The 288358-nt window shown below is 38.3% G+C and overlaps 2 protein-coding genes and 1 pseudogene across 9 annotated transcripts; 2 read left to right on the top strand and 1 right to left on the bottom strand.

Annotated features, from left to right (window-relative positions):
• Positions 1 to 56721: 56721 nt before the first annotated feature.
• Positions 56722 to 224996, bottom strand: HS2ST1 (heparan sulfate 2-O-sulfotransferase 1). Of its 7 annotated transcripts, none has more exons than XM_042997755.1 (8): positions 224848 to 224996; positions 224252 to 224361; positions 91108 to 91346; positions 80574 to 80659; positions 71296 to 71434; positions 60678 to 60775; positions 59049 to 59206; positions 56722 to 58030 (listed from the first exon to the last, which is right to left on the bottom strand). In XM_042997755.1, exons 1-8 carry the CDS (start codon positions 224979 to 224981, stop codon positions 57804 to 57806), a joined length of 1191 nt encoding a protein of 396 aa, XP_042853689.1. In that variant the 5' UTR covers positions 224982 to 224996; the 3' UTR covers positions 56722 to 57803. The 7 variants fall into 7 exon arrangements, with proteins under 7 accessions (XP_042853689.1, XP_042853691.1, XP_042853692.1 ...); XM_042997757.1 differs by lacking the exon at positions 224848 to 224996 and adding an exon at positions 222820 to 222952 and having other exon boundaries at positions 56722 to 58033; positions 224252 to 224339; XM_042997758.1 differs by lacking the exons at positions 224252 to 224361; positions 224848 to 224996 and adding exons at positions 222820 to 222952; positions 223743 to 224224 and having other exon boundaries at positions 56722 to 58033.
• On the top strand, positions 106904 to 107245 carry LOC102962223 (annotated as a pseudogene).
• Positions 224997 to 225176: 180 nt separating the features above from the next.
• SELENOF (selenoprotein F) lies at positions 225177 to 282889 on the top strand. Of its 2 annotated transcripts, XM_007079162.3 has the most exons (5): positions 225178 to 225414; positions 233889 to 234056; positions 256136 to 256199; positions 279626 to 279675; positions 282008 to 282889. In XM_007079162.3, exons 1-5 carry the CDS (start codon positions 225331 to 225333, stop codon positions 282137 to 282139), a joined length of 498 nt encoding a protein of 165 aa, XP_007079224.2. In that variant the 5' UTR covers positions 225178 to 225330; the 3' UTR covers positions 282140 to 282889. The 2 variants fall into 2 exon arrangements, with proteins under 2 accessions (XP_015391693.1, XP_007079224.2); XM_015536207.2 differs by lacking the exon at positions 279626 to 279675 and having other exon boundaries at positions 225177 to 225414.
• The last annotated feature ends 5469 nt before the right edge of the window (positions 282890 to 288358 follow it).

Raw genomic sequence — 288358 nt, 5'->3', positions numbered from 1 at the left:
CCTCTCCCCTGCTTGCACTTGGTCTCTTTCTCTCTCTCTCTCTCTCTCAAAAATAAGTAAACATTAAAAAAATTTTTTTTAATAATAAAAATTTTATTTTAATTTATTTTATATTTTTATATATTTTATATATTTTTATATAATTTATTTTATATTTTTTTAATAATAAAAAATAAAAGAGGAAAAGAGAATACCAGAAATGAAGAAGAAATGTGGACTAGTGCTTTAAGAAATGATGGTCTTTTAATTTCTGAAGCTCTGATACAAAGAATTAGTGTGGTAGAAACAAAATAACAATAATAGTTTAGACCTAGGTCAGCTGTGTTACTTCCTCAGAAAACAATACGAATACACTTATTAAGGGGCCCTGTGTTTTCCTATATTATAAATAGTTCTAAATTAACGTCCCTTCCCAAAATGCCTACTTTTCCAACAGGTGCAATATGACACCATCTGCCCAACAAAGGATCTAAATGTCACCAACTTCATAAGAAAATGTAATTGGCTGTTTAGGACCCTAGTTCACTATGATGATATTTAATAATTTGTACTTATAGAGCATGTAGGGGCATAAAATGAATTATAAATGTTAACTCTCTAACTCACACAGTAACTCCTTAGAAAGACAGGAAACACGACAACTCCCCTTTTAACAGATCCATTCATTCAACAAACATTTATTGGCCTCCTGCATGCCAGGCATTGTAATGATGCAGAAATCTGGCTACGTGAAGTTTGAGCGCCTGCTTCCCAAGCAGAAATGAGAGTCTCCCAAGAGCAGGAACCCTGACGTTTCCTCTCTGAAGTCCTAGGGCCCAGCACTGCACCTGGAAAAAAGAGAGTCATTGCATAAATGCATGCAGATTTTTTAAAAAAGTAAATACCACAAATTAGCTACAAGTCTGTGCTACTGTTATTAAAAACATAAACCCAGAGACTTTTGACCTCCGAGCCATTGTTAGCCACTGGACCTCACTTCCTGTGGAACCCGCTTCACCTCGTGCTCTTCAGCTCTGCCACACTGTAAAACATTCACCCGCCGACTGTTGCCAAAGATGCCATTTCTGTAGCCCTTTACATTTACTGGGGAAGAGGTCGAGGCTGGGCCCCACACTAAGATTTGCTTTTTTCTTAAAGATGTTGGCTTCTGTGAAGATTTTTATACCGAGCGGAAAAATAGAATTCTGAATCTAGAAATCACTCCAAGTCAATATCCTCTTGTTAGTCCGGGTTGGGTGTGGGAAAGTTCCACTTGGCAGTTGTGATGAATCACGAGGTCCCGACTACTCTCCGATGGTCAGCAGAGAATAGGAATGATTTGGACACCTGGCTTCTGTCTCGCTCAGATCTGAATCCCCAGCAAGATTCTTCACAAGGTGTCTGGCAGCTTAACCCCATCTGCCAGGGTCCAAAACCTACGTGTGCCATACCAAAATCCTGGTGAAATGGCGAAAAAGATGAAGTGACAAGTTCGTGCCCGATTCTTGCACTTTCCCCCTGCCACATGCCAGTGTGGACACCATTAAAGAGCCAGACTGCTACAATCAGGAAGGAAGGGAGCCCTTTGCTCTCAGAACTAAGGCAACGGTGCCACCGGGCTAGTCATGAAGCAGAATCTCTCCAAGGGAGGAGCAAAGTGACACCAACAGGTCCAGGTGGCCCTCCCCAAGCCTGGGGCTATTTCCCTTGGGACATTCCCGGCAGAAGACCCATTTTCGCAAATGTCGAAATTCCGGCCCCAGACGGATCGCTAGGCCAAGATACACCCTACATAAGTTACTGGCTATTTCAATTATTCAGGTTATCATCTGTGTTCTCCTTTTGCCCCCTGACTTTCTCAGTGAATGACTGTATAAACCTACTGCTCTCTAAAGACCTTCAAAGCGTTTACACGTAGACAGTGTATCTGAAGAGGGCCAGAGAAGTCCAAAGAAGAGAACTTGCTTTCCTCATTCTTTAAAAAACATATCCTGTATCACTTGGCTGAAATTTACATCGGGAGGAAAAAAATAAAAAATAAAAAGAGTCTCACAGTTTCTTTCTTCTGCTTTTCGGGGGAGGGGGTGGCATTGTCTGTCTACGGCTGAGCCCACAGTTGTACATGAAAGTTAATATTTCCAGGGCCCTGCGTGGGATACCTTTCCCAGAATTCATGTTCTCAATGGGAAACTGAAATAGCGCGTGAGAGTTACCCTAAGTAGATTTAAATAATTAAATTCAAAAATTCTCAAACCACTTGCTGTTTCAAATTTATTTCTTTAATAACAACTCAGACTCAGCAACAGACTGGATTAAGATTTCATTTATTCGAAATTTAAGGTATATCCAGCCCTGGGTGTTGTTTTTAAGTATTTAAGGGGAAATTTGTGCGTGGTGAAAATGAAGAGGCTGTAGCATTATAAATTCATTTCCTCTATTAGAAGCAGGGCCCCGCCTGCACGCCGCAGCTGTTCGGGGAGGTAGTCCCGGCAGGCTGAAGGGCGCGCCGCGGAGCAGACGACCCTTTGTTTCCCCACGAGGGGAGATTTGGCCGGCCCCACACCCTCAGCAACAACTATTTCCTCAGTGGCGCCAGGCAGTTGGGCAGAATCATCTGGGGTGGTTTTCATGTGGCAAAGCAAAGCATCCTCTGGGATTCCAGAGAGACTTCTGAGGATCCATTTTCATCCGTGACCTCAAATCATGCCTGGTACCGGGCACAGAGGACGGGAGGCCACGGTGGCCTGAGCCGAGTTCGCTGACCTCTGGAATAACCCGCCCCGATACAGGCGGCAAGGCAGAGAGCGACTCGGAAAGCAGGTGTTACATCGCAGGTAACAGCCCCACGGTACTTACTATTCACGCTAACAGTTTTACAAACAAGTGAGTTTCTTATACATTCATCGCCACCCCCAGGCATTCATATTCTTTTTAAGTACGGAAACCTTAATTAGATTTTGACCACAGACCCGGATTTGACTTACCCTGACAGGGTTTCCATTAGTGTAATCTGTGGGGGAATTCACTGTTTTAACATCTGTGTGCCTGAGGCCTATCTCACATTTACTGCAAAACTCTGAAAAGCCTCCCTTGTATGGCTGTATGTTTCCTCATGCTCCCAATTTCACAGAAGTCATTTCAGCACCAAACGGTAATTAGCAAAGGGATGGGCCTCAGCTGACATGAATGCAATTTATTGTTTTCCACGAGGCCCTGAACCAAGCAAACAAAGAACACAGTCTAGCTGTCTGGCATTTTATTAACTTGTATTGTGCAGTGCACCTTACTGCAGGGAGATCTTCGGGAGAAATTCAGCAGTTTGTGTGTGGCAACACGCAGACTTTGGAAGAATATTCATTTCAGTTCAATTAGGCAAGTTTTGTGGTACCTCAGTCTGTAATATAGGACAGCCACTTTTATAATTATCTTCCATATTAACTTTATCATCGCCAGACTTTTGCATAAATGCAACCTTTCATCTTTAAAATGCCAACACTTCTTCAATTTTGGCAACCGTACAGCACTGCTAATTATTTGCTCATTATGTGTGGTTAACTGATGAATCATTAATAAATGAATGAATGGCTAATATATTTTTATGGTAATTGGAGATATAACTGATTGCAGACTTCCTTAGCTTCTCAAAACGGCACTGAATGAGCAGTGGCTGCCTAATTGTTTACAGATGATATTTATGCCCCCACCCAGTGTTTCCCACAGTTGTGGTTTATCACTGGCATATTCTCATCAGTCCAGGGTGGCGGCTCGCCGAGGACCAGTCTGGGCAGAGGGGAGCGGGCAGCTGCATAACCGTGCTTCCTTCCCTTGTGTTTCTGTCACCTCGTTTGTCTCAGCTCAGCTGACACGTAGCCACGTATGGGCCTCAGGGCCACTTGCTAGCAATTCGAAGACTTCTCGTGGATTCTCTTCTCCTGCGCGTCGGCGGGGCCACGGCCATAACACTGCTGCGGTTACCCCTAGTCAACAACATATAAAGAGTTGGACGCGGACACGGGACCACGCTCGCCATCCAACCGCCACTTGCCTTGGCTGGCACGCCCCGAGGAAAGGTGTGGCCAGTGGCCACGCAGCCTGGCGTCTCTGTGGTTGAGGAGCCGAAGGAGACCCTTTGCAAAGTTTGGTTACAAGCCTGCAGTTCAGTTTGCACCACCGACAGAAGTCCAGAAAATAAAATGGACCGGAGATGCTCCACTCCGTTCCCTGACTCGCCGTTCGTGGCTGGTTAGTGGGTTTGGAGGTAACTGCTGTGTTACAAAAATTGTATCCATCGTGCACCTCCGTCACCACCTATAGGTTAAAGACAAAGAGTCTGCATTTGTCGACGATTCTCGTGAAAATGAAAGATAGAATACTGGCCAAATAAGGCTTGTTTAGCTTTATACAAACAGACGGAAGATCAAGTTAAAAATGCAAAGGAGATTACCAATTCTTAATTATAATTATTTAACCAGGTGGGTAGTTTCTCCTAATGAACATTTCCATGAAAACAGAATAACTAATGACAGTCTTAAAGAAGCCTTTGTCTTTCCATGTACTAATGATCACATTTATAAATATGCAGCAAGGCCCCCGTGTACATTGCTAATGATAAGTAATTAAGCACCAGGCGTGGGAAGCCAGTGAAAAGGGTCATGTTAATGCAAGAGAGGAAATTAAAAATGCAATAAAATAAGTTGCCTAGAAAAGATTAAATAAACTTCTGGCTTCTCCTTCCAGAAAGAAAAGAACGGTTCCCCATTCTCACAGTAATGCCGTGTCAAGCCATTCAACAGCTGGTTAGAAAGTCAGACAGTACGGGTGTCAGCCTGCTCACTGCCCCCATCCCCATTTTATCCTACTGGTTTGCAGGCAGGGGATGTGGCTTCAAAGGGCACTTGGGTCACTGGAGGAGGAAAATGGACCCCTACAAAAGGCAGGGGTCGGCCAGCAAGGACGGACACCTGCCACTGTGAAATTAAACTGAACTTTGTTGTTATTGCTGATACACCACTTGCTTATGAAACCATACGGACCAGCCTGGGTTTTTCTCATCTTTTAGACGGCAGAGAGGACAAGCAGGTTGACTTTTCCAACACAGTAGAATAACCTCGGTCTCTCTTCACATCGTCTGGTTCCCCACCAGACCCCAAGCTCCTGGAAGATGAGACCATGACTCTGTGCGAGTAGACACCGTATCCCTCACACCTAGCACTGTACCACACATACACTGAGTGCTTAATAAATGCTGGTTGGATAAGTGAATGAATGAATGTTCAGAATAGAGCGTCTCTAAGCCAAGTTAGCAGTTTGTGAGAGAGTCCTTTAACATCACTCCCAGACCAAGCAGCCCTGCCACAGAAAAACACTTGGGCCCAGTGGAAAGATGTGACACATTTCCCTCTTATTCAGGTCCTGAGAAAGGCACCAGTTCTTTCTTCCACGTACCATCACCAAAAGGAACAGAAACGTGAGGCTTCAACAAAAAAATCAGTCTTTGCAAAACAAATCATACAGTTGGCATGAGACTCCTGGTTGGTGATTGAGTTAAGCATTTCCGTTAAGCATTAAAGACACACAGAATGGGGGAGAGGGGAGGGGCACCTGGGTGGTTCAGTCGGTTAAGCAATCAACTTCAGCTTAGGTCGTGATCTCTCTGCTCCTGAGTTCAAGCCCCCTGTCAGGCTCTGTGCTGACAGCTTCAGATCCTGTGTGTCCCTCTCTCTCTCTCTCCGCCCGTACCCTGCTCGAACTCTCTCTCTCTCTCTCTCTCAAAAATAAAAACACTAAAAAAAATTTTTTTTTTTAATAAAAACGGGGAGAAAAGACAGAATGAGTAAGTGGACTTCTTGGCCAAAGTAACAGGACTCATATCTGGATCTCCAATGCTCTTAAATAAGGGCAATTTGGGTTCTTTTTTAAAAGTGTCTTAGTGGGGCACCTGGGTGGCTCAGTCGGTTAAGTGGCCGACTTCGGCTCAGGTCATGATCTCACCGTCCGTGAGTTCAAGCCCCGCGTCGGGGTCTGTGCTGACAGCTCAGAGCCTGGAGCCTGTTTCAGATTCTGTGTCTCCCTCTCTCTGACCCTCCCCCGTTCATGCTCTGTCTCTCTCTGTCTCAAAAATAAAGAAACGTTAAAATAAAAAATAAATAAATAAAATTAAAGTGTCTTAGTGAAGCTCTTAAGCCACTGAAGGTTTTTTTTTTTTCTTTCAAACATTTCAAACTCGCTGATTTCCAGTCTCTCAAGGCTTCCACATTCCCTAACTCTTCTTTCTGGTTAATCCCTCAGCGAAGGCAATCTAATTTTCTGCCGCTGCAGTCCAGGGTTAACAAGAAGGCAACCTTGATCTGAAGAAAACAGCAGCGGCAAACAAAAATTAAACCGTGGTTGGATATTTTGGGTAGTGTTTCCTTTTCCTCTCCCCCCCAACCCCCCCGCCTCCCTTTTTTCTTAAACGAGTTCTAAGAAGCGAGTCACAAGGCAGAAAATCCAAGGCTTGGATCTTCCCGGCCTGTTTTAATATTCCTTCTGAATTCAAATGAACCATTTCCTTTTACATAAAATCTTCGACAAGGCCACACTTCTTTTGTTATCAGAGCGTTGTCATCGGCAAGCCTGCTCGGCTCTCATAAAGGCAATTTAGTACCTGACGCGCGCGCGGGCCTAGATGGGCCTCGCAAATAAGGGGCTCCCGGGGCGGGGGGGTGGGGGGGACCCCGGGGAGGACGGCCGGCTGCGGGGACACCTAAGGCGCGCCTTCCATCAACTTCTCAGGCGGGGCCTCGGTGTCTCGGGAAAGTCCGGCCCGCGGCGGGGACGCTCGGCAAGCGCATCCTGACCCCCAGCGGCCGGCCCCGTCATCGGACCCACGCTGGTTCCCACTCCTGCGGATCCCCGCGCCCCCGGGCCCCCTTCGCTTTAATTGACAATTAAAACAAACTTCAGTTCTCACAGAATCAACCGGGTGAAATTTCGCAACGCGAGTTGCACAACTCCATTCCCTCGAAGCAAAACCGACAGTCCCCCCCCCCCGCCCCCCGCCCCGAGGTTTCACTCTACACCTCTGCGTTGGTTGCTGAACTTCCCCCTCGAGTTTCTCTTCCCACACACACCGCTTTATTTCAGAGGCAGCCATGGAGACGGTTTCGGTATGTTTCTGGGGGTCCCCGCCTCGTGCCCGGCCCGGTGCTGAGCTGGCGGTGCCGCGACGCCCCGGTGCGATCGGGCGCGTTTCCAAGCGGAGCGCGGCGCCGACCCCCAGCCCGGAGGGGTGGCGGCGCTTGTGGCTCCTGCCCGGCCGCCGTCATCACACAACCCGGATAAGGCTTCCTGGCCTGGAACGACACGCAGTCACCCGGCCGGTGGTAGGGGTGCCCGACTGAGCAAGCAAAAGTGTGGCACGCTGCGGCTCATCGTTATATTAAAAAAAATATTTGTTGTTTATCTGAAGTTCAGATTCAACTCGGGGTTCTCTATTTTATCCGGCAACCTCACCTCCTCATTTGGTGGTTGTATTACTGACCAGCTGCTGACCAGACCCTTGGATAGTCCAGGGGGCCTGGGTGCCCCCTAAGAATTGAGCAAGGATATATACACATTTATTTATATTTGTATATTTGTATATTTGAAAAAAATATATATTTTTTTCAACCGTAGAAAAATAGAATGGGGTTCTAGAACCTCTCTGGAGGATCAGACCTCCCTGGGCATTGGCCCATGTCTCAGACTGTTAGTCCTCCTCCCTCCCCCTCTCTTCAGAGGGGAGGCAAGCCCCTGTCCTGAAGGGTCTCTTTCCCACAGTCAGCCTTGCAGAGAATCTGCCACCCGAATCCTTGGCCGCAGATGTTGAAACAAAAGTCATAAACAAGGTAATTTTAGGGGATACTAGATTAAACCGTAGCTTGGTCTTTAAGGGTTAGAAGTGCCTACATTCTCAACTGCCGTTTGTATCCACTGAAATGCTAAAAAGTTCAAAAACCGAGTTTTGGATTACTGTTATCTGTCTGCCATTAAAAAAAAAAAAGAAGGCTATAGCCTTGGGAATACTGTACGTATCTGTTACCAACAACTCTGAAAACCACCTCTGCGGGCTTGTCAGTTAAACCAAATGTTAAATGGAAAATATTTGGCGGGATTTAAAATTAGACCCACACACATTACTTACAGATGTTTCCATGAAAAACACTTGAAACTGAACCACACCAAGTAATAAACCCCACAATGGTGTATTTTTTATACCCCAAGTTAATTTTTATTATATAAGTAGCCATATGAAGAAGGTATTGCATACTGCTTAAATTAAATACGGAGGAATGAAATCAGCAGTATCCCTTTACAGCATATGGCCCAGCAAATCAAATTACAAAGCTTTCCACATCTCATTAACTGCAATGAGTACAGTGAGTTTTCTAATAAGTCACATCTTTTTCATGTGAGTGGTGAGCAGTGACTTATTGTAAGAATTCACAGGATGACCCTTGTGCTGAAATTAAGAACTAATCTAAAATGGGCAGGGTCATCTGGTCAAGACTGATCATAACATTTCCTCATTATTGTTTTAGTTGGCATTGAAGCATATGTTTTCCCGGTGCCCCAGCTGAAAAATGCCTTTGATAATTTCACTGACAGCAAATAACCCACACACTGCCATTTAATGAGTTCAGGCAGGATTAGCTGACAATAAAGAATATAGTATAAATGTTTTTATTAGAACTGATTTATTTTTTAGCTGCAAGAAGAAGAAGAAGAAGACGTCACGTGGAAATGCTGAGCTGACTTCCCCTTGGGATGGCCATGGTGGCAATGGTGCTGCAGGTAAAAGGCAGGAGTCGTCCTGAGAGCCCAGGCCTGGCCAAGACCGTGCCTTTGGGCTGCAAATGGTGAAAGGAAAACACCAGCTGGAACCCACACTCAGATGTCGGGTTCCTTCTTTGCACAACAAGGAAAAAACACTTCTACAATTGCTCATCATGTGGCCTTTGGCTGAGATGAATTACCAATTTACAACCTCTTGTGTTTGGAGAGAAGCAAACTGTGCTCTTCTGAGGCAAGAATCAGGAACCTAAAAATCATTCAAGCCTTCTTGTTTATAAGGCCAGAGTGAGGCCAAAAATCCATTTCCTTCTGTGCTCTAAGCCCTTTCAATGACGAGTTTCTCACCATCTGCACTAATAAATATGGACTGGTGTGTGTATAACCATGCACGGAGGAGAAAGGAAGAGTGAAAGGAGTTTAAATGGTTGCAAATTGCTCTCCTGCTGAGATAACAGCAGTTTGCATGTGAGCCTCAGTTGTTACACATTAAGAATGGGCATTTGGCTTCTTTTCACACAGCTGTGAGAGAAGGGGTAGGTTTCCACCAGCGAGAAAAGAGGTCTGTTCTTAGGGAGACAGGCTTGCTGGTGGCATCTTGCCCAGAAGCTCTTTCTTCCCAGCTCCAACTGTGGGGACTGGAGACAGGATACGCAGATAAGTCCCGGAGTTGGGAGGGAGGGGATCTTTGGCACCGGTGACGTGAGCCCTGAGATGGGGACCATTCACCCCAAACCTCAGCAGAGACCAAAGGTATCAAAACGGAGGCAAGGCCAGACAGTTGATGTAGCCAGCATGTAAGAAAGTGATCCTTGGGGCACCTGGGTGGTTCAATTGGTTGAGTGTCCCTTCGGCTCAGGTCATGATCTCACAGTTCATGAGTTCAAGCCCCACATCAGGCTCACTGCTGTGAGGTAAAAGCCCGCTTCTGATTCTCTGTCCCCTTCTCTCTCTGCCCATCCCCTACTTGTGTGCTCTCAAAAATAATGAATAAACATTAAAAAAAAAAAAAGAAAGTTATCCTTGAGGTCAAGGTGGACTGCTGGAAAGATCTGAAAGTTTAGGCACAAGTGGACATAGGATAATATGTCCTGGGAATATGCAAAAAAAAAACACCATTAAGAAAATGGTGTATGGGGTAGCAGGGCCTGGCAGGGAGGGCAGCATAGGAAAGGCTCTCAGGGCTGACTGAGACTCAGAGGTGTCCTCCCAAACAGAAAGAAGTGACTCCTTGTTCGCAACATAATGTAGTGTGCAATTATGGGAGCTTCCAAGAGACTGCCCGGTGAACTACGGAAGAGTCACAGGAGTGGAAAAGCAGCCACGTAAAAGTGCTCCCTGAACATCCGTCCATCAGAAAGTGCACTTCGGTGAATGCTAAGGAGCATGAAAAGACCCTTCAGTCCAAACACCTAAATACATCCTCCAACAGAATGCAGACTGCTCCCAGACGGGAATACGGAACCCGAGTCTCATACCTCCCCTCTCAGGCGATGAGAATGTGCGGGAAGAGGACCGTAGGAAGCAAGGGAGACTCTGAAGCACTGCGTTCGAGGGAGGAGACAGAGAGCAAGAACTGGAAATGAAGCAGAGGGTCAGCCACTGAGCCCAGGCTACAGTGGGATCAGGTTTGGAAGACGAGCGAGAAAGATCACTCACTACGGAGGGGAGATGCTTAAGAAGCACAGCAGCTATGGCTCGGATGCCTGGGTGGCTCAGCCAGCGAAGCAGCCGACTCTTGATTTCAGCTCAGGTCATGATCTCAGGGTCGTGAGTTTGAGCCATGCACTGGGCTCTGCACTAGGAGTGGAGCCTACTTAAAAGAAGAAGGTAGAAGAAATAAAAAGAAAGAAGACGACGAAGCAGCAGCAGCAGCTATGGCTGGGAGGGGAAGGAGCTGTTAAGGGTGCCAAGCCTTCAGCAACACCCAAGACAAAATGCTGAGGTGGGGTGTGGGGGAGTTAAATACAATCCTTGGTATTAAACACAATCCTCCTCACCCAATCCCTGGCGAGAAGGAATTCGTAGTTACCACCCAAAGCAACTGTTCAGGAAAATGGTATGTGGTTTACCTGTGGTTTCTTCTACGTCTTCAAAATGAAACCCGTATTATCATCTAATTTCACCCTTCAGTTATAATGGAAACTGCCAAGCACTTGGTTACACAGACCCTGGCTACTTAACTAGAACCTAGACGAGGACAATCCCTGCGTATTGCTAGGTAACAATAACAAACTAACTAATATTTGCACAACTTTACAGTTTACAATGTGTTGTCATAACGCTTCTCATTTGCCCTTCATTACTTTGCTCTGAAAGAGGCAACTTGGCCGTAGCTAGGAAGTAAAAGAGCCAGATCTCAGAACCTGAGTCTTCAGATGCCAGGCCTGGTGTAATTTTTATTACAGCAAATAGCTTTTATGTACTATTAAGATAACACAAAAATGCTCTGGCTGTCTGAGGAAATATCCATGTTCTGCTCTTGAGAGACTGCATTCAGGGCTTGAGGCAAAGTTCTCCAGAAGAATCCACCCTCTCCTAAGTTCCCTCAGAATGCCTTTAAATCTAATGTATGCGATGGTCTGCCTTTATTCCTCCCTGACTGGCGCAGACAGGACAGTCTTGCCAAGATGGCATCCTTAAGACAGATGATTGGTAGGACATTCCCCTCACCCCACCCTTGGTAGCTGCTTATTGACTGTGCTTGGTTGCTTTGGGGCTGAAAGAAGAACATAAGAGGGGCACCTGGGTGCCCCTGTTGGCTAAGCATCCGACTTCAGCTCAGGTCATGATCTCACGGTTCGTGAGTTCGAGCCCCACGTCAGGCTCCGTGCTGACAGCTCAGAGCCTGGAGTCTGCTTCGGATTCTGTGTCTCCCTCTCTGTCTGCTCCTCCCCCACTCACACTCTGTCTCTCAAAAATAAATAAAGGCTAAAAAAAAAAAAAAAGAACACAAGAAAAAAAATCATGTACACGCTTGAATGACAGACAAAAGGACCATAATAAATGAACCCACGTAGCTCTTAACGCAGCATCAGCCAAGGAAACAGCTCACAGGAACCGGAGTGGAGTTACCGGGTGGTGCCCTCCATATGTGCCTTTGCCTTCCTTCTCCTGTGTCTTCCTCTTTCTGTCCATCTCCACCACTGGTGGTGCTCAGGATATAAGTCGCTCTCTAAAGAAAATAGGAAACTCTCACTCCTTTCTGCCTTCTTGCCCCCAACTCTAGCTGGTGAGCAGGGCCCAACTTAAAGAGGGTTCTTGAAGAAGAAAGATATAAAAGCTCCAGATGAATGTTAAAGATTAGTTGTGCAAGTAGATTATAAAACTTCTGCTCCAAGTAGGAGGCTTTGGAGGCCTCGTCCTCTGCTGTAGTTTCTAAAACTTGGTATTAGACACTCCCCTCCCGGTTACCCAAAGCAACCAAACATTATACAGACGGCCTAAGGCACTTTATGCAGGTAATTGACGGAGGCATTATGGTAATGAATAGGAAAACAGTTTAAACCTGGGAAAACATTCCTCCTGGTCATATTCTTCTTTCCCAGACATCCCAAATGCTACCATTTGGCCCCACGCTATTACCTATAGCTTTCCTTCATTCCAGCCAACAATGGCTTCCAGCAGTCCCACAATTCTCTTCTCCGTCGCCTCCAAGCTCCAACCCAAGATACCCCAGGAGCACTTCCTTCATGTTTTCTGGGCTTTTCCATCTTCCTTTGAAGTTCCTCTCACTGACTCTGGGAAGACTTCGTAGTACTGTGTTCCCCAAATTGCAGATTGGCAAAGCCTTGACAAGTACCCTGTTTATGTATGGAAAAATTAACAATCATTTACAGGTTAAGATTCATACAATCTTAGGGGCTGAAAGGGACACTTGAAGCAGTATTTGTCAGTTTGCAAACATTTCTCTGGCTTCTGACAACTTCCATCTATACAGTGAGGGTTCCGGGCCTTTGTGGCTAATGTTCTAGAAGCCACATAGTTGGAGTTCCAGTGCAAAAACCTGGGCCATAGGTACAGCTTCCTCCCTTCTTGTCCACACTCTTCATTCCGTCATGCTGTGTGTGCACGTATAAACATGAGCCAACTTGCCTGCCTTCACTCTATTCGAATGCTCATCAATTTGAGACCAAGGAGCAATTTTTATCCTTATACCTTAAATACTTAATATCGGATTGGCCACTGAATCGTATTTTCTTAATTGCAAATGTAAACACTCTACCTTATCCACATTTGTACCGACCCACCACAGGCCACCACCCCCTCCTTGGATGTTTTGCATATCCAAGATGCTTGATAAAAGCTTTTGAATGGCTAAATGAATGAAGAACCTTTCGTATCTGGTTATTTCAATGAGTACCGCTTGCCAGTTGATTGGAACTAAAGTCCCTAATTTTCAAGCTAGGTTTACCTTCCAAATGTGTTCTCCCATGGTCTTGGCTCCGCCGTTAAATAGCTGTATCGCTCAGCAATTACACAACCTTGCTTTACCTCCATTTCCTCATCTGTAAAATGGAGATAAAAACTGTGCTTGCATGAAAGAATTAAATGAGGAAACCCATCAAAGCCCCAAGAACAGTGGCTAGCAATATGTCGCAAAATGCTCAATAAAGGTGACTACTGTTCTTTTAAACTTTGTCCAGCATACGCTTCATTACATATCACTGTGATTCTTGTGTAATGTGTCGACTTCAAAAAGACTATAAGCTCATGTCTGTCTTGGTCTTATCCCCAGCGTGGTGGTCAGGTAGGGGGTAGGTGGTCAATAAATGTCTGAAGGCACCCATACAAGCATGGGAAGGAATATTTTATGGCTGGCACACATTTCCACAGCCTTTTTGGGTGCTCTGAATGAGAGTGTTGATGCATGCTCCTACACCATTCAAGATGCAGGAGTGGTTAAGATGCCAAGTGGTTAAGAGCACAGACGGCAAAGCCAGCGACAAAGGACATGAATCCTTGGTTCCACTACTTACCAGAATGTGATCTTACGTGACTTAACTTCTGTGCCTCATTTTCCTCATCTGCAAAAGGGGAATAGTAATAATAGTACCAACCTAAAAGGGGTTTTATGAAGACTAAACAAGTTAATGTTCGAAAAGCCCCTAGCGTTATATAAATGTCAGCTGCTATCATCATCATCATCACTTGTGAGTAAAGACAAGACACAAAGAAGACCTGAGAGTGAAAACAGGTGCGTGGCCTGGTGCTCAGGGGTGAAAAAGAAACATGCCATACGGGCGCCTGGGTGGCTCAGGCGACTCTTGATTTCGGCTCAGGTTTCTATCTCATGGGTTCATGGGTTCGAGCCCCATGTCAGGCTCTGTGCTGACAGAGCAGAGCCTGCTTGGGATTCTCTCTCCCTCTTTCCTTCTTTCTCTGCCCCCTCCCCACCCTCTTAAAATAAATAAACTTTGAAGCAAAAGAAATAAGGAGAGCAAATTAAGCTTCTCTTTTGGGGCACCTGAGTGGCTCAGTGGATGACGCGTCCGACTCTTGATTTTGGCTCAGGTCATGGTCTGATGCTTTCTGAGTTTGAGCCACGCATAGGACTTCTCCACTCCGAGCAGCAGAACCTGCTTGAGATTCTCTCTTTCTCCCTCTCCCTCTGTACTTCCTCTGCTCTCTCTCTAAAAAAATAAATAAATAAACATTAAAACAAAACAAAACAAAAAAAACAAAAAAACATTGTGCCACAAATACAGAGAATCTGTGGGATGGTTGAAAAGCAGTACTCAAAATAAACATGAAGGTGTGCCATGACAATTTAGCTGTCATCAATATACCGTGGGAATATTTTAGGTTCACCCAATCAAGGCCATACTTGAGGATAGGGGGTCACGGGGTGGGGGAGGGGGAGGGTTTTCAGAAGAGTGTCTGATTGGCAAAATGCAAACACTGCCTTGCCCACCATCTCCCATCACAAAGGTGGAGGCACACCTGTGGCCCAACACCCCTCCTCCAGTCTTATGGCTGGAACCACTCTTCCCACCTTGCCAGCTCCTCCTGACCTGGGTTTTCTCATCACACTCCAGTTCAGAGACCCTCCAGATGTGGGGCTCTCCGCGGCTCCAGGAAACTTCAGGAAAAGACATCTTCGGTCTCAGAGCGATTGAAGGGCAGGCATGGGATTGGAGGAAGGAATGCAGAGAGCTTTGCTTCTTCTGTTTCCTACTGTGTGCCCACGATGGCTTCGGCGCCCCCTGCAGCCCAAAGCCGGGAGGTGATTTTCAGCTCACCACACTTAGCCAGGGATTGATTTTAAAATTATTCATGATTAGCCATCTCACCACTATCTACCTGCCTCAAGATTAGATGCTGCCCCTGTGTTACCATCCTCTTACAAGGGCCTGAAATCAAAATCTCATGGCTGGAATTTATCTGCCAAAATACACCGTGGCTTGAGAGCTCTTTTTTCAAGTCTTTGCATAACCTACCTATCTAATTCATGGCATGCAAATTATATTGCAAATCCTACGTCAGGGACAGAAACATGTCGTGGTTCTGTTACAGTCAGTACCTTATTTGTTATATCTATTGCAGACCATGACCTTCTGATATTTATTACCCCCACCCCTTACCCGTGTGCACAAATTGAAATGGGTCTCTGAAGATACATCATGAATGGGTCAACTTTACTCAAGATTCTTGGCTCTTACATAACACTACACTTACATAATAAAGACTGGTGTGGCTACTTAAGTAAGTTTTGCAAGATGTTAATAAATATTATTATTTATAATATTCCAAGGAATATTATTTCCTGGGATGGCCAAACTATCACATCGTGATTGCAGCAGGAATGCACACAGAGGTGTCTGGCTGCCAACAGAAGTTAAAGCATTTGATATCAGGAAGGGTCTCAGAAGGGATGCAGAGAACATTGTCCACGAGGTTTCTCACTCGATAGATCAGCACGGAAAGCTTCACTCGTGTAGTCACGTGCTCATTGCCTGACTCTGGTGGGCAGATTCCATCCATGTAACATACAATTAAAAACATTTTTTAAATTTATTTATTTTATTTTGAGAGAGAGAGAAGGAGAGGAGGAGGGGCAGAGAGAGAGAATCCCAAGTAGACTCCAAACTGTCAGCGTGGAGCTGAAGGCAGGGCTCTAACTCAAGAACCGGGGGATCATGACTGGAGCCAAAATCAAGAGTCAGACATTTAGGGCACCTGGGTGGCTCCGTCGGTTGAGCGTCCGACTGCAGCTCAGGTCATGATCTCACAGCTCGTGAGTTCGAGCCCCGCATCAGGCTCTGTGCTGACAGTCTGGAGCCTGCTTCTGCTTCTGTGTCTCCCTCTCTCTCTCCCCCAACCTACTTGCATTCTGTCTCTGTCTGTCTCAAAAATAAGTAAACATTAAAAAATAAGAGTCCGACACTTGACCAACTGAGCCACCCAAGCACCCCTAAAACATCTTTAAATTTCTTTTTTAATGTTTATTTATTTTTGAGAGAGAGAGAGAGAGAGAGCAAAAGCGGGGAAGGGGCAGAGAGAAAGAGGGAGACACAGAATCTGAAGCAGGCTCCAGGCTCTGAGCGGTCAGAACAGATCCCGATGCGGGGTTTCGAACCCATGGACTGTGAGATCATGACCTGACCTGAAGTCGGATGCTTAACCGACTGAGCCACCCAAGTGCCCCCAAAACACTTTTTTAAAGGGGATAATGTCCCTGTTTAAATTGGCCAGGCAGTGGTATAAAGGATGAAATCAAAATTCTTCGTGGCCTTCCCAAGAGTGGCATCACGCTCTTTGGAGAGAGAGGGAAGGGAGGGGCGGAGTTACACACGCTAGAATGTGCTGGGCTTGTGCCACAGCTCCTCTGGAATACAAGACGGCACAAAACCTCTTGAAGCCGATGGGAGTCCAAGGTAAGCTGCTTCACAAACACTCAGCCAATAATAAAATGTTTTGAAAAGCACTTAAGCTTAATGGGTTGAGGTGTTAACTCAGTGGAAGCGTCTGTTACTATGGAGAGGGACTGTGACAACAGGGCAACGCAACGCCACAGGGCTGGAAAGGGAAGGCCATCAGGAGGAGTCACGCCTCACACAGCAAACACATAACGAGAGGGCCTCCTGTACACAACGGGCGGCCACATCGGGCCCGGAATGATGATGATGTCCCCATGGGACGTGCGATCGGCACCGGGATGGTCTCCAGATCCCCTGACGCCTGTTGGCTCGAATCAGCCTTCTTGAGTCGCTACTGTCTTCAGGCCCTCTCTGAACCAGACCTTCTAGGACCCATACTGATTCTTCCAGTCCCCTCTTGGCAGTTAGCTCAGAAGCTAAGGACCATGCTGAGACATTGTGAAATGCATAGCCTGGTTCGGGCCTGCTGGTGTCACGGGCTCATGTTACATTCCGCCAGAATCTCTGACACGAGGCAGGCCGTAGAGACGTCACCAGGCCCAGGAGGTTCTCCTGCAAGAATGATTTTAGTTCCCCATGACTACTCACTTGGTGATTAGTCTTTTTATAATGCTGTTTCCTATCAAACATAGCATTGCCTTTAAAAGGATTTCAGTCTCCAAACTTCCTGTGATTGCATCATACCCTAAATGCTCATGTTCTAGCACCCATGCCATCTGGCAGCCATTCAAGTTCAGGGGCTGTGCATCAAGGGGGAAAACTGGTTCATCCTAACGCCATTTGACACAGGCCTTCCTGACAGTCTTCTGTGGTACAAGACACTGGGAGAGGCTGAGTCATCAGCCAGCTAAGTGCCTTCCTGACCCATACTGTTGAGTCATCTGAACAGCATTCAGAACCGTTGCTGTTGGCTCGGCAACAACTTAATACTCTGAAATTTATCCTTCATCAGGAGTATCCAGTCTCCTAGTCTGAGATTCACACCATTCTTTGAAACAGATAATATATTTTTTAATGAAAGAACAAAATAACATAATTACTTAGCTACAGAATAAACAGACCTCTGCCAGCCCAGGTAGAGAATATGAGAACGAGGGTTTGATTTTTTTAATTACACACAGCTTTTGGATAAGGGTGGTCGAAAGGACACTTTATTCCTCTCCCTGTCGTCATGATTGCTCTGTTGCAGCTAATCAAACTCTAATTCATTACAAACTGGGACAAAAAACAGAAGAGAAAAATAAATAATGGCTTCCACCAGCCCTTAAGCCCTCTGGGAATCGCTGATTAAATTTGGCACCTGGGCCCTGCTAGAATGTGCCCTCCGTGAGAGCAGAGGCCTTGTCTGGCTTGCTTACAAATGTATCTCCAGCACCAAGGTGAGCACCTGGCACATAGGTATCTGCTCAAGGAATGAATGAATGAACGAACAAACGAACGAACTAGGCCAGAGCCATCAAGAGCAGCAGAGAGGCCAAACGTCATAGTGGATAAAGTATGCAATTGAGATGAAATGCCTTGGGTTGAGTCCCAAGTCTTCTGACTGGATGAACTTGAATAAATTACCTCACTTCTCAGAGCCATTTCCTCACCGTAAAATGGAAGTAACAAAAATATGTATTCTGCAGGACTATTTTGCACATCGAATGATAAAATTCCTGTGAAGGTATTTCATAAGAAAGTAGCAGTTGCCCACACTAGCAAACTGGAAGTTACCTTATATCCCACTGGCTCACGTCCTCCCCAGTCCCACCAGCCCTGCCTTATACATGAGTCATCACCCAGATAGCTCCTGTCCCTTCCTGATGGACTCCCTGCCTTGAGCCTGGCTCCCCTATGGCCTCCTGCTGCCAATAAGCATCATGGGTAAGTAACCACTGCCACTGCCCAGGACCTCATGCTCAGAAAGACCCCATACTTGAGGTCTAATGCACCATGGTGCCATCTTGAAATTCTTTTTTTTTTTTTATGTATTTTTAAAAGTTTATTTATCTATTATGTTGAGAGAGAGAGAGAGAGAGCGAGCACACAAGTGTGGAGGGACAGAGAGGGAGAGAGGGAGAGAAAGAGAATCACTGCACGGTCAGTGCCCCAACGTGAGGCTTGAATTCACGAACTGCAAGATCACGACCTGAGCCGAAGTCGGACACTTAACTGACCAAGACACCCAAGCACCCTTCTGTCTTGAAATTCTAGGGGCGCCTGGGTGGCGCAGTCGGTTAAGCGTCCGACTTCGGCCCAGGTCATGATCTCACGGTCCGTGAGTTCAAGCCCCGCGTCAGGCTCTGGGCTGATGGCTCAGAGCCTGGAGCCTGCTTCTGATTCTGTGTCTCCCTCTCTCTCTGCCCCTCCCCTGTTCATGCTCTGTCTCTCTCTGTCTCAAAATTAATAAACATTAAAAAAAAATTAAAAAAAAAAAGAAATTCTTAATAATTTAGTGTTTTGGAAGTAAAGTCCATGAGACAATGACCTGTGTGCTGAGGACTGAGGGCCTTGGCTTATATGGGTCACAACTTCCACCACCTCCTACCTCCTGGGACAGTTTCTCAGCCACCCACTTACCTGTGTCCTGGCACCGTAGGCCCTACCCAGCCTCCCGCCTCCTTAACCCCTTCCAGTGACCACTGCCAACTCCACCAGCAGCAGGGGGCTGGTCACAGGTGTGAGAGGTCAGGGTTGGGTGAGCAGCCCTCACAATGCCTGGGGGTGGGCATGATGATGGCTGCCTCCACCCTAGGCTGACAGTGCATTTGGCAGGGACTTTCTGCAGGCAAGCCTTGCAACTAGTGCGTCCTGACACAGACATTGTGATACCCTTTTGGGGGGCAACTGCCTGCCGAGGTGGGGGGCATCTGGCCTCTGGGAAGTAGAGATGCCTGACTCCACCTGGAGCTGGGGCACAGCCCATTAGTCCAGCAGCTTCTGGGAGTGGGATCCCAGCAGCTAGTGACCACGCGTGTCCCAAGTCTTGGGGTAGGGCCCCAGGATTCTGTGAGGGTCTACACTTGCCCCATGGATATCCCTGTGCCTCACAAAGGTAATATTAAATAGCAAGTTTAAAAAAAACACCATGACAGGTCGAGACTACCGAATAAAGGGAAAAAGCTCTTTTCTTTTTTTAAGTACCATTAACAGCAATTTTTTTTCCTGTTTTTGAATAGGGAGCCCCACTTTTTATTTTGTACTGGGCCCCCTAAATGACCCTCTAAAGCTTGCCCTTGAATGTGTCACTCATCTGTCAGACTCCTTCATTACTTGTCCATAATGTGGGTCATAAAGTTCAAGCTTCCTGGCGAGGCCCCCAGGAAGACCCTTCCTCGTCTGACACACGGTGACTTCCTCGGCCTCATTCTTTTCCCCTCACCCACGTGTACCCTTCTCCTTGGCCAGCTTGAAAGATTAGTAGCTTCCCGAATGTGGTTGTCATTGGTCCTCACATATCCTTCCCTGTTACCATTCCTCTACCCCCACTTTTATCTGACAATGTCCACTCAAGCCTCCCTTCCCTTCATGGTCTTCCCTGACTTCCCCAGACCTCCAGACTGAGTTAGGTGCTCCTTGCTGTGCTCCTAGATCAGCCTCCACTCTCAGGAGAACCTTGTCATGACCCTCATCACTCTGTCCTATAATCCCTGAAGTTCCTACCTGGCCTCTCCACCCGACTCAGACAACCTGGTCCTGATAACAGGGATCATGTCTTTGGGAATTTCTATTCCTAGCACCAGTTAAAGTGCTGCTACTTTTGGGGGAAACTGAATTCAATACTAAGCCGGACATGCTGGCCCTCTCTGCTCGTCCCCTTCACTGCCTGCTTAGGGAGATGATCTGAATTAAACAAATCACATCAGCCACTTTCTCTAGAGAGAAGAGTCTTTTCAACAACAGAGATTCCCAAGGTATGCTTTTAAACCTATTTTATAGACCTACTGCTTTCTGACCATGACCCCTTGGGTTTCAGCCCTTGCTTATCACCAAGCCTCAGCCACAGAAATTGGAGCTAGAAAGCACTGGACTAATTTTCTTAAGAGAACGAATCATTTTTTCTCTTTAGCACATTCATAAAGCTCCAGCAACTCAACCCCAGGGGTTAGCTCTTCCCTCTACCATTTTCCTATGGAGATTAATGCCCCATCTATTAGGATTCATGATCTTGGACCCAGAATCTGAACATAAGCTATTTGATCATCTGGTCCTCATTTTATAGTTTCAGGAGGCCAAGTGGCAGCCCCAGATTCTGACCTCTGGGACCTTGCTCCTTACACTGCTCCACATGGGCTCTTGTGAACCAGGAATGTTATTTCCTGGCTTTTAATTCACTCTTTTGCCCATCTCTCTTTGAAGATACAAAGTCATCCTTGCTTCTAGGTTTCTTTTTCTCAGGATCTCTAGACCATAGTGGAATCCCATCAAGTGTCTAGTAAGTATACCAGCCAGTACTAAGCGAACGAGGATTCGGTCATTTTCAATTGTCATTTCTCACCGGTGCTTCCCCACCACTCCCCAAACGTCCATCAGGTGGTTTGGTAAAAGTTGGGAAGAAGGACGGATCAGACTATTGACAGCTATCGGTGACAAGACAATATAGTTTACTTCACTAATGTGGGGGAGAGCCGATGATAAAGAAACGATCCTTGATGCCACGTAATATTGACACAGTAGCCACACAAACCACATTCATCATCTCCCTAAACCAGCTGTCTCCTTGCTCTTGGGGGCAGTGCAATTGCTGCCACCATGATGTCATGAACAATCCCCTCCTTATTCCACCACCATTCACGGATTCGTTAATAAGCTAGTAAGTTTCTGTTCCAGGCAGAGAGCAGTATGCAAGTCAGAAGCTTTCCAAATAGTCTGGAAATGGGTAGTTTTATGGTACACATCCCTAGTCACTTTGCTAACAGCCTCGGCTTTCAGAAATGTCATTAAATATTCCTTTCAAGAAACACATGAACCCCTAAATATGGCCCTCCTCCTCCTCCTCCTCCTCCTCCTCCTCCTCCTCCTCCCTACCCCTCCCACAGTCTCCATCCTTCAGGCACACTCTCAACTCCGAGAAATGTGGCCAGGAGAGAGCGAGACTATTTAGTGTGATGCAATACAGCCTGCTCAACTTTTGCATAGCAATTCAGCAAACACAGTTTTAAGCATTCAATTCTACTTCTACAGCTTCTTAAAATTCCCTGCAATATAATTATACTGATGGGAATGCAGAAAGATAATTGCTTTTAGAGGAAAGTTTCTCCTTTGTTCCATGTTCATCTGGCTTCCAGAAATGGAACAAGAGCCCTTGAACAGCAGAAATACGCATCCATGTGTCTCTAGTTATCATTTATTTACAAAGATAGACCTTGACAAATGTAATTTGTTCAATAAAATTAAAAGGATGCACGATAATTCACTTAGACAAAGAGACTTGAAAGGGGACGTCATCGGCAACAGCGCCGTCCATCATTCCAAATGATCAGCTGACTTTGAAGAAGTGGCAGGTGTTCCCCTTTTGGAATGCAGCATTGAAATAGTATTTAGAAGGGGGGGAAGAAAGAAAGAGAGCTCGGAATTGGAGCAATTCTTTATTCAGGCAATAATTATACAAATTAGATCTATGAAAGCCAGAGAATGACTGTGCCTTGAACCCTGTCTGTGTGCATAGAACAATGGGGAAATTAATAATTAAATCTATTACATATGCTCATAATTCAATACAAAAGATACCTCAGTAGTTCAAACACTCCTGTATTTTCATTTGAATAAGGCTTTCACACATTCTCCTCATTATATATGTATTATATTTTAAATTTAACAGCTTATTTTGTTGCCTTTATGTTTGAATTAATAAGGGCACACTTTAATGCACTAATGGGGAAATGCATTAGCTGGCTTTGCAGACATAACTTTGAAAAATCTCTAGTTTCCCAAGGGTGAAATCAATTTGCCCCATAACGTGTTGTCTTGCAGACACATCTGGAATCTTGGAAGAATAGCTCCCCTCTACAAGCTTCTGATTTGGGCCCCTGGATCTGAAAGAGGATCCCCAGAGTAGAAACCTTTGCTAAACTGAACAGACACCTCAAGATCATCTTCTGGATTCTGCAACGGCTTGCCCAGCTATCACATGGTTTTCCGTGCCTAGCCCATGTTAGTTTTTTCAAGGAGCAAAAACAATTCGCCTATGAAAAAGTAAAGGTTTATTTTAAATCCAATAATTCATTTTCTCTTTTTCTGCTTTCTCACTCTCTCTCTCCCTCTGGCTCCCTCCATCTCCCTATTTTTAACTCTCCTTCATACTACTTCTGAGCCATGGAGGGTAGTAAAGAAATGGAAGTTAGAGAAGACAAAAGAGAGAGAGAGAAAGGAAAGTATAGAAAGGAAAGTATAACGTAGGGTGAGTAATGGTGGTGGGGGGCGGGGTGGGGGCGGCTTTCACCACTGCTGAGGCACCAAGAATTACTGGGGTTCCAGCATAGGGGGAACGCTGGTGAAGGGAAGCCCTAAAATCCAAGAGGGCAAAATGAGGTCACAAAGTGGGGGTCCCACTTACTTAGAAAACAGAGTGAGTGAGTCCCCTGAGGACTGAATGCTAAGGATATAACCAATGGAAAACAATCCATCCCCCTGCAACCAGGAAAAGAGACAAAGAAGTCGGTTGCTGAGAGAGAGAAAGAGAGGAAGCCTAACCAAATGTTCATATTTTGGTGCAAAACGCTGCCAGCATACCCGGGGCGCCCAGGCCCACGCGGAGGCGCCGCTGCCACAGCGGTATGACGAGGACCGTGCCTTCGGAGGAGCGGAGGAGCGACAAATCCAATGATGCTAATTGCATTGCAGATTTCCAGCATCATTAGCAATTCTTAAAATTACATTTGCCCTGCTTAAGTTCTCTATTTCCACGTTGGTATACGGAGGGGGCAGGTCTCCGAAGGGGATGCGGGTTACGAAGAAATTCAATTGGACACATTGGCTTCAGGTGTGCGGGTGGAGGCAGGCCAGCAGGGATTCACAGCCCAGGAAAAAATGCTTGTTTGTCTTATTTTAAATGCTGATTGCCGGGAGAATAAACAAAACCCGCAGCTAAATGGGCCTTAAAGGAACGCTGGGAATTTTGGAAAGAAAAAAAGCCTTACCGAATAACGGCTGGAACTAGCCCTGTGGGTCCTATGGTGACAAGCACCATCCAAACACCCCGAGCGACAGAGGAACTTGCATTTGAAATAGTTGGTGCAGAAATAACCACTTCTCCCCTCTCCTTTTGTTTGTTTGTATTTAAAACAAATGAATAAAATCCAGATGAATTAGTGTTTTTGCTTTGTTTGTTTGTTTCCTTAAAGAGAACATATTTGCTCATTAGGAGAGCTCGACAGCCAGCTCCAGAAACAAAAGCCCCAACTCCATGTCTCTTTTGGCAAGGACACCTTCCCCCAGCATTCCCCAGCTCAAGCCCCTCCGTGCTGTTGGGACAGGAAAGGAGCATCCCAAGAGGAGAGCAGAGGTCAGAACCTGCCTCTCCCAAAGCTTTGGGGCCCTGATGCTGGGGTAGGGCTCTGCGCAGCTGGGACTTCCACTGTGGAGTCATTGAGAAGCCACCAACGCCACCCCCTCACAGGGTGGCCTCTAGTCTGAATCTAGCAACAGAAAGGGGGCCAGCTCTCGGGTATTTTTCCAACAATTTATGCCATATAATTAAATTGCTAAGTATATATATATATATATATATATATATATATATATATAACACATACACACGCTTAGAAATATATATTATATATACAGCTCTATATATAAACACACACATACAAAGTATGTATAGCTTTTAATTGGGCCGTCTTTTAAAAATAATTAAGCCAGTTTTAATGAAATACTGCTTAAGGCTGCTGGCAAGTGAAGGAGCCATCTTGTGCAGAGCATTAATAAACTGAGTCATTCGTACTAGAGGATGGCTAGCCGCATCGGCCAATTCACAGTATTTACTACCAGACGAGCTCAGTTCTCTGCCGCGGGCCCAGGACCACCGTGGGGGGGTACTGAGGCAAGAGCAGCAAGTCTGGGCCTCTCCTGTTCACTGTCTCATATGGTCCTCAGCGCTGCAATGCACTCCTGGCCCTGAGCTGGATGAAGGGTTTGTCTCCTTCCAGACAGGATCACAGCAGGAATCCAAGTCCATTCACTCTGCCCATGGAAGGACGAGGTGACCAACCACAGAGGCTGGTGAGACCTTCAGAGACCTTCAGATGCCTGTGGGCATACTGGACCAGGACTGGGAACAAGTGGATGATCAGTTTCCTCTTCCTGTGTCTCAGTTTCCTCATCTACAGAGTGAAAGGTATGTGCTTGTCAACCCCATAGTATCAGTAAGATAAAAACACAGCATTATTCAAATGCAAGGTGCCGACGTGTTAATATTTCAAACTCAACACGAGGGCAGTACACACCTTAAGCTAACACAATGTTATGTATCAATCGCATCTCAATAAAATAGGAAGAAAAAAAGATAAGGGTAGTCATTATTTTATTTTTGACATTTATTTTTGAGAGAGAGAGAGAGCGTGAGCAGGGGAGGGGAAGAGAGAGAGGGAGACACAGAATCTGAAGCAGGCTCCAGGCCCTGCGCTGTCAGCACAGAGCCCGATGGGAGCTCGAACTCACGAACCATGAGATCACGACCTGAGCCAAAGTGGGACCCTTAACTGACTGAGCCACCCAGGTGCCTCAGGGGTAGTTGTTCTTTAACAGCACATGACCATCTCTACACAACAAAACAAGGTATTTAGATAAGACTGTTTTTATATTTTCGGTAGCAAGAAGTATTTAGAGGCGAAGGAATGTCTGGCTTGGGTTTTAGTCAAAGGGATGGTTGACACAGTCTCCCATTCAGAAATCTTTACAAACCTGCTGACTTCCACCAAAACCAGAGATGGGCATGCTGCCGTGCACAGGTCTGTTCCGACAAGATGCTACAGCAACGTTTCTTGACGGAAGGGGCCTGTGTGAGGCTCCCCTTGAATAAGGGAGGAAGCTGACAAGCCCCCACATTACCCTGTTTATTTATCCCCAGTGACTGGCTACATCATGAAATGCTCTCCTCCAAACTCCTAGGAGAGGAGTGCCGGATGGCTCAGGAAGTTAAGCATCTGACTCTTGATTTCAGCTCAGGTCGTGATCTCACGGTTTGTAAGATGGAACCCCTAGTGGGGCTCTGAGCTGGCAGCACGGAACCTGCTTGGGATTGTCTTTCTCCTCTCCCTTTGCCCCTCCCCCTGCGTGCTCATGCGCGTGCTCTCTCTAAAAATAAATAAATATTAAAAAAAAAAAAAAAAGAGTCCCAGGAGAAGAAAATAAGCCATTTACCCTCTCTTCCTTTCTAATGAGGAGAGGACATTGTAGCCCCATAAAATGAAGGAGAATACTAGTAACTCAGGGAACTTTCTCCTAATCCCACAGTGAGAAAAGCTGGTACTTTTAGATGTCTGTAATCAGCAAGGTGAAAGATTAGAGCAGTGGCTTAGATTGGATCACGTGAACAGCTGTCATATATTAGCCTTTGCTATTTGCCAGGAGGGCACTTCATAGCATGAGTTAATAATCTTCACCACAACCCTATGAGGTAGGTAGTAGTATTCCCATTTTACAGAAGAGGGAACTGAGGCTCAAGAAGTGAAGCAACCTGAATTGCTTGAGGTCACAGTCCCAGAGGTCACAGATGTCAGAGGCAGGATTCCTCCACCCCAGGTCTGCAAACATGGGGGCCCTGGTTCTTGTAACCCTTCCTGGTCCTCCCTCGCCCTTCTCCTTCCCCTGGGACTCTTGATGCTCTGTCTAGTGTCTCTTTATTCTCACAGCTGAGGCTAATGTAGTTGAAGTTTCCATCAACTTCCCAGGCCTGCACTCCCAGGACACAATACTTCCTAGTCAAAAGGCAACTTCTGGGGCAGAAAAAAAAGCTGCCTTTATTCACAAATCATTTTCAGATCTGACAGCCCTGGTAAACAGGGAAAGCATAATACCTGAATGTGCATACAGCACTAAGGAAGGAAAGGGACCAAACTTGGCTCCATTCTTGACTCTCCAGAATGGGGAGGCGGCGGGAAGCCTTGGTGTGGGGAGGGACCCCGGATCCGGCCTAAACCAGGGCCTGAGGGGCAAGACCAACCAAGGGACCTTGGAGAAAGGAGCCGAACTGGAGGAGTGAGGGGGATGACCCAGTGGGGGCCAAGAAGCCATTTGTCTGGATGCAGCAGAGGAAATTGGCCAGGTGTAAATGGTGATGTGGACGTGAGAGAACAGCAACTGACTTTGAAGTAGGGAAACTTTATTGCGATTTGAGAGGCTGCTGGGAATCTCTGCGGGATCCTGAGGGGCACCTAAAAGAAGAGGGGCGGGGACCCCTGGGCTGCGGGAGGCGCGCCGATCCCCGCTCCCCCGACCGCCTCCAGGGGGCGCCCGCGGCGCAGGGCCGGAGGAGAGGCCAGTCGGTTCGCACCTGGCTGAATAGCGTCGTGACACCAGAGCCGGGCACCTAAACTCCCTGCGGCCCCACAGACCCCGCGACAATCTCTCTAGGCCGGCTCGGAGGCGTCCATCATGCAAGCATACCGTGTATGACGTCTGCAGCCTTTCAAAAGAGAAAAAAAGGGAGCTATAGTTAGCATCCCAAACCCCTGGAATGATGCCACTTAAGGCAAATGAATCTTTACTAACACAGGGGGCGGGGGCAGCGAAGAGGAACAAACACGTTTCGTCCTTTGGGGTTTAAAATGCTGAACTGGTGAATCCTAAAACCAAACGGGAGTATGACTCCCATCGCCAGACAACACCAGGGCTTTCCCCAGAGGGAAGCCGTGCTTTTGATGGGAGGACAGGGTGGCGAGAGGTGGCCAGCCGGAACCCCAGCCCCGAGTGGAAAGCCCGAGAATTCCGCGGCTCAGCGGCGAGTCCTCTCCACCTGCGACCGCTCCTCGAGCCGCGAGGATGTTCCTGTGGCGCCACCTAGTGTCCGAGGCGCAGACAACGCCCTGGCGAGAGCTCCTAGGACCTTAGACTCAGGCCACCCGACTTTGGATTAGGCCTGTCATCCTGAGGACGAGTAACAACCTTAGGCTGCGCAAAAAGCTTCCCAAGACCCCTGTTCCTGCTGCCACCAAAACTAAGTAGAAAATTTTCCAGAATAAGTGGAATAAATGACGCCTCCTTTCAGTGAGACGTCCATGAGGTGATGTCTGGTTTTTCCTAAATACAATGGCAAGTCGATTATTAATTCATCCAGAAAAAATATAGATGCTGTCATCGTATAAACATGAGTCCTAAGCAGAACTGAGCCTCAGACCATCTGGAGGAGCCGTCTGAGAAACACTGAACTAGAATTTTGGGCGGGACAAAGAAGAAGCTTTACTTTTAATTTAATGGCAAGTTGCAGACCTCCAGAGAAGAAGATTCCACAATGTAATGGAAAGAAGAGAGATCTGGGAGTCAGGATACTGGGGTTCTGACACTGGCTCTGCCCCCAGTTATATGTGTGACCTCGACCAGGGGCAAACAGTTTTTACCTCTCACAACAATGCTGTGAGGTTCAGATTACTATTTCCACATGATAGATGAGGAAATGGGGGCTCCGAGACGTTACCCAAGGTCAGGCAGCTGGCCAGTGTCAAAGGCAAGCTTCAGACCCACCTCAGTTTAACTCCAAAGAGCACCCTCCTTTCACAACACACCAAATCTGTCTGTTTGGGCTTCCTCACCGACACTATGGAGGGGCTGTGCAAAGTGGTCACTTGGTCCCTTCCAGATATAGCAGACTCTGATCTAAGGTCTCAAGGGTCCCTTAAAACCCACTTCTAGTGCTCACAAACTCCACAGTGATAACAAAAGGGCCTTTAAAAAGGATTTATCTCCCTATAAGAACCATCGGACTTTATTTTCAGCTATGGGCAAGGAAACACCAAAACAGACATGTCGGAACATCAAGCCTCCTTTAAAATTTAGGACTGTGGGAAAGAGGAGAAAATCTGCACAGGGCATTGAGTGACAACTTATGGATCCGGGTCAGAAACCAGACCTGCGGGGTGCTGCTTATCTCTTGAGCCACTGGCCTCCCAGGGGATAATTGCCTTCTGATAATTGTTTAGACTTGATAAATACAAGAAATCAGGCAGCCGGCAGTTTATCTGGCTACCAGTTCAGATCTGGACAGAACTAGATTAAGGAGTCAGGCACATTTGCAATAACCTCAAAGATAAAGCCTTCCTATCTGAAGCAGTTTATCTCCTCCTCAAGGGTCATGTTGCCCAGTAACTGCCACCTCCAAAAGTCAGAAGGGAGAAACACACCAAAGGGCTCCAGATCAGCCCCGAGCCTTCTCTTGCTGCTAATTCTTATAGGTCACCAGCTTGAGAGCGAGGGGGTGGTACTCTGCCCTTGTCTGGAAAGCCCGGGGAAATATGTTGTCCAAGTGGGACCTGGGCAATTAGGCCCCGCCACCAAGGTCACCTGACTCCAAGGTCAATGGTTTTCTCATGGCTCTTCCTCTATCTCAGAGGGACAAGCTAAAGGAACCTCAACTGTCACCAGCAAAGATAAGACCAGGAACTACAGCTCAGATCTTGGATGCTGCTGAGCTGCACACTCACCATGTGACCAAAGGCCACTTAAAACTCCTCCGGACCTCAGTCTCCTCAACTCTGAACTCAAGGGTTGAAGCAAATAATCTCTGAAACCCTCATTGAGACATTTCAAGGACCTGAGTCAAATAGGCAGGTACCCTTCTCCCCATCTCCCTCACTTGCACTCTCCCTCCACCTGCTTCCCAGCCTAAATTCCTCTCATTCCCTGAGCACACTTCTCTCAACGCCTGGTCACTTCCCTGCACCCTCCAACCCCTTCCATCTGCTAGCAGCTGGCTCTACCGGGTGGCTGGGGAGCACTGGAAGAGCATCCCCTCAGAAAGCAGCCCCCCTGGGAGGACCTCTGAGCACTTTGCCTGGGGTATGGACACAGCTTTTATTATCCACTCGTTACCAAGAAGTGAGGCCACCTATTGTCCCCCCCCCCCCCCACTCGTCTACCTTCCAAGGGCAGCTCTTCGGCTTCCATAATATTCTGCCGGGGGACAGCAGGACATCTTCTTCAGACAAACTCACTTGGGGTCAGATACTGAGGCAGCCCCACCCCTCCTTCACATGCCAGCTCTGGAGAAGGGGCTCCATTAGGAAAGCAATGCGCAGCAAACAAAAGTCTTCTTCAACTTCCCTAAAGGCCTGGCCTGACACCATTTCTTTTAACAAAAAAAAAAAAAAAAAAAAAAAAACCACCACGTTGGGAGCCTTTAGGGGACTCATAATTGAGCTGTATTCCAGGAAAGAATTTTCTAAAGAAAGGAATAAGGCATTGTTTTTCCAAGAACATTTTCTCCCTCAAGAAACTCCAAATTAACTAAGAATATTGTGCCTTATTTTCCTTTTGGTTGCAGAAGAGGCCAGGGAAAGAGTATGATTTTTTTCAGGAAAGAGAAGTCCCACGGGGTTGAGGTAAATCCTTTGTGGAGACAGAACAGTCTACTTCTTTCAGAGCTGCCCCCACTAGGCTGGCCCCACAATAAGCATTTACTAGATGTGGTTAATTGACTGGAGGCAACGGTCAGATGGATTTATTCAGGAGAGTAGATTACAAAACTGGGTGCCAGCAAAGACTAGCCAGTCCATCAGACAGGCTAGCCTACTCATCAGACGGCCTCACAGCCACCTCCCTCTCTGCCAGCCTCAGACCAAAGCCGGGGGAGAAAGGTAACATATGCCCTATCAGGAAGGCCCTCTTCTGCCCCCCGGGAGCCAGAGTGCTGTCCCTGGGTGCCTCTGTTCTGTGCCTTCCCTCTGAGCAATGATTCATGGCAGATATTAGAGAGGAAACAGCATCCTTCAATTCTTTCTACCATTTCTCTTTACAGGGTTCTTATTAAGCAGTATCTTCAAACTTATTTATGTGACGTCATGCTAGGAAGCAGTGCCACTTTCCATGAGCACCAAATTCAATATAAATAAGAGCCAAATAAATGCCACACGATCCCCATGCAGGATCTTCTTGGGGAGGCAGGACGGGGAGCCTGGATAATCCCAGAGAGAGGTGGTGAACTCCGGAAGATAACCAGATAATGGAAACTTGGCTTCTTGGGCAGTTGAAGAGCTCTCCTCGCCTCTTCTCTGAGTGATTACTCCAGGGAAGCCAGCTTCCTGCTGGAGCACAACTTCAGTATGCTCTTAGAACCAACTCAGAAGCAGGGACACAGCATCATAGGTGTTGCCCATTGCCAAAGGGCCAGGACATCACCCTTCACATCCTGTATCTGTTCTTTTTTTGGATGTTGTAAAAGACGCACAGATATATGTCTTTTATCCCTGTTTCCATATTGAAAATGAACGGGCCGGAGAAGTAGGGAAGGAGAAGAAGCTAGCTCTGGAGCACGTCAAGGGCCAAGCACTGTGTTGGGAAATTGGTGAGGGCCCAAGCCCTCCAATATTGGCCAGTGGGGAAAGGGAATAGTCATCACCAATTCCTTTATATTTGAATAAATGCACATATTTGAAAATGGCTTGAGCCACAACCAGACATGGGTGGGGAACCCCACAAAGTCTCCATGTCTTCTCTAAGAGCCCCTCTTTCTTCCAATCGGGTAGACCTCCTTTCATCCCCCGCTAGTTGATCATGTAGTTCCCTTTGTCTTCAGTACCTTCCCACTCTCCGCTCCCTCATTCCCGACCCCTTTCCACTCCTCGTGACTCATTTAGACATCACCCTCAAGAAAGCCTCCCCGATTCTCTCCTGTCCAATTTCAGCTAGGTGGGCACCTGGATGCATAGACATCTTGTATCTCGTTTGCCACCACTGTGTTGTAATACTCTGTTTATTTGTCTGCTTCCCCAAGTTCCTGTGAGCTCTTTGAAGACAGGGTCTTTTCCGTATTTGCACCCCCAGCATCTGTGCATCGAATTCTAGGCTACCACTTGCCCAGACAACCCCTCTGTGTTCTAAAACAAAAGATGTTCCTTTCGGGAGAATGCAGGCCCATTCCTCCTACCCACCCCCTACATACGCAATTGGCCTCCAAGCAAGACCTGACCAGTATGCGACTCTCCTGTTCGAGTCGGAAGAAGATGCTCTTTCCCCCTAGTGGCTGCAGCCCTACAGCAGGCAGCAAGGCCTAGTCAGGCAAACATGAGCTGGATTTCTGTACTCACCTGCCCCTGCTTCCAGGCAACCTGCACAACTGTATTGGGTGGCCCTGCTTGAGTCAGTCACTCAGCCATGACCACGGTGGCCCGCTTCTCCTGACCTCTGGTTCAGCTTCCAAGACACCGGGCTGCTTTTCCACCCTGTTTCCTACCACTCCCCACCTAACCACAGCTGCTCATGAGATAAGTAGCTTATGTGTCCTCAAAGTCACGATGCCCCCATGAAACCCAAACACAGCATCCAGGAGAGAGAGGCTGAAGACTTCCCGTTTCTTCCAGGTTCATTGCTGGCCTGCATTCAGGCCTAGGTGCGGGGGCTCATTTGCATGGCTGGTTTGGAGCCCTTGGCAGATGAAAGTGTGCAGATAGTTTTATATGTGTTGCCTATCATTAAACCTCCCCTTCAGGGTTTCTTGTCGCCTTTGGTTTGTGTCTCAATCTGGGGCAAATTGAAGCAAAGGTTTAGGCCTCTGTGTTTTCTTGGTTTAATTAATAATTCATAATAAAATTTAATCAAGGCATAAGCTTTTGTGCAAGGTTATAAAACACTTTTATTTGCCCTGGAGATCAGAATGACCACTTTCTAAATCTGTGAAATGATTTTTTTTTTCCCAAATGAGGAAATTTTACTCTCAACTGTAAATTTCAGCTGTTTGCCATATGTAACCACAGAGAATCTGTTTATTGACTTAGTATATTAGAAGTAGTTAGGCAGGAAGAAAAATAAACCCAAACTCCAGACGGGAGAAAGTGCGGGGAAGAAATGAAGAGCTGGAGTAAAGGGTCTAGCAAAACTCTAGCCTCAGAAAATAAGGAGACGAATGTCTGAACCCGCCTCCCAAAGGAGAAGACAGGGAGAGTAACCAGATTGGGAGACAAAGACAATGCCTGGATGGTAATCACAAACTAAATCAAGATCTTTGGAGAAATAAGCCGAGAGTGCAACAGGGAAAAGGCGCCGTGAAAGGATATCAGACACTGCAAGGGGTCCCCAGGGGGGTATGGAGTCCTGCTTGTTAAAGTCCAACACAGGGCAGGTTTCCACCTGCCTGGAATAGCAGAAAGGAATTCTTGCCTAATGGCAGAGTAAGAATCTAGGCAAGGGGTAACTCAAACCCCCATCTGTGGACAAAGCCAAACCACTAGGAAAGCAACTTAGAAACACGGATTCCTCAGCATCTCCTTTAAATGCCTTATAAAGCTCTGCAGGTGACTCATGTGCAGCCTGGTTTGAGAACCAGTGTTCCAGATGACCTTTCAAGGATCAGCACTCTCTGAGATTAAACAAATTAGAGCCAGAGAGGAAGGACAAAGTTGATGCAGAAGAATTAGACACCAGCCATGGATTTAGGCAATAATGTGTGATAAGAATTACTCTGTAAGAATTCCTGTAATAACAACATGTTATCAAGTGTGTGACAACAATCCCGAAGGAAGGGAATTATGATCTTCGCTTTACAAAGGAGGACATGGAGTGTCAGAGAAGTTGAAGGGACTGGCCTAAAGCCATACTGCCGGTGAGCAGCAGGGATGGGTTTCTTCTTAGCGCACCACCAGAAGGAGACTTTGCAAAATGATAAATTGTGGCTCACAACATGCTTAGAGTACACGCATTTCTCAGTCCTCAGTGTAGCTTGATGACTTCACACTAAAACACGGTTCAGGGAAACTAGAAGGTGGGGCAAGGGAGATACCATGCGGTCCAGATACGCACACTGATGGCCCAGGGAGGCAGGAGAAATGTCTGCTCCTGACGCCGTGGGACGGCAACCTGCATGGACCCCATATGGGGGACCTTGGAACAGCACCGTTGGTATCCCATGTGGACTTGCAAATATTGCCACTGGCCCACCCACCAGAGTTAACACTGATATGAGGCTGATGTCCCCAAGTTCTCCAGATGGGGAAAATTCTTCCCAACTCAGCTCTCATGCCAGGAGGCTTCAGAAAAGCCTGTCTTCAGTGTGTCTACCCGATCCCAGGTATTTCTGAGAATCCCCGAGGAACGTGTCCATGTTCCAGAGGTCAGGCCTATCTGTCACTTGTCACATTGTTCCATTCTCTCTCAGTCTCCTCTGTCTCCTTCATGGCGTAGGCACAGGCCCCTCACCTACTCCCCCAGAACATAATCAAGACCAGCCTATAATATCAAGATTATCTGAAGCTTAAAGATAGCAGAAGGGAAGTACAACATAGAAACAGAAAGCTTAAACCCTGGTGGGAGAGTCCGAGCTATCTTTGTTCCTATCTTCTAACTTGCCCCACATTTCAGGGACTAGCCTAACTTTCCCCCAGTTAAATGCTCTGACTGTGTCCCTTTATTAGAACCTAGGTTGCCCATACCTTGCAGGGTAAAGCAAGAGGTAGAGACATCTTAGGCTGGTCTCCAAGTCAACGGCAACTCTGCGTACAGAGAAGACAACCCCTCGCCTTATTTTACAAGCCACCTAGCTCCTCATTGTCTGGAGTCTCTCCAGTCCAAATAGACTTTACTTGAACATGCCTCAATGCCCATTAAAGTGCTTCCTCCAAAATAAAGCACCATTTCCCTCAAGGATGAATCATATGGTTGCAATGAGTACGTCTCCATTTCTAGTTATCATGTTTCCAAAATTGTGGGGCACCAGCTAAGTTCCAACAACACCCTTTTCCCACTTCCACTGAGCAGAGCAGAAGGGGCCAGGCTCATTCCTTCTGCCCCGCATACTCTTTCTGGCAGTGGGCAGGATTGCTTTAAATGTTTGTGGGTTGGTAATTTTTGGACTCATTTGCAAGGCAAATGCAGACTATCTAAAATTAAGGTTCGGTGATGTGGGGCCCTAGCTGAGGATTTCTTTTGTTTATTTTGTTCTAAAACCACAGTCTTTCTCTACAAGATCATTATTGCAGACCTCGCAAGAGGGCTGATGGCTTTTATTCAAAGTCTGTGCTTTCCTCCCCATAAAACCTGGATGAACATGTCCTACTGGAAGGGACTGTCAAGGTGGGGTGGTTGGCTGGTTGCTGCTAAGTGCCAGTGCCGCTGGGGACAAGTCCAGGCTGGGAAGTTGGCCTGGCCTGGGGGCTGGTCTCTGTGCCAGTGTTATGGGTCACAATCCCCAGTGGGGAGGCTTTGGGCTGATTCCCCTTAGTGAAGTGTGGTGGTGGAGAGTGTTTGGTCAACTTCAAAGCCCCATGCAACTTCCTCAGCTCTTTAGTTCGGATTCAACCCAAGTCCCATCCGAACGTGGGAAGTGGGGGCAGGGAGGGGCGGTGCTTAGTAAACTAAACTTCAACTGAGTTTACTCTTGGCAAAACGGATCTTCCCGAGTCTCAGGGGGGAAAAGCGCAGCTTAGACAGATGTAAACAGGCTCTGAGACCCTTCGGACATCAAATAACACTAGCAAAACAACGTTTAGATGAGTTAAGTGTAAATCAATCAGAAACATATGGACTACATTTCCCTGAAAATACACAGGGGTTTACAAATTACAGGCACAAGGGTTTGGCAAAAATGCAATTCAGGTTTTGCCAAACCTAAAATGTTTGGAAAAGATTTAAAGAAAGTAGACTGACCCAAAATGCCTTCAACTTCGCCCATCCCTGACACTGATAATATCCCACACAACCGCAAGCATTTAAGTGCATGGGTTTTAAGAGATTTATATATGTTGAATAAACTTAACTACTCACAACAAGCGGAGATTCTTTTCCAGACGAACGTTCAGAGAAAGCTGGCTGCCAAGTGTCTGTACTCGCAGAAGGCAGAAAACATCTACCTTTTGAGTTGGGCCAAGGAGATATACCTACACGTTTCAACTTGCAACAGAATGAAATATGCTAAGCTCCGAAGCCTAGAGTTGCATATTCATGGAGCACAGGCTCCACTTTTCCACAGCCCACGCTTATCTTTCTGTCTTCGCACGACTGGCGGTATGGGTCCCCGTGTAGGGACAATATGTTGATAAATTCCCTAGAGTCTCTGTTGCACGGTGACTCTCCCACATGTGGCAGCGGGCCATGACCGTTTCTGTCTCAGAGGGAGGTTGTCCCAGTGGAACTAGGGCACCCAGCACCCAAACGTTTAGCTTTTGAGACTCCAGAGTGAAGACAAAAGGTAGGGCAGACCTTACCCTGGGAGGAGGTCAAGGCCCCACACTGGCTTGGAGACAGTGAGAGCAGAAGGGAAAGAGAGGACTGAGGAGGGACCCCTGATAAAGCCCTGCCGTGGCTCTGCTGCCCCGCAGAGGTTCGTCTCAGAGGGTCCTCCCTTAGGGGAAAGAGGGAACCACCCAAGAGGTAGGAGAATTGAAAACGAAAGGTCATCTCTGCCCTTCCTTCCTGTGCCGCAAGGGCCGGCTGGCAGGGGTGGAATTGACCCTTAGTGTGGGGAAGGCCTGTGACAGTCCCAGAGTTCCCTTAGTTTAGCAGCAGCGTGGGTGGGCAGTGGAATTTCCTGTAGACCCTCTTCAGAAGGAGCCTGGAAGTCATTAGGGTCTGTGACCAAGGGTGGGACGGGATGATACAGTCCTGGGAGGCTGGCATAGACAGAGGACCTGGGTCAGGGGCCACCTCTCTCCGCTCCCCACTCCCCCCACTCTCCAGCTGCGATCATGAGCCACTCAGAATGGGGGCATAATCACCAAGGACAAAAAGCCTATCCAGCAGTCAAGGGAAGTGCCAGCCGTCAAGCAGAATAGGGATTTGAAATGGAAAGGACGCTGATGTAAACAAAACGTAACCTTTCTTGCACCCTTGAGCTGTGGTGGGAGAGTCTTGCCTCCTCAGGTGGATAAGGTCACAGGGTTGAGCAGACATACCCTGACCCCTAGGAGGCATCCAAAACTGCCCCCCCCCCCGCCCACTCCACTCCAGGCTGAGGAAGGAAGGAGATTTGACCTGGTCTTCAGGGGGGTAGGAGAAGGTGCAGATTGCAACGGAAGGAACAAAGGGATTGTGAAGGGACCTGGGCTGCGTGGATAACCCCCTTTTGTTGTTTCCTCACAGAATCTCAAACGTCTGAGCGACTGATTAGGGAGATGGCGTCCATAGACCTCTTGACGTCTTCCCACCCTCCACATCAGAGAAGGCCCAGAAGACCCCAGAGAACCCTCCGTAGTAAAGCAGGCATCACCGAGAAGCTGAGCCTCTCTTGTTCTGTCACTTTATGGGGACCAGAGTCCTCCTCCTGCCATCAGAGACCCTCAGGGCTAAGACTGGGCAGGGGCACTGGGCCAAGGGAGCAAGGAGGCCCGGCAGGTGCCTCCAGCAGGGAAGACAGTGCCTGGTATTTCACTCAACAGGGCGGGAGTTTAGTTTCCAGGCAGAGAAAATGCAAATAGTAGCAATAAAAATTACAAAGGATACAAACACCTTTTTTCTCACTTACAAAATGCCTGCTCCTCTAGTGGGAGCCTCTGAGGGGAGGTTTTGATAATTCTGTGGGTTGGTGGTTGACAAGTAGGGACAAACTGGCCACTGAAAAGAAAAAGGGCTCCCTCCATCCCTAAGGGTAGAAGCTGGAATTTGTCTTTGGGGCAGAGGCTTTCTTCCTTTCCGGGAGGTTCCTTTCGGTGACTCTCTCAGTCATGCAGGAGTCACTCAGGTGTCTCCCCTGGTCCCGACCTTGGTGAAGCTCTCTATGATGCAAAGACTGTAATCTATACTAGGGGCTTTGGAGCAGAAAATCTCCATTATTTTGAGAGAACCACCCAATAGGAAACTACTTGAGAGAGACAATTTTATTGTAAATAGGAGGGGGAGAAAAAGTTCTGTTGGAGCTTGAGCTTGAAAAATAAAACAAAAGATTAAGTTAAGCTTTTAAAACTCTCCGATCTAACACAAGTTATAAATACAACTATGCATTAGTTATTACTGAACAAAAAAAATGAATTATTTAAGAAAAATTAAAAAAAATATTTGTACAACAGCTTTGTATTTTACTTTGATAGCCAATCGCACAAAGAGACATTTTCACAAAAGTATGCAAGAGGGTTATGAATTTCCCCAAAGGCTTCTCATGACTGTTTGATACACACACTTTTTCTTTGAAGCGCCTCTGGTGTCCCTGTCTCTGCCAATTTTTTGTTTTCCCATCATTAACTGGTACACCCCGCCATGCCCCTATTTTTGACAGCTTGCGATGATTTGAGCCATTCTCCAACTTCATTCTCCTTAATGCCACGAAAGCTTCCGTTGCTTGCAAGATCTGAAACTTGACTTGGAAATGGATTTGCATCACTTCCACTGTCCTGTCAGATATTTATAATATCCCACAACCATCAGGAGTCTGATCCAAAAGGGGCTTCATTCCGTAGTTGGGTGGGAGAACGAGACGGTGTGTGATCACGGGCAAACGTTTTTGCATTTGTCACGACTTTCATTTCCCTAAGCAACCTTCTAGCTACAGGGACTCCAGTGATGAATCCTTGAATGTAATTCTGCTATAATTCTGCTTATGAACATTGGGGAAAGAAATAGTACATCCCTACAAGAAAGGTTGTTGTTTTCTGTTGTTTTGTTTTCTGAGCGAGAGAGAGAGGGTGCAAGTGAGCAAGGGGTGAAGAGAGAGAGAGAGAGAGAAGCAGGGCTTGTGTTTTACCCAAAGTGGGGCTCAGACTCACCCTATGTGGGGCTCGAACTCAAGAATCGTGAGATCATGACCTGACCCAAAGTCAGATGCTTAACGACTGCGCCACTGAGGTGCTCTGGATTTATTTGTTTTTAACTTTTCCTTTTTCTCTCTCCTTCTCCTCTTGGCCTTCTTGAGGAGAACATCCAGCAATGTTAGTCTTTAGTCTAGGCCTGAAATTTGCAGTTGAGAATAATTCCCGGAGGTCTGCATGAGGACCGTGGCAGTTCGCCAGAATAGGTCAAACAGTGATTTGAGGCCAAAGCTCTGGGTAGCAAGAGAGCTCATTTGCCTGGGTGTCCATGAAGCCAGAATGAAAAACGGTGAGTGGTCAATAGTAACAACATAACTGATATCTTTAACAAGAAATAAAGGGGGTCAACAGAAAAGACTTGTATTTGTTGCTCCCCCACTGCCTGGTCAAGCCCACCCTGAGGGCGAGCGTTCCCCCATATCCCTGGGAAATCTCAGGCTACCCCACAGCTTTACCTCTCCATTGAGGTAATTAAGTCTTCTGGTCACTTCTAACCACAGGAACAGACACAGCCTGAGCTAATATGTCCAGTTCATGTAATAAACAAAATACCAACTCACTTCTGTCACCTGCAGTGTGCTCCTGCTTCAGGCTGGAAGGTTCCAGCAGTAAAGGCAGAAGGTGAGGGGTGGAGGCAAGCTGGGCTCTTCTATTTCCTGCCAGGAGAGCCACAGGTTTACTCTTCTCGCAACCCCCTCATGGAAGCAGAAGAAGGCTCTGTGAGAGTGAAAGGGGGGTGAAAAGGAGGAGGGGGCACCGAGACCCCTCCCGTGGGTTGGGTGTGGTTACCTCTGACTTCGGTGGAAAGTAATCTCTTGTCCAAGCGGAGACACTTTTAAGAGTGAAAGTGGACGTGCTTTATAATTACACGAGAACAGCAGATACAAACCAGGACTGTCCTGGACAAACGAGACTAGTGATCACCCTACTTAAAGCGGACTTTCTCTGGCTCTGCTTGGATCTTCCAGCTCGTCTGAAGTTCTGCTGACCCAGGCACTGCACCCTCCCCCACCAGCTGCTTCCATCCCCCACCTGCCTGCGGACCTCTGCAGACCTCTTCCCCATAGGTTCTCTTTTGGGGTCGCACCGCCCTTCCAGGAGGGCCTCGTCGACCTGGAAGACAATTCCAGTCCACTCTCCTAGGGGACCCCTCAAGTCCACAGAACACACGTTCACCACCCTGCTGGGCAAGGAGGAAGGTGCCACAGAACACATATTTCTTTTGAAAGAAATTTTCTCTCCAGCCTCGGTTACTCTCTTGGCCTCGGAATCTTCCGATTGTCAGCTCATTGTTGGAACACCAGTTCTGGGCCACATCCTTTCACCTCCTGCTTTGGCGGCCAGCATCTCACTATGAAGACATGGACGAAATTGACACTCATTGTCTTAAAGACTTCAGCTGAAACTACCTTTCTGTGGTAGAAAGGGTCTGTTTTGCTAACCTTTTAGAACAGCAAAAACAATAGTAACAGAAGCAGTCGCTCTCCCTTCGTGTTACTATAACACGGTGACCACGCTTCGGGCCAAAGGGATCATCTCATTTAACCCTTACAACAACCCCAGGAGCTAGATGTTATTATCATCCATAGTTCAGAGATGAAGAAACTGAGGTCTAGAGATCACACAGCTGATGAAGAGCAGAGATTCACATTTATGTTCCTCTCACCATAGACGATTGTGGAAATTCAGAACTTTGGCTTTATGGGGAGACTCTGCTCATGGTAACTGTTTTGGGGTCAACTAATCATGCACCTTTCTAATGTAGGGTTTGGGACCACTGAGGAGTCAAAACATGAGCTTTATTGCTGAGAAAAGCTAAATTGGAAATACAGCTGAACTTCCAACCAAACAAGCCTCCTGCTCTTTCTCCTCTGCGTTGACCTCACCCCCTCAACACCCACCAGTCTAGGAGTAGAGCCTGCCCAAGATGGCTTGCCATGGTGGGGAGATTTGGCACAGAGGGGAGAGGAGGGCGCAAAATCCCCTGGGGGTCATTGAGGCACATCTCAAAGGCAGAACCGGGTTCCGGTGCGCCTCCAAAGAAATCATTTTCCATGTCAGGCCAACCAGCCACATCCACCTGCTGGGGAGATGAAGGGAGGGGCGGACAGACACGAGGACTTCTGAGGTGGCCAGTGTGCTCCATCCAAGGCTCTGCTTGGAGAGGTAGATGCTGAGGGCAGAGGGGCCTGGAGGCACAGTAACTGTGGAGATGGGAGGAGCTTGGAATTGTTCAGATAGATGTGTGCCATTGGCTTTCAAGGGCTGGCCTTATGTGGGCGGTTAACGGAAAGAGAGGACTCATTGCCCTAGAGGAAATCCCAGGCCTTTCCCCAGCTTCTGTGGCACAGAGGCCACAAAGGCCAGCCCACAATGTCCCTATTCTCCCCTGCATGTGGGAGAAGAGGAGAATGGGGCACCGGGTGTTAGGGCTTGCAGCGGTTGAATGTGAGGCTGCCTCTGTGCTCATGAAAGCACCAGAGATTTGACAGGGGCCTCATCAGCACGAACTACCCAGGGAAGCTGCCGTAACCAGCCCACCCACTTTTGTATCAATATTCGACCGCTGCTGTAATATCACCTCCGACTTAGCAATGCGTAATGACACAGATTTATTACCTTACACTTCTTGATGTCAGAAGTCCAAAACGGGTCTCACTAGGCTAAAGTTAAGGTGTTGTCAGAGCTGGGATCCTTTCTGGAATCTGTTTTCTCTCCTTTGTTATCTTCCAGAGGCTGCTTGTATTTTTTGGCTCTCAGCCCCCTTCTGTCTTCACAACCGGCCATGGCCAGTGAGCCCTTTCCCCTCCCATCCCCTGTCACTGATTTTTTTTTTCCCTCTCCCAACTTCTAAGGGCCCATGAGATTACACTGAGCCTAGCTGGATAATCCAGGAGGCCCTCCTGATTTTAAGGTCAGCTGATTAGCAAACTTAATTCCACCTGCATTCTTTTTTAATTGTTTTTAACCTTTTTGTTTATTTTTGAGAGATAGAAGCATGAGTGGGGGAGGGGCAGAGAGAGAGGGAGACACAGAATCGGAAGCAGGCTCCCAGGGTCCGAGCCATCACCACAGAGCCCGACGCGGGGCTCAAACCCATGAACCGTGAGATCATGCCCTGAGCTGAAATGAAGAGCTTAACTGATTGAGCCTCCCAGGCACCCGGGGCGGGGGTGGGGGGGTCATTGTTCTGACCAGCACACGCCCCTGAACCCCATCGAGCACTGAGCATCTGCTAATAGACACACACACACACACACACACACACACACACACACACAGAGGACATACCTAAACACTTCTAAAGAGAAAATCTGAACAAGGAGCTCACTCATATCTAGTGGCTTCTGCATCTGCTGTATATGGTCTCCCTCCTAAATGAGGCTGATTTTTACTTTTTCATCAGACATTCACTGCTTGCTGATGTTTAATCTTCTATTGAGTTAGAAATGCTTTAGCCCAATTAGGAACAGCGTGTTGCATGCGGATGTGATCTCAAGCCAGTTATTTCTTTATTTCAATCGGGCTTCTGCCAAGCAGGGTCCTTTCATGCCCGCACACTCCGTGAGGTGTGCTCAGGAGGGCTCGGCTCAGCCTCCGCACCAACATCTGCACGCTTTCGGAGCTGCTTCCCAGCAGTGGAAGTGTTAACGGCATGATGAAAGATCATGAGAGAGAGAAATATTTTATATTTTGAAAACCCCACAGTTATCAATCTTTATTATAAAAAACATATGCGCCTCCCCTCCTGTAGTAGATGTGTTCCTGACCGGGTGTATGTAAATCAAATTCTTTATAAATTGAGTCATCTTTTAAATGCACTAGGGGAGCTGGCTATTTAAAGGCATCCTGCTGTGAATCTTTTTGTCAAGCCAAGAGGCTGTGTGGGATGCTAATTTTCACCCCTTAATTTGTCTGTTTGGTAGGTGCAGATTTTCATAAAGTCCCCCAAATTCACAAACCCAAACAAGGCACACCTGTATGCTCTATTTCAAGGGTATCTTTTTTCATAAGAGCTCAAAGAGCTGTCAGGTGGATTATCTCATTTATCTTCTCAACCTTCTTCCAAAGGAGTTTGGGGCACTCATTATTATCCTCAAAGGAGGTATAACTGTCTCCCAAACAGCCACTGCTTGCAGGGGGGGCCCATGAAAGGAGAAGCCATGCTCAGCTGAGAGCTATTTATTTTCCAATTAACAATGGGCTCTATCCTGGGAGGAGTGCTTGGGGAGGGTTTCTTTAGACCCCAGAATGTTCTTTTTCGCTACTCTTTGTCACTACTGTCCAGAGAGAGAAACAGAAGAACAGAGAAATAAAACGCTCACAAATGTTTTCAGTGCTTACCGAATGCCCACCTTTTACAAGACGTGCTAGTGCAGGTGGGCGGGGCAAGTGTCACAACGCCCGGCGTGGCCCTGACCCGGAGCTGGCCACCTAGGACACAGGCAGGTTGACGATACCTAGAATGTGATATTAGGAAACACTGACACCTTCCGCTCGCCCACGATGTTCTTCTCCCAAGGATGTTACAGACACGAACTCAATCAATCCTCACGACACTGTTAGGTAAGGTGGGCTTTGGCTTTACTCTTTGTAGATTAGTGATTTTCCAAAAGTCACATGGCAGGAAAGTGAGGGAGCCAGGACTTCAACCCAAGAAGTCTGTCTCATTCCAAAAGCACACGTTTCGCATCTCTATGACTGAGCACGGGCACAAGCAATGGCCTTTGTGGGTGTAGTGGCAGGAACAATGGATTCTGACTCTTGGGATCAAAGAAACTGTCCCAGAAAGATGCTATTTGAACCAGGCCTTGAATGGTAAGGAGGATTTCCACAGAGAATTGAGAAAAGAAAATGGACAAAAGCATGAAAGTGTATGTGAGTGGTCTGGTGTGACCACGTTCTGAGAGGGAGTCATAGTGGCAAACATGCTTGAAAAGGGAATAAGGGACATATCATAGAAGGTCTTAAATGCTTTACTAAAGGAGGTGAAAGTCCTTCCTACAGTGGTGGGAAGCCACTGAGACTTTTCAAGTGAGGAAGCAAATTCTCTTTTTGGAAGACAGTTTTGTCATCAGTGTGAAGAATGAGTTTGAGCCAGAAGATCAAATCTCGATAATTAAAGTTAGATAGTACTCTCTCCTCTTATAGAAAGCAAGCAAAACCTGTGGATACTGCCCTAACCCCTGGTGAGAAAGGGGGCTGTCAGAACTAGAAGCTGCATGCCTGATTCCAAGACTAATCCTTTTCTTCCTATCATACAAAATGGCTGGACCTTTGAATAAAGAAAAGAAGGGCAGGTCAGGTACTAGCCAAAGCCCCCACGGGCTTACCTCCCCTCCCTCCGCACCCAGTGGTGCCAGGCACAGAGGAGTAGGCCATCCATGTTCTGTATTTGTCTTCACCCCTCGGAAAGCTTCACAGGTGCTAAACACAAGGTTGCTGGGGCCGGGTGGGGGGGAGCCCAAATCTCACTCTTGCCCTTTGAGGTGACTGTGTCTTCCAAGGCACCTGTTCTAAGGCATACAACCACCAGCTGGGCCTGGTGAGCACCTCTAGGGGCACAGGAGGCTAATATAACCATACCGAACTTTCTTCTTCTAAGACACAAGTCTATTAGACTCATCTAAATGGAGTTCCAAGGTCTTGGAGCCGCAAACCCAAGAAAGAAGATGGTGAAAGCTGGTGGGGCATGGGGGCAACACGAAGCCTCAGGTCTCCGTTCCAGATCCATACCGCCCACCAGAGTTTATGAATTTCTAATATCCACCTTTCAGAGCAAGTGTGTAAGTCCGGGAAGGAGGAGCAGAATTGGAATACGGTGGATATTTTCCCTCGGTTTGTTTTTTTGTCCTGCAGCATAATTCTCGCATTCGTTAAAGAGCTTGGGGCTCCTGGAAGAAAGGAAATTTAAGTATAAAAGTGAGTATGATCAAATTGCTATTAGCAGTCGTGGGATTGGCATGAGGCCTGGGCCACCCGGATACCAGAGGCCTAAGTGACTAAATGGGAGGCTCAGTCTGACTCAGATGGGTCTGATCTGTCAGCCACAATGGTGCTGGGAAACCTCCCTGAAACACAGCGGGAAGGGTAGGGGGTGGGGAGTTGCACAGGGGGAGGGAAAGAGGCAGTAACAGAGGGTACAGTGGGATGGGGGGCGGTTCTGGAGAGTTCAGGGCAGGTGCCACCTATGAAGCAAAATCTCTGGAGGCAGGAAGCCCTCCTGCTCACGTGCTACTGTGCCAACCCTCCTTGCTTATGGATCCTGGACTTCCACGAGGCAGAGATTTTATTGCTTGAGCATCAGGCTTTGTATACACTGCAAATTTTCCACTCTGCCCTCCCACCCTGGGAAGGTTAGACTGACTAGGCATTGGTATCTCCAAAGCCCTCTTTGCAGAAAGTGCCTGGGTGTGTAGAGGGGGGAGGGTGTGAACAATAAGCCACAGAGGGGAGTGAGGGGGTGACCAGGAGGGGGCAGAGACACTGGGAGACAACTAGGCCTTCTTGGTCCCCGAGCTGGACCATGGAGCCAAGTCTGCTCCTTGCAGCACCTAGGAAGACGTTAAGCACCTGCCACCTCCCCAGGGCAGCCTGGACAACCGCCTGCCATGGTGGCTCTTATGCAAAAGGTGAGGCTTGCATCCGGAGCCCCTGCTAGAACAGAGAGCCCTGGGGGAATTTTCCAGGATGTCCCAGCTGGCCCTGGGGAGCCAAGGCCTCAGGTTCAGGCTGCACGGGTACACTGAAAAGCAGACACAGGGCACCTATGGTGATTTTCCAAACGCCAGATCTGTTAATCTGGCTACTCTTTATAGACAGTAACAACAACAAACGGCCATTTGTTGACCTGGGAAAGATGCATGAAGAAATAGAGAGTAGGAGGAAGCATTTCCGAAAGCAAAATGGCCTGAGCATGCCCTTCCCCACTCCCAGTTAAAAGCCGTCCTGGTGGAGGCCTTTGCTGGGCTCCAGCCACAGCTGCAGCCCACATGGGTACGTGCCATGGCTCCAAGGTCCCATGTCTCCCGCTGCCAAGCCCTATGGGGCTGTGCAGCCAGACGTTCAGTACAAAGCCTCTCCCTTGCCTGCCACAGCCGTCAGAGTCTATGTGGCACAATGGTTAACAGATTGACGTCTGCAGTCAGACCTGAATTTGAGTCCCATCTCCACCACTTCCCAGCTGTGTGTTTGTGGGAAAGTGGACCTCGGTGAGCCTCATTTTCCTCATCTGTAAGATGGGGCTAATAGGAGTATCTTCCTCAGAGTGCTGAGAGTGAGAGGAGATAATGTAGGCAAAGCACTCGGTGCAGCACCAGCTGCTAGGAAGTGCTCTGTGGGTGGGCAACAGTTCTCCTCTTTCAAAAAAGAAAGGCTCAGGCTTCTCCTTTGCTGATCTCTAGAGCCTGTGGCAGAAACGCCTTGCCTCGCGGGTGTGTATGTGTGTGTGGGGTCAGTTCTGGCTTCCCTGGACACCCTTGGAGCTGTGGCCTAAGCCTCTGTTTGGGCTCTTGCTTCAAGGAGAAATAAAATGCAGGTGAAATTCATGAGAACCAGGTGGGCACTTTTGTTTATGCCACACAGCTGACAGGGACCACGTGTGACCTCAGGCTGTGGATCTCAGCTAGGAAAGTCCCGCCAGCGAGGACGGCACCAGGAATTTCCCATACCACCTGAACCCACACCTCCACGGATACTGCCAGGCAGGGAGCAAAGAGCTCTCTTGCCATGAAATCCATCATAGGAAAACGTCAGGAGTGAACAAGAACACCGGACCCGGAAAGCTCTGGGTGAAATGTGCGTAGTCTGAGCAGCCACACTCTGCTCTACGGCTGGATTTCCTGCCCTTGGGGATTCTAGTGGTGATTTTAAGGGTCCCCCGCTCCCTGACAATGTTCATCTCACCCAGAAACCAGAAAGTCAGTAGATGGGGCAGAATTTGTGCCTTACATCCAGAGATGTGTTTCTCTTATTTTTTTTAATGTTTCATTTATTTATTTTCAGAGAGACAGAGTGTGAACAGAGGAGGGACAAAGAGACACAGATTCCGAAGCAGGTTCCAGGCTTTGAGCCATCAGCACAGAGCCTAATGAGAGGCTCGAACCCACTAACCACTAGATCATGACCTGAGCCGAAGTTGGACGCTCAACCGACTGAGCCCCCCAGGCACCCCTGAGATGCGTTTTTCTTATTGACCTTTTCTCCTGTCCCCCAATGGATATTTCAGAAAGGAATTTACCAAAATGGAAAATCTAAGATTATTTTAAGGGCCCACCCGGAAAACACACGGCATCGGAGCCGGACAGACTTGGGTTCAAATCCTAGCTCACAGGCTCTTTGTTACGGGAGGCCTTTGTCATCTCATCCGTGCACTGGTGCCCTAGGCTAGTGGCTCCTGAACTTGTCTGTGTCAGAACCTCGCGGAGGGCTTGTTAACACAGAGATTGCTGGCTCTACTCAGAAGGTCTGGGGCCCGAGCAAATTGCCTTTCAACAAGTTCCCAGCTGACGCTGATGCTATTGATCCAGAGACAGCACTACACTTTAAGAACCACTGCAACAGTTAATCTGTAGCAGAGCATTTATTCACACAGAAACAGGAACACAGCGAGAGGAAGCTCAGTTTGCTGGCCCAGGCAGCCTGGGGGCTGGTTACTCAGTCCATCTCCCTCTTACTAGCTGTGTGGGTTTCCTCAATTGCCAATGAGGCTAATGACAGCCACCCTTTAGGTGAGAATATTGGGAGAAAATAAATGTGAAAGAGCCTTGTAAACTATAACATTCCTCCATGGTAAAGCACTAAACATGAGGATTAGTCTAAGGGTTAATCTTTATAGTGCATAGGGAGGTCTGTGTGCAGCGCCTGGCACGTAGTGGGGCTCATTAAATATTAATTAAATGAAAAAAAACCCAGCAACTAAAAATAGCCACTGACTTCACGCCAGAGATTTTGGTCTCTGTCATATATTTAAACAAACAAAAAATGGTAATAAAGTTACAACACATGAAATTCATATTTCGATCGTGGGTGGCAGGGACCTCCTTCCTGGCTTCTGATCCAACTCATTATTCAAATCCTTTTACCATCGAGCACTTCACTGCTTAATGTGGAACCAACTATGGATCTTGATAAGAGGGAAAGACTGGGCTCTGTTTCCACTTTGCTCTTGGCAGTACTCAGGCCTCCAGGATAACTTTCTTACAAAATGAATAGTGTTGGCTCCCAGAGAGACCAATCTAATCTCATCTTGTCCACTCAGAAGATCCGTATCAAACATTACAGACTGTCTGACTGCAGGAAGGGGCATCTAATTCCATCTGGATTTGGACCAGTGTTTTAAATGATCAAGAAGGGAGCCATTAGCATGGCAGAACTGGAGAAGCAAAATGTAACTGGCCCACTTTTTAAACATTGTTCTTGTCTAAGGTTTTATTTGAAAAGCCCCCATATGAGACAAAGACAGAGAGAAACAGAGCATGAGTGAGAAAGCAAGAAGAGGGCCTAAAGCCCATAGCCTTCTTTAAAAACAAAACAAAACAAAAAAAACACATATGAATGAACCAACATCCTCATTTTTACTGTTTACGGGCATGACAGTCTGATCAGATAACAATGCTGTGCCAAGAGACCTAATTACAGGTCCACCAGAGAATTTAAATTACCTTTCAGAGGGGGGCAGAAAAAAAGTCTGTGGTTACTCTTGGTTGAATAAAATGTCACTTATTTCCAGTCAGCCATTTTCAGAAAGGCTCTGCCCACTTCATCAAAATGGCATTATTGGTAAGCTGTTGCTCAGAGAAGGGGTAACTTTAGTCAATCAGTTTTGAGAGCAGCTTAAAAACATCAGTGTCTAACACATGAGACTCCGAAAACTCTCAACATTGTTACCTACCTCTCAACGTGGCTGTGTTAAGGGGGCCCCCGAATGAGTAAAAGGGATGCAAATTAAATGTTATTGCCACAAACACTTTAAATCTCTAGGGATGCTATGTGAAATATGCCAGTTTAGGTCAAAAAGGTTCACATTTGTGAGAGAAAACCAAAGTTCAGAAGCCAGATCACTTGGGGACCAGAAGTCTACCCTTTGCCAGATTTTAACACTCAATGAGATGCAGGCTAAAGTTTTAAGTTGCTACTTTAAGAGGGCACGATCTTTAAAAAAACAAAACATCAGATTAGGTGTTCAAATGTCAGAGTTTCTTTGATGTCAAGTTTCTACTAAGAGATTGAATGATTTAAATTGGAAAGAAAGAAGAGAGGGAGGTGGAGAAAGAAAGAAGCAAACTGTGATGCCAGAGTCCCGGGATAATCCCTCTTGGATCTGCCTGAGTTCCACCCTCACGGAGGATTGCGGCTTCCAGTGGAGGCCCAGCAGGAGGAATTTCCCAACACTCTCACAGGTCAAAATACTTGCTGTATGTTGCCTGTTTGCTGGGAGGGCAGGGAGTGTTTAGCAGTAAAACCTGAACACGGGATAGTTACTGCACCTGCTGGAGCCCACTGCATTCCTTTCTCAGCATCACTGATAGGCCGACAGCTCTAGTCATCTCATTGCCCAATGTTTGGCTAAAGTTCTAAAATGAACATTGATCCAACAACTATGCTTTCTCTATTTCCCTTTAAATTTGCAGTGCTAATGATGTGAGCCATTTCCAGGCATGGCTTTAATTTTGAGGCTTTGGATTTAGGAAAATCAGATAAGGCAGAGGCTAAAGTTGACTGATAGGTTTCACTAGATGCCACAGAGCGGTAGCAAAGTGTTTGGGAGGTTCTTTGCCAAACCCTCACCCGGGTCACAAAATCTGAATGTGCAAAAACAGGCACGGGAGTCAAATATCTGATAGTGAGACAGTGAATCCTGTCTTAGTGATCCTAGGTTCTTTGGGCAAACACTAGCCTGTTTTATAAACTTGCACTTGGAAAATAACCATCATTGCATAACTGGGGCAAAGGCAAGAGATGGTGAACATTTGTACTGTTGCCGTGTTTTGCAAACCCAAATATTGCCTCCCACTCTCCATTTACTGATCACTTCCCATCTGTCGCCAAATGTTGGGGGTTTTGGCCCTGAGACACAACTGCTTCTCCCCAACCTTGTAATCGCTTCCCGTGACAACTGCAGAAACCTCAGAGGTTTTCATGTTCCCAGGTTTCAGCCTGAGAGCCCATTCTCTACACTGCTGCAAGTATCTTTTAAGAACGCAAACGTGACTATCCTCTGCTTACAACCCCATCATCCACAGGTGGAAACAGAAACTGTTTAGCTTTAGGAGTCAAGACTAAAACATCTCCTTGGGGGAAACAGCAGAAAAACAGGAAGGGCATAGCCCTTAGCTCCCTCTGCCCTAATAAAGGGACAAATCCTTGCGTGTTTAGATTAAACCAACTTTTGTGGGCTGTGCCCATGTGTATATTGGTTTCACATGGGTTTCAAAGAACTGTTTTTAATAAATTCTGAGAACACAACCCAATTATAAGGTCGGGGCTAGGTGTATTGCCTTATTCGTATTTCTTAGTTTTACTGACTTTTGAATTGAAATATAATAGAATTAAATATTACACCTGAATATTAGCAATGCCTCTCACAGTAAAACCTTATCATTTTAATCTATGAACCCAATTAGTTGTCAGGTTCATTTGTCATGAAATTAAGCCTATCATATAGATGACTATGGAGGTTTACATTTTAGAGCCAACTAATGGGTCCTAGGCGTCTAGAGCTTGATTACTCGGGCTAGGTTGGTACCTCTGCGATTTCAAGGTTAAAACTAAGAGATGAGCTGTTCAGTGTATTAAATTAAAAGGTCTGGGATGGGTGTTATGAATCCTTAACAGTAACAAAATAGGTGATTTACCAGGAAGGCAAAAAATAGATTTTTGCTCAGTGCTCTTTATTTCTTTACCTCCTTTCTTCCTAACAAACAGAGGCCAGGACTCTGTTGTTCATCCTTCACATTCCTCGTGCCTGGCACATGTTAATGACTGAGTGCATATACACCTCAACACGGGATATCCGAATCTTTGCCATAGAAGATAATGTTAGCACTTTAGAGCTCACTGGTAACAGGAACTAAGTAAGTGCTAAGTAAGTTTACACACATATTAATTATCTCAATCCTCAAACTGATCGTTGATATTAGTGTCATTTTACAGAGGAGGAAACTCAGCTTTAGGCTGATTTGTTCAAGACCAGGCAGGCAGAGCCCATACCATAACTACCATAAAACTGCCTTTTTCAGGGCCAATCACAGACCTATCTTTCGTAACTGCATCTTTCAAAAGTGACTTTCAGTGGCCCAGCTACGAGCGTGTGCAGAAACAATGTGTCTGTGGTGAAAGGCTGTGGGGAAAAGGAGGGAGGCCCTGAATCTTACGGGTATAGCAGAGATCAGATACAGTCTGAGACCTGTTTTCAAGGTGAAAAGCAAGGATATCAAGTTTTTCAAAACAGGGCATGGTAATCTCACCAGGTTGGTCATCTGGTTTTGAGTAAACATGGGGCCCAAAAGTGGGGAGAAAGGAGTAACGAACCAGTCAAACCTTGGAGGGTTATCTTCTCATGAATTCCACAGTTCTCGTTTTCAAACCAAAAAAAAAGTAACCTATTCCAGGGACTTTATTCTCTCTCGTAAAATAACAGAGATAAAAGGCAACAACAGCAACCACAAACTCGACATTTTTCCTGTTGTTTCCCCTCATAGGTCTTAAGCGGTAACTACATTATCTTCAAGTGCATTATACCTTAAATAGGCCCTTGGAATATTTTTTAAACTTTATGTTCCGTCTCATGCATCTAGAAGCTAGCAAACCATAAAGAGAATAGCCTTTGTAAAATCTTCCCTTGTTTGCGCATTCCTGGAATAAAAAGGGGCAAACTTGCATTTTGAAGAGAATTTCGTCGGTGGTGCGGTTATTTTTTGTTTGGTTGTGGGGGATGGGGGGTGGGGGAGACACGTGTGCTCTGCGGTGACAAAGGTGAGACTGGGGCTAATGAAGACAGGTAAGGCAATGGGTAGGGAGATGCCTACAGACAGACAGTGATCTGGAATGTGCATTTCTGTACTTGTTACTGCTGGGAGAAAATTCCAAAAGCTTAAATGCTGCTTTAAAAAAACAGACTGTGCCTGGCTCGGTCGGTAGAGCGTGTGACTCCTGACCTCGTCATGAGTTCCAGCCCCACAGTGGGTGCAGAGATTACTTTAAAAGAATAATAAAGCTCACTAGCTTATTCTATTAAAAAAAAAATAGGTAGTGATGATGAGAGTACAGTGAAAATGTGAAGGCTGAGGCAACAATCATTGCGTACTAAATTTGTTTTTCAGATGTCCTAAAACCCTGGGATTCTGACATGATCAGCTGATTTATAACTAAGGCAAGTGTTCTCTTTTCTCACAGAGTGTAGTTTTTTTCTTTCCTGTTGAAAGAGGGAGAATCGTTTCAGTCTAGATATCCTGAGCTTTATACAAGTACTTCTTGGCAGTCCACATTGTTCCCATATGATGTGCGGACACAGCCACTGCTGAAGGCAAGTCCGGTCTCCCTTAGCACAGTGAGTGGCACCCCCATCCCCCGCTTCTCTCATAGGAAGTCTGTAGATGGAGACAAGAGCAGGTATGGGAACCATGAATGTCTGTTATAGGCTCGTAAAGAGGCATTGCAATAATAACTCGTCAGTAAAAAGTAAAATTCAGTGCCATTCACAGTATTTCTAAAAAGATCTTCGATAAGGTGACACAACCCTCTGCAGGGTCAGAAGGGCCGGCGGCTTCCTCCCCACATTCTCACAGAGCACGTAAAAGCTGTTAGTTAGTAGTCTGCCTCGGGGCAGCACTTTGTATCCATGATATCCAGTCCTCACAACACTGTTCTCTCCATCTACTAACGTCACACTGCCAAAGGCAGGCCCTTCTGACTGTCAAATCAATGCTCTGTGGGTGCAGACCAAACTCCGTGTTTATCACTGAACTGGTATGTTATTCAACACGATACCATACAATGTAAAAAGAACCAATGGCTTGCTGAGAACAACGAGCCAGTGGCTGGGAATTGGCAATCTATGTAATTGAGAGTTTCTCCTTTAAGGACAAAAGACACGTAATCATTAGAAATGTGTGTTCTCAAAAAACACTATGGGCATGTCTACACTGTGAAATAAATGTTAATCAGATTAGCTCCCCCTCCTCAAAAAAATTTTTTTTATTCTAAGTTGATAGTCCTTTTCTTATTTCCTTTATTCTTCTAATTAAGTGTATATCCTAAGTACATGTTGTAAATTTTCTATCTGAACATTTCAATACTAATGAGGAGATAAATACAAAGCAAAAAAAAAAAAAAAAAGTGTCGGTCTGTATGTCACAAATAAGCCAGAAAAATCATTACAGACCAGTGATGATGCATACGTTTCTGGTGGCAATGATAATTGAGGCATTCAACACTGAGTCCGCTTGGAAAACGTCCATCAGTGTCAAGGCTACGGAAGAAAATATTAAAACAGGACACCAAACCATTTTTCCCCTTCCCACTGAGTGTTTATTTTATAGCTTTTGCATTAGGTAATCAACTGAAACACTTTTCAACAACAGAAAGCTGGCAGAATGTTAAGGAAAAGGAGTGATTATCTCTCCAACAGATGTGACAAAATGGCTTCAAGTTGGAAACAGTATTGCATAAATGAATCAAGTGAATGGGGGAGGAGGGAGAAGGGAGAGAAAGCCGAGACAGAGGAAGGAGTGAGCATCTTCCGGCATGGATTGTGAGGGGGAAAAGGCACTCTTTAGCTGTCTGTGGCATTCATAAAATAAGAGTCAAAATATACAACCCATGTTCCTCAAAATTACATTCAATGCTGCTTTAGAGATGCTCACGCTCCTGACTCTCAACAGAAAGCTAGGGAAGCTGTCTAAAAAATCAGATCGACAGCACCGGTAGGTCTGAATCATAGGCTCACCAGTAATGTGTTTTAAAGAGATAATCATCATCAGGGTCCTTCTATAAATAGTACTGCAAAGGTCACAAAGCTGCATGAACCTAAATTATAGGATAAATCTGACTAACTGATCGCCCATTACAAGCTCTAAAATTCCCACTGCAGGAAACCAGAAAGTAAGCTCTACTCCAGAGGAGCTGAATTGGCAGTGCATTTGAAACAGGGATGCTTCTCCCTCAAAAGGCTGCCTGAGCAGCAGTTCGGTGGGCTTGGTACAGCAATTCTGCAGAGGGTAAATGGATGCAAAACTCTCACAGCGATCGCCCTGCTTCCTCTCACAGTGAATAGCACTAATTTATGAAGAGGCGGATTTTCAAACCATAAAGTAGAAGCACCTGGGCCTCTAACAGGCAAACTTCATAAGAGGTTACAGTACCATACCCTACTTCTCATAATAAAGGCTTCTAGGACCATAGGTGTGGTTGGAAATGATCAATGGGAAAACCTAGATGGCTTACACAGATGTTCTCTACATAGAATCTGAATATAAATTAAAATACCAGCTATGCACTTGGGAACCAGCCTTTAGTTAAATCCTCTAGTGCGTTTAAGAACTTTTATTTCATTTTATTAGAAAAAGAGAATCATCGTCTACAAACTATTTTCTTTCTAACTATGCAAATACAATGAGCAAATCATCTGTAATATCAAAATACTGTTTGTAAACCACTGATGGCACTAACAATTTCAGGAATTTCCAGTAGGACATATATTGAGAAAGAGCAACACCAGATTTCAAATTATAGGCATTAACTGAATTTTAAGACTACAAAATAAAATTTAAAGTTTAAAAGTCAGTAAGTTTAAGTTCTCTGATTTTCAATAATTGAAACCCAATCACCAAGAATTCAGAAGCACCCAGTATGTTCAAAGTTGCACAGATGGGTATGGATGATAGAAAAGTAATCCCCATGCAATATTTTAAGTGTTGCTATCAGATATATTTAAGTGATACTTTACAGATTAAAGCTCTGTAAAACCAAAATATATCCTCCCCATTATATTTTAAAAGTCACAATAATTTATCAACAGTTGCCATTTCACAGCAATTAGAAAACAGGAGTTGATACAAGTTGAACAAAAAAAGTACTTTTTCCTCTTTTAGGAAATAAACATAGATGTACACACACACACACACACACACACACACACACACACACACACACATAACATCGTTTTTTTACAATACAGAGTGGTTAATTTGCTTTTGTATTATTAAAAAAAAAATTCCCTATGGTCAAAATACTGAAAAAGCGCAAAGGCTGAAAAAAGGAAACCACATTTGCCACTTTTAAAAAATACATCATTGTCTCAGTGGTTCTTTTTATTTTTATTATTATTATAAAGTTAGGTATTACGAGGACTCTGCGGTTGTCAGACTCCTAGGGCTGTATTGGACCAGACGGAATTAAATCTAACCCTTTCTCAGTCTCCAGGAAGGATACTCCCTAACCCATCCTACAAGATGACAGAATAAATGCCTCTATTCCAAACTGTTAAACTGGGAAAGAAAACATGCTCACCTGGAAGCAATCTAACTCATGAAAGTTTATGAATCTGTGGGAGAGACCGCCCGAATGAGAAAGATATTCTTTGGATAGAAGTTAGGAGCTTTTGGAAGTATATAAACTTTTAGGTCACTAGAATACAGATTTAAAAATGATTTTTCCATAAATAATGATCTATTACAGGGCTTGGTAAACTACAACCAATGGTCCCTATCTGGCATGTCACTTGCTTTTGTAATCAAGTTTTATTGGAACACAGCCATGCTCACTCATTTATGTGCTATCTATCATTGCTTTTGTGTTAACATGGCAAGCGTTGAGTAGTTTTGACAGGGACTGTACAGACTGCAAAGCCTAAAACATATACTCTCTGTGTCTTCAAAGGAAAAGTTGACTGAACCCATGATGTAGGGCACTCCATACTACTCTAGTTTCCTAAGAGTTAATGCACCTCAAGAAGATTTTAGCACGTACTCCAAGAGTAACCTGCATACTGGGGGTTCCTTAGCAGAATAAGTGTCAAACACATCACCTTAAAGTGGTGCTTTGCTTTTGGGCAAGGGAGTAATTTGTATAGATTTTCAACAAATATCTGTAAAAGTTAATAAATACACAAGAAAGAAAGAAAGCCAAGTAAGAAAAGTATGCCTGCCAATGTTCTCTTAATATCCTCCTATTATTGGAGGTGGGAGGGAAGGGCGCTAAACTGATTCTTTCCACCAACTTCCTTTAGCTTTTCTTTAAATCTGTCTATGTTTTTTCATTAAGTAGTGTTCCCTCCTCACCTCCCGTCGGTTAATAACCTTTAGAGTAGTCTGCCTAAAATGTTTGCCTAGTTTGTGAGGACTTGTTCAGGAATAGTGTTTATTTAAACTAAACATAGTAAAGATTATTCTTTTAGAAAACGTGTCTAAAAATCTTATCTCAGTTACTCCAAGAAGGGGAAGATGGCAAAGAATGCACAGGGTAATGAAACTCTGCAAAATATACCTGAACAACCAGAGGTAAAAAAAAGCTACCATTTCTGAATGGTAATGGAAAATAAAACCAGACAAGTCTCTCCAAAGTTGAAGAGCAAATTGTACCCTGCCCTGAGTCAGCTAAGAAAGTCTTTTTCAAACAGGGAACCTCCTGAACTCAAGCAGCTGTTCATGAATCTTTAAGAGTTAGTTCACAGGTGTTTCGTATTTCCATAGTTGTTGAAACAGAGAAGATAAAACAGAGAAGATATTTATCAAACACAAATTTCTATCAAGATTCACTTTTTCCCCCAACCAGCTAATAAGTGGACTTTTCCCTTTCTTTGTTAAAAAAATGAATGGTAGGAAACCATATGTTAAAGATGTTTCCATAATACCTTATGTTTATATAGCGCATTACAGTTTTCAAAGTGCTTTCACATGCCATCTCATGTAATCCTCACAACACCCCTGCGAGGTAGGTACAGCAGGTATTAGTATCCTCATTTCAAGATGAGGAAATTGAGGCAAAGAGAGGTTAAGTGACTTGCCCGAGATCACACAGCTGATAAGCGGCAGAGCCAGGACCAGAAATCAAATTTTCTGACTCCTTGTCCAGTACTCCTTCCACTATAGCTACTGCCCCAATTATGAACAATGTACTGTGTATCAAAATTGAAAGGTTACTGAAGTTCATTTCAGTGATGTCTTAACAGTAAAGTTAAATGAGAACTACAAGAACAGATCTGATGATTTTACTTGACTTAATAAAACGGGTGCAAAACCACTTTTATCTAATTACGTCTAACCTTTTGGTCCAAATACATAAAATATGCAATATTTACAGCATTTTCCTTTCTTTTTTTTGTAAATGCAATGCTTTAAAACACATTATAAAGCACCTTAGTAAAAATAGTCTACAAGTAAAAGTACAGAAGAAGTAGGAAAATCCTACCCATACCACAGCTCACTAATGGAGTTATAATATGGAATCACCAATGTCAGTTTACTGCTTTACAAATAACCCATGGGGGAACAAATACTAAACTTACTTTTTTGATATTAATGTGTGGAAGTCTTAAACTAAAACGTCAGCATTCTTTGAAGTGTCTCCCCTGTCTTAGGTACTGGGGAGACAGGAATGAGAAATACTGCTTTGATTATTTTAAAATTGGTCTTTAACACTAAAGATCTTTTTTTTTTTTTAAAGAATATTAAAACGGCCTACATAAATATGGGCAATTCCAACTACAGCAGAGACATTCTCAGCAAACAGGATCAAACATTCCAGTAAATTTCATGAGACAGGATTCACGAAAACAAAGCACACACTGCCCAACAGTTAATAACGCTATTCGGTACAGGTGTGTATCTCGAACCTCCAGGTGAAGGTGGAAGTAGCAAATGGACTCATCTTCATTCATAGTTGAAAAAAAAATGCTTTATCAAAAAGGGAGTATCAGAACTTTTTTGTGAAATTGTATTTAGCCTCTGACTAGACCTGCTATGTGTTGATTTTTAGGTGATGTGTAGGCTTTTTCCAGGCAGGAGATTATAACTCCCACGAAAATTTAACCAGGGGGGTAAAAAAAAAAAAAAAGAAAGAAAGAAAGAAAGAAAGGAAAAAAGGCTGAAACTTAAACTTCTCAGGCCACTGAAACTTACCAGCCAGTATCTACTTCCTCGGTGTTTCTGTCTGTTTCCTAACTTGGCTCAATACAAATTGTCTCATACACCTATCAGCAACAGAGCTGTAGAGCTGAGAACTAAGGTGAAGACAGGGTCAAAGTTTTAGTTCAAGAATCGAACAGTCACACCTGTACTCAGTTCGATTTAGGGTAAATCTTTTCATAGAAAAAGTTTTGTGCGAGGATGTAGAGGTCTCCGTCTTTTTCTCGTACGGCGTGGGCTCTGATGAACTGGAACTGCTCCAGAGCAAACTCATAGAACTCATTCTCCATTTTCCATATGTCAGACTGCTGCAGTTTTGCAATGGTTTGTTTAGTGGGGAGCTTCTTCTCCGTGGTTTTCCTAAGATGAGATTTCTTTCCTACTTACAAATGAGAAAGAGAAGAGGTAAATACTTGTGAGAACAAACGATGGATGCTTCTTTATGTGAAAAGATGAAGTCAACGTGGCACACTGAAGGGCGGGTAACAACCGTTTTGCATTAATATCATTCAGACAAAAATGGTGCCCTGAACCTACTAGAACTGTGATTTACTCCTTCATAATGTAAATCCTCAACCTGTTTACAGACTTAATTAGTTGTCAAATAATAAAAATAAGGATCACCATCAGTAAAGAGTAGGCTGTCACCTTACATGCTGTAGTCTCAAATGCTTGGTGTTCTGACTAGTTTATTTTTAAAAAATGACAAAAAAAAAAAAGACAAAATATCTAACTAAATGCTAGTTAGATATTCAAATATTCAAACTAAATGCTAGTTTTACCATAACCTGCATTCTCTATGTGTTAGAAGCTAGGGCCCATGCATACTCTAGGAAGAGTTGCTAGACTGCATCTTCGCAAAGAACAGGGGAAAAAAATCAGAATCAGACTGGACCAGAGCACTGTCACTTTTGGATATGTCACACTGTCAAGGCTGCTGAAGCACACTTAGCCATGACAGACACAGCACATGCTGATGATCGTCATGAACGTTACTCAGTCTCACCATCCCACCCCTACTTTAAACAGCGTTCGGCCCGTAGATCTAAGGTGCAATATGGTCATAATGTTTGGTATCTGCAATTAGTTAATATTACACATTTCTAACTAAGGCTGGTTCTGCAGATGTTTTTCCACTATTCCTACAATGCCTTTTAATTATCATCTAATGCATGTTTATTCAAAAAATATTTTGTGTCTGTGTGTGTGTGTGTGTGTGTGTGTGTGTGTGTGCCAGGCACTGTTTTGTATTGAAAATGATAAGAAGAAATAGGCAATATACCTGCTTTTCTGGACTTATTTCTTGTGCTTTACTCAAGAAACTGAAATCACACATATTTTTCAAGTTGCAAACAAAGTTAAGGACAGCTTACAAAAGAAACCCATCCTTTGTATACCTGTACGGTAGAGTTCTGTAGCACCCCTGAAGAACCGGGGCAAAGCTGCCTCCAGTAACATGATAAAATCTTCAAGCTCTTCAGTAACTCCCACCAGAAAGTATTCATTAATTAGGTTATACTTGGCTTGATCCATGGCCCACCTGCTTCCCACATTCCTAAAACCAAAGAAAAGGAATTAAAAACCTGGCTGTGAAATCTGCTAAGAACTTTTGATGCCCCTGACCCTATGTATTATGGAGGAAACAAACACATGTCCATCCAAAGCCTTAATGCTCTTTTATTAATGTTCCTCGTGGGGAGAGGGGTACTTGATTTCAAAGGTCCCTCCCACTTCTATGAATCTATGGAACAAACTAAAGAAGTTCAATTAAAATCTTCTCAATAATGTCAAAAGAGCAATACCCTTTATTGCTCTAAGGTCGGCAAACTTTTTCTGTAAAGTGCCAGAGAGTAATAAATACCTCAGGCTTTGCAGGCCATATGTTCTTGGTCACAATTATTTAACTTTGCTTTTGCAGAATACAAACAGACAATAAGTAAATAAACGGAGATGGCTGTGTTCTAGTAAAACTTTATAAAAACAGGTGATGGGCCAAATTTGGTCTCCAGGTTGTAATCTGTCAATCCCTGTTCTAAGGAAATGACTAAAAATTGAGAAGATGTTCTTCCTATGCTTGTTATGCTGTTATTATGCTCTGATATAATCTATTAAGTAAGAACTTAAGGTGCACAGTGATCCAGTAACATGTCTCAAACAATGAGGAAAAGAATGAAGGCATTCTTTGCATTTCTCGCCACAGTTTTAAGGAAGATACTAACTTTGTGTTCCTTTCTAGTTTTCCTATTAAAATGATTGATTAGAACATATAAATATGTATAAAAATGTGTCATTTTTTTAAACTGTAAACTCTGCACATGCTGAGGAAATAAACTCTTTATTGAAGATAAAATATCTTTTTATTTTCCACCTCACGTTTATTGGTAAACTAGACCACAACCATAATGTTGGCTTCTCTCAAAGTAAAAAGTCAGTTAATAGTAAAACCTGGTGAATGATTTACCCACTAAGCCTTTTCTTGATCTAACGTGAGTGGCTAAAACAATAAGCTTAGGAGAAAACAAGGTTTATGAAATAACCCCTGAACTCTAAATGAAGAGCTCTGCTGGAATAGAGCAAAACATGTAACACCAAAAACAAAAAAATAAAAACCAGCATCTGATGGGGCGCCTGGGTGGCTCCGTCAGTGAAGTGTCCGACTCTTGATCTTGGCTTGGGTCATGATCTCACAATTCGCGGGCCTGAGCCCTGCACTGGGCTCTGCGCTAACAGCACAAATGGGCCTCCATGGAATTCTGTCTCTCTCCCTCTTTCAAAATAAAGAAATAAATTTAAAAAAATAAAAACCAGCAACTGAGAAAACGTTGCAAGGATAAGATGTATGAAGAAACTTTTCAATGCACTTAAAGGTAACTATAAAACTAGAAATTGCTTAATTACATGTTATTTTTAGCCTGGTCTTTCACTAATTTCCCTATACTTAGCCCTTGACGAATACATTCACACTTGTGAAATACAGATGCTAGAAAAAACAAAGAAGAGCATCAATTTAAGCTTTATCTCCCTACCAGCATTCCGAGCTGTGGCCGCAGAAGAATGGGATTTGAAGCCAGAGCTTCTCCGGAGCACAGTCTGAGCCGCCCTCAGCTACACATTCATCAAAGGTCTGGAATAAACACAAAGCAGCACACGTGAGCCCTAAACCCAGGTCTCACCTATCAACTACCCTAACAGGGTAAGTAAGTCATTAAATACACGAGGAACAGCAGGTGGAATGAGCTAGTGAACTAAAGAGATGGGTGGGTAATGATAATATACTTAAGATACTGAGGAAAATACATGGATTTTCCTCCTGTCTTTGTTTTATGCCAATGTATATAAGAGGGCTTTTTTTTTAAACTGCATGACTTGAACCCTCTCCCCCGCTTCATATAATTTGTCCTTGAGTGTAAATACTGGTTTATGTTGAATTTGTGTATTTGTAATTTCTATCCCCCTTAGAAAGGAAATTAAATAAAAATAAAGCTAAAGCTACTCTATGTGAAATAACCATTTGAGAATATAAAGTAGGGCTACACTTAAGTCTTCTCTCCTTTTCTCATTAAAGCAAACAAAAGCTCGTTGTACAAAAAGCAGAAATGACTTCAGACACTTATGACTTGCGTGCCCTCCTGTCCATGGTATCTGACTGAATTAATTAAAAGGGAAAGAGACTCACAGGGTATGAACGTAAAATTAATCAACTCCACTTCCTCAAGCATTTACTATCTGCCACAGGCATTTTAACAGTAGGCCCCGTCTACCTGAAATGACACTGAGATACCAGAGAGCAAACTTGGGAACTCGGGTTGTGGTGATAAGACACCCACAAATGCCACCTGTTATTTCCAAGAGGACAAAGTGTGAAAGAGTGGAGTCAAGGCTCTTGAGTTTCTGGAAGCAGGTTTGACCATATTTCAAGTAAGTCTTTAAGGACTCCAAACCTCAGTTTCTAATCTGTGCAATTAGATAAACTCAAAGGGCCCTTTCAACCAAAAATCTGAGAACAGGGCAAAAAAATCTTTACACCCAGTGCTGGGTGGTCTCTTTATTCTGGCAACATTCAAAAGACAACAGCAAACACAGTCCACAATCTGCCCATTTCTTTTACCGATGACCTCTTCCATGATACAGTAAAAAGATCTATGACTTGGGTTTGAACCCTGAATCCAGAAAATCTAAGTTCTGTGTTTGTTCCTTATCTAAAAAAGCAGGACAGGATCTTACTTTGAGGAAGAAATAAAATCATGGATGTAAAAGAATCTACCACAGCGACTGGTTCACTGTAGGCATTTGATAAACAGAATGTATCCATGTCTGTGCTTGTCTCTCTCCCCTCCTCCCTAATAGTCAAGTACAATGTCTTGTTGGTTCTTGTTCTCCTTGACCTTCACAGCATTTGACCACCCTCTCCTTTCTGAAATCTCCTGGTCTCTCTGCCCCTAAGAGATTCTTGTTTACTTCTTTGGACACTACCCTTTCTGGCTTTGCTGGTTCTCTGTACCTTTCTGAATGTATTATTATTATCTTCTTTGAAGGCATGTTTTGGTCCTCCTAATAGTTATGGAAATTCATCTTAACTATCTTCTCTTTGCCCACTCCCTTCCTTAGCTTATTCACATTTCCTACTTCCTTGGCTTCATTTATAATTTCTAGGCAAAGGACTTCCAAATCTGTACCTCCAGATCCATTACTTCTCATCTTCTAATACCTCATGTGCATTTTCATTTGAATTTCCACTATTACCTCATACTCAATACTTCAGGCAACAGAACTACACTGCCTGTGTAATTCAGACTGAAGATCTCAGAACATTTCCTAACACTTCCTTCTTCTCTCTCCCCTAACATCATTGAGGTCATGTCTTTCCAATCTATCTTTTCTTTTTTCAACCTTGCTTTTATCAGGGTCCCACAATGCTGTGATTCCATTGTTACAATCACTTTCTAATGGGCTCCCCCACCTTCCTCCCTTCAACCTGTTCTGTACAGGCATCAGATTAGTGGAAGGAGTCACTTCTAACATCCTCTACTCAGAAACCTTCAATGGTTTCCGGTGTGTCAACAACAACAAAAAAATCCAAATTTTTTATTCTGGCTTTAAGAAATGCTTCATACTCTGCCCTCAATATGCTAGTCTAGCTTAATTCTATGTGTAACTTCCACCTTTACCAGATTAGCCTGTTTTATAGTTTCTCAAGCATGTGATACGTACCTTAAATCTATATACTTTTGTTGACTACATTTACTTCCTCTGAAAGTGCCTTCCTTCCACCATTGTAGTCTACATGAAGCTACTCTCTCCAATGATTCTGGCCCAAAGTGACTCTTACCTTCTTTGGACTCATATAAATCAATGATATACTGCCTTGTAATAGCCATCTCTTAGGATCCAGGTATGTGTATCTACATATATATCTTTACCTGAAGAACTTGCTTCATGTAATTTTTTTTTTTTTATGTGTGTTGTTCTCTCTCCTCAACTACAAAGAGAAGTTCTTTGAGGGATCATGCAGTATGCATTTGTGTCCTTTACCGCACACAATCTACTGCCAAGCAAATTGTCTGCATAATCAGTAGTTGTAAATGCACTGCAGGGAACTTACATAAATACTAAAGGCACAGTTCCAGTGAGGACGAAGATAGGGGCAGTGACATCTTTTCATGAAGCATTTTGACAGTCCTTAGAGTTCTCTCAAATTCTCTTAGGATCTCTCTATAGCTAGATACACAAACACAAATTATATATACACAAATAAAGTGAAAACACCTCAGTTTACTCTTCAGACTCAATAAACCCCATTTTAGTGGCCATAATGTTATTTCTCAATCTTACTAGATGGTCTGACTTAGATGTGCTGGCCTAAGTCACTTTCTAAAAAGTAGTTTTATTATCATTTATGCCAACTTGTAGCTCATAAAAATAAAACAACTGATGTATGTATCTCTACCATGTTCCAATTTCCAAGAAATCTTTGGCTCAATGAACTGAGTGATGATATATTGGAAGGTTTCTGACTCCATGCCTATCCAATTTAAAAAAGATCCTAGATCATAGTGAGGTGCCTCTGAAGCTCAGAAGAAGCGCTCTGCTCCTTTACGCCTCTATCTGATTAAAGTCCCAGATAGAAAATAAATGAATTATTAAGGTGATTGTGGGTGAATGCACAATCTCTACCACCATTTTGTGTAAGACTCAAACATTAAAAAGATTTTGCTTAAATATAAGAAACTGGGATATTAAAATACTGCAGTATTTTTTCTTCCTTTTTTAATTTTTAAATTTTTAAGTGACCTCTACACACAATGTGGGGCTCGAATTTACAATCCTGTGATCAAGGATCATATGCTCTACCGACTGACCAGCCAGGCGCCCCTAAATGCTACAGTATTAGAAGTTTCCAGAGTTGCTCTGTGGACAACTTTGGGAATTTATCCACTATTGGAATTAAAACAGATTAATGAATAAGCATGTATTAAATTCTATAGTTAGCCAACTCCTAATTCCTGTGCTCAACTCTTGAAGTATTTTTGTATTTCAAATAAAAAATGTATAGATATTCTTCAAATCTACTTTTGGCCAGTGATTTTAAATCTGCTAGCCCATTCTGGGAGTCTCCCAAAATCCATTCTTTCAGAGTCATAGAAATTTACCTTCTCTTACAGTTAGGTATAGCCATGTGACTAAGCTCCTGTCAGTGCATTGGAGGCAGAAGTGATGTGAACAGGTTCTGGGTCATTTGGTTATTAAAAGGAAACTGCGGGGCTCCTGGGTGGCTCAGTTGGTTGTGCGTCCGACTTCGGCTCAGGTCATGATCTCGCAGTCTAGGAGTTCGAGCCCCATGTCAGGCTCTGTGCTGACAGCTCAGAGCCTGGAGCCTGCTTCAGAGTCTGTGTCTCCCTCTCTCTCTCTGCCCCTCCCCCGCTCATGGTCTGTCTCTCTCTCTCTCTCTGTCAAAAGTAAATAAAACATTAAAAAAAAATTAAAAAAAAAAAAAGGAAATTGCTTGCCTTCTACTTCCTTTCTTCCCACAAGCGAGAAGGCAGATATAGTGGTGACCCAAATTCAACCAAGCACATAAGGACAATGTCTTAAAGAACAGCACAATAACACTATGGAAGGAACCTAGGTCCCTGAATAACAGTGTGGAGCTAAGTTGCTCTAAGAGCCTGGGCCCCTCACTTTTAGGGTTTTAAGTATAAAAATATTATTTAAATTATTTGGACTTCTTTCTTTTAGAAGCTTAGCATCTAGTTTAACTAATTCACCTACCAAGTATTTTATTAGACAATATAAAGGTGGAAAAACAGATCGGGTTTTGCCTCCTGTGTGGTTCCTTCTTATCATTTGGGGGCAGAGTTTTGCTCCCATCAACTAAAAGAGACGATCTGAACATGGCCAGTAGCAAGGAAGACGTGGAGGAAACAACGGACTATGAGTAATAAAAAACTGGTGAACGTACATGAGTGTGCCATGTCTTAGCATAACGGAAATTCTCCCATTTCTACATAAATATTTGATGAATAAAGTAAAGCATTTCGTAGCAAGAGAAACCAAATTAAGAGAACTCAATGCCGTCTTTAGCACATCACCCTGATAAACTGGTCCCCGAAGATTTTAATTGAGATGAGCTGTTTCACTGACTCCTCTACGGTGACATTAGTACCTGGGTTTCTGTATTCACAGCAGAACACGTCATTCAAATGCATGGTCATCAAAATTTTCCTGCTTACCTGCTAGCTTTTATTAGCTTTGCACACATTTGGTCCTATTTCAGAAATAGGATTTTCTATACATAAATCTTTTTCTCTTATAAAATTTCAAGCCCTTAAGATAAAAGGCAGAAACAAATAAAAACACTCCAGATTCTGTTCCTCTCCCACAAAACCTGGTTCAGTACACCAAAGAAACAAAAAATTATGATCACCTTTTTCACTTAAAAGCCATCTCTGTTTAGAAAGAACAATTTTTTGGCAACAAGATACAGATATTTTTTTAAAAGCATGAAAGTCCAAATATTCTCTAGACTATTTAGATTAGATATTTAACTCTTAAAATCGAAGTTTAAAAAAATTAATCAAAATTTGATGCTTGATAGTGATGACAATTATATTTACATTCAAACCCTTTTCTGCAAATGAACTTACATAGAAAACCAAAGCTAAGAGTAAGCTCCCTCCATTTCCTGCTTAGACAAAAGCTTATCTGCATCTCTAGCCCCCTGCTGCCCTCATCTTTAAGGAGGTGTTTCCTTCTCCTATCTTTGCACACCATCCTCACCCCTTTCTAAGACCCTGCTCCATCAATTTTCTCTACTCTCCTGTATCATCCATCACCCCTGCTCCCTTTGGATACATAATATGCCCAAGTGTCTGTCATCTTAAAGAAACATTTCCTGATGTGTTTTGTTCCTTCTAAAGCCAAACTTCTATCTCAAGAGTAGTCTTTCCTCTCAGTCTTAACTTCATTTCTCGGTTACTCCTTGACCCTTTGGATTCTACTTATATTACTTTCTCAAACATCCCTAATGACCTCCCCATTGACAAATCTAAGGGACAGTTTTAAATCCCCAATGCGCTAACTTCTTTGCAATGGAAATTATTTTCCCATCTATTTCAAGGACCGCATTCAAGGACCTGATTCTCTGGACCTCAGTCCCCCTGGCCGTGCTCCTCTTTCTCTGTCTACCCCTTAAACGCCAGCAGCCCCCGGAACTACATACTTGCTCCCCCTCATTTTCTTCTTTCTTTTTCATTTGGTCCTCTTTTCACATTCTATATGTCTTCCAAGTGCAATTTCATTCAATCTCTTGTTTCAATTCCCACCTAATGTTGCTAACTCCCAAATCTATAGTTTAGTTTAGACCTATTTCTTGAGATACAAATACAATTTCTAGTGGCTAACTCCACTTACTTCTACATGACTAAAGATAATGTCCAGTTTGAACTCATCATCTCTTTCTTCAACTCCTGTTTTCTCTCTTTTGGTGAAAGGAAACACCTATGGTTCAATCAGAAACCTGGGAAGAAGACAAGTCAAGGCTGACTCTGGGTTGTGTACCTTTTACTGAGCTGTAAAGAATTATATTCCTTTCCTGTGATGCTTTTTCTATATAATAAAATACTTTCTATGCAAACAGTAATTTCTCACATGCCTTTATGAGACAGAATAATAAAATTCATGCTCTATATACAAACCATGGTCAGGGGGTTGTGAATTGCTAAGAACTTCAGAGGCGATATTTTGTAAGTTAATGGCAGGATCAGGTAGTACGGATTTCTTCTAAACTCATTACTATCTTTTATAAGTTAACACATATTTTTAGGTAGAATATCCTAAATTCACTATTATACAGCAGCTGTCAATTAAGTCTAGTTAATTTAGAGTAAGAAATAAAAAGAATATAAATTGGGGTAGGAATTGTAATCCCTGGGACCACTGAGTACTTAACAACATAAACTGACTCTCCTTCTCAGACTGTTATTTAGAGCAAGTTAACTACTCTAAGAATAACCCCACCTTGGTGTTCTGCTAATAAAACAATAGTTAATAAAAAATGTTTAACAATCTATAGGGGAGTTCAAAGCTGAAAGATTTATAAAATAAATTTTACATATTTAGAAAATGTGAGTGATGAGAATTATAGGTGCAGTTAATATTATTTAGAAGCCACAGGAAGGCCTACATTGAAAGAAGGACTGAGAGACAAACCATGGTTATTCAAACTTGGATATTTGGTAAATATTTTCTCCAAATCAACAGTGTACCTGTCACTCGGCAGAAAACAACTGACAGTGTTAGTAGCCCAGTGTTTTCAAATGGTGACATCTGGCAATGTCTGGAGACATTTTTGGTTTTCACAGTGGGTGGCGGGGGGCGGGGGGGAAGGGGGGGGACGGGATGCTGCTAGTCAGTGATCAGAGCTGCTGGTAAATATCCTACATGTATAGGCAGCCCCTCACAACAAGCAGTTGTCTGGCCCAAAACAACAGTGTTGAGGCTGAGAATTCTGTGGCAGTGACAAAAGTTAAGCTTTCAAACAAAAAAATAAAATTTCAGAAAACTTGATCTGCCACCCTAAGTTTGACAGTTTCCCAATACTTAAAGACTTCTCTGATGTGATCAGTGGTGATATCAATGAACAGTCTTATATTCTGGTACTATATAATCAAATACGTCAACATTTGGAAGGTCCACATAACTCAGTGTGTGTGAATATGTTTCCAATGACCAAAGCATGATGTTACAAAATTATGCTCTGTTAAAAAATCCATTCAAAGTATAAAATGTATCAATGGATTTTAATGTAGCAGAGCATAAAAAATTCACTGCTGTGTTTTCAGATTCCACACTTCAAAGACTTTAAGAAACTACTACTTGCCAGGTTTTAGTGTAATATTAAGAAGAACATCTACAATCTTCTAAAAAGGCTATTAAAATCCCCCCTTTTCCAATTACATATCTGTGCAAATCTGGATTTTCTTTATATGCTTCAACCAAAGGAACATATTCAACAGACTGGTTCAGTAGCAAATATGAAAATCCAACTGTCCATATTAAGCCAGATATTGTAAAAAAAACTTGCAAAAATGTAAAATACAACTCTGTATTTTTTTGAAAATGGTTATTTGCACTAAAATATATTATTTATGATACCATATGATGGGCTTCCAACTGTTACCTTTAAATTAGTATTTTCTAAATTTCCCAGCAAATCGATACATTTTTTGATACTGCTAAATATCAACAGCTGTAACCCACACAAACAAAAGCTTTTTCCAGATCCTTAATAATTTTTAAGAGCAAAAGGAGTTCTGACACTATGAAGTTTGAGAATCACTGATTTCTCTATATAGGTTTTTATTGCTTATCTTTAGGTTATTTAATATCCCTACTTTCCAGATGCTGGCCAGGGATTATACTAAGCAAAACTCCAGTTACAAAATACAAAGAACATAGTATTTGAAATTTCCCAAATAAATCTTTTGTTCCTTACAAGATCAACTGAAAGCTGTCATAGGCACGCATATGCCTGAAATGTGTTTGAAATGACTGTTTGGCAGTGTAAGGAGGGAGCAATGTAGATTATGGAGTACTGCAGTTTAAAACATAATAGTTGCATATTATCTGATATGCTTCCAAGCATCACTTGAGGTGTCAACAATATACAGTTTAATGGAAGTGAAGCCAATGCAAGGTACTTCCAACCTTTGCCAGGTACTTCCTGCGTCATCACAGCCACCTTTTAATCCCCCTTATCTTCAAGTGCCCTGCCATTTAAAAAATGTTATATGCCATGCAGTCTTATCAACTCTATGGATACGAGTTTATTAATTAATGAAAGCTCTTGCCAGTTAGATATGGAGTTATTTGTAATAAAACAACATCATACAGGTTTAGGTCCGAGAATGTTGCCAACACTTGTGTCATGAGAAAGAAGCCAATTATTAAAAATGTATATTTCAATACGTTTCAAGACCAAAAAGTCCATTTTGCCTATCAAAAGATGAAGTAACTGTTGTAATACAGCATTTGTATGTGGCCCTGTACTCATGAGAATTAAGGTCATAGCATTGTGTTGATGTTACTAATATTACATCTAAATACAGATATGTATTAATATGTATTTTATGATGACATAAAAAGACAAAAACAAAAACAAACCAAGCCCTATAACATCAGGGGGAAGAATGGTTAAGTCTCTAGGCTTGAGAGGGCATATCTACTTGAAACTTTCAAATATGAAAGGAAAATGCCTGAAGTTTTCTGTGGGCATTGAAAATGCCACTTTGGAACAACTCTTACATACAAATGTTGGGTAGCATCTGGCATTCCCTCCCTCCTTTATAAAGGGTACAGGGGGCTTAAGACTGTGAGCTCTGGAATTAGAGTACTTGGGTTTAAATTCCAGCTCTACCATTTACTGGTAGCATTAACACTGGGCACGGTACTTAACCTTTCTGTGCCTCAACTTCCCCATCTGTAAAGTGGAGACAATAACAGTACCCACCCTACAGAAATGCTGTACAGGCTACCTGAAAAAATACATATATGTAAGTTAAAACAGTACCTGATGCACAATAAGCACTCAATAGATGTGAACTATTATTGTTGTTATGTTAAGTGTTATCATTACCTAATTCCCCAAACTACATAGGGCAGCAACCACTAAAGCATGGTATCCAGGGCTGACAGTGACAGACAGTGCATGTAGGAACCTCTGTGACTGTAAATCTTTTCCTTACTGACATTAATATTCCTTTGGTCAAAGGAGGGAGATGAATACTAACATTTACTGAGTAAAAAGAGTGTAAATGAGAAGGCTAAACTTTTAAAACACTAAAGGAAGGAAAGGAGGAAGAAGCATTAAAGTGAATTTAGAAATAACTATCAATAAACTGTAAAGTACTAGGTCACAAAAGAGTTTTATTATTAGATTTTATAAAGAAAGTAAATAAAAGAAAATCACCCGCTCACATGATACAGAAAGCCCATCTAACTTAAGAGAAAAAGTAATTGTTGGATGTTAATTATTATATCCAGTATCTAGCATCATGATTACGCAATTCTTTACGTAAAAGAATACATTAAAAGGTGTAGAATTCACTCATTCAACTCATTTGCCAGGCACTTAACAGATGAACTGGGCACTGTGCTAAACACTAGGGAAACAGGGAGGAATGAAATACAGCCCCTGCTTCAGGGAGTTTACAAGCTTTTAGAGAAGACATACATGTAAACAAATAACTCAAATATCACAAATAAATGCTTTAAAAAAGGGTCTGAATGGAGTGCCCCGGGAGCCTTAAAAAGGACACGGCTAACTGCTTATGGGGCACCAGAAAAGACTCTGTCGAACAGTTAACATTTGAGCCGGATCTTAAAAGTGGACAGTTTTCCAGAGTGAAGGAGAGACATTCTAAATATGGGGACAACACGTGTGCCAAAATTATGAAGGAATAATAAGTTTGGAGGATGGTGACATTTCATGTGGCTGAAGCACTGGGTGCCTGAGGGAAAATGAGGCAGGAGAAGTCGGTCTTGGGTTTCATCAGATGGTGTCTCCTGTGCCTTGGGCAGACTTGTGAGCAATGGGGTCCCAGTAAGGTGTTCCACCAGAAAACTGACAAATCAGTTTGGTTTCTCAGAAAAATAACTCTGGTGCTACTCTGGAGGAGCACTTAAATAGAAGACAACCCAAATCTGAACGTGCTTATTAATAAGATTATTATTCGCATCTTGCCTGAAGAAAACAGCTGCTTTAGCGAAATAGTGTTCCTAAACCAATGAGCACAAATCAATATATACTGCCATCATTAAGACTAAGAGAACCAAAGTACTTACTCAAAACCATCATACGAATGAATAATTATAATGGTCTCATAGAAAACGGTTAGTTAGGACTATTGTAAAAGCAATATTCAGCTCTAGAACTAAGGTAAAATATTTTTTAAGTGACAAAAAATTATGTGTACTCCAAAATATCAACTATATTTTACTTTTGCTTCTTTATACTTTTGGGTTCTTTTCAAAATTTCCACAATAAGCTAGTAGTACCTTCATAATGAATAATAAATTTTAAACGCAATTATTAATTGCAGTTGATAAACAATTACTTTCATAAACATCTTAAAACTTAACTATTACCTTTTTGTCTCCTTGTTTTCGTCTTCTTAACCCTGGTCTATAATCATCTCCGAATCTCAGAAAATAATAGTAAGAAACTAGCCTCTCAATAGGATCCCTTATAACATTAATGTAAATTGGCTTCTTCTTCACACCAAATCTGAAACAGAACAAAACGTAAAAGGTGAAATCTATATTGTCATTTGTTTTGGGGTGTCCTGAAATTGTAAGTTTGAGGTATTACTTCTATATGGAAAGAAGAATGTGCATTTATTTAAATAAAATAGACTATGTGGAGATTAGGAAACAGTTTATGATTATTTGTTACAACATAATAACCAGGAAATAAGAATTTAAAAATCACTGCTGAAGATAAAGAAGGGAAATTTGAACAAAAATAATTTTTTAAAATTTTACTGGCAAGAATTACATAAAACATCTTAATTTTATATAGCAATGATTTCTCATTTCTGGCCCACCAAACCAGACAAACATTATCAACGGATACAGCATTAAGTCCACACAATATGACCACTAGAGTCAACCTTCTGCTCTTGCTGATTTTATTTTTATTATTATTTTTTTAAATCTTCATTTATTTTTGAGAGAGAAAGAGAGAGCGTGAGCTAGGGAGGGGCAGAGAGAGAGGGAGACACAAAATCTGAAGCAGGCTCCAGGCTCCGAGCTGTCAGCACAGAGCCCGACACAGGGCTCAAACTCATGGACCGTGAGATCATGACCTGAGCCGAAGTCGGACGCTTAACCGACTGAGCCACCCAGGCGCCCCATGCTCTTGCTGATTTTAAAGACAAGAGTGAAAGCCATTTGGTTTCAGCACTGTTTCCTTGGGGAATGAGAAAGAGTTGAAGGAACAAAGGAAACACAGAAGGCTTTTACTTTAGCAACCCATGCAGCCCCTAGAATTGTCCAGCTGGCTCCTGTTCTAACATCCTCACTTGTCCCAGTCTTGAAACCTTCGTGTTATCTTGATCTCTACTTTCCTTTATTCTTCACTTAGTACAGTTACCAAGTCCTTTGATTTTTTTCTGCTGTTGGCTTCCCCACAGATCTGACCTGTCCTCATCATTCCCTTCCCTTCCACCACCGCCCTCTCCCAAGGTCTCCGGTTTGGATTACTGCAATAACCTTGTTGGTTTTCTTGCATCAGTGTTTCTCCCTTCCAACCTACCTTTCAGAGCAATTCCCAACTGATATTCCTAAAACACCATTTATTAGATCACTCTTCTTAGAAACATGAAATAAATAACTCTACTGTTTATGTTGACATCGAATCCAAACTCCTTTGCCTGGCTGCTAATGTCTTCTGGCCTATGTCTCAGGCACCACCTTATTGACCTAACTGTATTTTTAACTGTCCTCAAAGAAGAAGCCAGCTATCTGTTATGGTTAGGCCCACCTCTTCTACCTCCCCCAACCTATCACAGTTACTCCTCTTCCTCCTTGCATGCCTTTGCTCATTCGGTCTTCCTTAACCAGAATGCCAGTCTCATTTTTCCATTTTTTTCTGTCACATTAATTAATTTAAAGAAATACTTTTTTGCATATGCCAGCACTATTATAATATGAAGAGTACAGCCATGGGAAAAAAAATTCCTCGGCTTTGTGGAGCCAATGCTCTACTTGGGAGAGACAACATAAACATAGTAAAAAATACTAAGGAAAAGAATGAAGGGAAAGGAACAGGGACTGCCAGGAGAGGTGGGACGAGTACAATTCAGAAATAGGGTTTTCCAGGCAGGCCTCACTAGTATTAGGTGATGATAGGAGGGAGCCATGTAGATGAAAGTGTTCCAGGAAGATGAAACTCCAGGAGTATGAAGCCCTTTAAGCAGCAAGGTGCCAGGTGTTCTCAAGGAATAGCAAGATGGGCCTGGCTGCAGCAGAATCAGAAATGGAGAGAGAAGGGGGTGGGGTGGAGGAAATGCAGATCATGTGGGCCCCGTAGATCTTTATGAGCATCAGGACGGCAGCCTGACTGAGTCAGCAGGGACGTATCATGATATGGGATGTAATGTACAGCATGGTGACTGTGGTTACCAACACTGTATGGTAAACTTGAAAGTTGCTATGAGAATCGATTTTTGAAAAGTTCTCACCATAACAGCAGCAACAAGATGGAAATTATTTGAGGGGAAGGATGTGTTAACTAACCTTACTGTGGTAAACATTTTACAATATATACGTGCATCAAATCATCACATTGTACACTTTGAACTTACACAACATATATCAATATCTCTCAATAAAGCAGGAGGGGGAAAAACAACCATTGGCTGCTGTTTTGGAGCAAAACACAGAGGGCCAATAATGCAATCTTGTAAAGTCTAGACAGCCTGTGGCACACGGTACTATCTGCTTTCACGGACACCTGCACCCAGGAGCTACTGCTCTCAGGCAAGTCTATCCACTGCTTATCTTACTCATGCTTGTCTTGTAAGTGGAGAATTTTCTCCTTAGCACCATGATCAACCATTTGAGAATAGGCACAGTACTCTACATTTCTTTTTATAGATTTCACAAGGCCTAGTATACATAAATACTTGCCCACTGATTAATTAGTACTAATTTGAAAGATTAGAAAAATACTAACAATCTCTCTGAAAATAAGAATCACGATGAGAAATGATACAACTAAGCCTGGGTTGTAGGACTCTGGTAAGAGACAAGTGAAAGTTGCTTATTCTTTTAAACCACTCCTGGTATGTCCACTCATCTGTCCACAGAAACCTTCATTTTAGTGAATAGCTTAGAATTTAAATTTCCCTTCTTACTAAAATCTTCTTCTGAAGGCACTAAAAAGCAAATAGCTAAACTAACCAACCATGTCTCCCCCTTACTTCTGCCTACTGCAATCAATGTCTTACACACAGCGGGCATTCTATAAATGTTTTATACTTAATTCTTAAGCAAATGAGTAGTGAAAGAGACTATAGATAAGAGAAAAAGCAAGGTGCCTGGATAACTGGATTCTTTCAGTCTCTAAATTACTGAAAATTAACTAAACAGGAAGTTTCTAACCTACAAATAAGCTGTATTCTACAAGAACTGTTTTGTGTGTAAAAAGTGGTCAGCTGTCTTGAATTTCAGTTCTTTTCTCACCATTAACACTTAAGGTCACTAAAATTTGTGTTCACATGGAAATACTGAAAACTACAGAGAATCCTTTTCTAAAACATTAATTACAATATTACAGTTGTGAATTGTTGATCAGAATTGGGATGCATTTTTTTAAGTGAACAACTCATAAAACTATAAAACCAATAATGCAGTAAAATTTTTTTTCACAATGTTTTAAAGGAGGAAACAATATCATTACAAATATATGGCACTGTCACACTGGGCATTACACTGGAAGCTCCATGAGGGCAGGACTGTTTCCCTCTTGTTCATGGCTTTGTTCCTAGTATTTAGCACAGCGCCAGACACACGAGTGTCAAATATCACAGAATTACATTGAACAGACTATTGGGAAGTAACCACTTAGGAAGCCTTTCTGTGGGACAGTGCACTCAGTAGTGAGAAGAGGTGGGGAGGCATCAGGAATACACAGGTGCTACATGAAATAAGTGGAAAGTCTTGTAACAGGAAGCAACAAGGAAGGGAAAGTACAAGACCATGGGGTAAGGGCTCCAATCTTCAGACTGTGGGATTTCCTGGGAACCCCCTTACCATCTTCTCCATTATTAGCCACTGACGGCCCTGAGTCATTCTCTTGGGAATTCCCTCCTTCCCGTATCATCTTCCATCACTGCTTCCGCTTTTTTCCTTCCCCCTAGTCCCCGACATGTGGGACAGACAGCAATTCTTACCAAGTGGCAGTGAAAAGGGGATAGGACACTTTACCAAATTCTCCTTGCTGTCTGGAAGATGACTTTCTGGAACATGGCTTGGGATGGCATTTACCTGTATGAAGTATGATTTCAATGAAATACATGTGAACTCATTCTGAAGATGGATAAGACTACTGTTTATAAGGTAGGGTATGGTTATAAGGTAGGATATGGCTATATAGACAAGAAAGCAAGAGATTCTAACAGAAAACAGGCATGGTAAAAACAGCAACTGGGCTGTTTAGCTCAGCTGGTTAGGAAACAGGCATACTTTTAGGTTTGTGGGTTTAATTCTTTTGCCAACCAGGTAGTTTTGTACAGGGGGAAGTGTTCTATGGTTGTAAACTCTGCCTTTAACCTGACCAGGCATCTGAACTGTTCCTCAGGAGGGCTCAGGTGGAAGAAGAGACAACCCATCTTCATTCCAAAAAATATAAACTATTATTATTGACCTGTTAGAACATGATCTTCCTAGGAAAAGAACAGCATCATTTGGTAGGCATCTGTAATGTTCTATAAAGATCAAAAGGCAAAAGTCTAATGTGAGCAGCAGGTTGGTAAGAAGACATTTTAGGAACCTTGCTCTTGCCACATCAGCATATGTGGAGTGACAAAGCATGGACACAAACTCGGCTCGTTTCTTTACAACCACACCCTACATATTTTGGACAGATGAGCAGGCATCAAGAATTGTCAACAGAGCAAGTACATACCCAGAACATCTGAAAGGAACCTTTTCAACAAGCTGGACAGATCTCAAAGAGGGCTGACTAGCCTTCAGGAAGCACAATGCTTTATGATTTCTGCTTCATACTAGGTGTAACATCTCTAGGAAAGCAGCAGTCTCACTGCTTAGATGGGACACTCCCATCTAATATATATTTATTCCGGACTCTCTTAGCCCTAAAGGGTTCACAGAAATTTCAAGTCCTCCCCAGTGTGGCAGGTTCCCAGTGTCTTGTTTTGAAAATAGCATATGACCTGTTGGTATTTGTTGGTTCCGCTGGTGATGTTGTGATTTTTGTAGTAATTATTTATCTCTTAAAAAGGGCATTCATCTACTATGTATCTATTAAAATAGCCCAAATTAAAAAAAAAATTAAAAAAAGGTCTAACAATACCAAATGGTGGCAAGAATACACAGCACCTGGGCCTCCCATACATTGTTGGTGAGATTGCAGAGTAACACAGCCACATGAAAAAAGTTCCGCAGTGTCCTAGAGTTACCATACAATCTAGCAGTCCCACTTGTAGCTTTTACCCAAGAGAAACGAAGACATATGTTCACATAAAACCTGAGTGCAGGGGCGCCTGGGTGGCTCAGTCGGTTAAGCGTCCGACTTCAGCTCAGGTCATGATCTCACGGATTGTGGGTTCGAGCCCCACGTCGGGCTCTGCGCTGACAGCTCAGAGCCTAGAGCCTGCTTCGGATTCTGTGTCTCCCTGTCTCTCTGTCCCCGCCCTGTGCACACTCTGTCTCTCTCTCTCCCTCAAAAATAAATAAAGATTAAAAAACAAAAACACAAGAAAACCTATGTGCAAATGTTTCCGCAGCTTTATTCATAATCAACAAAAGCTGGAAACCCAAGTATGCAGAAACTGGTGAATGGATAAAGACTGTGGCATATGCACACAATGGAATACTACTCATCCAAGAATTAACTACCAATATGCATAAATTGGATGCATGCCAAAAGTCTATGCTAAGTGAAAGAAGCCAAACTCAAAAGACCTGGTGACTAATTAAAAGTATGTGGTGAAGAAAAGGGTTGTCCAAGAGGACTCTAGGTTCTGGCTTCCATGTCTTGATAAATAAACACGGGGAAACTTCCCAAAAGGGAATAATGGAGGCAAAGACAAGAGTCTTGAGCAATACCTTAGCTGGGAACAGGAAGGGCCAGCACAGATTCAGGTAGGGAGAAGAAGAAAACACCGGTAGGACAATGCGATAAATGAAAGGAGACAGAATTTTAAAAGAACATAACACTGCTTTGCATGAGACACAGAACCTACTGCTTCATATACATTATCATATTTAATCCTCACAACCACCATGAAGTAGTTACTTTAATTATCTTCACTTTATAAACGGGGAAAACGCAGACCTGAAGTAACGTGCCGGTAAGGAACCGAAGGGATTTAACTGCAGGTCTGGCTGGCTTCAGAGACAGCTCCCTAGCAGTCTACAGGATCAGTGCTGTAAAAAGGGCTGGTGGTACGAGGTCAATAAAATGGCAACTCTCGCATATTGCCTGTAATGATTAAAATAAGGAATGTTTCTCTAGTGTTGTGACGTATTTGTTGAAAGCTATAGAAAATGGTGCTGACTTCAACCGGCTCAGGAGAGAATTACAGGGTAAAATGGACAATCTCACATAAATCTATAGACCGACAAACTATATTAGGCCTAAAATATTGTCACTTTATTACTCTCTAGGATACCTTAGACCTAGTGAAGCACTCAGTTATGTGTCTCTTGTCCTGACGTATCTGTGCTTTACTGATTGACCTTAATTGTTCTGAAAAAGACAACAGGGGTGATGTGGACAAACCAAATGACAGTGATAAAAACCCATACTCTTTCCTGGGGACAACCACAAAGGTACACACCTGACATGTACCTGAATAAAACTGCTGTACCAAAAATCATTTCCAAATAGCTAAGACAGATACCGACATGTTAGCCATAGGTAGCTAGGTCATGGACAATCTCAGCAGACTGATTGAAACCAGCATGAACAGTTTTCTTTTAGCTGAATATTATTCTATAAAGGCAAATGTCACTGAAATAAAGCAAAGAGATGTTCTAATGTTTTTATTTTGTAAAATCTGAAAAAAGTCAAAGTGGAGGTAATAGATGGTGCTGGTTAGGAGTATGAATTTAAAAGGGAGGATGATCTGTAATATTTTCACTGTTTATAATAAAACATAATTCTGGGGGAAAAATGGGGCTTCAGTGAACTCACTGAAGACAAGAACTACAACTTATTCAACTTCATGTGGCCTATACTCAGGACATTTTGAAAATGTCCAACCTATACAATTTTTTAAGTGGAAAATTTCTACATTCATGACATTAATGATCATATCTGCATTATTTTAAAATTATGGTGTTCACTAACTGAATAGCAAAAAAACGTAATTGTACACTAAAAAGAATGAGGAAATATGCTAAAAAAAATCGAGAGTAAAAAAAAAATCAAGAATGAGACTAAGACAGAAAGGAGCAAGACAGGACAGGAATACAAACTTGGAACAAAGATATTTCTGTTATTATGCTAAAGTCCTGAATAAAACCAGATAAATATAACCAAAACATGGCTTGAGCACATATAGGTTTACATATAAAATGTGTGTTTCTTAGTGATTGGTCTAAACCAGAAACCACTTTTCATTTTTTATTTCTTTATCTTGCTTCCTGGGTTTCTGGGGACATACTAAGTTTATATGCTTTTCAGGGACTCTTTTAAAACAAATGAAAAGCTATGTGATTAAATATTTCTTTCACCAAATTCAACTGTTTTCTCCTAAAGGCAAGTATTTTAGTGGACTCCACAAAGTACTATGGCAGTCCAGAATACATTTTGAAGAATAAAGCATTTTAAAAATTAGTAAGGTTATGTTTCTTTCCTCTTAGTCATTCATGGTGAGTATGCCTGCTACACTAAAATTTATTTTAAAAGATACTAGTTACATCTACCATAGTTCTTGATGATATACATCAAAATACATTTCCTCTAGGCGATTTCTTTTAGGTGTTTATTTAAAATCTTGTAAAAGTCTGTTGAAATGTTTTACAATATTTTTAACCTCTAATAGCATGAGACCCATTATGAAAATACTCAAAATCATTTAAATATTCGTTAGTATTTAATAAATGAGATTAATCTTTTCAAGAAATTTTGTAACTTTTTCATCTGCAAGAACCCTAGCATATACCAGAGCTTCAAGTACAAGACTTTTGCCAAAAGCAAAAGCACTCAATATATTATTTTAATAATGGAAACCTCAAGTATTAGAAACCAAGCTGTATTTGGAAAAAATAAATCATTTAGGTGAAAGAGTAACAAACATTCAATTGAAGGATAATGCAGCCCTCAGGGAAAATATGCATATGAATCGAGTTTATGAAATTGGTTCAGTGCCTCTGCAAGGAAAAAATAATTAGTTTATTTTAAAGCTGCCCATAAAATGTTTTCAATATTGCATTATGAATTATTTACAGAAAAATGTACATCTAACTTTAAAGCTACCATTTTACGGAAACATCTTGAGTACCGTGGAGCTAGAAATAAGAATATATTATTTCATGTACATAATATTCTGGAGATTCCCTTTTAATTACATGCTTTTCAAAAAGTTAAGGTTTAGTATCTGAATCAGTAATAATTCACTCAACTCTTTTTCTTTTCAAATTCAAGAAGTTAAAATGACTGGGATATCAATTTAATTTTCAAATTTTACACAGAATGTTCTCTGGAGTTGACAAACACAAGACAGTATATTACTTTGAAGTCATGACTGCTAATGAAATGACTGAGGGGACCATGTCTGAGCTTAAATCATTTTAAAAATACATTTTAGATGTGTCTTTGAAGTTAGTACAGGTTATTGAGGAAAAGATTTGGATTTGAGGTTTTACTATATAATGCTACACTATGTGCTGTGAAAAAGCATTCAAATGGATTCACAGAGTAGCCCATGTTTAGAATACACCTTGTGCCCAGTTTTTGGAACAGTATCTTAATATGGCACAGACTCCAGGGGGAGCCACACAGGACTTGCATACCATGCAAATGCCTGGAGTTTTATGAACTTTTCTTGAGAGAATTATGATAGGAATACCCTGAACCCATTCCACCCCAAAAATATGGAAAATGAGAATTATTTATCTCGTTTCAGACAAATCACCATAAAGGAAAATCACCGTCTTTTTAACAGTCTCTTTTGAATACACCACAATTTTAAAACAAACACAAGGTGGCCTAAAAGAAAGTGTATACTTTCCTATGCCTTGGCTGAAATGCAGAGGCATTGGGAAACCAAAAACTGTGTGATGGGGTTCTCTGCTTTCTCAGTTCTCGGTCAATGATATGTTAAGTCAGAATCTGACTGGCCTCTAGGTTAAAACGTGGGGCTCTCCTAAAATAGTGTCATTTAGTTGTAAAAGACACATAAACAGAATAGTGATAAATAACTTTAAAGAGTATTACCTGCATTTAGTCTAATTTGAATTTCCAAAATTAATATGACAATTTTCAATTTATGAACACTAGAGGGCAGTAAAACACTAGAAGGTATATTTAAATTACATTATCTAAAAGTGGCAAAGGCAAGCCAGTAGTACATTTTTAAAAATCAAAATAGTAACAATTTAATACATTTGTGTCTTTTTAGGTTGCTAAGGTACAAAGCATTCTTCAGTGTGTCATTTCAGGTATAACTTACTTTGCAAAATCCAAATAAGAAACATGTCCATGATAAAACCCTGGTTTCATCTCTTTCCAGGAAGTTATATTCTTTACAAAGCGTACCTAAAATAGGAGAACACACTCATTACTTAAGTTCAACTTAAAGAAAAATGAAATTTGATGATAGTAAAATAGTTTCCATTTAGGCTTTTAAAACAAATCACACCAGTTTGACAATTACAGAGCTTGAAACACAGGTTTCAACTAAGAAGAGCACAGTGTGATCTGTAATTACCAATTCATCATAGAGAGAGCTATTATCACCACACTCAGAAAAGAGTGAGACAGAAGCCTGAAAAACCCACACAATGCAATCATTTACAATGCTGCACAGTGAGTAATTCACAAGGGGTGAGGGGAGGGTGGGTACCAACACACGCGCTCAAGTCTGTTTTTGACTCCCAGAAACTCATTATTCACAAAAAATCGTATTAATGGCTCAAAGAATGAAACAAAAAAAGTAATCCTTAAACCAAAATGATTAAAGATGATGATTAATCAGAGAACTTTAAAGAACTAAAGATATCATAAGATTGTTGATAAAAAAGGTTAATAAAATTAGAGATGTGATATAGAAAAAAATTTTTTAAATCTAAATATGTCACTATCACTATTTTAATTTGCTGGAATTAAAAGTATGCAAAAGATTAGTTAATAAAAAATTCTTTTACTGCAAATATATTTTAAAAATTTAAAGAACTGGTTAATACAGAACTTGATAAGCCTAAGTATCACCAGCTATAAAAGAGCAGTGATACACAATTTCTCAAAGAAAAATGGCATCTGTTTTTGATAAGGAAATTTCTGAATGATAAACAGCAAGTGGCTAAGAATCTTCTAGGGACTAGATATAGTGTAGGGGCGGGTTAGGGGGTAGAGAAGGGCTAATGAGTAGGGGGCCCAGCACCCTAAACTGCACTGAAAGCATCTGCAAGCTGTGACCACAGCCTCTAAAGCACAGGCCTATCAACTGCATACTTCTGACAATTTATCAATCTTTCATTTACGTTTTAGAATAGTTAGTCATATGGAAATATTCTGGACCACTTCTACCAGATTAGTCAATAAATTAATAGCACTGAATGATGATGGCTGCCTCCTAGAAAAGGCCTGTTGGTAGGGCAGAGCACAAAACAGTGCAGAAGCAGCCATATGTCAGAGAATGTGAACTAGGGAAAAACAGAAGGTTCTGAGGAAATTTATTTTTTAGGGGAAGCATTAATAACTCATATGCTAACAGAAATAGAGTTCTGGGGTGCCTGGGTGGCTCAGTCAGGTGAGCATCTGACTGCGGCTCAGGTCATGATCTCGCAGTTGACAAGTTTGAGCCCCCACGTTGGACTCTGTGCTGACAGCCTAGAGCCTGCTTTGGATTCTGTGTCTCCCTCTCTCTCTGCCCCTGCCCCGCTCATGCTCTGTCTTAAAAATAAACAAACATTAAAAAAAAATTAAAAAAGAAAAGAAGTAACAAAGCTCTTGGAAGTGATACGAACCTTATCTTATTATCTTATACACACACAACACCCTTAAATTAAATCTGAAACTACTACCATCATGTAGATGATAAAATTATGTTGCCTTAGAAAATACACCTGAGTGCCCCGTAGTTGGTTGAGCATCCAACTCTTGACATCGGCTCAGTTCATGATCCCAGTGGGATCGAGACCCATGTCAGGCTCTAAGCTGAGTGTGGAGCCTGCTTGAGATTCTCATATTCTCGTATTCTCGTATTCTCTCTCTCCCCCTGCTCTCCCCAACTTGTTTTCTCTCTCAAAAAAAATACAAAATTATATTTTAGCAGATATTTATGACTGTTCCCCACCAAAAAAAAAAAAAAAAAAAAAAAAAAAAAAGAGCCAAATGTGTGATTTGAGCTTCTCATGTTGTTTCCTATCTGTTTAAGGAAGGCACCAAATAAAATAAAAATATCAAATTGCAAATGAAAAACAAACAGAAAATGAAAAATTAGATAACCCAAAAACTGAATCCTTAAAAAATTTTACATGTTGAATATGAAAAGTCCTTATAACTGCCATTTACTAGTAATTATTTCATATAAGCTTTTGCTTCTGTGAAAATCAGTTCCATTACTTCAGCCAAAAATGAGGGAGAAACAGAAAAGAAGGAAAAGAGAAAAGGAATGGGAAATGGTGGTTTAAGGGTACTTAAGGCATAGTTAGCAACTCAGCTTTATTTCCCAGAAGCCTAGATTTAATGGGGATGTGATGGTGTGGGAGAGAAATGAAAGGAGATGCTAGACTGGAATCTGAGAAAACAGTGTTACATAAACCAAATGTTAGAGCGGATCAATGGTACAAACTGTGAGTACACTGTGGTAAAAGACTCAGGTGGAAATAAGAGTTAGGTATAAATATAAACTTCAAGCGTCCCTCATTCTTCCACCTTTCCTAAGGATGGTCAGGATTAAACTGAACCCTCCTAAGAACATGCTTTATCCAGCACGTGTCCTTCAACGTGAGGTGAAGAGCCCAGGAAGCTGGATAATATCTGGACTGCTGCAGGGCTTCTCAAACTCAATGTGCAAATGGATCATCTGGGACTCCTGTTAAAATGCAGATTTTGATTCAGCAGGTCTGGAGTGGGGCCCAAGATTCTGCACTTCTAACAAGTCTCCACATGATGGCACGTCAATGGACCACATGGAGAAGCAAGCCTCCAGCATGGGTAGGCCCAGGAGCTTCAGCTTGGTTTTATTTACACGAAGCTTGTTTTTGTAGTGCTTTGCAGAGGAGGCCCTGAGGTGTATAAAAGCTCTTCAGCAAAGATATATCTCATATTCACTGCTTTTATAATAAGGGAAAAAAAGTGTACTGAAATAGAGTGAACTTTTAAAGACTGCCTTGTAAGCTCCCACAGTACATAAAACAGAAGTGAGGACAGGGGCAGAATAAACCCTGCCTACTCAGTCTCCTCCTACCCACGCAGTGATGCCTGGGGCATACTAGAACCAAAGGATTCCAAGAAACACTATTTAAAAGCGAATAGAGGGGCGCCTGGTGGCTCAGTCGTTAAGCGTCCAACTTCAGCTCAGGTCATGATCTCACGGTTCGTGGACTGGAGCCCCGCATCGGGCTCAGTGCTGACAGCTCGGAGCCTGAAGCCTGCTTCAGATTCTGTGTCTCCCTCTCTCCCACTCTGCTCATACTCTGTCTCTCTCTCAAAAATAAACAAACATTAAAAGAAATTTTTTAAAAACCTAACAGAAATGAGAAAAAGGGTTGTGCCTTCCAGTTGGACTCAGGGAAGTTTAGTGATGGCGGAGAACAGAACAAGGCAGGCATCTTCCACTGTTGTCACCAACCTCAAACCCTCTTGTTTACAGAATCAGCATTTTAGATGTGAAAGGGACTTGGGAGATCCTGTACCCCTTATTTTATAGATAAAAAAACCTGGAGCTCAGGAACCATATACTGTAGATTTTGGTCCAATCATCCTTCTAGGCCACATGCTAACTTCCTTAATACATTATTGTCCAATTTAAACAAGGAGGAAAAAACCCAGAAGGATGTGAAAAGGAGAATAGCATTTGTATCATGTTTCTGATCAACAAACTTGGGCACTGAGAATTTCAGGTTTTATCCACTGCCAAGGAAACCCCTCAGATCCAGTCATTCAAAACTCCTCAACCTACAAGACCTCAAAGCTGTTGACAAAGCTCTCAAAACTGTTTATTTTCCTGATCACATTCATTATACTCTCAGCTTCCAATTCACCCTGTTCACTACTCTCGCATTGGACAACCATTTTTCAACAATGACCATTGACTTACTCTTGCCTTTTTACTGTCTTGGGTAACCTCAAGGGGTGCTGAACACCGTCAGTCAAAAGTAAGAGACCTGGTTTAAATGTCTATGCAGGGCTTTTGAATTTTATTTCCTAAAATCATTCTGAGGTAAATTCACGTGAGTTATTGCTTTTAAATTCTCTACACTATTACTGTTAAAGTCTCTCGAAACACACAGAATCTTCCGCTAATCTCCAACTATGACAACACTGAAGGCTACGTATGTGCATGTGTTTTTTTTTTCCTTTCATCTCACAAACATTTTACCAGGGCGATGTGTTAAAGTCTCACTAATAAAGCTGTGGCTGATTTACAATCAGCAATAAATCAAAAGATGCTGAGCTGAGATTTACCTTCTCATTACAGGGAAGAAAAAAAGTGCTAAGCAAACAAATGATGTCAATAAGGTTCAAGTGGCGGTTCAGACTAATCTGCAGGGTAGTTGGAGCATTTAGAAGTATCATTTACATACCACTTAAGTTCTATAACCATCCTTTAACCCCCTTTGAGGAACAGTCTTTTTTGAAAAGTTTCCTTTTCAAAGTATGAATTTCGTTGCTTGTCCCGAGTTTCCCTGCCTCTCCACTCTCCATCCCCCTTCTCTCCCTCTGTCAGGAAGCCTCACTGCAGCTCCCGCTCTACCACTGGCTGCCTTCTCACCTCTCCTGCTCCATTCGCCTTGTCAGTTTCTCTTCTGGCTTTCCTCTGCAGTGGGGCATTCTGCTCCAGACCTTGAGATAAAGCTCTGGAATACAGAGGAGTGAGTGGAAATCGAGATCAGGTGAACAAGCTTCTACAGCACTCACTGGGTGCACTCTCACCGACTATACTTGGCACTAGTGAAAGGTAAAGGGGTGGGCGAAGGGAGCAAAACATAATAGTGGCAAATGAAGTTAAAGAGACGGAAGACCCTGAAAACAGTGGCTTGGGGAGAAGACATAATGTCACTGTAGTGACTTTACTCAAAGAGTAGTTCCATACCCCCACTGAAATAGGCTATCAAGAAGGATGTTTCAGAAGCAGTTGTTAGATACGCTACATGAAAAGAGATGTTTTTATAGCTAGCCTGAAGCAGATCCGAAACTGTGATTTTTGTCAGATTTTATAACTCAAGCAGAGTCAGGCTAGCAAGTAATCAGAGGAGACCTTTAGGGAAAACCCAAGCAATGTAGGGAGTGGTGCTGTGATTTATTTGCTGGTGGAATCAGACTGAACCAGTGCTACAGGAAAAAGCGAAGAAAGCACCATCTCACAACAGTGCACCTAGACCTACATTCTTAATAAGATTAATCTCAACATTATGATTATCTGAAAGAACTTGTTTTCACTATCTAAAAGTAGCAATGTCATCCTGACAATCCTGGCCAAATTCCAACTTTGTAATTACTACCTAGTGAACGAATACTACTATTAACTCGGATAATTATTATCTATCAAACTCCTACTCATGCCTATACTTAAAATAAATATCCATTGTACAGCTGTGGGTAGTTTTTCGAGACTAAACTAGAGAGAAAGTTTTCTATGCAAAAAGGAAAAGTGAATAATAACTGGATAAAACATAAGAAAGGTTCGGCAGCAACAGAACACAGTATCTTCACCAAAGTTCAGGATTGTGTTGTTTAGGCTTTCCTTTGCAGGAGGCTCAGTGGGTGTGTCTCAAATCACCCGAGGTAAGGGGAGAACACATTGCCATCGATAAAAGGGGTTCATTCTGCCAGTAATTATCATCAGTGGTACTATGCTCAACTAGGAACTACTTTCAGTACCTAAGTTCATTTGTTCTCTCATTCATTCTTTCAACAAAAATTTTATGGAGCATATATACTATTTCTCAGACACCATTCTAAATACAAGGAATACTGGGGCACCTGGGTGGCTCAGTCAGTTGAGCGTCCAACTTCAGGTCAGATCATGATCTCACAGTCTGCGAGTTCGAGCCCCATGGCAGGCTTTGTGCTGGCAATGCAGAGCCTTCTATGGATTCTCTGTCTCCCTCTCTCTCTCTGACCCTCCCATGCTCACTCCCTCTCAAAAATAAATAAATATTTTAAAAAATTTAAAGATTAAACACAAGGAATATGGTAATGAATAAAACAGACACGGTTCCTGCCCTTTAGGAGCTTATACAGAGGAAAAGACCAATAGTAAACAAATGAGTAAGTAATAAGAAAGATCCAGAAAGAATGCTGATGGTACACAGTAACTTGGAAGAAGTATTTAATATATAGGATGGGTAGCAAGGTTTTTCTGAGAGGATGTCATTTAAGCTGAAATGTTAAAAGGATAACATGAAGCCAATCAGGAGAAACCAGAACACTCTAAGATGGAATGGTTAAGTGCAGAAGCCTTGAAGTGGAAAAGGACTGGTGCAGACAATGAACCAAAAGGCCAGTGTGTGGCTGGTAAACAAGAGGATACAGCAATGGACGAGGACTAGATTTAAAAGAGCCTGTTGGTCTAGGTAAGGAATCTGGATTTTGTTGGGGAGGTGGGAACATGAACTTAAAGATTCGCTATCCTATGATAGCCAGAGCTTTATCTCAAGGTCTGGAGCAGAATCTCCAGATAAAGGTCTGGACCTTTATCTCAAGGTCCACTGCAGAGGAAAGCCAGAAGAGAAACTGACAAGGCGAATGGTGCAAGAGAGGTGAGAAGGCAGCCAGTGGTAGAGCGGGAGCTGCAGTGAGGCTTCCTGACAGAGGGAGAGAAGGGGGATGGAGAGTGGAGAGGCAGGGAAACTCGGGACAAGCAGCGAAATTCATAGATTTCATAGATTCGCTATCCTATGAAGATTATAATACATATGTTCTCATAACCCCACTGAGACCTGTGTTCTAGATATTTTGCTACTTAAACTATAGTTCAAGGACCAGAAGAATCAGTTTTGGCATCAGGTGGAAGATTTTTTAGAAATTCACATTATCAGGTTCCATCTTAGTCTTCTGAATCGGAATCTATACTTTAACTGGTGGTTAATATACACATGACAGGATAAGAAGCACTCATCTAAAGTGACGCTTGAAAAATCAGTATCTGCAACTAATCAAATCATAGGCATTAATGCAAAGATCAGAAGGTGTCTTAACTGTGAATTAAAACGAAAAAAAAATCACTATGTTGTCCTACACAGAATGCAAATTCTGGATATTTTCAATGCTGAGAAAAGGACTAAATGTGATCACAAACCTAAACATATGAATGTAGAAAAGAATTAAGAAAGATCCTAAAAGATGCTGCCACTTAACACCTATTTGACAGTTACTCTAAAGACAAGACGTTCTCTAATGTAGAAGTATGTTCATGATAGCAGAGTAAACTTCATTTTCCAACTACAAGAGCTAAATGATTACCTGTCTCTTGCCAATTCCTGCCTATTCACTGAGAAAGGCACACCTCACAAATATAACTCCCAAGACTGCCTCTGGCTCACTCTCATTGCTTCGTCTTCCCACGCCTCACATTCTCAAATGTTTATCTTTCCAATCCCTTGTTCTAACTTTCCCTCTTCTTTTATTCCAATTTCTTCATTGTGAAAAATCCCTAAACTACAGAAAAGATGAAAGAATAATATGGTCAAAATCTGCATACTCATGCACTAAGATTCACTAACTTCACCTTTTGCCACCTTTGCTTATCTCTTTGTTCTTTCTCCATATGCACACACAGTTTTTTTCTGAACCATTTGAAAACAAGTAGCAGACATTTTTGATCACAGATCCAGTTACAGATCACATATGACGTTTGGTTTTCATGTCTCTTTAGTCTCCTCACCTCTAGAGAGGACTGTCTTGCCTCACCCCCAACCATACCTGGTTTAGTTGTCATGATATTGATACCTTGGAAGAGTTCAAGACGATTATTCTAGAGAATGTTCCAACAAGACGGATTTCTCTGTTTCTTTCAAGATTAGGTCTAGATTAAACATTCTGGTAAGAAACATTTTGCATTAAATAATTTTGTGAGAATATCATGAAGTGATATTTCCTTTTTTTTTTTTTTAAAGATTTTTAACTATTTTCTACACTCAGTGTGGGGCTCAAACTCACAACTCTGAGATCAAGAGCTGCATGCTCTTCTGACTGAGCCAGCCAGGTACCCCAGATCTTTTCTTTAAACAGTTCTCATAGTTCCTGCATCTATGTTTTATGTTCCGAGTAAATTACAAGGAAGCTTCTTCAAAGATGTGGCCTTGCTTTTTCGTTCCTATTTCAACAAAGAATATAGCACAAACTCTGTATATACTACATACTCAAAAATAAATGAAAACTTGAAAGCAGAGTGGACAACTACTTCTCAGGATGATAGAGTATGCATAGACAGCTATTACCCACTCAGTAGTTTTAGATCAGACTCAAAATATTTGGACTTTGCCTCTAAATTTTTTGAGAAAAATAATTAAGCATGTGAGCAATTTAGTACAATGCCTAGTACAGTATGTATAAAATACATTTAGGAAAGAACTGGAGCTAAAAAGTATTTCTCTACACAAGCACAATTTAAGTGCTGTTCATCATGTAATCCCACTGCATTTAAGATAGTGTTTATCAGGGCTCCTGGGAGGCTCAGTTGGTTAAGAGTCTGACTTCGGCTCAGGTCATGATCTTGTAGTTCACAGGTTTGAGCCCTGTGTCAGGCTCTGTGCTAACAGCTCAAAGCCTGGAGCCTGCTTCTGATTCTGTGTCTCCCTCTCTCTTTGCCCCTCCTCTGCTTGTGCTCTGTCTCTCTCTCTCTCTCTCTCTCTCTCTCGAAAATAAACATTAAAAAAAAATTTTTAAAAAGATAGTGCTTTTCTTTTAATGTTCTTTTTGTCTACATGTAACTCATGAGCTATTGAAAGAAAAACAGAAGCTTTAGCTCATCCAAATGTAACTGGGAAAATGTATCACTACATGATGCCTATAAATGTCATATGTGGAGAGCTTCCATAGATTCTTACTTCATAAAAAAAAATGGTCAATGTCACTGTCAGATACTTGTAGCTGTCATAAAACTTTGTAATGCTGGACACAAAATAAGCAAGATAACTTTACTTTTCTAAAAAAATACTACGGGGCTCCTGGGTGGCTCAGTCAGGCATTCAACTCTTAATTTCAGCTCTGGTCATGATCTCACAGTTCATGAGTTTGAGCCCCATTTGGGATTCTTTCTCTGTCCCTCTCCCTCTCTGCCTCTCCCCTGCACATGCTCTCTCTCTCAAAATAAACTTAAAAAAATAAAGAAGGAAATAATAAAAGATACTACTAATAAATCTAAATCTAAAATTACTATGTGAGTATTAAGAGTTGTTCCTTTTAAACCAAGATACATTTTGAAAAGCAATCAAGCAAGAAATTTAAAATCTACCACACACTACATATAAACTGATTATTTAGGATACTTGCCCTTGAGATATACAGTATTACATAATGAATAGTTTTTATGACCCACTTAGCTAAATAAGCTCATGTTTCTTCTCATTTACAGAAGAGTTATTTAGTTTGGCTGATGGATGTAGATTTTTGGTTTTATGAAAAAGAGTAATTGAGGATACTGCAGAAAGCCAAGAATTATATGGGCAGATGATATGCCATATACTATTAGTCTTTACAAACAGCTCTCTAAGAAAACAAATCTTAACCTTGTGTATCAGTGTTACTCTCTTGTTTCTGTGTAAAGATTTTAAGTATACTTAAGAATGGGATTAGAGTCAATTCTGTGACAAATAAAACAAGTTCAGCTGCTGTCAAACAGATAAATACAATCTTAACTATATGACTATCAACAATCTTTCTAATAAGGCTACTGCAATATGGTATTTAATCCTAGAGAGTATTTTCAAATATCATCTTTTCTCCTCATCGAGCCCAATTCCCATTCCCTTCAATATTTATAGAGAATTCTATTTATTTATAATTACAGTCAGAACTCCAGGTGTGGAGAAAATGTGTGCTACCACTGCTAAAGAGATAATTTTTTTTTCATGAGATAATTTCCTCCATTATTCTTAAATCTATTTCATAGCTACCCATTTGTTTATCTAAAGTTTCTTGACAACTTAAAAGGCAAGATTATGTTAAACATATAAGCTCCAATTCCTGTTCTCCAGAAGTTTGTAGCTAATATTATAGAAATTACTAGTATAGACAAGATGAAGTTCAGGAGGTTAGTCACAAAACTGAGTGATATAGGACACAGGTACTCGGCTGTGAACACAGCTGTGCTGACAGCTCAGAGCCTGGAGCCTGCTTCAGATTCCGTGTCTCCCTCTCTCAGAAACAAACAAACAAACAAACAAACAAACATGTAAGTAAGTAAGTAAGTGAATGAATGAATGAATGAATGAATGAATAAATAAATAAATAAATAAATAAATAAATTTCTCTACCATAAAATGAGACAGCAGAATGATTTTTATTGCAGGGTATCTTGCTAAAAAATTTTCATATTTTTAAAAGGATATCAAAGGCATCATTTTCTCTTCACAAATCCAAAACTATTAATAAACTACTTTTTATAAATATTTGAATGCATATAATATGCAAAGAAATGTATCAAATACTGTGAAAAATGTAAAACTATAAAAAAGGTGTGTTTGGTCCTTCCCCCAAGAGACTTACAATTCACTGGAGTCAGCACACAGATCTCTTAAAATGTTCCTTCCTCTTGAGATACAAAGAGAGTGGGGAAGTATCAGAAAACATTTATTCATCTCCTAAGTGTTTACCTGGTCTTGTAGTGACATCACTGGATTATTTTTGGTAGTGTTGATGTGAAGAACATGGTATTTATTCTTTGCACAAAGGTCATAGGCAATATTGGTAAAAGAGGTGCTTGCAGTTTTGGGGACTCTGTTATAAATGATCACCATATCCTCCTCCTCATCTAGCGCTGCCTCTTGTCGAGGACCATCCATTGTATGTCGCTGCTCAATTTCTCGAACTTCATGTCTTGCGATAGCCCTTTCTGCAAAGAAAAACAGATATGAACTAAGTTTTTAAAGACAATGAAAATAATTTCTCATTTCTAGAACATAATTTTCCTACTCAAGAAATGGGTAAGAGTACTTGAAGAAATGTTCTGAAGACCCAAACCTCAGAATTACCTTTGAAGGATAATACATATGCATATACAGAACAAGAGAATAAACAGTCATTAAGTTTAGAATACCAAAGACCAGAGATCAGTGTAGTTCAAAAGTCACTCTACATTCTAATAGAATTTCTACAGCCTGAATTCATTCTCAAACACACAAAGACATATTGCATGGCATACTAAACTTCATGGTAAAAAATGCACTTACAAAATGAATCATTTATAATTTAAGCAGAGATTCTGAAATTTATTACTTAGGATTTAATTACTCCCTGGTTTATCAAAATGTAGCAGGACAGTGGTTATAAATGCTAGAGTGATTTTTGGTAACAAGAGGAGAAACTACATCATCACAAGCCCTTTTTCATTTTTGGTGTTGCATTACATTCTAAGTCCTGGCTGTTCACTCCTTAAATTCTACGGTTCATCTAACTCAAATCACTACCACATGGTTTGAAAAGCAGTTACCTTTTGCATTCTATTTTGCATTCTATTACTATTACTCTCTATTTAATATAAACTTTAGCTTTGAGGTTGTTTTTTTTTTTTTTTTAGAATAAGGAAATAAGAAAGGGGCAAGAGAGAAAAGAGGGGATAAAAACCTCTACCAAGATGACAAGTTACCTTGCACAGAGACAGCTGCCCACACACACTATGCACCTTCCTACCACCAGATCTCGGTGCAAGCTGTCTCGCTTGAACATTCTTCCATTTCCCCCATACCCTAATGCTGCCTGGTGAACTCCTCAACCTCCACATGGAATTTCATCATCCCTTGAAGGCAAAGCATTATCTCATCTCCCTAATTAGGTAACATCACACACACAATGCATGCATATGTACCACATACCACATGTCTCATACTAATCAGAGTTGTGATTTTTTTAATATTAAATGTATTACTGGTGTCTGTCCACCATAATGCCAACAACTTAATAAAATGACACAAAAAAGCAATGAGGTATAATTACAGTAACAAGCACAGGCTTCAAATACTGTCAAACCATATATCTTATATTTTGGTTCAGAAGACACGGTCACCACCACATTATAGAAAGTATACTCTGAGCTCAGGATTCACATTCAGAAGACTTGAATAGAAGTTCCAAGCCTGCTACATATTAGCAGTGGGCTTTCCAAAACAGGAGGAGAAGCCCATATACTCTATATGTATATGCATGTGTGCACGTGCGTGTGTGTGTGTGTGTGTGTGTGTGTGTCCACATTCTATATGTATGTGAATACATGTGTTCTTTTATTTTCCCTTGGAAAAGTTAGATGGGAATGTGCCAAGAAGGAGATGAGCTTAATGTTGAACATATCACTGAATTGCCTGGGACCATCCAGGAGATGTTATGTAGATAATTGGGCACATAGGTCAAGGGTTCAGAATAAACATTCAAGTAGAAGAAAGACATCTGGGAAAACCATGGAAATGAATGCAACTGCCTAGATAATCTAAAATATGTAGCATGGGAGAGAGACTCTGGAACAGAATCTTAGGAAATACCAACATTTAAGGAGCAAATAAAGACAATCTATAGAATGAGGCGAAGAAGAAACAGAGAAAGGAAGCAGGGTAGACTTTTAAGAAGCATATGCCACATGATAGAAAGCGTAGTATTTTTCAAACCGACAGTGCTTCCCAAATGGATCTATAAATCAAGGTAATGTGTGAGGCTATAAGCATCTACACAGGATTTGGAGGTTGTCTCAGGTTAAACTCAAAGAGTATTTATTGAGAACCTACACACGTTATTATATTCAATAATTTTAAGAAATCTTATCTCCCAAACAACCTCAAACTGTCATCATAGTCTAAAACTATTATGATATTGTTATGTACACACACCGCCCTCTTTCCACAAAGGAAAATAAAACAGTGCTGCTGTCATTCAGGTGCTGACAGAAGCGTGAGAGGTCTCCTCTAGCAGCCCAGACATGCATAAAATTGCCTTTAAAAGATTCACCTACAAGCAACAATGCTGAATTTACTTTCACTAGTTTTTCTAAAACCAAGTATTTGGAAAAGAAGATTTTATGTGCTGTTTCACAACTGGGTACCCATTCCATCTACAGAATACATAATGACAGAATATATAAAGAAATTCTGTAATATTAACAGTTTTTGTAATTATTCCATCTACTTGTAAAATTTTACATACTCAATCACTGCTGTGAAAATTAGCCACAAAATTAATTAAAAATATTTTTAAAAAGGGGTGCCTGGGTGGCTCAGTTGGTTAAGCATCTGACTCTTGATTTTGGCTCAGGTCATGATCTCATGGTTCAGGAGTTTAAGCCCTGCATCGGGCTCTGTGCTGACAGTGTGGAGCCTGCTTCAGATCCTCTCTCTTCCTCCCTCTCCCCCTTCCCTGCTCGCTCACTCTCTCGCTCTCTCTCAAAAATAAACTTTTAAAAAGAAGTTATCGTTTTGTATGTGGAATTTTTTTTATTATTATTTTAGAGAGCAAGCAAGCACAAACATGGAAGAGGGGCACAGAGAGAGAGAGGCAGAATCTTAAGAAGGCTCCACACTCAGCACAGAACCCAATGTGGGGCTTGATCCCATGACTATGAAATCATGACCTGAGCTGAAATCAAGAGTCGAACACTCAAATGACTGGGCCATCCAGGCAACCCTGTGGATTTTTTAGTTTTTAAAGTGATAAAACTCTAGCCAGACCATGAAACATGCTGTAAAAATTAATCACTGTTCTTGGTTCATCATGTGTACTAAATTATATGCACTGTATATTGAACACAACTTTAAAAAATTTCTATAAAAACGTGCAAATATGGGAGTCACTACTTTCCTCATTTAAATAATATATTTATATGCACGTTCTATTTTTCAAGTGTTTTTACTTTGCTTTAACAAACACGATAATTAGTAACATAGTGTTATGCCTAAACATAAAATGATAAAAAGTGTGGAAAATTAAGAGTATTTTTATTAGTAATGTTTACAGAATCAAATCTCACTTAGTTGAATAATAACAGTAATAGCTCTTGATGGTAAAATACTCTCTTTCCACCTGTGACAAATGTAAAACCAGTAAGGGTGTTTGCAATATAGCCATATTCTTGACTTGCTAAGTATTTGACAGTTCCAAGTCTTTTTTTTTTTTTTTTTTTTTTTTTTTATCAAAGATGCTCTGCATCTAGTTAGTACAGCTTCTTCTGAGACTCTCTTAAATCAGTGGGGAAGCTTTATTAGTTACAGCACATTTGCAGTGCACTTAGAGAATGTAGGCAGTATATTTAAAATCATTACGATGCTTTTTTGAAGTAACGTTTTCTTCATGTTTGAGTAATGAATTACAGAATCTGCTATGCAAGCTATTTCAGGACCACCACAAAACCTATCACCTCCAAACAACATGGGCACAACCTGAGAGTCATAAAATTACAGGTGGGTTAGGGACTACTGGCACTAAACCACCCACCCAACACCAAAGATAGACGCTAAACTTCATGGCCATTCTAGTTCTTCAAGGCTCCCGTGCAAGGTGGCATAGACCTTGGCTCAATGAACCTTTCCATATGGCAGATTATCAACAAACTCAAGTCTTTTAAAAGACTATTCATAACAGCAGTAATTACCTATTCCTGCACTGGCAGGGCATTAAAGGCCTTATTTAGTGCAAGAAGGTAATGATCAAGCTAAATATGAAACACTATAGCTGCATTAAAAACACCAAACTAAATTCTACACATCACTGAAGTCACCAAGATGTATACACATCAGGCTACAGAAAAACTGATGAAAACAGAACTGAAGATTAAAAAAAAAAATCATGTATCGTTTAATGACGATTGTTTTGAACATTACAGTTGTTTTGGGGAACACCCTTCTCTTTGAATGTGTAATTAAATGTTCAATGAACTAAATAATTTAAGCTACACATTTAAAGAGAAATAAGAGAAATTATATGGAAATAAGTTTTGTGGTTTATACAAATTAAAGGACCCACGAATATATAACTATCTCTCCCTGCCACAGCTCAATTCTGCAATGGTCTCAGCAGAAAATAAATACCTCACAAATGCCCCAAAAGTATAGTATTTCTGTACTGTGGGTAGCAGATTAGGACTTCAGGGAGAAAAGATATAGCAGAAGGAAAGAGCAATCCATTGCCTTGCTTTAAATACTGAAACTTCTGGGGGCGCTTGGGTGGCTCAGTCAGTTGAGCGTCCGACTTCGACTCAGGCCACGATCTCACGGCTTGTGTGTTCAAGCCCCGCGTCGGGCTCTGTGCTGACAGCTCAGAGCCGGGAGCCTGCTTCTGCTTCTGTGTCTCCCTCTCTCTCTGCCCCTAACCCACTCGCATTCTGTCTCTGTCTCTCTCAAAAATAAATAAACATTAAGAAAAAAATTAAAAAAAAAAATACTGAAACTTCTGCATGTTAAACTGAAAAGTATATAGACAACAGGTGAATAATAAAAGGCAAAGAACACGAAGAAAAAAATTACCAAATTTTAATATTTATAAGAAAAAACCATACAAATTGGCAATGACATCATTAAAACTTCAGTAGATAATAAGCTAAGGTGCTTTATAAGAGATTTAAACTATATATGCATGATAGAGCAGAGTAAAAGTATTACTGGCATTATGATTTTTTGGGGTCATGGACTCCTTTGAGAATATGTAGAATACTGTGGACACCCTCTCTCCAGAAAGACGGACTGGTACCTTTTAGGAAGGGGGTGGTCTGTGACCCCAGAGTAACTACTCCTAAAAAAGAAAAAAACAAAAACCAAAAACTCCCCAAACAGCAAGCCTAATAGTAAACTGCCTTAGGGCGATAGTATATATATAGAAAAAAAAATAGGTTACTCATAAGTAAGACCTGTAGGCAAAGAGAAATCACTGAAGAAACTGGCAGTGTTCATCTGAGAAATGTCTGCAGGTGAGGATGCAGGGCACAAAACTTGACCCATCAGGACCCCATGGCAAGTACACCTGTTGCACAGCTAGATAAGCGGTGCTCTAAGAGCTTGGCGCATCAAATAACTGAATTAAACTGGATCTTCAGTATTTTCTAGGGACAAATCTGAATTGTGTAAATCCCCAAACACTGTTATGAAGTCTAATTTATTCCCCATAAAATGTGTGCACTATGCAAAGTAGGAAGCAACAAAGCTGCACCAAAAACAAGTTATTATGAAGCTATTTAACTGATCCTTTCTTCAGCAACACTCACTGTGAATGTACTGTCCAAACAAACACTACCTCATCTGCGTGGATGGAGCATTTGGCAATCACTATAAATTACATAAAGTGGTTGTCTGATTGTATACATCATTTTCTTAAGAATATTTTTAGCTTGGATTACTCTCCTTGAACTCTTCTTCCTGAACTCAATCACATCATTTTCTTACGAGTATTTTTAGCTTGGATCACTTCTCCTCGAACTCAATCACTATGAGAACTGACCAAATAAATTTCTATATGAAAGGCTGAAGGCTGGACACTGAACACCGCCAAGTGCTTTCTTGTGTGGTTTCCAGGCAGTCAACAAGGGGTGCCTGTGCTATCATTAACACTTAAAAGTTTAAGTAGATAATCCTGTAAAAAAAGAAGTGATAGCACCTTTCACTTCAAGGGAGATGGAGTAGACCAATGTTTTCTATTCTTCTCACTATGTACAACTAAAAACCCTGGACATTATATGTAAAATAACCACAAGACTCTAAGAAGGTGGAGGGAAAGTTCCTCTACAAAATCCTACAGCTACCATGACATTAATAGTAAAAAACTGAAATTGAATGTTTTCCTTCTAATATCAGAAACAAGGTTTAAGGTATAATCTCATTACTTTTATTTAAAATAGTATTAGAAGATCTAGCATTACCAACAACAACAGCAGCAACATACAGATAGAAAAAGAAGAAATAAAACTAACCCTATTTGAACATGATATGATTTTCTATGAAGACAATCACAAGGAATCTACAAAAACAAAACAAAACAATCCTAGAATAAGTGCGGTCAACCAAGTTCCAGGATACAAGATAAAAATACAAAACCCAATGTATTTCTATACTAGAAATAAACACATAGACACAAAAATGAAAATTACAAAATCATCTATAATTACGCAAAAAATACCCAGTTGTAAACCTAACAAAACATATAGAGGACTTATATGCAGAAATAAAGGTTGAAAACACACCAAACTTGTTGTAAGACATGAATCTACACATTTAAGCTCAATGAACTACAGGAAGGATAAACTCAAAGAGATCCACGGTGACACATTAAATCAAACAGTTAAAAGCCAAGGCCAAAATGAGAATCTTGAAAACAGCAAGAAAAAAAAAAAAAACACAACTGATTACATATAAAAGATTTGCAATAAGATTAACAGTATAAGACCAACAGTATTTTGGTCCACTTGATCGTGTCCCATAAGTTCCAAAGGCTCTGATCACTTTTCTTCACTAGTTTTTCTTTTCACTCCTCTGACTATAATGTTAAATGATCTTTCTGTTCACTGATGGAAACTAAAAATAGGAATAGATCACTTGAGAAATCTGTAAAAACATGGAGGATGTTTTGAGATGTACTATCTTGGGAAAACTCAAGAAAAGATACGAAGAATTATCAGATGGAGTCCCCATCTTCTATCAAAGTATTCATTTTAAGTGATTGAGAGGCATAAAGAATTGTCTTGAAATGGGCTTACCCATGACTAACTATAATATTTCATATTTTAAAAATAGGTACTTGAGGAAAAAAGGTACTTCTATGATATTATCATTCTGTATTTAACTGTGCAGTTAAATTCCTTCTTAAAATAAAAACAAACCAAGTCTCAGACAACCAGTCAAAGGTGGAGCACAGGCTCTGGAGCCAGATTAACGTGGGAATAGTATCCTGACATCAGTATTCAGCTGGTGATCACTTTGACACCAAGTTTCCTCATCAGATGACAATAATAATGGGGCCTCTTAGGTTTTTTTTTTTTTTAATTTTTTTTAATGTTTATTTATTTTTTGAGAGAGAGAGAGAGAGAGAGAGAGTGAGAGCGCGCACAAGCAGGGGAGGGGCAAGAGAGAGAGGGAGACACAGAATCCGAAGCAGGCTCCAGGCTCTGAGCTGTTAGCACAGAGCCCGATGTGGGGCTCGAACCCACAAACTGTGAGATCATGACCTGAGCCAAAGTCTGGCACTCAACCGACTGAGCCACCCAGGCGCCCCTCTTAGGGTTTATTTTAAGAATCAAAACATGAGAATGCATATAAAACACTCACCACAGAGCATGCACAGAACAAATGATGCATATAAAGCACTTAAAATACATAATGAGAATTCCACATTAGCTACTACCAATATTATTATTTCATATAGGTGATTAGTATATTTCTCAGATTGATAATAAAAAAAAAGGTTGTAATGTATAAGGATTTCACATTTTTTAGGGGCGCCTGGGTGGCTCAGCCGGTTGAGCTTCCGACTTAGGCTCAGGTCATGATCTCACAGTTGGTGGGTTTGAGCCCTGCGTTGGGCTCTGTGCTGACAGCTCAGAGCCTGGAGCCTGCTTCAGTTTCTGTGTCTCTCTCTCCCTGCCCCTCCCCCACTCATACACTGTCTCACTCTCTCAAAAATAAATGTAAAAATTAAAAAAAAAAAAAAAGAATTGCACATTTTTTAATTTGTGCAATAACTGTAAAACCTATAATCAAGTTTGGCAAGTACATTAAGTAAAATATAACTCATATTCCTTTAATTTAGTAACCTAACAACAAAAAGAATTATATTGGTGGTTATCGGACTGATGGGATATTTAATAGCTACTTTAATTTTCTTACCTAATCATCTCAAGAGCATTAACCAATATATTTTTAGTGGCAGTTCATCAGTGAGATTAAGTTTGGAAAGAAAATTTGATTTTTGTAATGTATTTTCATTAATGTTAAGAATTAATGTATAATTAATGCACAAGCATAATGTATATGTAAAACATGTATCTACAGGGCCTAGGAAAAGATACTGCATATAGAGGCATTCAATAAGTGCTTGTTAAAACTGTTGAGTTTATAAATGCTTTTGTTTTTAGTATTAATGAACTCATGTAAGATTTTGTGAGTACTTGCTTATTTTTGGTGATTTTTAAAAGTGAAGTTCTTATAACAAAATTAATCATTTCAAAGTGAACAATTCAGTGGCATTTAGCACATTCACAATGGGGGCAACCATCATATCTATCTAGTTCCGAAACACTTTCTTCACCCTCAAGGAAATCCAATACCCATTAAGCATTTCCCTCTCCACTATCCCCTGGCAACTACTAATCTGTGTTGTCTCTATGGATTTACTTCTTCTGGATATTTCATTATGCAATATTGTGATAAAGATCAACAAGTATTATCCATATCCAAAAAACAATAAGCTGGTAGTGAAAGTTTAAGAGGAATTTTTATATGTAAACATTATAATATCTAAGCCCTCATTTTAACTTTAAGTCTCCTAAGTGCTATTTTTTTTTTCCTCCAAACTTTAAGATTTCCTTTCTCTTATACATCCAAGGGGAAATGTTAACTTACTCATATGGACACATACTGATTGTGAAGAAAGTACTCACATGGGCAAAGCCCCTGATTAATATTTCTCCAAAGAAGGTACACAAAATGATCAACTAACACATGAAAAAATGCTCAACACAATATTAGTCATTAGGGAAATGCAAATCCAAACCAGTTTACATCCCCTAGGATGGCTATAATTAAACCAAACCAACCAACTCACAAAGATGTGGAGAAATTGGAGCCTTCATGCCCTGCTAGTAGGAATGTAAAATGGTGCGATGATGGAAAAGCGCTTGGAGGCACACAACACTGCCTGGTGCATTTAGACCCTAAAAGTGGTTCTTGATAAGCTTAGAATATGGGAAAAACAGGCAGTTGGGCAGAAGCCAGATCATAGTATCTTCATCACCACGTTGGGAATATGAACTTTTAAGTCAGCAGTTCTCAAACCTACTGATCTTGGAACTTCTTTATACGCTTAAAAATTGAGGACTTCAGAGTTTTTGTTCATGTGGGTTGTAGCTATCATTATCTTAGTAGAAATAAAAATTATAAAACTTAAAATATTAATTCATTTACACATAACAATAAAACATGTTAGAAATAAATGATATATTTTTGTGTTTTTCCAAAACAAAAAATCAGTAAAGGGTTTTTATATTTTTTGCACATTTTTAAAAAATGTTTGGCTTAATGAAAGAAAACTGGATTCTCATACTTGCCTCTCCATTCAAAATGTAAACATATATTCTTTGGGTTGGAGTCTATGAAGAAAATCAGACTCATGAATATACATAGTTGAAAAAGGAGTATTTTAATAGCTTTTGCAAACACTTAGGAATATTCTTTGACACTACATTAAAACTCAGCAAGTGTTGATTTCTTAAAGGTTAATTGCAATGTGATATAAAACTATATTGTTAAACTTTTCATACATTGTTATACTGATCTACCTTGTACTGTCACTTGGAAAATACTGGCTCATGGCATTATGTAGATCCTCCAAATGCTAGCACATTTAATTATATGATCCCCCGCCCCCTAGCAAAAAAAAAATCACATTCATTATATCACCACCATTCTCATAAGAAAAGTCTGTAAGTATTGGTAAGCTGTCATATTTGTGGTGACAGCCACAGTTTGTCAAATTTTATAATAGCAATAAATACCGTCAGTCAGTTGGTTTTCCTTGAAGTGACAAGTTCACTTTGTTTGTTTCTGAGAAAATGTCTGCCAACTACCCAAGTCTGAGTAAACATAGTTTATCTGTTGGTTTTTCTTTCAAGTAAAAACAGTGTTCTATGAAAAAATGGCTTGTTGAGCTTACAATTCAAACAATCAACACAATTGTTTTTTCTCAAGACAATCATCGTACTTTGATACGCAGAAGCGCTTGGTATATCTTCCATTTTGTGTCACACAGTATTAAAAGTATACATATACTAAACAGTCAGGATTTAATAAGGTTAATGGTTTTGACTGCTTTATAAAAGACACCGTTATATGAAAACGACTTTGTTTTGTAACTATGATCAAAGTGGTAAAGAATACAAAGATTAAATAGTACAATCTGATGTCATGACTGCTTTTGTACCATGAGCACAAATGGCAACTAGTGAAAAAGGCAACTAACATCTCAGAATTATTATGGGATAGTTGTGGACTACTTTGTGAACTCCCTGAAAGGGTCTTGAGAACCCCTGACACCCATGGATCACACTTTGAGAACTTCTTTGCAAGCAACGTAGAGACATTTTTGAAGAGCTTTAAGTAAAAGCCCATACAATCCCTCCACAATGCAAGGTTCTATGAAGCATCACTTTATAGGGTGATAGCCCTGGAGTTGAGTATTAATCAGCTGAAGACATAATGGAGATTAAGACCCAAAGGAAAGCGGTTGCAATACGGATGAAGCCTGGGAACCCAGAAGAGGTTAAGGCTTTTTTTCTAAGCTATACTGAGGAGGAGGATGGTACCCTTCACTGAGTTTGGAAATTAGGAATAGGAAGAAAAGCAATTGGGGTAGAAGAGGAAAGGAATTCAAGACATTTGGAAATCTACACTGAAGTTCAAACTGACAAATCAAGTATGTAGGGGGTATGTTGAAGAGTCTATTTCATAAGGGCTTTTATTTCGAGCTTATTATATAAGAATACTACCAAGCCTGACAGGTATAGAAGACAGGATAGAAAAAGCAAAAGAGCAGAAAAGATCTGAACTAGAAAGTGTAATGTGGCAGCTGTTCTCTCCCAGCCCCATGGACAGCCATATACCCAAGTGTTTGGGTTGGAGAAAGGAAATACAGGACAATGATAAAGGAACTGTTTTTATTTTTTTAAGTTTATTTATTTTGAGAGAGAGAGAGAGAGAGAGAGAGAGAGAGAGAGAGAATCCCAAGCAGGCTCTGCACTGTCAGCACAGAGCCAGATGCAGGGCTCAAACTCACAAACCCTGAGATCATGACCTGAGCCAAAACCTAGAGTCAGACGCTTAACCCACTGAGCTACCCAGGCGCCCCAAGGAGCCGTTTAATGAAGGGCTCTGTAATACAGAGGCGTACTATTTTAGTTAGGGAAATAATAAGTACTAGAATACATAAAATTTCAATCATTTACCATAACAGAAGTTTAGTTCTTATTCAAGTACCAATGTGTGTTCCAGACTGGTAGATGGCCTTTTATACAATGATTCAAGGAGTCAGCTTCCTTCCTTCTTGTAACTTTGACATTTCTCCAAGAACTCAAAGTATTTTGCATCTAGTTAGCAGATGTGGGAAGACAGAGTGGAGAAAACACAGTAATTTCCCAACTATCTTGGCAAACACTAGTCATATGGCTATCCCTAGCTGTAGGGGTGGTGGTAAAAAATTGAGCCTTGGGTGGGCAGCTGCTTCCTAGCAATAAAGACATACTATGAGAGGGAAAGCATGAATAGTTGTATAGTCAGCCACCTCCCCACAAAGGCACACGAATCAGATTCACAAGTGGTAAAGTATGACACGGATCGAGAAGGATACAAGAATTTTCTCTATTTCTGTATGGAACATAGCATCAATCTTGGCACCATGAGGGCTCTACTTTCTGACATTTCCTTTTGGGGAAGGAGCAGAGACAATGATGCTTGATTGGAGATGGTTGTTCAGTTGACAAAAAGTTGATAGGGCAGATGCTTGGAGACGGGGGGAGGGGGTGGTTCTACCTTTTTTTACTTTTTTCCTTAACACATTTGAGACACCTCTGAAGATTTCCAGAAACATCAGAATGACATTTTAATGGAGAATAAGGTCCTGTGTGAATATCTGGGATCAAGACCATGTGAAAAACAGACTATTATTAACTCTGATTCCATAAATGTCCACAGGGCTACTGTGAAGAAAACTTGAGTTTTAGACATAGGTGTCTATGGAACGTCTAGTCAATAATGTGTAGGTTGCTGAAGACATACAACTCACAGGAGAAATTTCTGAAGTAAAGACAGAACTTTAGGAGTCACAACATAAAGGCAGCAGCTGATGTCAAGGGAGTGAATGAGATCATGAGGATAAAGTAGAGTTAAAAATAAAGAGCATCAAGACAGAATTTTAAGACCATCAGCCTTTGATCTAAAGATTTATTTTACTAACACTACCTAAATATATGTGCAATACAACCCAAATGAATCTTAGAATATTAGTGTAAAATCATGTGTTTACCTGTTTACCTACTAATAAACATCTTAAATGTTTCTGACCACACTGTCCACTTTTAAATACCCATTTTAACTCACTTCAACAGGTAAAGCAATTTTAAGACCTATATCCTTGGCTTCACATCTTACTAATATGCCTTTGGAACACTTTTTTTTTTTTTAATTTTAAAAATGGTTATTGATTTATTTTGAGAGAGAGAGAGAGAGAGAGAGAGCAAGCATAGGAGTTGCAGACAGAGGGAGACAGAATCCCAAGCAGGTTTCACACCATCAGTAATAGAGTCCAGCGTGGGGCTCAAACTCATGAACCACGAGATCATGACCCAAGCTGAAACCAAGAGTCAGCCGCTTAACCAACCCAGCCACCCAGGCGCCTCTGGAATGCCTTCTGGGAACTTGATGAGTTTTGTAATTCAGAAAGCATATATTTGGGCCTTATTACTATAGGATGCACTTTATTAAAACAAATCTCTGCTAGCATTCTTTTTAAAAGTAAAAATAAAGATGCAGTAATATGAAAGATGTAAAAGTACAAAGTTATTCAGGGAAGACAAAAATTGTTCCTAAAATGTAAACACTGGAGGAAAATTACAATAGGAGGAACTCAACTATATGTAAACTTTGTAATCCAGCTAAAATATTAATTTTGATATTAAACTGGCAGGAAGATTCAGAGGTTTCCTCCAATTTTATTGTAAGTCCAACTGCCATTAAAATAGATGTGCTTTGATTACTGAATACCATAGCAGGAAAACTAAAGCATTTTCAAAATCAAGAAAGAAATGCCAATACTATCTACAAAGCTGAATTATTTTCACACTTCAACAACTGCACCTGGTGCTCCATTGACTAGTAAGTAAAAAGAATAAGGAAATAACTTGGATTCAACTCCAGCTGGGTTTGGAGATCATTAACTAAAACCTAATGCAACAGCTGTCTGAAAATTAGAATTCGTTATGCTGAAAACTTGCCATTATTTCACTACAGCTTGGTGTACGTCATACTGTAAAGGAGCAGTTTTGAATTTGAGCATGTACCAGAATGACTTGCAGGATCTGTAAAATATAGATTCCTGCCATCCTACCTTCTCCAGTTAACTAATCCTCAGGGCCCAAGAAAAGTGCATTTCTATCAAGTTCCCAGGTGATGCTGGTATGATGGTCCAGGAACCGAGAAATCATGTTATATAGAGTATTTCTTTTGGTTTATGAAAAAACAGTTTTAGAATATCCTTTTTTTCTATGTAAATAGTTCATTGGTATTCCCATTAATTTGGAATTTATAGCAAATTTTGAAATAGTTTAGATCTGTGAAAAATAACGCTACTCAACTTCACGGTATAAACTAGTTGTAAGCGGTAGGGTGGGGGGGGGTGCCTGGGTGGCTTGGGATTCATTCTCATTCTCTCTCTCTCTCGCAATATAAATAAGTAAACTTAAAAAAAAATCTAGGAAGAAGGTTACCTGATGGGATCTACCAAATAATTCAAATTCATAAATCCTTATTTATAATTATGAAAGCTATTTGCATATTAAGAGCAAATAATTTATAAACTACAATGAAAAGGCAAAGATTGTCAAACTGGGTAAAAAAGCAAGATTCAACTATATCCTGCCTACGAGCAACCTACCTTAAATAAAAGAAACAAATAACTTAAAAGAAAAAAGATGGAAAAAAAACATTTATCATGTAAACATAAATCAAAATAAAGCTGGAGTAATCAGATTAATAACATGGATTTCAGAAGAAAGAATACTGCTAGAGAAAAAAGGTTATTCCATAATTTATAATAAAGGGGTCAATTTATCATGCAGACATAACAACCTTAAAACCCTGTGCATCTATAAGTCTCAAAATACACAAATAAAAAACTCACAAAAAAACTAGACAAATCCACAAGTACAACTGGTTATTTCACCATTATGCTCTCAATAATGGACAGCACAAGTAGATAGAAAACCAGTGAAGACATAGAAAACCTGAACAATACTATCAACTAACTGACCAACTGGTATTTATAGAACACTCCAACCAGAATGCAGATACACATTCTTTTCAAGTACACCTGGAACTTTTAATAAGATGGACCATATTTTGTCTTAAAAACAAGGCTTGATAAATTTGAAGGAATTCAAATCATACAAAGTATGTTCTCTGACTACAATGGAATTAAATTAACAAAATAACAGAAAAGACATTAGAAAAGTGCACTAATATTTGAACTAAACAGCAAGCTTCAAGTAATCCAAGAAAACACCAAAAAGGAAATTAGAAAAGCATTTTGAACCTAATAAAACTTAAATATACTGAAATTTCTAAGATGTAGCTAAAGCAATGCTTATAGGGAAACTTACCATATTAAAAAAGAAGGAAGGTTCAGGGGTGCCTGGGTGGTTAAGCATCCAACTCTTGATTTTAGCTCAGGTCATGATCTGACAGTTCATGGGATTGAGTCCCATACTGGGCTGTGCATTGCCAGTGCAGAGCCTGGTTGAGATTCTCTCTCTCCCTCTCTCTCTCTGCCCCCCCCCCCATCACTTGTGCTCTCTCTCTCTCTCTCTCAAAATAAATAAACAAACAAACCTAAAAAAAATTTTTTAAAGGAAGGTCTAATATCAATGAACAAGCTCTGTCCTAAGAAACTAGAAAGAGTAAATAAAAGCAGAAATCAACAAAACAGAGAAGAGAAAATACAAAAAAAAAAAATCAATAAAAACTGACAAATCTGTAGCCAAACTAATATGACAAAAGAAGAAAAGACAAAATTATCAATATCTGGAATAATAAGCCACTATAGAATATAAAGGAATATTACATATAAACAACTCTATGCCAAGACAACTTAAAAGAAATGGCCAAATTCCTTGGTAAACAAAAATTAACAAAGCTCACTCAAGTACAGATAACTGAATAACCTTTTATCTACTAAGGAAGTCAAATTTGTAGACTAAAAACCTTCCCACAAAACAAAGAAACATCTTCCCAAAGATAAAGCAATGGGCCCAGATTGCTTCACTAGGAAATTCTACCAAACAGTCAAGAAAAATACCAACTCAGCACAAACTTAAAGAAAACTGAAGAGAGAAAACACTTCCCAACTCATTCTGTGAAGCCAACGTTACTGTGATACCCAAAAAGAGACAGATATTACAAGACACTACAGAGCTGGAAGGGCAGTGCAATGAAGGGCTAGGTGGCAGGATCTCACAGGCTAACTAGTACCTTCTCTGCCTTGCTTGTATGACCTTTAGCAAAATCTGAAATGGCAGGCGGTAAGGCTGGGAAGGCTCCCAAGGCCAAGACAAAGGCAGTTTCCCACTCGTGGAAAGCCAGCTTGCAGTTCCCAGTGGGCCATATTCATGGACACCTGTAATCCAGGACCACCAGTCTTGTACGAGTGGGCATGACTGCCTTGGTGCACAGCACAGCCATCTTACTGTACCTCACCGCAGAGGTTCCTGAATTGACAGGAAATACATCAAAAGAATTGAAGGTAAAGTGTATTACACCTCCTCACTTGCAACTTGCTGTTTGTGGAGACTAAGAATTGGACGCTCTTATCAAGGCTGTAATTACTAGTGGTGGTGTCATTCCACACATCCACAAATCTCTGGGAAGAAATGACAACAGAAGACTGTTTAAAGGATGCATGGATTCCTTATTATCTCAAGACTCTAAATACTCTTTTTTTTTTTTTAATGTTTATTTATTTTTGAGATGGAGAGAGACAGAGTATGAATGGGGGAGGGTCAGAGAGAGGGAGACACAGAATCTGAAACAGGCTTCAGGCTCTGAGCTGTCAGCACTGAGCCCGACGCGGGGCTCGAACTCACGGACCGCGAGATCGTGACCTGAGCCGAAGTCGGCCGCTTAACCGACTGAGCCACCCAGGCGCCCCTCTAAATACTCTTAACAGCTGTCTGGTGTTGGTGATTCCAGGGGACTGTATCTCTGTGAAAAACACAATTCTGCCTTGTAATTCCATTTGGTCAAGCTGGAAGTTTAATTAGCTTTCCAACCAACCAAATCTCTGCATTCAAGTCTTAACCATGTTTAAGTGTAACTGCGGCTTCAAAAAAAGCTATTGAGGGGCACCTGTGTGGCTCAGTTGGTTGAGTGTCCGACTTCGGCTCAGCTCATGATCTCACTGTTCATGAGTTTGAGCCCCGCATTGGGCTCTGTGCTGACAGCTTGGAGCCTGGAGCCTGGAGCCTGCTTCGGATTCTGTGTCTCCCTCTCTCTTTGTTCCTCCCCTGCTTGTGCTCTGTCTCTCTCTCTCTCTCTCCCTCCCTCAAAAATAAATAACGATTAAAAAAAAATGTTTTTTAAGCTATTGATTCTGACTGAGGTAGTGCATTTTTGACTTGACTGTTTTTAAACAACTGTTTGGATTTTAATTGTGAGGCAGAAGTTACAGTAACAAACATTTGGTTCTATACAGGCATTATTTCCACTCCAGTGGATAAGCTCAATAAAGATTATATGCCCCATCCCCCCCCACCAAAACACTATAGAACAAATCCCAGACAAACACAGAGGCAAAAATTAACATTTAGTTAAGTGAGTACAATACATAAAAGGATAATCATCCTACCCATGTGGGAATTCAAAGTTGGTTTAACATTTGGAAGTCAATGTAATTCATCATATTAACAAACTAAACAGAAAAACCATATGATCATCTTAATACATGAAGGGAGGGGCGCCTGGATGGCTCAGTCAGTTAAGCATCCAACTTCAGCTCACATCATGATCTCAGGGCCTGTGAGTTCAAGCCCTGCATCCGGCTCTGTACTGACAGATCAAAGTGTGTAGCCTGCTTCATATTCTATGTCTCCCTCTTTCTCTGCTCTTCCCCAACTCTTGCTCTGTCTCTCAAAAATAAACGGTAAAACAACAACAACAACAACAACAACAACAAAACACATGGAGGGAAAGCATTTGACAAAATCCAACATCCATTTGTGATCAAAACAAATCAGCACAGAAGGTATAGAAGAGAATTTCCTCAGTGATAAAGGGAGACCTTTGAAAAGTCTATAGCTAACATCATTATTGAAATACTGGGTGTTTTTACCCTAAGATTAGTAGTAAGGCAAGAGTGTCCATTCTCACCACTTTTATGAAACACTGTCCTGGAGGCTCTAGCCAGTGCGGTAAGGTAAGAAAACGAAATAGTGGCACATAAAGAGCAAAAAGTAAAACTGCCTTTTGCTGCAGAAAGCACAGTTGCTCTGCAGAAATTCCTAAGGAATCTACAAAAGACCTAGGAGAATTAATGAGTTTAGCAAGGTTACAGGATACAACAATCAGTAACACATGACGATTTATTTCTATACACTAATAACAATCATATTAAATTTTTCAAAACTACCATGTAAAATACCATAAAAATATGAATAAATTTTCAAAAAGATACATAAGACATAGTAAGACATTATAAAACATTGCTAAGGAAAATCAAATAAGACCTAAATAGAGAGATACCATGGTTCATGGTTGAAAGACTATTATTAAGATGTCAATTCTCTCTCGAATTTATATATAGATATATAATCAAAATCTTAGCGGGCATCTTGGTATAAATATTAGTTATAACACAATCATAAAACTTACATGGAAATGCAAAGGCTCTAGAATAGCTAAAACAATTTTTTAAAAGATCAGAATTGGAGAACTTATAGTAATTTATCTCAAGAATTATTATCAAGTTACAGTAATCAAGACATTGTGGTATTGGTGTAAAGACAGACATCGAGATTAAAGAAACAGAACAGTTAATCCAAAAATACAACCACACATACATGATCAATTTATTTTTTACAAAGTTGGCAAGGCAGTTCAATGGAAAAGCTGGTCACTTTTTCAACAAATGATACAGGAACAATTGGATAGCCATAAGTTTAAAAACATACTTCATAATACGTGGAATTCTCACTTCACACTACATAGAAAAACAAAATCAAAATGGAACATAGACCTAAACATAGGAACTAAAATTATAAAACTTCTATAAAAAATATAATCCTAGTAACTTTGGGTTTGGATTATTTCTTAAATATATCATAAGCAAGAACTACAAAAGCAAAAATCAATACATTCAACTTCACTGAAATCAAAAGACACAAAAATTAAAAGGAAAGCCACAGAGGAGGAGGTAATATTTGCAAATTATATAACCAACAAAAGCTCTGCATCTGGTATGTAGAGAAAACAACCAATCTCATTTTTTTTTTTTTTGAACGGACAAGATTTGGACACTTCCCCAAAGGAGATACAGATAGAAGATAAGAATGTGAAGAGATATTCAAAATTCCTACTCATCAGGGAAAAGAAAATTAAAAGCACAAGGAGATAACACATGACTTATATAAATGGCTAAAATTAAAGAATGACCATACCAAGTCTTCACAAGAATGTGGAGAAAATGGTTCTCCTGAACAGCTGGTGGGAATGTAAAATTGGACAACTACCCTGGAAAACAGTTCGAGAGTTTCTTAAAAAGTCAAACTTACATTTGACCACAGAACCCAGCCACTCCATACCTACGTACTTAACCAAGAAAAATAAAAATGTATACCCAAAGTCTTGTAACCAAATGTTCACCTTTATTTTTAATAGTGCCAAACAGAAAACATCAATATGTTCATCAAATAAATTACTAAACAATTGGGGGTATATCCATACAATGGATTGCTACTCAGTAAAAAGGAAAAGACCTATTGACAAATACACCATGAATGAATTGCAAATATTGTGCTAAGTTAAAGAAGCCAAACCCCACTCCCCCCCAAAAGAATACATACTGTACTATACAGTAACAAAGAACAAAGCTGCTAGTTACATAAAGTTCACCATTCGGTCAACTGTTCATTCCCAAACTAGATTATAACACGTTATATTTAATATTTTAATTGTATAAATCAATGATACATGAGTGCAAAAACTAAGAGTGCTGTTGCTTCCATGAAAATCAAATGGGATACTGTGGGAAGGCCAAGTAAAAATTGCTCTTGAATCCGATATTGACAAGACAATTGCAAAAGACTTGAGAAAAAAATCTGGAGATCTAGCTTGCTTTGCAAAGGATTAAGTTTTTTTTTTTTTTTGGTTACTTATTAAAGAAGCCCAAAGTGGAAAATACAGACTAAGTATTATAGTAAGTGTGCTTTATAAAACAAAAATAATGTGGAACTCCCACAAGCAGATTTATAGTCAAAGAAAAAAATTTATTTTGTAGTTTTGATATGTGCATGAATGAATGCACTTATTACAGATTTTGAATTAAAATATTTAAGGTACAATTCCTGCATGCATCAAACAACAAAATATGGGTTTAATCCCATTGAATAATTTAGTGTCTTTTTTGAGTTTACCTTTTTCTATTGCAAAAACTAATACACTCCTGAAAAAAATGGATTCACAAAACCAGAAAGATGAAGAAAATAACATATAAGTTCCTCATTCAAATATAACCCTTGTAAATATCCAGGAACATTTCTTCACTATTTTTTTTTTCCTATGGTTTTATTAAACAGTAATCATAACATATAACCACTTTTGTATCGGCCTCTTCCCACGTTTAGAAACATGTTATTTTTCCCTTATCACTGAAAAAAAATGGCCATTTCTAAGACTCGCGTTTGGCACAGGCTTTTCAAATCACAGAAGCCACACATGTACATACTAACGTATACCTGTACTAAGGTACAGAGAGAGCCATTCATTTCTCTTCTTGAATTGAAAATCAGATAGTAAAGACAGTATGAATTAAGAAAGGCTAAAAACTGGATTCCTAAAAGTGTCATCCTAGGCGATAGATAACTGCTACTTTAAGAAACAAGGTCTGGGGGCGCCTGGGTGGCTCAGTCGGTTAAGCGGCCGACTTCGGCTCAGGTCATGATCTCACAATCTGTGAGTTCGAGCCCCGTGTTGGGCTCTATGCTGACAGCTCAGAGCCTGGAGCCTGTTTCAGGTTCTGTGTCTCCCTCTCTCTGACCCTCCCCCGTTCATGCTCTGTCTCTCTCTATCTCAAAAATAAATAAACATTAAAAAAAAAAAAATTAAAAAAAAAAAAAAAGAAACAAGGTCTGACCTATTATTTCTCCCCTTTATTCTCATTTATTACCTCAGCTTATTTAAATCTATAAAAGCAGCTTCTCTGAAAGCCTGAGACAACCAGAAAATCACTGCTAACTCAAATAACAACCTGTGGCATTAGCGAAGCACTTCCCACTTCAAAGAACATTAAAAAACAATGACCTCTGTGGAGTTTCCAAAAGGAGTTTCCAAAACACCCTCCTTTATGTGTAAAGACAATATATAAATTCTGACATCTCAGGACTGGTGTCTTAACTGCCACTTTCCTATGTTTGCATTCTAGGGAACCAATAAAAAAAAACATATGATAAAGATGACAGGAATAGTTAATGGTGTCAACTAGAAAGCTAAGAGCAAGTACAGCTGTAATGTCCAAAAATGTGGGTACCGCCCAGAATTGCTGCTTATTTAATGGCCTTTATGTTCTTATTTTCTAGTTCCATATAACAAAAGTTACACACATTTCAAAATTATGGGACTGAATAATGCTATTATTCAATACTATAAAACTTTTCTCCTGCCAGGTGTTTTAGCCTATTGATTGGCAAATATTTGTTCTAAGCTCAACTTTCAATGGTTCCACATAAATTTCAAAACTTAACTGCTCTGAGGCTTAAAATACTAGCGTATTCTCCAGTTATTTCCCAAATTTTCTAAAATAAACATTACTTCTGGAACCCACAGAAAATTTATTCTCACAGAATATATTATGGCACAAATATAGTCACTCAGCTGAAAGATACAAAATACTATATATTTCTATACATGCGTTTTGTGGCTACATACACACTTTTGTTGATAAATACTAACGCTGATATAGAGAATCAGAGATGATGCCTTTAGTAAAGTCCTATTTTAGAAGCATTTTCATGTATATAAAAACATAAACATCCACTTTTTGAATGGGAAAGACATCTTTTTAGTTCCAAATGACCATACTCACAGCAGGGCACAGACTAACCATGCAGGATACAAGGCAGGACTGTAACAACAAAATACTTATTTTCACTTCTGACTACATAAGAATGTAATAAACAACAAATCTCCATCAGCGGTTTAAGACAGAAAAAAAGTAAATCCAGTAGTTGTTTTGCTTTACTACAATAAATTTGAATAAATTTTTTTATTGATTGCTAAATCAGTTAAAGTAAAAGGCACTTTAAACAGGTTTACCTGGTCTCATAACAGGATTCAAGCTAAAAGCCTTAATTTAGAGTCACATATAAAGTAACACTAAAGACTAGTCCTTACAATGCTCATCTTAAAAGTTTGACAGCTCTCAAAGTTACAAAATTTCTTACATTATACCCAGAAATCTAGGTTATTACCCCTTCCCATCAGCCCTACTCCATACAAAATAGTGTTAAATTACCAGGAAGATCCTCCCTAGTATGACATCTTTGCCTTGCAGTATATTTTGAGTTAGAAGGCACAATGAACAGAACTGTTTTCTGTATGGAGACATTTGTTATATCCATCTCCTTACACAAATATGCGGCTTTCCACAGGCAAAATTTCATCTTGAAAGGTGAAAAGAAAGGAGAATAGACAAGAACATGGCTCCTCTTCACTTGCATTTCTTTTTTTGAAGTTTTATTTATTTATTTTGAGAGACAAAGAGAGCAAGCAGGGAAGGGGCAGAGAGAGGAGAGAGAGAATCCCAAGCAAGCTCCACGGTGTCAGTGTGGAGCCCCATCTGGGGCTAGAATTCACCGACAGCGAGATCATGACCTGAGCTTTCAAACCCAAGAGTGGGATGCTTAACCGACTGAGCCCATCCAGGCCCCCACTTTCATTTTAGATGGCCACCATGAAAAGAGCTGGGTTTTAGTAAGGATGCACTCATTTTTTTCATGTGGTGTAAAGCTTAAAAAAAAGTTGGTTAAGTGTCAGACTCTGGATTTTGACTCTGGTCATGATCTCACGGTTCATGAGTTGGAGCCCCAGTCAGCCTGCACTGAAAGTGCAGACAGAGCCTACTTGGGATTCTCTCTCTCTCCCCCTCGCTCTCTGCCCCTCCTCCTCCTCCTCCTGCTACCAGGCTCTTGCATGCACGCTCTCACTCCCTCAAAATAAATAAACTTAAAAAAAAAAAAAAGTCCGGAAAGGTAATTCCTATGAATCATATACTTTTTACACAGTATTTCATTGAACATATTCCCTAACATACATACAGTATTATGTATAATAAATACAGTATTATAAAATACAGCCAAGTATAATCTATTTAATGATGACTATGGAAACACATCATCTCCAATGAATGACACATTTATCATCTTGGTTCTTTAGAAGAACTAAGTGATACACAAGCTCTCTTCACAAGAAAATCTGTTTTGAAGGAAAAAGGTTTATATGTTTAGACATGTTTTGTGGGCAATGCAAGAGAGCACTTTTTCTCTATTTAACACAGCTAATGCCTATCTCTCCAAAAATATTAAAAGGAGGCACGCATAAAAAGAAAATGGGCTTTTCATTTTTATTTTAAAAATAATAACTGCTGTAAAAAGAGCAACTGCAACTCAAAATAGATTAAAGACTTAAATGTAAGACTTGAAACTATAAGACTTAAAAGAACACATAGGGAAAAAGCTTCATGACATTGGTCTTGGCAATGATTTCTTAGCTACAACATCAAAAGCACAGGCAACAAAAACAAAAATAGACAATTCAGACTACATCAAACTAAAAAGCTTCTGCACAGCAAAGGAAACAACATTAAAAAGTAACATATGGAATGGGAGAAAATATTTGCAAGCCATATATCTGAAGGAACTCCTATTAACTCAGTAGCAAAAATACAAAAGCCCAATTAAAAGATGGACAAAGGACTAAATAAACACTCCTCCAAAGACATACAAAGGACCAAGAGGTACAGGAAAAGATGCAATCACTCACCATCAGAGAAATGCAAATGAAGTATCACAACAAACAACAACAAAGAAGTATCACCTCATACTTGTTAGGATGAACATAACGAAAGAATGAAAGGAAGAAAGAAAAAAAGAGAAAATAGTAAGTATTGATTAGAGTGTGGAGAAACGGCAATCCTTGTTCACTACTGGTGGGAATGTAGAATGGTATAACCACAATGGAAAATAGTATGTAGGCTGCTTAGAAAATTAAACAGAGAAGTACCCAGATGATCCAGCAATCCTACTTCTGGGTATTTATCCGAAAGAATTGAAATCAGGCTCTTTGTGCTCACATGTTCACTACAGCATGATTCATAACAGCCATGAAGTAGAACAACCTAAATGTCCACCCGTGAATGAATGAATAAAGAAAACTTGGTGTATACATACAATGGAATAACATTTAGTCTTGAAAAACAAATGAAATCCTGTCGTACACAACAGTATTGATGACTTCGGGGGATGTTATGCTAAATGAAATGAACCAGCCAGAGAGGGCAAATACTGTATGATTCCACTTATTCCAAGTATCTAAAGTAGTCAAACTGACAGAAACAGAAAGTAGAATGGTGGCTGCCAGGGGCTGAGAGATGGCAAAATGGGCTGTTGTTGTTCAGTGCGTATACAGTTTCAGTTACGTAAGATAAAAAAAGTTCTAGCGATCAGGCGTACAACAATTATGCTTAATAGTTAATAATGTACTGTACCCCCCAAAATTTGTTATGAGGGTTAAAAAAAAAAAGGCTCATGATTATTTTTGCCAATTTACTTTTTCCATTGAAAATTTAAAAACTATTTACAATTGTACACAACAGGTATTTTATTAAAATTATAGATTACCTTGAGAGGAAAAAAAGCAATATATTCAAGTGGTTCAAATATTAAGAAGTATTTTTAAATACTTTTTGTGCAACAAAAAGTCTCAAGAGGTCCTGTTCCATCTGCCCAATTTTCATTCTTCACAATATGTAACCATATTACTGAAGGTATTAGTTACACCTTCAGAGATCGTTTTATGTAAATATGAGCAAAAACTAATAAATACCTTTTTGACTCAAATATTAAGATAACATATACTTTACCTTGCCTTTATTTCTTTTAAAATTTTTCCATATCAAAACATAAAGAACTTCCTTGTTCCTTTTTTTTTTCTTTTTAAAGTGGCACAGCACTCCACTACGTACATGTACCATAATTTATTCAATCAGTCCTACTGATGGGCATTTAGCTGGTTTCTATTCTTTAGTCATAATAAAAATATTTTGGTATAATCTGGTACATACATCAAGTTATGGATTTTTTCAGATCCTTAAGAACAATAGTAAGAATGCTAAAGGCTTTAGGTATAGAAACTCTTTTTTCTTTTAAATATTTATTTTTGGGCGAGCGCAACTGGGGGAGAGGCAGAGAGAGGGAGACACAAGATCTGAAGCTGGCTCTGTGCTGACAGGCTGACAGCAGTGAGCCCAAGGTGGGGCTCGAACTCATGAATTGCAAGATCGTGACCTGAACCAAAGTTGGACGCTCAACCAACTGAGCCACCCCAGTGCCCCGAAACCCTCTTTTCAACAGGTTTGGCTGACACAACCCTTCAATAAATTTTTTTCTCTTATCTATAAAATGGAGGATTGGGGCTGGATTATATCTCTATGGTCTCCATAATTTTTACTGGACTTTCCATAACATCTATCACATATAATATTTTTAGCTTTCGTTTTATAAACGTCAATTAATTTTATTGAACTTATGTTTTCCTTTGATATTGAATTTAACATTTTTTCATGACAGTAACCTTAAAAGTCAATGTTAAAATATACAAGAGTAGTTTAATTACTTACACGTGTAATAAGTTTCCAAGATGGCACCCCCAAACCCAAAATAAAATGCATGTACTGTTAATTATATTATGTGCTTAAAATAATTATTTCAGTGGTAGTGATTGATATACACATCTGTACTTTCAATGCATTTCACTATTTTCCTTAGTAATAAAAGACTCATTTTGAGGTAATTGCTGGGTGTTAACAGCACAGCATACTGTCACAAAGCAGATCAAAGCCACCCAAATCATACAAATGATCCTGACCTAACCAAACATAATTTGATAACTTTTTTTTCTTTTTAAGTAGGCTCCACACCCAGCAGGGAGCCCAATGCAGGACTTAAACTCACAGCCCAGAGATCAAGACCTGAGCTGAGATCAAGAGTCAGACCCTTAACCAACTGAGCCACCCAGGCGCAGTAAAGTGTATGTCTATTTATAACTAAAACACCACTGGTTAAAATAAAGTATATTGATCACTAATTCTACAAAGCTATTCATTGTCATCCTTCTCTTGTAAAAGCAACCAGAATCAAATTGTACTACATGAACTGAACACTGACCAAGAAACAAGCTCCCAATAAAATGTTAAATGAGAAAAGAGGCCACAAAAATATATAGACAGCAGAATCTCACTTTTAATAAAAATTATACACATACAAACACAATATGTTGTGAGTAGTACAAGCTGGTACAATCACTCTGAGGGCAATTTGGCAATATAAAGATGTGTACCCTGTGCCAAGCAATTTTGTTTCTAGGCACCTACTAGAAAAGTATTTGCTCATGTGTACAAAGAAACGAATAATTATGTCGACAGCTGAACTGCTTAAAATTGCCAAAAAAAAAAAAAAAAAAAAAAAAAAAAAGATTATTGGGTGAAAATGCAAGCTGTATACAGAATGACACATACAGTATGTTAAACATCTCTGCAAATAAAAAATATTTTTTCTCTGGTTATATACATGTGAGTAAAACTGTTTACCAGAAAAATAGTAGATAAATACACATCCAATATATAATCGCTTCTAAAAGAGAGACGGGTATCAGAATTAGAGATGGTCATCAAAGGGAGTGTTAGCTTTATTTGAAATTTATATATTTAAGAAATAATTTCTGTAATTTAAAAAATGTTGCAGTGGCTAAATGTCTGGAAGTAAGTATGCCAACATGTTAATATTTCATAATTCTGATAGAATAGGAGTGATTTATTTATGCTTTTCTGTATTCTCTTAATTTCTAAAATGTGTTTTTAAAAGAAAAAAAATTTTTTTGAGAGCAAGAGAGAGAGCTCATGTGCGTGAGAGAGTGAGAGCAGGAGAGAGAAGCAGATGGAAAGGAAGAGAGACAATCTTAAGCAGATTCCACGTCCAGCTTGGAGTCCAACATGGGGCTCAATCCCATGACCATTAGATCATGACCTAAGCCGAAATCACGAGTTGGAAGCTTAACCAATGAGCCGCCCAGGTGCCCCCAAAGAAAAATATTCAGTACAACTTATGTACGGATTTATTAAGCCAGAGAATTTTATTTTACAATTACAAACATGCAGGACAATAGAAGGACTAGAAAACATTTTAACTTGTGCTTTTCAACAGCAAGATATGTTGAACAATTACAATAGTTATCCAACTTGCAAATCACCTTAGCAACCTTCAATAGCTGTCTCATATCACAGGGAGACATTTTTCACTTTTGAAGCAAAAGCAAACTATCACCAAGATAGTCACTATTCAAAGTATTATTTAATTAGTAAACATTCAGGTACCTCTTTTCCCAGAAGATGAGCACATTCAAATGACAAAAAAGCAAAAGTTGGGAGCAGATAAAGAAAATGTCAGTATCCGTGAATGTGATAAATTAGATAATCAAAGAAATAAATGAATTTTTATTATTAATTTCATTAGAAGAGGGAAAAAAAAACACTTCAATTACCAAAATATATAATATGTCATTTAACAAATACTGTTGGGAAATGATGTGACATATACAAGTGAATTTTCCAGATAAATGGAACTCACCCTTTTAAAATCAAAACCTTTCAATTTAACCATTCTGATGAAAATCCCTCAAGAATTACATACCCCCCCTGTGGTTTAAAACACACATACTGCACATAACCAAGGTTTTCCTTGAAAACTACAGGTCAGTATTCACTCATTCACTCATTCATTTAGCAAATTAGATCTGTCTTCAGAGAGCATGCAATCTAGATATTCTAGTCTTGATATTAGTCTGATTAATTTTACAGTTAATTCATCAATTTAATTAAAAATAAAATCTACAAAAATGGAAATTCTTAAGCACTTTTTCACTTCATTTCAGTATTCTCTTCCACTCTTTCCCTAAACAAATCTTCTAGCCAAACTGTTATGCCCCCATAACCTAGTCCATGCTTTCATATCTTTGAGCCTTTGCTCAATATTCATTCCACTTGGAATATACTCCCTCCAACTGCTGTCAAAAACCTACTCATCCTTCAAAGCCTATCTCAAATTCCAACTATGCCATGAATGGTATTTCTTATTTTCCCAATTAAATCAATGGTGCCAAAAACAAGATATTCACTTTCCTCAACAACTTGTATTACTTCCTAAACAACAGTACAGAATTTTAAATCCTTCTGGGAGAAAAGATTTACAGAACAAACATTAACTCATTTCAAACTAATTAGTCATGGATCACACTCAAGATCCTCACTTGTAAAATATATAATGTCAAACTTACAAACTTATTGTGAAACTTGTAATATATATATATGTATGTATGTGTATATATATATGTATATACACACACACACACACACACACATATATGAAGTATCCATATCAATGAGGATTATATAGTAGATGCATAAAAAATGATCAATATAATCCACACTACAAGTGGAAAACCAAGTAGAGAAAATGCTTGCCAAATTATCATGACAATATCCTCCTTTAACAGGCATGTACGAACATCAGAAAATCTGGGCCATGGAACTCAACCATGTGATATCTCTAAGAGAAAAAAGTAACTTGCAACAAGAGCTCCCTTATTTATCTGAGTACATGAACACTCTGAATCCTAAAGGAGATAAGTTTTTCAAGAAAAAAAAATATTTAAAAAAATGTTTAGAAGTAATGCTTATAATATGAACAGGTCAATGCCACTATTAAAAATTATTCATGGGTATATTAGTTTCCTATTGCTGCTGTAATAAATTACCACAAACTTTGTGGCTCAGGAACGGAAACATGAGAAGTCCTAAAATCAAGGTTTTATCAAGGCTGCTTTCCTTCTAGAGGCTCTAGGGTAAAGTCCACTCCATAGAAGCTTCTTCTAAGCTTCTAAGGGCTCTCTCTATTCATATCTTGGCTCATGGCCTCTACCCCTACCTTCCAAGCTAGCATCATAGCTTCTTTAAGTATCTCATTATGACCCCTGATTCTATCTTCTCACCTCTTTTTCTGACTCTGACACTCCTGTCTCCTTCTTGTAAGGACCCTGGGAATTACACTGAGATTACCTAGATAATCCAGGATGATCTCCCCATCTCAAAATGCTTAATCATGCCTGAAAGTCTCTTTTGTCATGTAAAGTAACATATTCACAAGGTTCTGGGGGACTATTATTCAACCTACCACAATAGGTATTTTTATCTCTTTAATTTTATAAAGATTACTGACACTAATTCTTTGATCCAATTTTAAATAATCTTTTAAAAGGAAAAGCTTACTATAAATTCTCGGTAAAACTGATAAAATTTGTAACGTATTTGAAAGTTCAAGATTCTTGTAAAAGATTTTGATTTCTTGGAGCCTCACTCTACTAGCCTGATAGACTATAACTGCATTTTTGAAAATATAGTTCATTAAGTGGTCACTTACTAACACATTTACAACTTGAGGACAATTTTAGTGAATTTAAAATCCCATAATGAAAAGAATAACAATTGCTTGAAGAATAAAATGATCAATCCATTATTAATTTATTTTCTTCCCTTTAGCATCCGGGAAAACCATACATAATAGTTACCTTGGAGTCCCTATGTCACAGAAAATGAAAGAAAAAACAACCAAAAAACAAAAAACACAAACCCTAACTGCTCTAGGATAATGATTTTCCAAGTGTACAATATATATTGGCTATTTCCTGTAATACTAACATTTCCAATCTCAAAGAGTTCACAATTTGTCATGGAATAATAACTTACTATGACCGTCTTCACTGGTATCTCATTGAGCCACTTACAAAAAATCCCATTTTTAACACTTGGAAACAAATTAAAAGGTAGGTAGTAGTCTACTCATTTTTTAGATTTAATCAAGATTAAGAACTACTTCCCCTGTAAAAGCAGCAAGAGAAAAACAGCTAGTTAGGAACAATGAAATCCCCATAAGGCTATCAGCTTATCTTTCACCAGAAACTTCACAGGTCAGAAGGAAGTGGCAAAATATATTCAAAATGCTGAAAGAAAAACATCAACCAAGAATATCTGACCCATCAAAGTTATCACTTGGAATCCAAGGAGAGACAGGTTTTCCAGACAAGCAAAAGCTAAAAAAGTTCATCAATATTAAATCAGCCTTACAACAAATGTTTTTATTTTTTAAATTTAAAATTTTTTTTTTTTATTTTAGAGAGAGAGAGAAAACATAAGCAGGGGAGGGCAGAGGGAGATGAAAAGAGAGAATCCTAAGTAGGCTCCATGCTCAGTGCTGAGCCTATCGTGGGGCTCGTTCCCCAGCTGGGATCATGACCTGAGTCAAAATCAAGAGTCTGATGCTCAACTGAATGGGCCACCCAAGGCACACCTTACAAGAAATGTTAAAGGGACTTCTTTAAATGGGGGGGAGGAGAGGGAGACCATAAATAACAATAAGAAAATTATGAAAAAAAATATCTCACTGACAAAGGTAAGCATATAGTAAAGACCAAGGACCTATATAGCTAGTATGAAGGTTTAAAGACAAAAGTAGTAAAAATATCTAGATCTACAATAATTAGTCAAGGATACAGAAAATAAAAAGATATAAAATAGGACATCACAAACAAACTGTAGGGGGAGGGGAATAAAAATGTAATGCTTTGAAAATGCACTTGAACTTAAAAGACTACTAACTTAAAATAGACTGCTATATACATAAGATGTTATATATGAACCTCTTGGTAACCATAAATCAAACACCTATAATAGATACACAAAAAATAAAGGAAAAACCATATAAACATAACACCAAATCTCAATGGAAGAGAAGAAACAAGAGGAGAAAAAAGAAACAAAACTAAAAAAACAATCAGAAAACTGACAAAATGGCAACGAGTATATAAGAGCACTTCATATTCATACTGCAGAGTCTTAGTAATGTAGTTTACCATAGGAGTCAGCCATTTAACTCTAGCAGAAAATTCATATTCCTCTCTAGGAAAGATTCTTCATTACTGATTATCTCTGAACAGCCAAAGGAGTTCTTGTAGTTGATTCATTCTAGTTTGCCAAATATATGCCAATAATCCCCTTGAGGAATATTTATGAATAAAATGATAACAATGTCTGAGATATGCTACAGAGGGAGGCATAAATGAAATAAGATTGTATGTGAGTTCATATTACTGTATCTTGGTGATAAGTATACAGGGACTTATTTTACTATTCTAGTTATGTCTCTTGAAAATGATTCACAAATATATATAATCTCAGCTTTCATAACTGATTAAAACTTTTAAACAATGGCATTTATCATTATTATTTTTCAATCTAGAGGCTCATCATAATTAGAAGATTGGGTTTACAACACACTAAATGGATTAGGAAAACCAAAGACTGGGAATGAGTTAGATGAAAGGGAGAAAATTATTTTTATAAAGGGCAGTAATCACAGATGGTCAAATGGAACCAGCTGTTCATCCATACAATCTGTGGGAGTTAATCTGGAGCCTATTCAAAACTTTTAATTACACTGGTCTTCCAATATATACATTTCATAGCTTTTTAGGCCAAGAATATCTGTTGTTGGGACTACCTTCATTATCAAAATAACTGGGGGAGGGAGGAAACAGCAATAAAAAGAAAAGGAAAATGCATTTTTAAAATCTTTTTGTTCATGTTTATTTATTTTTGAGACCGTGCACACAAGTGGGTGAGATGCACAGTGGGGGACAGAGGATCCAAAGCATGATCCGTGCTGACAGCAGAGAGCCTAATGCATGCAGGGCTCAAATTAAGGAACTGTGAGATCATGACCTAAACCGAAGTCGGATGCTCAACCAACTAAGTCACACAGGCGCCCCATAGAAAATGCATTTTTATTCAAACTGAGAACTCAGAATAAATAGTAAGCAAGACCATAAATAATGAGAATTCTGACTACTTTGGGAATTAACCCCTGATAGTAAAGAGCTATCCTAACCAATCTAGAATCATCTACAATATTTGCTCTGAGATAAAGCAAATAATTTCCTATAAACATCTATAAGTGAATCAAAATAATAAAATAAAGTCTCAAATATATCAATAACAGAAAGAGAGAGGACCTTAATTCTGTCTTAAAAGTTAGTGGTTCAAATTAGAGCTTTAATTAAATTAGCATTTTAATATTCAGCTCCATTTTTGACCTTTAGAATTTATGCAGAATTAGGAAAGAGAACTGACACACCAGTTACTCCAAAATAGATGAATTTTCCTCCAATACTGTTCATAGTACTAATATCTTCTTCAAATATAGAGAAGTTTATACATTTCAGTTGCACATCATCCAGTCAATTTTAGTTTTTCTGTGATAGTCAAAAATGTTCTCATGAGTCTGGTATTCTCAGTCCACTCATGAGCAATCCTTTTGGTATGAGCTATTTGCACAATGATGTTTATTGATTAACTGAGACACTTAAGAACAACTATGTTCTTAATTTTCTTCAGCTATCATCATTGGAGTCCTAGTCAATAGATCACAGAAGTTTTTACATTTTAAAACTGACCTGCAATCATTTTTAATAATTAACCATGTGTAATTCAATTCTCTCTTGTGACAATGAAGAAAGAATGGTACACTGAAGCAATAAATTATGCCATAAAATATTAGAATTATAGTATCATGGTAGCAGGGTGGAACATTTTCCATTTTAGAGGACTAACACCTGCACTTTTTCATTTGTCCTTTAAAAAACTGTCACTCAAGGGGCACCTGGGTGGCTCTGTCGGTTGAGCATCCAACTTCAGCTAAGATCACGATCTCATGGTTCGTAGGATCGAGCTCTGTGTCTGGCTCTGTGCTGACAGCTCAGAGCCTGGAGCCTGCTTCAGATTCTGTGTCTCCTGCTCTCTCCGCCCCTCCCTCGATCATGCTCTAAGAATAAACATTAAAAACATTTTTTTTAACTGTCACTCCATATTTTTAACTTTTCAAACTCTGCCATTTTCATTATCTAAACAACGTTCTTTTTGTTATTATTTTAATTAATATTGCAATAGTGCTTTAAATCAGCAAATCTTAAATGACTGTATAGTGAATATTCGGTCACAGTTTACAAACTAGGAAAGATCTTCGAGAAGTCCTACTCAAAGTGCTCATTTGAGAGCAGATGAGGACCCTGTGCCTGAGTGTAAATTAAATTCGCTCCTTTCTAATCAACAAACGCTGGCTACCAACACCAAAAAAAATTTTTTTTCCAGCCTAATTCAATGGTGCACTAGTGCTTTAGCTGATTTACATTCTGGCACTAGCACCACATGTCCTCACGGACTGGTAATAAACATTTGTAGACCGGCAGGCAAGCAACCCATGGACCACACTCTTGAGGTGCACTGTCTTACAGATGATCTAGTGCAGTGGTTCTCACTTCTGGCTCCACAAGAGAATCAACCGGGAAGTGCCAGAAAACAGGAACATCTGGGCCCTGTTGCAGAGATTCTGATTTAATCAGTACTGGCTGAGCCTGGGGCATAAGTACTTTTGCTGATCTAGGCTCATCCCATTCTACACATGATAACCCTGAGGCTAAGAGAACCAACTCATTCCCAGCTTATGAGACCTGAGAATCACATAACCAGCTTTCAGTGCAGTAACTTTTCACTACACACCGAACATAAGATTGGTTACAATTATTACAGCACTATTTTATATTCAGGATATTGGAAAAACGGTAACGTTTGTGAGATTTTTGCTATCTATTGAAATAAGGGACAATAAAGTATAAAGAAAGCATGATACGGTTAAATTTAGGTTATCTATTTTTTTTTTAATGTTTTTTAATGTTTTTTATTTTTGAAGGAGAGAGAGAGAGACAGAGCATGAGTCGGGGAGGAGTAGAGAGAGAGGGAGACACAGAATTCGAAGCAGGCTCCAGGCTCCGAGCTGTCAGCACAGAGCCTGAGGCAGGGCTTGAACTCACAAACCACGAGATCATGACTTGAGCTGAAGTCGGAAGCTTAACCGACTGAGCCACCCAGGGGCCCCTAGGTTATCTAAATTTAAGTTAAATTTGGGTTGTCTTCCTTAAGATACAAATAAATTTCTGTTACCTGAGATAAATGCAAAAGGGGACATTACTAAATTAAATAATCTGTGCTTTTCTTCAAAATACTGACATCAATTCTCGAGCAGCAAGCTATTAACAAATTAACTTGTTTTAATGTCAAGTGTACATGTTTTTTTCTAATTTGAAAAGATCCTATTAGCATCAAAGGCAAATGGACTTTTATACCTTTCTCTCCTGATTTAACGCTCAGTGTGAAAACAGTCAGCCAGCTTCTCCTGGCCAGCAATGAGGATGTTTTCAATAAGGAGCCCAGGGCTTTGTAACTCTTTCTATAACGCCTATAAACCAGAGAAAGCATAGATGGGAGCAAGCTAGAACTTACACTTGTACCTGCTGGAGTGCTTTGTTTCCCCTGCATTTGAAAATAAAACTATACATTGATTTTTCTTTTTTTTTTTTTTTTTCATTTTTACTGAACTACTTTTCTTCTGGGGCATGAAACCAAGAAGCAGTATATATGTTATAAGTGAAACTCAATTCTACTTATAAGACCAATACATTTAAACCTGGTCTTTACCCATTTGTATGTGTCATATGAAAATGTTTCTTCACCTTTTGGAGCTTCAGCTTCCTGATCTGGATAAATCTTCTAGCCACTATCCCTAAGTGCCCTGCCCTAGATGAACTGGGTGCCTCTCCTTTTTATTTTAGCCTCTAATATACAGAGAGCTATCTCATTTTAATGAGGCTACATGGAAAAATTAAAGAAGAATATAAGATAGCATGTAACCTTATAACAAGTATTCAACTGTGTGGTTCAGGTAGTAAAAGCTATACATTTCAGAAGAAAGGGGGACAAATGAGACCTAGGATTGTTTTGTACACGAGATGGGATCTGACCTGGGCTTCGGAAAATGGGTAGAATTTCAAGATGGAGGAAAGCAATGAAGCACGGTGTATTAGTCTGCTGGAGCTGCTATAACAGAATAACACAGACTCAATGGCTTTAACAATATACATTTATTTCTTATGATTCTGGAGGCTGGGAAGTCCAAGTTCAAGGTGCCGCTGATTTGGTTCCTGGTGAGAGCTCTTTTTCTGACTTAAAGATGGCCATCTTTTTGCTGGTGGAAAGAGTTCTCTGGTGTCTCTTCTTCTTTTTAAAAGGGCACTAAATCTTCTCATGAGGGAGTTAATGCCAAAAAAATATCCAGAAATAATGTAAGGAAGTATTTTTTAATATTGTAAAATAAAACTAATCATCTCCCAAAGGCCCCATCTCTAAATACAATCACACTGGGGGTTAGGGCTACAAAATATGAATTCTGGAGGGGTACAATTCAGCGCACAGTACAGTATTCCATCAGAGAAGAATAACATTACTGAAAGCATAGAGGTGGCAATGAATACAGCATGTTAATGGAATTAGGCAGAGACTTCTTTAGATCCAATGAAACTTGGAATACAGTAGAAAATTCAAGGGATATAAAGAATGGGATAAAATTCTGGGAGATCTAGAAAACTAGTTTAAAATTTGACAACGCTAGAAATAAGGAGATACCAAATGTCACAGAACAATGCAGTGACAAAAGGAAAACATTCTTTGAGGCTAGCATGGCAAAAAAGAAGCATGGCTTGCAGTAAGAGTTCTCAAAAACCCCAAATGAAAACTTTAAATCAACATGTGCCCATATTAACTCTGTATACAGGGGCCCTAGAGACTCAAGAGTTGAGATGGCCTAGGGATAGGTATGAACTTGAGATGTAAACAACATTGTCACCTGTAGTCAAATTAAATGTTAAGGAAGTTATAGAACAACCTCAAAGTTGGAAATCTGGGTAAGGACTACTTAGATACTTTATTTTTCACAATCACTGTTTTTGATTGACTTCTCTCAACCATCATCATCCTCATCCTATCACGATCAAAACAAAATACAAAAACAACCAAATACCCTTTGCACCAGCCCCTCTCCCACCACAATGAATTTAATCTAAAAGAAAACACTTGGGTACGTTTGTTTCTGATGTCCAAACTGAAGATGCCCAGTTCTTTTTTTTTTTTAAGTTTATTTATTTATTTTGAGAGAGAGAGCATGAGTGGGGAAGGGACAGAGAGAGAGAAGAGAGAAAACTCCAAGCAGGCTCTCCATGCTGTCAGCACAGAGCCTGATGCAGGGCTTGAACTCACGAACTGCGAAATAATGCCTGAGCTGAAATCCTGAGTAGGATGTTTAACCAACTGTTCCCCATATATCCAGTTATTTTAACCAGGAATAGAACACTAGAGCAAATTTTGTTTTGTTACCTTTGTATAAAAGAGCCTCTGATTTCAGTAGAGGTTAAAAAAAAAAAAACTGTACTTTTTAGTAGAAACTTACTTTTTAATAGAAAAATAACAAAAGAATAGTGGCACTATATTTCAGAAATAATCAGCTTTCCTATTTTTACAGTAGTTTTTTTTTTTTTTTTTCCCATATAATCCTTTTCAACCATTGAGTGTAAAAATGATGGGCCATTATTACCTTTAGCTCTTGGTAAAGAACAACAGTATCTTAGTCCATAGGATCTTCCACTCAAATAGAGTATATGCTTTTTAGGAAATCCTTTAAAATACGTTGCCATCTCCCAAAATTAGACTGCAAATGTGTGTGTGTGTGTGTGTGTGTGTGTGTGTGTGTGTATGTGTGTATCCAATCCCACTGTTAAAATTTCCAAACTGGGAAGTTTTAATTCGCTTTATAAATCTTTCCATTTACTTAAAGGGTGGTAAACAAAATAATGTCAGTTTCATGTGGAAGAATAGAGAGCAAAATCTCTTTAGAAAAATTCCCTAAACAGAGTATACCCACCATAAAGGAAATATGGTGTTATTTGTGGGAAAGCTCTTCAACAGTTATCCAAATTATTTTTTAAGACAGTAGAATTATTTTCTTCCCCTAGTAAAGTATTTTGCAAATAAATAACCAAATAAATACCAAATAAATAACCAAATACCAAATAAATAACCAAATAACCAAATAAATACCAAATAGATAACCAAATAACCAAATAAAAACAGAAAAATGTGGCAGTGCTCTGATTTGAAGGGTGATTTGAAGCCCAACAGGCTTCTACCCTGGCTCTCAGAGCTGGCATTGAGGCACATTTATTTGTAAGACTCAGAGATTACCTGGTACACTATTTAGAAATCACTGCTCAGATTTATCTCAGTTGGGAGTTTCAATCTGGAGTTCTCCCGACATGAAAATCATTTGACTGGTAGAGATATCTGAACGGTCTACTTAAGTAGTCATTCTCTAGTGTTATCCTGTATTGTTTGGCCCTTCAAAGGAATCTTTGAAGTAGGAGGGAGTTAATGCCAGAAAATATCCAAAAATAACATAAGGCAGTATTACTTAATATTGTAAAAACTTCTGTCCCATTCTGGTAACAAAAAAAAAAATTTCCCTTCTTCTCAGTTGAGGATCTGTAACGTTTCATCCCCATTAGTTACTGAACTTTACTCCTGTGGTTTGTATTACAAAACACCACCTTTTGGGGGCGCCTGGGTGGCTCAGTTGAACAGCCACCTCCTCATTTTGCCTCTGGTCATTATCCTAGGGTCATGGGATGGGCCCTGCACCAGGCTCTACTCTGAGCAAGGAGCCTACTTAAGATTCATTCTCTTTCTCTTTCTCTCTTTCTCTCTCTCTCTCTCTCTGGGCACCTGAGTGGTTCAGTTGGTTAAGCATCCGACTCTTGATTTTGGCTTCAGTCATCATATCATGGTTCGAGAGTTCAAGTCCTGTATCAGACTATGTGCTGACAGTGGGGAGCCTGCTTGGGATTCTCTCCCCGCCCCCCCCCCCGCCACCTACCCCTACCTCCCCCTCCCCTGCACATGTTCTCACTCTCTCTTTCTCTCAAAATAAATAAATAAACTTAAAAAAAAAAAAGATATTCTTTCTCTCTGTCTCTCTCTCTTTCTTTCCCTCTCACTCTGCCCCTCTCCCTGGCTCACACACTATACCCAGAGGCATTTACTAAATTCTCCCAGTTCCAAATTAGATTTTTGCTATGATAATTCAATCACAAGCATATAGAAGTGTATACTTAAAGCAGTAACATAAAACTTACAAAAATATCAGTTTTAGAATGGACCCTAGAAACCAAATAGTATCTTGTACTACCTTGTATCCAAAAGCATTTCTATTTCAATGGCAACAGTCACCATTTATTGAGGGCATAATATACAACATGGTATTGGGTACCTTATCCTTTCTTAATCCTTACAGCAATCCCATGAGATACATTTTATTATACTTGTCTTGTAGTTAAGGAAATTTTAAAAGCTATTAAGTTTCTTACTCAAGGTCACAATAGTTCCTAAGTGGCAAGGCATTCAAACCCAGATATGCTTGGTTCTAAAAAAGGACTACAAATCTCTCCATTTCACCATTAATCCTGACAGGAATCTTTATACAAACAATTGCTACCAAAAGGCTTTATAACAACGCTCTCTCCATTGTTAATAGCTGTTAGCTAGCTCTTGCATTAGGCTGAAATTTGTCTCCCTGTATCTTCCATATCCATTATAGTCCTACTTTTGTCCTTTGAAAAAAAACAGAACTTAAATAATGCCTCCTGATGACAGCTCTTCAAATATTAAAAATTTAACATACCTGCCCTTTGTACTATTCCCCTCCTTCTCCAATTTCTTCAATGGCTCTTCATCCCTTAGTTTCTCTACAATGGATTATGTTGCAGTAGCATGACCAAAAAAGATACATTTAAATCAAAATCCTGATAAAAGAATAATGTTCTAAGTGCAGGAAAAAGTACACTGCTTGAAAACAAAACAAAACAAAAAACAAAAGCCAGTAATACAAATGAATACCTTAGTAACTCAATCCTCCCCAGTCTGTTTTTCATTTCATATCCTGTGTATCAAATTTTCTTACAGATATGAATGTTAGGAGAAATGTCCATTTATCTTATTCAACATATCCTTATTTGTGTGCCTGGTAAGAGCTAGGTACTATGCACCCTGTTGAGGAGAGAAACATGAATAAAACAAAGTTCTTGTCCTTAAGGAATTCCAAGTCTGGTATTATCAAGATATTAGCATGTGCCTCAGTTTTATTCCGTTCATATAAACACACAAAAATTATTACTTTTTATGCAAGTGACAGCACATTATACATACTATTCTCAACTCTTGTTTTTAAACATATCTTAAAGAACATCACACATCAGTTTATGGAAGCAGTTGTCCTTAACACAGCAGCACAGTATTCCTCAGAATGCATGAACCATAACTTATTTACCCACTGATCTGCTAATAGACATTTAAGATGTTTATAATCTTTTATTACAAGCAATTGCTGCAGTGAATATCCTTGTAAATACATCATTTTGCATAAGTACTTATCTCTAGGATAATTAGAATTTGTGGGTAAATGGGTATGTACATTTGTAATTTGATACATATCCTCAAATTACTATCCATAAAAGTTACACCAATTTCTGCTATAACAGAAATTTCTGTTCTGCTATAACTCACTTTGAAATGTGAATTTTTTGCAACATAACTGATATGCTGGGATACAATGTGAGCATGACACAAACTTTGTGTTTGCTTATGGACTGACCTGATCCCTAAGAAGCTCTTGATAAATACAGAAAAACGCACCCAGAACCAAGCAAGGTAGGAATACACAAGTTGCATACACCTCAAACTAAACCAGGTACCTCAGTTTTCTGCTTATGTCACGAGTCACACTCATTCACATCTGATACTGCCAAGTTTCAATCACATTTCAGATAACCTTCCTTCTGCCACTTCACAGTAACTCCCAAGGTGCTACTCTACCAACGCCCAATGCCCAGGCACCCTGCCCTGTGTTTTTTTATTGCACGATTTTGCCTATTAGCATAGTGATTTTTAGGAACACATATGTCAAATTATGGTACAACTGAACGTACTCTCTTGTAACAACTTTTGAGGATGTCTGTTTTCCACTACCTATTAAAAAAGCATATTGGAAATATTTTAAATCTTATTAACATGATAGATAAGAAAGGTACCTTAGGGTTAACTTGCGTTTCAGTTGTATTTTTAATATGAAGAAAAACTGTCCGTAAGAAATAAAAATATTCATTTTGCCACTTATTAAAACTAGTGAGGAGCGCCTGGGTGGCTCAGTCGGGGAAGTGACCGACTCACTTAAGTGAACGACTCACTTAAGTGAACTCAGGCCATGATCTCACAGTTGGTGGGATCCAGCCCTGTGCTGGGCTCCTGGGGCTCCGGGGTTCCAGGGCTCTGTGCTGCGTCTAAAGCCTCCTTCAGATTCTCTCTCACCCTCTCTCTCTACCCCTCCCCTACTAGCACGCACACCCATGCACACTCTCAAAATAAATAAGTAAACTTAAAAAGCTCCAAAACAAACAAAAGAGTGAATTATTTGTCAAATTAAAATAATCTGTCAAAATATACCTACCGACTTCAGCCATTCTACTTTTCCTTTCTAATCTCTCAAAAAAAGAATTTTAGGAATCCTGTGCCAAAATAGTATACCTGCTCCCTCCAAACACATAAATTATCTCAAGGTATAAAACTGTCACTTTCAGACTGTTGTGTGATCTTTAGCACCACATATTACAAGAAGAGTGACTAACATTTCCTAACAAAATAAAAGAGAACAAAACTTCTGGTTGAAATATACAGTTAATTAATCTGTGTTATCAACACGTGTAGGAAATAATATCGTCAACTACCAACTATGAGATGGGTCTTATTTAATTTTTGTTTGAAAAACATGACAAGTAAGCTGAGGACCCTGACTTAAAAGGTACAGTACTTCATTATTTCAAGAAGTGATTCATTAAAGACAGAATCTTTATATGGCATACAGTTACTGGCTGAAATAATGAATCAATACCATGTGGTCTCTAAACAAGGTGTAAATTCAGCACTTCTTGCAAGCTCAAAATAAGAGTTGTGGGGAGGGCAGATCCAGAGGGCTGGAAGGATGGGCCCACAGGGGATCTATTTGTATGTAATGAAAAAACTTCATACTTAAGGACAAACCTTTAGGTTTGTACAGATAAAACACTCTCCACTAAATCCCTTAAATTACCCCTTGACTAACTTCCTAGTCAATATCTGAGATAGGGAAAAAGGTGATCCTAAATGGAGGAAGGGCAGCCAGGATACAAAGGAACTTGATATTAAAGGTGAAGAAGACTCTTGAGTATATTCTTTACAGAATGATGCTCAAAACTGTTAATGGTCATGCTTCATTTGGGTGAAGGCTAAAGACCTTGTTAGGTGAACTGTGTCCACTCAGTGATATAATAAGAAACATATACAGACATATCTATCTATCTAGACATATATATATAGACATATATATATATATATACACATATATATAGACGTGTGTGTGTGTGTGTGTATGTATATATATATATATATACACACACATACACACACACACATACACACTCTTCACCCCAGCTCCTGGCCAAAGCTCCTTAAATCCCTTGTAATTTCCTAAGTGAAAGAATGAAAGAAGCACCTTTTATTATATTTGGTTTTTTGTCCATATAGGTGAAAAGAGTGTCTTAGGTTCTTCATAACAAGCCCCTTTTAACCACATCTGAGTTTAAGCTAATAAGATGATTTTTGGAAAGTCCCTAGATAATCTCAGGATGGAGGGGTGGTGGGCGAGACTGAGTAAATCATTAATGGACAATGATTTAATCACCCGGGCATATAATAAAGTCCCATTAAAAAAAAATCAAACCAAAGGAGCTGACACAAATGGAGGTGCTCAGAGAGTAGCATACATGGAGAGGGCATGGAAGCTTGGCACCTCTTCCCCATACCTTGTGCTGTGCATCTCTTACATCTCACTGTTCCTGAACTGTATCTTTTTATAATAAGCTAATAATCTAGTATGTGAACTCTTTCTGAGTTTTACGAGCCATTCTAGCAAATTATCAAATCTGAGGAGGGAGCTGTGGGAATTTCCAACTTACAGCTTGTTGGTCAGAAGCACAGATAACAACTTGAACTTGTGACTAGCGTCTGAAGGGAGAGTGGTACAGACTGAGCCCTTAACCTGTGGAGTCTGACATGAACTCCAGGTGACTGGTGTCATAACTGAACTTTACAAAACCCACTTGGTGTGTGGAGGTTAGAAGGTTGGTGTGGAAAAACATGTAAGGTGGCAGTAGTGTAGAAGAGTCCAGAAAGCAGAAGAGGTGTCCCCTTATAGACACACACACCAAAATTCATGTACTGATGTCCTAACCTCCAGTACCTTAGAATGCGACTGGACTTGGAGACAGGGCCTCTAAAGAGGTAATTAAGGTAAAATGAGGTCTTATGGGTGAGCCATAATCCAATTTGACTGGTGGTGTCCTTACAAGAAGAGATTAAGGCACAGACAAGCGCTATTAACCAAGAAGAGTAGCCTCAGGGGGAAAAAAAAAAAAAAAATCAACCCTGCCCAAACACCTTGATCTCAAGACTTCTAGCACCCAGGACTGTAAGAAAATAAACTTCTGTTGTTTAAACCACCCAATCTGTGGTAATTTATAATGGCAGCCTTAGGAAACTAATACAGACCTAAAGAAAAGGGACAACAAAAACAATCAAATTAAGAACTGTATCTAAAATCTGTTTGAAACTCAGGAAACACACTGCTACTTTGTGATTAAGAGTGCAGCAGAGGGGCACCTGGGTGGCTCAGTTGGTTAAGCCACTGACTTGTGATTCAGGCTCAGGTCATGATCTCACGGTTCGTGGGTTAGGGCCTTGCATGGGGCTCTGTGCTGACAGCACAGGAGCCTGCTTGGGATTCTCTTCTCTCCCTCTGCTCCTCCCCTGCTTGCTCTCTCTCTCTCTAAACAAACAAATAAAAGAAGGCAGCAGAGCACGGATGGCTGGAAGTATGGTTTTCCTCACTTGCTGTAGCACTGTATCTACAGGCATAGAAAACAGAAAAGAAAATGACCAGAGAGCCAATCAGACCTGAGAATAAGAGGTGCATTTGTAAAAGTGTAATAGAGGCAAATGTACACTTTGGGAACTAAAATCGGTTGGAAGTACTCAACACTCTATATACTCCAGGGACCATCATTTTCATCTCCTTTTTTCTATGCTTAACTGTAGAGCCAAAGAGATGTACAACTGCTAGAGTTCCATATGATAAGGGAAACTATTTTTATTCAGTAAACGTAAACATATTCCCAAAATAAAATTTAGCAAAAATTATACTGTCACGTAACAACACCCCACCCACTCTCATAGTTAAGTCACACGAAATAATGGAAGATCTTCTCCATGGCAATAGAAAAAAGATATTTTTTTAAGGATATTCAAATTGACTTATACTATCTCCCTGCCTGCCTGGCTTCCATTATTAGTATACATATGAGCAAACTGATCAGTTTCTAGGAGAGTCAGAAAAGTTTTTATTGTTGACAGCACAAACACACACTGTAGAGCAGATGCTGTCATCAAATCGTAGTATTCAGTTTCTCTGCTTTGAAATTAAGTGAAGTACTTGTTTAAAAATGTTTTCTCATTAGAATGTACAATGATCATTTCAAATTCTATCTGCTGTAATGGGATATTTCTATCACCCTACAATCTGGACTATGCTATAAACACTATTGTACGTGAGCAGATGGAAATCATAAAGTGATATTTAGCTACAGATTTCCTGTCATATAGTTTTGCAAACTGAAAAAGGAGAAATCAACATTTGCAATCAACTAAAAACAAAATACTATCTAGTAAGCTGAAGTGATGCTAATGTGACACAGGAATATAAATGCCTTCAATTTAATGTGCTGTAGCTTTCAGGGAAAAAGAAAATATTAAAATGGTACCTCACAAAGTTCGTCAAGACTGTGACGTGTGGGGGCAGAGCTGGGGAAGAAGTGATATGTAAGTTATCTACAAGAGACATGTCTGGCATTGTGCAAACAGTTTTAACTGATCAAGTGATATATGTTCCAGTGAACTTACACTTGATGGTTAAGAAATATCCAAGAGTATTAGAGAATACCCTTTGAACTTCAGAGTCTTAATTTCTTCTTAGAGAAAATGGGGTGATGATATTTGTAATATAGTTCATAAAATTACTAAGGAAATTAATAAATTTATGCATAGTACTATAAACTGCAAAGTGACTTTAATTCCACAGAGGTGTTTTTTTTTAAACTTAGTAGATGGATGTCTAATCTATTAACCACATGACATAAGGTCACATTGCTGATGCATATATCAAAATTCTGAGTCCTGAACTTACAGTTAAAAAAATCAATAGTCATCAAAATTAACATTAAGATGAGACATACTCCCTTCATATGCTCAAGAATAGCAATCTAAAGAAACATCTTAATTAGAAATTTATATGTATTAGACTCCATGCATTTTATAAACACACAGTCACGGTCCAGTTAGGAATTAAAAGCCACCCAGCAATTTGAACAGAGGAAGTTTAATATAAAGAATTATTAACTAAACAGGGTATTTAAGTAATAAGAAATTAGCTACCAAGAAAAGAACTCTGAAGAGTAAAAAGAGCAGATGCAAGGAGCAACGACTAGCCCTAGGACTGAAAGAGTGGCCAAGAAAGAACGCCACATCCCATGCCTGGCAAAGATCCGTATATTTTCGGAAAGGTCACAGTTAAGACTCACTGGGTGGTAGAGTTCTGTGGTGCTGCACCAGCAGAACTTGCTGGAAATCCATCCTCAAGAATGTTAAAAAAAAACCATTCATGGGGGCGTGTCTCACCAGAAGCACTCCATTATGAAACCACCCAGAAGCTGCCGGCTGTCATACACTGCAGAAGCTGGACACTGTCGTTGCAGCCACTACAGGCAATAGAAGTAGTCGGCTACAAAACTGCCTGGTCGGGGGAGGTGAAGGTGATAAAGGACTCACAGGAGGAAGCTACTGGTTGTTGGGAGTTGCTGGCCATCTGGCTGCAGGAACCAGGGAAGCTGCAAACACCCTGGAACCATAAAAGAAACTTTCCTCCTTCAATGGGACTGTCCCAGCAAATGCAACTGACAAAACCTGACACCATGCCAACTGGTCAAGGGAAAACATTTAAAAGGGATACCCCAATTTTTGCTGAGCAGCCAATGAAGGGTGAATATGGAGTTGAGAGGTAATAAATTGATGAGTGGAACACTGAGCTAGAATTCTAAACTGCTATACATTTTATCTTGAAAACTAAAACTAAAGATATATTTGAATGAGTCAAGGACAAAAGAATCTTAGATAAAATCCATTCTTTGAATCCCAGTTTTCCTAATTTAACAATGAAAGAACAACCGTTCACATTTAAGACTTACTCGAGGGGAACAGATTAATAAAATACAAAACTGAAGATTCTCATTTAGGGCCTGTTTTCCCTCTGAAACCTAAGCTAAGCCAGGGGAAAAAACACACTTGTGAAAAAAACAGAAACATCAACCTCATATGCAGTTACTATGCAAATAACTATTTTTGCCAAGTCTGCTCCTGTTGAAACCCAAGACCTAATGACTGTTTCCATTCCCTTTTGCTATCCTGCCTGCCAAGCACTGCCAAGTGTGAGCTGCTAATATTTAAAATATTTCTCCACACCAAGTAGGTATAACATACTGGTTAAAATGGTTAAACAATAGTATATGATAAAAGTGAAGAAAATGTTAATTAAAAAAAAAGTAAGAGAAAGAAGCAGCTAGATGCAATATCTGATCTTGGTTCCCTTCACTATGAATTTTAAAGCCTTGGCCTAGAAACCTTACTCACTTCCATGTTGATGATTAAATCTTCAATTCCAGGCTAACTTCTTTCCTAAATTCCAGACATACAACATACTGTATGAAATTACCAAGCACCTAGAAAAATATATAAAAATTCACCACCCTCCCACAAAAGGACACTAATAACTATGAAGGAAATTAAACTGGTAGTAAAAAATCTCCACCATACTCTAACTCAAAAGGCATCAGATACAAATCATTCACCACTGAGTTTTACCAATTCTTTTAAAAAGAATGAAATTATAGAAGGAAAACAGAATACCATTTTATGAGGCAATTAATACCTTATACCAACTTCAATAATATAACTAGACACATATAGTACAATAAAAGAATTCTGCACACCAATATACCTTATAGACACAGATGTAAAATCCTAAGTACTGGCAAATTAAATGTAACGTTAATAATAATGGTAATAGTTAAGTCCATCAAGACTTTTTTTTTAAATTTTTTTAAATGTTTGTTTATTTTTGAGGCAGAGAGAGACAGAGCATGAACAGGGGAGGGTCAGAGAGAGAGGGAGACACAGAATCTGAAGCAGGCTCCAGGCTCTGAGCCATCAGCCCAGAGCCCGACGCGGGGCTCGAACTCACGGACCGCGAGATCATGACCTGAGCTGAAGTCGGACGCTTAATCGACTGAGCCACCCAGGTGCCCCTAGACTTTAAAGGATTGTAATAGTCAAGACTTGGAAAGAACCTAAATGCCCACCAATGGACCTATGGATAAAGAAAATGTGGCATATATATATAAGGGAATTACTGTTTAGCCACAAAAAGGAAGGAAATCCTGACATCTGCAACCATGGACCTTGAGGGAATTATGCTAAGTGAAATAAATCAGACAAAGAAAGATGAACAGTGTGTGATCTCACTTATATGTGGAATCTAAAAAAAACAAACTCATAGAAACAGAGAGTAGATTGGTGGTTGACAGAGGTAGGGGTGGGAAAAATGGGGGAAGATGAGCAAAAGGTATGAAGTTCTAGTTTATAAGATGAATAAGTTCTGGTGATGTAATGTACAGCATAGTGACTACAGTATTGTATATATGAAAGTGTCTATGACAGTAAATCTTAAGTTCTCATCACAAAGAAAAAAATCTGTAACTATGTAATGGATGTGTTAATTTAAATGTATTACGGTGATTTCACAACATATCCATGTATCAATTCATGCTGTATACCTTTAATATAATGTTATATGTCAATCATATATATCTCAGTAAAACTGGAAAAAAGACTAAGAAGTGTGTATCCAAAGAATGATAGGATGGTTTATTAATTGAAAAACTCAGTATTAACTTATTACATAAATAGATTAAAGGGGAAAAAACCAAATTACTATTTCAGGGGCACCTGGGTGGCTCAGTCAGTTAAGCGTCTCTTGATTTCGGCTCAGGTCATGATCTCAGTTTGTGGATGCGAGCCCCGCATCTGGCTTGGTGCAGACAGCATGGATCCTGCTTGGGATTCTTTCTCTCCCTCTTTCCCTGCCCCTCCCTCCCCTGTTCACTCGTGTGTGCATGCACACGCACACACATTCTGTCTCTCTCAAAATAAATAAATAAACTTTAGAAACATTCTTATTTCAACGCGTACCTTGGTTTTACCTAGAACTGAAACTAGTAGCTTTGGTCTTAACTGTATTCTTCCTCCTATGTTTTAGGTAATCAGATATGCACATGTAAACTATATAGTTCTTTGTGAACTTTTCCATATGTCTCATTTTTCTCTCATCCAATTCCTCTTAATCATACCTCCAGAGTGCCTTTGCTACTAGAACAGAAATACAACCACACTTGACTCCTTGCCCCCAAACAGATTCTCACCATCTCATGCCCAGATTATTAGAGTCTACTAGTGTGTCTGCCTCCAGCACCTTTACTTAGTATTGAATATTTTTATACCCTTGTTCTCTTTCCAAAGAGAAACTAATTTAATTTCTTTTAATATTTATTTGTTTTTGAGAAAGAGCGCAAGTGGCGAGGGGCAGAGGGAAAGGGAGGGACAGAGGATCTGAAGCAAACTCCATGCTGACAGCAGCAAGCCCGATGCAGGCTCCGGCTCCTGAGCTACGAGATTAAGACCTGAGCCAAAGTTGATGCTCAACCGACTGAGCCACCCAGGCACCCCAAGAACCTTATTTTAAAAAGACATCTCAATATGATTGATAAAAAGGAATAAAAAGAAAAAAAGAGTTAAGAAAAAGAAAGCAACTATGTCAGTCTTAAGGGTCAACATACCTGCCATAACTGTGAAGCTTCTAAGCACTCGCGGCAAAAAAGAAAATTCACTCTTTCACAGAAATCTTCATTATCAAAAATGAGGAAATATGCCGCTTCTTATAAGATTGACCCCAAAATAAACTCTCTGAGAAACTTGTCATGTGTGAAATAATATAATACAATGAGCAGTGTCCTCAACAATAGAATTACAGTAAGTTGGGGGTGCCTGGGTGGCTCAGTAGATTGAGCGTCCGACTTTGGCTCAGGTCATGATCTTGCGGTCTGTGGGTTTGAGCCCCGCGTCGGGCTCTGTGTCTGCCTCTCTCTCTGCCCCTCCCCTGCTCCAGATTCTGTGTCTCCTTCTCTCTCTGCCCCTCCCCTACTCATGCTCTGTCTCTCTCTCTGTCAAAAATAAATAAACATTAAAAAAAAAATTGAATAGTATTCCAGTAAGTAAAGAGAATTCACAAGCTGATTTTCCAAAGACTTAAAAAAAAAAAAAAAAAAAAAAAGGAAAAGTATAAAACTGAGGCATAGTACAATAATCTTACAGAACACCAGGGTGATTTGGTCCAAGTTTATATTCTCCCAGGAACCGGAATGGAGCTAAGGAAAAGAGTTAGAATGCCTAAAGGGAAGGATGGATTGCCCGTTCTTTGAACAAAATGCTCTACATTCTATTCCTTAGATCCTGAGTAGTTCCCCCAGAATGTCAAAAAGGCAGGCTGATATAGGGCACAAAGTAGAGAGGACAAGATGGGATTCTAATCCCTTTAGTATATCAGTGCCACTCTACCTCTGTGTTTATATACCGGCATAAGCCACAAGGTGTTAACAGGAGTCCTAGGAAAAAATCTTGTGTTCTACAAAGTCACACACTGTAAATAATTGGCCTTGGGAAGAAAGACAGGGTATTAAAGGCCACTTAAATGCAATGCAATTTGAACCAGAGAACTAAAAGATGTAATAATGACTCAAGTAAAAAGACATGGTAAGTTCCTAATGAATAATTATAAATAATTACTATAGTAAATACAGAGCATTATTTTAAAAATAAAATTGAAGAGAGTTTGGCCTAAGAGGTGGGGGTGTGAGAAACAGCTGAGTTATAAGAAAATGGGCAAAATGAATGAAAACTGTGGAGCACAGAGAACAAATACCATTCAGACAGAGCAGGTGGTCAAACAGAACCAAAAGGTAGAGTGTGGGGTGAATGAGCTGCAGGCTTTCAGTTTCAAGGTTCAGTTTAATGTTTTCATCCAACTGCTCCAACTTTGAGGTGCTGAGAAATATGACATTAACCAACCTACTTCCATATTACACTGACATCACTCCCTTATTTACCAATGTGTATTAGCCAAAAATGAACACTGCAACAGAATAGACTGTACTGTGTTTTTCTAACATTTTATTTGAAAAAGAATTATACTGAAAGGAGGGAAGACAGAAGTATGGGAGGAGCCGTGAAAAAAAAAAGTAAAGGAGGGAGAAGAAAGAAGAGAGGAATTAATTAATTTACTAATTTGGAAAACAATTGTATTACATTATCACTTCCCTAAAACTGACTTCTCCCATCCAGGTGTCTAATTGGTGGTGAAAGGGTAATGAATGACCTGAAGATTAACCATCACTGATGATAAACTAAGATTCCCAGAGCCCATGGCATTCTGTTTTTAACTGGGTCTGTCCAGACTGGGTTGACACATTTGGCTTTAACATCTGAGTTAAATCAAGATATAGTACCTAGAAAAACATTTATTCTCCTTGAGAAAAAGAGCTAAATTACTTTTCATTGGCAGTAATTTTCAACTCTGTGATATAAAATTCAAAAACGTATCACTCCAAACCACAAAGTTTAACTTAGACTAGGATGGGCCATCTTAAGGTATTTCCTTCCAAATGCCCTTCTAGAAAACACCTAACCTAAAGCCTGATACCAAAAAAAGGTACTGCTGAGTAAAGGCATGTAATAATAGCTCTTTTGAAATTTCATTTTGTGAAATGAATGTTGACAATAGTGATAGAAAAATCTATGATTTGGATACAAGTGCCAGTAAAAAGGTAAAAATACTTATGGGGAAGTAATTCTCAGATGAAGAAAAAAAATGTGGACAACCTCTAAACATTACTGGCAATTTCTATTCTCTGAAAAGCATTGGAAGACAATATTATGGAGAGGTGTGAATCAATTAGTTATGAATAAATACACTGCCCATATACTGAAGGAACTCTTACCCAGATACAAAAAATGAATTGAGAATTCAAGTTAAAACCTTCCTAGCCACTAAAAATATATAAACTAATGTCTTAGGTATGCTACTTGCATCTCCAAAATCATGTATAAAGAAGAAAGTTACAGCAACAATTCCTCAAAGTACATACTGAGACCTAGATCTGTCATTTTGACAAACTACCTTTAGCTTTGGATGGTACTGCTACCAAATGAGAAAAATTCTTGTCTACCCTGATGGAGGTGGCTCAATATGATATTAAGATTTAAATTATGCTGATTTTGCTAGATAAGACAGATGGCTGTCCTATAAAGTAACAACACACAATGCCCTAATTCTATTATTAATAAGTGAATTAAGGAATAAAAAGAAAAGAGAGTAAGTTTATAAAATTAAACCTTTCAAACGGTATTAAGAATACTGGGGAGGGGCGCTGGGTGGCTCAGTCGGTTGAGCGCCAACTTCAGCTCGGGTCACGATCTCGCGGTCCGTGAGTTCGAGCCCCGCATCGGGCCCCTGTACTGACAGCTCAGAGCCCAGAGCCTGTTTCAGATTCTGTGTCTCCCTCTCTCTGACCCTCCCCCATTCATGCTCTGTCTCTCTCTGTCTCAAAAATAAATAAACGTTAAAAAAAAAAAAAAAAAAAAGAATACTGGGGAGAGCAGCCGAAACAGCTCAGTGGGGAGAGTATTAGACAAAAGAATACTTGGGATCCAGCACCTGGGTGGCTCAGTTGGTTAAGCTCTGACTCTGGATTTCAGCTCATCATGATCTCACCATTGGCAAGTTGGAGCCCTCACATTGGGCTCTGCACTGACAGTGCCCAGGGAGCTTGCTTGGGATTCTCTTTCTCTCTCCCCCTCTCCCACTTCTACACTTGCTCGCTCTCTCTCAAAATGAATAAATAAACATTAAAAACAAAGAATACTGGGGATAGAATTTTGGTAAAAATAAATGTTAATAACTACAGAATGAAAATATAATGAATCTGGGGTTGTGTTGACAGAAAGGAAGTTCAGAATCCCTATTTTTTTTTTTTACATTTTTTTTAATGTTTTTATTTATTTTTGAGATACAGAGAGACAGAACATGAGCAGGGGAGGAGCAGAGGGAGAGGAAGACACAGAATCCGAAACAGGCTCCAGGCTCTGAGCTGTCAGCACAGAGCCCGACGCGGGGCTCAAACTCACGGACTGTGAGCTGACAGTCCGAACTCATGACCTGAGCTGAAGTTGGATGCTTAACCGACTGAGCCACCCAGGTGCCCCCAAAATCCATATTTTATGTTCAAAATGATTTGCTGTTCATTACTAAGAGTATTTCTCTGTAACAGATTTGAAGAAGCCTGAAAAATTCCCAGGTTATAGGACTGCCACTATCTCCACGTATCCGAATATATTCAGAGTAATTTTTCTTTTAAATCTCACTTGGTTATCACCAATGCACTATTCTCCCTAAAAATTTCCTCAAAAATGCATGGAGCGCCTGGGTGGCTCAGTCATCAGACTTTGGCTCAGGGCAAGATCTCAGGGCTTGTGAGTTTGAGCCCCGCATAGGGCTCTGTGCTGCCGTCTCAGAGCCTGGAGCCTGTGTCTCAGTCTCTCTCTGCCCCTCCCCTGTTCACGATCTGTCTCTCTCTCAAAAATAAACAAACATTAAAAATAAGTAAATAAATAAAAATTTCCTCAAAAATCTTAACAATGCTATAAAATAGGTACTACTCTCATAGATGAGGAAATTGTACCATGAAGAGGTTTAGGAACTTATTCAAGATGATAAAGCTGGTAATGAACAGCACTGAGATAAAAGTCTAAGATAGCAGAAAGGTTTCTGATTTCTGTTTTCCTGTGTAATTAACATCAATAGCTGATAGTTTTCTAGGTGAGTTGGTATTGTTAGTTAAATGAAATTTCCACAGGAAAATCAATTCCGAATTACAAACAAAGAACAAATTTTACAAAACAAAACCTTTTTTTATAACTTGGGAACTCTTTCTCTATTTCATCACATCTACTGTCACAGATGCGGTAATACTGTGGGGAGTAAAACACAGGTAGATACCTTGCAGGAAGTGGAAAGAGCAGAGCCAGGCAGGGTGGCATTATAGTATAATAAATACTCTTGAGCTTAAGGAGGCACATAACTCAATCCAGTTTGATTCAAATACTTAATTCACAGTTCATTCTGATCTTTTTATTTTGAAGATTTTATTAAACTCAAGAATTAGAGTAAACACCACAAATTTGAGTTTTTTCCTAATGTTTTTGTCTGTGATATGTTAAAATCTCCATTTGTTACTTTATCCTCTATTTTCCTGCCTCAAATAGCCTCCTTTTAACATCTCTCTTGCTTCCCACTTTTATTTAGTTATTATTTCTTGGCTTCATCCCAGAAATCTTTGTCAAATCCTATCTTTCCATCTACAAGGCCACTGTCATAGTCTTACTTTTTAAACTACCTAACATGAATGTTAACAACTGATTCCCCTAAATGTAATTCTTCACTATTGTTCATGTTCCACAAAGGAGATAGGATTTTATGATGGAAGGAGGGTTATTATTTTATCCTATTCATCACTTCTCGGCCTTTTGGCTAAGATCAAGTGTATCTTACTCAAAAAAGAACTTCTTGAGGCTCCTGAGTGGCACGGTCGGTTAAGTGTCCTACTTCAGCTCAAGTCATGATCTCACAATTTGTGAGTCTGAACCCTGCTTTAGGGTCTGTGCTCACAGCTTGGGAGTGTTGGAGCCTGCTTCAAGTTCTGTGTCTCCCTCTCTCTCTAATCCCTCCCCTGCTCACACTCTCTCTCACTCTCTCAAAAATAAGCAAACATGAAAAAAAAAATGAAAAAAACAAAAAAAACAAAAAAACTTCTTGATATCATAAATCCAAACTCCATAGGCTGGCAAACAAACCTCTTGGTAATCAAGCCCCAAACAACCATTTCCAGTTTATCTATCCCCATTTCCTTCTCCACAATGGATTTCTCCCTATTCTCTGTTTAACACAGTTTTGTATCATTCCCTTCACTCTAACTACTGTTCCTTGTTCCTGGGATGCCCTTCTAAACCTCCTACTCAGTCTAAGAGGCCCAGCTCAAGTCCCACCTTCCTTGAAAACATCAGAGGAAGGCCTCTAGACATTAAGTTACAGTAATTTGTTTCCATCTAGAACATAGCGGAATACATTTTACAGTTTTTCACTACTTAAGTGTCTGTCTTCCAAACCAGAGGTTTAGTTCATCTTTATAACCCAAACTTCTAATCCAAAGCCTGGCTTATAGTAGGTACTTGATTAGTGTTCATTGTTTAAACAATTAAGAGTACCGTATTGGAGTGACATTAACATGACTGTAGAATAAGAAGTCCCAGCCCTCATTTACCCATAGAAACATCAATTTAACAATAAAGACCAAAATAGAAGATTTCCAGATTCCAGTTAAAAACCTGCAGTACCCCAGGCAAGCGCTTACAAAGCCAAAAAGAGCTGTGAAATGGGTAAAAAGAAAATATCACTATTCCCACATCAATCCCTCTACCAAGCCAGGACAGATAAGCATCAGGAATAGCCCTGGCTTGGAACTTCTCCCTGGGAGAAGCAGAATGGAGTCAAGGTTCTGGCTTTTTGGAAGGAATATCTGAGGGACTAGTTTCTGTCACACCCCAACTCTTAACCAAAGAAACAAAAGACTTGCATAGTGAAAACTACAAAATACTGTTGCAAGAAACTGAAGACAATACAAACAAATGGAAAGACATCCCACATTCACCAATTAGAAGACCTAATATTGTTAAAACAGCCATACTACTGAAAATGATCTATCAATTTCAATGTAATCCCTATCATAATGCCAATGACATTTTTTTTTTTTCAGAAACAGAGAAAAAGAATCCTAAAATTTACATGGAACTACAAAGGACCCCAAAGAGCCAAAACAATCTTGAGAATAAAGAACAAAGCTGAGGGCCTCACAGTTCCAGATTTTAAAACATATTACAAAACTGGGACACCTGGGTGGCTCAGTCGGTTAGGTATCCAACTTCAGCTCAGGTCATGATCTCCTGTGTCAGGCTCTGTGCTGACAGCCTGGAGCCTGAAGCCTGCTTTGGATTCTGCCTCTCTCTCTCTCTCTCTCTCTCTCTCTCTCTCTGCCCTTCTCCTGCTCATGCTGTCTCTCCCCATGTCTCAAAAATAAATAAACATTTAAAAAAATTTAAAAAACATATTGCAAAATTACAGTAATTAGAACAGTATGGTATTGGCATAAAGACTGAAATATAAACTAATAAAACAGAAGTTAAAACACATGCATATACAGTCAAATCATCTTCTACAAGGGTGCCAGGACTACACAATGGGGAAAGGATAGTCTCTTTAACAAAACATGTTGGGAGGCGCACCTGCGAAGCTCAGTTGGCTGAGCGACCACTTCAGCTCAAGTCATGATCTCACAGTTCATGAGTTCAAGCCCCACATCAGACTCACTGCTGTGAGTGCACGGAGCCCGCTTCAGATCCTCTGTCCCCTCCTTTCTGTCCCTCCCCTATTTGCACTGTCTTACTCAAAATTAAATAAACATTAAAAAAAAATCATGCTAGGAAACTGGATATCCACATGCAAAAGACTAAAACTGGACCCTTATCTTACACCACACAAAAAAATCAACTGCAAATGGATTAAAGACTTAATCTTAGAAGAAAACAGAGGGGGAAAAAGCTTCATGACATTAATCTTGGCAATGATTTCTTGGACAGGATACCAAAAGCACTGGCAACAAAAGGCAAAAATAGACAAGCAGGACTACATCAAACCAAAATCTTCTGCTAATTAATCTTCTTGTTAATAAATCAATTAATAAAATGAAAAGGCAACCTACAGGATGGAAGAAACTATTTTCAAACTATGTATCTGATAATTAATATCCAAAATATGTAAGGATCTCCTATAACTCAAAGGCAAAAACACATCTTAATTAAAAAATGGGCAAAGGAATACACTCTTCTTTAAAAAGGATTTACAAGTGGCATACAAAACACATTTGGGTATCGGAAAAGACATTGGATATCACTCATCATGAGGGAAATAATGCAAGTCAAAACCACAACAAGATATATAACCTCACATTTGTTAGGATGGCTATTATCAAAAACAAAAAGAGACAAAACACAAAAAATAACAAATGCTGGCAAAGACATGGAGAAATTGGAACCCTTGTGCACTGTTGGTGAGAATGTAAAAGGGTACAGCTGCTGTGGAAAACAGTATGGAGGTTCCTCAGAAAATTAAATATAGAAGTACCATATGATCTAGCAATGCTACTTCTGGGTTTTTATCCAAAAGAATTTAAATCAGGATCTTAAAGAGATATTTGCACTCCCATGTTCATTGCAGAATGATTCACAATAGCCAAGAGATGGAAAAAACCTAAAGGTCCGTCCAGGTATGAATGGATTAAAAAAAACTGGCATATACATACAATGAAATATTATTGAGTCTTAACAAAAGGAGGAAATCCTCATATGCAACAAAATGGATGTACCTGGAGGACATGATGCTAAATAAGCTCGTCACAGAAGGATAAAAACTGCATGGTTCCACTTACATGAAGTATCCAAAGCAGTCAAACTCAGAGAACCAGAAAGTAGAAGGTGGTTGCCAGAGAATGGGGGTGGGGGAGGAAATGGGAAGTTGCAACTGGGTATCGTGTCAGTTATGCAACATGAAAAAGTTCTAATAATCTCTACAACATTGTGCTTTACCGTTACAAATATCTTACTTTACACTTAAAAGTTTGTTGAGAGTAACTCTCTTGTTATATGTGTTTTTTTCACAAAAACAAAAACAAAAACCCAAACAGAAAACTAAAAACACTACAGTGTTGATGATGTGTCCGCTGGAATATTACAGACTATCTTGGGAAAAAGCAAAGATCCAGACCCATGGGGGGCCATATGCTGACAGCTCAGAGCCTGTTTGGGATTCTCTGTCTCCTCCTCTCTTTGTCCCTCTCCCACTCACACTTGATCTCTCAAAACAAATAAACATTAAAAAAATTTTTTTAAACTATGATAGACAATGTGAACTTGAACGTTTATATATGCATTCAGTCTTTTCCCTTCATCTTTACCTACTACTCTCTTTTTTCTAGTGCAAATTGCTTCCCTGTCAGCCATAAGTTGCGCCAAATTCTTTGCGTATTCAGAAAAGTTATAAATGTCTAAAAAATAACACTTAAAAGTAAAACAAATTAAATATAATTGCTTGAAAAATTTTTTAATTTCCGCAAATATTTTGCATTGATTGGATGACGTTGTGCAGTGATGCAGAATTAGAGTTGGAATTCAGTGATTTTAGTGAAGACTGCATGATGTAAAACAATTCTGTTTTAATTACTCTAGCAACTAAACACAGTATTTATTATTACAATCATAACATTTGAAATGTGTTGACAATGTTTTAACTGAAGCCATCATGGATTTGAGGAGAAAAGAAAGGAAAAAAAGCTATCTATTTAAAATTTGGCTTATTATGGTTTGTTCTGACTATTCCAACTTTGTTTTGTATGTACTTACTATCTTAAGACCAATTTTCTTTTTTAATCCTAAGAAACTGCCTGAAAGACTAAGAAACGTAAGCACTGGGTTTTTTTTGTTTGTTTGTTTGTTTTAATCTGTTTTAATGAAAGATGAGCAGGAGAAAAGCCTGGACAATCTGAAACATATCAATACCAAGCCCCAGTCACTATATACAGAAGGAGTACCCTTCAAGTTTTTGTTGGACTTTGTTCAGATGGGGTGACTTCAACTCAGTAATCTCATCAATCTGACTGGATAAGAGAAGCACTTTTTCCATTTACAGTGGGGAGAGAAATATACTGAAAACTAGTGAGAATACGGTTTCAGATCTGGTGTTTCAATTTCCTAATGAGGTAGCCTCTAAGGAGTCGGTCTTAAGAAGCCTACGCAGAAGTGTAAGACCATTATAATGTTACCAAACACCCCAAAGAATTTAGTAACTGAAATGGAACATGGCTTTATAATATATAAAACTACTAGGACCAACCTCCATTACAGCATTTATATTGTCTTTCTCAGAACCCAGGACCTAAAAGATTATAAAGTCAATAGTCTGCTAAATCAATGTTTTGCTATTTAAAGCACTTTGAGTCTACCTTCCAAAATGTACGAGTTGATTTTAAACCAACTAAATGTAAGCCAAGCAAAAATTTTAAATAACTTTTTAATTAAAAATAAATTCAGGGGCGCCTGGATGGCTCAGTTGGTTAAGCTTCTGACCGGCTCAGGTCATGATCTCGCGGTCCGTGAGTTTGAGCCCCACATTGGGCTCTGTACTGACAGCGCAGAGCCTGGAGCCTGTTTCAGATGCTGTGTCTCCCTCTCTCTCTGACCGTCCCCCGTTCATGCTCTGTCTCTCTCTGTCTCAAAAATAGATAAACATTAAAATTTTTTTTTTTTTTAATGAATAAATAAATAAATTCAAGGGGCGCCTGGGTGGCTCAATTGGTTGAGCATTCTACTTGGGCTCAGGTCATGATCTCATGGTTCATGGGTTCAAACCCCGCATTGGGCTCTGTGCTAACAGCTCAGAGCCTGGAGCCTGCTTTGGATTCTGTGTCTCCCTCTCTCTCTGCCCCTCCCTCGCTCACACTCTGTCTCTCTCTCTCAAAAATAAATAAATGTAAAAAAAATTTTTTTTAATAAATAAATAAATAAATTCAAGGTACCCAAATCAGATGCAGCAAATGATGGAAAAAAGAAGGCAGAGAACTCTTCTGGTATAGTGAAAAACAAAACTCCACAATCTACAAATGCAGACCCAAAATATATTAAAATACACCAAAAGGTATGTTTTCTTAAAAAGACACTATAACTTATAGTTAACCTTGACAATTTCCAGGGTAGAGTGATTTGTATTTTAAGTAGCTGGTTACTAAATTTGTGTGACAGATACACTTAATGCACTAAAATTACAATACTGTTCTTTTCTAAATGCTAATAACAAATGCATGATTAACATTATGTAAATATACCCCCTTTCTGATCAGGACCAGGCAGAATATTTCATTAAGATATGCACACAATACATGGAAGTTAGTTCACATTACCACAGTAACATTTCTATACTAATAACTAAGGATACGCAGAACGCAGGTTGGCTTACAGAGGGCCAGACAATAAACAAATACCTAACAGTAAAAATCAGAAAATGTATATTGCTTTTATCAAGTGAAAGCACAGAAGTATATTTTGATTTTTATGAGCTTTTATTGAATTTTAATGAAAAACCTTACTTTAAAAGCTTTGGTACTTCAAAATATTTCAAATTTATATCCATATGAAAATAAGAGCAAGACATCTACTTTTAGTCTGATGAAAATTATTAATATGAGATATAAAAATGTATTGTGGCAGGATTCTCACACAGAGAGTCATGACACCGAGACTTTTCTTTCCAGGAAGCAACTTTATTTGTGAGGCACAGGCTCAGTTGGGTTCGTACCTGAAAAACTGAATGTGAAATGCCACATGGTGTAGCCTTTTATGCATTTTCAACTTCTCTGTCTCCCATATATGGGTATCATATAGACATACAGTTTGATGAAGTGGTCTCATGTTACAGAGTCGTGATGGATGTCATGTAGGCACATAGACAGGCTGCCTTCCCTTATCCTGAGGCTTTTTTTTCTCACCACATTCCTTAGGGAGGGGATCCTACCATAGTATAATACAAAGTAATTTGTTATTCTAAATTTCTCTACTGGTTCCTTAATCTCCTAAAAGGTATCCTATAAAAAATAAAAGAGGAGGAAAAGGTCATTTTTTTCTACATTACTGTCAACTTTTTTTTGTAGTTACTCAGAAGTCATCACCAGTATGGATATGAATAACATAATATGCTCTGTAAACTAATCTCTTTACACTCACCAGTGTCACTGATTTCTCTGTTACTTTCTAATTCTCGGCCAGTCATATGTAAATAGCAATTAAGAAAAAAAATCAAGAATCAAATAAAACTAAAACAAAATCTGTACTTCTCTACCATAAACAGTAGAGGTAAGGGCTGGTTGGTAAGGGTGGGGAGATGGAAATTTTAGAACCTACAAGATAGATTTTATTACTGTCCTAATATTTGCTGCCCCTCTTTACTAGACCTATTTCCATAGGAGAGTTATATTTCCTGCTTTTATTTGACCTGCTTTTATCAATGAAACATGTGAAAGTGCATGCACCTGTTTAAGACCCATCATACAGTTCCATCACTTTCTCCTTCTCCTTCAGATCTCAGAATGAGGACAGCAACTAGCAGGGCCACAGCAGATCCGCAAAGTATACATAATATGAAAATAATTAAGCCTCAGAGCTTTTAAAGTTGTATAATATCACAATTTAGGAAAGCTCTCCAATACACCCTATCTATGGCAAGTGAGAGAGGTAACCAGTATTATTAATGCGGACATTAAACAGTCAGATGGTGCATATCCATGGCAACTGTTCAACATAAAGCCCATTACTGTATTCCTAAGTGCTAAGCTGGTTAAATGTCAGAAGACTGCCCTAACAAGGCCAGCTGTTGCCACTTTCTTGCATGTGTCTCTGATGTCTGCAATAGCATATAATTTGAGCCCACTTACCTTTTCTTTCTACTACTCTCCAAAGATCACAGGCAGCCAGTAATCACACTTACTACATTTCACACAGGGTAAAAGGATGGGGAAAGGTAAAAGCATAATGCACACTGGACACAACAGAGGAAGTAGCAGCCAGCTAGCCATTGACAATAATGGACACAGGAATTTTCCAATCTCAAATTCCTTCTCAATTTTGCATTTGAGTAGCTATAGAATTAGTTAGTTAATATTAGTGTAAAGGATTTTTAATATAATTGGGCTTGTCTAACTTTCTTAAGATATAGCTAGCCAAATATAAACAGTCATTGCATCTATTCAAAGTCTTTTTTATTCTATTCTGCGTTGTTTCATAATACATTCACCTACTTGCCATTTTAAAAGGCTTGTCAAAACTTTAATTCATGTGCTGGGCTAAAAGGTTATATACTGCTGAGTTTAGAAAGTTCACTAAAGAAATGTGTTGAACCTTTTAGAGAACTGATAGAATAAATGCTATTGAATAAGGTGTTCGTATGTCATTTTTGCTCAGCAAATATATTTCAAAATACCACAGTACATAAATGCTTTATCAAAAGATGGCACAGTCTTCATTCTTGCTTGAGTGCTAGATATAATTTAATTATCAAATTTCAAATGTGAGCCATTAACTAATGGTATATATGTCCTTCAACATGTCATGTTATTTTGCGGTAAGAACATGAGTTGTGGAAAGAAAACTGAGACACATTTCCATCTAAGAATTGTTGAACACGTCTTATAATTGGTTAGTCACCCCATATATGTTGACTCTATTTAGGGAAGATTTTACACAAGTTGATTCTGAGATTTAACACAGGTGTTATTTGATTTAAACCACTTGTCAGGAAGCCCAGACCTAAAACAGTGACCAAGAATGCTCGATTTAAGCAATTTTCTTCCTGATACATTACTGTTTTCTCCACAATTCAGAAACATGAATAGTTCTTTTAGCTGGCATATGCTACAATTTAGAGAAGCAATTTTTACATTTGGGTTAAATTTGTAAATGAGATTAGAGGACAGAATGATTTGTACCATTTTACTGAAAATGAAGATAACATAGTTGAGGTTACTGACAGTTTTAAAACTGGATACACAGGGGCACCTGGGTGGCTCAGTCGGTTGAGCGGCCGACTTCGGCTCAGGTCACGATCTCGCGGTCCGTGAGTTCGAGCCCCGCGTCGGGCTCTGTGCTGACAGCTCGGAGCCTGGAGCCTGTTTCGGATTCTGTGTCTCCCTCTCTCTGACCCTCCCCCGTTCATGCTCTGTCTCTCAAAAATAAATAAACGTTAAAAACAAAAATTTAAAAAATAAAACTGGATACACAGAAGCACACAAAAAATCATAAGTACAGCATTTAAAGGAGATTTCCATGTGACTGTGTTTAAATGATAGAGAGGCAAGGACATGGACACTGAGACAGTAATGGTATTATGCATTAGTGTTGTGCATAAATAAAGCATGCCACACTGCAACATACTACTTAAAAAATACTGAAGAGCCATGCATTGTGGAGTAAGCTCAGAATGGAACAAATACTGTTTTCGCTGTGCGTGACACACCAGAGATGTCAGAGGAGTGCCACATATTTTGAGATGAAAAAAAAAAAACTTTGAATAAAATAGACAGGAAAACAACAGATGAGAGGTGAAACAGAAGAGGTGGTCTCCTCTACCACATTTTATGGAACCTTGCAGTGTAACTCATAGTGCTTCAGTTCATGTTCTTCTGTGTGCTATGATACCAAGAGGCCTGCCAACAATCATTGTGGGAATCTTGGCAGGATCTCCAAACATTTGGTAGATCTTTTTCTTCATGTGCTAGGAAGCTAAGGACTACAAACTCTAAAGTAGACAGAAAGATGCAGATACATATGTATGTATTTATTAGGATTTTATACGAATATATGTGAGGGTATGTGTATGAAAGTGTATTCTAGAACATAGCTTTCTCTTTTTTTTTTTAAGCTCCAACAAACAGTCTCATAAACTCTGCTGAACATGAGTTCCTAAATGGTTGCGTTCCCACCAGCTCCTGGTGTGGCCATAGGCCTGAAGAAGAGAGATTAAGAGGATATTTAGGTACAATCCATACAGAATTTGGTAACCAACAAACTTTTATGGTATTGTTAGAAAGGAATTTACTCTTCTTCCCATGCAATGGGTAGCCTTATCCATCTAGATGAAAAGCACCACTTTAAAATGCTTTCTCTTTTATAACACTGCTATCTCACTCAATCTACACTATAGAGGAAAAGAAAGTTATAAGTTAAAAAATACCAGTAACCGCATAATGAAAGGACCGGAAAAATTATCCAATAGAATGTTAATAATGACTTATCTTTAACTCAGCAGCTGCTAGTGAACAAAAATTATTGCTAATAAAGGAATTAAGCCAACATCTTATGTTAGCAAATATTTGGAAATTCACTTCAGATCATAATATATTAACATTAGAAAAATGGACTAAAATCATTCAAACTTTACTTAGAATACTCAAAGCATGAGTTAGCTATAGGTAGCAATCTTAAACTTCAATAATTTTAGGTAGAGTGAGTCAATATAATAAAATGATTCAATCTATTCCAATTAGAATTTTCACCTTGCCCATTTTAATTAATTAAAATCTATAATTATTTGGCTATTAATCATTTGTGCACAGAATTACTGAATTGTTACCTTTAATAAATACAATCTCATGGTAATAGACCTCATCAATCAGCAGGCAGGTATTGCCTATATATGCAAACCAGCCCCTGTTGACTGCCAAATGCTCTGTGTGCATTATTTACTTTGATGTCATTTAAGGATTCCCTGCATATTTGGGTATTGCTATAACAGGGAACTAGCTCAGCAAATCCTATGGTTCACAGCATTATAAATGTCTTCTCCTGGATATTTTGACAGCAAAAAGTAAGCTGAGTGGGTTATGTCAATGCTACAATTTTTTTATTAATTCACTACTATCCCTAGGCATTAGGGGTGCATTTTAAGGTAATGGAAAACATTACAAGGAAAACAGTGAAGTATTTCTCAAACCTTGCTGGGATGCTAAATAACCTATTTCAAAACTTGCCGGCACATTTTTAAAATTTCACTAAAAAATTCACCTAAAATTTTGTTTCCATAACAAATCAGACAAGAATTTTTCCTGTTCTGATATTTAAAATATCATGAAAAACCCTACTTTTACTCAAAAATAATATGGCTCTGTTGTATGTAAGTGATGAATCATGGGAATCTGCTCCCGAAGGCAAGAGCACACTGTATACTCTGTATGTTAGCTAACTTGACAATAAATTATATTAAAACAAGAACAAAAACAACAAAAATAACATGGCTCTAGAAATACATCTTTCCCTTCACTCAACTGCATAATGAGGATATTTTCTTTACATGAAAGAAGTGGAGGCAAAGGTAACGTAATCTTCCACTGCTCGAAACACTGCTAATAGAAATCCACTCTTTTCTGCAATTGTACTCATTCTAAAAAAATTAGAATAAAAGGTTATTTCATTAGAAGAGAATTCTTCCAAACACCCTAAGTTTTGGTAATGGAATTAGAAGAGAACAAAGATTGGCATGTGATGTCTTTCACTAATTACACTTTAGAAGCATCTCAGTTCTTCTAATAAGAGTCTCTTAAAAACACCAGAAAAGCTACCTAAATACTCCTGTATCTAACAAGTAATGATCTGTAACAGAGGAATTTTAAACATACTTATCCCACTCCTTTTGTACAATCCATGATTGAGTGAGCTGGAAAAACATCAAAGGCAAATGTACAGAACCTTGCCATTAATTCCTCTGCTCAGTTAATTTTGTGACTATAATTTTCTTAAGATTCTTCTCTTTATATAGCTACTCTTCATTTTCCTAAATTTTTTTCTCCCTAGTTTTCTCCATTAATAAAGGATAACTAAAGTAGACACTTATTTTATCTAATTCTTGAATCCAAGACTGCTTACAAGGAGATCACGTGTGTTAACTATCCTTTCAACTGCTGTAAAGTACTGACATCTATTTAAACACAGAACTTCCAATATCACTCAGTTTTGGCTTTTATTGGAGTTAATTTTGTAAAGACTATGCGTTAATATTCACTATATCATTAAATACAGTGATTCTTAAGAGTCCATTTTTTAAATACATGAAACAAGATTAAAACATTTTCTATGCCTGAAGTTACCAGGATTAATCTGAACAATTAGAAAAATTACAGGATCATGGGGCTACTGGGGAGCTCAGTTGGTTATGGGTCCACCTCTTGATTTCAGTCATTATCTAAGGGTTCATGGGATCAAGCCCCATGTCAGGCTCCGCACTGACAGCACGAAGCCTGCTTGGGAGTCTCTCTTCACTTCCCCTGTCCCTCCCTGATTCATGCTCTCTCTCTCTCTCTCTCTCTCAAAATAAATAAATAAACAAAAAAAGAAAGAAAGAAAGAAAGAAAGAAAGAAAGAAAGAAAGAAAGAAAGAAAGAAAGAAAGAGAAAGAAAAGAAGAAAGGAAGAAAGAAAGAAAGAAAGGAACAAACAAAGAGAAAGAAACATTACAGGATCAGGTACCTACCCCCCAAAGTTTCTCAAGCTATCAAGGCATAAAATATGAAAAGTTCAAGAAAAATGACAGCACCAACATACACAGAAGAGATTCTGCCTGTAAGTGGGCAAAAGGGAATTTATATATGATAAATGATCCTTCTGAATTTGAATATTATAGCAAAAGATATATACTAGGTATTTAAAAAAAAAACTTACTGGAGGAACATGATAAGTATCTTTAAACAGGTCAACTGCCATCATGTGGAACTTGAGATAAGATTAGACTTAAACTGTTAACTCAAAAAAAAAAAAAAAAAAAATTGTTAACACCAGAAGTCAAAACGGAGACCACAGAATGGAAAATAAGAGACACCTTTAACAATTTTTCAATGACAGTTACTTAAAATTGATCACCCTTTACTAATGTTACTGTTTCTAGAAATTTTAAGTAGAAGACTTATGCTGGCCTGTCAAAAATAATACGGAGAGGGGCGCCTGGGTGGCTTAGTCGGTTGAGCATCCAACTTCGGCTCAGGTCATGATCTCGCGGTCTGTGAGTTCGAGCCCTGTGTCGGGCTCTGTGCTGACAGCCCGGAACATGGAGCCTGCTTCGGATTCTGTGTCTCCCTCTCTCTCTGTCCCTCCCCCGCTCATGCTCTGTCTCTCTCTGTCAAAAAAAAAATTGAAAAAATAACAATACAGAGATTTCTATATTGGTTGAGACTATGTAGCTTCTAACTCTCACTCTATGCTGAATATTCTTTCAAATACCTGAACTTCTTTAGCACCCTAGTGTTCATGAATCCACAGCCAATACTGTTAGATAGGATATTTTTTCTTTTACATTCTCATATCGAACTACATCAATGAGTTCCGGGAACACACTCAACTTAGTGCATAAATATTTATTTGGTCATTCTTCAGATGACAATGACTTTAATACAGCAGTAAATATTTCTTTTATAAAAGCTGATAAACAATATTTGTTATATGATGTACTCCTCTGACAAAGAAGCACCTCTTTAATAAGCAATGACATATAATAACAATTTAGATCCTAGTTAAATGTTGGAGATGTACCGCTGGCATTTGGTATTTTCTGAATCAATAAGTAAATAACAAAAAGTATCTGGAAACTATGCTTGGTGGCATAAGCAAACATCTGCCTTGGCCACATACTAAGAATCCTATTGCTAAAAAACACAAACTACACTAAGCTGCTGACTAAAGGCAACACAATTACATACCTGACAGTGCCTATAAAGGTAACAGCATCAACCACAATTCAAGACAAGCACAAAATTATACAAATTAACTTTTGGTTCTAACACAAACCCAGAATATGCACCCCTAAGTGCATATGATTAAATGGGTCAATGGTAATGTAAGCATTTAACTTTATAATGCCATTTCATGAAAAGATGAAAAAAAGCACCTTAACAGCTTTTGTTTGTGAACACAATACAAAGATTTTTTTAAGATTTTTTTTTTTTTTTTTTTAAGTAACCTCTACACCCAACCTGAGGCCTGAACTCATGACCCCGAGATCAAGAGTTGCACATCCTCCAACTTGCACACTCCTCAAAGCTTACTGTTTAACTTTGGTTAACTGTATATGAAATCCCATCTAGTATGAATACTAATGATAAGTTTCTACCCAACTTCAACACTGTGTAAACATTAATCTTTTTCTGTTGAACTTTAGCCTCAACTAATTTCATATCTAACACAAAACAGATGAAAAGCACCTTAAACAGCTGTTGATTTAATTCTATGACCTACTTCAAGGAAGTCAACCATAACCAACCAAGTGTTTACTCAAAACTTATGAGACAGCACCCTTTGCTTTTCCTTTTGAAAGATCCTTCTTCATCACACCCATTACTTACTAAAGACTTAGTCTGAAATGCTTGTTCACACAATAGATAGGGCTCAAACCCCCACCTCTGCGCCTACTGCTTCAAAAGAGCAACAATACGTTAATGTGTCTCATATTTATACATACGAAGCTTCTAGGAAAGATTTTAAAGAATTCCACTGCTAAAAATTTTGAGGAGCTATTGCTCTAGTCTATATGCTAGATTGAGCAATGATTCCCAAAAGACCTCAAATGGTTCCCAAAGGTCCAATCAGAAGTAAAACAAGAATTTTCAGAATTGCTGGTGACCAAAAAGTGGACTACACAAGGTATTCAGTGGGGAAAAAAGAAAAGAAATTAGTATTTTGTTGAAAAGACATGTAAAAGAATTAGAATTTTACATAGTAATAATCTAAAAACTACATTGAGATAAGTGAGATATAAAGGCTTACCATTTTAGAGTCTACCAAAGATTCAGAAGAGTTACTAAAAAAAAAAAAAATACAATAGGAATTGATCACAATAAAAACTTTTTTTAGTCTTTTTCAAATTATACTTTAAAGTTCCTTATTCTAGGGGTGTCTAGGTGGCTCAGTCAGTTAAGCGTCTTACTCTTAGTTTCAGCTCAGGTCATGATCCCAGGCCCCATGCTGGGCTCTGTGCTGACAGCAAGGAGCCTACTTAGGATTCTCTCTCTCCCTAAAAAAAAAATTAAAAATAAAAATAAAAGTTCTTTATCCTAAGCTCTAAAGTCCTAAAAGGCTCTTTGACTTAATCTCAGAGCGTAACTGTTTTGAATCTTTAAAAATCATTTAAAAGTAAATACTTGAAGTCACATTAAATTTAGATATCAAATAACCCCCTTGCAGATAGCCCATACAGAAAAGGACAAGGCAAGGAAAATTTTAAAACAACCACTAAAATAGACTTAACTTTTCAAAAAGCAATAAAGATTTGAATTTCTTGATACTAACAAAATTTAACCCAGAAATTATACAGACATATCTTGGAGACAAGAACTTGGTTCAAAAAGATAAACAGATTATAAGAAATAGCCTTACAGTAAACCCACAGTGCCTCTCTCTCTTCTACTGACTGTTCCCACCACACACTCTAGCATTTTAGGAAAATGTTTTTAAAGGATATTTTTGCTCTCATGATTTATCTATTTTTCCAATTCCCCAAACTAATCTAGTGAGATTATCAGGATTATGCTCATTTCAATAAATGCAAAAAAATTTCCCCCCATTATACTTGAGACTAGGCTTCTGTGTAGCTGCTCACCAGGTACCCCTCTCTGTCCAGCCCTCCCTATGCCTGGGGGATGGGGTGTTTTCTGGGTGAGCATTAGTGAGTGGGAGTTACTGTGACTCAGGCCCCTTTCACATCTGTATTCATGTCAACTGCAGAAACCCCCTCCCCAGATGGGGATGAGGCTTCTCTTACTCCTCACAGAGTTCCAGGCTCACATGGGAAACCTCAACCCACACATCTTGTCAAAACAGCAACAAAAAGGAAATAAACTCTGGAAACCAATATATTACAGACATAAGTTTTTACTCTGAGTGACTGGTATCTTAATTACCTCTAAAATAGTAGGAATATTTACCTACTGTTCAATTAAAAAAAAAATGAGAGTAAAATTATTAAAACTGTTTTAGTAGTTATAGCCCAAAAAACAAGGGAGTTACTTTCCTAAGTGTAAAACTGAATACATTCCCACTGGGCTATATAACTGAAGCATACAAAAGCTATAAAAGCTATAAAATGCTCACCACACCTTACAAAGAAAAGGTCCGTTAGAAAAAAATGCAAAGAGTGAAATTGGCAAAATCTTGTAAGCTTTTAAACACACAATTGTAGACATGCCCAATAATCCATTAACTGCAAATTAACAGACACATCCTACCCTTTAGATCATTTTTTAGAACATGAAGTTTTTTGTGTTTAAAACTACTCACGTGCACAGTCTGATGCCAAATGCTGTCATTTAAGCCACGTGTTAACCTTTTATTCCAGATTGGAAGTGCACGTAATTTGTAAATTATACATCTTCAAGCTTCTGGATTTTAGACTAAAGATCAAAAGCTTAGAGAGGTGTCCTGTATACTGTTTTGGCATTAAATAGAAACATTTAACTGTTGTTTCCTTTAATATAAAATAAGAGGGCTATGATCTTTCATGTTCTTCCATTCTAAAATTGTTTTTTTTTTAAGTTAGTATTAGTTTCCATTTGTATCATTTAATTAGCCTTAAGAAATAACTACCTGTCCATTAATGTTATGTAAATATTACGTTAATGTAAATGTTAATTCCTCTTTTTATGTACCTAAGCATGAACACTTGGATATATCTGCTTTATAAGAAGGATTCTGTCGTTGGGGTTTTCATTTAGTTTTTGGTTTTTGATGAGTCAAATTGTGGTATGCAGTTGGTTACTGCATAATATGGAAACCTTGTTAACTGTAAAACACAAACTTAAAAATCAATGTTCGCAGTCAACCAACTGGCAAAGTATACTTGCTGGCATACATTTTCAACTTAACAATTTACAGTAATTTTAATTTAAAAAGATGCATTTTATTTTTTAAATGTTTATTTATTTTGAGAGAGAGAAAGAGAGAGTGTGTGTGTAATCAGGGGAGGGGCAGAGAGAGAGGGAGAGAGAATCCCAAGCAGGCTCCACTCCATCAGCGCAGTGCGTGATGTGGGGTTTGATCCCACGAACTGCAAGATCATGACCTGAGCCGAAATCAAGAGATGGATGCTTAACCGACTGAGCCACCCAGGTGCCCCCCAAAAAGATGTATTTTAAAGGCTGTTTTCTGGGGCGCCTGGGTGGCTCAGTTGGTTGCGCGTCCGGCTTCGGCTCAGGTCATGATCTCACAGTTCGTGAGTTCGAGCCCCGCGCTGGGCTCTGTGCTGACAGCTTAGAGCCTGGAGCCTGCTTCGAATTCTGTGTCTCCCTCTCTCTCTGCTCCTCCCCCACTCACGCTCTGTCTCTCTCTCTCTCTCTCTCTCCTTCAAAAATAAATAAAAACATTTAAAAAATAAAATAAAGGCTGTTTTCTGTCAGAAACTTCATTTACAGAAGTAGAAGTAATGTGGAAATAGGAAGTTGTGTTGAAGACGTGAATTCCAACTCTTTTTCTTCTAGAAGGGATAAAAAGGGGCTAGAGAAATAAAGGGGAAATCTGTGTATACAAGAAAAGTTGTGAAAAGACACAGAATTTGATGATGTAGTGAGGCTAAAACAGATATATGATAAAAGGAAGTTAGGAAAGGAAGCATTTTTTAAAAGGATGATAATACATTCTTTAAAAAAATTTTTTTAACATTGTTTAATTTTGAGAGAGAGACTGAGAGCAAGCGAGAGCGTGCACACAAGTGTGCAAGCAGGGGAGGGGGAGAGAGAAAGAGGGGACAGAGGATCTGAAGCAGGCTCCGCACTGACAGCAGAGAGTCCAGATGGGGCCTCGAACTCACAAACCGTGAGATTATGACCTGAACCGAAGTTGGCTGCATAACCGACTGAGACACCCAGGTGCCCCAGAATGGAATATATTCTATCTGGGTCACGATGAATGTCAGAAATGTAAAGTTAAGAAAGAGCTAAGATGGAAAACTTAAGGCTGATAATGGTTTAAAAGTCTACAGCAAAAAGCTGAGAACTAAACATGTGACTGGATTAGATTAGCAGAAAGGAAAGGAAAAGAAGGGTATATAACAAAAAACATGGTAAAACCACTAGGAACAAAATAAATATTATTTTCTTAAAAGTATAGATTACATGAGCCTCTGAGATATTCCTTGAAAGCTTCTAAAAAATGCTGATCTGGGGCACCTGGGTGGCTCAGTCAGTCAAGTGTCCAACTCTTGATCTCAGCTCAGGTTATGATCTCCTGGTTTGTGAGTTTAAGCTCCTCGACACTCACAGCTTGGAGCCTGCTTGGGATTCTGTCTCTCCCTCTCTCTGCCCCTCCCCTGCTCGTTCTCTGTCTCTCTCAAAATCAATAAATAAAACTTAAAAAATTAAAATTAAAAGGTTAAAAATGCTGATCTTTATGCTTTTAAAGTATAGGGGTCCTTCCCTTTAAAGGTTAGCTAGATTTACTATAAGCACTAGGAAACAGGCTGTTAGATCTGTGTTCCTCAAACGTTAGTGTATATAAAAATCACTGGAGCATATTAAAATGCAGATTATGATTCAATAAATCTGGGATGAGACCCAAGATTCTGCGTTTATAATAAGCTCCCAGGTAATGGCCATTAATGCTATTCCAAGGACCAAAGTTTGAGTATCAAGGTTTTAGATGAATTTCTAAAAACGGGCCATGAGATTAGATCTTGGGAAAGAAGTAACAAATATTACACTTTGTGAATTTTATTGAAAAGTTCAAGTGAAGATGCTTGAAACATGGTAAAAAAAAAAAAAAAGAAAACCATACACTGTAATAAAGAAAAAACACTAACTTTAAAAAGCTGTAGTGTGTGTGTGTGTGTGTGTGTGTGTGCATGCGTGCACACATACATGTATAGGAAAAGAAACCTAAGAAAATTCAAGACCTAACAAAATCAGTCTTATAAAAAAACCAATAAATTAATAATTCTCATTGAGAAGAAAACAGGAATGACTTGTGGTTTTATAGTATAACTACTGTGAGCATTGCATAAATAGAGACATTATGTCACTTGAGGAAACAATTTGTTTAGTGTTTTGCTTTACGTATTGCTTGAACACTTTTCTAGCGCACTACGCTTATTGACTTAGACAAGCATATATGAGAAGGTACTTTAAAAATAATTCTCAGCAACAGCTCTGTAGAAAATTCACTGACCTGTAAAAAACATGCTCCTGAGTGCTATATGTTCCTGTGGATGCTGAATGCATTTGGTCATGCATTAAGCATGCTGGTCAATTCTGAGGACATTTTAGTGCTTACATTATATTTCCCTAACCATTTAAAAGTCAGTTGTATACGAGAGCAAAACAAATTGAAAACTCTTAGAAGATGAAAACAAAAGGACTTACAGAATTATATATAGACCAACATATGGATATCCAGTGACCTCTAAGTACTTCTTACCTCCTGTAGCAATTAGGTAAAGCAAATGAAAAGTTGGTAAGAATCATATATTGCTTTTTCAGATAATGTGCAGTTATGACTCAAAGATGTATTATTTTCATAGTTGAATCTCCAAAAACTCAAGCAACATTTGCATTTGGGCATAGCCTAACTCCTCTCTATTTTATAAGACAAATGATCACAATGCGTGGTCTATTGCATTTCTTTAAACAGATTTTCTCATCATTAGCTCTTAAAAACAAAACAACTATACATAGGTTAAGTAAATCCAGCAGGTATGTATTTTTTTGATAATGGCTTAAGTGTGCCACTTACTAGTTTTTGGTGGACCTGAACTCTAATCTGTACTCCCCAAGTTTGCTGAAATTTCTGCTCAGCTCTTTATCCTCAGTCAATGTTGTCTGATGGGTTTCCAAAGTCCTGCTCTGACCCTGGTAGTTATTAAACTAACACATCGAGGAAGAGTGTATGTGCAGATATTAGATGTCGAATATTCAATTCTCTGCAGTTTTCTGCCTCAGGGATTTGGCCTCAGTTTCATTTCTTTGACCCTTTGCCCAGTGAAAATGCTGCTTTCTGCTTGAGCTCTATCCGGCATTGAGAAGTGGAAAATTTCCTCAAGGGAAAAACCAGAATAAATGCAGATCATTCCTGAGCTTTCCTTTTCTGAAGAAGCACAGCCCCTCAAATCCAGCTTACACTGGTTGCTCACCAAGGCCTTCAACTAGTTGTTTTACATCCACGGCCCAACTGTTGTTATAACTGATTTCAGCAGGAGGGTTCATCTGATTCAAGCTAACCAACAACCTGAACCAGAAGGCTCACCCACTTTGTTAACTGTGTTTTTCATTTCTAAGTCACGTTTCTTCTCCAATCTGCCATGGTACTTTTTATGGTTTCCTTACAGATATTTTCATGTGTGTCAAATTTGTAAGCACAGTTACTTTAAATCTGCATCTAATAATTTCAGCATCTGAAGTCTATGCAATTCTGATTTTGCTTATTCTTGCTGGTTTTGTTAATTCAATTGCCTTATCTTTGACTACCTGCTCAGAAGTGTGCTTGTAAGGGTTCATTGCAAGATAATGTGACTCATCTAGAGAAGTTTACATTTGCTTGGGGGAGACAATACCAGACCATCTCTAGCCAAGCTGGGCTACATGTGTCTGTAACACAAATATGTATGAAAGGCAGTCTGCGGCCATACTTTCCCAGTTATTTCTTTTAAAAATATCTTCCCACTTAATTCCTTATTCTGTTCAGCACTCGAATATTCCTCTCTTCAGTCCCTATCTGGTTATAGGCTGTTATGTAAAAAGTAGCTATTTTTTCAGAGCTTCGGTATTTTTAAAGCATTTACAAATATATTTTATCCAGTGTATTACTCTTAGTGAGAAAGCTGATCTGAATAATTTGGCTCACCATTTTGAGAAACCAGACACCACTGGTACTCTCTCATTATCTTAATTACCCCCCTTTCAGAGAGACCTTCCGTGAGCACTGAATCTAAAATAGCTCCCCCAATCACTCTTTATCACTCCATCCTCCATTGTTTCCTTCATCGCACTTATTGTTCTATGAAATTATCTTGTTTACTTATTTTTTGCTATCCCTGAATACAACGTAAGCTCCAGTGAAGGAAGAAGCCTCTCTATCCTGTTTAGCAATATATCCCCAGAATTTGTCTAGCACAGTTACTGACATAGTACAGTTGTTCCAACACATATTAAAGGAATATATTAAAACAATAAACTAGGTTAGAAACCTCAAATTTCCAAATAAAGTAGTAAGGCCAAGGGGGAGACTAGGTTGGGGAAGGGGGACAGAGAACCCCTTTCATTTCGTTTCACTTTAGACAAACCTCCAATTTCTAACAGCTCAGTCCCAAGTGGCCAAATCTAATCCCTTCTATCTAACTCTTCATCACATCTCTGTGTCACCGAGGAACTGCTAATAAACGTTGGTGTTTTTAAGAGCTATCAAGTATCAGACTGTGAAAATGACTGCAGATCATAACCTGATAAATAGATTAATACTCATTAGAACTCTTAAACACTAAGGTAACCACACATGCCTTAAGAGCAGCTATTTTTACACAGAGATATTCATGCTTAATGGTTTATAATAAGTGTTTTTTTAAATTAATTTATTTTTGAGAGGGAGAGTGTGCATGAGCAGGGGAGGGGGAGGAAAGGAGGGAGAGGGAGAGAGACAGACAGAAACAGAGAGAGAGAGAGAGAGAGAGAGAGAGAGAGAGAGAGAGAGAGAATCCCAAGCAGACTCTGTGCTGTTAGAGCAGAGCCCAAGGTGGGGCTTGATCCCACAAACAGTGAGATCATAACCTGAGTCAAAGTCAAGGGTCAGATGTTTAACCAACTGAGCCACCCAGATGCCCCTCACATCCCTATTCTAAGTACCTTTAGTCCGTTAACAGAACCACAGAAAACTTCATTATTTGACAGAACTATGTACTTTCTGTTGTTTGAAGACACTTGGAAATGACACTATAAATCAGTGTTAAGCAACAAGCACATGCACTTTCAGTCTATTAATTTTTCAAGAAACAATACAGCTTCCATTTTGGAATACAAGAGCCTAAAACATTAGCTTTCCTTACCCAGCGTCAGACTCAACCACTGCAATCCCACCACAAAGTCTCACATCTCACAAAGATGACAGCACCTTCTTACACTCTACTTCTGAAATCACCAATATTATTAAATTTTTTAAAAGAAACTGAATCTTCCCAAAGGAGGGAGGACACTTTTGAAAATTTTAATTGCACATTACAGTTCTTATTACAAATACTTTTGTATTCTAGAATTAGCCAACAGTCAACTTGCAGCTGTTTTCACTATGGGACCCAGTAAGTGGTAACAAGGCCAATTTTGTTGCCCATAATTAAGAGAAAACATGTACCCCATCCAAATTCTCTACACACCACATAAATACACCTACTGAAGAGCACTGAAAAGCAAAATGTGTAAACCTGCATATTCTGTGGAACATTTATTTGTATCTATACAAACATCAGTTTATCAAATTTCATCAAGAGAAAATGCAATCATATTGAATAGATTATATGATTATGAAATGATTACATTAAGTTTTCCCTCTTGGTGTAATTTGGCAAATGTTAACTTATGTAAATGTGCAGTGATAATTTATAGGTAATATAATTCATACAGAAATGGAATTAAGGATCATCTTTAATATACTTCTTAAAATACTACATTTATAAAGTCTCAGTATCAATATAATTGTGTGTATGTGTTTAAAGTACAGTTAAGGGGGTGCCTGGGTGGCTCAGTTAGGTTAAGCATCCCACTCCTGATTTCAGCTTAGATCATGATCTCATGGTTCTTGAGATCGAGTCCCAAGTCAGGCTTTGCACTGACAGCATGGAGCCTGCTTGGGATTCTCTCTCTCCCTGTCTTTCTGCTCCTCCCCTGCTTGTTCTCTCTCTCATAAAATAAATAAATATTTAAAAATAAATAAACATAGTATCTAGATGTGTCAAAAAATAAGTATATATATCTTAGTGATAAGAGTGCATGAATAAGCCCCCCAAAAGGGTATGTAACCCATTTTTAAATTATCTAGGAACAAAGACAACAAAACTTTAAAATAGCATGTTCCTGTAGACATGTAAACAGGAGACAAAAAACACTGCTGTAGTTTTGCAAAGAGAAAACAATTTTTATCTAAGTACCAGATAAGCCCATGTAATAGATTTAGGGGTAACCCCTCCCCATACTCTTATCAGGTTTTAGATTTCTGAGTATGGTTGTCCAAATTACCAACAGGACTCTTTATCACAAAGGATTCAAAAGTTTTTTAAATGAAAGCCAGTATACATATAAAAGAACAGAAAATTAAAGTATTACAAAACTCCAACTAACTTTCAGAGTATGAGTTACTCAAAATGGAAAAGTATTCCAGACAGTTTAAATCTAATCTCTTCAAGACTCAAAGAATATTTAATAATTTTGGTTACTAAAATGTATCTTCCTTCTTAAAGTGTTCTGAATGTATTTTATCCTCTTAATACTGAAGGGTAACAGAGTATGCCACCCCAAAATATGACTAGGATTTGAGGACATGCCAGCCCAATAGATGCTATCTTGGTTATTGATTATTTTGAGCTGTAAGATCTTGAGAAACATCAAATGCAGGGAGAAGCTTTTTCTGAACTTTTCATATCTGTCTAAAAACATATCTGCAGAAAGAACTCTACTGTCACAAATCCCCTCCCCAGTTTCATCAACCAGAGGACTGCCTCCTATCTCAGAAGAGAAGATGAGAAGCCAATACCACACCCTGACAAACTTTGTCTCAAGTTATCATACCTCGTATCTATTCCATAAGGACCCATTTATCTTTCTTAAAAACCCTTTACTCTCCCCTAAAAGGCCTTCCCCTTTTCCTATTAAATATGATAATTAAGTCTAAATTCTAAACCACTTCAGGGAGTTATTCCTTTTTCCCTGGGTATCTCTTATGTATGCACAAGGCATCCATGTTAATCAACGTGTTTGTTTTCATCTTGTTAAACCGTCTTTTATTACAGGGGCCTCAACTAAAACTCAGAAAGGTAGAAGGGAAAATTATTTTTCCTAGCCTACAATACATTAATAAGAGTATCAAAGGGCCAAACTATGCTGAACATTTTTATACATTTTCTCACTTAATTCATAAAACACTCTATGAGACAGGTCTTATCATTTCCATTTTGCAGATGAGAAAACAGAGCCTTGGAAAGGTTGTTTCTTGTCAGAGGAAGTGGCATGCTTAGGATTTACCCTTAAGCGTGTTTTACTCCACATACAAGCTCTTTTCAAAATGAGTTGTTCACCCAATTAAAAAAGAAAACTACCAACATGGTTTTTACCTGACATGCATATACACAGCTTCATTATGTTTTTTTATCTGACATGCATAAACACAGCTTCAACAGCAAAGACAGGCACAGCATATACTAAGAGTCAAAATCTTTAAAACTGTGGAAAATTGAGGTCATGTTTCCTTACATTTCTTAGTGTAAACAAAAGGTACAATATATTTGTGATATAAACTGCAAGTGTCTATAAGACAATAGGCTCATGACCTTCTGAAGCCCTCACCCCAAGAGAACTGGCGCCGATCCATTAACTAACTTAAAGAACAAAATGAAAAACAGAGGATAATGCATATCTAGATAGACATGGGTTAAGAGAAAGAAGAGGAAACAAATCCAGAGATGAAAGGAAAAGGAGATGGAAAAAAAACCAAAGTAGTAGTGAAATGAATTCCATTTCTTAAAAAGGAGACTTTGTGGGGGGTGACACACACACACACACACACACACACACACACACACACACAGGAAAGGGAAGCTCTTATGCGACAGAGTAAAACACTCCAGAGGTTTAGGCAATAAAGATAATATAGAGGAAATACACTATAGAGAGGAGAGCAGAGTCTAACTACTCACTGAGGTGTTATGTTGGTATTTGTGTTCTGCACTGTTGTATTGTGACCTGCAATTTCCTCTTCCCACAGGAGTAGGTAAGGCAGGAAAAAGTCCTGAACAGCCACAATGTCGTGTCCTACCAACCCTGCCACCATCCTCATCACCTCTGCTTCTAATTGCATCATTAGAAGATTTAGGAGACTTTTTTTTTTTTAATCTTACTTTCCATCTTCTTGATGTGACCTCAGAAGGACAGTCTTTTTGATCTTCATCCAGACCTTCATCCTCACTGCAAATGAAGCTGAAGGGAGAGACTAGCAACTCTTATGTGGATCAGCAGGAGAAGTGAGCCTCTCAAACTGAAAATCTGAATTGTAATGAGGGGTAGGGGAGGAATGGAGAGTCAGTGGCCACAGACTCTAAAGGCAAAAAGAGAGATAGTAAGAATTAGCAAAGGAGGAGGAATAATGCTATAAAGCTAAAGGAAGAAGGTGTGTGTGTTTGGCTAAGGGTAACTTCTCTTTACACACTGAGCAAATGAGCTGTTACTATGCACCAGCTAGATGCATATACTCTTGAGCACAATCTTAAGACAGCAGAAGAGTGTTCTGAGTAGTATGAAGATATTCCAGGGAATAAGAATGACCTATAAGGTGTCGAGACAAAAGAGGGAAGAAGATATACAGATGCCAACATGTACACTTAGATATTAAGTATAAACAACACCATTTCTTAAAACACAGTAACGGCTGTACTATGGAATTTCTCAGAATTTTGATTGAGGATATCTGAGAAAATAAAGTAAGGAGAGCAAGGTCAGAGTATGGACTGCAAGTAACGTCAAGCAGGTCTACTAATTTTGAGTATTTATTTTATGAGTTATGCCTGAGATCCACCACGATCCCTCACAGGGGCCTTGATACAGTCAACTCATGGTCCAAGCCTTCTTAACAATACATCCACCATTAGCCACATCTAAAATGGTGGTAATCTTGAAGTTGACATTATTTATGACATTATCAGTTGAAAACTGATTGAAACAAGGGAAGAACAGTTGGTGCTCTTTCCTCCTCTGACTAGTTTGGAAAATAAATAGTTCTTCATGTTGAATGCTTAATTATTTGATCCATGTGAATGGTTTAGGGAGATCTGAAATAAACCTGCTCCCTACCATTAATTCCTGCAGTTTATAGAGATCAACATCACTTATAGGGCAAGCAACATTTACCAAAACAAATAAGAAAGAGTAGTGTTCCTCCTACTAGAGAACATAAAGGGCAAAGATCTGAGAGAATTTTAATAAAGGGCTAAGGACAGAGCATAGTAAGGATTTCTTGCAACCTACTCAGCTATCCATAGTAAGGTATATAACTGAAAAACTGAAAACAGAAATTAAAAAAAACAAAAAACAAAAAACTCTAATCCTGACAATTACCTGCTAACTCAACAATCATAAACTTTTCTTCAGTTGCTAAGAAGTTGTAGGACTGATTCAACCTTTACTTTCACTGCTAACCTCTGAAATTTTAAAGAACATATAAACACAGGGAATAGAAATAAGAGGTTCTATTTTTTTTTTTTTAAATCTGTAATTTGGATAACCACTCTTTGAATGAATAGTGAGTTCACACTTTATATGTCTATTCTGAAATGAGTGTCAGTATTGTTTATTTTTTCCAGGGCAAGCAAACATTTTTTTAAAAAAATATATGGATCCAGGGGCAGCTGAGTGGCTTAGTTAGCTGAGCATCTGACTCTTGAATTTGGCTCAGGTGATGATCTCACAGTCATGAGATCAAGCCCTTCATCAGGCTACAAGTTAACAGCACAGAGCCTGCTTAAGATTCTCTCTCTTCCTCTCTCTTTCTACCCCTCCCTCACACTCATGCACATGCACTCTCTCGAAAAAAAAAAAAATATATATATATATATGTAACGGTCTCTACAAAATCAAAAACAAAAATAACTTTTGAAATTTATGTTCAAATGCTCTACATATTATTTTTGGACAAATCAGATCAGTATAAAGTTTCCTATTCTACCATAAATGAACACTAGAATTTATACAATAGTAGTGAATGGCTTTGAGAAGTGACTCCAGTTTGTTCAATAAAGATGTAGATGTGAATGACACAGGCACATGGCAGTAAATATAGTAGTAGAAATAAAATTGAAAATAATTCCTCTGAATTACCAGAACACTCTGGCAAGGTACTACTTTTTCAAAATTAACCTGTAGATTAAATGATAAAGCTACATTCAATGGAAGTCTTATTTAGAATCAAAAAGCCTCTAGAGACTAAAAAATATATAATGGGTCATGTAGCCTTTCCAATTCTTGAAAAAACAAAGCACTTTCAGAAATGTGCATTTACTTCTTCAAGAAATACTGAGAACTCATAATGTTTTGGCACTGTTATTGGTATTAGAGATATATCAACAAAGAAAAACTGCTCTAGTGGAATGAAACATAATTTTTTAAAAGCCAAATGAGTAAATTATATAGTATATTAAAAGGTGACAAATATTGGGGCGCCTGGGGGGCTCAGTCGGTTAAGCAGCCGACTTCAGCTCAGGTCATGATCTCGCAGTCTGTGAGTTCGAGCCCCGCGTCGGGCTCTGTGCTGACAGCTCAGAGCCTGGAGCCTGTTTCAGATTCTGTGTCTCCCTCTCTCTGACCCTCCCCTGTTCATGCTCTGTCTCTCTCTGTCTCAAAAATAAATAAAAAACGTTAAAAAAAAAAAAGGTGACAAATATTAAGGAGAAAAATAAAATTAAGAGGATTAGATGCACTCAGTTTGCAATCTTAAAAAGGGTGGGTGGGGCGCCTGGGTGGCGCAGTCGGTTAAGCGTCGGACTTCAGCCAGGTCACGATCTCGCGGTCCTGAGTTCGAGCCCCGCGTCAGGCTCTGGGCTGATGGCTCCGAGCTTGGAGCCTGTTTCTGATTCTGTGTCTCCCTCTCTCTCTGCCCCTCCCCCGTTAGTGCTCTGTCTCTCTCTGTCCCAAAAATAAATTAAAAACGTTGAAAAAAAAATTAAAAAAAAAAAAAAAGGGTGGGCAAGTAAAGTCTTACTGCAATAGTGTTATTTAATGGAAAAGCTGAAGATGAGGACATAAATCATGCAGGTGCCAGGTGGAAAGAGCAGTAAATGCAAATGCCCTGTAACTAAAGCATGTCTGAGAGTCTAGAAATAGCAACAAGACGATGTTCCTAGACCAAAGCGAAAGGGATAAAGGAATAGGAGAAAGGTACAACAGGGTCAGATAGTTTACGGCGATGTGGATCACAGTAAGATTTAGGTCATGGCAGAGGCAAAATGACCTGGAGCCAGCAGCTGTGATAGCAGCCTTCAGATTCAGTGGTTTCCAGATCAAAGCACAGGGAGCAGCAACTTAGTCTATCTACTTCAGCAGTGTGGTTTTGAGAGCCCTTCCTAGAAGCTCAATCTGTTCCTCTAGCCCTCCAAACAATTTCCCATGCTACAAAACCTTTTACAAGTGTGTATTAAAACTAGCTACAGTGGATTCCTCTTCTGTGACTCAGTATCCTGTCAAATCCAACCCTGCTAACAAAGGAGAGCCTAGGGACTGTAGCTCTGAAGTCAGATGGGGAAAAGCCCTCCCAGGCTGTTTAGGGAGCATCTTTCTAGGCCTAGAGTGACTAACAAAAAGCAAAAGTCCTGGGAATTAGGTGGTGTATTATTTCTATAGATGCTTTAACAAAATACCATAAATTTAGTGGCTCAAAACAACACAAATTATCTTACAATTCTGAAGTAAGTCCCAAATGGGTCTTACTAGGCAAAACTCAAGGGGTCAACACGACGGCATTTCTTCTCAGAATCTCAAAGGGAGAATCTGATTCCTTGCCTTTTCCACTTTCTGGAACCCTCATACCCTGGCTCATGCCCGTTTCATCTTCAAAGCCAGCAATAACGGTCAAGTCTTTCTCACATGGCATCATTCAGACATTGACACTCCTGCTTCCCTCTTCCACATTTAAGAATTCTTCTGTTTATACTGAGCACAGGTGGATAATCCACAACAATCTATTTTAAGGTCAGCTGATACTAAACCTTAATTTCATCTGCTACCTTAACTCCCCTTTACCATGTAAAGAAATATATTCACAAATTCCAGATATTAGGACACAGATATCCGTGGGGGCCCATTATCATGCCTACCGAAGGCAAGAGAAGCAGAAGACTGGCTGCGTAATAGGATACTTAGGATGGAACAATTGTTGAGCAGTAAGACACCAACCTAATGAAACTAATTCAAACTAATTTGTCAAGTTGACAAAATATGTAGCCAAGTTAACTGTAACAAACGTGGGCCAGGAAAGACTTTTTGCTTTGAGGATCTACATACAGAAATACTTATATAAAAAGTTATTTTAAAAACTCACTAAATGATATAAACCTTACATCATACACTTGGTCAATCACTTTTAATAAATTTAGAAGTAAAACAATATTTACCAAATGCATCAGAGAAAATTATCATTAATTGTATGAAGTTAGGGCTATTCTGAAAATCTGGGAGGCTTTTTCAATTTCTGAAGAAATAAAGCCAAGCTCATTAATGCATTACAAACAGACAACGAACTTCTTAACATGCTGTAAACATGCAAAGTCCATAAACTTAAAAGGATTTTATAAAAGGAAAATAATTTGTGTAACTTTCTAAAAAACCAGGTGTCAGTTTCTATCTTCTAGGTTAATAGAAGTAGTTGGTTAAAAAAAGAAAAGAATGGGGCACCTGGGTGGCTCGGTTGGTTGAGCGTCTGACTCGGGCTCAGGTCATGATCTCGCGGTTTGTGAGTTCGAGCCCCAAGTCAGGCTCTGTGCTGATGGCTCGGAGCCTGGAGCCTGCTTTGGATTCTGTGTCTCCCTCTCTCTCTCTCGGCCCCTCCCCTGCTCATGCTCTATCTCTGTCTCTCAATAATAAATAAACGTTAAAAAAATTAAAAAATATATTAAAAAAAGAAAAAAGGAAAAAAGAAAAGAAAATAAAGAAAGGAATGGTTGGTTTCCTTTGTGTGGTTGTAGATCAAAAGTATTAGGTACGGGGTGGGCAAAATGGATAAAGGCAGTCCAAAGGTACAAACTTCCAGTTGTAAAACAAATAAGCCCTGTATATGTGAGGTAAAGCATGTGGATACAGTTAGTAATACTGTATTTTACATTTGAAAGTTGCTAAGACAGTAAATTAAAAGTTATAAGAAAAAACAATGTGTCATTATGTGTGGTGAGGGGTGGTAAAAAAAATTATTAGTAGTATGAATTAAGGTGGGGGGGGAAGGATGCAGTAAAATACTGTAAAATATGTAAAAGGTTTTAGAAGCTCTGGCCTTTGAAAATATGTTTTTAGAGGTAAAATCTCCCTGAATTAATGAGACTGAGGGTGTCAGATATTCTGTCAAGTAAACAATATAGGATTTTTTTGTTGTTGTTGGATGAAATTTAATCTCCCAACACATTAAAAAAAAATCAATTGTAAATATGTACTAAGATTGGAATTGGGATTATTCGGTTAGAAAGGTATATACTTTTGGGGTGCTTGGGTGGCTCAGTCAGTTGAGCCACTCAGTCAGCTGACTTCTGATCTTGGCTCAGGTCATATCAGGGTCATGGGATCGAGCCCTGCACTGGGCTCTGTGCTGAGCATGGAGCCTGCTTGGGATTCTCCCTCACTTTCTCTGTCTCCTCCTTCGTGTGCTCTCTCAAAAAAAAAAAAAAAAAAAAAAAAAAAAAGATGTATACTTCTAAAAACTATTTGACCACAAATTCCAGAAGCAAAATAATAGAATAGGTTTAAATGAACAAATACCAACACCTTTACCTAAAAAAAGCATTATGTCAAAACAAAATTGACTTAAAATTAACCAAGAATTGGCATTACACAGATTCATAAATAACTCTGAGGAACTAATTCACAGTAAAGAAGACCTTGATTTATAAACCAGAATGTCAATTTACAGTATTAATTAATACACAAAACTAAGACAGAAAGTTTCTATCCCTATTTGTCAATAACCATTCAGTAAGCATCTCCATACAGAAAAACCTAGCTAAAATATGTATTTAACTAGTAATTAACATATACCAGTAATTAAAGAATAAAACAGAATACATGGGTATCAACATCTAGGGAACTGAGAGAGATTTATACATCTTGTAATTTCTTGCAAATGCTAACAGGTTACTTAATAGTTTATTGTATTCAACTGGATTAAACTGTTATCTATAAGAAGTGGCATAATTTATTTCTTTTAAACATTTAACTCAAATGAAGCTATAAAAATCCCATAAGAAAACAGGATTAAGCTGAGCATATTTTAAATCTCTCATTTTCCTTCCTTTTCATATCCTAATTAATCACCTTACTTCCACTTTCTCTCATTTCAATGGAGAAGAAGAGGACAACAAGGGACAGTGACTTTTGAAAAAAATTTCCTCCTAGACAGTTGAGATGACAAAATGAATTCATAGCTAGGTATCATGCGAACTAGGTAGTTACAATATGTAGCTCATAATTTTGAATCAAATATCAGAAATCTATGAACACATCTATTTCTAGGCCTATTGGACATTTATTTAATCTAAAGTTTCTTATGTACTTTTTTTTTTTTTAACCTGAAACATAAAATATTAACTGTGACTTTAGAAAAACTGAATAAAACTGCTAGGCCCCAACTTTCTCTTCTACTGAGACACGACGTGCTCTATGGCATTAAGTGGCTATTACTCAGTTGAAAATCTTCATTTCTTTAGAAGGGGCATTTTCTGTACTGGTCAGGAAAAAGTGAGAAAAGTACACTGACAGTTTCTCCAGTGCTGGTGGTCTTCAACAGTCAGAATGCCAGAGTTCAGGATAAAGGGGAGTGAGAAGGCAAGGGTCAAGCCTGACTAACTGGCTCTCTTCTTCCTTCAAAGGCATATGAAGAGTCCATTCCTGCCATAACTTCGATCTCTGCTCCTCTGCCATAGCAGCACACAGCTTCCTCTCCAGAGGCTCCTTCTGAAACTTTATTACTAGGTAATACACCGCACTTGCTATGCTGACAGAATAGAACTCTTCAAATCAGAATGCGACATCAAATTAGAACAACAAGGTTATTCAAAATTCAGTGATATCCTGTGGTCTTATTTACCAGTGTGTGTGTATATATATATATTTTTTTTAGCCAGAAAGAATGGACTATAGCCAATTTTCCACTATTTCCTTTCTTCTTGATTAAAATGACAAGTTTCCCTTAATAAAAATTAAGGTAACTTATTTTTTTAATTCATATCCAAGTTAGTTAGCATACAGTGCAACAATGATTTCAGGAGTAGATTCCTTATTGCCCCTTACCTTAGCCCATCCCCCGTCCCACAACCCTGCCAGTAACCTTCTGTTTGTTCTCCATATTAAAGAATCTCTTATGTTTTGTCCCCCTCCCTGTTTTTTATATTATTTTTGCTTCCCTTCTTTTGTGTTCATCTGTTCTGTGTCTTAAAGTCCTCATATGAATGAAGTCATATGATATGTCTTTCTCTGACTAATTTCACTTAGCATAATACCCTCTAGTTCCAACCATGTAGTTGCAAATGGCAAGATTTCATTTTGATTGCCAAGTAACACTCCATTGTATATACACACCAAACCTTCTTCATCCATTCACCCGTCGATGGACATTTGGGCTCTTTCCATACTTTGGCTATTGTTGATAGTGCTGCTATATACATGGGGGTGCATGTGTCCCTTCGAAACAGCACACCTGTATCCCTTGGATAAATGCCTAGTAGTACAATTGCTGAATCGTAGGGTAGTTCTATTTTTAGTTTTTAGAGGAACTTCCATACTGTTTTCCAGAGTGGCTGCACCACTTTGCATTCCAACCAGCAGTGCAAAATAGATCCTCTTTCTCCGCATCCTCGCCAACATCTGTTGTTGCCTGAGTTGTTAATGTTAGCCATCTGACAAGTGTGAGGTGGTATCTCATTGTGGTTTTGATTTGTATTTCCCTGATGATGACTGATGTTGAGCATTTTTTCATGTGTCGGCTGGCCATCTGGATGTCTTCTTTGAAGAAGTGTCTACTCATGTCTTTCCCCCATTTCTTCGCTGGATTATTTGTTTTGTGGGTGTAAAATTAAGGTGATTTTTAAGTGGTACTCCTTACTTAGGCTAGAATATTTGGATAATGCTGGATGGAAATTGATCAAAACTAAAAACTACCTTCCCAGAGCTAAAATTAACATTCTTCTTTGATCACAATAAACTCTGGATTTACTTATTAGCATGAATCGAAGGTGGACAAAATGCTCTATAATACTGAGCAACATAAGAGAAAGAAGAATTAAACAGCATCCCTAAATTCTTTTCCTTTGCTGTATATGTAATTATCTGTAATTTCTAAAGTAATATAATATGTGCACACTGTAGGAATGTTAGGAAATTCAGGGAAAAAATAATGAAGTGGCTCGGCATCCTAGAACCACTGTTACCATGTTTTATATTATCTAACAGTGTCTTTTCACAAACATTTTTAAAAATGAGATTGTAACTGGATATATGCAACATAAAATGCTGCAATATGTATGCTTTAATATATTAACAATTTTCCCTGAATACTGTATACATTGTGTTTGAAGCCACAATGTTTTATAAATAAATTCCACAATAGTTATTGTCTGTCTCTCCCGTTAAACCCCACGTTACCTCAGGTGAGGGGCTTTGATTTCCTTATTCATCACTGCATACTCACTGCTTAGTATACCGTGCCAGGCATGAAGCAGGTGTTTAATACATACTGGTGAATAAATGAATGAATGAAGGAACTCAGTTAGCCATTCTCACTGTGAAATAATTCTTCTCCCTTAAAGCAACCGCTTATGCAGTGTAGTAATCTTTCATGCCAAACAAAATTTTTCGAACAAAAAACATAATAAATCCAATGAAGAGAGGGATAGATAATCCTAAGCAGTAGGATGGCTACTATCAAACAAAAGACAAAACAAAACAAAACAAAAAACAGAAAACAGCAGGTATTAGCCAGGAGGTAGAGAAACTGTTACCCTTGTGCATTGCTAGTGGAAAGTAAAATGGGGCAGCCACTGTGCAAAAGTCATATGGTTATTTCTCAAAAGTTACACACAGAATTACGATATGACCCAGTAATTCCACTTCTGGGTATATACTCAAAAGAAGTGAAAGCAAGGACTCCAATAGATATCTGTACACCATATCCATAGCGGCATTATTCACAATACCCAAAAGGTGGAAGCAATCCAAGTGTCCACTGATGAATGAATGGATAGACAAAATATAGTATACACATACAGCAGAGTATTATTCAGCCTTAAAAAGCAATGAAATTCTGATAACTGTGACAAGTATGAACCTTGAAGACATTATGTTAAGTGAAATAAGAATAAAAAGGCAAATGCTGTATGATTCCATTTAAGTGAGATACCTGAAACAGTCAAATTTACAGAGACAAAAAGTAGAACAGTGGTTACCAGGGACTGGAGAGAGGAGGGAAATGGGGAGTGACTGTTAAAAGGGTGTAGAGTTTCAGTTTAGGATGATGAAAAGTATTGGCAACAGTGGTGATGATTGCACACAATGTGCATGTACTTAATATCACTGAACTATATGCTTAAAAATGGTAAAAATGTTAAACTTTTATGATATATATATATATATATATATATATATATATATATATATATATATATATATATAACAAAAAATAAAAAACTAATAAAGATTCATAGTGGAAAAAAAAACCACCCTAGGAATCAGTGTTTTCTAACTAAAAGATTTCAACGTTGGGGCACCTGGGTGGCTCAGTAGGTTAAGGGTCCAACTCTTTAGTTTCAGCTCAAGTCATGATTTCCCTGCTTCGTGGGTTAGGACCTCACCTCAGGCTCTGTGCTGCCAGCTTGAGATTCTCTTGTGCACTCTCTGCCCCTTCCCCACTAGTGCTGGCTCTGCCTCTCTCAAAATAAATAAATAAACTTAAAAAAAGAAAACGATTTCACTTTTAGGTAGCACTGTCAAAAGGAACTAAGACACAGTTCAGTACCGATTTTACCACTATCAATGTATTACACTCTCAATCACAAATAATTCCATCTCTATTATTATACATGTATAATTGTTCAGTTAGGAATGTAATTGTGACTAATCACATATTCTCAATGTTCAGATCTTCTGCAACATGCCAAATTACACAACTGGAGATGTATTAAGCATTCAACTACAATATCATCTGAAGACTTAGATGCTACTGTTTAAATATCCTAAGTCTGATCCCTGGCTATATGTGAATATAGGGTACAAGGAAAGAACAATTCTCAAGGATTTCAAAATTGATATTCTATACCTAAGAAACTAGTTAGAAAACTGCCTTCTAACAGCACATATTCCTACCTTTTACAGTAAAACTTGTCTAGTACAGATACATTTGAATTTTCTCCACCTTTTGACACTGCCCAGTGTATTTTATTGACTAAAATGTGCAAGATACGTAATAGTTGACAAATTCTTAAAACTCTCTACAAACTTAAAAATACTGAGAGTTCTCCAAGATTCTTATTAAATTGTACATGTGTATTAACAATAAACAAAACAAAGCTATGAACTTTTATTTTTACTTTTAAATTTCCACCATATTCACCTCTACATTTCTTCATGTCTCAAAAACAAAAAAGTAAGTGTTGCCTTCAGCTACCATATTCATTCCCTTAAGTATTTAGCCTTAAAAACATTATCAAAGAGCCAACAGAACAGAGAAACGAGACTTGATAAATTGGTGACATGGTCTTGCTTTCTTTTGTGCTGGAGATTAAAAGCCTTTCCTATTTGAAAGGTTAAGTAGTAAGTGGCATCCTCATTTAAATACAAGACTTTGAGTCTTTCATTAGATGGTCTTTCACATGCTCAGATGACCAAGGAATCATAATTCTGCCTCAGTAAATGTCACCACAATAGCTGCATTATCTCAGGACATGACATTACAAATATGTAATGTGTCTTAAAGCTGCCAAGCTAATATGATACAAAATACCACCAATTAATCAAAGACATGTTTGTTAGCCTTACAATACACTGGGATACTACTGCCAATAGCAGTGTGTACATTAAGAATCAAAATCACAGAAATTGAGGGTAATGCAATTAGAAAATAGTCATTTACCAACAAAGGCCTCTCTCCCAGATAAAAGAATGTGAATTTTCAGAGACACATACAGTGGAGTGAGAAGAGTGTCTCCAGTATTTCTACATTGTCTGAGGGCAAAAATGAGTCAAGAAAAAGACTAGATTTTTAGTTGAGGGTTAATATGTATCATATAGAGAATTATTAGTCTGGCAAAAGTTGAACTACTATTCTGCCTACAAATACGTTAACGAAAAACAAACTATTCAGTTATGCTTCAAAAATCACTTCTACCAACCAGATTATAATGCTATGGTTTTCAAGAGAACAAGTGGGAAAATGAGGTGGAGGCTGTGGTGAGCAGGAGGCATGGGGATAGGTTCTTTTATAATCATGGCTATACAATTTTATAAAGAAAAGATCAATTTGCACTTGTCTCATGGTCTGGAAATAATACTCAAATAAAAGTAAGCCTTTTCATAACTTACATTTGGAGAGGTTATTCATTGAATTAGTCAAAAATAATGTTATACTAGGCTCATATTTTTCTTCTTTAAAAATGTCCAGCTTTATCTTGCCAGTTTTTAATTGAGAAGAATCCATTCTAATTATACCTAATCAAAGCCAATTGTTTTATTAAGCTTTAGTCTTTCTAACTTCTATCCCATTAGGAAGCATTCAGCATTGTCCTAAAGAAAGCTTTCCAACAGTACAAACAGTTCATCCTTCCTACCCAAGGGAATAAGCAGCCAGAAAGATCACTTCAATGGCAAAGATAAAAGATGAGATAGCAAGTTACTTTGCCATGGCAACAACTTTTAAAATTCTAAACAGATCACTTTCTCCTATTTGAATATAAATGCAATCTAAAGCAGCTGCTACAGTGACTGACAAGTTCTCAATCAAAATCTATTACCATGAGAGTTTCTGACTTGGAATATGTAACAGTATCCACTACTGAACAGATACAGAAGCTTAAAAATCCATCATTCCAAACTATGTTTCAACTATAGATAAATGAATTGCAATATCTGAGACTAATCTTAATCATATGTTCAATAAAGTGTACTTTGGTTTTATTCTAGAGTATTAAGACCAATAAATATGCCAAATATACATGTGCCGTAGCTTGGGTTTGTAAAGCTGGATCTAATGGGAGCTATTTAATTCCTCCAAAGTATTTGTCAAAATGTATAGCCTATAGGGGCACGTGGGTGGCTCAGTCAGTTAAGCATCTGACTTCAGCTCAGGTCATGATCTCATGGTTCATGGGTTCAAGCCCCACTTTGGGCTCTGTGCTGACAGCTCAGAGCCTGGAACCTGCTTCAGATTCTGTGTCTTCCACTCTCTCCACCTCTCTCCCACTCTCTCTCTCCCTCAAAAAACAAAATAAACATTAAAAAATATATTTTAAAAAAGTGTATAGCCTATAGAAATACCTAGTAGAAAGACAGTTATTTTTAGTTATTAGCCCTTGTATCCCACCCCAAAATAGGTTCTCACAGGAATATAACCTGAAAACAAAATTTGTAAGATTTCTCTATTAATAATGCATATACATATTACATATACATACTATGTAACATACATAGTATATATTTACTAAATGCCATCAGTTACATTTAAAAGAACAACATATTTGGCAGAAGGTGTAAAATATACAGTACTTTAAAATGAACCTGAATTTGAGGTAAAAATCCAATCCTGACTTTTTACTTCAGATTTAAATGTAACATGTAATTGTAATTTATCCAGCACAGTTCAAAGTCATCTTGATACCACTAACAAAACTGTATTAAACACCAACTACATGAGTCAAAAGCTCTGCCCCTGCCTTTAAGCAGTCTATCAATTAGTAGCTTATCTGCATATTTAGAATTTCTATTTAAATATATTACTATCTAAAAAACTATACATCTTTTCATTAATCCTTTCAGCCTTTGATCTTTCTAGGAGGAGAGCTACAATTGAATTTACTACAATCAGAGAAAAACAAAATTAAACGGCCTTTATATGCTGCCAATTAGAACCGTGAGCACTACAAATCCTAACAGCACTCCTTCTTTTGCCTAGCATCAAAACAAGAAAAGTCAGAATTATAAAATACTAATCTACTTTCTACAGAATATGACTTTTAAATTACATGGAAAGGAACAAGATCTTAAAATACACATATAAAAATTATTTCTCTACTAAAGTCCTTAAACACTCTAAGAATAAATTAGACATCAGTTCATATGTATATACGCACATGGGTACACCAATCTTAAAAACTACAGATTACCAAGTAAGAATTCCCAGGAGCTTGTCAGGTTTCAGCATATTCTGGAGTTACAAAGGAAAGGATAAAATTCTGTACTCAAAGAGTCTCAAGAGTGGATTTCAGTCAACTTGACCTCCTGGGTAATCAACACACCCCTTCCAGATCATTAATTCAAAAGGTTCTAAGAAGACCAAAGGCTCTGGATTCAAATCACACCAAAGAAGATCCCTAAGGGTTTGGAATCTACTTAAGAATGAGTGACTTAAGGGGCACCTAGGTGGCTCAGTTGGTTAAGCATTAAGCATGCAACTTCTTAAGCATCTGACTTCAGCTCAGGTCCCCACTGTTGAGTTCCAGCCCAGTGTCGGGCTCTGTGCTGACAGCTCAGAGCTGGACCTGCTTGGGATTCTCTGTCTCCTTCTCTCTGCCCCTTTCCCACTCATTCTCTCTCTCTCCCTCTCTCCCTCTCTCTCAAAAATAAACATTAAAAAAAAATTTTTTTTAAGTGACTTAAGAGACTTAGACCCAAGACTTACTAAATTATAAAGACTACAGACCTGAATGAACTCTTGGATCACTCTGCACATGGCCATGGTGTCACAAGGCTCCTCTGAACTAGGGGAGAGCTGGATGATTTTGAAAACCAAAGACTTTTATGGATTCCAAGTAATCATATCTTGCATCATTAAATAGAAAATCATGTTCAAAAAGAACTTCAGTTCTTCAATTAACTTCATTGCCATATAATTTATATACAATAAAATATGCTAATTTCAAATGTACAGTAGGATGAGTTTTAGAAAAATAATTAAAATTTAGGAATTTCCTTCATCTGAAAAAGCTTCCTCAGCCCCCTTTGAACTCAGCTTCCCATCCTTAGCCCCAGGCAACCAATAATGCACTACCATTACAGATTAGTTTTGCCTTTTCTAGAATTTCATATTTATTTCTCATTAATAATTCTGTGAGATGAACATTTGGCTCAGTGAAGTTAAGTAAACTGCACAATTTCACACAACTCAAGACTCAAAATGAGGATCTGAAATCAGGTCTTCTGATGCCAAAGTATACTATTAGGTGATACTACAGGATTTGGCGCTTGTTCATTTTTACATTCCTAGCATTTTGCATACCTGACCCTTTGAACAAGGAACTAAATTTAAGGAAGCCGACCTGAACTGGGTGGGACCCAAGGAAAACAAAGATCCATTTTGAATGGTCATTAGTTAAAGGGAGAAAAGAAAGATAAAGGGTCCTTGACTGTTATTTGCAAAGTCTCAAAGTATCTCCCAAGAAATTTATTAACTACAAAGGGAAAGATAGTAGCTTTACAGTGGATACACCAGCAGAAACCACCTTAACCAAGTGAACAAAATCAACATCACCAGTAAATAAAACATATTGACTTCATGAGCACATACCATTTTTGTAGTATTCTTGTCAAACCTGTGTAACTTCAGTCTAACTGATGAGGGATAGAAGCAAAAAATGTCCACCTTTAGCCCAGGAGGATGACCTACAGCCTGCATAGTTTCTGCGAGGATAGTAAGTGCTGGTTGCTATATTCTTAAAGGGTTTCATGACTGCCTGTACATCTCACCGATAGTTAATATCAAGCTGAACAATAAGCCCCAGAGAAATCTTGTGAAAGTAGTTTCACAAGTAGAAATCTGAAGAAAACATTTATGATCTAATACTCCTTGCATGTCCCCTCCCCCTTGAGCACTAAGCACAAACCACCAGCTTCAGAGAGCAAAAGTGCAGCTCTTTCTGCCCATGAGTCTTGTCCCCATGCTACTTGAGTGAACTTATTATTTGCACCATGAAACATCTCAAGAATTCTTTCTTGACCGTTGTGCTCAACGATCTCACAACATAATCATGAGAAACCACTGAACAACCAAACTGAGGTCATGAAAGACAAAGCACTAAAGTACTTCTAAGTACTGAAGAATTAAGATGAAAGAACAACTAAATCCAATGTGGGATCCTGATCAGAAAAAGGGCATTAGTGGAAAAACAGGTAAAATTCAAATAAAGTCTATAGTTTACTTAATAGTATTGTACCAGTGTTACTTTCTGAGGTTTGATAACCATCCAATGGCTACACAAGACATTAACATTAGATGAAGCTGGTAAGGGATATATAGAAACTCTGTCCTATTTTTGCAACTTTTCTGTCTAAAATCAGTTCAAGATAAAAAGAAAAGAGAGGACCTTGAATATTTTTCTGCAACTAAAAAATACTTCATAATCTTGTAATAATGAATTCATTTAAACCAAACCTGTGATAAAACTATATATGGTCGGGGCGCCTGGGTGGCGCAGTCGGTTAAGCGTCCGACTTCAGCCAGGTCACGATCTCGTGGTCCGTGAGTTCGAGCCCCGCGTCAGGCTCTGGGCTGATGGCTCGGAGCCTGGAGCCTGTTTCCGATTCTGTGTCTCCCTCTCTCTCTCTGCCCCTCCCCCATTCATGCTCTGTCTCTCTCTGTCCCAAAAATAAAAAAAAAAAAAAAAAAAAAACGTTGAAAACTATATATGGTCAATTTTTGTTAAATTCAAATCATGCCAACATTTATTGAACATCATCTCTGTTTAAGATGGCATATATAGAATGTGGTGACATGGTGACGGCCTTCAAGCTATTAATGATTTAATAAGTGAGCTATGAGAAATACAAAATGTTGAAGGCCAAAATCTTGAAAGCATTAGTTCAACACACAAAAGTAATTATTGTGAAAAGTAATAGTTTTTATATCTTCTGAGACCAGAATATTTTTGCTTTTTTCATCTTTTGAGAACGAAGAAGTCAACTTCAGACAGACTATTAAATATAAGTACTAGATCCTAACGTCCAGAAAGTTCCTATAACTTCTTAATAAAAACATGAGATACTATAGAATACAATTTGAAAATCCTAACACAACACAACATTGGTATGCGCTGTAGGGACATTGTTTCGTCTATAGAGAAAACAGAACAAATTCTGCGGTAAAATGCTCATCTCTCTGTTCTTAAGATTGAAACTGTTAAGAAGTTACCATTTGTATGCAAATCCCACATCTTCATGGGCAAGCTGTCTGTCCAGTCTTGAGCAGACATCTAACCTAAGTGGAGTCCATCATAAAACCCTACTCCAGGCCCAATTATATTTAAGCTCTTTTGATTTAAAACAAATTGAAGAAATTATAAGTAAGAGAGGGAAGCAATCAGCTTTATTGGAAAGACTGGAAGGATACTGAAGTAAGAACTCCAGTTCACAGAACTGAAGAAAGAATTAAATCATCAGGATGACAGAACCAGGGGAGTTCTGCAGACCATGACAGCACATATTTATGGGTCTTCCCTCTTGAATGCCACCATCTCTATGTCAAGCCACAATTTAATTTGTTTCAGGAGGGCAAGAACTTTGTTTTATCTGTCTTTTCTACTATTATATCTCTAGCAATTAAAACAATGTTTATCCAAAACAAAAAACAAAAGAACAATGTCTCTCCTATAACAGGCCCTCAATAAACATTTGGTGAATGAATGAACAGATACATTAGCTACAATAATTCCTACAATAATTAGCTACAATGGTAAGAAAATGCCATTGGTCCAGGTTATTTCAGGAATCTACCCCTTGATCCTAGATAGGTTGATGCCATCTGGGGGAGTTTTCCATAAATGAGACACCTGTAAATGATGCTAAAGGGTACTTACAAGATACACAAATATTAAAATATTTGACCGTAAATTATTGTATCATACCAAAGAAAGGCATTTTTTATGTACACTTTAAGACCTCTAGATTTGCATATTTGTATCATCCCTTAATTTTCTTATGTTGTTTTTTTTTTTTTCTCAAAAACAATGTGTGAATCAAACTAACTTTAAACATGGACAATCACCCACACCACTACTGCCAAAACTAAATAAAAAGTGTAAGTGCTAAAATTAGGCTTAAAATCTTTTAACTTGCATTTCATTATGCAGATTTATTCATTCAGTTTTTGATTCAAAAATGATCTATATTTCTTTCAGATTCTTCTGAGTATTGTTACATTTACTAACACAGGAAATTATCTTAATCATGTTTATTTACATTAGTTTACTATTATTTGTAAAACGTGCGTTAGTAGAATGAATAACCTAAAAAAGGCTTAATCATTGTTACGAAATATTAGTTATCTCTTGTACTGAACACTCTTAATTTAAAAAACTTGTTAAAGATTTTATACAACTCCATCTTGTCAGTAAACAAGTTTAATCTAATTGTCACAGCTCAAAAGCAAAAGCCAAGTAAACAAAGATTAATTTATCAAATTGTGCTTATAAATTTATATCATAAGCTCCTCCAATTCATATGACCATAATTCCAAATTTCAGAGTACCTACATGGGTATCTATTTGTTTATAATATGTGTTTTAAAATGGAACATTATAAAAGTCTACCCTTTGGAAAGAAAACCATTAAATCATTCCAACCTTCAGACTGAGAAGAATTATAGGAAATTCGCTGAGAAAGAATGACTTGCAGCTGCAACCCTCCCACCCCTCAACATCTTCGTGCATAAGCACAACGTTTATAAAGCTACTTGAGCAAGTCAGAATTAGAGAGATGGGCCCCACTAGATAAATTAAGATGTCTGCTGCAGAAAGAGAAGGCACAGAAGGCAAATTGATCCTTAAAAGAAAACCCAATTGAGGTTTTAAAGACTCTAACTAGATACTTGTAACTAGGTATAGAATTAAGAAATAAAATTTTACACCTGAAAGGCAACTTTAAACCTGAAAGATTAATGTAACTTTGTTTATGAACAGGCTTTTAAGAAAGAACCTCTGTAGGGGCACCTGGGTGGCTCAGTCCATTAAGCGTCTGACTTAGGTCATGATCTCACGGTTTGCAGGTTTGAGCCCCACATCGGGTTCTGTGCTGACAGCTCAGAGCCTGCAGCCTGCTTCGAATTCTGTGTCTCTGTCTCTCTCTCTCTCTGCCCTGCTCTTGCTCCTGCGCTCGCTCGCGCGCACGCTCTCTCTCTCTCACAAAAGTAAGTAAACATCTGTAAGTAGATCAAAGTAAAGTTGCTATAAGCCAAGTAAGAAAAGTATACTTAGAATTTTGGAGCACTAAATGCAAAATCAAATTACCTTTGATCCTGGCAGACCTTGTATCAACTGTAGAACTTAACTTCTCTATGTCTCAATTACCTGATTTGTAAACACCTCACAGGTTTATAAATATCAATGTAATATTACAAAACACTTGGAATTGTGTTCGGCACACAGACCTCAATATAGGCAATAATTTTTTAAAAATAGCTAGATAAAGTGAGGGAAACTTTTTTTACATTACATAAAGACACTGTTGTGGCATTTTTCTAAGGACCAATTAGTTATCCCCATTTAAAGTTCAAACTTGGATTAACAATAACCACACCAATCTAACAAAATAATCCTCATTAGGGTTGGTTCAAAGAAGCTTCTTTTAACACTTACTCCCACCCTATACAAGATCAATGAACTAATTCTAGGAATTGAAGAAATTTATAAAAATTGATGTAAATGGCTGTCTGTCATAGCAGTATTTATAATACTGAAAAACTAGAAATATGTCTACAAATAGAGGACTGATTAAACTAGTAATCAACACAAAAGAATATCACACCACTGCCACCATAATCATCATGGCTAACAATTTTCATAATGCTTTACTAAGTTCCAGGCACTGTTCTAAGTGCTTAACATACGAACTCATTTAGCCCACAACTCCATAAAAGAGATCATTTTATTTTCTCCATTTTAAAAATGAAATGATAAAATAACCTACTCTAAATCAAATGACCAGAGAAAGAAGGAACCAAGACTTGAGCCCATGTAGTTCCAGAACCAATGCTTTTAACCATAGGTATGAAACTAACACTGCAAAAACTGAGGTTACTATCTTGATTGGACTGTATCTTGATTGGGGTGTATCTTCAGTACTGATGATCCCTGAATAACGCAGGGGTTAGGGGCGCTGATCCCCCCCCCCCACACACAAGCAGTTAAACATCCACATACAACTTCTGACTTCCCTAAAACTTAACTACTAATAGCCTACTGTTGACTAAAAGCCTTACTGATAATAACAGCTGATCAACACATATTTTGTATATGTGTTATATACTGTATTCTTATAATAAAGTAAGCAAGGGAAAAGAACATGTTATTAAGAAAATCATAAGCATGGCACGGGGGTGGGGGGGCGGGAGAGGAGGGAGCAGTGGCGCTCAGTCAGTTAAGCGTCCAGACTCTGATTTTGGCTCAAGTCATGTTATCACAATTTGTGGGTTTGAGCCCCGAATCTGGCTCTGTGCTAATGAAAGCCTACTTGGGATTCTCTCTTTCTCCCTCTCTCTGCCCCTTCCCTGCTCATGCTCTCTCTCTCAAAATAAATAAACATTAAAAAAGAAAAAAAATCATAATGAAAACACGTTTACAGTACTGTACTTAATGGAAAAAATTTGTATATAAGTGGACCCACGCATTTTAAATCAGTGTTGTTTCAAGGGTCAACTGGACCTTTGGAAAGCTGTAGTTTTGTTTTTAATCATTGCTTGCAACATCTACTCCAGATGTTTACTCAAAGCACAGGAAGATAATTACAGTTGTTTTTTATAGAACTCTGATACGGCCAATAAAGACTTAAGCTTTAAGTTACTGGCTTTTAATCTTGGCTGAATATTAAAAATTACAAGGACAGTTTTTAAAACATACCAATACCCAGCTCCCAAACCTAGAGTTCTAGCTTAAGAGGCATCCTTATCCTAGTCCAAATAAATCAGTATCTCTCAGTATGGGGCTCAGACATAATTTTTCTTTATCCCTCTGGTAATTCTAGGTGGAAACAGGGTTGAGATCCACAGCCTTAAATAGTAACAGTCTTGAAGAAAGGAGATATTTTACATGAGTTTTCAGCAATTCCTATCAACAATCAAGAATTTAATTAGCACCTGGGTGGCTCAGTTGGTTAAGTGTCCAACTTTGGCTCGGGTCATGATCTGCCGGTTCATGAGTTAAAACCCCGCCACAGGCTCTGTGCTGACAGTTCAGAGCCTGGAGCCTGCTTCAGATTCTGTGTCTCCCTCTCTCTCTCTGCCCCTTACCTGCTCATTTGCTAGCGTGCTTTCTCTCTCGCTCAAAAATAAATAAAACACTAAAAAAAAAAAAACTTAAAAAGAATCCTATTAGCCAACATATTAGATAAGAGAAACATAAGGCAAAAAAAAAAAAAAAAAAAGACTGTGGAGTCAAGAATCAGAACTAACCAAGGCCATGAGATTAAAAGGAGTAAAAGGGGGGTAAGGTTCATGAAGCTGCTACATCCAAAGTCAATGATCAAAGCTCTATCCTGAGGATAAGAAGAGCTGAGATGCCAGGGTTCCTCTTTGGGAGATTGGTTGATTATGGTAGGAATGCAAAAGTGGAATGCCCTTCAACCTGACATAAGAAAAGCTTAAACTATGTGAAAGAAAGCTTTAGAAAAGGGGGCCGTGCTTTGGGCTAGGACTCTAAAGGGCTGCACTTGAGAAATAATCATGTGAATCAGAAATAAAACAGTCCTTCAACAGCCCACAGCACCCTGGCCTTAAGTCATCTCCGTGACCTAGAAAATCTGAAGTCTCCAAACTGAAGGTGCTTCTGAGTGCTAGTACTCCCAAGGTACCTGGCCCAGGTAAACACAGGAAAATGCTCCCTGGAGGAAAATAACAACATCCAAGGCTTCAAATTATCTCTATAAATAATTTTTTAAATACGGAGCCTAACATATAGTCAAAGGAGATGAGACTACCCAATAAGAGCCAATAGTAGATGAAAAAAAGCACAGAATACAGCCTACCAGTACTCAAGATATTGGAACTGTCCATTGATTGTAAACCAATGAGGCTTATGTTTAAGGAATTTTTTTAAAAAGAGTAGAAAAACCTGGCAGGGAACTAGAAAACTCTAAAAAGCAACTAAGCTTATTTCAAAAAGAAACAGAGGAGCACCTGAGTGTCTGACTCTTGATTTTGGCTCAGGTTATGATCCCAGTGTTGTGAGATCAAACCCTGCATCGAGCTCCATGCTGTGTGGAGCCTGCTTGAGATTCTCTTTCTCTCCCTGTGTCTCTCCCCCTCTCCCCGACTCACACACTCCTTTACACTCAAAAAACAAAACAAAACAAAAACAAAAACAAAAACAAAAACAAAAACAAAAAACCAACCAGTGGAAAAACAGAATAACTAAAGAAGTCAACAGATGAGCTGAACAGCAAATTAAATACATCTGAAGAGTTACTGAACTAAAAGGTCAAAAGAAACTATGCATAAAGAAGAAAGAAAATAATAGAATGTACAGAAGAGATAAACAGAAAACAATGAGATATTCTAACATACATTTAAGAGGAGTTCAGAGGAATAAAATGTATACAGCAGAGACACTATTTGAAGAGATAATGGTTATGTATATTCCAAAAGTAATAAGAAATCAGTTCACATATCCTAGGAGCCCAATAAATACAAAGCAAAATACGGACCTACGTTTAAGAAAAAAATAAAAGATCTCTTCAGGCAAAAGAAAAAAATAACCCAGAAGTAGTAAAAGTACAAAGACCAAATAAAAATGGACTGCACTGGGGCATCCACAGAATGAAAAGAAATCAGAGGGTATATGAATACAGAAAAGGAAGAGAAGAAAAGAAGGGAAGGGAGGGGAGGGGGAAAATAGGGGTAGCAGAGAAATCCGTATCATTTTCAGAAGTGAAAAAAATCTTAAGTCCCATCATCTTGATTCAAGACAACTACACAGGAAAGATCAAAGAACTAAAAATCCCAAATTAAACCAAACCCCCAAAAGCACCCAAGATATGGTATGAGTATCCATGGTCCATAACTCTACCCCTAACACCAGCACCACAGTATTTTTGATAAAAATCTGAAAACAAACATTAATTCATCCTCAAAGAAAATATATTTTAAGAGTTCATCTGGAAACTTGCTTTTTAGATTCTGAAACACATTTTACCAATGAAGTGGAGTTATAAATGATGAATAAATCAGATTCCCAGGCCACTCTACAAAGACATACTTCACATGAGATTACAGGCTGCAATGACAATGACATAGTTATTTTCTTTCTTTCTTTCTTTCTTTCTTTCTTTCTTTCTTTCTTTCTTTCTTTCTTTCTTTCTTTCTTTCTTTCTTTCTTTCTTTCTTTCTTTATAAGTCTAAGAGAAAATGTTTGAGAGTTTCAACGTCAGGAAACTTTTTTCTCAGTTGCTCCAGTACCAAGACAGTATTTTTTCTCCTCCTTATCTCACATGCTTATTCAGCATCAGAAACCCTAACACCTGAACTAGGGAATGAGTTTAGAATACAGTAGGTACTGGTAGTATCCAGGAAGTGTTTGCCCTACTTTTGGAGTAAAATATAGTTAACTGGTTGGAAAACAGAAGTCTGTAATCATGAACAGGGAGTGAAATGATGAAGCCATGGGTAAATGAGGAGGGAAAGTAGAAAAAATAAGGTATATGGTTTTTCCCGAAAAAGTGAGAAATACACACATGTTCCTACCTAAAGGACACAAATATGTCAAAAAATCAAGTATTTGGAACAACCTTACCTACATGGAATTGGTACAAAGAACAATTTGATTAAAATGTCTTTATTCCATTCTTTCAGCAAAAAAAAAAAAAAAAAAAAAAAAAAAAAAAAATCCAATTTTCTGCACTACTCAGCTGAATGGTACTAATGATTTCTTATTCCTATCTCGACACAAACAACAGAGAATAAAATTAGTTTACAAAACTTATTTTCAACAGCGTTGAATTTCCAAATATATGATTTTTTAACATCTCAAATCTTAAAATCTAGCAGCACAAAGTTTGTTTTTGTTTTGTTTTTTTCAAGCAAACCAAAGATACTTACACAGTCCTTAGAAATAGGGGTTAGAGGAGCCTTATGTTTCAAAGACTAAAGAAATAAGTAATCCAAAGGTGACCTAAGCCAAAACCATACAAACACCCATTATGTTTTTCCCAGGACTTCAAGAACTCTGCTACCAAATACATATATATGCTTTGGATATCATGCAAAGCCTATCTCTGAATAAATAAATCTCTGGAGAAGAAGAAATACAGTGAAGTGGGAATATTAGCGAACTAATTAATATGACACTTAAAAAACTAAAGATCCTAAAACTTGTTCAAAGACTACATAAAGAACTATAATTATTTTGATAAATTTAGCAAGTATCTCAAGTGTTAGCTGCTTTAGTATTACATTCCCAAGATCTCTGGTGGTTAAAAAAAAAAAAAAAAGACCATCAATTAGATAAATTCTCAGTAATATGCTCTAACAAACAAGGTAATATAATTTACTATAAATCTTCCTTTCAAAATGAAAATAAAGGTTCTTGTTGAAATAACTCCTTTGTATACTAGAGTGCTGATCTAAAATCCCTGAAGAATGGAATACATTCTATTTTTTTAAATAATCCAAATTAAAGTTTACTAAGAGATGTATATCATGGGTCAAAATGTAAAAAAACAAAAACAGTACTGCTAACAGTATTCTTTAGAAAATAGTTAATGGGCGGGGTGCCTGGATTGCTCAGCTGGTTAAGCCTCCAACTTTGGCTGAGGCCATGATCTCGTGGTTCCTGGGTCTGAGCCCCACATCGAGCTCTGTGCAGACAGCTCAGAGCCTGAAGCCTGCTTCAGATTCTGTGTCTACCTCTCTCTCTGGCCCCTCCCCCATTCATGTTCTGTTTTCTTCTGTCTCAAAAATAAACAAACATAATTTTTTTTAAAAAATAGTTAATGGGCAAGAAGCATCATTTAAAAGACGATTACAAATATATTTAACAGCAAATTTCATTTAAGAAGTTCATTATAAAAATATACCTCCTATCACGTTTCTAATCCAACAGAGAAATAATATTAGTAAGAATTTTCCCCCCATACTCCTTAGTATGAGTATCTCCCAATCACTAAATCCATGCATAAGCCCCTGAGATAGAAAGACAGAAGTAAAACTTCAGAAATGAATCTAAAAGCTAAAAGGCAAATGACAACACAGAATATACCCAAAAATCTCTTCTGGTATTAGTAGATATCATATAGACCTTATATTTTATCATTTATGTCATATCCTTGTCTAAACGAAACCTTTTCCTAAAGAGGGTAGAAATGTTTTTAATTCATTATGCTATGTAAAAATGTAAAGATTATTTCTAAGTAGTTCAAGCCCTACAGGGTTTCAAGGGTCATCTTGGTTAGATTTAAAGCACTGGCTAGATATTTTAATCATCTAACAAAACAAAAACAATGCCAAGTTCCCCCAACCGTGCCCCCAGACCAACTATATCAGAATCTCCAAAAGTGGAACTCAGGCACTGGCAGTTTCTTTAAAACTTTCCAAAGTGATTTTAATGTGCAACTAGGCTTGAGAACCACTGGTCTACACAAGATCTTGTTAGAATTCTATGGATTAAAAACTAAAATATGCTCAGTGACACCCTGAAGTCACAGCCAGAAGAGGGCAGCAAGGAGCTGTTATGGAAAGCCACACATGGGAAAATAAGGTGCTAAGGAGGTGTCTTCAGGGAAAGACCCCATGGAGATTCAAGTGTTTGGGGAGAAACATCATGCCTCAAGTGGAAACTAATGAATGGTGGGGAACCAAGCAGAGATGAGCCAGCAAACAATGATTTGAAGAAACAAGAGAGTGCCAGGAAATGTCAAAAGAGTTCTTGACACAAAAAAGACTTAAGGGATAGAGAGGATAAGTTTAGAGTCACTAGCATGCAGCACGTAATTCTCCAAAATAAGAAGGCAGAGGTTAGATCAGTTTCTTGAAGCCTCCATCTTCGACAATAAAAATCTTAGCTGAACTAGAAAAATAGTGTGAATCTTGAGAGGTGGCTTTGTAATTCACAAAAATAGAGTAACTTTAGTATAAAACAGGTAGCTTAAAAAAAATCTTGGACAGCATAATATGACACACCAATATGAGATGCTGGAGTATTCTATAATAAAGAACATATACTTATTTTAAAATCAAAACTACAGAACCTTTAGCCATGAGTATAACACTTCATATCCCTCTTCTATAGGATGCTTGGGGGAGGGGGTGGAGCTTGATGTTCCAATTCAGAAACACCTACAACTATTTATAACCTATAATATATATTTTGGCAAAAGAAAACAAAGCATATCTCATATTTTACAAACCAATCCTTCTTTTCATTAGCCATGAGGAAACTCAGAGCTTTTAAGAACATTTTTTCTGAGCCTTTTAAGGTTGCATGTTATGACATACATTTTTCTGCATTAACATTATCCTTAGAACTCTTTATCTTCCTCATGTTCATTTTCCAGTCATCCTGATTTCCTTAGCTATTTATCTTACTGTATCAGTGAAAAATGAATAAAATCCTTTTTGAAATGAGACTGAGATTAAAGGAATCAATTAGAATATGATCCAGACTCATCTAACCTCTGCTATCTGATCACTTAGTACTTTAGAAGCACTATTAGTAAAGTAATATTACAAATACACGATACTCAAAAGGAGTCCAGTGGGGAGTTTACCAGTACAAATCCATCTTGACAATCAGAAGAACAGCTCTAAGCATACGGGACATTGTGATCCTTTATAAATGAAGAAAATATATCTACTACTACCAATATCCCCACCTAGAACCACATAATATAAACAATACACTGAACTCAAAAATTGTACCTTTAACACTCAGACTGGCACTGAACAACTGTTGTTTATTATTTTTAAAAGAATGCAAAGAAAATTACTTAAGAGTATTTTGAAAAATATTTCAGCTTTAAGATTTAAATTTCTGACAATTTTTCTCACTTTTTGCCAGAAAAACATACAGAAAGGCAATGAAAATTTCTTGGAACTCTTTGTTTTAAACTAAAACTGTAGCCTCTACCCTTCAGTTTTTTCAAAAATAAATACAGCAAAACCACTTGTTCCTATACCATCATCATTATCCAGGGGCTGTGGAGCAAAAGAGAATCATAACCTTGGAAGAAAAATCAATTATCAGATTTTCACTTGTAATTCACTTGTAATCACAAATGCTTAGCTTAATATCCTAACCAATATTCTGTGTGCAAATTTCATATAACTGTATTAACTCAATCTATATTATCTTAAAATTACTTCATGGGTAGTCTCAACTCTGTGCTGTAGCTCTTGAAATGTATACTGTCAGTTTACAGCTTTTACAGTAAAATTCCACATGCCGAATTATTTATAAATTTCTTGGGAACAGGACCATGCTTAATTTATTTTTGTATTTCTCAATATTCAGCACAATGCCACTGATGACAGTAAATATGGCATCAATGAAATCTTTTTTCTTATTTTTTTCATTATTACATATATACATACATATATATATATATATATATATATATATATATATATATATACACCTTACATACATTATAGTACATAAAACTATGTATACAGAGTAATTATAGCAGAATTACTATTAATTCCCAAAAGGTAGAAACCCAGATGTTCCTCAATGGATAAACAGATGGACAAGTTGTGGTATATACACATAATGGAATATTATTCAGCTATAAAAAGCAATGAAGTGCTGATATATACCACGACTTGGATGAATCTTGAAAACATTATGCTAAGTGAAAGTCGTCAGACAAAAAGGTCATACACTGTAGGATCCCTTCACATGACACACTCAGTATGAGCAAATCCAGGGACAAAAATCAGATTCAAGACTACAAGGGGACTGGAAGATAGACATTACTGGACTTCTAGATTCAATATAAAGCCAAAGTAATCAAGACAGTGTGATCTTGGTAAAACAATTTGTTTACTTGGTAAAACAAAGTAATGAAACAAAACAGAGAGTCCAGAAATATACCCACTTAAATCTAGTTACCTGATCCTTGATAAAGGAGCCACGGCATATATCAATGGGAAAAGCACAGTGATTTTAACAAATGGTACTGGAACAAAAGGATATTCTCATAAAAAATAAGTTAAATACAGACCTTACATCTTTTACAAAAATTACCTCAAAGTTGATCACAGACCTAAATGTAAAACACAAACCCATAAAATTCAGGGCACCTGGCTGGCTCAGTCAGAAGAGCATAAGACTCTTGATCTTGGGGTCATGAGTTCGAGCCCTAGGTTGGGTATAGAGATTACTTAAATAAATAAAATTTTAAAAACATACACACAAAACTGTAAAACTCCTAGAAGATAACTCAGGAGAAAAACTAGATGACTACAGGTTTGGATATGATCTTTCAGACACATTTCAATGTTAAATACAATGCATTTTTACTATCCAAAGATTCAGGGATGAGGAGGAATCCTATTTTACAATTTCTGAATATATTCCCTAATTCCTTAAATTCAACTAGCAAGGGTCTGTGTGAAACTAATAAGAAAATGTTACTCGAAGTCTAAGCAGAGAAAATCATGCAGCAATATAAGCCCTTCTAAACACAGGATAATTCACAAGGGAGATGCCAGAGCTAAGTGGCATTTTTCCTAGTGGGGAAATCTTAGTATCACTCCATAAAGAAGCCAATCCTTTCTACCTAAACTGCAGGTTTTCCTGTAAGAAAATCACAAGTCAAGACAGCAGAGCAAAAAGTCAGATCATACAAACTGGAAATAAAGGTATCACAGGTAGATAATCTGAAGGGAAAAAACAAAACAGTTCCTTTTACCATCAGTTCCTCTTGGGCAGCTTCACATTGCTCAAAACCAGATTTTTATGGGAGTACTATTGCTATTTCCTATAACCTATGGCGGCCAACTGGGAATATTGTTTGAAACTATCTTCCAGCTAAACGTATCTAGGCCATGCTATGTTTTGAAGAATTTTAAGGACTTGACTGATTCCTTTTCAGCACTGCATCAGACACAGAATTATTCCTTCAGAAAAATCCTGGCTTCAAATGCAGGTTCTCTATTGGCCTACTTTCCTCTGAATGTGGGACAACCTTGGATTCAAAAAGAATTTTTTTTTTAAATCCTGAATTTTCAGAAAAGGAAATTGTGACATGATAGAAAATATATGTATCGGTCTCTGCCCCTAGATCCTGGCACAGAGCTCTTAAAACCCTTGTAATTTCCTGGGTGATAGGAGTATCTTTTGTTCTAATGAGGTGGCTCTGGGCGAGATGCTGGATAAAACACAGGTGTAACCTGGGCTATGACTGTCATCTGAAGGCAGCAGGGGTATTCTTGCTACTGCCCTTAACCTGTCGGATCTGTTGCTATCTATCTCCAGGCAGATAGTATCAGAACTAGTGTCAGTGAGTTCAACTGTAGGAGATCCAGCTGGTGTCACAGAGAATTTCCTCTTGTGGGGGAAAAACCTCCACACATTTGGTGACGAGAAATATGAATTCCGTGTTAAGTACTAAAGACAAGTCAGAGAGAAAGACACAGGAGGGAAGAACTGGGGCTTTTTCTCTACACAGAAAGTGGAAAAGTGAGTTGTTCTTTTATAGAAATTATCACTTGCATGTTTATTCCTTAAAGCAATGAATCCACTCCTAGTTGATAATCCCAAATCATTGTTGCTCAAGCCCTTTCTTTGACCAATTCTTATCAAAGAGATTTAGAGAAATTATATACATACACATACCTATGTATAATACATAGTTATGTATATAATACACATGTATACAAACATATACACCTACTTATCCATAATTTATAAATGTGCATATACATACATAGAGAAAGAAATTTTATCTCAAGGATATACAGGTCAACCGTTTCCTGATACACTCCACGTTTTATTTTTGAATAAAGATGACTTATTTAGATCCCCACCCCCTATTACACCTCAGCATCACGACCTCATCTTTCACTTAGGATATTGTAAGAAAACAGTTTGTGAAGCCAACTACATCATTTAGTACTCCCTACATGAAGACCTGTTCAAGTTCTTTCAGAAATATGCACAAGGAAAATGTTTGCCCCCTCTAAGGAACTACTGTGTTTTATTTTTTACTTTAGATAAAGGAAACTCTCAGAACCAAATTCCCAGATCAAACTCATCAAGCTGTACACAAGATTTATATATTTTACTATAAATTATAACTCAAAAAAGTTTTTTTCAGGTCAAACTCAGCAAATGATTAAGGACTCCAAGACAGCATATGTGTTCTGTTTCTGTAGTCTTGACTTTATAGTCTAATTTATATTTTGCTCTGATCCTACAACTTTATTCCTTTTCCATCTATTTCATTTTCCCCTGATAGAGGTCACCTGGAAAGGCCCTACAACATACATGAGAAGAAAGCAGAACAAAATAGACTGGGGCTTTGACACAGCCAATCCTGACCAGTGAATTATCTCCTAGAAAGAGGAATAAAATACATGCTAATTGCTTATGCATACATCATATTTATAATCACTTGAATAGTGTACAATGAAACAATTTGGTAAATCTATTAACATGCATTCATATTGTACATGGAGACATTATTCTCAGACAAATGTCTTTATCTTAAAATCCTAATTCAAGAATCTCAACCAAATATTATTTACAATAAATATCTGAATCTAGTTGGGCACCAAAATGCTATAAAGTTGAGACATCGACAGCATGTCGGGTAAGTGCTATTAAGAGAATTTATATGCAAATACTTCTCATATGCATTCCAATTTGCCATAAAAGGAAAGAACAAATCTGAATAATCCACTGCCAATAAATTTGAATTGAAACAAATATTGAAAACATACACTCCTGGGGCACCTGGCTGGCTCAGTCGGTGGAGCATGCGACTTGATCTCAGGGTTTTGAGTTCAAGCCCCACATTGGGTGTAGAGATTACTTAAAAATAAAATCTTAAAAAAAAAGAGAAACATATAAGCTACTAAAAAGTGCCTTAACTTGTGTTGTTTCCTTGCCCGAAATGCTTATCTTCCTATTAGGTGGCTGAACCAACTTACTTACAACTCCTCATCAGAGGTTCAGCTCAATACCACCTTCTCTTGAAAGGACTATGCAAGTTAGACAAATCTGTTCCACTGCAATCATAAGACAGGAAAAATGGAGGAGCATTTCCTGGAATTGTCTGCTAAGCAGACAGAACAAGGCTTTTCTCTTACTTATTATTTTGAAAAAATTCAAACCTAAAATAAGTTATAAGAAAGTACAATGAACACCCTTACATCCTTCATCGGATCATTCAGTTTCAACGAGGGCAAAACTGGTTCTTCAGGATGAAAAACTCTTAGACATTACAAGAAGGTTGTGAAATCTAGACAGACCAATTATTAACATTTTGCCTCATTTGCCTTCTCTCTTTACACGCACATACACCATTTTTTCTTTTTGGTTGAACCCTTTGAAAGTTACCTGCAGCATCATGACACTTCACTCCTATATATGTCAGTATTTAACCCCTCAGAACATGGGTATTTTCCACTATCATCAATACAATTATCCCACTCAGAAAAATCTATGATGATGATTTATTATCGATTCTCAAGTTTCTCTAATCACTCCAAAAATGTCCTTTATAATCTGTCTGACCTTCCAATCCAAGACCCAACGAAGGATTCAGCAAACGACAGTTATGGCCAGGTCTCTGTAGTCTCCTTTAATTTTCCTATTTAGTTTTTCATGATACCAATATTTCTGAAGAGGGTAAGCCAATTTTTTGGTAGAAAAATTTCCTTTTTGTATTTTTCTGGTTGTTTTTTCATTACATTATCATTTAAAAAAATTTTTTTTTAACGTTTATTTATTTTTGAGACAGAGAGAGACAGAGCATGAACGGGGGAGGGTCAGAGAGAGGGAGACACAGAATCTGAAACAGGCTCCAGGCTCTGAGCTGTGAGCACAGAGCCCGACGCGGGCTCGAACTCACGGACCGTGAGATCATGACCTGAGCCGAAGCCGGCCGCTTAACCGACTGAGCCACCCAGGCGCCCCACATTATCATTTTAAAAAACTAGAATAAGTACTACATAAGTGAAGCTGCATTCTTAGTGTATCACATCAACAAACATTTAATATCAATTCATCCTATAATATTAAGTCTGATTATTTACATAAACTGTTAAGATTTCTCCATATCCTATCCTAATTATCCTCCCACCCAATGATTTCAGCATCTTACCTCAATCAAATATTTCTGTAGTGCTTATTCTACAGATTTTTCTATTTCTCTAATTCTTTCCACATTTATTATTTCCTTTCAAAAAGAGAAAGACAGAGCAAATGGTCCAACTATGAACCTAAAGGTCCTGTTTCCTGACAAAACAAGGGTAGATTAACTGAAGTGATTCTGGGGTCTCTTGGACCATCTCTGCATCTTACCTCCTTTTATATGGGATTCTGTTTAAAATTGCATGATTAAAGGGTTCTACTAATTGGGGAGAAATACTGAAAACCACTACCTCAGAATAGCACTGTCCAATTCAACATTCTGCAAAGATGAAAATGTTCTACACCATCAGCAGTAGCTATTAGCCACACACAGCTATTGAGCACTTGAAAGGTGGCTGGTAGGACCAAGGAACAGAATTTTTCATTTCAACTGAAATAACCACATTTGGCTTATTGGTACTGTATTGAACAACACAGGTTTAGAGAATCTCCGTTTTAAAATCCGTATCGTCATTTTCTAGGATAGCTTGCCACTGGGTGGCTCAGTCGGTTAAGTATCCAGCTCCAGGTCAGGTCATGATCTCATGGTTCATGAGTTCAAGCCCCTCACAGGGCTCTGTGCTGACAGTGCGGAACCTGCTTTGGATCCTGTCTCCCTCTCTCTCTGCCCCTCCCCAACTCACACAAGCGTGCAAGCTCTCTAGACCTCAAAAATAAACATTAAAAAAAAAAGCAGCTTTAAAAAATAATAATATGGTAAAAGAAGTAGTAACTCTCATTTAAGAGCTTTCTAAATGCCGAATTTTACATAAGATGCTTTACAGGTATTCTCATTTAGTCCTATGACCTTCTAATCAAGAGTATACCATTTCAAGAAATGTTTCATAAGGAAATTACCCATGTAATTAGAGCATAGTTCTTTTGAACAAAATACATTTAGAAAGGCTAGGGTCCATTAAACTATTAATTGCATCTGTATTTTAATACACTAAAATTTTTAATACCAGAGTAAAACAACTCTAATTGGTAGACTTTTTAAAAAATTACCACCACCTTTACTATTCGGATTAAAAAGAAATGGCAGAGGGAAAACCTTATTTAATTCCTAATTTCATGGACAGCTTAAGAATATGGACCATACTGTGACTGGATCAAGTGGTAAGTTTTTCAAATGTAAAACCCACAATCCTGGTCAATAAACAAATACCCAAGTCTAGTTAAATAAGGGTATTTTGAAAATGTTATTACTGATACATAACTACTCAAGAAAGAAAACTATGCTTTAAACAGGAAACTCACAAGGAGTTTCCTGCACACACTGATGCCTTTGATTCTGTAGCATTCTAACATTCTAAGATCCATGGTGAAATATTTCCCACTCCTCTTCTCCTCCTCAAAAGAGATTCGAAAAGTCTGCATGGAAGGTTTCATACATGATAAACACAACCACTGAGATCCATAAAATCAGAACTTTACTCCCTGATCGAGTATAATTTGCAAAATCCTCAACAGTTTACATTTGGAACTTTAGTTTAAAAAGGAGTTTAGTATCAGTATCATGAAGTACGCAATTCTATATTCTTTCTTCTAGACCTTCAACATATGTTGTTGCTCTTCTTAGGATGGCCTTTAGTGTCTATTTCCTATCTTCTCCAAACCTTGTGTATATGTTGTCCACTCGCCCAGGAATACCCTTTAGCCTACACTGTCTGCTTCCCTCAATTTGCACAGAATGGTGTGGGAATTAAATAAAAACTAAAATGTCTGGCATGTAACAACCCCAAATAAAGGACAATCTTTCATATCTATATATAAAGCTAGCACACAGTACCTTGTCTATGACGGGCACACTCTTAAGCATCTGCTGAAACAAAACAACACAGGAAAAATGGTCTGAAGTAAAAACAGGGAAGGGAAATAAAGGGACAGGGTATGTTCTTTCAGCATACAGGAATTTGAATATCTTAAGAGAAAATTCAGTTAAACAGAATACCCAACATCAAAACTAAGGAAGTTAGTTTTCATGTTACTATACTCGCAGGGGTATGTAATACGCAAACGAAAGGATTTTTTCTCGAAATAAAAACAAAGCGCACAGAGGTCACACTCCTGACACCCTGTTTATTTTTTAACATATTTCATTTAGATTGAGAATAAACAATGGTCTAGTTTGTCTAATATAATACAATGCCTACTAGGAGGCAATTTTCCACTGGCCTATCACATTTCTGCATGCTCTGCGAGCAGAGGCAGTGACCGCTGTTTGGTCGAGACTACTTTTTCAAGGGCAGCTGTAAAGCAATGGCCTTAGAAGACAGAAATAATGTGTCCTTCTGGAGCAAACACTCATGCTCCCTAAACTCAGGGCTGCTCTGCAGTAACACACCTCACTGGTGTGCAGTTGTCATCCAGCTCACTTCATGCCGCCCTATGCCAGGTGGCGCTCAGGAAACTGGTACAAAATGCTGATACTCACGTCTTCTTACCAGCATCCAAGAAACTATGGCACTCTAACTTGCTGGCTTAAAATAAAATCTCAGAATTCATATATACGTATAAGTAATCATGTGGAAGAATCAAATATAACACAAATCTTTTTTTTTTTTTTTTTTTTTTTACTTACAGTTTTCCAGAACATATATGGATGTCTTTTGTGAACACTGGAAAGGATAACTTTATGGTATCCACCTGCAATGCTGTCATTAGGTTATTAAGCTGCCTGTTTTCAGACATATTTTTCCAAAACACAAGAATATTCTGCATGTTTTATAGACACAGGGCCTACACTTAATGGTTAAAGATGCTCTTCATATGATGGGTTCTTTAGCCAAGTGGTTTTCAAAGAAGGAAAAGTACATGTATTTTGTGAAAGATTCCCAGAAGATATATCTCAACCAGATAAGACCATTGCTTTAGGAGGCCAGCCTCATAATCAGTAAGAGACTCTGACGGTTACGGCTGTGGTCTACATATATAAGAGGGCAGCTAGCTGCACTGGGGTAACGCAGTTTGGTAAAAAGTGCTTTAGCTCTAATAGCCTCAAATTAAGTAACTGCAGCCACATCATCTAATTCCTTGCTTCATTTGCCTTACCTGTACAAGAAGAATTTAGTAGACAATTACTTATTAGTAACTTCAACTCCAAAGTTCTTTAATTCTCATGCTATCAGTTACTAAAATTGCTGTGGTTCAAAGGAAATCCTTCACCTGCTCCAACAATAACAAAAATACTTGTTTGGCATTCCTTTAAAATATAAAGAATGCCACTTCTGGGTTAGAAAAAATTAAAACACACATATGAATCAGCTTCTAAAATCAAGAAGACAAAAGGTACATAGCCACATTAGTAAAACCAGATGCTTTCAGCCCCAGACCTAAATTGTCAAATACTTAAAGCCTAGACAGAGTGATGAGCGTCTCCATGAACATACAGTTTGGAGCATTTGTCCCAGAGGCTTTCTATTATTTTAAAAAGTCTTGGATATCAAGAAATTATTTTGTTATCCAAAATAAACACATTCTTCTCTTTGGGGCCATCGGTTCATGACCCTGTACTAGCAAATTTATATTTAAAGTTCTTCTGAAGCTTGGTACATTAATAATCATGGCTCTTCACTCAGTCCAATGTAACAGTAACTGTCTAGTTTGTGAGAACGAAGTTCAAGACCACTGCACATTTCTTGTATAAAATCTACAGGTCACTACAAAGCAATTTTAATTAGCTAGAAAGGCCTATGATGGCAACATATCATAAGAGAGATATGGATTCAAATCTAACTTATTAGCTCTTTGAGTCTTATCAACGTATTTAACCTAAGCCCCACTTTCTTCAGAGGATATTACCTGCCACGTAGGATAGTTGTTTGTAAGAATTAAATGAGATTATTTCATAAAGGGCTTAACACAGACTTGAATACATAGTAGGTAGTCAATAAGTGATAGATAATATTACTAAATGACCTGGAACTCACAGAGTTCTACAATCTTTTCCTTATCTTCCCAATGGTATCCCCTCCTATATCCTAACAATACTGTACATTTTTACTATGCCATGTCACATCCCATATGTTGAATATACTGTACGTGCCTCCACTTTCATACCTTTGATCATGCCATACTCTGCCTGAATTTCCCCTGTCAAATTCCTATCCATTCTTAAAATCCTTGATCAAATTCCATTCTCCTTCAAAGGAACTTCAAACACCTACTCCTCTCAGAAAGTCAGTCAGAATGCTGGTGCTTGCAGCTGGTGCTCAAAGGGAAACAAATTATTAATTCCCAAGAAAATTTAGAAAGCTATAAGAGATAACAGGTGCTGGCTTTTTAGAAGGAAGAAACTAGCAGTCCGAACATTAGAAATAAGCCAAAGGAATAGATCATTTTGAAGCTACACTTGTAACAAAAGTGGGGCGAAGACAGCAAAATATCCAGTATCCAGTGGAGTTCCTTCATGACTATCTGAGTTAATGAACATAAGGAAACAAGTCTGAGAATTTAAAAATACCATTTTTCACCCTTCTTTGCAGGTTCAGGAACTAGGTTAGCTACATTAGAGAAAAAGGCCCAAAACAGCCTTTATAGCCTTCAAGTAAATATGCTTTCCACCATTTAAAACAAAAAAACCTAAATTATCAAAATGCCACTTAGAAATATATGTCAACTTTCACTAATGCTTCATTTAAAAAAAAAAAATTTTTTTATGTTTATTTTTGAGTGAAAGAGAAAGAGAGAGACAAGAGTGCGAGCAGGGAGGAACAGACAGGGAGGGAGACAGAATCCGAAGCAGGCTGCAGGCTCTGAGCGGTCAGCACAGAGTACTACACAGGGCTTGAACTCATGAACTACACGATCATGACCTGAGCCAAAGTCGGACGCTTAACCAACTGAGCCACCCAGGTACCCCTAAAGTTTCATTTTTTTAATCACTAAGTCAAAAATCTTTATGTCATTCTGGCCTTTAATATTTTCTAATTTACTCAAATTTAACCACCCACTCTACCTCAAAAGTCAAATCCTCAAAAGCTAACGTCCTCAAAACTTTGTTTAGACTCTCACAGAAATCTTCCCCTATCAAATAAATTCTTTCATAATTCTCTCATAAAGAGACCAAACCAATAGTCTCTTTTCACGGTGTATGATCCCCAAAGGAAATGAACAACACACTATAGATCTTTCAAAGTGACTTTTGAAATCCTCTGAAAGAGGACTTCAGAAATAAAAATTTTCAATTAAAACCTTTTTTCCTTGGGGACCAGGTCCTCCCATTTGCCCAGATGTTGGTCAATATAATATTAGAGTAAATTTACTCTTCTCTCTTCAATAAGAACTCAAAGTTTTCTCTCCAGAAAAAAATGAGATACAAAGTTCAGTATCAGACATTTAAACCTTATTAATATTCAATGATTCACATGTAACATTAATACCAAGACTTCACACTAAGCACAAAGTTCTAAATGTCTTATTTTCAATTTTTAGAATCCTTTTAGAGGAGTCTGATCTAAAATCAGTACTTTTGTTCAAAATTTATTATTAATATTCCTTCAACAAGCCTTTAATATGACATTCTAACATTTAATTTTAGATTGTAAAGGTCATGTAGTATTTTAAAGTTGGAAGAACCCTCAAACATCTCATGCTTGTTTGAAATGAAAAGCTTACAGTAAGCCTGTAGTAAGCCTAAAAGAGAAAGAACAGAATCCAGGAAGTTTGGTGATTGACTATACATTAAGGGAAAGAGTCAAGAATCACTCCCAGCTTTCAAGCCTAGGAGATAAGGAAATATTAAGGACTAACCAAAGCAGAGCTCTAAAGGGAAACGAATTCAGGGGCAGGAAGAGTGGAAGCAAGAAAGGTCGTTTTGTTGTCATTTTAAGTAAATGGAGTGTGATGCTAACCTCACCTTAATAATGAAGAGAAGTGTAGTTCTTCTTAGAGAGATGCATGGGGGCTGGGGGAGCAGGGAGTAGAGAAGAGGCTATTCACTGCCTCAGCTTAAAGCAGGAAATCTATCTCTAACCCATACATGGATCCTTTCTCATTTCCCACAAACAGCTAAACGAGAGCCACAGGAAAAGTCTTCCAAAAAGTTTATTTTCTTAGAAATAATGCAAAATATTTCCATTAATTCTGAAATAATTTTACTTACATTTTTGAATTCTAAAAAGGTTTATAATCTTTGTTTTACCTTCTTCTGCATTACTTCAGCCCTTTTCATGTGAACCAAATAGAATAGCATTATCAGGATAATCTAATCAACAATAAATTATTTCAGCTGTGCACTGTAAATTACAGTCTAAATGAATTCTATTCATTATCTAAAACTTAAAGGGACTGATCTCTTATTTGACAGAGATAAAAGAGTTGGCTGGTTATGGTGATGCTGGCACTGTTAATTGTGCCTGCCAACAACCTAGTCCCATAAACACTGAATTCTGTTCATCCAATGGTTCCTTGTCAACAAGCCATAATCACATTTTGACACACATTACTAGATTTTAACAAAGTAGAATTAATCCTCTGTGTCCCCTTACAGGCTATGTTCACAAGCTTTTTTACGAGTTTTTAACAGGAAAGTCTCTAAACAACCAGTACAGAACATTCAGATTCAGAAGGATGAAAAAAATCTAGTGGCAGAATTGGTTTTATCACTAAAAATAACCTCTAAGTGGGGTATCAAGTTTCTGCTCATAAACATTTCCCTCCCCCACTATGGAAAACAATAAACAGCATGGAGGTTCCTCAAAAAACTAAAAATAGAACTACTCTACGACCCAGCAATTGCACTACTAGGTATTTATCCAAGGGATACAGGTGTGCTGTTTCGAAGGAGAACATGTACCCAAATGTTTATAGCAAGCAGCCCTATGGACAATAGCCAAAGTATGGAAAGAGTCCAAACGTCCGTCGACGGATGAATGGATAAAGATGTGGTATATACATACAAGTGGAGTACCACTTGGCAATCAAAAAGAACAAAATCTTGCCATTTGCAACTACATGGATGGAACTAGGGGGTATTATACTAAGCGAAATTGGTCAGTCAGAGAAAGACAAACATCATATGACCTCACTTATATGAGGAATTTAAGATACAAAACAGATGAACATAAGGGAAGCAAACATAATATAAAAACAGGGAGGGGGACAAAACAAAAGAGACTCTTAAATATAGAGAACAGGGGTGCCTAGGTGGCTCAGTCAGTTAAGCGTCCAACTTTGGTTCAGGACATGATCTTGCAGTTGGTGAGTTCGAGCCCCACGTCGGGCTCTGTGCTGATGGCTCGGAGCCTGGAGTCTGCTTCAAAGTCTGTGTCTCCCTCTCTCTCTGTTCCTCCCCTGCTTGGACTCTGTCCCTCTCTCTTTCAAAAATAAATAAAGATTTAAAAAATATATATCGAGAGAAAACAAACAGAGGGTTACTGGAGGGTTTGTGGGAGGGGGGATGGGCTAAATGGATAAGGGGCATTAAGGAATCTACTCCTGAAATCATTGTTGCACTATATGCTAACTAACTTGGATGTAAATTAAAAAATAAATAAATAAAAATTAAAAAAATAAACATTTCCCTCTCAAATTTCCCTCATTTTGATTTATTACTTAAGAGATTGATTTGGTTTATGAAAAATTTTTGGAAAAAAAATAATCCACACAGTGGTTATCCATGCAGAGGAAAAGAGGGAAATGGGTTCAGTTAGAAATACCAGAGGCTTTGACATACCTGTAATGTTTTATTATAAATGTGGAAATACATTAATACTTAAGGCCAAATGGTGGGTATACAGGCTATAAGGTAAATATATGGTTAGGGGGAAAATTTCATGAATTGTTTTCTCTCTCAACCCATCATTCCTACCCCTCACCTCCAGTAAAAACTCTATGGCTAAGAGAAATTTTGGTTACAAAGAGAGAAGAAATTTAGGGAATATTATACATTTCATAGGCCAGACACTTTATAGAAAGTGACTGGGAGGAACAGTGTCGCAGCACAACAGACAGGGTAGGAAAGACTCCAGAAACAGGCAAGCACCCAATACGAACTATGATGTAATTTTTCTAAGAATCAATCAGCCTGGATCAATAACTGCCCATGGAGATGCTTCTAAAATTATCGTTAATATCATCTTTTTCCAATTCTACAGCAGATTACAGATGCTTGGGTCACATACCTTCGACCAGTGTGTGAACAGCTTATCTACCTTCCAGTGTGTTTTTATTAGTCATCATTTTCCAAAGTCATATGAAATATGTTGGTTTAGTAAATTTTCCCATACTCAAACATGCTGAAATAAGACAGTCACCATTCCCCAAGTAACATCAGCTGCTCTGAATAGAAGATTAAATGTCAGTTTAGATCTAATTGGCCTTCCTATCATAGCCTATCAAATTTAGAAACCTACATGAAGTCACCTAAAGCAGCTCTTAAACATGCAGCTTTAGTAAATAGTAATTAAGTATTATTAGAATCATGAAGCTATTTTAATAACATTTGCACATACAACTTCAAAAATCTCTGTTCCAATTTTGAAAATGAGAGAAAAAGGATGAACTAAAATACATTTGACGGATTTACAAAACACCTTGTGAAAATGTATAGCTGACAGCAAATGTACTAACGGGGACTATATTCATCCCCTGAATTACAGAAGTTATGAAACAAACCCACCCCAAAACAACCCCAGTATTTTTCTACTTATGTTTTTATTATATTTTGAAAGTAATTTAACTGTTAAGCCTTTTAATCTTTTGACCAAATCCGGTAAACTTGCAGATACAGGTAGCATCAACAATGCTCATTTGAAGGTGACCATGGTAAATAAACTCAAAAACATAATTTAAAATATTCATAATAGTAACTATGACAAGAATTTTTAGGAGCTAATTTTAAAAAAAACATCAGCATATGTTTAAAATAAGTAGATTCAGTCTGAGTCTCTAGAACAGAGGCTTCCAACCTTAGCTGCACAGGAGAATCACCCAGGGAAATGAAGCCCAGGCCACACCCCAAACCGATCAAATCAATCTTTAGAGGGTGAGACCCAGCCAGCACCATTTCAAAAGCTTCTGAGGTGACTCTAGCAAGTTACTAACGTTGAGAATCATGAAAGATTCTAACAGTATAAACTTGATTCACTATTCCACAAACAGAAAATGCAAGCACATATATGATATGGAGCAAAAAAACCAAGTAGTCTTTTTTTTGTGGCACAACACACAGTAACTTTTTCCTAAGTGATCCTGACATACTTCAGCTCAAATTAATTTTTCCATCACAAGAACAAAGTCAACAAATTGAACAAATAAGAAATAACCCACAGATCTGGGAGAAATGGAAACACCTTTTACAACTAATTATTTCATAGAGCTGCAACTAGTCTGTACCCTGAAATAAGTGTGACATGAAACATTTATTTTTCCTAAGGACTTACATTTTAACTCTTGTTCTTAAAGAAAATAAAAGTACAAAAGCTAATGATGAAAATGGTTCAGCCCTATCAATGAGAAAACACCTAGTCTGAAAGCAAACCTCAAGAAGCCCTCCTACACATTTTATGTGGCAAGAAATTTAAATTGAACCTATTTGCATAAACACTTCACAACTTTAAAAAAAAAAAAAACACTTAGAAGTTTTACATATGCTCAAGAATTAATTAGTATTCAGAAATAAAGACCATACAGAAACTCAAATCCAATCTCTCCCTTAAAGATTCTTCTACAAGTTCAATTTCTTTTTTTTTTTCAGAACAGCTTTTATCATAATAGTTTGCATTTATACTGTTTTGACATTTCTCTGTCAACACCTCTCTGAGGTGGATACTAATCAGTTAGCCACACATTATTCTCAACTCCTTATTTCTAAGGCTGAGAAAACTTACTCATAAGCAGTCCCTGATTGGAGCCAAGGTGAATGATACAAAAGAAATACCTGAACGCTTGCCAGTGTTCACTGTTTTTTGTTTTTGCTTTCCTACTAATCCACACCACCTAAGCCAATAAAAGGAAGTTATAATGTGAACATTTATCCCACTGTTTTTCATAACTGGGCTATCACAAAAGCTACATAGGGAGTCCTTGCCTTCCAAGGGGAAAAAAAAAAAAAAAAAAAGCCCTGTCAAAAGAGTGTGAGTATAAAGAACTCAACTGGGAAAAGAATGAAAAAGCTTAACAGAAATGGACAGGAGGAATTATTCACAGCAACTTAATTGAAAGTGATTGATATTTTATGTATTGGGAAAGAAGATTCTCATTTAAAAAATTAAGCAATGGTGCTAGAAAATACCCCTATGGTCATACAGAAAAGTCTATGTACACTTTAATTTCAAATTTTCAAGCATCAGAACCAGGCTCAGATATAACAGATATTTTTAGAATTACCATATCTGAGAATTTAATATTATAATAAATATACTGGGGCTTCAATGGAAAAAGTGGACACCATGAAGGAACAGGTGGGTAATGTAAGCAGGGATATGGAAACCCTAAGAAGGAACCAAAGGAAAACAACAAAGATAAATTACCATTAACACTGTAACAGAAATAAATGCCTTCGATGGGTTCATCAGTAGATGGGACACAGCCAAGAAAGGAATCAGTGATCTTGAAGACATGTTACTACGAATTCCCAAACTGAAAACCTAAGAGAAAAAAAAAAAAATAACAAACAAAAAAAACCCCAGAGTATCCAAGAACTGTGGGATGATCACAAAATGTGTAACATATGCATAATGGGAATATTAGAAGAGGAAAACAAAACTACAGAAGAAATTTGAAGTAATAATGGCTGAAAATTTTCCAAAATAACAGATACCAAATCACAGATCCATAAAGCTCAGACACCATGAAACAGAATACTGAAAATATCTACACTTAGGCATATCACTGTCAAACTACAGAAGAGCAAAGACAGAGAAAATCTTGAAGGAAACCAGAGGAAATAACACCTTACCTAAAAGAACACAGTTAAGAATTACATCACAATCCTCTTCAGAAACCATGAAAGCAAGAAGTGACTGAAGTAAAATATTTTTAAAGTGTTGAAAGGAAAAAAAAAAAAAAACCACCAACGAAGAATTCTGCATCCCAGCAAAATGATCCTTCAAAGGTGAAGGACAAATCAAGATTTTCTCAGACAAACAAAAATTAAGGGAATTTGTTACCAGCAGACCTGCCTGCAAGAAATGTTAAAACTTCTTCAGAGATAAAAAATGTTAAGTATTAGCAACAAGGTTTATATAAAGAATGAAAACTCTTACAGAAAGAATAAAAATAAAATAGCATTAAGCACATACACACTTAGATAGAATTATATACATATATACATCTTTACTTAAATATATATATAACCAAAGGCAAAAACCCTAAAAGATGAATAATTTTAACTATTTCAAAACCACCATCTATGGCATACATAAAAATACCATGAACCAAACTAAAAGCCAATTACTATCTAAGGAAAGTTGTTAATAGTCTTAATTCCTTTATTTTAATACCTTAAAAAAAAAAAACAAAAAACAGTGTGGGGAGGGAGAAAGTAAAAGACCTCTAGTGAATTTGGGAGATGGAACTGGGCATGCTCTGTTCAGTGTTACATAGGTTCCTTCCCATTTAGAGCCAGTCTTCATCTGCAGATGCACAGTTTTTGCTGCTCTGTGTTATAGACTTAAAGGAATGTATGCATTCAGGCCCTTTGGCAAGAGGACTGCAGTTGTCTACAGCAGTAAATGGCTGGATAAATCTTAATCAGAGATGAAGCACTGGGAAGGCCATTGTGGGGACATATCTACACCAAACCTTCCAATCCAGCTTTATCCAACCAAAATTCTGATCTCCACCTGCAAATTTCTGATCTCCATCTGATTTCCTTATGTATTTGTTCAATCGGTAAAGAATTCAACAGGGCGGAGGGTGGGTATATTAATTATCTGTTCCCCAGACCAAAGCAGTTATCTCCAACATCAACCATGTTTTATAACTTCATCTAAATGTTTCGCAAACCAAATATTCACAATTAAAAGGGCTAGGGTGTAGGTATAGAGAAAGAAATGTACAGATGAAGAGACATAAAATTTGCTTTAAAGAAAAACAAAGAATAGTTCTTTAGTATATCAGAGAGCACTTTCCTTCTTGGACTTTGAGTATCATGAGGCATCAGAAGGATGGAATCACACATGGATTTACACTATAAAGCTAATAAAGTTTAAACTTTCAGTTCATACACTTGACATGGTCCCAATCAAAAGTCATAGGCATGATTTTATATCCATAATTTTGTACTTTTTTTTCCTTAAAAAGGACCCCAGAAATTATAAAAGTTTGAGGCCTCACGAAACTTGAATCCACGCTGGATGAAACTCACGAGGGAAAGCAGAATAAAGTCAAATGCATCCTAGATTGGGATTTTAAATTTTAATCCAACTAAGGAGGTTCTGAAACTCATATCTTATTATAAATATTCTAGAATTGGGGTGCCTGGGTGGCTCAGTTGGTTAAACGTCCAACTCTTGGTTTCGGCTCAGGTCATGATCTCAAGGTTTTCGTGAGTTTGAGCCCTGCTTTGGGCTCCATGCTGACAGAGCTTGCTTGGGATTCTCTCTTTCTCTCCCTCTGCTCCCTTCGTCCCCACTCATGCTGTCTCTCTCTCAAAAATAAAAAAAAAATTTTAAAAACCTTAAAAAAATAAAAATAAATATTCTAGAGTATTACAGCTAAATGAAACAAAATCAGTACAAGTGGTTACTTTGTAGTTTACCATAATGAAAGGCTAAAACCCTAATAAGTCTATTTCCCCTCTTCAAAAGAGAGCTTATCATTACACTGTTATGTTAGCTATTATGATAGCAACCTAGGAAAATGTTTATGATCTGATGTTAAATGAAAAGATAAAATATTATAATCACTTTTATCTAAGAAACCTACATTAAAGAAACTTGCAAAGACTTGTTAGTATGTGTAATAAGGATTACCTTTTCTTTCCCCTTTATCCAAATAATCTATAATTACTTGTATAATTTAAACATTTTTAAGATTTTATTTGTAAGCAATCACTACACCTACTATGGGGCTTGAACTCAACCCCGAGATGAAGAGTCGCATGCTCCTCTGACTGAGCCAGCCGGGCACCCCTATAATTTAAATTTTTAAATTATAATTTTAAACTATATCCATAAAGAAATAAAAATGATCTTGTGTAGTTTTAAAAGTTCTAACTCCAATTCCATACAGTTCCAAAAATATTTTTAGCAACTACATTATTTTTAATGTATAACTTTCTCAAGGTCACTACTTTGACAAATAATATTATTATTGCGTCCTATTATAAGCATACCATAACTGCATTACTTCCTTCAGAACTACGCTCAGAAGCTTTTAAGGAAGACAGGTGAACCATTTTAACTTAACCTAGATTGTTACACTTTTCCTGCCCTCTTCGGTCTCCTCCCTTGAAAAGAGCTCCCACTTATTATGACTCACAGTACTTGTGCCTTTAGTAACTACCTTACTTATTTCCTATCATTAATGCTGTTCTAATAAAGAAAAATGACTATTAGGCATTGCTACTTATTAAATCAACAATCTTAATTTTATAAATCTTAAGTTTATATATTTGATCATGATCCTAACCTAAAACAAAATGTTGTATGACTTTCTGTGCATCACTTTATTTATTCAGAAATATTTTCATCCCCATCCAAGATAATTAGGTTGCTACTGCTTGGACTATAAAATAAGTCAGTAAAGTAAAACTGTATGTACTATACCATGAATAAACAGAGGAATAATAAGAAAAAATAAATAAATAATAAAAAATGATTTAAAAATATTAAAAATAAAAGCAACAGCTCTCCTCAAAACTATCTTTCATTTAAGCACTGGCAATTTCTTTTTAGCCTTTAATGTTAATCTAACAATACTTATTTTAAATCCTATTTGAAAACTGTAGCTTAAAAATGCCAACTGAATCCATACTTTTCTTAGCCATCATGGCTACGTGAATAAGTTACAAACCATTTTATCAGATTTTCTTAAATTAAAAACTGAATAAAAAGATTATTTACATACCATAAATAATCTTTTTCTAAATAATCAACATGGTCTTAAATTCTCTGTCAAAATGCAGTTAAATAATCAATACATATATGGTTCTACCTTAATGGATTTTACAGTGAAAACAACCTTAAATCACAGAGCATTATCACAAAGCATTTATGCTATAATATTATAACCTCATGATTAGATGCCCAATTTTCCCAATCTTTGTCATTACTAAATTATTAAGAGGTTCCCACTTTGCTTTTATTGTGTAATCAAATGCAAGTATGGAATGCTTCCCTGATTCCCTAAAGAAAAGGCAGCAAATATGCTACCATTCCAAAATTTACCTCAGAAGCTGAAGCATTCTATTTAAGTGTAGTTGAAGGTTGAAAAGCCTCTGATGCTGTGTAAGAGTCAAGAATTCTGTTCTTTGAGATTCTCATAATCCCAGCATTAAAGCTATAAATACAATCAAATAAAAAATAAGAAAAAGTTGAAATTCCTAAATTAAAGGATACAAAACACATTTTTTCCCTTGTATTTGAGAATATGACAATGAATCATTGTGGTAATATTGACAATAAAGGAACTATCACATAAAACTTGTTCCATAGTGGAGAAATAGACTTAGGTTCTTTCTCCCTCTACTAATTTGACTATCAACACTTAAAAAAATTATTTAGAAGCTAAAGAACTATTTTACACAAACACACACAGAAATTCCTGTCACAATTCAAATTTAATGTGCATTTTATAAAAATCTATCCTTAAACTGCCAACTTGGCAAAAATTAGGAAGAAAGACTGAAGAAACTTTAGTCATGTTATAAAGGGCTTTTCTATAATTTTTATGAAAGTAAATAGATGTCTATTTTTAGGAACAATAATATGAACTGCCAGTGATTTTTACTCCTTCCTAGGAGGAAAAAAACAGCCTGAATGTGAAAACTTTAACTCCTGTAACATCATCATTTGATTTATATATCAGATGACTATAATCCTGGGTATAGGCACTGGGTAGGTAGGGCGGTGGGCAAAAGCCGACAGCAGCAAAAACAAAAAACAAAAAACAAAAAACAATGTAAACTCAAAACTACATTACACTAAAAGACAACAGCAACAAAGAGAAAGTAAATATATTATTATTATTAAAAATTTATAACTGTAGTTTTTATAGTTTACAAACATTTTCATTATATCATTTGAAGAGCATTTTATCTTCCCACTCTGAGAACAGAAGTAAGCACCATTTTTATTACATGCAGTTATACAGATAAAACACTTAAAGTATCTCTAGTTTACAATAAGTATTCAATAAATGTTAGTTATTATTATTGTCTGTTACAGATGAAGGTTCAGAGGTCATGAGGCTTGCCACTAGTGGGAGAAGCAGAAAACCACTGAAGAAACATGGGCACAATGGTAAAGAAGGAAGAAATTCAAGTCAAGTAAGAAAAAAAAAAGACCAAAGCAGGGGCGCCTGGGGTGGCTCAGTCGGTTAAGCATCTGACTCCCTAGTTTCGCCTCAGGTCACAATCTCAGGATTCCTGAGTTCAAGCTCTGTGTCTGGCACTGCACTGAAGGTGCGAGCCTGCTTGGGATTCTCTCTCTGCCCCTCCCCAGCTTGTGCATTCTCTCAACATAAATAAATAAACAAACAAACAAACTTAAAAAAAAAAAAGACCAAAAGGAAGTCAGAGTGTCATGAGTTAGATTAGATGGTAGCTAGTCACAGGCTTAATTAGTTAGGGCTCCAACCTAGGACAAAACAAAAAGCGCACTCTATGGCATCTCATCAATCACACATTCCTGAAAAGGTCCATCCCAAATCAGAGAGAGACTATCATAATAATTCCCAAGTTCAGGATCAAAAGTCACACACATCCCTAATTTTCCTTGCTGAGAAATCTATCTTGAGACACTAAAATATCATTAGAAGCGTGTTTGCTTCTTTTATTTTAATCTTCAAAACGTGAAGGACAACAGTGAATGGGTTTTATTCTATCCTATATAATAAAATGAAGAAGCTGTCCGTTAATCTATACCTTAAGATCATGTCAAGCCAGGTTTTCTAATAAGCTCTTCTATGGAGGAAACAATTGAGCTACGCTGGCCTTCTGCCAAAGCTGTATAGCACACAGGGAATATGCAACACTTTATTAGAGATGGGTGTGTTTTGTTAAAAAACAATACTATGGTGAAATTAAAAATCCTGACAATCAGAAGTAGATTTAATACAAAATAATTTAAATACAAAATAATCACAAACTTCTCAGTTATATTTGATCAAGAATCTTCATGTCATTGGGGTGCCTGGGTGGCTCAGTTGGTTAAGCACCCAATTTCAGCTCAGGTTGTGATCTCACAGTTCTCGAGTTCGAGCCCCACATTGAGCTCTCTGCTGTCGGCACAGAACCTGCTTCAGATCCTCTGTACCCCTCTGTCTCTGCCCCTTCCCTGCTTGTTCTATCTCTCTTTCTCAAAAATAAAATAAGTTAAAAAAAAAAGAATCTTCATGTCAAAACCAACTGCTGAACTAGTTTCAGTATGACATGAACAAAACTAAAACAACTAAGTCAAATGCATGGTTGAAAGAGGATTTTATTTATTTTAATTCAATAACTCATTTTACTCAAAGCTCGAACATTCTTCCCTATATTCAAAATATTGTATTTCTCATCACTGACTACTTAAGATATTGTCCTTTTACATCACACCTTAGAAACTGAAAGAGGAGTACCTGGGTGACTCAGTGGGTTAGGCGTCTAGCTCTTGGTTTCAGTTCAAGTAATGATCCCACAATTTGTTGGATCAAGCCCCACATCAGAAATAAACAAACATTAAAAAAAAGAAGAAGAAATTGAAAGAACCACAGATAGCTCTAATGAATCACGAGGCTGTTTTCTGAAGAACAAAAATAGGGTAGAGTTTACAACTCTCTTAAGACTAAAGAAGAATTCATTTTTTGCAGTAGGATTTTAGTTATGATGTTTATACAGTACAGCCAGATTTTTTTTAATTTCTATTTTTTTAAAAGTTACTGTTAAGCAAAATACTGTTATATATACTGTAACAATATTAACAAAAATAACACACATACTATTACTGGGCAATCAAAAAGAATGAAATCTTGCCATCTGCAACTACATGGATGGAACTAGAGGGTATTATGCTAAGCAAAATTACTCAGAGAAAGACAAATATATGACTTCACTCATATAAGGACTTTAAGATACTAAACAGATGAACAGAAGGGAAGAGAAGCAAAAATAATATAAAAACAAGGAAGGGGACAAAACATAAGAGACTCTTAAATATAGAAAACAGAGGGTTGCTGGAGAGGTTGTGGGAGGAGGATGGACTAAATAGGTAGGGGGATTAAGTAATCTACTCCTGAAATCATTGTTGTACTATATGCTAACTTGGATGCAAATTAAAAAATAAATAAATTATTAATAAAAAAAGAATTCTGGAAGTATAAATAAATACATACATGCATACATACATACATACAACACATACTAAAACATGAAGAAAATTACAGCAAGGCTCATTTTAGTTACTTAAAACCTAGTGAAAATCTTAAAAGCAGTCAAAAGAAAAAAAAGGACACTATGTACAGCTGGACAGAAAGAATAATGATGGCAGCCTCATAAGAAACAACATAAGCCAAAAGACAATGGAACATCTGTAAGGTACTGAAAGAACAAAAATATGTGTCAACCTAGAATTTCTATACCCATCAAAAATATCTAAGGCAACTAGGGACTTTTTCAGACATACAAAAGTGAAAAGATTTCATCACCAGCAGACTTTCAGTATAACTAATTTTTAAAAAATCTTCAGGATTAAGCAAAATAGTACCAAATGAAACCTGCATCTACACAAAGGAGTGAAGAGCACTGGGAATGGAGAATGAATGACCAAATATAAAGCAGGAACATTTAATCTCTTTAAAAGATAACTGTTTAAAATAAAATAATGTATAATAGAACTTACATGTAAAAGTAAAATATATAATAACAATAGCAAAAATCCAGGAGAGAGGAAATGGAAGTATAATGATTAAGGTTCTTACACACAACATAGTATAATATATACCATTAACCCTACAGCAACCACAAAAAAAAATAATAAAATAAAATCACAAGAAAGTGCACTGGTAGTAAGTCAACAAATGAGATAAAATGGAATAAACAAAATACTCAGTTAATCCTAAGGAAGGCAGCAAAAAAGGGAAATGGAACAGATGCAACAAATAAGAAACAAATAGTAATGCAGCAATGTAAACCAAATCATATCAATAATTACATTAGCTGTAAATGCTCTAAACACCACTATTTACAATGGGGATTATGAAATTGGATGAAAGCCCCAACTATGTACCGCCTACAAGAAATTCATTTTAAATAAAAAGATACAAACCAGTTGATATCAAGAGTGGGAAAAGATCTACAATGCTTACACTAATCAACAGAAAACTGAAGTGGCTAATCAGACCAACTAGGTTTCAGAGCAAAGAATATTACCAAGAATAAAAAGGGCCATCTCATAATGAAAAGGAGGTTAATTAGTCAAGAAGACATGACATTCCTACACGTTTATGTACCAATCATAGTACCTCAAAATACATGAAGCAGAAAGTAACAGAGCTTCAGGGGAAAATAGACAAATTCACAATTATTATCAGAGACTTCAAAACCCCTCTTTCCATAATTAATGGAACAAGTACGCAGAAGGAAAATCAAGGCTATAGAACAACTTTACCAACCAACTTGACCTGACATTTACTGTATGTTCCACCCCCACAGCAACAGAATATACATTTTTCACGTTCACATAGAACACTTACTGAGACAGTTTATATGTTGAGGCATAAAACAAAATAAATAAATTTTAGGATTTATGCAAAGAAATTCAAAAAATTCAAATGTATGCTGCCCTCTTCTATAATACACAGTTGGAACTGATAAGTAACTGCCAGCTAAAAACCCCATTTCCCAACCTCCCCCCTTGCATATGGATAAAGAATTGTCTTCATCAATAAACTGAGGATACAAGAGGCCAAAAAAGTTCAGAAAGGGGGGCTCCTCACTCCTTTCTTGCCCCTACCCAGGGATGACAGCAGAAAACTTCCAAAGACTGGATGGTAGAATTATAAGGCAGGAGGTACCTGAGACCCTGAATCAATCACCCACGTAAAGGAAAACCATCCACCAAAATGATCATTTAATATATGAATGGGAAAAACAGTCATTTACTGTGTTTAGTCAAAAAAAATTGTGGGCTTTGTTTTAAAAGGAGTTAGCATCACTCTAAATCAGGAAGTTTCTAAAGAGGAGTGACATGATTTGATTTACATTTTAAAAGGATCACTCTAGCTGTTATATTAAGAATAGTCTGTAGAAAGGCAAGCGTGGAAGCATTCTAGTTAAGACATGGCAGTAATCCAGGGAAGAGATGATGGTACGTATCTTGAACTAAGGTGATAACAGTGCGAGTGCTGAGTAGTAGTTATATTCTAGAAATATTTGAAGATAAAGTTAACAAGATTTTTCTGACAGATTAGATGCAGTGTGTGAGAAAAAGAAAAGGCAAGTAAAACCCTGGCAAATGAAAGGATACAGCTGCCATCAACTGACTGAGATAGGGAAGGTAAAAGATAAAATAGATTTAGGATGAGGCAGTGGACAAAGACATCAGAAGATCCATTTTGAAAACACTGAGCTTGAGATGTCTACTAATTACTCAAAGACAAATTCAAGTGGGCAGCCAAATTACTAGGAAATAAGCCTGAATTAGAAATATATATTTGATTGGGTAAGGGGCATTAAGGTAGACACTTGTTGGGATGAGCACTAGGTGTTATACGTAGGGATGAATCACTGGAATCTACTCCTGAAATCATTATTGCACTCTATGCTAACTAGGATGTAAATTTAAAAATTTATTTAAAAAATGTGCCTTCAAAAAAAAAAAAGAATTATATATTTGGAAATTGTCAGCATATAAATCACCAACTAAGGGAGAGTAAATAGAGAAGAGTAAATAGAGAAGGTTATTCTTATGCTAAGAGGTTGAGGAGAAAAGGAGAATCCAACACGGGATTCAGAGAAGTGACCAATGAGGTAGGAAGAAAACCAAGATTATGGTATCTTGAAAACCAAGTAAAGAAAATCTATCAAAAAAAGAGGAAGTGATCAATTGTGTCAAATTCTGATAGGTCAAATAAAATGAAGACCAAAAACTGAGCATAGGATTTAGAGAAATTACTGGTGAGTTTGGCAATTGGAGTAAGACAAGTTTTTAGTTATACTGCAAAGGGAAGCCAAAATATGGAACAGAGGTTGGCTGAGAAAAGGCGAGTCAAGAGAAAGTATTGTTTTGGTTTTTGGATGGGAGAAATAATTGCATGCTCATAGGCTATTTCTGCTTAAGAATATTCAAGCAGAAAGAGAAGACATGATGATTATAGGAGAACAAAGGAAAACTTCTGGAACCATGCCTTGTAGGTTAGGGAACAGGATCAGGTGCACAAGTGACCTAACAGGCAGTTAATCCATAGTTAACAGGCAGAAAGGCAAAGTACATAAACACAGTTACTAGTGGGTGGGTAGAAAACTGTAAATAATTAGGCTATAATGAACCATGATTGTAAAGTCCAGATATGTGTAAGACCATGGCTCAAAAGTGGTCTTTCGGGAAGCAGCGTTTGAATATTCATTTTTATTCCAACTCCACTAGGTACCAAAAAGCTATTAGAAGTCTTAACGGAGTAGTAGGCAGACATCCTGGGGTTACCTTAATTGAGACCAACTATTTCTAGTGACTACTCTATGGCACTAGATATCCTATCCAGGACTCATAAGTGAGGCACTAATTAGCAATTCTACAATAACTGCATTCCAATTAATCCAAAGTCCTCTAAACAGTAGCTACCATGAGTTTTGCAAACAATTTCTACTTGCAAAAGTAGAGAAATCTATCATTCTTGGGAACATTTTACAGATACCGCTGAACGGTTTCAGGCACTTTAAATACTACCAAATTCCAAAGAACAGTATCAACTTTAGTCCCGGAATTAGTTCATAAGTTTAGGGGGATTTTAAGAACATAGAGAGTAACATAATTTTCATCCAGTGAAGAGGATTACACAATCCATTCTGAGTTACTGTCCTCATTTAAAAGATTATATCCTAATGTATTTGTAAATTCACATAGTGGTGTTAGAAGTAGTCAAACAACAAACATTATTTTAAATGCTTAGACCCTATAGACAATAAAATTATCAAGCATATAATTCTAATATTTATGTAACAAAGGTTTCATTGCAGTTCCATCAGTCAGCATTAGCTACACGTGTCTCTGAAGATTTAGAAAAAACCGCTTCGTAAAAGCAACAAATTGCAGCTCTAACAGCTAAGTAAATACTAGGCTAAGTAACAGTTTTCATTGATTCCATGTCATGTTACATTAGAAAAATTAAGTATACATTTTAATAAAATGACTTAAATACTATGTTCTTCAACATAACATCCCAAAGACCTTTTCTCCTAACTAATGTGTTCATATCCTAAATGTAACTCACAAGCTGCATGTTAATATTAAAAACAAAGAAATAAAAAACACACTTAAATACAAACCATCTACTCCAAGTCAGTGATTCCCACTATTAAGGGGATCTCATATGCCTTCACAAATCTAATAAAAACTGTGCATATAATTTCAGGGAATTTATGGGTACCTTGAAGTATATATACAGGTCCTTTGAGATTTAAAGAATCTCTAAATTAGTAAAAAACATGGAGTTCAAAATCAATTCTAAAACATAAAAAAATTTAATGTATGAAAAAGGAACTATGTGAAAAAAAACTAACATACAGTGGGAAATGAATTATTTATTAATATTTGCCATAAGTGGCTGTTCATTGAGAGAAATTACAATAAATCTCTACAAATATATGAATGCTTTAAAGAACTAAATGTAAGAAATAAAAATTATAAAATACTATAACAAAATCTAGAGAATGTATATAATCTTGGTTGGGGAAAGTCTTCAAGAAACAGAAGAAACTTAGTGGCTTAAGTTGATAGATTTGCCTGTGTAAATTTTATAACTTTTGCATAAGCTAACAGAAAGCTTTACACCTACAGAAAACAACCACAGGCTTTTTTTTTTCTAAAACAGAAATAAACTATTTGCAGTCGTTTCATTGGGTAATATAATTATGTTCATTATATGGATATAAACAAGGAGCAGACATTACAGTAAACCAATTTCTTTGTGTCAGAAATTAGATTTTCTCAGAATTATATTCATTCTCAGCAATAAACGCAATTAAACATTGATATTACCATTTAAAAATTCTACTCAAACTGCTAAATCTTAGTGTAGCGTCAGTACAAAGCCCTAAGCAGGCTGGTCTAATTAAAGAAGCACTTGGTGTGGAATCACACTTAACCTGGGTTCCAATCCTGACTCTGCCACTACTAGCTCTGTGGTCAAGCTATATAACCTTTGAGCCTATTCCCACATCTGTAAAAATAGTCTTCTATAGTGTTTTGGAAAATTACATAAGAATATCCCGTATGGAAGTGCCTAGTACAGAGTCTGATTATCAACTATGCCTTCTCTGCATTCCTTCCCTAAGATTACTAACTGGTAACATCCGTTTTAGTACTGCTTTTTATAAGACTTTTCTTTTTAAAAAATAAAAACTAGTGATATAAAGTTATACATTTTATTTGCCATGTTTTTGCAGCTCCAGAGCATTATTATTAGTTCCTTCAAGTGTTTTGTATCTGAGCTCCTCTTGTTAGCTTATTTTTGAGTACTTGGTTTGATCCATATTTACTCCCTCTGATGGAATTTAAAGGTTTCTTACAAAATATAATGAAAAAAAACCACATTGTTTTCTACCCGTGGCTTTCTACATGTTAAGATAATCCTCTTTTTAAAATAATTTAGGTTGTGTCTATGGAACTCACTTTCAAGTATTATGAAGAAAATCTGAGGCAAAAAAGGAACATAAAAAAGTGAGGTTATCCTTACCAGCGTAATGTGCCTAAGAAATCTAGCAATATAACAAAGAATAAGTACAAATCTAAATTTTAATATAACTTTCAAATTTCTCCTAGAGTCATTTTTTTTTCTGTAAAGCTGGGTCATTAAAGAGGCCAGAATATGACCCTGAATGCTGCGAAGTGTATCCAAACAAAAAGGAAAACTGTACTGGCCAACCTTCAATATGTAAGGTGAACAATTTTTCCATCATACAAGATACATATTAATAAAATCATGGTAAATAAATGTGATCTCTCTTCAAAACTGTATAATTTTACCCTAGAGTTCAGGACTGGAATTATCCTTAGCTCCTCCTTCAACTTTAGTTGCACTTCAGTTAGATTTATCTGATGCTCTTTGATAGACTGCTCTTCAAAATGTTTCCAAGGCTTTCTGCAAAGTCTGCCAAAACTGCAAATAGGAAGCTATACTTGTAACAATTATTGCTAATACATTTTCCTTAATATTAATAATCACCCACAGCAGCATCTAGCTGTTACTCAGTCTAAATGATTTTGCTGCTGCTATTTTATTGCTTGCTTCTCAAAAAGTATTTAAAACAACAGGTGAAAGTGTACCCATAAAAACACTGCATTTCTTTTCCATATTCAAATTATAGCCTCTTGAGCTGATTTTTAAATGCCGTGTACATTTTTTAATCAAAATGTATCGCATTCTTTTAACACTCCCTACATCCATCCAAAATTCCTACCAAATGCCAAAGTTCTTTACTAATCTGAAAGTACCTATTATCTGTACATTTTTCTGGTCTTTCACAACTTCATACTCCAACATTTTGTACTTGAGACCTCTTCTCTCATTAAAGGAATCACTGTTAACTCCTTAAGATACTTAAGGATATGGTTAATTTGTTGTACAATCTTACTTTTCCTTCCACAAACTTCAATCTCACTATAATTCCCCTTTAGCGTTCCCTCCTCTTCTAAATTCATTACATCAACATTGCCGGGAACCACGTACATCAACATTCCTATTAAGCCCAAAATATTAACAAAATTCAGCTCCACTAAAAAAAGAAAAAAGTTTAAATGCCTGTATGCCTCCTTTCAGTACCTCATTGAAAAGCTTTTTATTTGCTTTCCTGTCCTACCTGGCAGCCTATTTCCCCCGTCAGTTGTGTGGTCCCCTGCTGCCCCCAGCACAAGAGTGCAACTCACTACAGTGTATTTCTTTTACTCACCATCATTCCCAGTATCTCCCTCCATTTCTGAGCATCTATCCCTTCGTGAACCGCCCCATCCCCAAAAGATCTGTCTCCAGGTGCCAACGTCTCAATTAGCACACCCCTGGACTGGCACTGCCAGGGCTTTCGGCAGACTCAAGAAAACACGCAAGGCTGAGCGTTTCTGCCTCCTCCAGCAGTTCCCGCTCCCTACTGAGTTCGGTCTTCTTTAGCGGTCTCCCCCTTGGAATGCTTACTTTGGGTAACCCTTAGGCACGGGAAAGCCCACCCTAGCAACCTCTGCCCCGTGACCTCGCGAGCACAGCACGCCACTCAAGCTTAATTCACACCTTTCTTGGAGCTTGTGTTCTCGATGCCCCCAGTCCCAGCTCTCTTTGCAAGCTCTTTCAGCTTCCTGCCCCCGAGCCAGACCGCAGGTTAGACGAAAGCCCACTTGCTCAGGTTGCCATGCCTCCCTGGCCCGACCCCTTCTACACCACTCAGCCCCGAGTAGCTCTGCTCCTTACCTAGCTTCGATCGGGACTCCTCCAGTTTCTGGATTTGGTTCTCCAAGAAGAGCATCGCCACTGCGAAGGCCACCACCGCCAGCAGCTGCAACTTGGGCGGCATCATAATCCTAAGGAGCCCCATGAAACCCGCTGCTCGGGATCAAGACATACCGCGGGGGGCGGGGAGCGGGGCCCCGGAGGCGAGTGAGACGCCGGGGGAAGCCCACCGAGCCGGGAGAAAGGCAAGGAGAGCGCGACAGCTAGAGAACCACCGCAGCGACCCCCCTTCTTGCCTCTCCAGTCCCCCGCCCCCAGGCGCCAGCACCAACGCCGCCGGTGCCCGCTTCTCCTGGACCGACTCAACGGTCGCCCCCTCCAAAAGCCCGCGCAGCAAACACTGCGCGAAGCGGCTGCCGGGCTCTCGCCTCTCTCTACTGCCTCAGTCCCCGACCCCCGCGCTTGCCTGCCTGCCCGCCTCCTTCTCTTCCTTCCTTCCCTCCCTCCTTTGCTCGCGGCCGCGCGCTCCTCCGCCAGCGCTGCGGCTGCGGCTGCGCCGCCCTCGGCTCCGCCCCCTGCCCATCCCCCTCAGCCACCACGCGCACGCATCCACGTACGCTGCTCGGCAACCAGAGGCTCCACCCTCTGCTCCCGTTCCGTTGTGCCTATTGGACCGAAGAACCCCGGAGCTTTGCTCTTGGTTCGTGTTACGGTTGGTTTCCTTTGCCGCAGGTGTCAACCAAAGCGACATTCGATTGGGTAAACTTGGAGAAGGAGGCAGGCCTAGACTGCCAAAGGCGGAGCTTCTTGGCTGCTTGACGAAATGTCGTGAATAAAAGGAAGGAACGCGGAGCTTCATAAGTTTGGGAGCTTAGGAGAATGCCTGATAGGGGTTATCGAAAGGACCCGGCGACTTTATATTTATATGAAATATAAAGGTATTCGACCATCTTTAAGCTTCCATATACCCTTAGGTAATACGCGTCTCTGCAGAGTAAGAGATTTGATGGCAACGGCCATTAGTAGCCTGTTTTGGATCAGGCTCTGGAGTGGACGCCCCTAGCTGCGGGGTCCTCTGGGCAGTTGGAGACCTACGGAAGATGGTAACGATGGCGGCTGGGCCTGGTGGATGGCTGGGGCCGGCGTTTGGGCTGCGGTTGCTCTTGGCGGCTGTACTTCAAGCGGTGAGTGAAGATCATCTCCGCGGCATCCTAGGCGCGAGTGGGGGATATTGCTCTGAGGAAGACGAAACATTCAGTACTGAATGGGAGCCACACTTGAAGAGGGTGGGAGGTCTGGGTTTCCTTAGCCACCGCTGTGGCCGGAATGCTACGTGGCTTCATTCCTGATTTGATGTTTTTCCTTTCCCGCCCGGGTTTCTAGCGGTTCTTTCTCCTGACTTCAGAATATCTTGAGTAGTATTTATCTTCTTTTGCAGAGCTCCAGCTAATAACAGTCTGTAAACCACACAGTGAGGCGGGGGGGGCGGGGGGGGGGTATTGGGGAGGCAATAGACCTTGGAAAGGAATGAAGATTGTTTTTAAATGGACGAAATACAAGGGACTATCTACCGTTCCTTGTGACAAGGCTCCCTAAATCTTAGAAGAAAGCCCCAAGTCTTTGGTTCAGGGTACATTTTCTGTTTACTTTTTCCCCTGAATGGTTAATGGTGTCTAATTCACTGTTAGACAAACCTTTTTATCTCTGATACGTTATTCACGTGCTGTTGGGTGCGTTTTAGTGCCATTTGTGGTTTTTGACGTTTCAACTAAAGGAACTACTCCGTGGTAAAGCACAATTTTTTTAATTGATTTTCTAAAATTGATAGCCTTCATCTCGTTTAACATCGGGCAGTGTTAACTTTTTTATTTAGTTTTTCTCCATTAACACAACAGATGCGTTCTCAATCTTTGAACTGGATAGGGCTAATTTTGTCTTATTTTTCTGTTGGGTTAGGTACAACTTAATATTGATTAATTCCTCCCAAGAATCTTGCAGTCCATGTTTTGCTATGTGAATGAATAACTTTTTTTTCTAGGCACTGTGGGAGCCTTTACATGCTTCATTAATCAACGTAATTCTTCAGGTATTTATTTTTCTGAACCTGCTGAAAATTTTTCTCCAAGGAGACCTGGTTTGATTGGTTTATCCAAGGTTTGAGGGAGTTAGGACCTATACCGAAGGCTTCTATAAACACCCCTGCTTTACTTTCCTCAAAGAGTTTGAAGATCCTGGGGCACCTAGGTAGCTCAGTGTCCAACTTCAGCTCTGGTCATGATCTTGAGTCCTTGCGTTCAAACCCTTCGGGCTCTGTACTGACAGCCTGGAGCCTGCTTTGGATTCTATGTCTCCCTCTCTCTCTACCCTTGCTCCTGCTCTGTCTCTCAAAAAATACAATAAAAAGTCAAATTAGAAAAAAAAAGGTTTGAAGATCCTGCCTGTTTTTGCAACCATACCTAAAAGGTGGATTTTTTACTTCTCTGATTAATATTACGGTACTCTGTTATTCAGGCATTTGGTGCCTTAGAAATTACTGAAAGACCCCTCTCTGAACTTTCTACTGGAGGTTGGTTTTTGTGTTGGGGGGGGTGGTTTTTTGTTTTGTTTGTTTGTTTTTTTGCCTATCTTGGGTAATTTGAGTCCACCACCATGCAAAGATAAGGAATAACATTTCACGTTGACTTCCCCTCATTTCACTTTAATTATCAACTGCTGTGTAACCACCCCAAAACTTAATGGCTTAAAATAACAAGGATTTCTCATAATTCTGTGGGTCTGCTGAGCAGTTCCTCAACTGTTGATTTCCTGTGCTCATATATGCAGCTCTGTTTAGCTAGCTAGTAGCTAGCTGAACTGCAGGGTCCAAGATGGCTTCATTCTTAGTTGGTGCTGTTAGCCAGGATAACTTGGTTCTCCTCCATGTGATCTCTTGGCCTCCAATAGGCCAGCCCAGCTTCTTTTCATAGCAGTCTCCGGGCAGCACTCCTAAAGAGCAAAAGCTGCAATGCCACCTGAAGCCCAGGAGGCTTTACATATATTTTGAAATTACATATATCACTTCTACCCCACAGTATTCGTCAAAACAAATCATAGGGCGAGTCTAGATTTCAGGGATGGAGAAACAGACTCTACTTCTAAATGGGAGGAGTGACATACTCCTCATATGTATATGGAAATATACATATCAGGATAGGAGGAATTTATGGCCATTAAATAATCTACCACAGTGACCACAGAATTTAAGTCAGAAAGTTGGATATTTGATTCTTTCCTTTCTTTACATCCCTCACATCAGGCAGTTGCCAAGTCTTGTTGATTTTACTTCCTAAATCTCTCTCAAATCCATGCACTTATTGTCAATCCCTCATTCAGGCCACCAATATCTCTCTCCTTAGCAATAACAGCCTCCTGGCTCACTCTTATAATTATCAGAACCTAAATGGTTGACTTTGCCAGCTTCCCAATTGCCCAACCCAGCAAGTAGTCATTTTAAAATTCTTCTCTTTCATTCATTAGTCATTAAACCCTTAAAAATTTCCAAGCCAGTCCACTTAATTCTATTTCCATAGGCAGTACCTAAATTCAGGCCACCATTTTTGCTTGCCTGGAATTCCCACAACAGCTTCCTTAAACAAGGTTCCCTATTTCATTTTCCCCCTTTTTAGTTCAATCTTTATGATGCATTCAAAGTCATCTTTTTAAAACTTAGAACTGTCATTATTAAAATTCAGTGATTCCCTGTTGCTTTTAAGATGGAGTCTATTTTGAACATTCCTTAACAAGGCCTGTTTCACCTGATACGTATTTGTTTAGCCAGGTTTAATTCCCAAATCTTACCTCTACTGCGAGAGCCAAAAGGTAGAGCTGGAGAATTGGGGTCATTTGTTTTAGCATATCTCCCATACCATGCTCTTCCTCACCAGGCCTAAAGTAGAGTATTTAGATAAAATGCAGAGCTTAATTTACATACCATTTCCAGATTTGCAAAGCCAGGTGTACTCTCTCCCTCGCATATTTTATCATCATATCTTATACTCTGTTACGCAGATGCACAGTCTTAACAGCACCATAACTCTGTGCACTCCCGCAGCTCCTGTGCCAATTAGATCGTACCCAGAGGGAATACAGAGACTTTTTGGGGGGCTGTTTTTTTATATTGTTCCTCGTATGTATTCATTAAAATCTTTCTGATCATTAAAATCCTTCTGACGTGTGGATGGCTTCCTAGTTCACTTGTGTTTGTTCCTTGATATCAGAATCCTGAGGATATCTGTAGTTTGTGTAGATTGGTGATGAACCCCACCCACTCCCACAAATGAAGAATGACTCCAAAAATAGAGAGTTCTGAGGAATTCACCCTTGTTGAAATATTGTTAACTTCCCTAAGGTGTATTTCTGTCTCTTCAGTAATGAGTAGTATTTTTAACAAAATAAGTCAATAAATTCCTTGAGAATGAAAAGGGAAGCATGGAGGGTTGTTGGTAAAATACTAAGAAGTTAGAAAACTGCATTTCCCAGTTAGTCTAAAGCCAGGGGGTGGGGGGAGGCCAACTAGAATAAGTAGTTGGCGGTGGTAACAATAAGCCAAATCTTTGGAACCTGACAGATGAATGAAAAGAGAGTGAGGAAAGAATTCCTTGGCACCTTGAGGTTGAGCTGCTGGGTTGGTTAGAGGATTTAGCTCCTTCTTTGTTTATTTAAACCTCTGAGTCCTTAGACTAGACAAGTTTTCATCACTGTGCCATTGTAGATCTCTAATTTAAAGTTAATAGTAATGCATAGTTATCAGCATTCCAGTGAGGTGACATCTGGGAGGATATAAAGTGATTTAATCTGAAAATACATTCTGAATATGCTTAAGCATTAGAAAAGTAATAGTTTAGTATGGCCTACGGGAGCTGTTCTCTGGGGCACCCAGAACTAAGTGGTATTCAAGTCTTCATTTAGCTCATTCATAATATTTCTTCAATATTTTGAAAGGCACTATATACCCAAAGCAGTACAGAACGATACTGTGTATCTTTAATTCTGAAACATAACACTTCATTCCCCTTTTCTTCACAGGTTAACACCTCCATCAATCTGGGGGACAGGATTATAATTGCCAGCATTTTTGTTATTATTCTTTGTGATACATACAATAATGGTGCATCATGGATTTTTTGAAATATGATAGCTCATAGTAAGGGTTTTGAGGGCCAGTCAGGATTACAATCTTGATATTGCCACCTCCTGTGTGCTGTATTATCTTAGATTACCTTAACTATCCTAAGCCTCTATTTCTCTGTAAAATGGGGATAATAACTACTTAAGAGAGTGGTTGAGATTGAATGGAGTAATGATATAAAATGCTTAGCAGAATATCTGGTGCTTTGTAAGAGCTTGCTATAATGGCCATGTTTCTGGTATTTATTTTCATAAGGTTGATCTATAATCCCATCCCTTTGGTTTAGTCTCAGATTTGAAATCCATTCACAATTATATGAGAAACTTACGAGTTTTCTGAGACTAAGGGTAAGTTAAGAGACAACTATTCATATGTATGTATAGTAAGTTATATATACCAGACTTCTGCCTGAATAGGTAATGTTACAATATGGTTGATTCAGTTTCCCTGACAACAACCCTCACCTACAAAGAAATAGTGATACCAGAAAAATCATGAGTAATGCATGAAGGAAAGAATGGAGTCTCTTAGCTTGTCAATCATACTTTGAATTGGGGAAAGTTAAACTTAAATGGTTATCCCAAACAGGGTTGTCCCACCCTGTCCTTAGAATCTGTGTCTTTCTTACAAGTGTGGCCAATTATTTTAAAATTTAATGTGTGGCCTTAATGTGGCCATTTAAATGTTGTACAGTTTTTGCTAACAAAAGGATCATCATACATTTATAATTTTGAACTCCTATATTATTTAGCATTTGATATTTATTAGTGAAGTACTAAATATGTTCCGATCTCCTTAGATTCAAAGCATTGAGTCTGCAAAACTAATGAAAGAAGAGCTAGAAAGTAGTTCATTCATGAATGTAACTTCACTACACTTGTCCTCTGTCCTGTGTCTAATGATTAAAACATAAGTAGTGTGTTGTGTTTTTTAAGAAGGTTTTTAAGAGCACTGGAAAGTGGGAATAATGCTAACATTTATTAAGTACCTACTGTGCCTTGGCTAGGAAACTAGATGCTGCCAGTACTTTTTCTCCTTTAATCCTCAGAATTTTGTGAGATAAATAGTAATTATTCCTATTCAGAAATTCAGAAGTAAGGTTGCTCTGTGCTGACATTTGAATCAAGATGTCATCAGACTCCAGAACACCTGTTTAGCATATTATGCCACCTGTCAGTAGGTGCTCAATAAATGCCAGAATAAAACCAAATAACACAACTGCATGATCATTCGAGATTTTTGTTTTGTTAAACCTGCTTTGGCAATAACAATTTCTTGACATTTGTTAAGCAGTTCATAGTTTCAAAGTGATTTCACTTTTATTGCCTATTTTAATTACCATGGCTACAAAACAAGTCACCATAAAATATAGTGGAATAAAAAAAATTGTTTTGCTTTTAGATTCTGTGGGTGAGCAGTTCAGACAGGGCACAACAGGATGAGTTGTATGTTCCATGGTGTCTCAGCTGAAAGACTGGGGTCTGAAATAATGAAGATTCTTTTCTCCTATGTCTATTGGTTGATGATGGTTGTCAGTTTGGGGCTTCAGTTGCTATCTACATGGGAATCTCCATGTTATCCCTCTAATTTAGGTTACCTTACAGTATGGTGGCTAAGTTCCGAAGTTGAATGTTCCAAGAGAGACAGAGGCACAGAATGTGGGACCAACAGCCATGCTGTTTCCTTTTTTATGACCTACCCTCAAATTACATAGTGTCACTTCTTTTGCACTCGGGTCAAATCCGTTACAAGCCCCTGCCCAGATTCATGGGGAGAGAAAATAGACTCCTACTCTGCGGTAGAGGACTGCCAGTCACACTGTAAGAACATCGTGTGGGATGATGCATATATGTTCGTGTGGCCATCTTTGAAAAATACAAATTAACCTGTGAAGTAGATCAAGCATATCACTTTACTAATGAAGAAATACTTTATTCATAGTAGAGTAGCACATATCTTAGGTGCCTCCCATAAGACTGGGATACTTGATCTATTTGAATATTATACACATCCCACATTATTACTGAGATAAGGTAAAAGATGTATAAAGTATCAAATTAGGGTATTGACTAACACAAGACCAATGGGATGATCAGCATTTTGGGAGAGTATGCCAGCACTACTTAGTTTTTATATTGGCAGATGCCCTTGGATTTTGATCTACCTGGTTAGCTTAGAAGGTTGACAGACCACATACAGCTGGTGGCCCAAATCCAGCTAGCCCTGTTTATGTAAAGTTATATTGGAACACAGACACCCACTCATTTGTTATTTTCTGTGACTGCTTTTGTGTCGCCATGGCTGAGTTGAGTAGTTGCAACAAAACCATTTAGCCACCAAAACCTAACACAATTACTAATCTGGCCCTTTACAGAAAGTTTGCACACCCTTGGTCTAGAAGATGAACCAGTTGCAGTCAAACAATCTGAAATTCCTCTAGACTTGAGGCTGTAGTTTTGACCAATTCATTTGTTCAGTACACATGAGAACTAGCACAAGTGCTATTAAAACAGGTAACTTAATGCTTGCCCTCAAAAGAGTTCACAGTACTAGGGAATCAGACAACTCTAGATTCACATAGTACAGTGTCGTGAGTGGCACCATCTTAGACCTATGCACAGATTTCTTCCTCTGAAAAGTACTATGGCTAAAGATAGGATCTCATACTCCACCCCCCCTACCCCCCCACCCCCCCACCCCCCAGAGAAGGCTTCCTGGAAGACTGATACTAATCAGGTTCTTGAAATAAGTTGAAAAAGGAGCCTTAGATGTAAGAAAAGTTTGAGCAAATGTATGAGTGGGAGTTTTATTCTTCCAGGAATTTGTTATAGCTGAAAAGTAGAATGGGATTGGAGAAGTAAAGAAAGGTGGGACTGGTGGTGACCATTAAAGCCGCTGAGACAAGAAATGATTTGAGAGCTCTTTAAGAAACAGAATTGTCAAAACTTGTTAATTGCTTGTAAGAATGGTGAAGAATGTCGAATGTAGAATGACTGACCTCAGCAACTAGGTGGTCAGGGAAAATGGTGCCATTTTACTAAAATAATTGGATACATTGGGAGGAATAGATTTAAGCAGAAAAGGTAAGTTTCACTGTTGGAGTTTTTTTTTTGATTTGCAATGCCTGTGGAACATAATGAAGTTGGGTAGGCTGTTGGCTTTGGAAGTTTGACACTCAAAAAGACTCAAGAGTTTTCAATAAGTGGGTATTTGAAGCCTTGGGAAAGATACGGTCATCTATAGAATATATGTAAAGCAAAGAAAAAGCCAAAAATAGAATGGGAAACAGAAGTGCTTAAGAGATGCATGCATAGAAAAGGAAGAAGGAAGACAAGCCCATGGAAGGAACAGCTAGAGCCAGAACAGTTTTGAATGTCTTTGCATTTAATGATTTTTGGCAAGTTTAGTCAAGTGGTAGGATCAGAAGCTGGACTATAGTAACAATTCAGAAATGACAGAAGGTGGGGGAAAGTGGTTAGAACCATAAGGTTTGAATACACTGAAGAATTGAGTTACCGACTAAATTAAAATCCCTGTGGAGATGGCAGAAGATAGACTCCAAAGCACAGGTAGAGAGACTGACCTTAGGTGAAGATATACCATATTCACTGAGACATGCATGAGACAATGGATAAGGGATGAGAACAGATAAACCCACTTTTGCCGGTTGTTTTGATGGGTTACATAACTCATTTCATTCCTCTCTACTGCAATCTCTTTTATGTAAGCATTATTGTCCTTGCTTTATCAGTGAGGAAATTAAAGCTGAGGGAGGTTATCTTGCTCAGGGTCACAACATCTTTTAAGTGATGGAGCTGGTACCTAATCCCCAAAGTTCATTTCTTTTTTTTTTTTTTTTTTAATGTTTATTTTTTAGAGAGAGAGAGAGAGACAAAATCACAAGCAGGTTCCACACTGTCAGCACAGAGCCCAGCGTGAGGCTAGAGCTCACTAAACCATGAGATCTTGACCTGAGCTGAAATTAAGAATCGGACACTTAACCGACTGAGCCACCCAGGTGCCCCCATAGTTTTATTTCTGATGTGCTCCTGCTCTTCTCCATCCTCTTCACCTTTCCCCTGCTAGATGTGAAGGAAGAGAAGTCTAGAAGTTAGTATTACTCCATAGACCCATATCAACAGGGGCATTGGTTTATCTTCTAAGGAAATTCCTTTTCAAAAAAAAGTGAGTGTTTAGTAAAGGTATTGTATGTAATATACACATCATAAAGAAAGCATATTAATTCATATTTCAGCTAAGCTGAAAAATAGCAAATTTTTAAGAAAAAAATTGTGAGGGAAGTAGGAAGAGCCAAAGACTCATCTAAGGTTATAGAGTTCAAAAATATTTAACAATTTGTCTCTAAATGAGGCATTTCGGAAATTCATCTCCAGTGTGTTAGATTTGGATAACCCTAGTTTTTCCTTTCTGGGAAGTTGTGTGATACAAATATGGAATAATGTTTTATTTCTCATTTTTTTTTATTTTCAGGTGTGTGCACTTGGGGCAGAGTTTTCATCGGAGGCTTGCAGAGAGTTGGGCTTCTCCAGCAACTTACTCTGCAGCTCTTGTGATCTTCTTGGACAGTTTAACCTGCTTCAGCTGGATCCTGACTGTAGAGGATGCTGTCAGGAAGAAGCACAACTTGAAACAAAAAAGGTATTGTTTTGTAGGATCTCTCTTCCATTAGTTGGTGTAGTTGAGATAAGGTGAAATACTAAATTGCTTAATCAAGTTAAATATAAAGAAGTCTCTAGCTTTTACATTTTGTATTTTTAAAAACTCAACTGATTTCTGTCTGGCCCACTAGATCAATTAAAACAAACAGGAAGGAAAAGTAAGATTACATACCAGGACCTCATTCTATCATGGTTGTTCAGCAGAGAGGTTGCTGAATTATTGTAGCATGATTGGATCCTAAAGTCCTCCAGTCTTCCTAACTTCTGGCCACATGATGACAAAGAAGAATTAATTAGATGCTTATATTCATTTGTAAGAAGAACTCCGTCTTTACAATGAAATTTGAGACGAAAGTATAGCACCTATTACCTGGCACATAATTGTAGGCAGTAAACTATAACTTTTTATCTGGTTAACAAAGAAAATTCTTTGTTAATTTAGACAGCTTTGTGTTCATTTACACAGCTATCACTAATATTTACAGATACCTAATCTCCTCTTTAACACCTGAAAACAGCCAAGGATAGATAGTTATAACTGTCCAATAAAATCATCTATGTTTTGATTCATTGTTCAGATTAATAATGAACTCGCTCAATTTTTAAAGCTTTTCATCAAAGCCCTTATACTTTTTAAAATTAGAAGGTGGCCTGAAAAGATCCTTTATATAAGCCAAATAAAACTGAATTAGTGAGTTCCCTTGTTCGGGGTAAGTAAAAAAGTTCACATCTCTGTGTTAGATTTCCTTTTAATATTCTCTTTCACTTGTACATACTGAATTCTATTTTGGGTGTTAGAGTTTAGAAAGCTTTCAGACTGTAATTCTATCTTATTAGGTAGTGAAGGTTTGTTTCTAACACGGAATATAGTTTTATAGTTCTAAAAAGAAAACAAGCTTTAAATGTTAATATTTAACCAAAACTTATTTAATATTTGATTTTTTTTTCATTTTTTTAATGTTTCTTTTGAGAAAGGTGGGGAGAGAGAGTGAGAGAGAGAAAATCCCAAGCAGGCTTTGCCACTGTCAGCATGGAGCCCGATGCAGAGCTCAAACTCACAAACTATGAAATCATGACCTGAACCAAAGTCAAGAGTCAGACACTTAACTGATGGAGCCACCCAGGTGCCCCTTTAATATTTGATTTCTTAGTTGTGAACCTGAAATTCCTGGTGTCCCAGAAATAGGTTCCAAGCCTTCTGTGTTTTTTTCATTTTCTTGATTCACATATACCATTGTTATTTTTTCATGTTTAGAAGATTTCCATACATAGGAATTAGTCTTCACTGCATGTAGGTCGTGTCTAAACAAGAAGTTTTAAAAATTTGATTTTAAGTAGGGGCGCCTGAGTGGCTCAGTCAGTCAAGCGTCCGACTTTGGCTCAGGTCATGATCTCACAATTCGTGGGTTCGAACCCTGCATCTGCCTCTGTGCTGAGAGCTCAGGGCCTGGAGCCTGCTTCGGATTCTGTCTGTCTCTCTCTGTGTCTCTCAAAAATAAACATCAAAAAAACATTTTTTTTTAATTTTAAGTAGATTTAAAATGTGTGACTTGACTAGTTTAGTAAAACCCTTCCACTTGATTTTTGGGGTGTAATTTTTTTTTTTTTTTTTTTTAATGAGCTATTCACATGGGACAAATTGAGGAAGGAATCTATATGTCATCCTCTAGTCATAGTGCTCTTATTCTATGGTTCATACTACTGCTTAGCCGACAACAATTCTTTCCTAAGATACCAAACTTACAAGAATTGAACAAGGAATGTTTTATAATAAACAGTGTTCATCACAGACAGTGTCTTATAATTAAGGGTAAATTGAGAGGTTCTACTTTAAGTGATATCAAATATTCCTAAACTGTAAACCAAGTGCATATAAACTCTATTTTTATTTACTGCCCTTTCTCAGTAATCCTCCAATAGTATACTATTTTTATGTTATACTTTTACTAGAATCAAACTTGAGTCACACACTTCAAATTATATTCCTGTTCAGTTTTCATCATTAATTGTGTGGTATCTTGATAATTCTGACCACTTACAGCTCAGCAGTAACCGTAGGCAAGTAGTCTTCCAGTTAGTATGCCTAACTAATTACAAGCTGAAATGATTATTGTATGTAAGTACAAGTGGGTCTTATGCTAATATGACTTTATGCTGTTTCCATTGTATTTTCTTTACTCCTTACTCCTAATTACTACAATATACTTCTCATTAAGCATTTGCTAGCACACTGCTGCACAAAATTGATGAGTGGTTTTCTTTAAGAAGCCTAATGGAACCAAAACATGCCAGAAACTCTTAGAAATATTGCTGGACATATAAAAGTATGGCATATTGGACAAGGCATATTAGATGCAAACCACATTAAAGTATAGAAGTAGTACTTAATTTAATGTGTGCAGTACTGCCCTCTGGATTACTGGTATAAGATCATCGGTAAATATGTGCAGTATTTTTTTCTGTCTTAGCCCTGGCTTAAGGCTTAATTTTGAAATCATAGTTGGGATGGCTGAGTGGCTCAGACCTTGATTTCAGTTCACGTCACAATCTCGTGGGTTTGTGAGTTCAAGCCCCATGTCGGGCTCTGCACTGACCCTGCAGAATCTTCTTGGGATTCTTTGCTACCCTCCTTTGCTCACATTCCCTCTGTCTCTCTCAAAATAAATAAACTTTAAAAAAAAATTTTTTTTTAATGTTTTATTTATTTTTGAGACAGACAGAGACAGAGCATGAGCAGGGGAGGGGCGGAGAGAGAGCAAGACACAGAATCCGAAGCAGGCTCCAGGCTCTGAACTGTCAGCACAGAGCCCTATGTAGGGCTTGAACTCACAAACTGCGAGATCATGAGCTGAGCCGAAGTCGGACGCTTACCCGACTGAGCCACCCAGGCACCCCTCCCAAGTAAATAAACTTTAAAAAATTACGAAATCATAGTTAAATTTAGTTCTAATTTAAAACTAAAATTTAAAAGGAAAAATCTGTAATATATAGACTAGTGCCTTACATTAAAAACATTGAAAATACTTAAATACATTTGTGTATGTATGTAAATCATTGTGAATGTAAATTCTTTAGGAGAGAAAATTGTAAATGTATTCATCAAACAGGAATGTTTTCCTAATTTATATATAAGTGCAACCAGAATATTCATTTTGGTTCTTGCTTAGCTGTATGCTTTCCAGAGCTGATATGTCTTTCCAGAGATGAGGCTAATTGTTTTTAGTAATGCTTACTCATTTCACAGGCTAAATTTAGCCTTTGATAGCCAGAAGTTTGCTTTAAAAAATAATAATAATAACAAAACTTAATAGCATAGGATGTCTTTGAAATCCCTTATCATTCTACAAATGTGTACTCCATTATTTTTATTTGATCTTGTTCTCCCCTACCCATTTTAATTATAAAGGACCTACTAAACATCACAATACTAGCTAGAATGAAATTTTCTTTTTTTTTTGGACAGTTGCTATTTATTACTTGTTAAATGTCAGTTCAAATATCGCTTTTTCAGACCTCATATCTGTCACACCTTTACTACTTTCTATGCATACATCTGTGGTGGCACTCATGACATTGTAAAGAAACAATCTTTTTTTAAATTATATCCTACTTTGGACTATGTTAAGTCTTCATAGAATGAGATTTTTTGATAAGCTGTTTTCCTACTAATTTTGCTCATAACTATGTACCTAAGTACCATTTACAAACAAAAGGATGTTGGCTTAATTGTGAAGTGTGTACTAATTTGTAGTTTGAAGAAAAAACATAAACTAATGAAAGAAAGGATATGTGTACAGTTAGTATTTACTAAGTAGCATGAGTAACTTCAGCTTAGTCCATATGTAGAATCTTTGGATGGAAGGGAAGGGACCATTGTTTTGTTTTGTTTTTTTCCACTACTGACTGGCTTTCTCCTTGTGGTGGGACAGCATAGTAACTGCTAGTTCCTTAGTGTTATATTTTTTAACTCTTCCCATGAGAAGGGGATTAATTCTTCCTCATTTACTTTTTTTGAAATATTTCAGACAGGGATTTTTTTCTAGCTCAAGTTCAGTCACTGACTATTAACTAAGATTATGGAATAATGTAAGGCCAGTTGGCTCCCACAGCAGCTATGTGAAATGCTGCACTGGGGCACAGACAGATGAAGCAGTAAAGAGCAGAGACTAGGTAAGCAATCTCATAGATAACTTACTTTTCCCCCCCCTCAATTCCTAGAGTAAACAAATTCTACTTGGGCTGTCTTTAAAGATTTAGCTCGATTGTCCCCCCCCCCCCCCTTTTTGGAAGGCTTCCCTAATTTCAATTCCCTTACTTATCCACCACTAGCACTCTCAGGTTATGTTAGCTGTACCTCTGTATTCCCAAAAACACTTGAGGATACCTTGATATACACTTAACCTTCACTATATTATTTTGCTTTTCTCTTCCAGTAAACTATGCTGTTTGAAGTCTAGGACAGTTTATTTCTGAATCCACAGGCTTTAGCATTTGGTATTTCATAAGTTTTTGCCTTTGAATGAGACTGTTTTTACTAAGTTGGAAAAGTTGATTTTTTTTTCATTAAACATGTATTGAGAGCTTTTTATATACCAAACACCTAGACAGACACTATTGATACAAATATTGAAGGGCAGTCCCTACAATCAGTGGGGAGGTAGACCAGTAAACAGGTAGGTAAACCCGAAGTGATAGGTGTGGTGTGCTGGAGGGAAAGGAGACAAAGCTCGGAGGAGGTGAAACATAATTTGAGAATTGACGGAAAATGTACCCAGGTGAGCAGAAGAAAAGGGAATCAAAGTGGCATCTCTGGCTACAGGAGACTGGGACCCAGTACAAGGTGGCAGGTGAGGAGTCCAGAGGACAGTCCTGAGACCAGGACATCCTGTCTCACAAGTCATGCCAAGAAGTCTGGACTTTATCTTAAGGGCTGTGGGAGCCATGGAAGTTTGTAAGCCAGGGGGTTATTTGATCAACTATGTATTGGCAGACAGAAAAGGTAATTTAAAATATATATATATGTATATACACACACGCCGAAAATATACTTGAACTTTGTCGACACTTGTGAAAGACTTTTTCATATATTTCACTTACACATGCTGAGTATAAAAAATGAGATTTGTCTTTGTTGGCAGTTATCCATTTATAACACTTTAGTTATTATCATCGAAGTGTAGATCTTTCATTTGTTTATTTTATTTATAAGGGCTTCGTAAACATCCCAAATGTATCTAAAAAGAGATGTTAGTGAGCACAGATTTCAGGTGATCCCAGTCTGACTGCTAACCTTAATAGGTATTTTTTTCAAACCATACATGACCATCAGATTAAAAGTTTCCTGGGATTTTCCTGAAGATAAGCATAGATCAACTTTTTTTCTATAAAAAATTTTTTGGCTTCCATTATCTAAGATTTATAAGATTAAATGTAGTATTCCAATAGATGGGTTATTTTTCTCATCTTTTTATAATCTTTGCAGTTCTGTGAATTTGACCTTGATTAAGGAAGCTGGGTGCTTTTTTCCTGTCTCCTCATTCATTTAAGGTTTTCACATCTTAATGATTTCAGCTTCTTCTGGACGCAGTTATTGTAGAACTTTTATATTTCTCCTTAATTGTATGCCTCTATTTCCATAGCTAGTACCTGTTCTCTTTAAGATCTTGGTTCATCAAGATGCTTGTAGTTACACTGCTTTCCTTTTTCCTTCAAAATATTTTATATTTAATTATTATTTAATTAAATCCATTATTTTGTTGGTTTTTAGTACTTCCTATTCTGCATTTATACCTACCTTATCTCTGAGCGATCATTTTGAAGATTTGGCTAATGACCAAACCAGAGTACCTTCTTTTTTAATTTTAATGTTTATTCACTTTTTGAGAGAGAGAGACAGACAGAGTGTGGGTGGGGGAGGGGCAGAGAGAGAGGGAGACAGAATCTGAAGCAGGTTCCGGGCCCTGAGCTGTCAGCACAGAGCCTGATGTGGGGCTCGAACTCTGGATGGCGAGATCATGACCTGAGCCGAAGGTGGACGCTCAACTGACTGAGCCACCCAGGCGCCCACCAGAGTACCTTCTGAGAGAAAAAAATCAACTTACCTGAATTATTAAAAAATATGAACCAGTAAGCAAATGATTTCAACTTAATTTGCTGTTCAATCTTGATTGTATCAGGAAGGAGTTTAGAGTGGTGTTTAAGAACACAGGCTCTGGAACCAGACTATCTAGGTTCAGAAAGTGCTACTCATCTGATGATCTTGGACAAATTACTTGATAATTCTGATTATTTCCTCGTTTATAAATTGGAGATAATAGTTACTATCTCATAGGGTGGTTATGAGGAGTAAATGAGTTTATAAATGCACTGCTTAGAATAGTCCCAGCATGTAATAAATCCTAGGTAAATAATTGGGTCTGGTGGTGGTATCTGATTTGCTGATTAAAAAAGCAAACAAGGGGCTCCTGGGTGGCTCAGTCCATTAAGTATCCAGCTTCAGCTCAGGTCATGATCTCATGGCTCATGAGTTCAAGCCCCGAGTTCAGCTCTCTGCAGACTGCTCAGAGCCTAGAACCTGCTTTGGATTCTGTGTCTCCCTCTCTCTCTCTGCCCCTCCGCTGCTTGGGCTCTGTCTCTCTCTCAGAAATAAACATTTAAAAAGTTTTTAAAAAGTTTTTTTGAAAAATAAAAATATAAAATTTGGAGGACTCCAAGAATAGAATTATAATGATTGCTCTTGGCAAAGTAGGATAAAATAGTTAAGAAATACAACATGAACTATTAGATTTGCCAGTACTAAAAATTAGCAGCAAAATTTTCTGTTACTCCACTTTTGAGCTCCTGAATCAGTTGAATCAAGAACAAGAGGAAATACAATAACAGAATTGGTAGTATGAAAACTTACCGTTTGCAATTACTTGTTTATGTGGAACAACATATAGAAATAAATTGTCAAACGTAACCATAGGTTTCAAATTTTTGATTGACGTATTTTAATAAGGAAAATACTGCAAATACGAATTTTTTAAATGCGTACCGTTTTCATCATTATTAAATGCATATAAAAATTGCATTTGAAGAGAAAAGGTTTTGCTACTTAAAAAAATTTCAAAACCATTATAAAGCAAAGCTTTTTCTTAGGATAAACCTATTCCAGAAATTAATTGATACCCTTTTAAAAATCCGTGTAGAATAAAATATATTACTGGCTTTCAAAGTTTTTCAGATGGTAGATCAGATTGAAGCTATGGGATTCTTTGAAATAACATTATAAGAAAGTAAAATGTATGTTTGTAATATAAAAATGATTGCTTTGTGAACAAACAAGTCATTGGACTAATTACAAGTATTTTTCCTAACATTCCTCTGCTACTTACATTTTTGATCTAATACATGGTTATGGATTTCAAAGGTTTAAGAAAATTCTGGAAGAGAAGAGCTTAAAAGTGATTTTTAAAAATTCTACAGATTGAGATTTTTTTTAATTTGAATTTTGGAACATCTTGGTCTCATTCGCAGAATACAAGTAGAAGCCTAGTCTGCAGATCATCAATTTATACCATTACTGGTTCTGGAAAATAGCTCAACAGTCCTGGTATTTGATAAAGGGCCTTTATTTTCATCTAAAAATATACTAGTCAGATAATATTTGAAAAATACTTATCTTCAGTAATGATTACACTAGATTTGAATAAATGGACCTAAGTAGTGCATAAAATAATTTTAAGAATATAGTTAGATCCCTTCGACTTCCCCTGCATCCCTTCTACTCCATTACCTAATTAGAGTTAGACTAATGTAAATTGACTAGCTTATATAGTAACATTCCCATTTTCTATGTGTACAATACTCTTCTTTTGACATTTATATGCACTCCCAGCAAGCCAGAGACAGTAGAGAGGAAATATTAATATCTACAGTTTATTAGAAGTTTATCCACTTCTTTTTACAAAAGTTTTTGAAAGAGTTGAATTTTTATCTCAGCTACTAGTTTTGTGACTTTGAGTTAGCAAGTTGCTCTGGAATCTTCAGTTTTGTTGTAGTAATTACACTGGCTTCCCTCTGAGTGTTTTTTTATACCTTGGTTGTATGCTAAGTATCTTACCTACATTATTTAATCCCAACAACTCTCTAATGTAAATACTACTGCCCCTATTTAACAGAAAAGGAAACTACGGTGTTATCTGTCCAGAATTACCAAGCAATCAGGTGCCACAACCCGGCTTCACCTCAGGTCTGTTTGACTCCAGAGCCCCAAGTTTTTAAAAACCTCTATTCTATTTTCCCTTTCATCTTGGAAATATGAATAGTAATACCTACTTCACAGACTTACTGGAAGAAAATGAATGAGTTAAATATAAAACACCAGACTGACTTTTTGAAGGTCTCTTTTGCATTTATAATTAACATAATTCCATTGGTAGTTTTTATTTTAAATTATTAAATCTTTACTTTTCAGTTTACCATAGACTTTAATGACTCCTATTACTTGTTTTTTTCTCTCAAGGATATATTGACAATTTGGCCTAAAGACCCAAACAGACATTTTCAATAATATTTCATATAATATTTCATAATTCAGGGAAAAGAACATCAAAACATTTAGTTACATTCAATTTACATAGAAAATCTGTAGCTGGTTTGAGAGTAATTTAGAAGTCAGCTTAAACAGCATTATTCAAGAAAGTGGCATATTTTAAGCTTTAGCCTATCTACTACTGGTAGAGCTGCTACTGGTGTGTAAAACATAGAAGGATGAAATGGAGGTTAAGCTAACTGTGCGTGAAATTGTCGCTAAAGAAATTTCACAGTTACTTAAAATAGCTTCTCTTTTGTAGTGTGTCTGTAGCATCAATACATGAGCTATTTCTTCAAAGGAAACAAAAATATGTCTTCAGTAGATTATTCTAATTATAGTATTAAAACATTATTCACAGAGAAGCTTTTTTTTAAAGATCTAAATATTTGGCAACAGTTCTAGTTCAGTGAAAGAATCACTAAGACTCCTACATAGCAACGGTACAAAATAATAACACAAATATTTACTTAATAATAGCTACTAACATTTGTTATTATGTGAAGCTGCTGTTCCAAATCCTTTATATTAATTAATTTATATAATCCTCACAACAACTCTGAGGTAAGTGCAATTATTATCCCATCTCATAGTTGAGTCTAAGGCCTGGAGATCTTGCCTAAAGTCATTCAGCTAATAAATGGTTATAAATAATGTATAATTTATGTAGGAGAAGTTTTAAAATATTTTATGTAGTTATTTCATTGAACTGAAAATATTAATTTTTTAATGTTTTCTAAATGTGGCATTTCATCTATATTCAACTAAAAAATAAGGGGCGCCTGGGTGGCTCAGTTGGTTAAGCGACCACCTTCGGCTCAGGTCATGATCTCGCAGTTTGTGAGTTTGAGCCCCACGTCGGGCTCTGTGCTGACAGCTCAGAGCCTGAAGCCTACTTCAGATTCTATGTCTCCCACTCTCTCTACCCCTCCCCTGCTCATGCTCTGTCTCTGTCTCTCAATAATAAATAAATGTTAAAGAAAAAAAATTTTTTATGAATGAAGAAAGAGAGGGAGGGACAGAGGAAGGAAGGAAGGAAGGAAAGGAAGGAAGGAAGGAAGGAAGGAAGGAAGTCGGGAAGTCGGGGTGCCTGGGTGGCTCAAGTCAGTTAAGCATCTGACTCTTGATTTCAGCGCAGGTCATAATCTCAAGGTCATGAGATCGAGCCCTGTGTTGGGCTCTGTTGTGGGCATGGACCCTGCTTAACATTCTCTCTCCCTCTTCCTCTACCCCTCCCCAGCTCACTCCTGCGCGTGTGCTCGCTCTTTCTCTCTTTTTCAAGTAAATAAATGTAGTCAGTGTTTTAGGTATTTAACAAGTTCGGATCAAGGTTCTATCTATGCATATTAAAACATTTTGTCACATTTGCAGATTACCATATTTAAAAAGGAAATAAACCCTTAAAGTAATTCATGATCGAGGCTGCCTTACAACTACATTTCTAGACATACCTACCTCAGAGTCAAAATAAACTTTGTTTATACCATAAATACTTCTTCTTGGTATGGGCTTTGAGAATGTCAAAATAAGACAATAGTCACTGTCATCGAGGAGTCAGGTAGAGAAATAGGCATGGAAATTGGGCTGCTAGAATGCATTTGGCAGGATATTTGACTGAACTAACGCATAATATCCAGTGTTATGAAGGTAACCGCTAAAAGAATTAGGAATAAGCTAAAAGTTGAAAAGAAGACAATAAATCTCTTTAAGTTGATATATTGAGAACTGTAGATATAACCATGTTAATCATTACTAACAGAAGAACTAAAAACAGTTTAAAAGTTATTGAATGGCAGGTAGGAGGCAGAGGAAAATTTTTACTTCTTTTATACCCTTCTGTACAATTTCTTCTTTATTACTTCCAGATGCATTGGTTTCCTGAAAGAATTCAGTGAAATGCATGCTGTAAACAAAATACACTTATGTGCTATGAACGCACACAGAAAGAAGGGCATATAACCTTTTGACATTTCAGGTAAATATCACCACTTGCTTATGTAGAAGTTGCTGTTTATGATAACATGGAAAATAACTAGGAGAAAACTAGTGATAAGACAAAGATAGTGAAAAGGCAAAGTCATGAAAAAGAGGGCCATCTCAGGTAGCTTGGTTATGATGAGAGAGGGTGCTGGTTAGGAAGGTAGGGCCTATGTACCTTGGTAAGAAGTTTGGACTCTGTTCTATAGGCAGGGGACAAAATTAAAAGATTATAAACAATGAACCGGCGTCAGATTTGTATTTTAATTACATTCGTTGTCAGTGTGAAGGAAAATTGATAGGACAGAGGGGAATACGGTTGCCAGAAAAATATATTGCTGTTTTCCAGAGGCAAGATAAAAGGGCTTAAGCCAACATATTGGTAGTAAAAATGGAGAAGGGAAGATCTAAAACAGATTTAGGCAATAAAACCTTCAGGATTTATTGATTATACTGGATTGGAAGGGGGAATAGGTGAGTAAAGATGCTTCCCATGTTCTTATTTGAGAAACTGGTAGCCTCAACAAAAGAAGACTACAGTAGACTTCAGCTATTTGCATGGTAGCCCCCTAAAGGCAGTAGTTGGGGATGAGAGAAGGGGCAGTAAAGAGGATAACTTTTCATAAAAGCATACCCCGTAGGTACAGACTGCCTTTTCAGTTTTCCTTCTGAAGAGGTGTTAAAAGTTTTAACTTAGAAGGTCATAGATTTTATCTGAGTACCTTAATGAAATGTAAAATTGATAGTGTGCTTGTCAAAAAATAAAAGGTGTTGAATGGTCTAGTTTCTTTTGTTCTGCTTTCATATTGCCATTCTTAATATTTAAAATATTTAACCTTCTGGATTATTACAGCTTTATTTTTGTATCTTTTTACGATAAGGAGATTACCTTCTTTAGTTTTAATAGAGTGCAACCATAATGTAGTTTGTGCTGGTTGTGTTTTATATTTCATATATTTGTAACTTTTTTTTTAAGATATTTGTAACCTTTCTTAAGGATGATCATAATTGCCCATTTTATGACAAATAATGATGTTCAGTTTTGACATGGTAGTAACACCAACAGAATTTAATTCTCTTTTGAAAAGCAGCTTTTGCTACCATATATAGCACCTTTGTGGTCAGTTTTTGAGGCTATTGAATGTTTGGATTTTGAACCATATTTTGTCTGGATCTCAGTTTTTCAAATCAAGAAGAAAATGTATTGAAAATGTATTTTTCAAACATTAAGGAGCAAAAAGACATTGAATTTTTTATTGGGAGCTATATACTAAATAGCCGTTTTCTAAAATATTTTTACTTTACCAAGGGGCTAGTTGGTTTTATTTTAAAACTACTTACTAAGATATTCAAGCTGGAGCGCCTGGGTGGCTCAGTCAGTTAAGCATCCAACTTCAGCTCAGGTCACGATCTCACAGTTCATGAGTTCGAACCCCGTGTCAGGCTCTGTGTTGACAGCTCAAAGCCTGGAGCCTGCTTCGGATTCTGTCTCCCCCTCTCTCTCTGCCCCTCCCCTGCTTGCACTCTGTCTCTCTCCCTCTCAAAAATAAATAAATATTAAAAAAAATTTTAAAATATTCAAGCTTAGTCTCATTTTTACTAATTCTTTGGATATTTTGAGCTCAGGAAATCTAGTGGTGGTGTGTCAAGTCATTTCATTTCATTCTGTGATGTTTCCTAAATATCAGTAGAATTGAATGTGTTGTTCCCAGATGATGCCCTTGGGTCATTCATACTGGTGGCTGAAATGTAAAGGGGGAGGGGGAGTATATCTGTGGGTGTATTTGTTTTCAGGTGACAGTCCAGTCGTTACAGTTTTACCTCTTGGTTATGAAATTCTCTTTGTTTTAGGTACATATGCAAATTCTGTTATTAATCACAATACTGAAAGAAACCTTGTTCTTTTTTTTTTTTTTTAATCAGATTTCATATTTGGAATGATCTGATTTGGAGTGTGATGTCAAACATTTTATATTTTGGTTTTTGTTTCATTTTGTTTTAATACATTTTTATTGAGCTTTTCAGTGGAACAATGATTGTATGTTAATGAAAGATTCCCCTGGTGTATTCTTACTTCCTTGGAATTTAATTTAAATTAAGGTTGATGTTAGCTTGTTTTCTAGCTTTCTCAATCTCAGAGCAGAAACTAAAGATACAAAAATAAATAGCACTTTAATACTATAGTAGAATAAGCTTTAAACTTAGGGAGCTTCCTTAGACATGGTCATTGCTTTGTTTTTTCAGAGTTCATTAGAAAGCACCTAAAAATAAATAGTGTAATCTCAGGGATATAATGTTAGAGAATTATCTTTACCAGTTTGGTTTTCTATAATTGTAAAACTGAACTTACTTCCCTAATCCTCCATATTCATTCATTATTCCTTTGCAAGAATGCCATTAGTCAAAGTGTATGAAAGTGTCAACACATAAACTATTTGCCTTATACATCTGCTGCTTCAGTGACTTAAAGTGGAATCTTGATCAAAGCTTTACTACTAGATCTCAAAAACTGTAGTACCCTAATTGTCCATGTGTAACTGTAACTTGTTTCTAGCACTCTGCACTTTAAAAAAATATCAACAAATATGAGAATGATAAAAAAAAAATACCAAAAACTATGGGAATGATTTGATGATGAATAATGAATTAAAATTTAAGACATCAGCAGGTCACTAAACGTATAGTTCTGTTGAAAATGTTTTTCTTGAGAATTAACTGACCAAATTTTGCTACAAGTAGCTTCGGTGTGGTGTATTTTGTCCTTCATATAAAAGAGTAAAGTTAACTTTAAGAAATTACACTGGATGCAGTTAACCATTTGGAAGAGTGGCTTATTTAATATATTTGAGTGCATCATCGTTTTTATTTAAGAGCTCTAAATAATGCACTCAGTTCTAATTGTGTTATAGCCATACTCCCTTATTTTTAAATCCCTACATTTTATTTAAGGGCAAGCCTTCAGTAGACCTATAAAATAGTGACTCCCCCATATCTGAATTTTATTCAACTGTTAAAAGTTTTTCCTTTTGTTCGTGTAACATTAGAGCATTTTCTTCATATTGCTACTTAATATTCAAAGTTTTGTAGTTTTTTCTGAATGTACCAAATTGTATTTATACTAAAGCTTTGCCTTTAAGAGGATTTCAAAAATAAGAGTATATGGCTGCAAGCAAGGCTTCGTAAGGGAAGAAAACAGTATTACAGCATTTGTCTTGCTTTGGCCAATGCCCACTAGGTTTACCTTTCAGAATTGGTTAGTCTCCTGTTTGGTCATTTTGCAATTTTTGCCTTATTAATACTTGAGTATAGTCCAAGGCAGTGATTCTTCTCTCTGTTCATTACAATTGCTTGGGTGTCTTTAAAAGTCGTAACAGTAATTAAAGTACTGATACCAGGATCTTATCCCCAAGTATCCTAATTTAATTTGTCTGGGATGGGTTCAGAGATCAGTAATTTTCCTGTTTCTGCATGTGTCTAGTTGCTTTTTAATGTACACTTGATATTGTGATTTATATGTTTCTAGGTCTCTAGATTATATCATCATGTGTGAAGAGCATTGGATTTTGCTCTTGCATACTGTTACACTATGGGTGAATACCTTGATCTTATGGAGTCTTGGTTTTTAGCTTTGTTAAAGAGTGGTTATTCCGGTTTTTTCATTAGTACTAAGGTGAATTCTTTAGCATAGGCTTAGAAGTGGCAGATCGAGTTTAAATGAAAAAGCCAAAGGGGTTTGCCTAGCTCTACTTTCTAGCACAGTGAAGCTGTTGAAATTTTTGTCCATCTCTTATGGCCCATAGAGAATGTTGTCTATCGTTATGTCTAGAATTCTTAGCCTAATATAGTTCAATAGTTCTTAAATGTGCATTTTTTTGGGAAAGGCCAAGTTTTGAAGAGAATTTATTCACAGATTTTGGGAGTATCCCCTGTTTGTGGCTCCCTCCATTCTTTGATGTTACCTTCAATTTCCAGCTGCTCTGGCATCACTGAAGTTAAATTTTTGATTTCTCAACCCAACAACACTTGTTCTTATTTCTTATGAGCAAGAGACTGCCTTCTGGGAAAATTAGTGGAGGATGTCTGACATGGAGCGAGTTTACGGGTTTGTCGTGGTAGTGCGATGGCAGAAAAGTTAGCAAATTCAGAAAATTTACATAACTCAAAAGTGTCCCCTTTGTTCATTGTTATAAATTAACATGTCATAATCTAGTTATCTGGTGAGAAACTGTATAGACATTTTTTTTTGACTTGCCTGTTAATTTGAACCATTTTGTATAGCCACATAGTTATACTTTAATTACAGAATAGTTATCACCACAAAATTAAGATTTTGGCTGTTTTCTGTATATGAAAACCTCATTATAAGCCCTAACTAAAAAAAAATTTAAAACAAGAGGTTGGCCAAGTTGGTATGTGAGGGAAAAAATTATTATATTCCAATAAATTATTATTCTCTGATAAATTATTATCAGAGAAGTCTTTCTATAATCAAAAGGAGTATAACTTTTAAAAACTGGGAATAAACTGAGGGTTGATGGGGGGTGGGAGGGAGGGGAAAGTGGGTGATGGGCATTGACAAGGGCACCTGTTGGGATGAGCACTGAGTGTTGTATGGAAACCAATTTGACAATAAATTTCATATTAAAAAAAAAAGAAGTATATTGTTCCAAAATATTAGGAAAATTTATGAATCTACAATTGAGATACATATAAATAATAATCTTGGTAATAGTTAAAATATCTTAAATTGGGAAAAAATCAGCACACCCAAAGCTGAAATTTATTTTAAGAATAGTAAAAGTCACTTGTTTTTTCTTTTGTTTTTGATTTTACCCATTCTGACAAGTATAAGATGATATGTCATTGTGGTTTTGATATGCATTTCCCTGGTGATTAGTGCTGGTGGGTAGCTTTATATGTCTGTCTGCCATCTGTGTATCTTCTTTGAAAAAATGTCTTTTCAGGTCCTCTGCCATTAAATAGATTATTTGGGGGTTTTTGTGTTGAGCTATAGAACTTGTTTATTTTAACAATATTGATTCTTATCCATAGACATGATAGGTTTTTTCATTTTTGTGTGTCCTAATTTCTTTCCTCAGTGCTTTATAGTTTTCATAGTACAGATATTTCACATCCTTAAATAAGTTTATTCTGAATATTTTATTTTCTGTTGCAATTATAAATGGGATTCTTGATTTCTCTTTCTGCTTCTTCATTATCAGTGTGTAGAAGTGCAACAGATTTCTGTACATATTGTATCCTGCAACTTTTGAATTCATTGATCAGTTGTAGTTTTTTGGTGGTGTCTTTAGGGTTTTCTGTAGATAGTATCATTTCATCTACAAATAGTGATGGTTTTACTTCTTTTTTACCAACTTAGATGTCTTTATAACTTTTTCTTGTCTGACCTCCGCAACTAGGATTTTCTATACTGTGTTGAATAACACAGTTATTATACTAAATCTAAATCTGCTTGTTGAGAGTTGTTATCATGAATGGATGTTGTACCTTGTCAAATGCTTTTTTTTTTTTTTTTTTTTGTACATTGAAATGATCATACAGTTTTTATCCTTTGTTTTGTGAATGTGGTGGATCACATGGATTTGTGAATATCGAACCACCCTTGCATTCCTGGAATAAATCCCTCAATCATGGTGAATAGTTTTCTTTTAACATATTATTGGATTCAGTTTGCTAATATTTTGAGGGTTTTTGCATCCATGGTCATCAGAGGTACTGGCCTGTAGTTTTCTTTTTTAGTAGTGTCTTTATCTGGTTTTGGTATCAGGGTAATGCCTCATTGAATGAATTTGGAAGATTTCCTTCCTCTATTTTTTGGAATAGTTTGAGAGGAATAGATATTAATTCTTCTTTAAGTGTTTGATAGAATTCATCTGTGAAGCCATCCATTCCTGGACTAGTTTATTGGGAGTTTTTTGAATACTGACTCAATTTCATTACTGGTAATTGGTCTGTTCAAATTTTCTATTTCTTACAGATTCAATTTTGGATGTTGTGTATTTCTAGGAATTTATCCATGTCTTCTATATTGTCCAATTTGTTGGCATCTCTTATAATCCTTTGTATGTCTGTGGTGTTGGTTGTTATTTCTCCTCCTTCATTTCTGATTTTGAGTCTTCTCTCTTTGTCTTGATGAGTCCTGCTAAAGGTTTATCAATTTTGTTTATCTTTTCACAGAACCAGCTTCTGGTTTCAATGATCTGTTGGTGTATTGGGGTTTTAGTCTCTATTTTATTTCTTTCTGCTCTAATCTGTATTATTTCCTCCCTCTTACTGGCTTGGGCTTTATTGTTGTTGGTTGTTTTGTTTGTTTGTTTGTTTGTTTGTTTGTTTTTTAAGCTCCTTTAGGCCTTAAAGGTTAAGTTGTTTGAGATTTTTCTTGTTTCTTGAGGTAGACCTGTATTGTTGTAGTCTTCTCTCTTGTAACAGTTTTTGCTGTATCCTAAAGATTTTGGATCATTGTGTTTTCATTTTCATTTGTCTCCATGTATTTTTTAATTTCTTCTTTGATTTCTGAGTAGACCCATTCATTGTTTAGTAGTATGTTATTTATCCTCCATGTATTTGTGTTCTTTTCAGGTTTTTTCTTGGTGATTTTCATACCATTATGGTCAGAAAAGATGCCTGATATGATTTCAGTCTTTTTGAATTTATTATGACGTGTTTATGGCCTAATGTGATCTATTCTGGAGAACGTCCCATGTGCACTTGAAAAGAATGTGTATTCCACTAAGTTTGGATGGAATGTTTTGAATATATTTGTTAGGCCCATGTGGTCTAATGTGTCAATTATAGCCACTGTTTCCTTGATTTTCTGTTTGGATGATCTTTCCATTGATGTAAGTAGGATCTTAAAGTCCCTTACTACTACAGTATTACTGTGTATTTCTTTTCTTATGTCTGTTAATAATTGCTTTATGTACTTAACTGCTCCCATGTTGTGTGCAGAGATATTCACCACTTTTATATCCTCTTGTTAGAAGTAACCAGTGTTGGCAAAGATGCAGAGAAAAAGGAACCCTCATGCACTGTTGTGGGAGTGCAAATTGGTGTAGCCATTGTGGAAAACAGTATGAAGGTTCCCCCAAAATTAAAAGTAGAATTACCATATGATCCAGTAATTCCATAACTAAGTTTTTACCCTAAGAAGATGAAAACACTAATTCAAAGAGATGTACTTCTGTGTTTATTGCAGCATTATGTACAGTAGCTCAGTTATGAAAGCAACCCAAGTGTCCATTGACAGATGAAGGGATACACACACACACACACACACACACACACACACACACACACACACACACACACACACACAGTGGAATATTACCCAGCCATGAAAAAAAAAAAAGTCCAAATGCTAGGGGCGCCTAGGTGACTCATTAGGTTAAGCGTCCGACTTCGGCTCAGGTCATGATCGCACGGTTTGTGAGTTGAAGTCCCGCATCAGGCTCTGTGCTGACAGCTCGGAGCCTACTTCAGATTCTGTGTCTCCCTCTCTCTGTTCCTCCCTGCTCCTCACACTTTTTCTCTCTGTCTCTGGTAAATAAAAAAAAGTCCAAATGCTAAGAGGGAAAGTCAAGGAGTTACAATTTTTAACCTTTTTAAATCCTTTCATACTTTATTCCCTAGAGAATTTCTGTTAGAAGTAGCATATTTTCAACTTTTCTTTTTGATATTTATTTTGAGAGAGCACATGAGGGAGGGCACATAGAGAGTAAGGGAGAGAGAACCCAACATGGCTCTCTCAGTGCAGAGCCCAACACGAGGCTCTGAGATCATGACCTGAGCCGAAATCAAGAGTTGGACACTCAACCGACTAAGCCACCCAGACGCCCCTTAATGGTATATATTTTATTATGTGAACTTGTGTGATGCCAAAGATGCTTATTATTACTTTATAAGTCCCTGAAAGTTGACCACAATTTGTAGTTAATTTAAATTATTCATCATGAAAAACCAGTATTGTCCTATGAACAAATTCATAAGAAAAAAACCAACTAACATAACAAGTTAATGCTTTTAGAATTTAATATTAATAATGTTAGGCAGCTCTGAGATAAATTTTCTGTTTACCCTAGACTGAAACTAAGCACAATGTAGTCTAGTCTATAAGTTGATATCAAAGGAACTTGAAATGTTTTTAAAGTTCTGTAATGAAAAAAGAGGTATTTAATTCTGTTAAATGAACAATTCTCTCCATTCAGCACACATACATTGAGAAGCTTTGTATCTAGTTCTGGAGATAATTATGATAGATAAGACATTTCCTTTCCACAAATTATAGAATATTTATAGTACATCATAAGAACAGATTTCCACTGAAAGTACCACAAACAGAATAGGAGATAAACAGAAGTTTTCCTGGAGAAGGTCACATCTGAGCTGCTATTCACTAAAGAATATGTTTCTAACATTTTTAACCAGTTGATGTTTCGTTGTGCAGAGATGGGCTTTCCATGAATGCATTACAAGTGTGCTAGGATATGGAGTCCTTCAATCCTTGTGACAACCAAATGGAGACTGTGGTGCTCAGGGCCCAAAAAGCTATTCATATGTTATAAGCAGCCGCCTCTTACCCCAGGACTCCATAAAGTTGTTAACGTGTCATGATATGAAGAATATTGGGAAACAGCAGTGTAGAGAAATGTTACTACGGAAGCTAATCGAATCTCCACTTAGAGTTTCCGAGGGATCACAAACTTGCAAATAAAATATAAATCAAATAACCAAATTTTACTATGGGCCTTATAACTTTTTAAATTTTTTTGATTCTGGTAATATATACATAACATAAAATTCACCATTTTAACTATTTTTAGTCCTCTATCTCCAGAACCGTTTCATCTTCCTAAACTGAAATTCCATTCCATTCTCGGTAAACAGTAGCTCCCCATTCTTCCCTCCCCCAGCTCCTGGCAACCACCATTCTACTTTTGTCTCTCAATTTGTAAGTACCTCATAAAAGTGGAAATGTACAGTATTTATCGTTTTGTAACTACTTTGTTTCATTTAGTTTACTGTCTTCAAGATTCATCCATGTGACAGCATGTGTCATAATTTTCTGTTTTTAAGACTGAATATTTCGTTATATGCATATGCCGCATTTTGTTTATCCATTCATCTGTCATTTGAGTTGGCCTCTAACTTTTTGTTACCAAATCATATAATTCTATTTTTAATTTTTTAAGGAGCCACCATTTTATCTTCCATGGTGGCTGCACCACTTTACAGTTACCAACATAAGGTCCCAGGGGTTCTAATTTCTCCACATCCTCACCACCACTTATTTTTTGTGTTGTTGTTTTTGTTGTTAATAATAGCCATCGTGATGAGTGTGAAGTGGTATCTCATTGTCGTTTTGACTTGTATTTCCCTAATGATTAGTGATGTTGAACATCTTTTCATGACCTTGTGGGTAATATGGCCTGTTATTCTTAAAGATATTCTGAGGGGTTGTCTAATGGATTAACTAAATCTTATTCAAAAGTGACTTACTGTATAAAGTTATGTCAGGTTATTAATGTTGCAAAGACTCTTCGGAGATTATCAGAGTTTTTTGGTTTTGTTTCTAATTTTAGTTAACATATGGTGCAATATTGGCTTCAGGAGTAGAATTCGGTGATCATCACTTATGTACAACACCCAGAGCTCATCACAAGTGCCTTCCTTAATACCCATCACCCATCTCCTACCCACTCTTCTCCATCAACCGTCAGTTTGTTCTCTATTGTTAAGAGTGTTTTGTGGTTGGTTTCCTTCTCTCCCACCCCTCCCCCCACCTTCTCAGATGTTCATCTGTTTTTTCTTTAATTCTACACATGAGTGAAATCACATGGTATTTGTCTTTCTCTGATTGACTTATTTCGCTTAGCATAATACAATTTACCTCCATTCACATCATTGCAAATGATAAGCTTTTATTCTTTTTGTGTATACACACACCACATCTTTATCCATTCATCAGTCAATGTACATTTGGCTGTCTCCATAGTTGGGCTATTGTTGATAATGCTGCTATAAACATCAGGGTAAATGTACCCCCTTTGAATCTGTAATTTTTATCCTTTGCATGATCGTTAAAGTTCTTAATCTGAAATTCATCAGTATTTTCCCAGAGTCCATGAATAGTCCGAATTAAAACAATTTCATCAGATTCTCAAACGTATCTATGACCCTCAAAACTTTAAGAATTATTGATTTAGCTCAGAATCTCTAAAATGTTTAAAAATTCATTATCACTTGGGTAGGTGGAATTAAAATGAATTTCTAATTTCTACTTTGTGCTTTTTTATATTTTCCAAAGTATCGAATATAATCATACATAGTACATGGGATTTTTATGTTACTTTATAACTTAAAAAGTAAAAGTCATCTTTAGCTCTTGGACCTATAATAAAAAAACCAAATGTAAAAGCTAACAAATAAAAACAAATGCAAAAGCCAACAAAATATAGTATGTTCTTATAATTGCCTGCCTTCTCTTAGAGTCCTAGCATTACCATGTCACTAAAAAAAAAAAAAAAAAAAAAAAAAAAAAAAAATGGGCAGGTTCTAGAGCTTAAAAAAAGTGATGTTTACCATTGATTCCATTTCAGCTAAATTCATTGCAGTAAAATATTTGCATTGGAGTTTTTCATAATTAGCTTTTACTGTAAAGAGATTGTGCAGGTTCTATATAGCTGGAAAAACAATATTTACCATTTAATTCATTTCAAGTGAATTTCATTAAGGGAAAATATTTGCATTTTAGTTCTTTCTAATGAGATTTTACTGGTTTTTTCATAATATCTTTATATAGTACATACTGTAATTATTTTTTAAAGATATTGAGGTTTTGGGGGCACCTGGGTGGCTCAGTCGGTTGAGCATCTGACTTTGGCTCAGGTCATGATCTCATGGTCCGTGAGTTCGAGCCCTGTGCCGGGCTTTGTGCTAACAGCTCAGAGCCTGGAGCCTGCTTGAGATTCTGTGTCTCCCTCTCTCTCTGCCCTTCCCCCACTCATGCTCTGTCTCTCTCTCTGTCAAAAATAAATAAACATTAAAAAAAAAAAATACTGAGGTTTGTTTTTTTTATTTCATTTTAAAACACTGATTACTTAATTTTAACAGCAACCAGAAAAAATTCTCATTAAGTATGTATGTTGGATAGATGAATAGAATACATACCTGTGTTCAATATAGCATTTTAAAAATCCATAGGAAATCTTAAGGATTTTGTGAAGAACTTCCAAGGACATCTTACCTATTCAAATCCATCATCAATTCTCCATATCTCCTTCGATCTTTTTCCTACTAAACCTAAATTCCTCTATCATTTAATGTCCCCGGGCCTCTATTTTCTCTTCTGTTGTACTGGAAATACATAGTTCTCTCCAACTTTGACATTTATTTTATTCCATATTATCTGTTTAACTTCAGTGTTTATGCTATGAAATAACTACATTTTTAAAACTATACCAGTTTTTTCAATTCTTGTCTTTTTGCAGCTTTATGCGGGTGCTATCCTTGAAGTTTGTGGATGAAAATTGGGGAGGTTCCCTCAAGTCCAAGGTATGTAAAATTATCTCCAGCAAATTCTCACTTTAATAATTTTAAATCAACATTTTACAAGAATAATTTTATTAAATATTCCCAAGAATAAGAATTTTTAGGATTGTACTTTCTCAACATTATATGTATTTTTTCCACATTTGTCTTCATGGAGGTAGAGTTTTATAGTAATTGTTGAATACTAGTAGTTAACTTTAAGCAAGCATAATATATGATGTAACACATAATGAAGTGATTATTTTCTTAAAAGGAGAGCCTTTCCTTTACCAAGTATAAATTTTACAAGAGCCTTTGTTTTACCAGATATAAATATAATCCCCTTAAATAGCACACCATTCTAATATATCTTAAATGTAAATTCATTTATATAAAACTCTCCTAAGGAACAATTGGAGTGAGAATAGACCTGTACAAAGTGACAAGTCGTCAAAAAGAGAATTAATTACCATAAAATTTGAGGTGCAAAGAAGTTGCATGTACATGTACATCTTCACAGGAAATTTTAAAGATAAATATGTAAAAGGATAATTGTGAAAATGTGTTCTTTTGTTTGACATCACAGTAGTGGAGCTTTGCATGTCGAAAAAGACATGGGCTAAGACTTTTCTGTTCTGTCCTGGCTTGTCATTTGAAAATCAGTTTTATAAAACTAAAATTGTCTAAAGGTAAAGTTGTTCTTTTGTTTGTTTGTTTTTTAATTGAAATATGTAAGTGCTCTATTATATGGCTTATTTTTACATCTCCTGACTTTCTCATGACTTCTTGCCTTGTTCACTTAATGGCAAGATAATTTTGTGGATTTAGTATCTTAATGGCAAGATAATTTTGTGGCTTTAGTATCTTATAAAACTACCTGTATTCACAGATGCCCTTTATTGCTGACCTAGGATTATTTATGATAAAATATTGCTCATTTTGGCACAGAAATGTAATAGTAAGTAAGGCCCAAAGCAGATACACATTTAATTAAATACATTCTTGGTTAGAATAAACATATTCTAATGTAGCACAGAATATATCTACTTCTGCTTAGGGAAAAAATTTCTCACACTGATTTTTTTTTTTTTTTTTTTTTTTTTTTTGCCTTCAGCAAATAGACAGATTTTATTATGTCTATGGTAATAATTTTTCTACAGTTGGAAGTTCAATCTTTAAAAGCTTGAGTGGAATTTATCAAACCTTGTAGTAGAAATTAATTATATATACATTTCTTATGTATACTTAAATTATCATACTTGGGGTGCATGTAGTCATACTGTCTTTTCCTTTTGAAAAACAATTAGAGTTTAATCCTATGTATAAATATTTAATGTAAGTTTAAAATGAAAATGATTGTTTAATTCTGTAATATATAACCATATTGAACATAATTATATATGATGCCATTGTTTTCTGAGTCCCTGAGAAGCTGGCATATTTTAAGTATAACCGTTATTATATTCCCTAAAGATATTCTGGAATAGGGCATGAAGGACCATTGTCACTTGTTGCAGTAACTACAAATACCAAACTAACTTTCATGTCATCATTGCTTTATAGTCTTTGTCATCAACAAACCTTTTATTGAACTTAAACCATTCAGTGCCTATGGGGAAAAAGTCCCAAATTCTATTCCAAAGCCAATTCCAGGTCTGGCTCTTAAGATTCTTCTGACTTCCATGTTTTGGTTGTTTAAGTTGAAAGGGCAGTCTGAATACTTTCTTGTAATCCTTAATATTTTATTGAAGTATATAATTGACATAGTGTTTCATGTGTACAACATATTCATTCAACAATTTTATGTATTCCACAGTGCTAACCACAATAAGTATAGTCATCATTTGATACCATACAGTGTTGTACAATATTACTGACTGTATTCTCTATGCTGTACTTTTATCTGACTTATTTATTTTATAACTTGAAGCTGGTAGCTCTTAACTCCTTTCATCTATTTCACCCATCCCAACCCCCATCCACTTCTGTGGCATCTACTGGTTCTATGTATTTAAAGTCTGTTTTTTGGTTATTTTATTTTTTAGATTTCACATATATGTGAAATCATATGGTATTTTTCTTTCTCTGACTTACCTCACTTAGCTTAATTCCTCTAAATCCATCCATGTTGTTGCAAATGGCAAGATCTCATTCTTTTCTGTGGCTGAGTAATACTCCATTGTGAATTCCATACTTTGTTTTTTTAATTAAAATGTAATTGACACACAATTTTACATTACTTCCAGGTGTACAGCGTAGTGATTTGACAAGTCTATACACTAATGGGCTGTACCCACATGGGCAGAGCTACCATCTCTTGTTATACAGTGCTATTACAATACCATTGACTACCTTCCTTGTATACTTGTTCTATCTTTAGCTGGTCATTCATCAATGGAGTCTTGGGTTGCTTCCCTATCTTGGCTATTATAAATAATTCTGCAATAAACATAGAAATGCATATATCTTTTTTTAAATTAGTATTTTTGTTTTCCTTGGATGAATACCCCAGTAGTGGAATTATTGGAATATATGGTATTTCTATTTTAAAATTTTTCAAGACCCTCCATGCTGTTTTCACAAGTGACTGCACCAATTTACATTCTCACCAGCAGTGCATGAGAGTTCCTTTTTCCCCACATCCTCACCAACACTTGTTATTTCCTTTTGATTCTAACCATCCTGACAGGTATAAGGTTATCTCTCATTCTGATTTTGATTTGTAGTTCCTTGATTAGTGATGTTCAGCATCATTTCATAGGTCTCTTTGTCATCTGTCTTTTTTGTAAAGAAATCTTTTTAAATTTTTTTTTTTTTTTAACATTTATTCATCTTTGAGAGACAGAGACAGAGCGTGAGTTGGGGGAAGAGTAGACAGAGAGGGAGACACAGAATCTGAAGCAGGCTCCAGGCTCTCTTTGAGCTGTCAGCACAGAGCCCGATGCGGGACTCAAACTCACTGACTGCAAGATCATGACCTGAGCCAAAGTCGGACACAACCGACTGAGCCACCCAGGTGCCCCTGTAAAGAAATCTTTTTAGGCCCTCTATCCAGTTTTTAATTGGATTGTTTATTTGGTGTTGAGTTCTGTAGAAGTTCTTTATATATTTAAGATATTATCAGATCGTTTGCAAACACCTTTTCCCATTCAGTAGGTTACCTTCTCATTTTGCTGATGGTTTTCTTTGCATAAGCTTGTTATTTTTGTATAGTTCCATTAGTTTGTTCTTGTTTCCCTTGTCGAGAAGAAACCAAGAAAAATGTTGCTAAGGCCAGTGCTAAACAGATGCTGCCTATGTGTTCTTCTAGGACTTTGATGATTTCAGGTATCCCATTTAGGTCTTGAATCATTTTTAGTTATTTTTGTAAATAGTAGAAGAAAATGGCCTAGTTTTATTCTTCTACATGTAGCTGTCTAGTTTTCCCAGTACCATTTGTAGAAGAGACTGTCTTTTCCCTATTGTATATTTTGTCTCCTTTGTTTTAGATTAATTGACCATACTCGTGGGTTGTTTTTTTTTTTTTCTTTCAGACTTTGTACTCTATTCTGTTGATCTATGTGTCTATATTGGTGCCAGCACCATACTCTTGATTAGTATGGCTTTGTAGGATAATTTGAAGTCTAAGGTTTTGATACAGCCAGCTTTGTTCTTCAGTCTCAAGATTGTTTTGGCTCTTCAGGGTATTTTGTAGTTCCATACAAATTTTAGGGTGATTTGTTCAAGTTTGGTGAAAATGCTGTTGGTATTTTAATAGGGGTTGTGTTACATCTTTAGGTTGTTTTGGTTAGTATGGACATTTCACAACATCAATTCTTCCAGGCCATTTGAATAGTATCTTTCCATTTTTTTTATAGCATCATCAATTTCTTTTTTTTTTTTTTTTAATGTTTTTATTTATTTTTGAGAGAGAGACAGCAAGTGGGAGAGGGGCAGAGAGAGAAACACACACACACACACACACACACACACACACACACACACAGAATCTGAGGCAGACTCCAGGCTCTGAGCTGTCATCACAGAGCCCGATGCAGGGCTCGAACTCATGAGCAGTGAGATCATGACCTGAGCCGAAGTTGGATGCTCAACCGACTGAGCCACCCAGGCGCCCTTATCATCTTCAGTTTCTATTGTAAATGTCTTATACTTTTCAGAGTGCAGCTCTTTCATGTCCTGGGTTAAGTTTATTCCTAAGTATTTTATTGTTTTTGGCGCAATTGTAAATGGAATTATTTTATTTCCCTTCCTGCTACTTCATTGTTAAAATGTAGAAATATAACCAATTTCTGCATTATTAATTTTATATCCTGAAACTTTACTGGAATCATTGATCAGTTCTAATAGTTTTTTGGTGGTATTTTTAGGTTTTTATGTAGTATCTCATCTGCAAATAGTGACAGTTTTTTTTTTTTTTAAAGTTTATTCATTTTGTGAGAGAGAGAACACATTAACTGAGGAAGGAAAGAGAGAGAATCCCATACAGTCTTCATGCTGTTGTCATAGAGCCCGAATGTGGGGCTCAATCCCATGAACCATGAGATTATGACCTAAGCCGAAATCAAGAGTTGGTTGCTCAACCAATTGAACCACCCAGGTCTCCCTTACTTCTTTTGTAACAATTTTTATGCCTTTTATTTCTTTTTCTTGTCTGATTGCTACAGCTAGGACCTCCAGTACTAGGTGGAAGAAAAGTGGCAAGACAGGAAGTAGGCATCCTTTTCTTGTTTTGGATCTTAGAGGAAAAACTTGCACCATTGTGTACGATGTTAGCTTTAGGTTTTTATATAATGGCCTTTATTATGTTGAGGTATGATCCCTCTAAACCCACTTTGTTGAGCATTTTTATCCTGAGCAATGTTGTGCTTTGTCAAAGAATGACTTTTCTGTCTTTGTTGAGATGATCATTTGGTTTTTATCGTTTCTGTCATTAATGTGGTATACCAAAGTGACTGATTTGTGAATATTGAACCCTCCTTGCATCCCCTAGAATAAATTTCACTTGACTGTGGTGAACGATCCTTTTAATGTATTGTCGAATGATTGAATAATAATGTGTTGAATACTTTTGCATCTATGTTAATCAGGGATATTAGCCTGTAATTTACTTTTTTGTAGTGTCTTTGTTTTGGTATCAGGGTAACACTGTCCTAGTGGAAAGTATTTGGAAGCTTTCCTTCTTCCTCTCTTTTTTGAGGATAGTTATTAAATCTTGAAATGTTTGGCAGAATTCACCTATGGAGCCATCTGGTCCTTGAGTCTTGTTTGTTGGAAGTTTTTTTGATTACCATTTCAGTCCCCTTACAAGTTAATTGGTCTGTTCAGGTTTTCTGTTTTATTTCCTGATTGAATTTTAGAAGATTGTATGTTCCTAGGACACTATCCATTTCTTCTAGGTTGTCCAACTTGTTGGGATATTAATTTTTCATAGTATTTTCTTAAAATCTTCTGTTTTTCTGTGTGTTAGTTATTCTCTCATTTCTGATTTTATTTTGAGTCCTCTCTCTTTTTTTCTTGATGAGTATGGCTAAAGGTTTGTAAATTTTGTTTCTTTCCAGAGATCCAACTCTTGGTTTCGTTGATCTTTTCTGTTGTGTTTTTATCTCTATTTATTCCTGCTCTAATCTTGATTTTTTTTTTCTTCTAACCTTTTGTTTTTCTTTTTGTACTTTAGGTGTAAGGTTAGACTGTTTGAGGCTTTTATTGTCTTGTTTACACAGCAGCCTATATTGCTATAAAGTTTCCTCTTGGTGGGCTCCTGGGTGGCTCAGTCATTAAGCATCTGACTTGTGCTCAAGTCATGATCTCATAGTTCGTGAGCTCAAACCCCACTTTGTCTCTCTCTCCCTCTCTCCCCCAACTCCCCTGTTCTCTGTCTCTTTGCCCGTCCTGGGATTCTCTTTGTGTCCCTCACTCACTTGCACCCTCTCTCTCTCAGAAAAAAATAATAATAAATAAAAATTTCCCTCTTAGAATTGCTTTTGCTGCAGCCCACAGATTTTGAACCATTATGTTTTCCTTTTCATTTGTCTTTATGTATTTTTTTTTTTATTTCCTCTTTGCTTTCTTCATTGATCCATTGGTTATTTAGAAGCATGTCATTTAGCCTCCATGTGTTTGTGTGTTTTTAGTTTTTTGGTGTATGATTTATTTCTAGCTTCCTTGTGATTGGAAAAGATGTGTGATCACATGTTTTCAATCTTAAATAAATGGAGACTTCTTTTGTGGCCTAATGTGATATATCCTGGAGAATGTTTCATGTGCACTCGAATGTGTATTCTGTTTGTGAATGGAATGTTCTGTAGATATGTTAAACTCATCCAGTCTAGTATGTCCTTCAAAGATGCTTTTTCCTTATTGATTTTCTGCCTGGATGATCTATCCATTTATGTAATTGGGGTGTTAAAGTCTCCTACTCTTACTGTATTACTGTCAGTCTCTCCTTTTATTTGCTTTATTATTGTCAGTCTCTCCTAATATTTGCTTTATGTATTTAGGTGCTCCATTGCTGGGTGCATAGATATTTATAATTGTTAGTTCCTCTTATTGGATTGATTCTTTTATCATTATGTAATATCCGTCTTTGTTTCTTGTTAGAGTCTTTGTTTGATAGTCTATTTTGTCTGATAAAAATGTTGCTACCCAGGCTTTTTTTTCCCACTTGATTTGCATGGAATATCTTTTTCCATCCCTTCACATTCAGTCTGTATGTGTGTTTAGATGTGAAGTGAGGTCTTGTCAGTGGCATATTGATGGGTCTTGGTTTTTGTTTTGTTTCTATCCATTTTGCCACCCTAGGTCTTTAGATTGGAGCATTTAGTCCATTTACATTTAAAGTAGTTATAGGTAGCTATGTACTTGTCATTTTATTGTGTTTTTGGTTTTTATAGTTCTTCTCTTTCTTACCTTGCTCTCTGATGAATTATTATCTATAGTGTTTTGCTTGGCTTTCTTTCTCTTTATTTTTTGTGTATCTGTTTTGGGTTTGGGGTTTGTAGTTACATTGAGGTTCATATATAATATCCTAAGTTTATAGCAGTCTGTATTCATTTCTTAATTGTGTTTTTGTTTTTACTTTTTAATTAAGGCCTTTTCCACTTAAGTCCCTTTAACATTTCTTGTAAGTCTGATGTAGTACTGATAAACTCCTTTAATTTTGCTTGGGAAGTTCTTGGTCTTTGCTTCAATTCTGAATGATAATTTTACCATATCGAATATTCTTGGTGGTAGGTTGTGGGTGGGGTGGTTTTCTTATTTTCCCTCTCTGGACTTTGATTATATCATGCCACTGCTTTCTGGCCTGTAGTGTTTCTGCTGAAAATTCAGCTGATAGCTTTATGGAGTTTCCCTTGTATGTAATTTTTCACTTTCTTGCTGCTTTAATGTTTTTCCCTTATCTTAAACCTTTGACATTTTTATTATTCTGTGTCCTGGTGTGGATCTCCTTAGGTTCATCTTGTTTTGAACTCTCTGTGCTTCCTGAACCTGAATGTCTGTTTCCTTCCCTATGTTATGGAAGTTTTCAACTATTATTTCTTAAGTTTTCTGCTCTTTTTCTCTCTCCTTCTAGGACCCTTGTAATGCAAATGTTTGCTGCAAACAGTTCCTGTTATCAAAGAGATCCCTTAATATCATCATTTTTTTAGTTTTATTTATTTTTTTATTATTTTTCATTTTAAAAAAAAATTTTTTTAATGTTTATTTATTTTTGAGAGAGAGACAGAGTGTGAGCAAGGGAGGGGCAGAGAGAGAGACACACACACAGAATCCGAAGCAGGCTCCAGGCTCCGAGCTGTCAGCACAGAGCGCAAACCAGGTCTCAAACCCATGAACCGGGAGAGCATGACCTGAGCCGAAGTCGGATGTTTTACCGACTGAGCCACCCAAGTGCCCCTTAAGTTTTATTTATTTAAGTACTCTCTACACCCAACATGAGGCCTGAACTCACAACCCCAAGATCAAGAGTCATACTCTTTTCAGACTGAGCCAGCCAGGCACCGCTCTATGCACTTTTAAAATTCTTTTTTGGGGCACCTGAGTGGCTCAGTCAGTTAAGCATCCCACTTCAGCTCAGGTCATGATCTCATGGTCTGTCGGCTCGAGCCCTGCATCAGGCTCTGTGCTGACAGCTCAGACCCTGGAGTCTGCTTCAGATTCTGTGTCTTCTTCTATCTCTGCCTCTCCCTCTCCCTCTCTCCCCCCCCCCCCTCTCTCTCTCTCTTAAAAATAAAACATTAAAAAATAATAATTTAAAAAAATAAAATTCTTTTCATTTTGCTATTCAGCTCAGTTGCTTTCTGTAGCAGTTAAGGTCTTCCAGATCACTAAACCATTCTTCTGCATCTGCCAACCTACTGTTGATGCCTCCTAATGTATTTTTCATTTCAGTTATTGTATTCTTCAACTCTAATTGGTTCTTACATTTTCTCCTTTTTGAAGTTCTCAGTTCTTCCATTCTTCTCTGCAATCCAGTAAGCATCTTTATGATTAAACTGTCAGCCACAAGGCTTGTCTGTGTTTCGTTTAGTCTTTCCCTGATGTTCTGTCTTATTCTTTCATTGGGAGCATATTCTTCTGTCTCTCCACTTTGCTTTACTTTCTGTGCTTGTTTCTGTGGATTAGGCAGAACAGCTACTTCTTAACTTGCAAGAACGGTCTTGTGTATTGTCGTCCCCTGTGTAGACTGTGAAGCTGATCAAATGCATGCTGAGGTGTCCTGGGACCCTCCAGAGGGTGCCCTGGCAAAGCAGCTTGATTCAAGGTGGGGCATGTGCCTGGGGGTCCCATGGTATTCTGTGTACATGGCATTTTGGTAAGACATCTGTAGGTGAAGTGGGCTTGGTCAAGGTGGTCCTGGAGCTCTCTGTGTAGAGGGTGCCCTGGAAGGAGATCTGAAACCACAGTGGGTGTTGGTTATTGCTATCCCAGGGCTCTCCAGGTAGAAAGTATCCTGGTAAGACAGCTGAAGCTGAAGCGGGTGTAAGCCAGAGTGTCCCAGAATGTTCAGTGCAGGGAGTGTCCTGGCAGAGGACTGGATCTGGGCCAGCATGCGCTGGGGGTTCCAAGAGCTGAAGCAGGTGAGAGCCAGGCGTCCCCAGTGCACTGTGTGCTGGGGGTGCTCTAGGAAGCCATTTGAAGCCAAAGAGGTTGTGGGCCCAGAGTGCTGCATCACCTTGGCACAACTGCTAGATCTATAGTGAACATCAGCTAGGGGTGTCCCAGAGTGCACTGTGCTAGAGCTGCTTGGTGGGGTGGTTGGGGCTGATATGGGCTCTGGGGCTCACTGAAGCAGCAGGCTGGTTAGGGTACCTGGACCCTCTTCCCATCCAAGCTATCCAAGTTGAAGGAGAACATAAACCATGGTACTGCCCAGCCCCTCCAGCCTGGAGAGAGTACCAGCAGCAATCCCACCATTTGGCAGTGTTCTAGTGCTGGATCTTGAAATTCTGGTAAACTTTTAAACCCATTTTTTGTCTATACCCCAGGGTTTCTGTGGCTGGTGTGGGATGGGAGCCCTGGTCTTGTTTGCACTGTCACAGTGGAAAGGGAATGTAAACCATGGCGCTCACCCCCTATTTTGACCCAGACAGAGTTCCAGCAGCTTCCTCACTGTTTGGCAAGGTTCTGGAGCTAGTTCCTTGAAGTTCTAGTTGCTGTTTTAAACCTTGGCTCTTTTTCTGTGCCTCAAGGGATCCGGGGCTACCGTGGGCTAGGGGCCAGTGCAGCAGGCTATCCACAGGGCAGATGAATCTACTTAACCCTCAGTACTATCCCTCCCCACTGCAGTTCCTTAGTGTCTCTTCTCCTGCCATTCTCTATGTGGTCTCTATCTTGTGTTCTGCAGAAGCTGTTCTTTTCAGCCCTCAGTTCTTTTTGTTGTGTCCATGGCCATGGTGAAGGTGAGTTCAGGATCTTCCGGAGTCGCCATCTTGGACCAGAACTCTTCCTGTACCATATTTACTTTATCCATTCATTTATCAGTGGACACTTGGGTAGCTTCCGCATCTAGGCTATGATAAGTAACGTTGCAGTAAACAAAGAGAGTGCATATATATCTTTTCAAAATAGTGTTTTGTTTCTTTGAGTAAATACCCTGTAGTGGAATAACTGGATCGTATGGTGTTTCTGTTTAATTTTTTGAGGAACCTCCATACTGTTTTCCCATCAGCAGTGCATGAGTGGAAAGTTCCCTTTTCTTCACATCATAGCCAACAGTTATTTCTTACCGTTTTCATATTAGGCACTCTGGTGTGAGGTGATGTCATTATGGATTTGATTTTGCATTTCCCTCGTGATTAGTGATATTCAGCATCTTTTATGTGTGTTTGCCCTGCGTATGTCTTCTTTGGCAAAATGCCTGTTTAGGTCCTCTGCCCATTTTTTAATCAGATTGTTTGATTTTTGGTGTTGAGTAGTGTAATTGCTTTATGTAATTTGGATAGTAACCCCTTCTCATGTATGTCATTTGCAGATCTCCTGTTCACTAGGTTGCCCTTTTGTTTTATAGATAGTTTTCTATGCTGTGCAAAGACTTTTTGTTTTAGTGTGGTCCTAACAATTTATTTTTCTTTCCTTCACCTGAGGAGACATTTCCATAAATATGTTGCTAAGGCCAATATCTGAGAGATTATAGTCAGCGTTTTCTTTTAGGAGTTTAATGATTTTGGGTCTCACATTTAGGTCCTTAGTCCATTTTGAGTTTTTCCCTATGAATGGTGTAAGAAACTGGTCCAGTTTATTAATTCTTTTGCATATATGTGTCTAGTTTTCCCAGTACCATTTATTGAAGATACTTTTCCCATTGTATGTTTTGCCTCCTTTGTTATAGATTAATTCACTGTGTAAGCATGGGTTTATTTCTGGGTTCTCTGTCCTGTTCCATGATCTATGTGTCTGTTTTTGTGCCAGTACCATACTGTTTTGATTACTAACAGCTTTATCTTGAAATCTGGGATAGTGTTACCTCTAGTTTTGTTTTTCCTTCTGAAGATTGCTTTGGCTATTAAAGGTCTGTTACGGTTCTGAAAATTTTAGGATTATTTGTTCTATTTCTGTGAAAAATGCTATTGGTATTTAATAGGGATCCCATTGAATCTATAGATTGTTTTGGGTAGTATGGACATTTTTAACAATAGTAGTTCTTCCAAGTTTCTAGAGCACAAAATATCTTTCCATGTGTTTTTGTCATGTTCAGTTTCTTTCATCAGTGTCCTATAGTTTTCAGAATACAATATAGGTGTTTCACTTCAGTGGTTAAATTATTCCTAGGTATTTTATTATTTTTGGTTCAATTTAAATGGGATTGTTTTCTTAATTTCTCTTTCTGTGTATTAATTTTGTATCCTGAAAGTTTGCTGAATTTATCTGTTCAAATTGTTTTGGGTAGTCTTTAGTGTTTTTTGTTTTGTTTTGTTTTTAATGTTTGTTTATTTTTGAGAGAGCGCACGTGCCTGAGTGGGGGAGGGGCAGAGAGAGGGAGACAGAATCAGAAGCAGGCTCCAGGCTTAGAGCTGTCAGCACAGAGCTCAACGTGGGGCTCCAACTCACAAACCAGGAGATCATGACCTGAGCCAAAGTCAGACGCTTAACCACCTGATCCACCCAGGCGCCCCAGTCTTTAGTGTTTTCTATATAAAGTATCATGTCAGGACACCTGCATGGCTCAGCATCCACCTCTTGATTTTGGCTCAGGTCATGAGATCAAGCCCCGGGTTAGGTGCTGCCCTGAGCATGGAGTCTGCTTATGATTCTCTCTCTCTCTCCCTCCCTCTTCTTCTACCCTTCCCCCATTCATGCATTCTCTCTCTCTTTCAAAAGAAAATTTTTATTAAATAAGGTATCCTGTCATCTGCAGATAGTGACAGTTTTACTTCTTTATGAATTTGGTTGCCGTCCATTTTTTGGTCTGATTGCTACAGCTATGACTTCCAGTTCTATGTTGAGTAAAAGTTGTGAGTGTGGGGGTGCCTGGGTGGCTTTGTCGGTTAAGTGTCTGACTTCGGCTCAGGTCATGATCTCACGGTCTATGAGTTCGAGCCCCACGTCGGGCTCTGTGCTGAGAGCTCAGAGCCTGGAGCCTGCTTCAGATTCTGTGTCTTCCTCTCTCTCTGCCCCTCCCCTGTTCATGCTCTGTCTCTGTCTCAAAAATAAATAAACGTTAAAAAAAAAAAAAAAAAGTTGTGAGTGTGGACATCCTTGTCTTGATCTTAGAGTAAAAGCTTTCAGTGTTTCACCATTGAGTGTGATGTTAGCTGTGACTTTTTCATGTATGGCCTATATTATGTTGAAGTATTTTCCATCTAAAACCCACTTTGTTTTGAGTTTGTATCATGAATGGATGTGGAATTTTGTCAAATGCCTTTTCTGCATCTATTGAGATGATCGCAAGGTTTGTATCCTTCTTATTAATGTGATATATCACATTGATTTGTGAAAATTGAGCTGCTCTTGCATCCTTGGAACAAATCCCATTTGATCATAATGAGTGATCCTTTTAATGTATTGTTGCATGTGGTTTACTAATATTTTGGTGGGGATATTTGCATCTGTGTTCATCAGGAATATGAGCCTGTAGTTTCCTTGTTTCATGTGAGGGCAGTGCTGGCCTCAGAATATACGGTATTTGGAAGCTTTCCTTCCTCCTCTATTTTTTGGCAATGTTTGAGAATAGGTATTAAATCTTCCTTACATGTTTGATAGAATTCACTTGTAAGTCCGTCTGGTTCTGGACTTTTTTGTTGTTCATTGGGTGTTTTTAAATTATTCAGTCTCATCACACATGATTGGTCCGTTAAAATACATACTCTCTTTTCTCCCTAATTCTATTTTGGAACATTGTGTGTTGCTGGGAAGTTAGTTATTTTTCATAATATTCTCTTACAATTCTTTGTATTTCTGTGGTGTCAGTTGTTTTTTGTCCTTTATTTATAAATTTTACTTGAGTCCTCTCTTTCTTGATGAGTCTGGCTAAAGGTTTGTTAATTTTATTTATCTTTTCAGAGAACCAGCTTTTGGTTTCATTGGTGTTTTGGGTGTTTTTTTTTTTTTTTTTCTATTGTTTTCGTGTTTCTATCTCATGTATTTCTACTCTAACCTTTATTCCCCTTCACTGACTTTGGGCTTTGTATGTTCCTCTTTCTCTAGTTCCTTTAGGTGTAATGTTAGGTTTTTAGAGATTTTTCTTGTTTCTTGAGATAGGCCTAGATCTCTAAATTTCCCACTGAGTACGGCTTTTGCTCAATCCCAAAGATTTTGGACCATTGCATTTCCATTTTTATTTGTCTCCGTGTATTTTTTATTTCCTGGATTTTTTTTTTTTTTTTTAGTTGACCCATTGGTTGTTTAATAGCATGTTTTTTAACCTCCATGTATTTTGCTTTTTCAAGTTTTTTTTTCTTGTAGTTCATTTCTAGTTTCATACTTTTATTGTCAGAAAAGATTCAGGATATGATTTCAGACTTCTAAAATTATTTAAACCTGTTTGTGGCCTAAGATGATCCGCCAGGAGAATGTAACATGTGCACTTGAATGTATATTCTGCAGTTTTGAGGTAGAATATTCTGTGTATATTTGTTAGGTCTATCTGGTCTAATGTGTCATTCAAAGCCACTTTTTCCTTGTTGATTTTATGTCCAAATGTTTTATGAATTGATATAAGTGGGGTGTTTAAGTCACCTATCGTATTATTACCAATTTCTTACTTTATGCCTGTTAATATTTGTTTTATGTATTTAGGTGCTCCTATTTTGGGTGCAGAGATATTTGTAATTCTTAAATTCTCTTGTTGAAGTGATTATTTTATCATTATGTAATTCCCTTTGTCTCTTGCTGCAGTCTTTGACAAAAGTATTGCTACCCCGACTTTTTTTCCCCTTGCATTTGCATAGAATATCTTTACTCTTACCTTCACTTTCACTCTGTATGTCCTTAGGTCTGAAGAGTCTCTTGTAAACCACATATAGATCGGTCTTCCCCCCCCTCCCCCCCCGCCCCCCCCATTCAGTCACCCTGTGTCTTTTGATTGGAGCATTTAATCCATTTACATTTAAATTAATTATCCATAGGTATGTATTTTCTTTGTTAATTGCTTTGCGTTTTGTAGTTCTCTGTTCTCTGTCGCTTTTTGGTTTAATGGCTTTTGTGTTATGCTTGGATTCCTTTTGATTTTGTATGTATATCACAGATTTATTTTTAGGTACCATTGGGTTCATATATAACATTCTCTGTGTATAGCATTCTGTGTAAAGTTGATGACCACTTATATTTGAACATGTGCTCAAAAGCATTCAAGAGCACTAAAAGCACTGTTTTTAACCTCCCTTTCCACATTTCGTGTGTATGATTTCATATTTTACATCTTTTTGTGTATCCCTTGACTAATTTTTTTTAATGTTTATTTATTTTTGAGAGTAAGAGAGAGAGCACGAGTTGGGGAGGGAGAAGGACAGAGGGTCCAAAGAAGGCTTTGTCTTGATAGCAGAGAACCTGATGTGGATGTAGATGTGACGCTCCAACTCACGAACCACAAGATCATGACCTGAACCAAAGTTGGATGTTATCTGACTGAGCCACCCAGACACACCCTTCCCTTGACTAATTTTTGTAGATGTAATTGATTTTACTACTTCTGTGTTTTAATCTCCATACTGGCTTTAAAGTATTTAATCTACTACCTTTACTATATGTTTGCTTTTACCTTTGAGAATTTTTCCTTTCCTAGTTTTCTTCTCATTGTGGCCTTTTCTTTCTGCTTAAGGAAATCTCTATCATTTTTTGTGAGACTAGTTAACTGGTGAACTCCTTTAACTTTTGTCTGGGAAATTATTTCTGTTTCTAAATGATAACCTTACTGCCTATTCTTGATTGAAGGTTGTTCCCTTTCAGTACGTTGAGTATATCATGCCACTTCCTTCGGGCCTCAAATTTTCTTGTGAAAAATGGGATTTCCCTGATCATAACTGTTTTCTCTTGCTGCTTCTAAGATTCTCTCTTTATCTTTAGTCTTTGATACTTTAATTATTATAGGTCTTGGTGCAGACCTCCTTAGATTTACCTTGTTAGGGGCTCTGCATGCTTCCTGGATCTGGCTGTTTCTTTCCTTTCCCAGGTTAGGGAAGTTTTCAACTATAATTTTTTTTAAGAAGTTTTCTGACCCCTTGTTTTTCTTTTCTTTTTCTGGCATCCCTATAATATGAATGTGTTACAGTGGATGACAATGAAAATTTCCTTTAACCAGTTCTCATTTCTTCTTTTGATGTTCAGTTTTGTTGCTTTCCATTACCTTGTCTTCCTGATTACTGATCCATTCTTCTTCATTCTGTTATCTGTTGATTCCTTCTAGTATATTTTTCATTTTAGTTATTGAATTCTTCGATTCTGACTGGCTTTTATATTTTCTCTTTGTTGAAGTTCTCACTGTCTTCGTCTACTCTTCTCAAGTAGTATCTTTATGACCATTACTTTAAAGCTTCATCAGACATATTGTTTATTTGTTTCATTTAGCTCTTTCACTGTGATTTTTGTTCTGTTCTTTCATTTAGGACATATGCCTCGGTCTCCTCATTTTGTCTTACTCTGTATTTGTGTATATTAGGTATGTCAGCTATAGCTTTTGGTCTTGGAAAGCAGTAACCTTGTGTAGAAGTGGTATTGCAGTGCCCTATGGTGCAGTCCATTCTTTTCACCAGAATCAGGTGCTCCATGGGTGTCCCCTCTGTGGGCTGCATGTGCCCTCCTTATTATGGTTGAGCTGTGATTGCCTTCCATTCAGCTGATCGCAGTCACCCACTTTGCCCACTGTGGGCGCACCGGAACAAGATTTGTTCCCTGTGCTATTAGAGGTCCCTCTATAGCTGATGTGGCCTCATTGGTGGGTGGGGCCAGCAGTCATCCTACTTGTGTGCAGTTAGCCTCTCTGCCACAGCTACAAGCACACTGAAGAACAGGTCTTCCTGCCTGTTCAACCACTAAGAGGCTCAGCTTCATGAACTACAGGCATGCTGGTGTGAGGGGTTATCTCTCCCCTTCCCCAGCATAGGAGTCACTTTGGAGTGGCCCTGTCGACCTAATGATTTATCACTTGTGGTAGCATAACTAATAATAATTCCTTCTCAAGCATGAGTCTTGCAATGTTAAACGTATCTGTGTCTCAAAAAAAAAAATCAATTTTCCCAAATTTTGCAGGTCTCGGCAGACTTGTTGTGAAAAGTTAAATAAAAATTTTCAGCTTTACCAGCAACAAGTTCTCTGCTACAAGTATTGAACTCTTTTGTAGTATGGAAACAGCCATACTACAGTATTTAAATGAGTAAGTGTGGCTTTGTTCCAGTAAAACTGTATTTATTAAAGCAACAGGCTAGACTTTGGCCCTCAGACCATAGTTTGCCAGTTCCATATTAGAATCAGATACCTTTAGGGGCACCTGGGTGGCTCAGTCAGTTGAGCGTCCCAACTGTTGATTTCAGCTCAGGTCATGATCTCGTGGTTCATGAGTTTGAGCCCTGTGTGCTCCATGGTGGCAGTGTGGAACCTGCTTGGGATCATCTCTGCTTCTCTCTCTCGCTCTCAAAATTAATTAATTTTTTAGAAAAAGGATATACCTTTGGAGGCAGAAAAAAATTTAAAGTAATACAGAACTGAGATAGGACATAGGCTTTCACTTCTCATACTAACTGTGATTGATTGGTAGTGATGGCTAGGATTATGGTGCTATGTTGGAGTTTTGCTAGCAGTATCATTCTTTAGTATTAGCTTCATCAGTTTTTCTCATTTCTAAAATGGGTAATAGATGGTATAAAATTATAATACCTACATAATAAGATTGTTTTGAGGATTAAGTATCACACATAAATTACTTAGTATGTGTGGCACCAACAAATACAGAGTAAACCATTCACTAATTCTGTGAGTACTTAACTGAGTGCTTACTGTGTGTCAAGCACTATTTCAGTACTGAGGATATTAAATGGTAGGTATTGTCTTAACTCCAGCATTTGAAACTTTTCCTTTCATTTGTTTGAATTTCTTACCTCCTAGTTTCTCCTACATCTAACAGCCTTTCCATTCTCCTTTCCTGGCATCTCATCTACCACCCACCTTTCAAATACTAGTTGCAGTCAAGGTCTAACTTTATATTTTATTTTCTTACTCCCTTGAATGTCCCACTCCCTCAGTTCCAATTACAGTATTTACCTAATGACTCCTAATCTGTATTTTTAGGTCACACCTTTCTGCTGTTACAAATCACATTTTTAAAAAAATTTTTAAATGTTTATTTTTGAGAGAAACAGCACAAGCGGGAAGGGGCAGAGAGAGAGAGGGGCACAGAATTGGAAGCAGCCTGCAGGCTCTGAGCTGTTACCACAGAGCCCAAGGTGGGGGGGAGCTCAAACCCACGAGTCATGACCTGAGCCGAAGTTCAATGTGTGACCAATTGAGCCACCCAGGTGCCTCAGAAATCACATTTCTGACTGCAAGTGAACAATTTTGTTTGTATGATCTCATGGGTACCTTAAGCCTATTTACATATGAATCATCAGATCTTGTTAAATGTAGAATGTATATTTGGGGTCATCCTGAGATTCTTCTTGCTAATATCCTACAGGCTGCAGGCCACATTTTTTAAGAAAAAAATTTTTAATGTTTATTTATTTTTGAGAGAGACAGAGACAGAGTGTGAGCAAGGCAGGGGCAGAGAGAAAGGGAGACCGAATCCGGAACAGGCTCCAGGCTCTGAGCTGTCAGCACAGCTGAAGTCAGATGCTTAACCAGCTGAGCCACCCAGGTGCCCCTGCAGCCCACATTTTTGGTAAAAAGGCCTTAAACCCAGCATGTCCAAAAACTGAATTAATCCTCTTCTGAAAGTATACTATCTTCTGTCCTCTTTCTACAGATGTCAGTATCACCAAGCAAAAGCATAAAATAATCATGATTAACCTTTCTTTCACTTCTTTTACACGTTATATGCAGTTAATCACCAAATTGTCTCTTCTCCTCCTCAAGAACTTTCAAATCTCACTCCCTTGGCCTTCTCTAGGAATTTAATCAAGCCTTTGGCATCTTTCTCCAGAAGGATTAGTTACTTGTTATCTGGTCTAGGTATCACTGTTCCCTTTTCTTTCTTCTATTGCATCTTCTACACAACTACCAAAAAGACCTTTCCCATTAGACATATTTGGTTTCTGTGGCCCTCTTGCTTAAAAGCCTTTATAGTTTACCCATCACATACAGAATAAATGTCAAATCCATAACATCATGTAGAAGACCCATCACAACGTGCTTTCTCTTTTCTAGTTCATGTCTCTAGTTCTTTGCAGTTCTCTGAACTCTGACCTCTTAAGTCTTTGCACACACTGCATGTTTCTCCTGACTTAGGCCCCTTCTCAGTTCTTCTGGCAAACTGCTCTTCGTTCAAACATTGTTTTTGTGCGGCCTTTAGACAAAATTTTTCACTCCTTTATCTTCCACAGTTTCCATTATTTAATTTTATAATGTGTTTATTTGCTTTGTTGGTCTTCTGCCTCTACCAAACTAGGAACTCCTTAAAGCACAGAGTTTTAATGTTTTTGGTCATTAATATGCCCAGAATCTATCTAATACTGTTCCTCGTATTAAGAAGAATTCAAATATTTATTGAGTGGATGAATGGATTTATGAAACTTACTAATTTAAGGGTGCCCCACTTTTGACAGGTGGAATTCGAGTGAAAAGCTTGTGTGTACATTGGCTGATATATTCCTGATGAATTTATAGTCTTCAAACATTCTTTTTCTGACTTTATCATTCTGGACTAAGAAGTCATATATTTAGTTTGTCTTCATTATTGTACCTCCAGTCTCCTCAAGTTCTTTCAATTATTTAAGTTGCTCTTCTCTGGATATTTTTAAGTGCTTTTAAATTGTTTTGTTGGTAGAAATGCAAGCTGGTGCAGCCATTCTGGAAAACAGTATGGAGGTTCCTCAAAAAACTAAAAATAGAACTACCCTATGACCCAGCAATTGCACTACTAGGCATTTATCCAAGGGATACAGGTGTGCTGTTTCGAAGGGACACATGCACCCCCATGTTTCTAGCAGCACTATCAACAATAGCCAAAGTATGGAAAGAGCCCAAATGTCCATATGTATGTATGTACACACACACACACACACATATACATACATACATAGATACATACACACAATGGAGTATTACCCGGCAATCAAAAAGAATGAAATTTTGCTGTTTGCAACTACGTGGATGGAACTGGAGGTTATTATGCTAAGTGAAATTAGTCAGAGAAAGACAAAAATCTTATGACTTCACTCATATGAGGACTTTAGGAGACAAAACAGATGAGGATAAGGGAAGGGAAACAAAAATAATATAAAAACAGGAAGGGGAACAAAATGTAAAAGGCTCTTAAATATGGAGAACAAACAGAGGGTTACTGGGAGGGTTGTGGGAGGAGGGATGGGCTAAATGGGTAAGGGGCACTAAGGAATCTACTCCTGAAATCATTGTTGCACTATATGCTAACTAATTTGGATGTAAATTTAAAAAAATAAAACAAATTAAAAAAACATTGTCTTGTTGGGAGGACCCACATGACTCCTAATTCTACACTCCAGATGGTTTGTATACAATAGTATCTTTTCTTTATTTTAGATATACTCTTTTAGGTACCCAGAAGCTGTCTTGAGCAAAGTTGAGAATTCAGTTCTACTGTTTGTTGTTGTTGCTGTTGTTGTATTGTTGTTTCTGCATATGATGCAACATTTTTACTTAGAATACATTCTGATTCAAATAGGTGTTTTTACTAACAGGAAAACATCAAATTGTCATTCCTTATAATTTCATGTGATAGCCACAAGTTTTAACCATACTTGCTATATGCCCTTATACTCAAATCTTAAAACCAGTACATTGTATGACTACTTGTGATGTGATCAAAAGCCTATCATTACAGATAGTCAAGTATATTGTCTTTTTTCACTTATATTTTTACTTACTTTGAAACCACATTAATTCAAACATGTTTCTTTAACTTCGAGACTGTCCCTCCTATTATCCCATCATCCTCAATTTTATCTTCTTTTTGAAACGAGGATAGATTTTTATTTTTGTTTATATTTAACTCTCAAGAGTCTGAATTACAGGAGTTCTGCAAGTTTCCCAAGAAATAATGTATAGCACAGCTAAGCTCTTATTTTTACAGGGTTGCTGCATAAATGACATGCTGATAAGAATCCAGAGTGAAAAGCTAAAATTTCATGTGTTGTCTAATCACTTCTGTATATTTGATCACTTTAAAGGATTATTCCCAAAACTGCCTTTATAACTGACAAATAAGTTGGCATAGGAACATTTTCTGGGGGTGCCTGAGTGGCTCAGTAGGTAGAGCATCCAACTCTGGATTTTTGGCTCAGGTCCTGGTCCCAGGACTGTAGGATTGAGCACCCTGTGGGGCTCTACTCATAGCATGGAGCCTGCTTATACTGTCATATAGCCCATCCTAGTGCCGTATGTACATAAAAGTAGTCAAGTTTATCTGTTAAAAGATTACTTCCCAGCTTGTAAAATGTGAGTTGCTACTACCGAGTATTTAACAGATATTCCCCTCATTCAAAATTAGGAGGCTTTATAGATCTGTGCTTAGCAAAGAGCAAAGAACTAGTGAAAATAGTCATTAGTGACATTAAATTTAAATTTGTTCATTTATTTCAGCCTATTAAAAATCTATTGAATAAATGAATGAACACTATTAAATGCACTAGGCTCTATTAAATGGATACAAAAAATATATATAAGAATAGTCCTTTTCCCCAGGCACCTTGATTTCGTGTCCAGCTTGATTTCAGGTCAGGTTGTGATCTCATGGTTTGTGGGATCGAGCCCCATGCAGACTGCAGGGACTCTGCTTGGGATTCTCTCTCTCTGCCCCTCCCCTGCTCACACTCTCTCTCAAAATGAATAAATGAACTTTAAAAAAAAAACAACAACAACAACTTTAGAACAAAAAAAGAGTAGTCTTTTTCCCCAGAGAGATTTCTTAGGCAGTAGAAAACACACTTCAAGTTAAGCAGTGTTTTGCACAGGTGTGCATATAGCCTTTGCCAAAGGGATGGTATAAAATGCAACAGGATATCATGAGATCATTTTTGGGGATTCAGGAATCTGCAGAGTATTTGGACAAGGATGAAGTTGATAGAGAAGAAATCCTAATAAGCAGACTAATGACCAATTTTATTTTGAACTAAATTTTGTAGGGAAAATACAGATATGGGTCTTTTCCGACAAGTTCTTAACCTTAAAAAGAAAAACTATTTACCGCTCTTCGTTTTATATACTTGCGTTTAGGACAATAAAAGACCTTCGTAATGAAATGTGTATAGTGCTTGTTATTGCTAGTTAATTGTAAGTTTAAAAAGTAAGTTCTCAAAAGCATGTATATCACCATAAAATCTAAGAACTCTCAAGTATCTAAGTGAAACATCTCACTTGAACAATTTAACGTGATCATTACTAAAAAATTGATAAAATATAGACCCTAAAAAGGAAAAGCATTCATTTGAAACTTCCCCAAACCCTGTACTCCAGATATAACCCCCTATTAAAATAATAGTTAACATTTGTTTTAAATGGTTCTGTGTATTATACCAGGTATTTTATATATGCTGGGTTAATTTAAGATTTTGTATAGTGCTTCTGGCCTTTATTTACAAATATGAGTTTGCTTCTGTGTCACTAAACAGATTAATTTTTAATGATTGGATGCATTCTATAATGTAGTCCATGTTATTAACATACTTTTTAACCTGTAGTTTTTGTTACAAGTTTATATTTTTTTCCCCCAAGTTTCTAGATTTGGTTAGCAGGACCTTATATATTATAGATCTTTGCATTACTGTACAGTTATTTCCTCAGAATCAATACCTAGAAGGGGACTTTCAGATTTAAAGAATATGTACATTTTAGGACTTCAGGTTCATTTTGTTAAGTACCTGTCTGGAAATATGTGTCCATTTATATTTCTCCCACAACCCCCAGAAAAATCCTTCTCTCCACCCCCTCTCTAACCCTAAATGTGTTTAACTTTTGTCACTCTGAATGAGGCACTTCATTGTTTTGACATTTGATTTTTAGTGAGGTTGAACATTTATTTCAAATGTTTACGACCATCTGTATATTTGTACATTACATGCTCCTGTCCCTAGCCCATTTCTCCATCTAGTATGCATTTCTTAATAAGAACTCTTCCCTACATTACATGGTGGGCATTATTTTCCTAGGTATATTAGTGTTTTAATTTTGTTTCTAGTGGTGTTAGCTATCCTGAAGTTTTCATTTTTATAGAGGCATATCAATAAAGTATTTCCTTTATGGTCATGATTAGGAAAGGAATTTTATATTCCACATTCAAGTCATCTATTTTAAATACTATGGCAGTATTCTAAACTTGTGATGCTTCTCACAGTTGAAATTATTAGTGTGATTACCTATTTAGCATCTTTCTTCCTCACCAGACTGTAAACTCCATAAGAGCAGGAATCATGTTTTGTATAGCTTTATCTCTGTTGTCTGGCATACAGTTAGATATGCAATAAATATTTGTTGAATGAACTGAAAATGTTAATCCATGTGGATTGAGATATATATGATAATAGAATAATACATAATAGATTATATAATAGATTATATATCTTACATTAGATATAAGATAGAAAAACAGGTGCCTGTATCCATTTTTTTTTCCCCAAATAGTTTGACAGTTTTCTCCAGTGTTTTGTTTTTGTTTGTTTGTTTGTTTGTTTGTTTGTTTCCCAGAGAGAGATCACAGGCACACAAGCAGGGGAGGGGCAGAGAGAGAATCCCAAGCAGGCTCTGTGCTGTCAGCACAGAGCCCAAGACAGGGCTCAATCTCATGAACCATGAGATTATGACCTGAGCCAAAATCAAGGGTGGGAGGCACCCCTCCAGTGTTTTGAATAATTCGCACACACACACAATCTTTCTCTCCTTCCCTCTCTGATTTGATAGTTTTACCATATTAAACAACTTATGCAGATATTTGAATTTCTCCAGATTTCATAATCTGTTTTACTGTTCTAGTATCGGTATCACATAGTATGTTAACAATGGAACAAATTCTCCCATATTTCACTTTTTCTAAACTACCCTGACTTCTTACACATTTACTCTTCTCACAGAACTTTACTGCCATTTTGTCAAGCCCTTAGAATCCCATTGGAATTTGGGATTTTGATAAGTTTGAAACAACATCTTAAAATATTTATTCTTCCCATTGAATAATATGATGCCTTTCCACTTATTTATGTATTTTAATTTCCTTAGGTTTTTTTTTTGTAGAAGATCTAATGTTTTATTGAGCTTATTTATACTTTTCGTATTAATCTTTGTAGCTAGCTTCAGTTTGGAAGTGAACAATTTGAATCTTTTTCTTTTTTCTTAAGCTTTCGTCAGGAGTGATAAACCCAAACTATTCAGAGGACTACAAATCAAGGTAAGAGGATTTTAATGGAATCCTTTTTTTTTTCCTTCAGTATTGTTTTCTGAATTAAAATATTTGAATACTTTTTTTTAATACCTTAGAGCAATTTTAGGTTTGCAGAAAAACTGATCCAAAAGTACACTGCTCCTATATATGCTCCCTCCCTACTCTCACCTTACTTCATCCCCACTTCCCTTATTAACATCTTACATTGATGTGGTATAATTGATGAACCAATATTGATACAGTATTCATAAATTCTGTAGTTTGTATTAGGGTTTATTTTTTAATATTGTGTAGTTCTAGGAGTTTTGCCAAATATATATAATATCATGTGTGTACCATTACAGTAGCCTACAGAATAGTTTCATTGCCCTAAAAATCTCCTGTGCTGTACCTATTCATACCTCCTCCCTGCCCCACCCCAAACCCTTGGTCACCCTTGGTGACCACTGATCTTACCACCTCTGTAGTTTTTTCATTTTCCAGAATGTCATATGGTTGGAATCATACAGTATGTAGCCTTTTCAGGTTGGATCCCATATCTTCTTGTAGCTGGATAGCTCATTTCTTTTTAACAATAAATATTATTAATATTCTGTTGTACCATCATTTGTTTTTATATTCACCAATGGAAGAACATTTGGGTCACTTCCGATTTTTGGCAATTACAAATAAAGCCACCATACACATTTTTGTATTGACATAACTTTTCAACTTGTTTAGATAATTACCTAGAAGCACAGTTGCTGGGTCACATAGTAAGCCTGTTTAGCTTTATAAGAAATCCCCAAACTGTCTTCTAAATTGGGTGTATCATGTTGCATTCCACTAGTTAGGATGAGAGTTTCTGTGACTCCACATCCTCACCAACATCAAGTATAGTCAGTGCCTTGCATTTTAGCCATTCTAATAAGTACATAGTATTATCTCATAGTTTTAATTTGCAGTTCCCTAATTGAGCATCTTTTCATAAGCTTATTTGCCATCTATTTATCTTCTTTGGTATATCTGTTGATCTTTAGCCTACTTTTTAAAATTTTGTGATACATTAAGTTTATCATCTTAACTATAAAAATACAGTTCAGTAGTATTAAGTATATTCACCTTGTGCAACAAATCTGTAGACTTTTTTCATCTGGCAAAACAAACTCTATACCCATAAAACACTAATTCCCCCTCTCCTCCTCCCAGCCCTTGGCCAACCACCCTTCTGCTTTGTTTATGTGATTTTCACTACTTTAGATACCTTATAGGAGTTGAATCATGCAGTATTTGTCCTTTCATGGCTGACTTAATTCACTTAGCATCCAGGTTGAAGCATGCAACTGGATGTCTTTTTCTGCATCTACTGATGTATTTTTCCTATTTAGCCTATTGGGGACGATATATTACATCCATTGATTCTCAAATGTTGTGCCAGGCTTGTATACCTGGAATAAATCTAAATTGACCATGGCATATAATTCCTTTATACATTGTTAAATTTGACAATACCTGGTTGAGGATTTTTACAACTACATTCTACATGTTTATCTCTTGTAGACTAAAATGAGGTTTTGAATAGTCAAATCTTTTACTTTGTAGATAACCAAAAATGATTACATAGTATTGTTATTGATTCATTAACCTAGAGGGCCTATATTTCTGAACTCCACAAATGGGTTGAGAATATACCAAATGCTGGTAATCACATCAGAGCTTGTCTCCAGCTCTAGAGTTCACAATCTAGAAAAACTAAAGCATAAATTGCTGAAAGGTCTAAGAGCTGCTTTCATCATCACTGCTACATCTTTAGTTATGTAGTTCTACTTAATTTAGCAATGAAGATTGATTTTGAAATGTATTGGGATATGTTTGTTGATGGTGTTGATCACATTTAGCCAGAGTTAGAATTTCTCCATTCTGTCAAAATATTAGTCAACTAATTATAACAACAACAAAATCATTGGATTTCTTAAAGAAAATTTAAAATCCAACACAGAATTCTGATAATTTGTGTGCACAGCCTACTTCCAGTCATTCTCATTTGGAACTTGTCTGCCTCCTCCTCTAAGTTTTAAGCTCATCTAGAGTTTAAGTGTATGCAATAAATATGTTACATTTAATCTTAAATCTCAAATGATCTTGCTACCAACAGGTGTTTTTCTTTTTAGGGGTAAATGTGATTTTCTCTTTTTTTTTTTTTTTTTTTTTTTGAAATCCCGGAAGACCTGTTGTGATGTCCTGTAAGCCTTATTTTTATTGAGTTAAGCTGGATTGAATTGGTTTGGGTTTGGGTTGAGGCTGAGAAGCCTCTTCCAAGCAGATAATAATGATTCATTATTGTCCTTCTTTTTTGTAGTATGTTCGTGGTTCAGACCCTGTATTAAAGCTTTTGGACGACAATGGGAACATTGCTGAAGAACTAAGCATCCTCAAGTGGAACACAGACAGTGTAGAGGAATTCCTGAGTGAAAAATTGGAACGCATATAAATCTTGCTTCAATTTTGTCCTATCCTTTTGTGACTTTATCAAATGAAGTATTATAGTACCTAGAGAATATTGTAGTTTTGCTTCCTTCTCTGTCTTTTTCCGTGAGGCATTAAACATCTAATTAACAGTTGAAGTGGCAGCACAGCTCACGTTACCCAGGGATTTGGCACGCTTAACAAAACTCATTTTTAATAAAGTTCCATCCTCCTATAGTTGTTGGGACCACTAACAAAATGCTTTGTAATAGACCTGTGGTCAATTAGGCAAATGATGGTTTGTAATAATTGGTCCAGTTTTACAAAGGACAGATTTTTAAATCAGGGAGGTTAATAAGGGAGAGGATTGCTGTGCCTCATCCATGCACTGTGTGCTCTTTGAAAGTAATAACAAAAAACTACAAAGCAAATAAGATAGACTGAGCCTCAACAGATTGCCTGATTCTCAGATTCTCTCATATTTTTGTAATACCCAGCTTTCCTTTGAATAGAAATGTTATAGTTTATAATGAATGTGTTGCGTTAAAACTTTATGGCTTCATTATTGTAAAACAGATTCAAGATCTACAGTAAGAGGGAAGCATTCACAACGATTTGCATTAATGAAGACTACACAGAAAACCTTCATGAGGATTTGTGTGGATCTGATGATATTTAGCAAATTTTTGTGCTTTACCTTCTTACAGAAAAGCCAATTTAGAAATGATCGTTTTTAAGACCAAAATATAAATAAAGTTTCAAAAATCAATGAGAATTTGAAATTCTGATTTGTTCTTTCATGTCTAAAAAATGATACATTTCTCAGTGTATTTTTTATGTTCTTTTCGTAGAAGCCCTCCCTTTTTTATCCAGATTATTAAAATGGCTACACTGCTTGAAACTTATAACTTATTGTGGGTAATGTTGCTTTATATTTGCAATTTTTTTATTTCTCTAAATTGCTTTCATCCGTGAACACATTTTTATTGATACCTTCTATAAGGAATATTTCAAAAGACAGAATTTTTATGCACTATTAAAAATGATTTTTCTTGGGGTACCTGAGTGGCTCAATTGGTTAAGCTTCGGCTCAGGTCCTCATCTCACAGTTTGTGAATTCAAACTCCACATCAGGCTCTGGGCTGAGCATGGAGCCTGCTTGGGATTCTCTCTCCCCCTTTCGCTCCCCCATATCCACATGTGTGTGCATGCTCTCACAGAAATAAACATTCATTTTTAAAAAATGATTTTTGTTGCTGGACCCTCTGTTTGATGGTCCACTCAGAACAACATTCATCCAAATGAATTTAGGTCATTTAAACCTCTTACTAACTTATCAAATTGGTCTAATCTTATTATGTCAGCTTAATCTTAGGATAAATTATTTTAATCTGGAAACTTTAAAAATAAATCGAGAATTAAACCATCTAAATGAAGGATATTTGGAAGTCTTTAAAGACAACTCTACCAGAAAACTGTATATAGAATATTTTAATAGAGATTGGTTAATTTTTACTAGCATTTTGTATCCTGTCCTATTTTAAATTAAGTATGTTTATTAAAGCCATGAAGAGAATAAACCCTAGGCAAGTTGGTTAATCAATATACGAGAAGTCTTGACAAACAGACTGTGATCTACCTTTGATCATTTAGAGTAATGGGAAGAACGATCATTGTGATAGTACAAGACCCTGGATAGTGTGGCACTAATTCCCAGTGGCTATTGTTACTTCAGAACAAGAGGCAGGGGAAGCAGTCATGGACAGTGGGAAAAGCACAAGGAGGTGCTGCCACATACAGATGAACAGTAGAAGGGGTGACATTTCAAAACTTCTGGATTGGCACAGGACACTAATTGGACTGCTGTCTGGGCAGGGAGAGCCAATTAAATGAGTATCTGGCATTGGTTTAAAAAAAAGTGACGAGAAGTTTAAGAAGTCCTTTTAAGTTATTATATTCAAGTTATTATGAGAGATCAAAAGAGGCTAAAGAACCCCACAGGATCTTAGAACTTGAAGTTCTTAAGTTGATGAATAACCGTGTTTCTACCAAGCTCCACTATTTTAACTGTGAGGTTCACTGAATCAGCCAATTCTGACTTTTTCACCAGTTCTGACCAAAGGATACCTGAAAGCCCTTTTTAAAAAAAATGATTACCAGGAAAGAGAAAAATACTGATCCAAAAGTGTCATTTTGTAGCCCAGTTCTGACATTTGATTAAGCTTATTTATGTTCACAAATATGAATATGTAATACTTGATACTTATAAATTTGTTCCCCCTGCCAAAGTGGTACATAAACCTAAAACAGTTTATCTCTAAATTCCTGAATTTGGCAAAAGCCTCATAAAAGGAACTACGAACAAAAACTAGCATTTCTTGTTTTAAGAGGATTTGAGGTTTAAAAGCTAATCTAAAATTAAAAGATACTAAAATGCAGAAAATGCTTTTGAAAGCAAATACTGCAAAACTTTGGAAAGTAAAATCAGCCTTACCTTGTACGTGAAAGCAAATACATGGAGAGAGGGGGTACAGGTTCCAGATAGGAGCACAGCTAGGTAAGTAGTTCTTTTACTTGAGAATTCTAAAGTGCATTCTAATTACATTCTGTGGTGACAGAGGACTTGTTCTGGGAGAAGGCCTGCATTTGTGCCCAAAAATTCAGACTAGACTTTTGCTGATTAAATATAAGCATTTTAGGGGTGCCTGGGTGATTCAGTTGGTTAAGCGTCTGACTTCAGCTCAGGTCATGATCTCGTGGTTCGTGAGTTCATGCCCTGCATCGGGCTCTGTGCTGACAGCTCAGAGCCTGGAGCCTGCTTTGGGTTCTGTCTCTGGCTCTCTCTCTCTGCCTTTCCTCTGCTCTCAGGCATGCTTGCTCGCTCTCTCGCTGTCAAAATTAAGCATTTTTTAAAAATGCAATAAAAAAGTAATAAAACTGTCTATAACCCCACAATCCTAATACCCAAGGCAGTTTTAAAGTCATTCACAGATGTGTGCAGAGCAGCAAAAAATTTGAATCCCCCAATGCACACATTCCTAGCTAAAGTCAAACAAGTGACACTGCCTTATTTCAGCTCTCATGCTGTAGACAAATAGCCTTTTCATAGTCTATTTAATGCCACGTTTTTTGTATTTTTGTGCTTTTTGTTGATTTAGCCTTTTAAAATGGCCCCCAAGCTGAGCACTAAAGTGCTGTCTAGTGTTTCTAATATGAGCAAAAAGGCTACAATGCACCTTATGGAAAAGAGGCATTTTAGAGTTTTGTTGAGGCATGAGTTACAGTGCTAAGGGCCGTGAGTTCAGTGGTGATAAAATCAACCGTATGCTTCAAGTGTCTTCAAATAGAAACACAAATAGGTTGACAAAAATTTTGTGACCAACGGCTTCCAGGAACTTAACCCTGCCTGTATGTCCCCTGAGAGCAAGGGTCTGTTACCTGTAAATTCAGCTTTGCAGCAACTTTATAGAACTACCATAAGTACTGGAAATGGACTGTTACTGTACATTTTTATTGAGATACAATTCACATTACCCACTTAGAGTATGCAATTCAATGTTTTTTTAGTATATTCACAGAATTGTGCAATCATCATCCACTAAATTTAGAACATTTTCATCATCTCAAAAAGAATTCCTATACCTATTGGCAGTGACTCCCACACCCACCTACCCCCAGCCCTCACAACCACTAATCCTGCTTTTCTGTCCAAGTGGGTTTTCCTATTCTGGATATTTCATATAAATGGAATCATCCAATATGTGGTTACCTGGCTCACGTCTTTCATTTAGTATGTCCTCAAGGCTCATCCATATTACAGCATGTGTCATCAGTGCTTCATTCCTTTTTATGGCTAATATTCCTTTGTATGACTATACCATATTTTATCCATTATTTGGTAGACATTTTGATTGTTTCCACTTTGGGGCTGTTATGAATAATGCAGCTATATGTACTCATGTACAAGTTTGTGTATAGAATTAACTTTCATTTCTCTTACATCTATTACTAGGAAGGGAACTGCTGAATCATACTATCTATGTTTAACTTTTTGAGGCACAGCCAAACTTCCAAAGTGACTACACCATTTTACGTTCCCACCAGCAAATGTACAGGGTTCCACTTTCTGTAGGTCCTAAATTTCTTGATCTCTCATTAAGAGTACTCATTTTATAGTCTCATCATCAGGGGCTACTGAGATGTGTTAAATGCTTTGCCCCCCATTAACCCGTCTTCAGACTAATTATTTCAGTTCTTTATTCTCTCAATTTTACCTGCCCTACTGTCACTTTACTCTCTTTCCCAACCTCAGTCATTAAAAAAACTAATGTCCCGGGGCACCCTAATGTCCCGGGTGGCTCAGTCGGTTAAGCGTCCGACTTCGGCTCAGGTCATGATCTCACGGTCAGTGAGTTCGAGCCCCACGTCGGGCTCTGTGCTGACAGCTCAGAGCCTGGAGCCTGTTTTGGATTCTGTGTCTCCCTCTCTCTCTGACCCTCCCCCGTTCATGCTCTGTCTCTCTCTGTCTCAAAAATAAACGCTAAAAAAATTTTTTTTTTTTTTTAAAACTAATGTCCCCACATCTAGTAGAGGTCACATTCTAATGAGAGCTAACAATTAAATAAAAGCACAAATATAACAATTATGGTAAAAGTAAAGAAGAAAAAGTTACTAGAAAAGAACTACAAAGGAAACTAATGAGCTTAGGGAGCTCTGAAGGATGTGATATTTAAACTGAGGTCTAAAATATGAATAGAAGCTCTCCAGGTAAGGAGTGAATTAAAATGTCTTCCAGTCAGAAGGGAGAGCATGTGCAAAGATCCTGGCTTAGTAGAAAGTTTGGAAGCCACATACCTGAAAGAAGGCCAGTGTGTCTGGAAACAAGTTAACCAGAGGAAAGGGTAGTAGGAAATGAGGTCATGAGGGTAGGCAGGGAGGATCCAATACATGTCATCTAAGAATTCAGCTGTATTCTAAGTTGCTTTCAGAATAAAACCTTGAGCCGGGGAATGACAAAATCCAATAAGGCCAACCCTAAAGGTCATAAACAATCAACAAATATTTATGCCTGCGTAAACACTTAGCTTTCACCAAGGACTAATAACCTCTTCGGGAACCTTTAGTATACAACTTGCTTTGAGTCCAATATTCATTTGTGCGCATACTAAAAGGATTTTTAAAATATTCACTACTTATGTGAACTAAGAGGAAGTGTCTTAGTTCACACTACACTCAGGCATTCCTCCTTGCTATCTTTAAGCTAAGCACAAATCTCAATTCTAGCTCCAGTGAAAAGACCGTGGAGCTCTAGTCTTGGAACTATTTGACTCAACATCCAAGCCTTTTCTGTCACCACCTCCATTGTAACGGTTACCAGAGTTCTTGGGACTGGTTCAATCTCCTCCGATACTCAGACTTTTCACCTAAGTCCCTGGTTCCAGTTGCCTGATCTTTCCAGTTGCCTGAATGCCCATATGCCCATGAATACCAAACTAGACTATCCTGTTTGCCACTCAAGATTTTGAAATCCATTATCCTGGCCTGAATTGTGCTTCCATTTCTTCTTTCCCGGCTTGAACATCTGGATACTGAGGCTGATCTGATTTCTGTGTTTTCCTAACTCCTCCACTTTAAAGTGGGTATTTTATCTCTGCATCTTAGTCCAACAATACAGAATTCTCAGTTCTTTCCCATATGGAATGACATCTCTGTCCATCTCTACCCTTTGCCTACCCACTTGGTATTAGCTACATCTTACTCCACAGGCCCAGCCAGACCCCAGCCAACCATCTAGTCTAGTTTCTTTTACTGCATAACAAATCACACCAAAACTTTAAGTGGTTTAAACCCTAATTATTTTGCTCACAGATATATACTTTGGGCAGGGCTCAGTGAGGTCAGCTCATTTCTGCTCCATCAGGCATCAACTGAACTAGCTCAACTGGGACAAGAGGATCCACTTCCAAGATGGGCCACTCGGAGCTGGCAAACTGCCACTGACTGTAAATTCTATTCCGTTAGGCAGTGTAGGCTTTCTCACAGCATGGTGCCTGGGTTCCAAAAGCAAGCATCTTTCTAAGAAGCAGGAAGTGAAGCCCTATTTCTCAAGGCCTGGGCCCCAAAATGACATGATGTCACTTTCACCATATTCTATGAGTCAAGCAGTCACAGAGCTTAGATTGAGGGGAAGGAGACGTAAACTCAGTAGAGGAGTGTCATGTTTTAGAGCCATGATTTTTTGGAT

Source organism: Panthera tigris, chromosome C1 (assembly GCF_018350195.1).
Source record: "Panthera tigris isolate Pti1 chromosome C1, P.tigris_Pti1_mat1.1, whole genome shotgun sequence".
Lineage (NCBI taxonomy): Eukaryota > Metazoa > Chordata > Mammalia > Carnivora > Felidae > Panthera > Panthera tigris.
The sequence above is the reverse complement of the archived record's forward strand: the minus strand, read 5'-3'. Positions and strand labels throughout refer to the sequence as shown.

What these genes read in the sequence shown, in the direction of transcription:
- HS2ST1 (XM_042997755.1), bottom strand. Translation starts at nt 224,981, where the DNA reads ATGTCGCTTTGGTTGACACCTGCGGCAAAGGAAACCAACCGTAACACG. An exon ending in TGATGTCACTACAAGACCAG is followed by an intron (nt 80,660 to 91,107) that starts GTAAACACTTAG and finishes CTCCTATTTTAG; the next exon opens with GTACGCTTTGTAAAGAATAT. An exon ending in GAAAACAAGGAGACAAAAAG is followed by an intron (nt 60,776 to 71,295) that starts GTAATAGTTAAG and finishes TGTTTATTCCAG; the next exon opens with ACCTTTGATGAATGTGTAGC.